The sequence below is a fragment of the Thalassophryne amazonica genome, chromosome 3 (genome assembly GCF_902500255.1).
Source record: "Thalassophryne amazonica chromosome 3, fThaAma1.1, whole genome shotgun sequence".
In the NCBI taxonomy this organism is placed as follows: domain Eukaryota; kingdom Metazoa; phylum Chordata; class Actinopteri; order Batrachoidiformes; family Batrachoididae; genus Thalassophryne; species Thalassophryne amazonica.
In genome coordinates, this window is record NC_047105.1 from 125989118 (window position 1) to 126277475 (window position 288358).

At 41.8% G+C, this 288358-nt stretch overlaps 1 protein-coding gene and 2 long non-coding RNA genes across 3 annotated transcripts in view; 1 reads left to right on the forward strand and 2 right to left on the reverse strand.

Moving 5' to 3' along the window:
* Window positions 1-6795: 6795 nt before the first annotated feature.
* On the reverse strand, window positions 6796-236557 carry plekha6 (pleckstrin homology domain containing, family A member 6). Its single transcript, XM_034167419.1, has 24 exons — window positions 236436-236557; window positions 213859-213936; window positions 202149-202278; window positions 188585-188695; window positions 177793-177865; window positions 136684-136784; window positions 79912-80087; window positions 79241-79834; window positions 76421-76919; window positions 66592-66682; window positions 57357-57427; window positions 56187-56267; window positions 52144-52293; window positions 50808-50903; window positions 49233-49344; window positions 48996-49135; window positions 37816-37891; window positions 37531-37634; window positions 33584-33742; window positions 31114-31266; window positions 19935-20068; window positions 17243-17391; window positions 15674-15781; window positions 6796-7912 (listed from the first exon to the last, which is right to left on the reverse strand). The coding sequence occupies exons 1-23, from the start codon at window positions 236465-236467 to the stop codon at window positions 15684-15686; spliced, it is 3408 nt and encodes a 1135-aa protein (XP_034023310.1). The 5' UTR covers window positions 236468-236557; the 3' UTR covers window positions 6796-7912; window positions 15674-15683.
* LOC117507554 lies at window positions 180040-200156 on the forward strand. Its single transcript, XR_004559746.1, has 4 exons — window positions 180040-180051; window positions 192721-192724; window positions 198752-198765; window positions 199871-200156. It is a non-coding gene; the product is annotated as an uncharacterized LOC117507554 (long non-coding RNA).
* A 37708-nt stretch (window positions 236558-274265) lies between the features above and the next one.
* Window positions 274266-288358, reverse strand: part of LOC117507553 — a 22078-nt gene continuing 7985 nt past the window's right edge. Inside the window, exons 2-3 of the long non-coding RNA XR_004559745.1 lie at window positions 285879-285881; window positions 274266-274408 (exon numbers count right to left, since the gene is read on the reverse strand). This is a non-coding gene — a long non-coding RNA (uncharacterized LOC117507553). The remainder of the gene's footprint in view (window positions 274409-285878; window positions 285882-288358) is intronic.

A 288358-nucleotide genomic window follows, 5' to 3' on the forward strand; every position in this document is an offset into this window, starting at 1 on the left:
TAAAAAATGTGACATCTTGAATGGATGCTGTGAATTGAAAACCCACACTTTAAAGGGACAAAGTGTGGGAGGGCTGGAGGTTTGGCCCAAGCCCATGCCTAAACGTGCACCGTCACATTACATGGAGCTACATGGATCATATGTGGCTTGCCGTGGATTATATGTGGCGACACGGGCCATTCGAGGCTAGACGGGGCTCAAATGACAGATCAGCCATGACTTTCTAGACACTGATACCTAGCACATGTGAGGTACAGAGAGGCACATAGTAGGTGATACGTGACGGCTATTAAAGCCGTAGGTGATAGCCGTGATACGCTTACTATTAAACCACCTGATTGACAATAAAAAACCAAGATACATAACATTCCTGGATGTGACCAAAGCATATGATAAAGCCTGGGCAGATGCCCTGATGTACACTCTCTACAAAACGGACTAAGAGATAAAATATGGCTAAAAATAAAGGAGCTCGACTAAAACCTGAAAGCCTCAATAATGACCAGATATGGACTTACAAGACAAATACAGATCAAAGACAGCATCAGACAAGGAGGAGTTTTGTCAGTCATAATGTACGCACTACTAATAGACGAAATAGGCAAAGAGATCCTGAATAACAACCTTGGAATAGAGACAGGTACAGGAGAAAAAAATAGGATGCCTACTATGGATGGACGACATAGCCCTCATATCAGAGACAGCCAAGGAAATGCAAACAATGCTAAACATAACAAACGATCTAGCAAATAGGTACCACATAGAATTTGGGGAAGAAAAAAGCAAAGTTATGGTGATGGGGAAACCAAAAGATGATACAAATTTCTACATAGGACCCAAGAAACTGGAAAAATGTGTAAATTACAAATACCTAGGGAAAAATAATCAACAATAACAACAATCACACCGACCAAATAGAAGAAGCAAAAAAGAAAGAAGGAGCCTTACAAACCATCCTACAAATAGCAGGAAGCCCAGATCTAAAAGGAATAGAAATGAGAGTTATCTGGCAACTAGTGGAATCATGCATAATCCCAATAATTGTGTACGCAGGAGAATCAGTGGCAACAACAAAAAAGGAGGGAAAAATGAGGAACCAAATCTTGGACAATATATTAAATCGGTTCCTAATACTACCAACAACAGCACTGAGAGAAATCATGTATGCGGAAACAGGGCTCGGATATAGACCATATAATACAAAAAACAAGGTCAACTTCCAAAAAAGGATCAATACAGTAGGATCAGACCTAATGAAAAGCATAATCAACAACAACAGTAAACCATGGAAAAGGGAAGGCAACAAGATTAGGGAAATACTGCAAATAATGGATCAAACAAGCAAAGGAGATATATAAAGGAAAATAGGTGAACAGCTAATGAAGAATATCAAAGAACAAGGAGAGATCAAAGGTAAAACATTACATTGAAAACGTAAAAATGTTGGAAATAGGAAAAAGGAAACCCTACCTGGACAAACTAAACAGGATGGAAGCACATAGCATCATGATGGCAAGAACAAGAATGCTGGCAGTAAAATGCAACTATAGGAATAAATATGCCAATGTATCCTGTAGGTTCTGCAATGCTTGAGGAGGAAACCCAAAAACATATACTAGAAGAATACCAGCAAATCAATAGGCAAGAGTACCCGAAAGTAACAACTGAGGATATCTTTGAAGAAGATGCAACCAAACTAAGAGAAACTGCAAAAGCTCTTACACGGATCAAAGAAAATCTAAAATACTAATGTGCTGCTCCCCCCTCAAAATGGTAGGGTAGCACCCAGCAGACCTGGGAACACACACGAGACGAGGTTTAAAACGTGGATCATTCTTCAAATAATCACTGACACACACATGCGTGGCTCGAGGCTTTACTCACACAATGGTGGTGGTAAGCTACTAGTGTAGCCACAAATGCCCTGGGCAAACTGATGGAAGCGTTGCTGCCATCATGCACCTATGACCCCTCCGACCACCACATCATTCATACACAAGCAAGGTGGGTTAAGTGTCTTGCCCAAGGACACAATGGAAATATGCACATTTTTGACTGGTTGGGAGCCAAATTCTGACCTTTCTGGTGCAGAACACGAGAAAGGACAGTGCATCGCCTTGGTATATTCAACACTTGTTACTTGAGGGAGTGTCTTGGATTTGGCCTCCAATGATGTCTTCCACAGTCCCATTGAGTTCCTGATGAAGGTTATCAGTGTCTTATGAGCCTAGTGTACACTCCAGTATCCATGGATGGTGCATTGAGTCATAGGCTTTCTTGTGGTCAGTCCAGGCTGCACTCAGGTTGATCTGCCTCGTCTTAGTGTCCTGTGTACTGCTCTACCAACCAGTAGCATGTATTTTAACCCTCTGGTATTGTTTCCAATGCCCTTGTTGGGAAAGTGTAGGTACACGGACCCACAACAGGGGGCGCAAATGAACGGACAATGGATGAGGTCAAATAACAACACTTTACTGTTGTGAATGGGCACAACAAATACAATCAGATTACAACAATAGACAAAGCCAAATCACAAAAGGTGTCGTGTGGGCAGGCTCGAAGATAGGAGACGTCTGTCCAAAGCAGAACCAGAACCACACGATTTCCTCCGCCACCAGACCCCGGGAATACTGGAGCCGCCAAGTCCCGAACTCCCAGGTGGCCACTGCCTTCGCGTGTCGGACCTGGTACTGCTGGCGAGGAACAAAAGAACAATTACATGTGGGTGCGTCTGCACCCAGGAATCCGCACGGCAGGAAAACTACCTCCACCACTCGTTGGAAAAGGAGTCAGCTAAACAACTCCCAAAAGTCACAAAAGATCACTGTTAACCAGTCAGCTGAGCACGTTACCTTCCAGGTAGAACAATATCTCGGCAAAGAGGTGGAGGCGTAGTCCTGCTGAAATTCCCCTGCTGATCAGATGATGGGTAACAGCTGTTGCAGGTGATGCGTGACAGCTGTCACCCTGGCTGCTCCTGTGAGGCGACTGCGCCCTCTCGTGCCTGAAGCCCGCACTTCAGGCAGGGCGCCCTCTGGTGGTGGGCCAGCAGTACCTCCTCTTCTGGCGGCCCACACAACAGCCCTTCTGGGCTGTGGTCATGTGTTCACTCATGTGCCTACTCAGCTTGGCTACTATGATGCCCGAGAGGAATTGGCTAGTTGTTGTGTGTGTTGTGGATCCTTGTGTGTGTAGAGACATATGTTGTCATACTAAATACTTTGTGAATCCTCTCAAGGTAAGCTGTATTTGTATACATTCACTTTATTACAAATTTTCTGAAAGCAAGCAAATATGTGTTTTATTATTTGCATAGTTCAAGCAGTTTGTCAGGTTATATTTGACAGAATATAGTGTAACTAAAACATATATATTTATTTTCAACAGCCACAAATGCTACATATGTCATCAAATATTAGACCCTGTCCTTTGGCTGTTTCAGCGTTCAACACATCAGACTTCAGTTCATCCAAAAGAATCTTGACAGTCCTCAAGAGCAAGAGTCTTCTTCCTCCGTGAAAAATTCAAATGTTGTGTTACTTGAGTGTAAAAAATTTCAACCTGTGAACTTGTCATTGAATATCCATGCATCTAAAAAAATATGTACCACCTCTTCTTATTTCCTTTCATTAAAAATCAAAACAAACAAACCACAAAACAACAAAAAAATAGTATTCTCTTATATCCTTATTCAGTTTTTGCTGAGTGGGAGCTGCTAACGGCTTTAAGCTGAATGTGATGTGCCCATAGTTTCTGTAAAAACAGGTCACTTAAACATCGATGAGTTTATAAAAGTCAAACACAAGAAAAGCAATAAACACGATATGCGAGGTGTTTGTGGAGAGTATGAGTTTGGAGGAAATTTAGACACCCAGATTAAAACACTACGGAATCTCCAAAGAGCTTTAAGTTTTATATATCATAATATGGAAGATGACATTTTGTTGGAATAAGTGCTTATTACAGAAGGTCCTAGTTTCATTGTGCATCTTCTTCCCACATGCAAATAAGTTGTTACTTCACCAAAAATAAATTGTTTCTGCATGCAAACAGAAATCTGTTCATCAGTTTACTTCCAATTGGTGTAACAGGAATAAGATGCTTTCACATATTTATTAATCATCATCATCACAAGTCTGTTGAAGGTGGAGCACTTTGCAAGACTGCAAAAAATGTGCGTGTCCTATGGCAATTTTTAAAGACCCCATCCTCATCCAGTTTTATAACACTACAAATTAAAATGCAGATTTGTTCATTTGTAACAGTTTGACTCTTAGAATGTTTATCTAAGCTTTACAATAGTCTCGGATAGTATCGTAACACAGTTTGAAAATATCTAAAAAAAAAAAGTAGTGTTTTATTCGGATTCATCACCTCAGTTTGTAATGTAAAACTGTAATTTAACATAATTTAATAAAACTTTTCTGACATTTGATGACATTTCTATCAGCCTGTGTATTCCAAAGCAGCAAAATGGGAGAAGCCAAGTACAGCAAACCAAAGTGGATCCGTCCTAGCAGGCTGATCCTGATCACCACAGGTCATACTTTATCCCAAATATGACTCAACACTAACAAAAATGTAATAACTGAAAGGTTCAAATGCAAAACTCAGTAACTCAGTATTTTTTAAATAAAATGAAAAAAAAAAATCCTGCAGTTTAAAATAGAGATTTCAAGGAAAACACAACTGAAAATGCACAGATTTGCAGAAATTAAACGGAAATAGTTTGTTTAAATTATTTAGTATTTTGAACACTGATAGTTATCAGAAACCAAGTGCATGGTGGCCTCAACAACAAAAAATGTCATTTTGGAGATACAGGGTTTTTGCATCTGAACCCTTCAAATGCTGTCTTGAAGACCATAATTTTGTGCAAATTTCATCTTACAGACAAAATTTCCTGCAAAAAAGCTTGCTCCTTAGATAGCTCAACATTTTTAAAAATCTCTACTCTGAACCTTGATAACTCATCAATTCTGATCAGATGTATATATACAGATTTAATTTAGTGAACCCGTTAAATCAGTATTGCTGCATTTCCTCCAGACTCATACTTCTGTATAAATCATGGCATTACTAAGTTGATATTCCACACAGATATGGTTCAGACATGGCACAACATCTGCTGATGACATTTGGGTGATATGTTAGTGGTTTTCAGTACATAAATCCTCTCAAACGACTGCATATCATCTAACTGTACACTAAGGTCACTTCTATTTCACATCTTTCCACATACAGCGTACCATTTATAAACATATATCCAACATACTTTACCTATATTTGTAGACAATCACTGAAGTCATCTGTTGATGAATTAAAAATGAAATTAACTTTGGGGAAAAAAGTGGTTGTAGGTGGCAGTGCGCCTACTGGTCAACACATTATTACAGACGCAGGTGTGGAAATGTGCATTATACAACCGTTTTATATGAATTACATTCATATGCAACATTCAGAAACAGGTTCAGCAGTGAGGGACAGACAATAGTCAGTTTTTGTGTACTGTGGTTCAGGATCTGGATCTGTGACCATGAAATATACACTCAGACATGGCTATGTTAGTTACAACAATGTTTTAAGATCAGTGCAAATCTTTTTTTTTTTTTTTTGTGGAATTTTACAAATTCAGCTTCATGCTTTCTGAGAACTTTTGAAATTGGACAATGCAACAGATTACTTTGTAATTATTACATCATTATTTCCCCAAAATTTAATTTAACTAATTTAACAGACAAAGTGATCAGAAATCCAGGTGACCACAGAGACAGGTGGGTTTCAACATGCATCTGTTGATGTGTATTGTCCTTTATGTAATCAGCAATGTTATGTGTGTTTAAGGGAGTTAAACTGGATGGTGCATGTGTGGCAGTAGGTTGGGTTTCGGCAGGTATAGGCAGGGTCGGCGCTGCTGAAACACCTGGTGGGACAGTGGGATAGTGAGCAGGGTGGTTTTTGGTGGCGTCGCTGTGCAGCACAACACAAGGGCACTGCTGCTACCTTACAAGAGGAAGAGCTTGTATCTACACAGAGATTGCATGTGTTTTCACCTTTAAACAATAATAACTATCTGTGTGGAGCGTGGGTTGTCCGGGAGGGGAGAGCTGGTCAGGAGGACAACAGATGGAACAGGTGGTGAGTCAGCTGCACATCGGCGTCACCTCCCCACCAAAAGAATAGGTGAGACCCACTCATCTAGGTAAAGAGCAGGTCTCACACACACTCTGGACAAACCCCATAGGGATGTTACAGGCTGGCTTAGCCTGGCAGTGGGTTAGTAAATTTCAGAAGCTAGCTCCCTGCACTACCAACTCTTGGAGCACACGGACTATGTTTAAATGGGCAGCAATAATCCAATTATTGAACTTATTCTGAATAAGGCCATATTTAGATTATGTTTTTTTTTTTATATGAGCCGTGTAAAGAATATTCCAATCATATTCCTGTTTACATGAAACAGAACGTACTCTGATTCATGACACAGCTGCATTACATCCCCTATGTCTTATATGTTGCAAAATGCTTGTAAAACTCCAAGAGGAGATCATAGTCTGATAAAGGTGTTTACAATCTCAATAAGCTGAATAAAATCACAATGCTCCACATCCTGATCAGATTATTGCTTACTCTCATGATGACCTTATTCTGGTCCTCAGAGGGTGTTTTTCCTTACCACTGTTGCATGTGTGCTTGCTCTGGGGGTTGGTAAGGTTCGACCTTACTTGTGTGAAGCGCCTTGAGGCAACTTTGTTGTGATTTGGCGCTATATAAATTAAATAAATTGAACTGAAATTGGTTAAAGTCACCAGAAAATGGTATTTATTTGGCAGTGTCTTGTTCAGAATATGTCTTAATCAGATTAAAGTCAGAATATTGCTGTCAATGTAAATGCAACTACTGTTCATTTTGACATGTGAAGCAGCAAAAAGGGTAACATAGGTTACCTATACGCCTCTGGTATAAAATATATCTTTGTAAATTAGAAAGCAGTGGATGCAGTGGAACAAACAGCACGATGCGCTGCAATAAAAGTGAATCTTGGTGGCATTCCAATTCCCTCAACACATTTTTATCCAATACAAATGCTGCATATGAATGTAAATCATGACAGTGTTGGCATGGAGAGGACAGAGGTAAAGCAGGCATCAGTGTGTACAGGAGAGTTCTCAGCTCGGTACAAAGTGTTCACTCTTGTTTCGGTCAGTTGAGAAACCAATCGGAATGTGTGTCTGTGTGGGTAAATACGTGACCCTCAGTCAGTCCGTGACACGTGGTCCTCTGTGGGCCACACACCATGGGCCAGTTCTTAAGGTTGGTTTTGACATGAGACTATGTCATTCTCCTTTGGCTCTGAGTGTCAAGAAGCATGTCTCAACTCTTTATAGGTTCTATTATACCTCTTGTCAACCTCAGATGTATCAATCCCAAAAGCTTTCTCTTGATTTATCTTTGCGGCTGTGGGCCTCAAACATACAGTGTTCCCTTGTGAACTGAACATCAAACCTCAGCTAACCAGCTTTTTCTTATAAATCGCTTTGTAGTCCAACTACAATTTCTACTTTGTATAACATGTCCTGAGCTAACATATATAGAAACATTACACAATGTGAAGCTGGTGCGAAATCCACAGGCTTCCTTTGTGCCGCTGAACACACACAGCAGGAGACCATTGTAGGTTTGGGAGACTGGAGGTGGAAGAAGTCATTGTATCATCCATTTGGGTTTTAGACTTGCTCTTACATCCAAGGAAAATCCTTTGACAGCTTTCATAGTTTTGCTGAATCAATTTAGAAGAAATTAAACATCAAAAAAGTGATAGCCGGTTGTCTGTGGTCATCTTCAGTGTTCTGCTTGTCCAGTGAATCTCAGAAAGATGCTCCATCAAACTTAACAGCAGCCAGGGCTTGAGCTAGAAACAGGCAAAGAAAGAAGGCATTAGACTGAAGAAACAATCATTATGTCACTCTGGAACCACATGTGACAACACCAAAATGTTAAAACATGGGAGCATGCAAAAACCTCAGATGATATAACAATAACTGCAGCTCACCGAAAAAGTTTGGGCAAATTCAAGATACACTTTCTTAGTCTGTTGTAGTTAAGACCACCACGATTAAAAATTCATAATAACAGTTATTAGAGAGGATCAGCATCCACCACACCATGGAAAGCAACTATCCAGGCATACGACCAGTCCATCCACATCTCCCAAAAGTAACCAACTACCTGGTGAAGAAAAGAGAAACGTGTGCTTCCCCTGGTAGTCCAGCAGTTAAGGGATAGAATTGTGCACTTTTTTACAAAAGCGCCAAACTTTGTCCAGGGACTCTTTAGGTTATATTAAGTCATGTCAAAGCGGGAGACATTTGATTTTAGCCCTGTATCCTGCTTTTTTTAAAAGGGTGTTTGCATGGTTATAATACAGTGTATATTTTGCTATTCATATGACAATACGATCATATGGTTATTATGTAGGGGGCCAGTGATCAAGATTGGACATTGTTAAGCTGTAGAGAATGGCTACTGCAACTAGTGCAAAGCTATACTGAGCTTATGTGATCATGTATCATCCGTCGTGCGGCGTCATACGTCGTCGTACATCCTTATACATTAGCAGGGTGGTATGTTTCAAAATGGAAAGAGGTACAGGACTCATTTCAGGCCTGTAGGGATCTTTAACAGGCCTCTACCTCTGAGACATAAAAATTAGGTCACTGTGATCTTCCTAGCATGAAAGCTGTAGAGAGTAGTTCATTAAAAATATTCATGAAACATTTGTGCATATCTAGGAAGTTTGCCAACAAGGTATTTCTGTGTAGGCTCTCAGTTGTCAGTTGTCTTGTAAACTCTACAAGAGTAAACTCTACAAGAGTCAAGACAGAAGTCAGACTACCAGAGCAAGAATTTTAGCTGAGGAAGCTTCTGTGATTTGAAGCGAAACGTCCTCACGTCAAGCAACCCAGTCCAGTCGAAGATTCAAGCTTCTCTACTATGCCAACCAGGTATTTACAATGTTTTCAGTTAAAAAATATGGTGATAATCGTCTTAATACCAATAACATAAAATAATAATGATAACAACAACAACAACAATAATAATAATGGTTATGGCCATAAAAACAAAATTGATTTCTTGTAATTAATTAAAAAGCATTTCTTTCCATTCAAACACTGTTGTTATTTTAGAGTGTAAATATGTTAGAGTGCATGAGTAGCATCTTTCCTTTGCCCTATGCTCGCAAACTGCTATATTTCATAGGTATATTGATATTCACAATGCGTTAGACAATATTTAGTCACTTTCCCTAGATTAACGCTTTTTCTAAGAGTGTAAGCACACTGAAGTACATTCGAAGCATCCCTACTTAGCCTTAATACATTTTTCATAACCTTCAAGTTTATATTATGAACTTAAAAAGACATTGGGATAAGAGTTTGTCATGAATTACAAGCTGAAGAAGGCTGAAAATGGTTATTCTCTTAAACCCACGTTTTTAGAGTGTAGACATTTATGGATTCAATGTCTCCCAATCTTATATACTTCAGGACACTATAAAGTACCTCTGATAAAGTTTTGGCGCTTTTGTATAAAAGTGCATGATTCCCCTAAAATTTGTCCCTTAGCCGCCGGACTATGGGACTTTTCCATTTGCTGGAGTCCTCAGTACTGAGGCACCTGCATGATGGATCATGCTCCAAGAAGAGCACATTATGTTTAATACACAGTGATTACAAATGGCACCCAAGGATTCTCCAAAGAGACCTAGTACCAAAGACATTCCAGAAAGAGCCAAGAGGGTGCAGGCTTTCTTTGCAGCCACTGACTCCAGCAGGTGATTTCACTGATGAACATCACTTTGTGCACGCCTTTCATGCCTTGTCCAATGTAACTGGTTGGCATATTGCTCCTAGCTGATGATGCTGTGTCCATGTGTTTACATTCCATCCTGCAACACCTTGAGACCCCAGGCAACTACGCTAAGGTTCTTTTCATAGACTATAGCTCTGCTTTTAATACAATCTTACCCAGCAAACTCTTTTATAAGCTGCAGCAAATGGCAATTCATAGTTCCCTTTGTCATTGGATACTTGACTTTTTAACACAGCGCTCCCAAGTGGTCAAAATCCACAATAACACCTCCAAGGTTAAATATATAAGCAGGGGTGCTCCCCAAGGATGCGTGTTGTCACCTCTTTTATATTCCTTGTACACCAATGACTGCACATCACAAACTGATACTGTGAAAATGTTTAAATTTGCAGATGACACTACACTAGTGGGTCTAATTTCTGGTGAGGACGATAGTGCCTATAGAAATGAGGTCCACTCACTCATACAGTGGTGTCACATTCATAATCTAGATGTAGCGAAAACCAAGGAGTTAGTGGTTGACTTTCGCAGACAAAAGAAGGCATCCCTGCCATTGCACATAACGGAGGTGGAACGTGTGAACAGTTTTAAATTCCTGGGCACTACGATGGATTCCTCCCTGAAATGGGATGAGAACCTTACTTGCATCACCAAAAAAGCACACCAAAGACTCTTCTTTCTACGCCAGCTGAGGAGGTTTGGGGTAGCCAGTAAAGGGATGCTGCTGTTTTACCAAGCAGCTATTGAAAGTGTCCTGACATTTTCCATCACTGTCTGGTATGGCAACTCCACTGCTCAACAAAGGATGCAGATGGATAGGATAGTCCACACAGCCTCAAAGATCATTGGCTGTGAACTCCCACCCATCTCTACTATTTATGAAACACGTATATGTCGGAAAGGGTTGAAGATCCTACTAGATCAGTCACATCCAGCTAACTCCCTTTTCAACATCCTCCCATCAGGTAAAAGGTTGAGAGCCATAACCACTAAAACATCACGCTTTCTCAACAGCACCTACTACAGAGCCATTAAGCACCTAAATAATTCTCCTGCACCAGCACCTTATGAAAGTAGGTTTTTATGACTATGACTGAGCTCATATACATTGTTGTATTTCTTTTTATCTTTTTATATATTTATTTATTTAGCATTTTAGTGCAATATGTCCATTTTGTATCTGCTGCGTACTGTACTACTGTACTTAGCACTTTAACAAGCCACTGCTGAGAGTCTATGTTTGCACTTGACACTTTAATCTGACTCAGGTTAAGGGGGTCTATTTTTTTATTATTATTATTATTATTATTCAGATATAATGTGTGTGATTTTATGTGGAGTATTGTGTGTATGCTTATGCTTTTTATGTCTCTTGTTTACGAGCACACTGAAACAAATCCCAACTTGCATTGGTTGCATGGCAATAAAGTATTGAATCTTGAATCTTGTAATTCTGTGACTGCCCTGTTCAGGGTGTGACCTGCTTCACTTACTCTCTCTCCTGCTAAAAAAGACTTAATTGCATTCACAGCTCTGCTGGCCAGGAGGCTAGTATTGTTAAATTTGAAGTCTCCAGCACCACTTACTTATACAAGCTGGATTAGAGAGGTCCTTTATTTTCTCAAACTGGAAAAAATCTGTCTGCCTCTGGATGGTAATGTTGTATCATCTGAAAGGACCTGGTTCTGTTCTTATGTCCACAGTACAGGTTGTCAGGTCATTTTGAACTGAGCACTACAGTACAGTGTTGTGCTTTGTATATGTATGTATGCACATGTATAGATATTGAATTATTTTTTTAATTTATTTTGTAAAATATGCCATTTTTATTTGTAAAAAAAAAAGGCATTTTCAAAAAAAAAAAAAAAAAAAAAAAAAGCCAAGTTGTAATTAGATAACCGTCTGATATAACCGGTGTCAAAATAAATGGAACACTGCCATGATCTACTAGTGCCAGTGAGAGTTTTGGCACTTATTCAGCTGATTTTTCATTTGTGCGAGAATTTTTTGGATCGCACTGAGTTTCAGGTTAATCGCGCGTCCTGAATCGTTTAGTATACGAGTATACTATTATGCAGTTAATGCATTAACTGTATCATAGTGAGCCTTAGAACTTTTCAGCCTACCCTCGTACATGGAGTAACGAGCTGCGTTTAACATCTCACGACCACCTCCTGATCGGTGATCATATGGTCAGATGAAAATCAAACCTGTTTGATATTCTGGTCGGCCGTCGTGAGGGTATCCCGCTGCTGAAGCGCTACAAGTGTCCTCTCGCACTGTGCTAGTGCAAACACCGCAGACCTGTCTTGTAATGTTTTTTTTTTTTTTAAACTTTGATGTCTCCCATTGAGAGTTTTTGTAAATTAAGTTTGAAAAAAAAAAAGCTTTTGTTTACATTTTGCTTCTGGAAACACGAGTACGACGTGTGGTTTTTGAACGTACAATGTGTGTGAGAACATAAATTGTGCGCTCTGAACTTTTACACCGTGTGGTTCTGTGGTACAGTTTGAGCTGGAACCGAGTACAGTGATTGAAAATATCATAGTGTCTGCCCAGCTTCAGTTTGAATACTGCCATGAACACTACTGGCCAGTAGATGGCAGTAGAGATCTTGAAAACTTGCCAAAACAAAATTCCAGATAATCTGTGTTGCTACTTGCTACGTTTAAGATGCGTGGAATTTAATAAACGCAAACACAATAACAATGTCTATAAACCCAGAGAATATATTCACAAGAGTTTTAGGCACTAGAGTTTAATGCTGTTGTCCGTGGAGCCTAATCAGAGTGTCTCAAATGCATTTCTCCTGTCGTGAATGTACTGAGATACCCTATCATACCCATAATGCACCTGGACACAGCATGTCCTCACTAAAACCTTAAAAATTAGCGCATTACTTTAAAACTAAAACATATATCTGATATTTTCACTTTATAAAACTTCAGACGTGACGTTAATTTAAATAACTTGTCCGAAATAAGTTTGGTTAAAATTTGAACCATAAGTTAAAAATATATGCCTCTGGATGACTTGGGTGATACTGGCCACGTATCAGTATGGGGTTAAAAGAAATTAGTTTTTTTTTTTTTGGTGACCAGTTCTCCTTTGCCTGCAGAGGATAGAGCAGTTTCTTCTAGAAGCACTTCTCCTCTGTTTACAGAGGGTACAATTACACATCTGTTCACCTTTGTTTACCACGTTAATGGTCTAAAAATTATCGGACAAAAATTTATCGGAATTAGTCCGATAATGGTTTTCAAAGTTATCTGAAAAGATAATCTGATAATGAAAACTTTATCTTCAATAATTATTGGTTATCGGATTATCAGAACTGTGCCCACCACTGGTCACAATACATGTATTTGTATTGAAACATACAGTACGCACGGTACAGTTTGGTTAACACAACTGCACGCAGAATAAATGGACTACATTTATCTGCATCAGACGCTCAAAGCGCTTTGCACTTCAATGCCTCACATTCACCCTGATTTCAGGATGCTGCCATGCAAGGTATTCACTACACACCTACTTCCATTGCAACTAGCGGATTGAGGACCTTGCCCAAGGGCCCTTAGTGATTTTTCCAGTCATGCTGGGATGGGAAGCAAGGCTCATCTGGTCTCAAGCCCAGTGCAGTAGGAATACATGGTAGGACTGCACAGTATGAGAGCCGTGCTTCTCTCCGTAACTCAATGACATTTCATCTCCTGTCTACAGATTGCAAGTCACTCCCATTCCATGCTCTGGACATGAGGCGTGGCCTGACCCTCAGTGTATGAGGTGTGGCCACACCCATCAGTATGCTGGGTATGCCAATCAGAAACTTTGGGACCTTAAATGGACTTAGACTCATTTTTACCATCATTCAGTAATAAATTTCCCAGACGCTGTCAGGGAACGAAATATCGGTGCACTTCGCAAATAAATAAAAACACAGAATAAAAGCACAGAATAAAAGTCCAAGGTAGTGATAAGTAGGGTTTAAAAAATATCAATAACTACCCTCTGTATCTGTATATACACAACAAACAATAAATAAATAAAGAACACAGGATATTGCATATATGAAAATGCTATAAGGATGAAGTTACTACCATATGCTACAGTGTATTCTATATCCTACATTCTATATTGCACAGTTCTTTCTATTGAATTGGAACTGGTTAATTTACCTTTTTATTCCAATAAATGAATCTGAAAGTGTAAGTGCACTGATACACGTTTGTGTTGAATTGCTCAGTGTGCATTTGAGTTAAGACAGAAAATGCCACCAACTTACAAATTGATGTTTTATATTACTGTGAAGTTACACAAATGAGACGGCCGCCAAATAGCGACACTGCAAACAAATGTGTACAGAGTGAAGTTTTATGACATGCTGTCAAAATAAAAGAAACTTAAAATGGACAAAATATTGAAGGGAGTCTGACTCTAAACACAGCGTGACAGAAAGAGACATAAACCAAAACAGCGCACTGCGCAGTAAAACCCGACCCGAATGACACGAGATGTAATCAGTTCATAAATGTTTAATGAAAAAGTTTCCATTTACACTTTCTCTTGCAGTGGCAAGTGTCTGACGGCAGCTCTGTGCTGCTGTGATTAAAGCTCCTGTACCGAACTCGTACTGAATCGTGACATTTAAACACAAATATGTACAGAATTGTGCCTTCTTTGTACCATGACACCCCTAATGATATCATATAACTGTGAGTGGAATTAATTTGCGATTGACACCCTAAAGTGAAAACCTCCACTACTCTGCAGTGTCCTTCTTACCTTCAACAATTAATTAAGTCAGATGTGTTTCAACAAAAGGACAGCACGGTGGCTTTGTGGTTAGCACTATCCCATGCCCTCACAGCAGGAAGGGCATGGGATCGATTCCCACCTGTGGCCTTTCTGTCTGGAGTTTGCATGTTCTCCCCGTGTCTATGTGGGTTCCCTCCAGGTACTCCGGCTTCCTCCCATATCCAAAGACAAAATTAAAAAAAATATATTTATAAATTGTCTATAGGTGTGAATGTGTTTGTCTATATGTGACAGACTGGTGTCCTGCCCAGGGTGTACCCCGCCACACTCCCTGTGACTGCTGGGATAGGCTGCAGCCCCCCCGCGACCCAAGCTTGGATAAGCAGTTGAAGGTGAGTGTGTGTGTGTGTGTTTTAACCATATATGGACTGCATTTATATAGCGCTATTCCATCTGCGTCAGACGCTCAAGGCGCTTTACAATTATGCCTCACATTCACCCAGTCACACACCGATGTCATGACCCACAATGTCACCTTACGAGACCTGTAATAAGAAGAAGAGTTTCCATTGCAGTTTTTCAAAATAAGTCTTTTTCTGAAAAATGACCTCCTGCAAGCTTTATTTTATTTATTTATTTTTTTTACATTTTGGGTTGCCAGAAAGTCTAACCAGGACTGTACACAGGAAAGCAGAGGTCTCAAGTATAACATATTTTATAGGTTGAAGTGCTTCATTCTGTATCTAGTCGAGCTTTAGGTCTTGCTCAAAAATACTTCAGTGGTTGCCAGGCTGACAGAACACGTGAATGACTGCCTCACTATTTTTTAAACCACGCTGGTTCCCTCATAGAGCTGCCTGCAAATTCCTAGGAAAAAAGCTGATGTGAAGAGAAAGACAAACGGTGGGTGTTCACAACCATAAAGAGCAGAGATAGATGGGAAATGCACAGAACAGATCATCTCCAGGATGAGAAATACTGACCTCTGGAGTGGAGGATCGAAAGAGTTCTGGTAGATGTGGTGTGCAGAATCAACACTCACCTTGTCAGATTCACACCTTCATGATGTGGGCAGAGTTGGAAAAGTCGGCAGAGGAAGAGGGTGGGGCCATGCTGGTCGGGGAGGTGGGGGGGCTGGATGCGCACTGGGCTGGAATGAGATTAAGGGAGACAGAGGAAGTGGACACAAGGAAATGGAAAACAAATGGGGTGTAATGCAAGAACACGGAGACATACTGTGAGTTACGTCGCCTAAATAGGAGGATCGTCTGACTGTAACAAGGATTTGAATGTTTTTTGTTCTGCCAGGTTCATCATAGGATGGATGGCTGATATTTACTTAAATCTGGATGTTCTCACACGTACCTCCTAACCTGTAGAGAACCTCTCTATCTGTGCTTCTGTTGAAAGTTATCTTCTGCATGTCTACATTTGTCTGTTTCATGTACACAAGGTGACCTTTAAGTTATTTTAGTTTCTCCAAGTAGCTTTCCAAGCTTGAAGAATTAATGAAAACTAGCTCAGCTCCAGCTCAGATCGACCACATTCAGACTGCAGGTCAAATATGGCTCAAAGCCTTGCTCAAACTGCCAGTTCAAATCAGATTTACTGCATTTCTGATTCAAATCTCAGTGAAAGCTTAGTCTTGACCCAGGATAAGCTTAAACCCAGACATGCAGACCCCTCCGTCACCTTTTTCTAATGCTGCAATCAGGTTATCTATTAATTACCCAGAGATACAGCACTGTTCACAAAGTCAAGATCAGTAAACCTTTCCTCACAAACTGAGACACCTACAGCACTGCTACAGCACAACCCTGACCAACAGCCAGGCCGTGCAAGTATCAAACAGTGTGCGAGTCAGAACACTTTCCTGATCAGCACCAGTTTTTGCCGGGAAAAATTCAGTTCCTCCCCTGTGCTGCACTCAGTTTTTGTGTATAGGCTGGCTATGATGTCCAGAAATGTCTTGGGGATCCCACAAATTCTCAGGATGTCCTACAGAGCAGCTCAGTCAACCAAACCAATGTGCTTTGTGAAAATCAGCATAGCCTGCAAAGAAGCACTGCAGATACTTGCACTTGCATTAACGGAGTATTTGCAGAGTTGGACTGCAGTCAATGGTTCACTTATTGGGTGTAAAGCTAGAGTGTTCCAGCCACTGAGCTACAAGGACCTGGTACTGAATCCTATTCAGGAGAATCCTTGAAAGCTCATTTCCTGGTACATAACAGTGTTCATGAGTATTCACACCCTTTGCTCAATACTTTGTTGATGCGACTTTGGCAGCAATTACAACCTCAAGTCTTCTTGAATATGATGCCACAAGCTTGGTGCACCTATCTTGGGATAGTTTTACTCATTCCTCTTTGCAGCACCTCTCAAGCTCCATCAGGTTGGATGGGGAGCGTCAGTGCACAGACATTTTCAGATCTCTCCAGAGATGTTCAATCAGATTCACGTCTGGGCTCTGGCTGGGCCACAAAAGGACATTCACAGAGTTGTCCTGAAGCCACTCCAGTGTTGATATCTTGTACTGTGATGATCACCAAGGTGAGATGACTCAGTGACACTGACGCTGGAGCAGCAGAGGTGCAGAATGATTCCTCACCAGAAAGAAGACGACTGCGACGAGATGCCTCAGCAGCCAGTGCACAGGAAATTTCAATACGCTTCTCCTGCTCCTGTAGCTGCTGTTGTGAACTGATGTGTGCTCCTCCCTCTGTTGGACCATCCAAGAGTGGAACCATGTTCTGCAGACTGAAATGGGGAAGACAAAAATTGAAAGGACAAAGGAGAATAAAAACAGGTGAGTTTGGGATCTAAAACAAACTGGAGGTAGTTATTGGTTTAAATATTTTGTGCCACAATATACGAGGGTTAACTATAAAGTTCTGCCTCCAGTGTGATCATTTCAACAACAAGCAAGTGAACCTGTTACGAGAGTAATCCTTTATAATCCTGCTCGACATGTAGCACATGCACACAGTATTTGGTAAAAAATGTCAACATGTGAACACTCATCGACAAATGTGTGTTGTTTATGCAATGCCTTTGTGGATGGCAGAAGAGTCAAAAGGTACACAGGGAGTTTGAAGGACAAAACTCCAGCCATGATGAGTCTTTGTTGCCACACCCCATGGTTGCCCCGTGACATCCACAGATGCACAGCGTCAAGTGCGGGTGGACGAGCTCTGACCGATATGTGGACACTTTGCAAAAGCTGTGCGCATGCTTGAAGTGGGTGTGACCTGGAAAAAGACTCTCTCTCTTTCTCTCTCTCTTCAGAGATTTTGTGAAGTATTTATTGATGTCATAATTAAACATCATATACTTAGCGAGCAGCAACAATCGCACTACTTCACTGGCTGTAATTGATTTTGTTGAACAAATTACTAATGCAATTGAAAATAAGCAATATACTGTAGGGTTTTTTGATTTACAGAAAGCATTTGATATTATAGATCATACTTTGCTATTGGACAAACTACAGAAGTATGGTATCAGGGCATTGGCACATGATTGGATACCTAGCTACTCACACAATAGGTATAAGTGTGTCCACATTGGTGGGACAAATTCTGAATTCTTGAAAATTACTTGTGGGGTGCCCCGGGGTTCAGTCCTCGGGCCACTGTTGTTTATTTTATATATTAATGAAATATGTTTGGTTTCCAAGTCCATAAGTTGTATTTTATTTGCTGATGATACGACTGTGTTTTGTAGTGGGGATCATTTGGGACAGCTCTTGGACATGATGGAGGAGGACTCACAGAAATGTAAACAATGTCAAACAAATTATTGCTCCATTTTTGGAAGAAACAAGTGCATTATATTTGGAAACAAGTCCAGTAACTTAAGCAAAAAATTATTGCTACATGATATTGAAATTGAAATAGTAAATAATACAAATTTCTTGGTGTTTTTATTGATGATAAATGTCAAAAGCCATTGCAATTCTGCAGTTCCTCTCCCAACATTAATTAACTATTTTACATCATTCATTACTTGTTCTATATATGACTTATTGTATTAAGGTTTAGGGAAACACATATAAACTAATACTAAGCCAATATTTTTATTGCAAAAGAAAGCCATAAGAATTATCCCTAACAAACAATATCATGACTCAGTGAATCCATTATTTGTATGAAGTTAAAAATAAACTTCTGCCTCAACATGTCCAGGATCTGTTTAAAATGAGGGACTCCAGTTATAATTTGACAGGAACATTATTTTTTATGAGAAATTAAAGATCCGAACTACTGTAAAAAAATGTGCTTCCGTTAAAGGTGCTACCATTTGGAATAACTGTCCTGATAACATTAAATTACGCTGTACCTTAGTTGGCTTTAAGGCTTCACATAAAATAATAAAATTACTTGTTATAGTTTGAAGAATTAGGTTTACCAATTTTGTTATTGTTTTTGGGTTTATATATTGAGCACTATTGTTTGGTTGTGATTTGAAATTTTAGTTCACTGATTAATTTATATTGTTTGTGCATGATTATTTTGTATTTGTTGTTATGAGTGTTGTTGTTGTTGACAGTTGAGCTGTTCCCATTATTGTTCGGGGTCGCCACAGCAGATACAGCCAGATCCGCATTGGTATTTGGCACAAGTTTTACGCCGGATATCATTCCTGACGCAACAGCAGTTTCACCTGGAGAAACAAACACAGCCGCTGGTGATCTGACAGGATCAATCAGGCTTACATAGCACAAACCAGCTGCCTATGAGTATCATTCATTCACTCAATTCAGTCATTAATTCATTCATTCAGCTTGGCAATGCTGGTCCATGCACGAGTCGACAAACACAGGATGTATTGCAGTGACTGAAATTTTACGAGATGTTCCCACCCCCACATATGAGTCCACATCTCACGCCCTCTGACTTTTCCCTTTTACTCAAGCTGAAAAAACACCTGTCGGGCTGCTGTTGCCCTCATGACGCAGAAGAGCAAGCAGCTGTGCATCACTGGTGCAGAGAGAACACACTGTAATTCTTCATCAACAGAATAAAAATACCTGTCTGGAGTTGGCATAAGTGTGTGGAAAGGGAAGGTGACTATGTGGAAGAGTAACGACACTGTCTGATAGAGAACATTACAAACTTTAAGCAGATATGTGATTCAGTGTGAGTACCTTGCTTGGTATTGAATTAATCACATAGGAGAAAGAGTCTTCAGGTGAACCTCGTATTACAAAGACAATTAGATCACAAGCTTATGACAGCATTGTGCTGTCATGAACTTACATATGTGTGTCAAATCCAGTAAATCTAATAAACCAAACATACTTTGATTTGGCAATGAGTGTTTTGATCCTCTCCAGTTTCTTCTGTTTTTCCTGCTGTTCCTCTGGGCTCAGAGGAGTGTCATCCTCCACATCCAGGTACCGCTCTGGGATCACAACCTTGTCAGGAGTCATCAGCTAAAACACACCCAACAGACATAAACATGCTGTCTTAATTCATTATGGCAGTTAACTACGAGATCACATGAACATGAGGAGCTCTATCTTAACGGCTGGCATAATATATGATACAGGTACATTTGGGGCATGTCTAAGTCCTTGTTATTTTCATTAGTTAAGTGCATGTTGTGGTCTGGGAGCATGGGCAGGTGCCATGTGTCTATTGCATCCACCATACCATGGAACCATCCTGTGTCCCGGAGAATGTCCATGCAGTTAGACAGGTCTGTCACCACCTACTTAAAGTAGCTGTCTATCTGTCACCTGACACTTGGGTGTCCCCTTGGCTGTTTCCAGTTCCTGGGATCCTCAAAACTGAGGAGGCATCTGAATGCTGGATCATGCCCAGGGAGACTCACCACATAGACAAAATGTCAAAGCTGACAATCCCTCACAATTACAGGAGATACAGCGCATCCGGAAAGTACTCACAGTGCTTCATATTTTCAATGTGGAAAAAGTAAAGTGCTGTGAATAAGAGGTCTGTGATAAAAGTAACGGACCTTACTATTTTTTTTCAAAAACCATATGGATTTGAATCACGTGTGATTACATCAGACATGCTTGAACCCTCGTGGGCATGCAAGAGTTTTTTCACGCCTGTCGGTTATGTCATTCGCCTGTGGGCAGTCTTTGAGTGAGGAGTGGCCCACCCTCTCCTCGTTTTTTCATTGTTTAGGAATGGCTCAGAGACTGCTGCTTTGTTTGATAAAAATTTTTTCAAAAACTGTAAGGCACAACTGAGTGGACACCATTCGATAAATTCAGCTGGTTTTCGGTAAAAATTGTAACGGCTGATGAGAGATTTTGGTGTGGTAGTGTCTCTTTAAGGACGGCCCACGGCGCCTGATGGCGATCTGCGCTTCGAGGCGGCGTCATCTCGCCGTTTCAAGTTGAAAACTTCCACATTTCAGGCTCTGTTGACCCAGTAAGTCATCAGAGAACAGAGAACTTTCAGAAGAAGTCGGCATGAAGAGTTTATTCGGACATTCCATTGTTAACGGACATTTTGTAATGAAAGAACGTGCAGGCAGAGTCGCATGTCGGGCCGGACCCGACCGCAGGGGGTCGCGACAGGAAAAACACCTCCGTTGGAAACCTTAACGGGCAAGTTGGAACATGCCCAAGCTGTTAAACAGTTTCTCAGTTATTCACTTGTTGAAAGCCATCAAAAGCCGCCTGAATTTTACAAATGGTTTTCAACACGGAGGTGTTTTTCCTGTCGCGGCGCACACAGATTCGCCGAGTCGTCACGGAAACAACTCGGCGAATTTGCGCGCACATCTTTCATTACAAAATGTCCTTAAACAGTGGAATGTCCGCATAAAGTCCTCATATCGACCTGTTCTGAATCTTCTCTGTTCTCTCACGACATCCTGGGTGAATTAAGCCTTAAATTAGAATGTTTTCAGGTCGAAACAGGCCGACGACGGCGCCTGGAAGCGCTGCGCGACGTCCCGCTCCGTGGGAAGTCCTTACAGCGACAGAAACACCCCATAATCTCTCATCAGCCGTTAAACTTAATTTCTCGAATAGTGTCCACTCGGATATTCCTCACAGGTCCAGAAAAAATGTTGATAAAGCAACGCGCGCCGTCCGCAGCGGCTATTCAGACAAAGAGATTCCGACAGGCAGGGTGGAGCACTCGTCACTCAAGGCCTGCCCACAGGCGAATGACGTCACCGACACGCGTGAAAAAACTCACGCATGCGCACGAGGGTTCAAGCTTGTCTGACATAAAAACATATGAATCAAATCCATTTATTTAAAAAAATAAATAAAAAGGAGCGCTTTTTTCATCACAGACCTCGTACTTTCCAGATGCACTGTAACCCCAATCTGTGTCTCCTGAGGTAACTGCACACCTGTCCTGAGGTGTGTGTGTGTGTGTGTGTGTGTGTGTATATATATATATATATATATATATATATATATATATATATATATATATATATATATATATATACTAAATAATTCACAATAAAAATGTGCAAATAAAATGTGAAATTTGTGAGTTTTTTGGCAGTTTTTTGTTCATTAGTGTGGTGGTCTGTGGATAGAAACTGTTCCTGTGTCTGGTTGTTTTGATGTACAGATCTCTGTAATGTCAACTAGATGGGAGGAGATTAAACAGTGTGTCTCCAGGGTGGGAGGGTCTTCAGAGATGTTACCAGCTAGCTTTCTGGTCCTGGACAGGTATGAGTCCTGGATGTAGGGCAGACTGGCTCCATTGATTTTTTTTTTTTTCCTGCAGATCTGACAGTTTATTGAGGTCTGTGCCTGTCATGTTTGGAGGTAGATGGAAACAAAACAGATATGGAGATGCACAGGACAGACTGGATGATGGATGTATAAAATATGATGAGCAGTTCCTGGGGCAGGTTGAACTTTCTGAGCTGTCTGAGGAGATACATCCTCTGTCTTTCTCCTGATGGAGTGTATGTAGGAGGTCCACTTTAGTTCCTGGGAGATGGTGGATCCCAGGAACCGGAAAGTCTCCACAGTAGACGCAGTGTTGTTAAGGATGGAGCAAAAACTTTCCTTTTTGCTAAAGCTTATAGTTAGGGCTGGATCAGGTGACCCTGAACCATCCCTTAGTTATGCTGCTATAGACGTAGACTGCTGGGGGGTTCCCATGATGCACTGTTTCTTTCTCTTTTTGCTCTGTATGCACCACTCTGCATTTAATCATTAGTGATCGATCTCTGCTCCCCTCCACAGCATGTCTTTTTCCTGGTTCTCTCCCTCAGCCCCAACCAGTCCCAGCAGAAGACTGCCCCTCCCTGAGCCTGGTTCTGCTGGAGGTTTCTTCCTGTTAAAAGGGAGTTTTTCCTTCCCACTGTAGCCAAGTGCTTGCTCACAGGGGGTCGTTTTGACCGTTGGGGTTTTACATAATTATTGTATGGCCTTGCCTTACAATATAAAGCGCCTTGGGGCAACTGTTTGTTGTGATTTGGCGCTATAGAAAAAAAAAAAATTGATTGATTGATTGATGGAGTGGAGGAGTGATGGGGAGTTTCTCTTGAAGTTTCACCATCCTGGATGAGACCAATGATGGTGGTGTCATCCACAAACTTCAGGAGTTTAACACAGGGGTCCCCTGAGGTGCAGTCATTTGTGTAGAGCAGAGGTCTCAAACCAGTTCCAGAAAGGGCCGAGAGGGTGCAGGCTTTTTGTGCAACCACCCACTCCAGCAGGTGTTTTCACTGATTAACTGATTTCACCTGCTCAAAGTGATCTTAATCATTGAAATCACCTGCTGGAGTGGGTGGTTGCACAGAAAACCTGCACCCTCTCGGCCCTTTCTGGAACCGGTTTGAGACCTCTGGTGTAGACGGAGAGGAGCAGTGTGGAGAGCACACACTCCTGAGGGGCACCAGTGCTGATTGTCTGTGTGCTGGAAGTGATGCTCCCCAGCCTCACCTGCTGTGTCCTGTCAGTCAGGAAGTTGGAGATCCGCTGACAGGTGGGAGCTGGCACAGAGAGGTTGGAGAGCTTTTGGTAGACAATGTCAGCAATGATGGTGTTGAACACTGAGCTGAAATCCATGAACAGGATCCTCACATACGTCCCTGCAGAATCCAGGTGCTGCAGGATGTAATGCAGTCCCATGTTGAATGCATCCTCAACTGACCTGTTTGCTCGGTAGGCAAACTGCAGAGGTTCCAAGCAGAGGTACTGTGATGTCCTTCAGGTGGCTCAACACCAGCCTTTCAAAAAACGTCATGACTACAGATGTCACGGCGACAGACCTGTAGTCATTTATTCCTGTTCTGGAGGGTTTCTTTGGGACTGGGATAATAGTGGAGCATTTAAAGCAGGAGTGGACCTTGCACAGCTCCAGAGAGTTGTTGAAAATTTGGGTGAAGATGGGAGCCAGCTGGTCAGCACAGGCTCTCAGACATGACTTGTTCTTTAGTCTTTTTGTCTGCAAAACTGCTGGCACACATCCTCTTCATATAGATTGTTAGTGCAGGAGGGGTTGCAGAGGGGAGGGGAAAAGAGGTGTCCAAGGGGTAGATAGTCCATTGTTCTTGAATGCCTCAAAAATGTGACCTGAGGCAGATGGAACAAACTCTGCCACTGATGCCAATAATGAATGAATGTATCCAGTCAATAACTCAACATGTCTCTCGCACATCACAAAAAACGGGCCAGGCGGCAGTGGTTAATATTTTTCAAATCTCATGAAATTTCACCAAATTTATTTTTCCCCCCAAATGAACCAGAAAATGAAGAAGCACCTTGAAAAAGTTGAACATTGTTTTTCAGGACCACCCTAGGGTGACAATTTATGAAAAAATTTTCCAGCTGGCTGCACATCCTCTTCAACACCAACCTTAAATTACAGTTGTATGTAAAAGTTTGGCCACCCCTGATGATTTCTATGATGTTCCTTTATAAATCATAAGTTTTTTGGATCAGCAATTTCAGTTAAATATATCATAGCAGACAAACACAGTGATATTTGAGACGTGAAATGAAGTTTATAGGATTTACAGAAAGTGTGCAATAATTCTTTAAACAAAATTAGGCAGGTGCATAAATTTGGGCACCCCAACAACAACAACAAAATACATCAATATTTAGTAGATCGTCCTTTTGCAGCCTCTAAACACTTCCTATAGCTTCCAATGAGAGTCTGGATTCTGGTTGAAGGTATTTTGGACAATTCTCCTTTACAAAACATCTCAGATTTGTTGGTTTCCGAGCATGGACAGCCCGCTTAAAATCACACCATAGATTTTCAATAATATTCAGGTCTGGGGACTGAGATGACCATTCCAGAATGTTGTACTTGTTCCTCTGCATGAATGCCTTAGTAGATTTTGAGCAGTGTTTAGGGTTGTTGTGTTGGTGAAAGATCCAGCCCCAGGGCAACTTCAACTTTGTCACTGATTCTTGAACATTGTTCTCAAGAATCTGCTGATATTGACTGGAATCCATGTGACCCTCAACTTTAACAAGATTCCCAGTACCTACACTGGTCACACAGCCCCACAGCATGATGGAACCACCTCCAAATTTTACTGTAGGGAGCAAGTGTTTTTCTTGGAATGCTATGTTGTTTTTCAGCCATGCATACCGCCCCTTGTTATGTCCAAATAGCTCAATTTTAGTTTCATCAGTCCACAGCACTTTATTCCAAAATGAAGCTGGCTTGTCCAAATGTGCTTTAACATACCTCAAGCGACTCTGTTTGTGGCGTGTACACAGTAAAGGCTTCCTCGGAATTACAGCATCATACAGCATCTCTTTGTGCAAAGTGTGCTGTATAGTTAAACGATGCACAGAGACACTATCTGCAGCAAGATCATGTTGTAGGTCTTTGGAGCAGGTCTGTGGGTTCTCACCATCCTTTGCTTCAACTTATCTGAGATTTTTCTTGGCCTGCCACTTCAGGCGTTAACTAGTACTGTGCCTGTGAGCTTCCATTTCCTCACTATGTTCCTCACAGTGGAAACTGACAGCTGAAATCTCTGAGATAGATTTTTGTATAATTCCCCTAAACCATGATGTTGAACAATCTTTGTTTTCAGGTCATTTGAGAGTTGTTTAGAGGCTCCCATGTTGCCACTCATTAGAAGAGATGCAAAGAGGGGAAACATCTGCAAATGGCCACCTTAAATACCCTTTCTCATGATTGGATTCACCTGTGTAAGGAGGTCAAGGATCAATGAGCTTACCAAACCAGTGTGTTCTAATAATTAGTGCTAAATGTATTCAAATCAATAAAATGACAAGGGTGCCCAAATTTATGCACCTGCCTATCCATCCATCCATCCATCCATTTTCTTCCACTTTATCCGGAGTCGGGTCGCGGGGGCAGCAGCTCAAGCAAAGCTGCCCAGACCTCCCGATCCACACACACCACGTCCAGCTCCTCCGGGGGAACCCCAAGGCGTTCCCAAGCCAGCCGAGAGACGTAGTCCCTCCAGCGTGTCCTGGGTCTTCCCTGGGGCCTCCTTCTGATGGTTCGTGCCCGGAACACCTCTCCAGCAAAGCGTCCAGGGGGCATCCGGAAAAGATGCCGAGCCACCTTAACTGGCTCCTTTCGATGTGGAGGAGCAGTGGCTCGACTCCGAGCTCTTCCCGAGTGACCGAGCTCCTCACCCTATCTATAAGGGAGTGCCCAGCCACCCTGTGGAGGAAACTCATCTCGGCCGCTTGTACTCATGATCTTGTTCTTTCGGTCATGAGCCAAATCTCATGACCATAGGTGAGGATTGGAACGTAGATCAATCAATAAATAGAGAGCTTTGCCCCCCTACTCAGCTCTCTCTTCACCATGACAGTCCAATACAGCAACCGCATCACTGCAGATGCTGCACCAATCTCACGCTCCATCCATCCCTCACTCGTGAACAAGACCTCGAGATACTTAAACTCCTCCACTTGAGGCAAGGACACTCCACCAACCTGAAGAGGGCAAAGCTGTTGGGAAAGTGTCGTGACACGGACCCACAACAGGGGGCGTTAAAGAACGGACAATGGATAAGCCAAAAAGTAACAATTTAATGTTGTGAAGCGCACAACGAAGTACAGACAATAACAATAGTGCGGAATGTCAATCATACACAAGGTGGCGTGTGGCAGGCTCGAAGATAGAAGACGTCTGGTGATAGAAGAGCCGGAACCCACACAGCTTCCACCACCAACAGATCTGAAGAACACCGGAGCCGCCAAGCCCTGCGCCCCAGGTGGCCACCGTCTTCAGCAGTCAGACCCGGTACTGCTGGCAGAGAACAGAAACAGTTTGATGAGTGTGAGTACGCACACTCAGTAATCCCACAGTCTGTGTTCAGTTAGGAGGGAGCACCTCCACCTCCAATCACACACTCGTGCAGCTCCTGTTTAACCACTTATCTGGTTTGGGGTGTGAGGCGAAGCCGTCGCAGTCCACACCAAATGCCAATACCGCAGAATAAGGACACCGTCACAGGAAAACGGCTGCAAATGAGATCAGACTATTACACAAGGTTTTTAGATTCAGCAGAGAAGTTACCTGTATGGTAGATGATTTCTCGGCGGGGAGGTGGAGTTGCAGTCCGGCTTTTATGGAGGTTGACGTAGATGAGTGACAGCTGGTGGTGATGATGACAGCTGTCACTCCACTGGTTCCGGCGCCCTCTCGTGCTTGAAGCCTGCACTCCAAGCAGGGCGCCATCTGGTGGTGGTGGGCCAGCAGTACCTCCTCTTCAGCGGCCCACACAACAGGACCCCCCCCTCAACGGGCACCTCCTGGCGCCCGACCAGGTTTGTCCGGGTGCCGGGCGTAGAAGTCGGCCAGGAGGGCCGGGTCCAGGATGAAGCGCCTTTTCACCCAGGAGCGTTCCTCGGGGCCATACCCCTCCCAGTCCACCAGATACTGGAACCCCCGACCCTTGTGACGGACGTCCAGGAGCCGACGCACGGTCCATGCCGGCTCCCTGTCGATGATCCGGGCAGGGGGCAGTGCAGGTCCAGGGGTGCAGAGTGGTGAGGTGTGGTAAGGCTTGATTCGTGACACGTGAAAGACAGGATGGATCCGCAGTGAAGCTGGTAGCCGTAGCTTCACTGCGGCCGGGCTGAGGACCTTGGTGATGGAAAATGGTCCGATATACCTGTCCTTGAGTTTTTGAGAGTCTACCTGAAGTGGGATGTCCTTTGTTGACAACCACACCTCCTGCCCGGGCTGGTATGCAGGGGCTGGGGAACGCCGGCGGTCTCCATGGGCCTTGGCCCTCGTCCGGGCCTTCAACAGGGCAGAACGGGCGGTCCGCCACACCTGGCGGCACCTCCTGAGGTGGGCCTGGACCGAGGGCACGCCGACCTCTCCCTCCACAAGTGGAAACCCGGGAGGAAGAGGGACGGCTTGTGCCTGACCACGCCCCTCGTCTCGCTCCCGTCGGTGTTCTGTTAATCGGTTGTCTAACCGTATAACCAGGTCGATAAGTCTGTCTAAATCCCGCGGCTCGTCCTTCGCCACCAGGTGCTCCTTAAGGACCAGAGACAGTCCGTTTACAAAGGCGGCGCGGACCTTTTTCCGGTCGAGAACCATGGCCTCGGATTTGGAGGTGCTGATTTTCTTTCCAGATGCTTCACACTCAGCTGCAAACCGCCCCAGTGCTCGCTGAAGGTCCTGATTTGACGAAGCCAACAGAACCACATCGTCCACAAACAGCAGAGACGAGATTCTGTGGTTCCCAAACCAGACCCCCTCTACACCCTGGCTGCACCTAGAAATTCTGTCCATAAAGATAATGAACAGAACCGGTGACAAAGGGCAGCCCTGGCGGAGGCCAACGTGCACTGGAAACACGTTTGACTTACTACCGGCAATCTGAACCAAGCTCCTGCTGCAGTTGTACAGGGACCGGATAGCCCTTAGCAAAGGACCCTGGACCCCGTACTTCCGGAGCACCCCCCACAGGGTGCCAAAAGGGATACGGTCAAACGCCTTCTCCAGATCCACAAAACACATGTGGACTGGTTGGGTGAACTCCCATGAACCCTTGAGCACCCGATGGAGCGTGTAGAGCTGGTCCAGTGTGCCGCGACAAGGACGAAAACCACAGTGCTCCTCCTGAATCCGAGGTTCGACTATCGGTTGAATTCTCCTCTCCAGTACTCTGGAATAGACCTTACTGGTGAGGCTGAGGAGTGTGATCCCCCTGTAGTTGGAACACACCCTCCGGTCCCCCTTCTTAAACAGAGGGACCACCACCCCAGTCTGCCAATCCAGAGGCATTGTCCCCGATCGCGACGCGATGTTGCAGAGGCATGTCAGCCAAGACAGTCCCACAACATCCAGAGGTACTCAGGACAGATTTCATCCACCCCAGGAGCCTTGCCACCGAGGAGCTTTCTAACCACCTCAGTGACTTTGGCCTGGGTAATGGATGAGTCTGCCTCTGAGTCCCCAGTCTCTGCTTCCTCTTCAGAAGATGTGACGATGGGATTGAAGAGATCCTCGAAGTATTCCTTCCACCGCCCAACAACATCCCCAGTCAGGGTTAACAGCTCTCCACCCGCACCGTAGACAGTGCTGGTGGAGAGCTGCTCCCGCCTCCTGAGGTGTCGGATGGTTTGCCAGAATTTCTTCGAGGCCGACCGATAGTCCTCCTCCATGGCCTCCCCGAACTCCTCCCAGACCCGAGTTTTTGCCTCTGAGACCGCATGAGCTGCGGCATGCTTGGCCTGCCGGTACCTGTCAGCTGCCTCCGGGGTCCCACCAACCAACAAAGACAAGTAGGACTCCTTCTTCAGCTCAACAGCATCCCTTACTTCCGGCGTCCACCACCGGGTTCGGGGATTGCCGCCGCGACAGGCACCAGAGACCTTGTGAGCACAGCTACGAGTGGCCGCATCGATAATGGAGGTGGAGAACATGGTCCACTCGGACTCCATGTCTCCAACCTCCCCCGGGATTTGGGAGAAGCTCTCCCGGAGGTGGGAGTTGAAGACCTTGCTGACAGAGGGTTCCGTCAGTCGTTCCCAGCAGACCCTCATGATACGTTTGGGCCTGCCAGGTCTGACCGGCTTCCTCCCCTCCCAGTGGATCCAACTCACCACCAGGTGGTGATCGGTCGACAGCTCAGCCCCTCTCTTCACTCGAGTGTCCGAGACACGTGGCCGAAGGTCAGATGATACGACTACAAAGTCGATCATCGACCTCCGGCTCAGGGTGTCCTGGTGCCACATGCACTTATGGACACCTTTGTGCTCGAACATGGTGTTCATGATGGACAAACCGTGACTAGCACAGAAGTACAACAACTGAACACCACTCGGGTTCAGATCGGGGAGGCCATGCTTCCCGATCACCCCTCTCCAGGTCTCACTGTTGCCGCCCACGTGGGTGTTGAAATCCTCAAGGAGAACAATGGAGTCCCCAGTTGGAGTGCTATCTAGTACCCCTCCCAGGGACTCCAAGAAGGTCGGGTACTCTGCACTGCCGCATGGCCCCTAGGCCGAGGCAACAGTGAGAGACCTGTCCCCAAAATTAGGCACCTGCCTAATTTTGTTTCAATAATTATTGCACACTTTCTGTAAATACTAGAAACTTAATTTCATGTCTCAAACATCAGTGTGTTTGTCTGCTATATGATATATTTAACTGAAATTTCTGATCCAGACAACCAATGATTAAAAAGGAAAATCATGAAAATTATCAGGGGTGCCTAAACTTTTGCATACAACTGTATATAAAAGCATGTTCCACCTCCTCTTCTCTTCTCACAGAGCTCCATTTTGCAGCCCACATGCAGGACCTGGAGGTCGGGCAGATGTAGAGCGCTGTCAGGGATATGTTCACTGAGCCAGGTTTCACTGAAACACAATGTGGCAGATTTGACAAAGTCTGAGTTTTTCCTGTTGAGGAGCAGCAATTCATCCATCTTGTTCAACACAGAGTGTATGCTGGCTTGGTGAATAGACGAGAGTGCTGCCTCAGTTTCACGATCACACCTGGCTTCCCCACCCCTGTAAACTCCATACAGAGCTGCTGCTCCTTCAACCAAAACATCTGTAAAACTCCATGGTTTGGTGAAAACCAGTGAAAACATTTCAATGGATGACAGTCCAATGTTTATGAGCTCATTCCTGATGTAAACTGCAAAAAAAAAAAAAACAAAAACAAGAAACACAAAGTACGAGAGAGTGCAGTACAGAGGTGGCCATCAGCTGTGTCATCTTGAACCCATACGAAAAGGGAAAAACCCTCCTCTGGACAGCTGATGGAAATTAGCATCTTATGATACACACTAAAGACAATGCACCTGGCACTTTGTGCATAAGTGTATTTTGCAGCTGCAATGTTGTTTTCAGGTCTATGTCAAAATGAAAAAGTATAAAGAAAATAAAAGGCTGTAAAAATCCTCTGAGTAAGGGTATAAGTAAAGGTTTACACTTGGATTTACTCCTCATTCATTACTTGCAGCATGTAACGTCAACCCTGATATGTATTTGTTCAAACTACATGTAAGCTGTATATTAATCAGACTTGTTGACAGATGACATACTCCTTTGCTGATGTTCAGGTCGTAGGGGTCTGGTTCTGTCTGTAAGCGTCTAAGGCGAGTGATTTCTTCTCTGGGTGACTCCAACCCTTGACCTCGAACTGCCGCCTCCAAATCCTTAATGTCAACCTCATGAGCAGTGAGACGCCTTCGAACCTACACACGCGAAACACACACACATAAAATCACTTTTAGTTTCATGTGACCTGAACAGCTGTTTGGAAAATGCTGCCTTCTTTCACTTCTGTTGCCCTGTGTGTGTGTGTGTGTGTGTGTGTGTGTGTGTGTGTGTGTGTGTGTGTGTGTGTGTGTGTGTGTGTGTGTGTGTGTGTGTGTGTGTGTGTGTGTGTGTGTGTGTGTGTGTGTGTAAACAAAATTACAGAGAGTCTAGATCCAAATTTAGGCTAACTTGGCTGAATGACTACAGCCAAAGACAAAGTAATTGGATTTTGAGAAAAATCAGTTAACCTTCTGGGGTCAAGTCACATATCTATAGGGCAGCACAGTCTCATTTGAACCCTGCATATTGCAGGATTTGACCATTTATGGGGACAGCTGGTCCCATTGTGCAATATACACACAGCGTAACTTCACACGCTAAAGTGGTGTACTATTTTGTTTTTGGTTCCAATCACTGAAGCAGTCGCAAAAAGTGCAGGGTTTTTTTTTCGGTTCCCAGCAGAGAAGGAAAGACAAGGCAAATGGTAGACGTTGTGTCATAAGTGTTAGCCTCCACAGCGAACCAGAGTAGCTACGTTCTCTAGCCTGCAAAACCGCCTTGACATGTTTGAGCTCCGGGTCATAAACAAATCACAACACACGTCCACTTTCCCAGGCATCGTCACTTTTTTATTTTTTACATTTACACTTTGTTTGCATGGAATTTCCCAAAAACTCAGAGAAAATGCTGTTTTTGTCTCCGGAAGTAGAGAAATTACGTCATATGTGTCACTTTTTACCCCTTTAGCGCATGCCCTCAAATGAGACTGCTGTGACCAATTAATAGATCAGCAAAGGAATGTCTCAGAGATTGCATTCAAACATTTCCTAAAAGTACGGCGTGGCACCTCTTCTTCAGTCCCTCTTCTGGATAATCTTTGCCTCACAGCTAATCATGGAGCCCAGACAAGATCTGTCTGTCTGTCTGTCTTCCTCCCTGTGCGTTACTTCATCTGACTGTTGTTCAGAGGGCACTGTCGCACTGTTCAAGAGTCAGATCGATTCACACTGAAACTAAACCCTCATGAAGGCTAAAAAACATCCTGTCAGCCTACATACATATATAAAAAAAAGCATATAAAGGCCATTTTTGTGATGGACACTCCAATGGACATTTTGGAATAAGGCTGCAACATAAAAAATCTGGAAAAAGTGAAGTGCTGTGAATACTTTCCAGATGTGCTGTATACATTTAGAATGGCTATTTGAAGACCTTTGTGAAAGATATCCTATTCCCTGGGATTTGCAGTTCTTACATAAGATTAATGGAGTTGTTCAGTAGGTACATAGGTCAACAAAATTTCCACCAGTAATCCATGTTCAGTTCTGAAATTTTGAAATTCTATTCGATACACGTGAGGACCCTTAAATGTCAGATTTTGGACAATTTTGGCATTTTTAAGATGGAAATGAACAAAAACGCATGCGAGACTCTCATGTTGCTTGTGAAGCCTTTTTGCTAATAACAGGCTCCTGGTGGCCACTGAAGTTTGTGTTTACTCACTCACACATCATCAACTGCTTATCCGGGATCAGCACGCGGGGCTTGTGTTTACTACGAAATACTAATATAATGTCATCTATCACTTTATAGGTCACATGACTGTTGACCATAAGTGACCTTGAAAGGTCAAACCCAATGTCATAAGTGTTAATAGCACATCATTATTTTTCATCAACAAACTGATCTTTAATTTGCACTTTAACAAATGGAAATAAGAAAATGGTCCATAAACAGAAATGGTCAAATATTGCGGCAAGTCTACATTATGATCAAGCCAAAGGAACAGAAAGGTAAGCAGCTCTATTGCTGCAATAAAACATGAAATAGGTATGATGAATGCACACAGATCTCTCATCACACTGTCATTCATATTCATCAGCATCAGGACCAAACACACACCCTGTCCGTGTCTTCTCTGTGAAATTTTAGCTTGCTGTTAAAGCGCTGCTTAAATGTTAACCTTCCATCTACATTAGAGGCTGACAGACTAAAGCAGAGGTGTCAAACTGATTCCAGAAAGAGCCGAGAGGGTGCAGGTTTTCTTTGTCATCACACACTCCACCAGGTGATTTCACTGATTAACATCACTTTAGAGCAGATGGAATCAGTTAGTCAGTGATGTCACCTGGTGGAGTGTATGATGGCAAAGAAAACCTGCACCCTCTCGGCTCTTTCTGGAATCAGTTTGATGTAAAGCATGTTTGGCCAGTTTCTACTTGGCGGTCATGCTGTGGTAACATGTATACGTACCACCTTGTAGTTGGCTGGAGTCTGGCCACTGGACAGGTTCAGACTTCGCCTCTTGTCCCTCACTGAGCTGCTCTGGTTCCGGCGGAGTCTTTCATTCTGTTCCTGTACACTCATCTTTGACTTCACCTCTGCAGGAAACACGGCACTCTTTGGACGCTCCTATGCACATTAAATTACAATTTGTATCACATTAAGGTTCTATTGGGTGTGATGCTGAAATTGCAAAATGAAATGTGCACTTTCACTTTGCAAATCAGATTGTTTTTTGTCTGTGATTATGTAGTAGACAGGTAATCCTGGATCTCTCTCTCTCTCTCTCTCTCTCTCTCTCTTTCTCTCTCTCTGTATTTGAGGGTGTCTTTGTTTAGGGCCCCTTCACACATAGTGTGAATTTGGTTGAAGTGCGCATGAAGCAGGAATCGTATGCAATATGTGTAAAATCGTAGCTGCCTCTAACAACGCCTCGTATACCTGTTGTTTCAACTATTTGCACACACTAGTAGCTGAAAGACAGAGTGTGTGCTGTGAGAACCCATCGAACCCTCTCGCAGCAGGTGTTGGCCAAATTCCAGCTGATACACACGAACATCTAACACCGCTTGTTTGGCACTTAGAAAATGTGTGGCCATTCGTACTATCATCACGAAAACAGTGAAGCAGACGATCACTGTCGAGCTGGATGTGAAATTTATCTAAGTGGCCCACGGAGGGGCCTGTCAGCTGATCACAGCACACTGACAGCTGGATGGCAGCTCAGTACACACATTACAAACACAGAAACCACCTCCAGGACAGTCAGTCAGTCAGTCAGTCATCTTCTACCGCTTAGTCCAATTAAGGGTCGCGGGGGGCTGGAGCCTATCCCAGCAGTCATAGAGTGCGAGGTGGGGTACACCCAGGACAGGACGCTAGTCTGTCGCAGGGCCACAAACAGACAAACAAGCACAGACACACCCACACACACACCTACGGACAATTTAAAGACTCCAATCCACCTAACCCGCATGTCTTTGGATGTGGGAGGAAACGGGAGCACCCGGATGAAACCCACGCACACACGGGGAGAACATGCAAACTCCACCCAGAAAGGCCACGGGAATTGAACCCACGACCTTCTCGCTGTGAGGCAACAGTGCTAACCACTAATCCACCGTGCTGCCCCCTCCAGGACAGTTATATAAATAATTACGACAAAAGCTACATATGCAGTTACATAGTAATTAACGAAAATGAATGACCGCATAACACAGAGAGTGACACGTTGGTCTGGGCGCTGAACGGACAAGGGGGGCGTGTCCGCTCACAGCCACAGCTGTAAAGATCTCTGCTCCTGGATGTTCCAGCTTGAGAACATGTTCTGTGTTTGGAAGGACATGAACTGACAACATTTCTCTGTGAGGCGCATGTCTCTGCCTGCTGTCCTTACATGGAAATATATAAAACATCTTTCACCTTTGCATCGGACTGCAGCGGACACAGCGCACCTCCTCCATGTCCTTGTTGATTTCAGGCATTTTTCCGCATTGATTACAAGCCAGCGATGGTAGTGCAGTGGTAACATTTCCGTCTTGTACTCAGAGCTTATGGGTTCAAATTCTGTGAGTGGCATTTTTTATTTAATCACGGTTGTTTAATTGTGGGGTTCTGTATTGCGTCCCCTTTTGTGTATTATTTATATCAACCCAGTGAATTTCACTAATTATACAGCTGTTTCTTTATTTTATTGTTCTCCAGATCAGCGGCGTGATGTGGTGCAGCTGCTCGCACTGTGTTCCTGCTCAAAAGACACTGTCACGTGCACGAACCATCGCACCGGGATCATGCATGCCTGCCCGTCGGCACTATGTTTCGTTGTTCGTTCATACGAGCTGTTTCGCCATGAATCGCCCTGAGTTGTACTTATTCGTACTATGTGTGAAGGGGCCCTTACATATGTCAAATGAGCTGTGTCAGGCAGAAATGATTTTAACAGCAGGAAAACATCAGTGAAACCTCTCAGAATTGTGAGACTTTGAAGATGTTTAACATTAAACATCAACTCCATTTAAAAATGTAAAATTCAGATAAAAAGTGATTTTGAATTCTAGAAGCGCTTCCCTTTTTCCACATTTTTTTATGTTGCAGCCTTATTCCTAAATGGATGAAACTCATTTTTTCCTCAAGATTATACGCACAATACCCCACAATGACAATGTGAAAAAATTGTTTTTTTTTTTTCTTGAGATGTTTGTAAATTTATAACAACAAACAACAACAACAAAACAACAACTAAGAAATCACATGTACATAAATATTCACAGTCTTTGCCATGAAGCTGAAAATTGAGCTCAGGTGCATCCTGTTTCTACATTTCATCCTTGAGATGTTTCTACAGATTAATTGGAGTCCACCTGGGGTAAATTCAGTTGATTGGCCATGATTTGGAATGACACACACTTGTCTACATATAAGGTCCCACAGCTGACAGTGCATGTCAGCGCACAAACCAAACATCAAGTCAAAGGAATTATCTGTAGACCTCTGAGACAGGATTGTGTCAAGGCACAAAACAGGGGGAGGGTACAGAAACATTTCTGCTGCTTTGAAGCAATGAGCACAGTGGCCTCCATCATCCATAAATGGAAGAAGTTTAGATCCACCAGGACTCTTCCTAGAGCTGGCTGCCCATCTAAGCTGAGTGATCGTGGGAGAAGGACTTTAGTCAGGGAGGTGACCAAGAACCTGATGGTCACTCTGTCAGAGCTCCAGCATTCCTCTATGGAGAGCGAAGAACCTTCCCGAAAGACAACCATCTCTGTGGTAATCCACCAATCAGGCCTGTGATTTCAGAGTTGAGGCCTGACTTAAGTTGCTGAGGCAGGTCGCTCCATAATTTTGGAGCCACAACAGCAAATGCGCGGTCACTCTGAGCTTCTGCATGGTTTTCGACTCACTCAGAAGCAGCTGATCAGCTGACTTGAGAGAGTGAGTGGGTTTATAAGGGTGTAGGAGCTCAGAGAGTTAGGGCGGGGCAAGAACATTCGGGGATTTAAAAACAAAATAATTTAAAAATGAATCCTAAAACATATGGGCAGCCAGTGGAGTGAGGCTACAATGGGGGAAATGTGCTCAAATTTACGTGTGCTGGTTAAAAGACATGCAGTAGTGTTCTGTACCATCTGGAGATGGTCGATGGAGGATGCACGAACACCCACATACAGCACATTGCAGTAATCCAGCCGAGTAGTAACAAAGGCATGGATTGCTGTCTCAAAGTGTTGCCTCAAAGAGTTGGCTTTATTTTGGTCAGCTGCCTCAAATGGAAAAAAGCTCGATTTAACAATGTCCCTGATATGACTGTCGGATTTCAAATCAGTGTTCACTTTAACCGCTACATTTGTGATGGCTGGCTTCATATACTGTGCCAAGGAACCCAGATCTTCATTGGTGATACCATGAACTGAATAATAATCAGGTCGCAGGGTCAATGTCAACTCTTTTAACGTTATTTCTTTTATAATTATTTAATCGAAATTAACACATTATTTTCATAAATAACTGTGTGGTTTACTGCCACAGTGACCTGGATAAACCACAGAAAATGAATGAATGAATAATAATTAATCAAGTCAGAGTGTTTGTTTGTGTAACACCAGACTGGATGATGCCAGGTCGTCGTCGTGTGAGTGAGATGATTTAAAGTTGGTGAGAGGAATTAAACATGCTCCAAAGACTGCTGTGTTCTTGATTGTACTGCAACCCAACAGTAGAGCCTGGAGCTTAATTTTTGCTCCCAGTTGGTGGAAAATCAGAGAAGTCACAGCAAAGTCTGGTGTCCAAAACTGAATGACACGAATGGTAGCGTTTTTTTTTTTTTGTTTTTTTTTAGAAAATAATATTTAATTTATTTTAATTATTTTAATAATATTTAATTTATTTTAATTTATTTCATGAGTAGACTGACGTACCCTGGAGATTCCGTTAGAGGCTCTGCCATTTTGACGGGAAATTCTAGTCGTGTTGCTGGGAGCTTCATCAGCCGGGGACTTGGTCCTCGGAGGAACAATGCCAACTGAAATTGAAACAGACAAGCAAATGATGTGAATGATTTTTGAAATGTCCAAGGTGATCTGTGCAAAGGAGAAACATGCTGCCATTCTCACTTGACAGGCGCTGTGAGGGTCTTTGTACCAAGACAAGCCAGACATTATTTATCGTTAGCTTTGTGTGTCTCATGAACACCTCAGCTGTACCTTTATTCATGGCGGACTGTCTGTCCTGGACCTGATCCTGCCCCTCTATGACAGTGTTCTGCTCACCAAACTTGGCCTGTAAAACAGAAAACTCATTTTAATTATCAAGCAAACAATATTAATTACAAAGTTTAAATGATGGGTAAAAACAAAGGATGCATCTGAGAATGCACTACTGTTTGGATGAGAACATCTCATTAAAAGTCTGGGGCACCTGTAATGGCAAAAGCATCATGTTATTAATGAAATGCATCCAAGGGGTGATGCATACCCTGCGCGCATGAAATAACCGTTTTCTGTTTTTTTGGACTACAGTTGCATCATTCCATAATCTTTTATGTAACAACAAATGATTATTTGAGGAGTATTAGCTTTGGATAATCTGTTTTGCTTGAAATGCATTTTTGAGAACATTTGACGATATCTTTGCAACGTTAACATAATGTCACTCATAACTAGAGCCTGGCCGATATAAGCCCTTTTCAAAGTACTCACTGTCGGCCGAAATTTTGCCGATAGAACGCCGATAATTTCTCATAAACAGAACAGTTACTGAAATAATCTTTGTGTCGGCAATATAAAATGTCCTTGCACCGTTTGTCCAGTAGATGGAGCTCTGACTCCATTCAACTGAGAGCTGCTTACACCCCTGCTTAAATGTGTTCATCACCGGCCCCCGTAGTTCGCCGTCACACTGCATTGATTGGCTGACAAAAGCATACAAGTAAGTTTATAAGATCTATATTCTTATCCTGAACCTATATCTAAGTTGCAGCAACAAGAGGTACAAGATCAGATGTATTTCACAACTCTTTTTGAGGATATGTATATGCTAATTTCACAAAGGTTTAATTCTTGATTGCATTTTTTGAACTTGAAAATTCTTCTCTTTTATGAAGTTAATCAATATGAGGACAAAGCTTCAGCTTTTAGCGCATACCTTTTTTGTTAAGGGTCCAAAAAAGAACATTTTATTCATTAAAAAAAATAATAATAATAATAATCGGCTGGTTTATCAGCAATCGGCAAATCAGCTGATTTATCGATTATCAGCATTTTTTTAATCCAAATATTGGTATCAGCATCGGCTAAAAAGTCCAAATCGATCCGGCTCTACTCATAACATTTGATTACAAATGATTTACTGATTGATATCATCTTTTCATCATCTCTCTTGCCCAATTGGTGATATACTGGGGGAAAACAATATTTTTTCTGCATATATTTTTTAATGAGCTTCACCTTGAAACACTGTCCTAGGGGATATTACTTTCAAGCCTGGTGAACATCTGCTCACCCATTTCCAAGTTATTTTGATACCTTGCACCATTGATGGCACACAGGGTAACAACATCACTGTCAAGACACCGAAAGTGTTGTCATCCCAAGATAACTAAAATGGTTTTGACATTTAGGCATGGGGTATAAAGAAGGTACCCATCAACATCTGTCATAAAGCATCTGAGAAACTAGACTTCCCATGGACGCCCTGAAACAGTGATTCTGTTTTTCTTTTTGCTACCTTTATTTTCAATGATATTTTCAGTTTAATTCATATTCACAACACTGATACATACTTTTTGCTAACATAAAAAGAGGAATAAACCTCATATTGTTGTACAGATGTCCAAGAGTACCTCTTGCATCATAAAGCTGGTGTTGCTATGGGAACACTTTGGGATGACACCGGACTCACATACTACACAAATCAAATGGCTCTATGCCTGGAAAAAGCTTGGGTTCAGATCTCAGGATTTACATGACTGATACATCAAAGTGAAAATAAAGAAGGAGCAGACATTTGTGGGAGACCACCTGCAGGCTGATATGGAGCTATGCCACACAGGGATACATAGAAGCAGTGGGTGGAATGGTTGAACAAATAGAAGCCTGAAAAGTGAAACAGATTGGTAGACTGGTGTCTATAGAGGATATGAATGAGGCAGCCAAAAAGGCGAAGGCAGGACAGGTGTAGAATACCCAAATACCTTTCTTATGTGAGAATCTTCACCATCAAGGTAACCATCATCGAAGCCCAAGCTGTGTAGCCAGGTGGTGCTGTCAAAGGGCAGGGGAGGGATAGAGGGAGGGAAGGTAGGGGAGGGCTCCAGAGGGTAATAGGATCTGGGCAGAGGAGGCCTCGGAGGAGCGCTTTCCTAAATCAGCATCAGGGCAGGAGGGAAGGAGGCAGGAGAGAGGAAGAGGGGCAGGAGGAAGAGACAGGGCTGTGCATCATGGGACGTGATAACAAGCCAGGCATAGTGCAGAGCAGAAAGGAATTATGGGAATGATTCTCTGGAATGGGGTTTGATCTCCCGTGTTGAAGAGTTACACATACCCAGCTGGAAATGAAATGCCTGGATCACCCACAGTGACAGCATCCACTAAAGCAGACGAACAGCTGTGGAACACCAAGCTTTGCAACCGCCACTCATTGTGACATCCAACACAGGCTTCACGTGTGTGGTTTCACATTTTTAATTTCATATTTTAAAAAGGCACATTTAAAAGTAAATTTGGATTGATATGGACATTTTAAGATTATGGACAACTTTTAGATTAAATGGCTACATTATTTTTTATACATTAAATTAATTTAATTGACAGAAAATCTAAACACACCTGACTTGTAATTTTCTTAATCTCATGCATTGATTAATTTGTATATTGAACATTTTTGTGTTCAGAGGGTTGGAGAAAAATGTGTCTGGATTTAATTTAATTTTGTTATCAAAAGAAATATTTATGTTCTCCAAGTCATAATTCATGCACATAAATTCGTCGTGAGGTGATTTTAGTTCTTTGTGAGTAATGATTTGATGTACAGCAGCTATGATATTCTAAAAGTGTTTGTGGTGAACAAAAAACTAATCTGGTACTCTGCACACTATTTTCCAGAGGTGTTAAAATTAATGTGTGAAATGTATGAATCTGAACTTAGTATCTGAAAACTATATACCGTATTTTCCGAAGTATAAATTGCATTGGAGTATACGAGGTCGATTAGAAAACTAACTGGCAGTTTTATAAAAAAAAAAAAACTATATGGATTTGAATCACGTGCGATTACACCAGACATGCTTGAACCCTCGTGCGCATGCGTGAGTTTTTTCATGCATGTCAGTGACGTCATTCGCCTGTGGGCAGTCTTTGAGTGAGCACTGGTCCAGCCCTCTCGGCTGAAATCCTTTGTCTGAGACGCTGCTGGAGACGGCGCGCGCTGCTTTATCAAAATTTTTTCAGGACCTGTGAGGGATATCCGAGTGGACACTATTCAAGAAATTCAGCTGGTTCTCGGTGAAAAGTTTAACGGCTGATGAGAGATTGTGGAGTTTCTTTCGCTTTAAGGACAGCTCACAAAGCGGATCGGCGCGGCGCGGTCGGAGGTGGCGTCCGTCTGGCTGTTTCAAGCTGAAAACTTCCACATTTCAGGCTCTGTTCACCCAGGTCGTCGTCAGAGAACAGAGAAGTTTCAGAAGAAGTCGGCATGAGGAGTTTATGCGGACATTCCACTGTTAAAGGAGATTTTGTAATGAAAGAACGTGCGGGCAAATTCGCCGAGTCGGTTCCGTGATGACACCGCAAATCCGTCTGCGCTGCGACAGGAAAAACACCTCCGTGTTGAAAACCATTTGTAAAATTCAGGCGGCTTTTGATGGCTTTCAACAAGTGAGTATCTGAGAAATTGTTTAACAGCTGGGCATGTTCCAACTTGTCCATTAAGGTTTCCAATGGAGGTGTTTTTCCTGTTGCGACCCCCCGCGGTTGGATGCGGCCCAACATGCGAATCTGCCCGCACGTTCTTTCATTACAAAATCTCCTTTAACAGTGGAATGTCCGCATAAACTCCTCATGCCGACCTCTTCTGAAACTTCTCTGTTCTCTGACGACGACCTGGGTGAACAGAGCCTGAAATGTGGAAGTTTCCAGCTTGAAACAGCGAGACGCCGCCGCCTCGGAGCGCAGATCGCCATCAGGCGCCATGGGCCGTCCTTAAAGCGACACTTACAGACCAAAATCTCTCATCAGCCGTTAAAATTTTTACCGAAAACCAGCTGAATTTATCGAATGGTGTCCATTCAGTTGTGCCTTACAGTTTTTGAAAAATTTTTTATCAAACAAAGCAGCAGTCTCTGAGCCATTCCTAAACAATGAAAAAATCGATGAGAGGGTGGGCCACTCCTCACTCAAAGACTGCCCACAGGCGAATGACGTAACCGACAGGCGTGAAAAAACTCTCGCATGCCCACGAGGGTTCAAGCATGTCCGATGTAATCACACGTGATTCAAATCCATATGGTTTTTGAAAAAAATAATAAGGTCGGATACTTTTCTAACAGACCTCATAAGTCACACTTTTTCTGTTGGGATTTTTGTGCATTGTTGTACTCTACTTTTATTATTGACATTTATTCTTTTATTATTGGAGTACTTTGATTCCTAGGAAAGCACTATAACAATAGCTATTATTATTATAATTAGTAGTACTTGCAGTATCGAATGTATGTTGGTTTTTTTTTTTTGGAATATACAGTAGTGTTCAGAATAATAGTAGTGCTATGTGACTAAAAAGATTAGTCCAGGTTTTGAGTATATTTCTTTTTGTTACATGGGGAACAAGGTACCAGTAGATTCTCACAAATCCAACAAGACATGATATGCACACTCTTAAGGCTATGAAATTGGGCTATTAGTAAAAAAAAGTAGAAAAGTGGGTGTTCACAATAATAGTAGTGTGGCATTCAGTGAGTTCATCAATTTTGTGGAGCAAACAGGTGGGAATCAGGTGTCCCCTATTTAAGGATGAAGCCAGCAGCTGTTGAACATGCTTTTCTCTTTGAAAGCCTGAGGAAAATGGGACATTCAAGACATTGTTCAGAAGAACAGCGTAGTTTGATTAAAAAGTTGATTGGAGAGGGGAAAACTTATACGCAGGTGCAAAAAAGTATAGGCTGTTCATCTACAATGATCTCTAATGCTTTAAAATGGACAAAAAAAAAACCAGAGACGCGTGGAAGAAAATGGAAAACAACCATCAAAATGGATAGAACAGGGGTGGCCAAGTTCCTGAATCCAATGAAAGACTCGTTAGCAGACTTTTAATGAGCCTTTCATTGGATTCAGGTGTGTTGGAACAGGGAGACAACTAAGAGTGTCAGGAATGTGGCTCTTGAGGACCGAACTTGGCCACCCCTGGGATAGAAGAATAACCAGAATGGCAAAGGCTCACTCACTGATCAGCTCCAGGATGATCAAAGACGGTCTGGAGTTACCTGTAAGTGCTGTGACAGTTAGAAGACACCTGTGTGAAGCTAATTTATTTGCAAGAATCCCCTGCAAAGTCCCTCTGTTAAATAAAAGACATGCAGAAGAGGTTAAAGTTTGCCAAAGAACACATCAACTGGCCTAAAGAGAAATGGAGGAATATTTTGTGGACTGATGAGAGTAAAATTGTTCTTTTTGGGTCCAAGGGCTGCAGACAGTTTGTGAGGCGACCCCCAAACTCTGAATTCAAGCCACAGTTCACAGTGAAGACAGTGAAGCATGGTGGTGCAAGCATCATGATATGGGCATGTTTCTCCTACTATGGTGTTGGGCCTATATATCGCATACCAGGTATCATGGATCAGTTTGGAAATGTCAAAATACTTGAAGAGGTCATGTTGTCTTATGCTGAAGAGGACATGCCCTTGAAATGGGTGTTTCAACAAGACAATGACCCCAAGCACACTAGTAAACCAGCAAAATCTTGGTTCTAAACCAACAAAATTAATGCCTCACAGATGTGAAGAAATCAGGAAAAACTGTGGTTATACAACTAAATACTAGTTTAGTGATTCACAGGATTGCTAAAAAAGCAGTTTGAACATAATAGTTTTGAGTTTGTAGCGTCAACAGCAGATGGTACTATTATTGTGAACACCCCCTTTTCTACTTATTTATTTTTTTTACTAATAGCCCAATTTCATAGCCTTAAGAATGTGCATATCATGAATGCTTGGTTTTGTTGGATTTGTGAGAATCTACTGAATCTACTGGCACCTTGTTTCCCATATAACAATAAGAAATATACTCAAAACCTGGATTAATCTTTTTAGTCACATAGCACTACTATTATTCTGAACACTACTGTATGTAGCACCACAGTATAAGTCGCAGGACCTCCCAAACTAAATGGTAAATGGACTGCATTTATATAGCGCTTTTCCATCTGCATCAGATGCTCAATACACTTTACAAATAATGGCTCACATTCACCCCGATGTCAGGCTGCTGCCATACAAGGTGCTCACTACACACCGGGAGTAACTAGGGGATTAAGGATCTTGCCCAAGGACCCTTAATGATTTTACGGTCAGGCTGGGATTTGAAACGAGGATTCTCTGGTCTCAAGCCAGACGACTAGACCATCACCTCCCCAAACTAGAAAGAAAAACCTTGACATGTACTTCAGTAAATCTGATAACTGTATGAATCCAAACAGTGCATTGTGAGAGTGTTGAAGTGAAGTAAAGAGGACAGACATGGAGAAGAGTGAAACCTTTAATTATGAATTCATGAGTTGGAAGGATTTCCTTGAGTGCATGGATTCTGTACAAACAGGATATTTTGGCATTAACACTTGCCAGGCTTTGCACAACAATGTTATTAAAATGGAACGTTCTCTTCTGTCTGTTTGTAATTGACAACTGTACTTTGACCTTTAACACAATCACAAGTCCCTGAACAATCGTTTGAGCTTGATAAATCACATTTTGTGTGCTAAATAGACCTATTGTGCTGCCTTGGTGTTGCTCTTCTCAGCTTTCCCTCCCTCCCTCTCTTTTTCCCCAGGCACTGAGCTATGGAGCTGATTAATCGCACCTGTCAGTAATCACCTGCACCTGCACTTAAGCGCTGGTTCTTCCACTCCACATTCACCAGAAACTCTTTTTCTGCTGTGGTAACATGGCCTCACTATCCTCTGTGATAGTTTCATTCATGTTACGTTTGACCTTGCACTACTCCTTTTTTTGATGCCTTCTGCTCCCTTCATTCCAGCGTTCATGTCTCCTGTCAGCTTCGTTTGCGGTCACCTGGTTTTGGTTCCCTGCCACACACCACATTGTGGTCCAGTCTGTGTCTCTGTGCTCCAGTGTCTCAACCAAAATTCCAGCATTGTGACCCTGCCATTCAACATTCTGGGAAAGCACGCCATCTATATGCTGGAAATCAGTCTGGATTCAGCTCTGCAATCGGCCCTGGCTATTACAACCCCAATTCCAATGAAGTTGGGACGTTGTGTAAAATGGAAATAAAAACAGAATACAATGATTTGCAAATCTTCTTCAACCTATATTCAGTTGAATACATCACAAAGACAAGATATTTAATGTTCAAACTGATAGATTTTTTTGTTTTTGTGCAATTATTTGCTCATTTTAAAATGGATGCCTGCAACATGTTTAAAAAAAGTTGGGACGGTGCAACAAAAAACTGGGAAAGTTGATGAATGCTCAAAGAACACCTAATTGGAAACAGGTGAGTGTCAAGATTGTGTATAAAAGGAGCATCCCCATAAGGCTCAGCCATTCACAAGCAAAGATGGGGCGAGGATCACCACTTTGTGAACAGCTGTGTGAAAAAACAGTCCAACAGTTCAAGAACAATGTTTCTCAGTGTTCAATTGCAAGGAATTTAGGGATTCCATCATCTACAGTCCATAATATAATCAGAAGATTCAGAGAATCTGGAGAACTTTCTACATGTAAGTAAGTGGCAAGGCCGAAAACCAACACCGAATACCTGTGACCTTCGATCCCTCAGGCGGCACTGCATTAAAAAGTGACATCATTGTGTAAAGGATCTTACCGCGTGGGCTCAGGAACACTTCAGAAAACCATTGTCAGTTAACACAGTTCATCACTACATGTACAAGTGCAAGTTAAAACTCTACCATGCAAAGCGAAAGCCATACATCAACAACATCCAGAAACACTGCCGCCTTCTCTGGGCCGGAGCTTATTTGAAATGGACAGATGCAAAGTGGAAAAGTGTGCTGTGGTCTGATGAGTCCACATTTCAAATTGTTTTTGGAAATCATGGACATTGTGTCCTGCAGACAAAAGAGGAAAAAGACCATCCAGATTGTTACCAGCGCAAAGTTCAAAAGCCAGCATCTGTGATGGTATGGGGGTGTGTTAGTGCCCATGGCATGGGCAGCTTACACATCTGTGATGGCACCATCAATGCTGAAAGGTGCATCCAGGTTTTGGAGCAACACATGCTGCAATCCAAGCAACATCTTTTTCAGGGATGACCCTGCCAAGCCACATTCTGCACATGTTACAACAGCATGTCTGGAACAGGGAGGCAACTAAGAGTGTCAGGAAAGTAGATCTCAAGTACCGAACCTGGGCACCCCTGTCCTAGTCAAAGAGTCGGAGAAAGATCCAGTCATCACCACAGTCAAGCACTATGTACTTGAAGGCTGGCCACCCAAACAGAAAGATGATCTTGATGAGGTAGGAAAGTTCCCAAAGTTGTCGGGATCTCTCAACATCTGCAATGGATGTTTACTGCATGGATCCAGAGTGGTGATTCTGGAGCACCTGAGACCACAAGTCCTGGAACTCCTACATCTCGGACACTTCGGAATGGAGAGGATGAAACAACTCGCAAGGACTGCTGTGTACTGGCCAGGCATTGATGACGCCATCGAAGGAGCGAGCTGCCATTGCCAGTCGTATGGTAGTCACGGACACTTACTCAAAGTTTCTGTGTATTCATCCCACCACATCAATTGGGTCGAGAGCAACAATTGATCTTCTGGAGGAGGACTTCGCTCATTTCGGCTACCCACACATGCTGGTGACTGACAATGCTAACGTTCACCTCAGAAGAGTTCCAGAGCTGGTGCAAGGAACAAGGAATCACGCACTTCACAGGAGCACCCTATCATCCTGCTACCAATGGATCTGCAGAACGCCTAGTGCAAAGCTTCAAACACGCACTACGCAAGTCATCTCTGCCACCAAGGAGAGCACATCAGGATGTTGTCGCGACCAACATCTGAGATGGGTTCCTGCCATTGTCACAAAATGACTGGGTGCCATATCAGTCAATGTGAAAGTCATTCCGTGAGGACCCACCTGGAGACATTACTGGGAGCAGCTACATCCCAGATACATCAGTAAGGATGATGTCAAGCCACCAGAGGGCTTCTCTGCTGACAGAAGCATCAACACAGAAGCGGAGATTGTGATTCCCACTCCAGATCATTCAATGGAGATGGGGGTAGACCTGCCTAAGCAAGCTCCACCAGCACCAAGGTTCAAGATTCCAGCACCGCAGTACGGACCACACAACCCATGCTGTTCCAAGCGGAGACCAAAGATCAAGAAGAAGATGTCACTCTAGATCATCAGCCTTCAGGGGACACCTTCAGGCTTAGTGGTGAGGTGCTGTGGAACAGCCTAGAATGATTCATCTTTTTACAGATAAGCTAAAACATGCTTATTTCTTGATTAATCTAGACTATTCTATAACCTTCTAGAACTTTCTTTCTCTGTGGAATACAACAGTTTATAAATCTGGTCTTTCTCTGTCTCAGGCAGGGGGAAGATCTGCCATCTCTGATTGCTCTTGATTCCGGGGCATCGGTCTAACCCTGACTGACTTAAAATAATATACTTTCACTAAATGCTTTGGCTTTTTTTTTTTTTGTAGCACTTTTATTTTTCTGAATTATCTTGCAAATACAGTGAAATCTGACAGTTCCCAAAAAAACAAGACAGTCCTTTGTGTCAATAAAATGGCACCAACCAGATGATGGCAAAAGCTGTTTACATGGTTTTCCAGCAAGTAAGTACTTTTACAAAATCTTTGCAATGTCAAGTAAAGTGGCACCCATTAGACTCCATTCCTCTTCCAAGGTCCAAACCAGTGTTGGACTTAATGTGTGCTCTTAAAGTTTATGTTACAGTGCCTGGTAACAAGCTTTTAATATATATATTTTTTCTTGCGTGTCGCCTCAAAATTTTGGTTTTAATTTTAGGGCAGAGGCAACATTTTCACCAGGTTTATTTAAAACATTTACAGCAATATGTTCTGTTAAAAAATACAGGAGAACATTGTCTATATCCTCATTGGTTGAGGTAAAATTATATCATTTAACAACAATGTTAGCATCATTTATTAATTTGGGGAAAAGGCTTTTTTTTTAGCATTTCAAATTGTACAGTTCTCAAAAGCACCAAAAAGTGATTATTAAAGATTTTGATTTAAAGATGGGTCTGCATGAACACTTTACCTGAACGTTTACAAGTTGGATCAGACTGTGGTGCAGCTAAGAACCCTGTATCAATGCTAAATTCTACCTGGTTGGTGGGGTAAGTCAGTGGTCTAGCCACTGTTCCAGGCTGACACAATGACTGAGAAGCTAGCTGGTGATAGTGCTGTGTGCTGGCCCTAGTACTCCTACAGCACGGCACAGATGGTGTATAAGGATCTGGGCTGTAGCAAAATGACAAGAGATTAGTCTGGTAAGAGTCCTGGTAAAGCGGTTTCTGGGACTCAGATATAGATCCGCGTCTGTTTGTGAGGTCATCGTAGCATACTGCTGAGATGTGGGATTCTGGATGAACATCTTTTCTGGGCCTGATCTTATCATGTTTGTTGGATACATGTGAGGTTAAGCATATAAATTCATGAAGGTCAGAACACATTTGGGTTGTGCCTGAATGCTGCCTGGCATAGCCGGTTAGCTGCAAAGAGTCCTGGCATTGTACTTGGTGAAATCTGGTCTGTTTTACATCCCTGGAATCTGTTGGATTTATATTTTGTCCAAAGGGTGAGTCTGTTCTGCAGTTTGTGATTTGGTCTGCTTCCTCTATTACAGGGTCTAATCTACCCGAGGACCCCCAAAGGTTGTACGGCAGCACTAGTGGGGTCTGAGGAGAATCGTGGTTGTCACAGCTGTAGTAACTTTCATACCCTGCGTTCAGAGTTTGGTCAGGTGCCCTATAGCTCTTGGGTCTAGGCCTAGGCTTGGGATCACTTTTGAAATAAGACACATCACATGACTTGGGACGGGGTTTAGAACTAGACCTTCTGTGCGCTTCAAAAGTGAAGTCAGAGAAGGACCTTGTGCTAGGTTTTGGATTCAGATTGTCTCCCAGCTGGGTGTGTCTGGTGCTTACCTCCACGCCCAGCTGTTTAGCGGGGGAGGCCTGGGAGCCGAGCACTGGGGAGAAAGGGCTGAGCGGGCTGGTGAGGCTTACTGAGCTCAGGGGACTGGCTGGACTATTGGTGCTAAAGGAACCTGACGCACCACCGGCGACTGTTCGAGAAGAGAGAAGAGGGCCTGGATAAGTAACAAATACACAATGACTACAAAAAACACAGTGTTTGACATGATGACAACTCCAGTGTGTTACCTCTGTGCTTGGCTGTGTCAGTACCGCGGGATGAGTTATTCTTGTGCAAACCTTCTAGAACGTCCTGGACTCTCCAAAACTCCTTCTGAATGTGCCTTTGAACCAGTTCACTCTACAAGAACAAAAATCCCGTTTATATTTGATCCATACATGCTTCCTATAACATCAAAAGTAGTATAACTTATTGAGTGATCACATTAGCAGGGTTTCCTGAAAATGAAAAGTATTGTGGCACATGGGAGCGAGCGTGCACGCATGCATGTGCACACACACACAAGTAAAGAGTTGTATTTAGTTGCTATATTTAATCAGTTTGAATGTATGAAATGTGACATTTTTGATGTATTAAACAGTTGCTGAAAAAAGTACAGTCCTGCTCACAATGACGGAAACCTCAGAATTATCAGTTCAGAATTTAAATTGTGTATTCTTCTATTAAAATCATCATCTGTTCCATTCTATCATGAAACTGAGGCAGATGGTGTAACAAATACGTCAGGCCACATAAATCTGTCAGTCCTTCAGAATTGTCTGGGTATCTTGGTGGTTTTCCTAACTCCAGACACATGTACTACATACATATGGTGTGTATCTGAAGTGAAGTGGACATGACAGGTGTTTTTTTCCCCTAAATTAAAGAAGTCAAGTCTTTTTAGACTTGAGTAAACTACATCAGTAGGCTAAAACAGATGAGTTAAGTTGACAATAATTTGCACATTGTTCAGTACTTAGTTGCGTATGCACTTAGTGTGTTGGTGTCATAAACAGAATACCCCTGGTTCAAGGCCAGACATGTCCCATTTTGTTTGTACAGCTGGATTAGCATTAGAAAAGCCAAATCAACATCTGAGTTTCAAACTTCTTGTCATGGTAAACCAAGAAAAATGGAAAAACCCAATGACATATTTGAATTGTTTACTTTTCTTTTGTTTGTAATACAGAATTAATCTGGCAAACACAGCTGCTTGCTGTAATTTAACATTGGGACAGTAATCGTTTTATGGTATGTTACAGTAGGCACAATGTAAAATAACACTAACACTGCAGAGCAACGGTTAAGTGTGCTTCTTTCCACCGCAGAAGATTCCCGGTTCAAGGCGCCAGGAAGAGCATCTGGTGTAAAAGTAGTGCCAAATCAACATGCAAACAAGGGACATACTTTAACAGCCAGTGTGCTCTGTGTACGCCTGATTCTGTCAGATATCACAGTTATTTGGATGAGAGACCTCTTAAGAAACCAGAGGCCGTGTCTGTTTCTTCAGTTAAAACTGCTTCTCCAGGTAAAGCTGAAGCTGCATCAGGAAGGACATCCAGTGCAAATCTTGTGTCAAATCCCAATGCGGATCTGTACTGGATCCGCTGTGGTGATGCTGTTTGGATCCTGAACAATAAAACTGGACCAGCCAAAAGGCAAACAACAACAACACTGCAGAACAACAGCACAGTAACACTGTAGAACAGCAGGATCCTGCTGGAGACCCGAGCTGCTAGTTGGTTTCCATGCACCATGCATGAACGTGGAAACCAACTTTATAGTTTCAGACACATCAGAGACAGGTCGTATGGTATGATTACCTGTCCTCCTGCATTGAGCTGCTCCCACAGATCCCCGTGGATGGCATGGGCCTCATCTTCTAATGCGTCTACCTCCATCCGTGTGGTGGTTAAAGCCTGCGACAAACACAAACACTCCCTGTGAGACTTCAGTCTACATTGTTCTAATCAAAGTGAAAGATTCTGATCAGAATGTTTCTTTTTGATAGTATACAAATAATGAATGTTTATGGGTTCAATGGTACGAAGCCTCATTGAATGGAACATTCCATCTTCATTTTATGTCACAATTCCACATTTTCCATTTCATTCAGCAAATAAACGTGAGAATCATTCTCTCTGTTCACCTTCTCAGACATTACAGTCTGTTTTATAGCATTTTAATTTTAGTTTGTTTGTTTTTTGGGGGGTTTTTTTGTTTTTGTTTTTTTGGTGGGAGAGGGGGGGAATTATAGGTTCAACTTTTGCTGAAAGAGAGAGAAACAAACTCCATATTGAAGACGTGAGCTTGGGTCTGGAAAATTTAACTTAGTCTGATGTTTTTTAAGCAACCAAATAATATCAATTCAATGAAAATGAATAGTTGGGAAATAATCAGCATTGGTGCAATAGTTAACATTCTTGCCTCACAACAAGAAGGTCCTGAGTTCAGGTCCAACCATGCAATTTTTCCTGTAGATCTGAAGTTACTTCTGGAAGGTTATCTGGTGTCGAACTGGTCAAATCCACATTAGGTGTGGTAATGTTAGTGTGGTGACACTGAGCAATCAGGAGCTGTTAAAAGACCACCCACCCCAATACCATGCCCCGAAACACTCCGCTGATTCGAAAATACATTTTGACATGCACTGGCTTGACTCCATCACAATCCACCCTGAAAATGTAATTTTACTTGACTCAAACCTCCAGCAATAAATGTATTGGTTTCTGAGTAATTCTGTTTTGTAGATGTAGCAGCTGTAATAGTGGCCTCACTGGTTTGCACTGTTGCCCCACAGTAAGATATTTGTGGGATTGCTTTCTGTCTGGAATTTGCATGTTCTCCCCATGTTTGTGTGGGTTCCCTCTGGTTGCTCCAGCTTCCTCCCACTTCCAAAGACATGTAGCTTTGGGGAATTGGTGGCTTTAAATTGGCTGTAGGTGCGTGTGAATGTGTCTATATGTGGCCCTGCAATAGACTGGCGGCCTGTCCAGGGTGTACACCATCTCTTGTCCAATCACCTCTAGAATAGGTTCCACTCCTCACGAATCATAACTGGTCTCGAGAATGAATTGAATGCATGCAACCTGATTTATACTTGCAGCAGGATAACAGTTCATTTCTGTCTTGTTTTGTTTAACAGATGACACGTCTTACACTGGACGCCTGTGACAGCTCTCCTCTGATGTTGATAAGTTGGTTCTGCAGAGTTTCCTTTTTGTACTGGAGCTTCTCCAGGGTCATAGGCTGGCCATGGTACAGCTCCATCTCCTGGTGTGTGGCCACCAGTGTCTCCTCTAGGTTGTCCTGAGAATAACAGAATGAAAATTCATTCCTAAAGATCCAACACCAGATGCAGCACAGCTACTCCCACCCAATTATTATTATTATTATTATTATTATTATTATTATTTGCTATACATTAAGGTTCTCTTGGTGCACACTTTAAATTCCATTACATTACAATTGTGATGCTGACCGACAGGGTGGCCCTCTGAGAGAGCCGTGTCCGTAAGTTAGAGCAGCTTCTTACTTCAGTGAAGTTAGAGACATCACAGGCACTCCAAATGAGCTTACTGTTGCCCAGCTAGCACGTCCATTAGCACTAGCTTAGCTCTGCCAGCTAAAGATGATGGCTTTCGGACTGTTGTTAAGCGGAAGAACTTCTGTAAGACTCTGTGCCCAGTTGTTTCACCAGGTTCACAGTCGCAGCTGCCAAATGTGAACCATTTTTCAGGCTTGGACATGCCTGTTGATAGCCCTCCAAGCCAACGGGTGACTTCTACACCCATTTCCAGGCCAAAGCTCTGTGTCTTAGTGATAAAGGATTCTATCACCCGCAAATTTGGATTACAGATGCTGACATTAAGTGTATTCCTGGGGCCAGAGACATTGCCTCTCAGCTTAGGGTGCTGATGTTGCACAAGGATAGTTAGACAAAGGAACATGACACTAGGTACAGCCACATAGTTATTCACAATGACACCAATGATATTAGGATGAAACAATAGGAGGTCTAAAAAATGGACAATGAGAGGACTTGTGACCTTGCCAGAAAGATGTGTCAGCATCGATTAATAGTCTCTAGTCCCCTCTGATGTCATCGATTAGGTGGCCGTTGCAGTTTTGGAGACCGCAAAGCTTTAGTTTTATTGATGACTGCCCTCTTTCTGTAGTGGCCGTGGCTTGCTGATGGCGCACGGCCTTCACCCTACTGGGGAAGGTGCTGCAATCTTATCTGTAAACATAGATAGTGTGCTACAGGGAGGTTAACATTAGGACTCTAATGGCAGAAAACAGACACACTGATGGTCGAGTTGGAAAAGGGAGACATTTCATGCCACAAAAACTTTCCAATGTGGAAAATAGCGATAATTAGCAAATGCAGTGTACCGCACATTTCCCCCGGAGGAGCTGGGGGAGGTGTGTGTGGATCGGGAGGTCTGGGCGGCTTTGCTTGAGCTGCTGCCCCCGCGACCCGACTCCGGATAAAGCAGAAGAAATGGATGGATGGAAGGATGGATGGATGAATGGATGTTTATTTATCTTTCATGTACATATTTTATCCTGAGATTTATACTTAGATTTATTTTATTGATATTGCTTTTCTTTCTTTTTGGCATTCAGTATAGGATGGCAAAGTAAGAACTTCATTGTTCAGGGAAACATGTTTCTTTACTGTCCATATGACAATAAAGCTTGAGTTGAGCTGAGCTGATCACAGCACAGAAGATCAGCTAGAGTTTCTTAGCCACTTAAATGGAGCTTTTAACATCAGTGTTATCGTTGCTGTGGTTGTTTCTACTTGTTTGTGTAAAACATACGCATGTGTTTGAGCCAACAGCATATGCAGTAATTCTGTATGTATAGCAGATTATGGCTGGCTATAAACCTTTCCCTGCAGTCGTGCTTTTATTAGTGATGCCATCAGTGGTCCTCTCCGGTAACCATCACCTTATCAGGTGAGGTTTGTGTGTCCCTATGAACCTGAGAGTTGTGTTGTCTGGAGCCTTCATGGTCAGGCCAAATTGGTCTCAGGAGAGGGGCCAGACTAAGAACAGTTCAGAACAATTCAATGGACAAACAAGGAAGACAAAATGTGGCCAGGAGGAAGTCCAGTGTCGTAGACCGAACGGTCTCCCCTAAAAATGGGTTCCCCTGTCTTCACTGCGCATGCGTCATTTCAGAGCATCAGCAGCAATTCACCAATTATCGCTTCATTTCTGCTTAAAACTACACTCCAGTCATCATCTATCTCAGCGACAGATATGTGAAGCTTTTGTACAACAATCATTTCCACATTAATTCAGCATTATTTCAAAATAAAAGATGGGGGGGGGGTGATCAATGCACCACAGCAGCACGTCTGAGTCTGACTCTCTGACTCTGACTCCACACACAAAGTGATCAAAGGGAATGTGATTATTAACCATCAGATGACAAAATAAAACCTCTTAAATCATTCTGAAGTCAATTTTAAGCAGAAATGAGGCAATAATCAGTGAATCCCTGCTGACGCTCCGAAATGACGCATGGAACGTAAAGGCGGGGAGACGAATTTTTATGGGGTACCACTCGGTCTGTGACACCGGGGCCCCCATATGGACCCAGGCCTGGACGGAAGGCCTGTTAGCAAATGCCTGGTGGCCTCGCCTCCACGCGCAGCCTCGGCTCCGCAACCATGCTCTTTGATAGGGGCGGACTTTATTCTACTCTGGAGTTGCCTGGGTGTAAAGTGCGCAAATGCATTGGAGTTTGACCTGGTAGAAGAGAGGGCTGTCCTTCAGGTTGTGAGAGGAAAAGCTCTGACTGTTGTTTGTGCGTTTGCACCGGACATATTCGGCCTTCTTCAGTTCTTTGGCTAGAGTCCTGCATAGGGCTCCAGTGGAGGAATCCATTGTTCTGCTGGGGGACTTCAACAATGACAGAGACACCTGGAGATGATTGGAAGGAAAGGCCTCCCTGATCTAAACCCGAGTGGTTGTTTGTTATTGGACTTCTGTACCAGTAATGGACTGTCCATAAAGAACACCATGTTCAAACATAAGGATGCTCAGAAATGGACATGGTACCAGAGCACCCTAGGCCGAAAGTCAATGATAGATTTTGTGATCGGATCATTTGATCAGAGGCTGCATATTCTAGATACTCGGGTGAACAGAGGGTGGGTTGCTGGTGAGTTGGATGGAGTATGGGGGAGGACTTTGAACAGACCTGGTAAGCCCAAATGGATAGTGTGGGTGAACTGGGAATGTCTGGAGGAGCTTATTGTGTCCGAAAGATCTTCAACTCACACCTCCAATGGAGCTTTTCTGGCATCCCTGTGGAGGTTGGGGGCATTGAACTAGAATGGGTAATGTTCAAAGCTTCCATTATTAAAGCTGCAGCAGAGAGCTGAGGACTGAAGGTCTTAGGTACCTCAAGGGTCGGCAACCCACAAACACTGTGGTGGACACCAGTAGTCACCGGCTATCTCAGAGGACTCTGGAATCATTTGCAAGGTACCAATAGGCCAGAAGGGTGTCAGCCTCTGTTGTGGGGGAGGCAAAGCAGTGGGTGTGGGAGGCATTCGGAGTGACCACGGAGAAGGACTTTTGGTCGGCACCAATCTGCTTCTGGAGGACCATGCGGCACCTCAGGAGAGGAAAATGGGGAACCGTCCGAGCTGTGTACAGTAAAGGATGAGACTCTGTTGACCTCAACTTAGGAGGTAATCAGTCGCTGGAAGGAGCACTTTGACAAAGTCCTGCATCAGACTGGAGCACCCCCTGCCATAGAGGCAGAGCTGAAAACTGATGGGGTATCATCATCAGTTTCCCTGGTGGAAGTCACTGAGGTATTCAAACAACTCTGCAGTGGTAAAGCCCTGGGGGTTGATAAGATCCATCAAGAAATGCTGAAGGGTGTGGGTGTGGAGGGACGGTCATGGATAAGATGTCTCTTCAACATTGTGTGAAGGTCTGGGACAGTGCCAAAGGAGTGGCAAACTGGGGTGGTGGTCCCCATATTTACAAAAGGAGACCAAAGAGTTTGTGCCAATTACAGGGGCATCACACTACTCAGCCTCCCTGGTAAAGTCTACTCCAGTTAGTTAGGCAACCTGGATTTGACTTTCATGACAGAAGTGTTGACGTCAAAGCATTTGAAGTTGTAGAACTCGCAGCACACACACACACACACACACACACACACAAAGTTACCTTCTCCATTCTCAGCCTGTGGACGAGAGCTTCATGGTCTTTCAAATTCCTGTTCTGCTCACACAGGCGTCCCAAAAGTTTCTGTCAGAGGACACCAGGAAGTTTAGTTATTTTACCGAGTGAAGAACACAAATCAAAAATGTGCTCTTTTAAAACAAGCATAAGAACATTCTTGATACAACAAGATAAATCAGGGAACAGCAATTTAGGATAAATCAAATCAAATCAAATCAATTTTATTTATATAGCGCCAAATCACAACAAACAGTTGCCCCAAGACACCTTATATTGTAAGTCAAGGCCATACAATAATTACGGAAAAACCCCAACGGTCAAAACGACCCCCTGTGAGCAAGCACTTGGCGACAGTGGGAAGGAAAAACTCCCTTTTAACAGGAAGAAACCTCCAGCAGAACCAGGCTCAGGGAGGGGCAGTCTTCTGCTGGGACTGGTTGGGGCTGAGGGGAGAGAATCAGGAAAAAGACATGCTGTGGAGGGGAGCAGAGATCAATCACTAATGATTAAATGCAGAGTGGTGCATACAGAGCAAAAAGAGAAAGAAACACTCAGTGCATCATGGGAACCCCCCAGCAGTCTAAGTCTATAGCAGCATAACTAAGGGATGGTTCAGGGTCACCTGATCCAGCCTAACTATAAGCTTTAGCAAAAAGTAAAGTTTTAAGCCTAATCTTAAAAGTAGAGAGGGTGTCTGTCTCCCTGATGTGAATTGGGAGCTGGTTCCACAGGAGAGGAGCCTGAAAGCTGAAGGCTCTGCCTCCCATTTTCTACTCTTACAAACCCTAGGAACTACAAGTAAGCCTGCAGTATGAGAGCGAAGCGCTCTATTGGGGTGATATGGTACTATGAGGTCCCTAAGATAAGATGGGACCTGATTATTCAAAACCTTATAAGTAAGAAGAAGAATTTTAAATTCTATTCTAGAATTAACAGGAAGCCAATGAAGAGAGGCCAATATGGGTGAGATATGCTGATAACACAGTGAATGGTACTTGGACTATTTTTTAGCAACTTGTGGTCTGTCTCAAATGTTGCACACATCCAAAAAAAAAACAAAAAAAAAACCTTGCCATTTCCTAATGTGCACCACACAGTCAGGATCAAATGATTAGTCAGTATTGAAAGTTCTAAAATGACTACAAAGTATCTTACACTGGTTTCAATTTCATTAATCTTCAGAGTGGGGTGGAGCTCTCTGCTGTAGATGTCGGGGAAAGGAGCATCTGTAAAAACAAAGATCCACAACATCATTCATTCTGATCTTTTGCAAAAATGATTCGAACCAGCAGAAACATAACTTAACAGGTGTCAGCATCAATGAGTGTGACTACACCCATTATGGATCTATTCCAACTCAAGTGTGTTACACCAGAAGGCAGTCTGTAGGTTTCATTGTTAGTCTATGTTTCTACTCAATCAGGCCAAAAACTGGAAATCCAAATGCTTATAGCAACAGCTTGTCCATGCTCATTCCTTTTCCATATGATCATAAGCTTCTTTCATTAACAACCTGTCATTTTTGAAAGGAGCCACAAAGGATCTTTGCACAATTGAGAAGATATGTCTAACTGACTTTAATGACAAAATTGTATCTCATGTTTCATGAGTGAAAATGCTGTTAAATCATAAGTTCACTATTTTACAACCCAAGTAATACTGATAGCCACTTGGGGCCTACTGAAGCATTTGGTGTTTTTTTTTTTTACTGATCCCAATAGATGGCAGTGTCTATCAAAAAAAAAATAAAAATAATAATAATAATAAAAATAATAATAATAAAATTCAAAGCAAAATGCACTCTAGTTTTCTTCAAACCCGAGACTGACATCTAGTGGGCCAAAAAACATAAATACGAGGTCTGTGATAAAAGTAACCGACCTTATTATTTTTTTCAAAAACCATATGGATTTGAATCATGTGTGATTACATCAGACATGCTTGAACCCTCGTGGGCATGCGAGAGTTTTTTTCACACCTGTCGGGTTACGTCATTCGCCCGTGGGCAGTCTTTGAGTGAGGAAGTCGCCCACCCTCTCGTTCGTTTTTTTCATTGTTAGGGAATGGCTCAAAGACTGCTGCTTGTTGATAAAATTTTTTTCAAAAACTGTAAGCACAAGTTGAGTGGGACACCATTCGATAAATTCAGCTGTTTTCGGTAAAAATTTTAAAGGCTGCTGAGAGATTTTGGTCTGGTAGTGTCGCTTTAAGGACGGCCCACGGCGCCTGACGGCGATCTGCGCGTCGGCGGCAGCGTCTCGCCAGTTCAAGTTGAAACTTCCTCATTTCAGCTCTGTTGACCCAGTAAGTCATCAGAGAACAGAGAACTTTCAGAAAGAAGTCGGCAATGAGGAGTTTATATCGGACATTCCATTGTTAACGGACAGTTTGTAATGAAGAACGTGCAGGCAGGTCGCATGTCGGGCCGGACCCGACCGCGGGGGGTCGCGACAGGAAAACACCTCCGTGTTGGAAACCTTAACGGGCAAGTTGGAAATGCCCAAGCTGTTAAACAATTTCTCAGTTACTCACTGTTGAAAGCCATCAAAAGCCGCCTCAATTTTACAAATGGTTTTCAACACGGAGGTGTTTTTCCTGTCGCGGCGCACACAGATTCGCCGAGTCGTTTCAGTGACGACTCTGCGAATTTGCGCGCCCGTCTTTCATTACAAAATGTCCTTAAACAGTGGAATGTCCGCATAAAGTCCTCATGCCAGCCTCTTCTGAATCTTCTCTGTTCTCTCACTACGTCCTGGGTGAATTAAGCCTTAAATTAGGATGTTTTCAGGTCGAACAGGCCAACGACGGCGCCTGAAGCGCTGCGCGACGTCCCGCTCCATGGGAAGGTCCTTACAGCGACAGAAACACCCCATAATCTCTCATCAGCTGTTAAACTTTTCACCGAAAACCAGCTTAATTTCTCGAATAGTGTCCACTCGGATATCCCTCACAGGTCCAGAAAAAATGTTGATAAAGCAACGCGCGCCGTCCGCAGCGGCTATTCAGACAAAGAGATTCCGACGGGCGGGGTGGAGCACTCCTCACTCAAGGCCTGCCCACAGGCGAATGACGTTACCGACACGCGTGAAAAACTCACGCATGCACACGAGGGTTCAAGCTTGTCTGACGTAAAAACATATGAATCAAATCCATTTATTTTTTGAAAAAATAAAAAGGACCGCTTTTTTCATCACAGACCTCGTAAATATGCAAATGTTTCATTTTCATACTGATTTGGCAATCAGTACCTAGTAATATTAAAACGCTGGCAATCATGACAATGGGCACTCTATTCTCACTTGATGATTGCTTGATATGGAAAAAAAAATACTGTTTTGAAAGAAAAATGTTTTGCAAGAAATATATGATTGACAATGGGGCAGCCATAGCTGGAGATGAAAAATACCCATATTCACAAATAGCAACAAAATAGCACTAATCAAGGCATATATATATATATACGAGGTCTGTCCGTAAAGTATAGGTCCTTTTTATTTTTTTCAAAAACTATATGGATTTCATTCATATGTTTTTACGTCAGACGTGCTTGAACCCTCGTGCGCATGCGTGAGTTTTTCCACGCCTGTCGGTGACGTCATTCGCCTGTGAGCACTCCTTGTGGCAGGAGTCGTCCAGCCCCTCGTCGGAATTCCTTTGTCTGAGAAGTTGCTGAGAGACTGGCGCTTTGTTTGATCAAAATTTTTTCTAAACCTGTGAGACACATCGAAGTGGACATGGTTCGAAAAATTAAGCTGGTCTTCAGTGAAAATTTTAACAGCTGATGAGAGATTTTGAGGTGATACTGTCGCTTTAAGGACTTTTCACGGTGCGAGACGTCGCTCAGCGCTCTCAGGCGGCGTCATCAGCCTGTTTCAAGCTTAAAACCTCCACATTTCAGGCTCTATTGATCCAGGACGTCGTGAGAGAACAGAGAAGTTTCAGAAGAAGTCGGTTTCAGCATTTTATCCGGATATTCCACTGTTAAAGGAGATTTTTTTAATGAAAGACGTGCGGGCGGATTGCAGCGTCGGCTCGCAGCCGCCGCGACGCTCCGCCACAGGAAAAACACCTCTGTTGGAAGCCTTGAGGACACGTTGGAACATCTCCAGCTGATAAACAATTTCTCATATACTTACTCCACTGAAAGCCATCAAAAGCCAACTGGATTTTACAAATGGTTATCAACACGGAGGTGTTTTTCCTGTGCCGCCGCGCCGCGTCGGCTGCGTCCCGACGCGCGGACCCGTCCGCACGTCTTTCATTAAAAAAATCTCCTTTAACAGTGGAATATCCGGATAAAATGCTGAAACCGACTTCTTCTGAAACTTCTCTGTTCTCTCACGACGTCCTGGATCAATAGAGCCTGAAATGTGGAGGTTTTAAGCTTGAAACAGGCTGATGACGGCGCCTGAGAGCGCTGCGCGACGTCTCTCACCGTGAAAAGTCCTTAAAGCGACAGAATCACCTCAAAATCTCTCATCAGCTGTTAAAATTTTCACTGAAAACCAGCTTAATTTTTCGAACCATGTCCACTTCGATGTGTCTCACAGGTTTAGAAAAAATTTTGATCAAACAAAGCGCTAGTCTCTCAGCAACTTCTCAGACAAAGGAATTCCGATGAGGGGCTGGACGACTCCTCCCACAAGGAGTGCTCACAGGTGAATGACGTCACCGACAGGCATGGAAAAACTCACGCATGCGCACGAGGGTGCAAGCATGTCTGACGTAAAAACATATGAATGAAATCCATATAGTTTTTGAAAAAAATAAAAAGGACCTATACTTTACGGACAGCCCTCTATATATATATATATATATATATATATTCTTAGGTGCATGTGCCCTGTGAGAGACATAATCTAAAAAAAATCTGGAAATCATAATGCATGATATTTATTTGTATGTTACTGCTGCAAATAAGTATTTACCAATCAGCAAGATTTCTGGCTCACACAGACCTGTCAATTTTTCTTTAAGAAGCCCTCTTATTCTGCACTCTTTACCTGTATTAATTGCACCTGTTTGAACTTGTTACCTGTATAAAAGACACCTGTTCACACACTCAATCAATCACACTCCAACCTGTCCACCATAGCCAAGACCAAAGAGCTGTCTAAGGACACCAGGGACAAAACTGTAGACCTGCACAAGACTGGGATGGACTGCAGGACAACAGGCAATCAGCTTGGTAGAAGACAACAACTGTTATGATTATTTATTAGAAAGTGGAAGAAACACAAGATGACTGTCAATCTCCCTCAGTCTGGGATTCCATGCAAGATCTCACTTTGTGGGGTGAGGATGATTCTAAGAAAGCTCAGAACTACACAGGAGGACCTGGTCAATGACCTGAAGAGAGCTGGGACCACAGTCACAAAGATTACATTAGTAACACATGATGCTGTCATGGTTTAAAATCCTGCAGAGCAGCAAGGTCCCCCTGCTCAGGCCAGCACATGTCCAGGCCCATTTGAAGTTCACCAGTGACCATCTGGATGATCCAGAGGAGGCATGGGAGAAGGTCATGTGGTCAGATGACACCAGAATAGAGCTTTTTGGAATCAACTCCACTTACCATGTTTAGAGGATGAGAACAACCCCAAGAAAACCATCCCAACCGTGAAGCATGGGGGTGGAAACATCATACTCTGGGGGTGCTCTTCTGCAAAGGGGACAGGACGACTGCACTATATCGAAGGGAGGATGGATGGGGTCATGTATTGCCAGATTTTGGCAAACAACCTCCTTCCCTCAGTAAGAGCATTGAAGATGGGTCATAGCTGGGTCTTCCAGCATGACAATGACCCCAAACAGACAGCCAGGGCAACTAAGGAGGGGCTCTGTAAGAAGCATTTCAAGGTCCTGGAGTGGCCTGGCCAGTCTCCAGACCTGAATTCAATAGAAAATCTTTGGAGGGAGCTGAAACTCCAAACCTGAAAGATTTGGAGAAGATCTGTATGGAGGAGTGGACCAAAATCCCTGCTGTATGGAGGAGTGGACCAAAATCCCTGCTGCAGTGTGTGCAAACCTGGTGAAAAACTACAGGAAACGTTTGACCTCTGTAATTGCAAACAAAGGCTACTGTACCAAATATTAACATTGATTTTCACAGGTGTTCAAATACTTATTTGCAGCAGCAACATACAAATAAATTATTAAAAATCATACATTGTGATTTCCAGATTTTTATTTTTTTATTTTTAGATTATGTCTCTCACAGTGGACGTGCACCTAAGATGAAAATTTCAGACCCCTCCATGATTTCTAAGTGGAAGAACTTGCAAAATCACGGGGTGTTGAAATACTTATTTTCCTCACTGTATATATGTATGTGTGTGTGTGTCTGTAAAGGCGTATATGCTTTAGATCAACCATCTAAGTGTTTTAGCTGTTGAGATAAACAGAAAAGGTTTACACTAAAATCTAATCACCTTTACATATCTATCAAGTAATCTCACCATGAATCTTATAAGAAATCAGCTGAGCTGCTTTTGAGTTATCTTGTCCACATTCAAACAGACACAAACACATGTCAGTAAAAACACCTGGCTATGTATGTATGTGCTACAAATGAGCTGAAGCCATGTTTATTTAAACACGGCTACAGACTTTATAAAGTAGTTCCATTGAGTTACTATGGAAATTTAATAATATCACCAGTAATATACTGTAGTTTGTTAGTAATCATAAAATGCAGAAAGACATCAATAAGTACACTATGCAGTTTAAGGTTCAGTAAGATTTGGTTTGACTTTATTTAGAACTCTGACATAGATTGTTCTACTTGAACACAAAGTGTTAACTTTCCATTGTGAAGCTGTGACCCTCACACAGTGACAGACTGTAAACTGACTCAGTCAAGCATGATGAAGTCAAATGGTGTAAAAAAAAGAAAAAACTATTTTTTTTTTAATACGGTGAAAAGTATATTTGAACTTTTTGCTGGTCACATGTCCTGCATTCTTGGGTGATCTTAAAAAGTGAAACCCAAGTCATAGCTTTTTAACTCGGCCAGTTTTGAATGAATATGTATTCAACGTGGTGGAAGGGTTGTGTGTTAGTCAAGGATAAAGTGGTTCTGTTTTGGACAGGATTTATCAAATGTCAAGGCTACCTGGCGGACCTGGTTGAGCCCTACGTACCGGCTCGGGCCCTGCGTTCGCAGGGTGCAGGACGTCTTTGTGTTCCTAGGGTGAATAAAAAGTCTGCGGGTCACAGAGCTTTTTCTTATTGTTCTCCTGCTTTGTGGAACGATCTTCCTGCACAAATAAGGCGGATGGATTCTGTGGAGACTTTTAAGTCGAGACTGGAATGACTCATTTGTTCTCCCTGTTTTATCGTAAGTATAATAAGATATTATATGTTTTTATTCTTTTTATTTTTTATGGTTTTGCTTTTTTGTTATGGTTTTGTGTTATTTGTTTAATTATGTCATGTGAAGTGCCTTGAGGCGACCTTGTTGTGATTTGGTGCTATATAAATTAAAAAAATTGAAATATGAAGGCTACACAGAACCATTTATATTATTATATTATATTATATTATATTTATATTATTATATTATGACATCACTGAATCACAAACAAATAATATGCCTGAATCGGTGTCATACTACACATCTTAGCGCCCAATCTAGTTCACTGTGCTGCAATATGACTGAGGTTGTAAAAAAGTGAATTTGTCCTTTAAGTGGCTTCTGTCAAGCACATGAAGCTTCGTGAAACAGGAAAAACAATAATGAAACAAATTTCAATTTGAAGTAATTTAGAAATGAAGACAGTAATAGCTGCTTTGTGGATCCTACCTGCTGGTCTAGGTACTCCAGGTTTCGCTGGAGCTGAAGGTCTAATATGTCCTCCTGAGCGAAGCAACAGTGACAGCAACAAACGTGAAGACAACACAGACACGCACACACAGCAGGTAGAAAGCCTTCAGATGAGACAGAAGCAAAGCAAACCCTGCGGCAACGTTACAGCTGCTGTCTAGCGGCACATCAGCAGCACACCAACACAGAAGAGCTTCACCTGACAGATGTTTCACTTACTGTGCTACAGAAACACGATAATTACATTGTTATATAATGTTTATAATAAAAAGATGCCTGTAATCAATCTGGATCAGCAGTGTCCTGTACTGCAGGACACTACAGGTGTCAGAATCCCAGTGTGGGACCATGTTTTTCATTACAAATTGATAAATGCTTTAGTGTCCAAACTGTTTTTTAATGTGTTGTAGGCCTTAAATGGAGGAATGGATGTACAGCGGGTAAAATAAGCATTGAACATGTTATCATTTTTCTCACTAAATCTATTTCTACAGGTGCAAATGACATGAAATTTTCACCAGATGTGGGTAACAACCCAAGTAATCCACACATACAAAGAAATTAATGACAGGGAAAAAGTACTGAACACGCTGACTGAAATTTATGTAATTCTTTGTACAAAAGCCTTTGTTGGTAATGACAGCTTCAAGACTACTCCTATGTGGAGAAACTTGGCTCATGCATTGCTCAGGGGTGATTATGATCCATTCTTCCACACAAACAGTCTTCAAATGTTGACGGATCCGTGGACCTCTTCTGTGAACTCTGATCTTTAGTTCTTTACATAGATTTTCTGTTGGATTAAAGTCAGATGATTGGCTGGACCATTCAAGCAGCTTTCTTTTCATTCTCTGAAACCAGTTGAGAGTTTCCTTGGTAGCGTGTTTGGGATCACTGTCTTGGTGGAATGTCCACCCTTGTTTCATCTTCATCATCCTGGTAGATTTTTACGAAGAATGCCCCTGTACATTTTTCCATTTATCCTTCCTTCAATTCTATGAGGTTTGCCAGTGTCATCTGCTGAAAAACAGCGTCACATCTCCAAACTTTACTGTCGGTATGGTGTTTTTGGAATGACGTGTAGTATCATTTGACCTCCAAACATTGGTGTGTATTATGGCATCCAAAGAGTTCAATTTCGGTCTCATCTGACCAGACTAAATTCTCCCAGTATTTCACAAGTTTGTCTAAATGTTGTTCAGCAAACTTTAAATGAGCTTCAAAAATGCTTTTTCTTCAGCAATGGAGTCTTGTGTGAGAGTGTGCATACAGGCCATGGAGGTTGAGTACATTACTTGTTTTCTTTGAAACAATTGTTCAGTTGCTCTCCACAAATGGTCCTTGGCTCTTGGACAACTCGTCTGATGATTATTTTCACTCCTCTGTCAGAAATCTTGCAAGGCGCACCTGGCTGTGTATGGTGACATTATGTTCCTTCTACTTTCAGATTGTGGCCCCACAGTGCTCACTAAAACATTCAGAAGTTTAGAAATCCTTCTGTAACCAATGCCATCAGTATATTTTGCAACAAAAAACTTGTGAAGATCATGAGAGAGCTCTTTGGTTTTAACCAACATGACATGATTCTTGTGTGACACCTTGGTAATGAGACACCTTGATATAGGCCATCAGTTGGGACTGAAACAGGTGATATTAATTTGCACTGACAAGGGGCAGGATTGCTTTCTAATTACTGGTAGATCTGAGCTGGTGTCTTGGCTTTCCATGCCTTTCTTGCACCTCCCTTTATTCATATGTTCAATACTTTTTTTCTGCGCCCTTTCACATTATTACACATAATATCTGTACTTATTTGTTTTGATTTCTTTGTATGTGTGGATTACTTGGGTGGTTGCTGACATCTGGTGAAAATTTCATGTCAGTATCACCTTTAGAAATGTATTTACAAATAAAAATGGTGACATGTTCAATACTTATTTTACCCAATATATTAACAAATAAACTAACCACATGAAACATGAAGTATCATGTGTTCATGGTATTTGCAATGAAACAAAAGTTAATCTAAATGCAATAGTTACATTTTTTTTTAACCTGCATTTTCCATATTGTGTCAACTTTGTTTCTGATTTGGGGTTGTAAAACAAAAACATTTGAAAGCATAACATATAGTACATGAACATAACTTTGCAATATTATTGTTAATTCATAGACTGTTGCTCAGTATCAAAACTGCTCAGTTGGCTTTCAACAACTATAGAGTCATACATCGTGGGAATAAGGACCTAAAATTGTGTTTAAGAATGGCACCTGAACCTATTAAATGGGTGTGTCAACTTTGCAAGTGACACACAGACTGTCTGCACAGACACATGGGAACGGACTCAATGTCAGGAGAGTAAACAGCCAGAGCAAAAGGTTCAGACACAGAATTGTGGTAGACGGCAGACAGATCTGGAAATCCTACAGCCAGCTGAAGCTGAAAAGCAAAGCTGCAAATCCTGTGTAAGCACATTTACTCCAGCTGAGTTCTATCTTTCACTGTGTGTGTGTGTGTGTGTGTGTTAGTGCACAAATGTATGTTTGACAGAACAGGAGCAGCACATACCATTTTGCTGTGGATGGAGGGGGATACAGGGTAGTTGTAGTGGTATATTCCATGATTTAAGGACCTTCTATCACCAGGATAGTCATACTGAAGGAAGGAAGGAATGATGGAGAGAAGGAAGGGAAGAAGAGAGTAAGGATGGGTAAGGATGGAGGGGAGTATGTTAGAGTGGAGTATGATGAATATGATAACATATGGAGACACTGTCAAAACAGAACAAATAGCTAACCAGCATTTATTTCCACCCAAGTTGTACTAATAAACATACACACACACACACACACACACACACACACACACACACACACACACACACACACACACACACACACACACACACACACACACACACACACACACACACACACACACACATTTTCAACCACTAACTCCAATTAAGGGTCATGGGGGGCTGGAGTCTATCCCAGCAGTCATAGAGCGTGAGGTAGGGTACATCCTGGACAGGACGCCTGTCACAGGGCCACATATAGACAAACAAACACAGTCACACCCACACGCACACCTACGAACAATTTCAAGTGTCCAATCCACAACCTGCGTGTCTTTAGATGTGGAAGTTGGAGCACCTAGACAGAACCCAGACAAACACAGGGAAAACATGCAAACTCCACACAGAAAGACCACGGGTGGGAATCGAACCCATGACCTTTTTGCTGTGATGCAACAGTGCTAACCACTGATCCACTGTGATGCCACTACTAATAAACATACACAGCAAAATCACCAGTGTTAACTTAATACTGTTGGTGTTAATTTAACACTGACAGTTAAATTAATACTGCCAGTGTCTATATATTCCTCACTGACCCAGTGTGGACCCATATAGACACTGTCAGTACTCATTTAACACTGGCGATTTTGCTGTCTATGCCTTATGTCAGATTTTTAAATAAATATCTGAATAAATAAACATGTTTTTCATTTGTGTGGCCCATTACTGATTTTGCTCATGTTTTTTACTGATCAAAGTACACTAACCATCCCATTTATATCTATTAAATCTAATGTCCCTTATTCTACATCTCAAAGATCTGTTTCATACAGATAACATTAAAATGTTCATTGACTTACAGTGGGGCCAAAAAAGTATTTAGTCAGCACCTGATTGTGCAAGTTCTCCTCCTTAGAAAGATGAGAGAGGTCCGTAATTTTCATCATAGGTACTCTTTAATTGTGAGAGACAAAATGAGAAAAAAAAAATCCAGGAAATCACATTGTAGGATTTTTAAATAATTTATTTGTAAATTATGGTGGAAAATAAGTATTTGGTCACCCACAAACAAGCAAGATTTCTGGCTGTCCGCCACTCATTTCCTGTATTAATGGCACCTGTTGGAACTCGTTATCTGTATAAAAGACACCTGTCCACAGCCTCAAACAGTCAGACTCCAAACTCAACCGTGGCCAAGACCAAAGACCTGTTGAAGGACACCAGGAAGAAAATTGTAGCTGTGCACCAGGCTGGGAAGAGTGAATCTACAATAGTCAAGCAGGTTTGTGTGAATAAATCAACTGTGGGAGCAATTGTAAGAAAATGGAAGACATACAAGACCACTGATAATCTCCCTCGATCTGGGGCTCCACGCAAGATGTCATCCCATGGGGTCAAAATGATCATTAGAACAGTGAACAAAAATCCCAGAACTACACGGAGGGACCTCATGAATGACCTGCAGAGAGCTGGGACCAAAGTAACAAAGGCTACACACTATGCAGAGAGGGTCTCAAATCCTGCAGTGCCAGGCATGTCCCCCTGCTTAAGCCAGTACATGTGCAGGCCCGTCCGAAGTTTGCTAGAGAGCATATGGATGATCCAGAAGAGGATTGGGAGAATATTATGTGGTCAGATGAAACCAAAATAGAACTTTTTAGTAAAAACTCAACTCGTCATGTTTGGAGGAAGACAAATGCTGAGTTGCATCCCAAGAACACCATACCTACTGTGAAGCATGGGGGTGGAAACATCATGCTTTCAGGTTGTTTTTCTGCAAAGGGGACAAGACGACTGATCTGTGTTAAGGGAAGAATGAACGGGGCCATGTATCATGAGATTTTAAGCCAAAGCCTTCTTCCATCAGTGAGAGCATTGAAGATGCAACGTGGCTGGGTCTTCTAGCATGACAATGATCCCAAACACACCGCTCACGCAACAAAGGAGTGGCTCCTTAAAAAGCATTACAAGGTCCTGGAGTGGCCTAGCCAGTCTCCAGACATCAACCCCATAGAAAATTTGTTGAGGGAGTTGAAAGTCTGTGTTTCCCAGCGACAGCCCCAAAACATCACTGCTCTAGATAGAGCTGCATGGAGGAATGGGCCAAAATACCAGCTACAGTGTGTGCAAACCTGGTGAGGACTTACAGGAAATGTTTGACCTCTGTCATTGCCAACAAAGATTATGTTACAAAGTATTGAGTTGAACTTTTGTTATTGACCAAATACTTATTTTCCACCATAATTTACAAATAAATTCTTTAAAATTGCTACAATGTGATTTCCTCATTTTCTCATTTTGTCTCTCGTAGTTGAAGTGTATCTATGATGAAAATTACAGACCTCTCTCATCTTTCTAAGTAGGAGAACTTGCACAATCAGGGACTGACTAAATACTTTTTTACCCCACTGTAAAATCTCAAATTTCTTTTCCTGATTGTTTATGAGTGACCTTAAATCCTGATCAGCATGTTAGCTGACTAATCTATCCCCTCTTTTATGCATGCGCTCCTAAAGTTGTCTGGATCAACTTGGACCAGATGTTAAACAGAATGTTATGTTTGATTAAGCCCAAGTGTGAACGGAAAAAATGGTTTATTGATGACTGCCACAAAACTGGAAAAAACAAACAACCGTGAGTGAAGAACGGCCACATACCCAAAGACATAAATGAAAATATCTAACTGAAGACATGATGGTTTTCATAAAGTTTTACCAGTTCAGGTTTTGGTGTAACAAGGCAACTGCCAGTACATTCCCTGGGGTCTAAAATAGTCCAGGCTGGTTGATATCCTGGGGTATACTTTTATTTTGAAAATAGAAATTGCCAATCCCAAATACTACCTTGGGGTATAGTTAGGGAATAACCCTGCTGTGTCTGATGATTTGCGGACGTTCATGCTGGATTTTACGGTAGCAAATTGAGTTTTTTTAAAAGGAGTTTTACCGGCTCCACTAACACGTCGCTGCGACCATAATCCACCATGAATGTCCACAAATCATCAGACACAGCAAGGTTATTCCCATTCTAATCCAGTTCCATCATTTGCACGGTTTATTTTTCTGTCGGGGAATCGTGAAAGGGTGTGGTCGGCATGTCAAAGCTTACCGCTGCAACAGCGTCATCATGCCCAACTGGAAATTCTGTGAGCAGACCCACAGATTTCTCCATCTCCTCAGCTGCATTGAGTTAAATCCACAGTAAATCCATCAATCAGTCCAGTTAAATCCACGCATTTTGGGACTGTTGTAGCTGCACTAGTTTCTGTCGGTCTCAGGTGACACCTGTGCAGCAACGCGGTTAGGGGTGGAGCAACACATCAAATGTGAAACGGTTTTAATATTTCACCACCATCAACGTGATATTTTATGGTTTGAAATCTCACATGAGTAACCAATCAGATTTGCGGAAAAAATGTAATTGGATTAGAATCCAGAATATACATGTAGGCAGTGGTGGGCACAGATAACCAAAAAATTAACATCGATAACAGATAATCAGATAACTGAAAAGTTATCTTTGATAAAATAAAACGATAAACCACCCAAAAATGTATCAGAAGTTACAGATAACCGATAAATTCCAATACTGTCTCTGGTACATTTGCAACTACTAATAAGCTGAATTTGAGTTTTAACACCACAATGGCTTGTACTAGTATTAAAAGTAACAACAGACCCAAACAATGAGGCCACACTTTTGTCTTTGAACATCCTACTCCCTGTTGGAAGCTCTTGTTTACTACACAACAAAGGCCACAAGGAGCCCCCAGAGTGCAGCCATAAAGCCAGCTCTCTACAATCACAACACTCCGGTCAGGCGGAGGTCTTGGAAAATAAAGTAATGCAAACTTATGGTTTTGATTTATAAATAACATTAATTCCGACAGAATAACTCCATTAATGTCAATTCTGTCATTTGTATAAAGTTAAAATATAACATATATCTTTTAATGTTGAATAATGCACTAATTCTGAGGTTTTGTAACAAACACAGACAGATCGCAAAGGATTCTGGGTAAAAGTGCCTCTGCTAAACACAGATTGGTTCAGTCATTCATTATGTAAACCAACACGTTAATGTGACATCTGTTGGTGTTTACAGATAAATGTACTTTTGTAAATATTCCATTTTTTATTTGTAAAAACAGGCATTTTTACGGAGCCCTGGAAGTGTCATCGTAAAATGTTTTGTATATGGAGAGAATGTGCGCTCGTTTTATTAGTGCCGTGCACACTTTTGATGATGATGTAAAATGTGCACTCAATATTGTCTTGACACATAAATGCTGGCTTTACACTGTGCGAGTTTTGGCCCTTTTTTCAGATGATTTTTCATTCGTTCGAGAATTTGTTGGACTGAGTTTCAGGTTAATCACGCGTCCTGCATCGTGTAGAGTACATGGAGTAACAAGCTGTGTTTAACATCTCACGACCATCTCTGGTCGCCAATCGTATGGTCAGATGAAAATCAAGCCTGTTTGATATTATTCTGGTCAGCCGTCGTGAGGGTATCCTGCTGCAGAAGAGCTGCAAGCATCCAACCACTCGCACTGTGCATGTGCAAACATCACAGAGCTGTCTTGTAATGTTTTGTTGTTGTTGTTTTGTTTTGTTTTAAACTTAATTTGTAAAAAAAAAAAAGAAAAAAAAAAAGCCATTTGCAAAGCCAAAAAGTTGATTTGACAACCATCTGATATAATCGGGGTCAAACTAAATAGAACACTGCCATCTACTGGTGCCCAGATGCTTAGTATTTAGGGTGAATACTGCCATGAACACTACTGGCCAGTAGATGGCAGTAGAGGCCTTGAAAACTTGCCAAAACAAAATTCCAGATAATCCGTGTCTGCTACATTTAAAATGCGTGGAATTTAACAAACGCAAACACAGTAACAACGTCTATAAACCCAGAGAATATATTCACGAGAGTTAGGCACTAGAGTTTAATGCTGTTGTCTATGGAGCCTGAACAGAGTGTCTGAAATGCATTTGTCCTGTCGTGAACGTACTGAGATTAACCTATCCTACCCATAATGCATTGCTGGGCACACAGCATGTGCTCACTAAAACCTTAAAAATTAGCACATTACTTTAAAACTAAAACATATTTTCACTTTATAAAGCTTCAGACATGACAGTAATTTTAAATAACTTGTCCCAAAATGAGTTTGGCTAAAAATTTGAACCATAAGTTAAAAATGTATGCTTGTGGATGACTTGGGTGATATTTTTTTTTGTGTGTGTGTTTTGTGATCAGTTCTCCTTTGCCTGCAGAGGATAGAGTGGTTTCTCCTGAAAGCAGCTCTGTTCTGTTTACAGAGGGTAGAACTACACATCTGTTACAAAACTTTTTAACAGGTAGGTGCTGAACTGGTTTTAAATTTGAAAAATGTTTGTCGCTGTTCAACTTTGTTTATTGGTCTAAAAGTTATTGGACAAAAATTTATCGGAAGATAATTGGTCCAATAATGGTTTTTAAAGTTATCTAAAAAGATAATCCCATAATGAAAACATTATCTTCGATAATTATCTGTTATCGGATTATCGGAACTGTGCCCACCAGTGCATGTAGGAAAAAAAAAAACATTGAGCCCATCCAGGGTATGTCTGAGTAGAAATTATCTTGGGATAAACTGGTCCAGATTGTGAAGTGACAGGGCCAGTGGTGAAATCATCACACAAACTTCAGGGAATAGAAAGAACTATTCCTGCAGTGTATGTTTTGCTTCACGTCCTCTTGCAGGCTCTATCCAGGCCAGCATTCTCCTAAACCAAACATAATATGTTCGGTGGGTGAGAATGTGTCTGCCACAGATAATTCCCATTAAATGCTGCATGTCTGAAAGGGCCACTCTGTCTGGAGAACTGGGTCAGGATATTGTTCAATGTGAGGATTTCATGTGACAAACCAGCTTTTGTCAGGTATTTTCACAGCAACGTCCTGGGTCCACTGACTGCTAGTTTAGCTTTTAATAAAAGTAGTGAGTGATGAGTCACATGGAAATGTTTTAAGGTTTTGGGACATCTCTAATATTGTCTTCTTATAAAACTTACTTTACACACATCATAATGTCTCATACTGTATCATGTCATATTGTATCTCAAAGAAGATTCTTAACTTTAACAATTCAAAAGACAATACATTTCATGAGTTAGCTATTAGTATTTTTAGATGGGTACCTCCATGCAGAAATGGGGGAGATATCTTATGATATTATGGTGCATTTACACATAGGCAGGACGCGTTATGAATGTCATATTTGTGTAATTCATGGCACATTCCTAACATTCTTAACATGCCTTAACGCATCTGAATAAGTTTCTTAATAGTGCGTGTTGGTGTGTGATATTCATGATTTTCGTGGAGCATGTTTTTGGCTGTCAAAAATCTTTCATGGATGTCAGGCACCACCCTCATTTTGCCTCATGTCATGGAGGTCGCAACTGAGCATTTTGATCCGTCTTGATTAGTGGTGATCGTTAATAGAGTGTGACAGCATTCTTCTCTGACATGCGAACAATTACACCCTGCTGCACTGCATTCAGTTTCCTTGCTGCAGTATGGTGAAGAAGGACAGTGACATCAAGTTGGCGAAAAGTCTTGTTGCAATGCTCCTCAGCGCGCTCCTGCAGGTGTTCCACCTGCTGCTGTGCCGATGAGTTTGGGAAAACGAGCGAGACAAGAGCCGCGTGAGCCACACATCTGGCTCTCTCAGTCTCCTCCTCTCCTCTTTGCCACTCCATGGCACAGAGCCCACTAAGCATGCAGTCACAAAGTCCTTTGCTGTGGATTTTGAGGAGCAAACTGGAGCAATCTGAATTGTTCAGCAGCTGACGGTAGGATGAATATGGGTGTATGTGTGTGTGGAGACAATTAATGTCATTCACAGCATGACAGAACATAACGATGTGCGCAAGAATGGTTCCTGATAATTCTCCAGCAACACGTGCCATTAATCGTAACGCTTGGTACAGGTTGCAGCAGTTCCTGAGGACACCTGACGCCTCTGCCTCAAATCATCACATTTGTGATCAGCGGCCAAGAATGTATACTTTGTGGCTGTGTAAACGCAGCATTAATCTTAAAAAATATGGAAAATATCTATGCCCTTAAATTAATCTGGAATGGATAATAAATTTTAGCATGCAAATTAATCTTGATTACAAAAAATTCTTAAGGAAAACATATATCACGTACTGAATTATTATTATGATGATTATAAAAAGGTTGTCTAAGAGCACCACTAGAAGATAACTGTATAAAAAGACTTTCTGAGAAATCAAACTCTCAACATGGACATCATTGTTTCTTCTTGTTTGTTTGTTTTTCATGTTATGTTTCTATAACATTGTAGTTGTTAATAAAAATCTTAATTGACCACTTTTTGAGAGTTTATTTGTCCAAAATACACATTATTTTAAGAAAAGAAAACAGTTGAAGTATGATCTCAAAACCATTCCTCAAGCCCTAAATAACGCTAGATATGTTCCATTCATTTATCAACGCTCCAAACAGACAAACCTGAGCAAAATCTGAAACTTGCCTTGTTACCCCGTTCGGTGGCAGGGCAAAGTTTGAGCCTTAAATAATTTGTTGAGTAACATGATCTGACTGGTTGGAAGACAACGTAAAATTTTATTTGTATACTAAACTCATTGACAGAGTTGAGAATAGCACCAGATGTTGCTCAAATTATGTGTTTGACATGTAAATGTGATAAACCATAATCTCAATGACAAACAGAACTTTAAATGTTAACTATTACTACTGGTTCAGCCCAGTGATGGGCCATCAGGGCAAGCAAGGCCTTCTATGCTTGCCTCGATATTATCAAACAGAAAACTGATTTCCAAAATTTATTTCATGTTTCATGTATTTCACACAAGTCCTTTGAATCACTTATTATTCTGTCTTCAAGTGATGATTAGCTTTCATACGTATAATTACTTTACATAGAATATTGCTTTCCTGACATCATTACTGCTGGCGTGAATGACATCCGTGGGCTTGTGGCAATGCACATGCAGCAGGCGCTACATGTGCACAGGGGGTTGGCTAGAATTGTGTTAATGGCATTTTTGTTTGCTTGGTGGTCATATGAGTAAATGTGGTTGTAGTGAGTTTTTGTTTGTAATGACAGTAATGTTGGATATACGAGGTCTGTTAGAAAAGTATCCGACCTTATTATTTTTTTCAAAAACTATATGGATTTGAATCACGTGTGATTGCGTCAGACAACCTTGAACCCTCGTGCGCATGCGTGAGTTTTTTCATGCCTGTCGGTTGCGTCATTCCCCTGTGGGCAGGCTTTGAGTGAGCACTGGTCCACCCCTCCCGTCGGAATTCCTTTGTCTGAGAACTTCCTGAGAGACTGGCGCTTTGCTTGATCAAAATTTTTTCAGAAACTGTAAGGCACATCCAAGTGGACACCATTTGAGAAATTCAGACGGTTTTTGGTGAAAATTTTAACGGCTGATGAGAGATTAAGGAGTGTTACTATCGCTTTAAGGACAGCCCACGGCACCGGACGGCGCACCGCGCCCCGAGCCACCATCGTCAGCCTGTTTCGAGCTGAAAACTTCCAAATTTAAGCCTCTGTTGACCCAGGACATCGTGAGAGAGCAGAGAAGTTTCAGAAGAGGTCGGGATCAGCAGTTTATCCGGACATTCCACTGTTAAAGGAGATTTTGTAATGAAAGACGTGCGGACAGATTCACGCGTCGGGACGCAGCCGCTCATGGCACGGCGCCACAGAAAAACACCTCCGTGTTGATAACCATTCGTAAGATTCAGGCGGTTTTCAATGGCTTTCAGTTGAGTGAGTATCCGAGAAATTGTTTAACAGCTGGGCATGTTCAAACTTGTCCTGTGAGACTTCCAATGGAGGTGTTTTGCGGCTCGGGGCGCGGCGAGCCGTCCGGCTCCGTGGGCTGTCCTTAAAGCGATAGTAACACTCCTTAATCTCTCATCAGCCGTTAAAATTTTCACCGAAAACCGGAAATTTCTCGAATGGTGTCAACTTGGATGTGCCTTACACTTTCTGAAAAAATTTTGATCAAGCAAAGCGCCAGTCTCTCAGGAAGCTCTCAGACAAAGGAATTCCGATGGGAGGGGTGGACCAGTGCTCACTCAAAGCCCGCCCACACGCGAATGATGCAACCGACAGGCATGAAAAAACTCACGCATGCACACGAGGGTTCAAGCTTGTCTGATGTAATCGCACGTGATTCAAATCCATATAGTTTTTGAAAAAAAATAAAAAGGTCGGTTTCTTTTCTAATAGACCTTGTACACAATAACTATTTGAGAGGCTGCATCAGTGATACTACAATGTTTAATGCTGGGTAGACAGCTCTGAAGGCTGAGGTGGAAAATGCACAGCCTGCCACTAGTAAAGCCAACCAGGTTTTTTTCTGATGACCAGCATCGACTTGCTCTTTGCAATGCACCACATAGAATTATCAATGATTCTAATGATTTCAAAACTTATGAGATCATCACAATAACCAATTTTGCTACAGTGATGTACTCTACCCACTGTCTAATACACACACACACACACACACACACACACACACTGTTCCTCTCACCTTTGGTGAGCTAAGGGATCTTCTCACAGCATAGACGGATGGATCAGCATAGATTAAGTCATCTCTCATTCTCCCCGGGAACCGGTCAAAGCGTGCAGACGGCGATCTTGCTGGTGAAGCAAAATTGGGTGGAACTGGAGAGTAGGGCCCCCCTGATGATGTGGATGGTGACCTTGGAACAGACCTGGAGCGCGGTTGAATGGAGAGACGTCTCATGGAGGAATGGGGTATGTCCATGGAGTTTCCGCCATAGTACTGTCGCCCCCACTGGTCCCTGGGCATTGCAGGTCCATAATGTGGGAGGCGTCCATCCCTCAATGACCGCCGCTTGTCCTCAACAGTCCAGCGGCGGTCAAATCCCCCCATGGCAGAGACAGAGCAAATGCTGTCAGGTCTCATTCCTGGTGGGTACAGAGGATACTCTTCTACATACTGGGGACTGCCAGGGTAACCATAGTACTCGGATACTCCTCGGTTCACTGGGTAGTAGCGAGTTGGACTAGAAGATCAGGAAGAAAGGGACGTTAGACTTTAATATTTTTATTTTTAAAATTAATTGTTCATTTACTTTTTAAGCATGTACAAGGGTTTTTTTTTTTTTTGTCATATTCACAGGTTTGGCGTGAGCTGAATATTTTATCAACCAAAAGACAAAATCATCACACATGCGAGTGATGTGTGCATAGTGTGCAAAGGTGTTTACTAAACCTTTTGGAAATTACTGACACAAATACTAAATGTCTGTTATATATACAACCCCAATTCCAATGAAGTTGGGATGTTGTGTAAAATGTAAATAAAAACACCTCTTCAACCTATATTCCATTGAATACACCACAAAGACAAGATATTTAATGTTCAAGCTGATAAACTTTGTTGTTTTTGTGCAAATATTTGCACATTTTGAAATGGATGCCTGCAACATGTTTCAAAAAAGTTGGGACAGGGCAACAAAAAACTGGGAAAGTTGATGAATTCTCAAAGAACACATAATTGGAAACAGGTGAGTGTCATGTTTGGGTCAACCTGGTCTCACGGCACGTCGTGATTCAGCACCACGAAATATACATTAATTTATTGGTTCATGATATTGTGACGAAAAGCGCCTCATGTTCGTCACGGCAACACAAATTCATTCTAATTCACTCCGTGATGGCTGCACAAAATTAAAAGTGAAGTGGGGGTTCGGGGGTGGTTATGGTTAGGGTGGGGGGAAAGAGTAAGACTAGATTAAGGTTAAATTTAGGGTCAGGGGTAGGAGTAGGGTTAGGAATAGTGAGTTAAAAAAAACCCATCACAAAAATTTGACTCATTTCATCATGGGAGCACGAAAAAAAAAGTGAGACTGGGCTTGATTGGGTATAAACGGAGCATCCCCAAAAGGCTCAGCCGTTCACAAGCAAAGATGGGATCAACTGCTTGAAAAATAGTCCAACAGTTTAAGAACAATGTTTCTCAACGTTCAATTGCAAGGAATTTTAGGATTCCATCATCTACAGTCCATACTATAATGATAGAATCTCTGAATCTAATATAGATTCAGAGAATCTGGAGAACTTTCAACACGTAAGCGGCAAGACTGAAAACCAACATTGTATGCCCGTGACCTTCAAAAGCTGCTGAAACAGGGGCAGTTTGAAAAGTACAGCTTCATTGTTATTAACTTAAGTAAGTCCCTTCTGCTGCTCCCTTGTTTTCAGTCTGAGTCACCACAGCAGATCCAAGGTGGACCTGCATGTTGATTTGGCACAAGTTTCACACCGAATGCCCTTCCTGACAACTCCACATTGCATGGATAAATGTGACAGGGGTGGGGTTTGAACTGGGAACGTTGTGCACTGAAACCAAGCGCAGTTACCACTTGGACACCAACCCTCTGTTTGTTTATTTTTTGTTATTATTGTTTTACATGTTGAAGTGTTAGGACTCATACGGATGCCATCAGAATTACCAGCACCCCTATATTTTAACTGCATATTTTAAAATATGTTCAGAAATGAATGGGATATTTTTTTGAAAATATTGAACAAAAATTCCAAAGTTACCGAACAGCAAAACAAATTGGTTTTACAAAGTGAAATAAGTACTGATTGGAGAAGCTATAGTGCAACTTTTGACTGTTAAATCACCAAGGTTTTATGGTGGAGTAGCAAATAGAAGGACTTTTTGAAAAAGAAAAATGAAATTTTAGCTACATTTTGCCAGAACTCACATGGAGACTGAAGCCTAGATTTGCTAAGTTTTCTCACATAAAAATCTTTTTTTTTTTTTTGTGGTCTCAGTAAGGTTAACAAAATTCCTTGGCCCTGTAACATTAAGAATACCTTGTTTCTGCTCATTAACCTTGAATTTTTCTTTTAAAAAAATCATTATACATAATTGGTTTGTTTGCATTCATTTTGGAACATTTTTTTTTTTTTAATATGTACTTAAATGAAGGGGTGACAGTAATTCTGACCAAGTTCTTCAGGGCTTCAGAGCATGACAGCACCCCTCAAAATGATGGGTACAAAAAACTAAGACTGTTGAACGTATTATGAAGAGAATTTGGCTCCAGTCTGAAACCATTTTCCAGTTCACCAGCTCTGTATCCAGGCATCTCCTCAAAGATCAACATGGAATATAAAGTTATTTATTTTTTGTATTATGTCATTTTATTATTGTTTGCAATTCCATTGTTTTATGATCACAAAAAGCTGAGGATAAAACCCAAATCTCACACAATGTTTATCTTCTGGATAACCTTCTGGATCATGGCTACAATTAAATGGGGCCTTACGCTTGTAAAATCTGGTAAAATAATATTCTTTGCTAATGTACCTGTCAATGTCTTCTTGGGAGTTCATGCTCCGCCGTTGGTTGACCCACTGCTGGAGATGAGCCATGGAGCTCTTCCTTTGAGCCACCCTCTCAGGGACCGTCCTGGGCACAAAGCCCCTCCTCAGCACCACATTCTCTTGCTGCTCCCTGGACTTTTGGGCCACTCCAACACCTCCAACTGTGTGCGCATGAGGTGCATGAGTTCCACTGTGAAATCTTGCCAGTGCAGGGTTGCCATTGTTGTTGTGGGACAGGTTGTTAGTAGGACCAGAGTTGGTCCAGCCATTTGGGTGGTGGTTTGAGTGAAGAGTGTGGCTGGTACCACCCCCTCCACCCTCATCTTCACCTTCACCTTCACCATTTTCTCCACCTCCACCTCCTTCTGGTGTCTGGTCACTCTTCTTTCCCTCCTGCGCAGACTGAGTGGTGGAGGACGGAGGTGTTTCCAGCGTGTCAGCCCCGTTGATCTTGGGGTGTGGAGGTGGATCACTGTCAGTTTCGGTGATGGTCCGTGGGTGTTGTGGTGTTTGTGGGTCAGGTGCCTTGGTCACCATATTGTGGCTGAGTTGATATGTATTGGTACTGCTGGTTGTTCTGTGAAACATGAACACAAAACAAAGATAAACAGCCTGCAATAAGGAGATGTAGTGTCATAGGTGTGCAGTTTGCACCTCTCGTTGAACTGAGCTGCCTCGCTCATTGCTCGGATCCACTCCTCCTGCTCCTCATGGCTGTCTGAGCTGAAGTAATACGTTCTGGTGCCAGCGTGCTCAGCCTGCATGCAGAACACAGTGGGAAGCTTAAACTCCCCTTCCTCACCCTCCTCCTCCTCCTCTTGTAACCACAACTGCAAAGAGAGGAAACACAGGGAGGAAGAGCCAATCAGAGAGCAGAATTATCATCATCTTTATCATCACCTGCTTCACCGCATGCAGTGAGGAGGAGTAGAATGTTACAGGAGGCAAACAGTAGTGATGGCAAAATGAGGCCTCATCAAACATTTGTGTTTTTTTCTGAGCCCATGTGATATCAGTAGATGGAATTCCATAAACCTCCAAGTTGCACAAATTGAAGTAGTGAATTGAAAATACACTTAATGATTTTGAAAAAATTCAAATACAGTGGTCCCTCGCTATAACGTGGTTCACCTTTCGCGGCCTCGCAGTTTCGCAGATTTTTTTTAGTGCAATTTTGCATGCTTTTTTTTTTTTAACAGCGCATTGTGTTCTGCGTCCTTATCAGGCGGGCCGGTCGTGACACCGGTTGGCATCACCGCGATTGCTCTCACTGCCTCCGATGCACTTTCTGCGGGTTCAGTAAACGCAGCAGCGGGCCACTCACACCGCCCTCCTGTCTGCTGTGCGGAGCTGCGCCAAATCTGGCAACAGGTCCAGAGACTACGCTCACTGTTTTGATCCGGATGTTGACCGCAGCCGCAGAGCTCCGTGGCCACCGAGAGAGGACTTGGATTCTTTGCGGTCCCGCATCCGTACCCCCGGAGGCAGTGAGCGAAGCGAGAGTACGCGCATTGTGTTCTGTGTGTGTCTGTTTATAATCTCGCACAGAAGAAAAAAGAGAGTGTTTACACAAGAGAGAAAAGTGAGAAAATGTTAATGCCTGTTTGAGAAAAGTGTATAAAGTGTGTAGTGAGGGGTTTTACAGCCTTAAAACATCTATAATAATTGCAAAAAATAGCGCTGACTATTTCGCGGATTTCGCTTATCGCGGGTTATTTTTAGAACATAACTCCCACGATAAACAAGGGACCACTGTACTGCAAAAATTATTTTATATCTTGCGTGAGGTGTTTTTTTAAGGTAAATTTAAAAAGCCTTATTTTTAAAAACTGCAATAGAAAGTTTTTTTCTGGAATTACAGGTCACATGACATACAGAAAGCATCACATGTGTTTATAAAATAAGTAACTGACATTTTTTTTTAAGGGTGGTAATAAATTAGGTAATGAGTTGGAATGGCGTGTGAGTCCAGAATGTTTTTAGAACCTTAGACCTCAACAGTTTTTAGAGGAAGAACTCAACCCTTTTATTTCCTGTTAATTACATAATTTTTTTAATGTTAATTTACTGTCTTAATGTATTTATGTATCTTAATGTAATGTATTAAATTAAAATAGCCAAGTGGCCTCTGTGTGCATACATGCATGCGTGCTTGTGTGCATGCATGCATGGAACTGACATTTTCCCTTCGGATGAAGGATGAACGGCACCAAAACAGAAAGTTAATACAACTAATATTTTTGGAGAAATTAGCTCCACAAAATGCACAATTTCTTCAATCACAACCACAGAAGTCTATAATTTGTTCAGAGTTGTCCGGGTGTCTTGGTGTCGTTCCTCTCCAATCTCTTTCTTGCACAGTCACTCAGTTTTTGAGAACTGTTGCCTCCACACAGATTAATCATAAAGTGCTATACTATTTATGTTTCTTCATAATTCATGTAAATAAAGTCCAAAACATTATCAGTGTCTTGAGAATGTTCAAGTATCCATCCTCTGACTTGTCCAAAGAAAACTGGATGTAAAAGTGATGTTTTTTTTTTTAGTTTTAGATTTTTATTTTGTTTAATTCATGATGCAGAGATTACTTTCCACTGTGAATTTAAAGGCCATAATATTAGAAATTTAAATATATGTTTTGTTTTTTGATGTCCTAAAAAATGTTCTAATATGTAAAAGCTCAAGAGGGCAAACACTTTTTCACATCACTGTATATTTAATTGACATTTTGAAAATATCGCTAAACTTGTGGACAAATCTGTAATGGAAACCCAGCCAAGGTCTAATTACAAAAGGGTATGAAGAAAACTATCGTGCAGCATCCTTTGAACTCTTTTTTTGTTGTTGTTGTTTTCAGATAGATACTGACATTTATTGGGCTCAGAAAAAAAAAAAACACAAATGTTTCATGAGGCCTTGTTTGGCTGTCACTGGACAAAAGCTGTGGTTGTTAATGCTTTTAGTGTTTGTACAATATTCCTGATTGTGTGAATGTTGTGTATTAGTTCTGTACATCATGACCTGGTGTCCCTGTCCATGACAGATGATGAGATATGCTGGGACATGCTCCAGCATCCCTGTCTGCCTTAACAGAATACTTTAAAGATAATTAACTAAATAATCTCAAAATAATGTGACCAAAATCACCACAGCTCAAATGTGTTATGTTAAAAGGCTCCGTTTGTTGCTGCTCAGCCCAACAGCACGTCTGAGACTGTGCAGTTCCTTAGAGGACATTCAGAACAAGAGGTGAAATTATCGCTCTTAGACAAGAAGCTGTTCGGCGCTACAACAAACGTTTCAGACCACATGTTCAGAGCCAACAATCTGCATGCAGCCAGTACTGATCAGAAGAGGATGACACCCCGGGTTTGTGTGTGTGTGTGTGTGTGTGTGTGTGTGTTTTTCATGCTTGCGTTCAAAGTGTCACTTCCTCCACACATGCAGCATCACACCACCATGCAGCAAAGAATGGAACCATAACATCGTACCTACTTTACTTTTCCACAACGTGGGAGCCGCTGGAGTCAGGAGATCTCACAGGTGGAGGGAGAGGAGACAGTGAGGTGAAAGGTCAAAGGTCAAGCTCTCAAAGGTCACTGGTTATGTGACTTCAGTGCCTTAAAATAAACTGAGCAAAAGTTGCAGTGTACCAACAGAGTACTGGGTAAAACACTTCAAATATTGATTTTAGATCCTGAGTCCTTCATGTACTGAGAATTCTTAAACAATGTGATTTATTTTTGTGCGTCTTCACAGAGATTTTTCACCATGTACAAGTTAATGCTTCACTTGAATGAATACATTGACTGGCCAGTCATTTTAAAGTTTGTTGAACAAATGAGCCAAGTGGAGTCCACATTAGATAACATTTTTCTTTGTTTTGACCTTTTTTAAGCAAATGTACAGTAACATCTAAATCAACTCGAAACGTCACTTTTCATGTTCATTACTGGAAGGTGAGAACAGCAGGTCGCACTCACACAGTGTCAGTGCAACCAAGGTTACAGAGACAATACAAAGAGACAGACAGCACAAATAACTGACAATGTCCAACTATACCTCAACAATATCATCCACCTCCGGCACCTACATCACTTCCTGTGACTGTGACTGTGAGCACTGCACAAATCAGAGTAAATCTGACCACAATGAATCAGAATGCAGGCAGCAGGTCTGAGGAACTCATTGATGGTTCTGATCCACAACAATGATTGAATTCAATTCAACTTAATGATATAGTGCCAATTCATCACATCAGTTGCCCCAATACGCTTCACAAAGGGAAGGTCTCCCCCCCCCCAGAGCAAGGACACTGGCAACAGTGGGAAAGAAAAACTACCTGTTCTTTGTTCTTTTTTTTTTGTAGGAAAAAACCTCAAGCAGACCAGACTGGGGGGGGGGGGGGCATCTGCGTTTGCCATATTGGCAATAACAAAGAATCAAATAAACAAAGCACAAAAAAGAATGGTCAAACATGCAAAGCCAAGTATAATACAACAAAGCATATAAAGTCTACTGATCCGTCGTCAAAGAGGTGATAAAGATCATAGACCTGTGAAATTTGTTCATGCAAATCTGACTGTGGAACAACTGTATTTTTTCAAAATATTTATAATAATAATAATAAGAAGAAGAAGAATACATTTATTTAATAGTGTTTTAGAAAACAAAGGGCTGAACAACTTTGGAATTACAGTTCAATCAACATACATAAAGAACAAATTAAAACTTTCACATCAATAAGAGTATCAGCGTGTGCATAACATTAAAAATGAAATGAAATTCAATCAATGATTGCTAAATATAGTGACTAAATCGGCCACTTTAAATTTAAATTTAATAGCATCTAATATCAGCAGGCAGCTGGTAGATTTTGGTTTGTATGGAACAACACCAAGTTACATAAAATATGTAAAATGTTCCACTCTACAAAAATGAAGATCAAAGTGGTGTGCTGGAGTTTTTGCTGAGTGTATATACAATATAACCTAAAATCTTTGAGTCTATCTGGATTGTGTGAAAACATAAACATGGATCCATTTAAAATAATGTCACACTGAAGCAAAATAAGTAAATAAATAAATCCAAAGTTGCTGAAGAAAATTAATAAAATATGCATAAAGAAGATGTTGATCATCTGCACAACACTGGTCAAAAATCTGGATACACCAGGTGAAAATGTGGACTGATGGGAGTGTCCAAAGTTTGACAACAAATTCTTTCTTTCACAGTGTATGGAAAGTTTTTGTTTGTTAAGGAAGAGGAATATTCAGTATTTAAAACTGTTGTCACTGAATTTATTTAATTTGAAATCAAACCACACAAATGCATCAGATTTTAGCTCACAAATGTGACTGTTGTGTCACCAGTAAGAAGAGTTTTGAAGACGTGGACTATGGGACCAAGCATGTGAATACATTTTATTAAAAAAATAAAATATACTCTTAAATTCTAATATTATAACTCAAAAATAAAGTATAATCGCAGAACAAATGCAACTGAACTCAAACCAATTACAGATCCCTACCACCAGAGGGCAGCACTTCCAAACAAGTTGATGTGACCAACTTCTAGGCATCTTTGGTCTCAGACTGACAATGTCAATACAGTGATTCACTTTATTAAAATTAATCAGTTAAATCAGTAATAAATTCAGCATTCAGTCTTCAGTTCCTTCATATTATTTATTTCTTACATGATAAAACTAATAATATATGCCTTTGTAATGAAGTACAAACTGCTGGCTTGCTTACATTTGACACTGAAAAATGGGCCAAAACCAAAACCCCAACATTAAATCAACTGTCTACAAGATTTTTAAGTCTTCACGCTGATATTTTATTAATAACACTATGTAACAAATTTTTATTTTTATTTTTGTTTTGTTCCTGGGTACACAGTGTGTTTTCCTAACCTGTTATGCCTTAAATAAATAGAAAATAGCTGTTATTCCACAGAAACTTTGCTTCTATGATCAGGACAATGATATTTTGAAATGTGTCTGTTTTCAAGAATATTCTTGATTCGCCTTCACTACTACTGAGTAGTCTTCTAGAATATTCTTGAACTGCTAGAACTGTCCAGAATTTTCTAGAAGTTTCCAGAATTATCTACAAATTTCAAGAAACTTTTAGAACTTTCTAGATCATAAAAAAAAAATAAAATCAAAGTTTGTGCTGAATGTAGTCATTTTTCCATAGACGTTTGACATAAGCAGTTGAAATATAAGACTTAGAAGCCAGGAACAGAAATTGTGTTACATAGTGTTATCAAAGACACTTTAATGACAATAAACATACAGACCTGAGGTAGACTATAAATATGAAATAGAAAAACGGTGACGTCTTCCTTTAGAAGAACAATGCTTCAAAACATGCATTTTACAAAGGTGTAATTTGCAGTACCATCAATCAATCAATCAATCAATCAATCAATTTTTTTATATAGCGCCAAATCACAACAAACAGTTGCCCCAAGGCGCTTTATATTGTAAGGCAAGGCCATACAATAATTATGTAAAACCCCAACGGTCAAAACGACCCCCTGTGAGCAAGCACTTGGCTACAGTGGGAAGGAAAAACTCCCTTTTAACAGGAAGAAACCTCCAGCAGAACCAGGCTCAGGGAGGGGCAGTCTTCTGCTGGGACTGGTTGGGGCTGAGGGAGAGAACCAGGAAAAAGACATGCTGTGGAGGGGAGCAGAGGTCGATCACTAATGATTAAATGCAGAGTGGTGCATACAGAGCAAAAAGAGAAAGAAACAGTGCATCATGGGAAACCCCCAGCAGTCTACGTCTATAGCAGCATAACTAAGGGATGATTCAGGGTCACCTGATCCAGCCCTAACTATAAGCTTTAGCAAAAAGGAAAGTTTTAAGCCTAATCTTAAAAGTAGAGAGGGTGTCTGTCTCCCTGATCTGAATTGGGAGCTGGTTCCACAGGAGAGGAGCCTGAAAGCTGAAGGCTCTGCCTCCCATTCTACTCTTACAAACCCTAGGAACTACAAGTAAGCCTGCAGTCCTGAGAGCGAAGCGCTCTAATGGGGTGATATGGTACTACGAGGTCCCTAAGATAAGATGGGACCTGATTATTCAAAACCTTATAAGTAAGAAGAAGAATTTTAAATTCTATTCTAGAATTAACAGGAAGCCAATGAAGAGAGGCCAATATGGGTGAGATATGCTCTCTCCTTCTAGTCCCCGTCAGTACTCTAGCTGCAGCATTTTGAATTAACTGAAGGCTTTTAGGGAACTTTTAGGACAACCTGATAATAATGAATTACAATAGTCCAGCCTAGAGGAAATAAATGCATGAATTAGTTTTTCAGCATCACTCTGAGACAAGACCTTTCTGATTTTAGAGATATTGCGTAAATGCAAAAAAGCAGTCCTACATATTTGTTTAATATGCGCTTTGAATTACATATCCTGATCAAAAATGACTCCAAGATTTCTCACAGTATTACTAGAGGTCAGGGTAATGCCATCCAGAGTAAGGATCTGGTTAGACACCATGTTTCTAAGATTTGTGGGGCCAAGTACAATAACTTCAGTTTTATCTGAGTTTAAAAGCAGGAAATTAGAGGTCATCCATGTCTTTATGTCTGTAAGACAATCCTGCAGTTTAGCTAATTGGTGTGTGTCCTCTGGCTTCATGGATAGATAAAGCTGGGTATCATCTGCGTAACAATGAAAATTTAAGCAATACCGTCTAATAATACTGCCTAAGGGAAGCATGTATAAAGTGAATAAAATTGGTCCTAGCACAGAACCTTGTGGAACTCCATAATTAACTTTAGTCTGTGAAGAAGATTCCCCATTTACATGAACAAATTGTAATCTATTAGACAAATATGATTCAAACCACCGCAGCGCAGTGCCTTTAATACCTATGGCATGCTCTAATCTCTGTAATAAAATTTTATGGTCAACAGTATCAAAAGCAACACTGAGGTCTAACAGAACAAGCACAGAGATGAGTCCACTGTCCGAGGCCATAAGAAGATCATTTGTAACCTTCACTAATGCTGTTTCTGTACTATGATGAATTCTAAAACCTGACTGAAACTCTTCAAATAGACCATTCCTCTGCAGATGATCAGTTAGCTGTTTTACAACTACCCTTTCAAGAATTTTTGAGAGAAAAGGAAGGTTGGAGATTGGCCTATAATTAGCTAAGACAGCTGGGTCAAGTGATGGCTTTTTAAGTAATGGTTTAATTACTGCCACCTTAAAAGCCTGTGGTACATAGCCAACTAACAAAGATAGATTGATCATATTTAAGATCGAAGCATTAAATAATGGTAGGGCTTCCTTGAGCAGCCTGGTATGAATGGGGTCTAATAAACATGTTGATGGTTTGGATGAAGTAACTAATGAAAATAACTCAGACAGAACAATCTGAGAGAAAGAGTCTAACCAAATACCGGCATCACTGAAAGCAGCCAAAGATAACGAGACGTCTTTGGGATGGTTATGAGTAATTTTTTCTCTAATAGTTAAAATTTTGTTAGCAAAGAAAGTCATGAAGTCATTACTAGTTAAAGTTAATGGAATACTCAGCTCAATAGAGCTCTGACTCTTTGTCAGCCTGGCTACAGTGCTGAAAAGAAACCTAGGGTTGTTCTTATTTTCTTCAATTAGTGATGAGTAAAAAGATGTCCTAGCTTTACGGAGGGCTTTTTTTTATAGAGCAACAGACTCTTTTTCCAGGCTAAGTGAAGATCTTCTAAATTAGTGAGACGCCATTTCCTCTCCAACTTACGGGTTATCTGCTTTAAGCTACGAGTTAGTGAGTTATACCATGGAGTCAGACACTTCTGATTTAAAGCTCTCTTTTTCAGAGGAGCTACAGCATCCAAAGTTGTCTTCAATGAGGATGTAAAACTATTGACGAGATACTCTATCTCCCTTACAGAGTTTAGGTAGCTACTCTGCACTGTGTTGGTATATGGCATTAGAGAACATAAAGAAGGAATCATATCCTTAAACCTAGTTACAGCGCTTATTCCCCACTGCTGGGTAGTCCATCAGAGTAAATGTAAATGTTATTAAGAAATGATCAGACAGAAGGGAGTTTTCAGGGAATACTGTTAAGTCTTCTATTTCCATAGCATAAGTCAGAACAAGATCTAAGATATGATTAAAGTGGTGGGTGGACTCATTTACTTTTTGAGCAAAGCCAATAGAGTCTAATAATAGATTAAATGCAGTGTTGAGGCTGTCATTCTCAGCATCTGTGTGGATGTTAAAATCGCCCACTATAATTATCTTATCTGAGCTAATCACTAAGTCAGACAAAAGGTCTGAAAATTCACAGAGAAACTCACAGTAACGACCAGGTGGACGATAGATAATAACAAATAAACTGGTTTTTGGGACTTCCAATTTGGATGGACAAGACTAAGAGACAAGCTTTCAAATGAATTAAAGCTCTGTCTGGGTTTTTGATTAATTAATAAGCTGGAATGGAAGATTGCTGCTAATCCTCCGCCCCGGCCCATGCTACGAGCATTCTGACAGTTAGTGTGACTCGGGGGTGTTGACTCATTTAAACTAACATATCAAAAGGTGTTTCCTGTTCTGCTGGATATTTCCACCTGTATTTGTCTGTGCAATTCTTCATATTTCAGCACAGCGGCGAGCACACTACATGCACAGTGGCCAGGAGGCAGACAAACCACATGTAACTTTAAACACAGCTGGCAGCAAGACATCAAGAATTTATCCAACATCAGCCAACCATGTAGCACGTGGCTTTAGGTCTCCAGGAGGGTACATACACAAGGCGTCCTGTCCAGGGTGTACTGCTCCCCCCCACCCCCTGTGACTGCTGGGATAGCCCCCCGTGACCTTTAACGGGCATAAGCAGGTATAGAAAATGGATGGATGGTACATACACAAAACAAAGTTGCTCTTTTGATCAGCACCACATTTTACCAGATACAGTGGGATGACATGTTCATTTAATTTAGTGAGTTACAAGATGACAGCATGTACTGTTTGTGAGTTATTGTCAACACAAGGTGGCTGGGATGGACTAACTCACACACCCACTTATCCACATTTTTGCTGTCCAAATACTAAATTACCAGAAAGGGAAGAAAGCATTAATGTGAGGAGTAGCTGCTGCTGTGCCATGTGGTATTAATTATAATGTAACACCCAATTCAGTTACTTCAAATAGTTACTATGTCTGCCAAAGACACAATAAAATCACCTGTGTTTATTTGTCTGTCTGTCTGTCTGTTAGCAGGATTACGTCAAAACTACTTCACCGATTCTTCAGTAAATTTTCATCACAGAAAAATATTAGGTCACAGAAGACTCCATTAAATTTTGGAGGTGATCTGGATCTGAATCTGGATTCTGGATCAAGATTTCACTTTATATGCGCTTTGAAGGATTACGTCAAAACTACTGCACAGATTTTGACAAAATTTTCAACACAGATACATATTAGGCCATGGAAGACTGAAATTTTTACTGAAGATTCATATCCTGATAGGCAAGAAATGATTCCATTTTCAAGGTCATATATCAAATGTCAAAGTCAGGAAAAATCTTGGAAAATCCCTATTAACATTGAACACATTTTCAAAAACTCATAACTGTCAAAAAATATCCAATTTCTTTCATATGTGTGTTATGTAGATGGTATCCTTTATCAACTGACAAAGTTTGATCCAAATCTGATCCAATTACAGATTTTGTGGCCATTTAAATTTAACATTGAAAACCCCATTTAGTGTATATTTTATATTATATCTAAATCAAACATGCACCAATCACTCTCATATTTGAAAGTGAGGTGCAGACTGACACCTGACAAAGTTTAATCCGGATCTGATGTGGATTGAAGATTTTGTGGACATTTAAATTTAATATTGAAAAACCCTTAAAGGGTGTACATTTTGCATTACGTCTCAATCAAAAGTGCCTGAATTATGCTCATTTGTGACAAAGAGGTGCAAACTGGCACTCTCACTGAAAAGACTGTTTAATCCACATCTGATCCATATTGCAAATTTAGCAGATATTTGATTTTAACTTTGGAAATCCGTTTTGATTGATATTTTATATTTTAGCTTATGAAAAGCCACTTCTAACAAGACTTTGAGCTTGAAAATTTTCTCCAAGGTAAAAATTTGTGGAATTGGAAACTAGTGTTGGTGGAGGATTGGCCACTGATTGGTGCTGTAGTTAGTAAGAGGTTGAAGATGAGTGAATGAAGATAAAACAAGAGAGAGAGAGAGAGACAGGCCTGGATCCAGACCGGTTTGGACCGATGCACTTGCATCGGTCAAATTTTTTACGCGTCGTTCGTCATTGGTAAAAAAAATTCTTGAATAATCCCGAATAGTGCTGAACGTGTCCCCAAGGTGAACACAGCTTTTTGGAGGTTTTCATGTCAACCTATAGGCTGTAAATTATACTGATTTTTCCGAGTTTCAGTGTCATACAGACGTACAAATAAAGACGGATATTCAGGGTTTGGTCTGCAGCGGGTCTGTAATCAACCGTTTCTGCAGCGCGACTCCACTTTGAAGCCGTGAACCATTGAAGCAATGCTTCGATTCAATGGCTCGTGGTTCTTTGATTCGCTGCTCTTCAGAAGCGGTAAATAAAATGACACCTCTTTCCAAATGTTGTAATACAGACAAGAAACTACAATCGACTAAAACGTTTTTTTTCCTCCCAAAATGAGACGTGCTGTATTTCTTTACAAATTACATCCTGAAGTGAAGCACAGCAGCTGCAAGAGCTCAGCTCAGATATATGGAAAGACATTTATGACAATAATGTCTGAAAGGAAATGCTTTTCACAAAAACTACAGATTTTGTTTATTCCTATTTATGTCCAGAGATCAAGGATCCACCATGTAGAGTTTATTATGTCCAAAGTTTAAGGATCCAGTGACCAATTTCATATGTATTTACTTTAAGACTCAATAAAATGTTCAATTTCAATTTAGTTTCAATTTAATCGGCTTATAAAGTGCCAAATCACAACAATCTAAATCTAAATTACTAAAACAAATACATCACAATTGTACACATACCACAGTTGTGATATGTGTATTTGTATATTTATGTATTAGTATATTTAGTCATGGACATGATGAATATTGTTACCTGCTGGACTGTTTCTAATTTTGATTGGTATCAATGGAACTGTCTGTATCTCAATATATTATTATTAAGAATATATGCAGTCATATTTTTATTGATTTTATCAATTGAAAAAAAATCATATATAGATTCAGGTATAATTGAAAGATTTTGGCAATAAATTTGATCCTGTTTACAGTCAATTTTTGTTATAGTGTTGTTTTTTTAGGACATCATATTTATACAAATAAGAAGTGTTCACTATGGTCCATGAAGTATAATAAATATATTAAAAGAAGTGTGACAGTGTATGTTGCACACAAATAAAAGAATGAAGATTATTGAATAATAAGACGCGTACGATTTTTATTTTATCATTGGGCAAAAATGCATCTGTCAGATTTTCTCTCTGGATCCTGCCCTGAGAGAGACTCCATTCATTTGTGCAACAAGCAATATCTGTTGTGTAGTTTGAATAATATCAGTTATCAAGTTGTTTTACCAATGAATATGGGTTTTTACACCCTTCAGAAAGCCATACACCCTAAATATAAATACACCTATACACCTATAAATGATAAATGTTGTATGGTTTTCTGAAGGGTGTAAAAAGCCATATTCATTGGTGAACAACTTGATAAGGATTTTATCTTATACAGTGGTCCCTCATTTATCAGGGGAGTTTCGTTGTAAAAATAACCCGCGATAGGCGAAATCCGCGAAGTAGTCAGCGTTATTTTTTACAATTATTATAGATGCTTTAAGGCTGTAAAACCCCTCACTATACACTTTTCTCAAACAGGCATTAACATTTTCTGACTTTTCTCTCCTGTGTAAACACTCAAAGTTCAAACCTTAGTAGAAAAAAAAATAGAACGTTTTCCTATAAATAATTATGATGGCTTTTAGAACTAAGAAATTAAATTTTAACGATCAACCTACGAGGTTGGACACGTAAGAAATTATTAATAGTGACTCACCAGTATTTCACAGTTCCTCTGACAGCGACTCTTCGTCGTGGCGCCGCTCCGCTGTCCGGATTGGCTGATTACTCGGGTGGTATGAAAAATATTACCTGTCCGCGAAAAGGGTGTATTGCTATTTATTCTTTAGTGTTTTATCCAATCATATTGGCGTATCATTTATAGGTATATGATAAAACCATATACTGCACAGTAACTAGTCAGAAATACACAGTGGACTAAAAAGTACTCCATTCTGTTACTATGCAGGACATACTCAGGTACATAAGTGGGTTTAGAAAATGAATGGATGGAAGGATGGATGGATTATTCTGAATCTTAAACTTTTTGCCCGAATATTCAAGAACAGATGTTTCAGCTGTTAAATATCGAAAAAGAGCCTGTTCCCGTTATTAGAAATGGAAAACTACAACAGAACTGGAATGTGCACGTGTGAGATATCATCACTTAGTGGTGGGAAGATTCTCACTATGTCCTAAAATAACCTGCTGACACCTTTTTAATATGAATGAAACAAAAAGTCATACACGTGCTTCACAGTCAGGCATACGAACAAATAAACAATCTGCTCAGGAGGCATTTGGAAATTACTCTCAACATCAGTCAGGAGGCTGATTTCCACCTGGGGATGATAAAAACATTGACACCTTCGGGCCCCTGACAGCCCGGCGGCCCCGCAGCCGTTTGGCTTCATGAGGAGAGTACAGTCTGTGACAGATTAAAAATCACTTCACATCATTTCCTTCATTATGATCAGTCGCCCTGCTCCCTGCGGCCAGAACACATTTATCTGCTGCTGCTTTCTAACAGAAATGTTCTGCTTCTCGACATCAATGTCATACTGAAAAGAAGCTTTGTAATGAATTATGTGTCACACTGAATTAATTAAATAAGTATTCAAATATGTCTCAAGTTCTGCTTTGCGACAAAGCTGACGTGTTTCATAAAAAAAAAAAAAAAAAAAAAAATCCTCTTCCACTGGAATAACCCTGAACACATTTAACAGCATGTGACATCATTAGTTAACTCCTTTTTAATAAATGTCATTATTTTTAATCCAATAGCGTTTAATCAGTTGTGGCTGCTTTTTATTTTCGGTTTCTGCTTTTCCCAAGTCAGCAACAGCAACCACACAGTCTGCCTTCAGATACGGCAACAGCCTGGACCATAAGTATTTGGACAATGACACAGTTTTTGTTTTTTGTTTCTTTGGGAGGCGGCTGCAAAAAAATTACCACTGTTCTAAACAAACAAACACTGACTGTCTCTGATGATGACTGAGGTCACTGTGTTTGGCTTCAGCTTCGACTGTGGCTCATGATTAAAGCTTCGTAATGTGTGTGTGTGGTGGGGGGGGGGGGCACCACCACAGGAAATGATGTCACAGACAGATTGGAGTCACTTCCTTCCACGGTGGAGCACAGTGAGGCTCCGCCTCCAGCAGTGACAGTGTGGTGCCGTAATTGGCTGACAGGTGTGTGGTAAGTGGCGACAGTAACCTAGCAACAGAGGCAGAGTTATGTGAAGGCTGTGCTACGTGCAGCTTCGTCCTTCCACTGTTCATTCATTCATTCATTCAGGTTGATGTAGAGATGGAGGAGAAAATTACAGCAATTAATCTCAGTTAAAAACGCTTCTTCCACTTATTATTGGAACAAAAGAAAAACAGGGTGTGAGGAAGGAGAGAAGGGAAGGTGGAGCAGTGTTGATCACATAATGGAGGACAGGAAACAATGAGGACAAGAATTAATATTATATCTCGCGGACATGACGGGCGAAGCTCTTCAGCATCTCACCATGTCATTTAGGCTTCAGGGGGGGTTAGAAAAATTTTAAAAGAAAATAAGATTACAACCTTAATTCCAATGAAGTTGGGATGTTGTGTGAAATGAAAATTAAAAACAGAATACAATGATTTACAAATCCTCTCCAACCTATATTCACAAAGATATTTAATGTTCAAACTGATAGACTTTTTTTTGTTTTTGTGCAAATATTTGCTCATTTTGAAATGGATGCCTGCAACACATTTCAAAAAAGCTGGGACAGGGCAACAAAAGACTGGGAAAGTTGATGAATGCTCAAAGAACACCTGTTTGGAACATTCCACAGGTGAACAGGTTAAGTGGAAACAGGTGAGTGTCATGATTGGGTATAAAAGGAGCATCCCCAAAAGGCTCAGGTGTTCACAAGCAAAGATTGGGCGAGGATCACCACTTTGTGAACAACTGCATGAAAAAAATAGTGAAACAGTTTAAGAACAATGTTTCTCAATGTTCAATTGCAAGGAATTTAGGGATTCCATCATCTACAGTCCATAATCAGAACATTTAGAGAATCTGGAGAAGTTTCTACATGTAAGTGGCAAGGCCAAAAACCAACACTGAATGCCCGTGACCTTCAATCCCTCAGGCAGCACTGCATTAAAAACACATCATCGTGTAAAGGATCATGGGCTCAGAAACACTTCAGAAAACAATTGTCAGTTAACACAGTTTGTCGCTACATGTACAAGTGCAAGTTTTACCATGCAAAGCAAAGCCATACATCAACAAATCCAGAAACACCGCCGCCTTCTTTGTGCCCGAGCTCATTTGAAATGGACACACGCAAAGTGGAAAAGTGTGCTGCAGTCTGATGAGTCCACATTTCAAATTGTTTGTGTAAATCATGGACGTTATGTCCTCTGGACAAAAGAGGAAAACAACCATCCAGATTGTTACCAGCGCAAAGTTCAAAAGTCAGCTTCTGTGATGGTATGGGGGTGTGTTAGTGTCCATGGCATGGGTAACTTACACATCTGTGAGGGCACCATCAGTGCTGAAAGGTACATCCAGGTTTTGGAGCAACACATGCTGCCATCCAAGCAATGTTATTTCAGGGACGTCCCTGCTTATTTCACCAAGACAATGCCAAGCCACATTCTGTACGTGTTACAACAGCGTGGCTACTAGACTGGCCTGCCTGCAGTCCAGACCTGTCGCCCATTGAAAATGTGTGGCACGTTATGAAGCGCAAAATATGACAGCCCCAGACTGTTGAACAACTGAAGTCGTACATCAAGCAAGAATGGAAAAGAATTCTACCTACAAAGCTTCAACAATTAGTGTCCTCAGTTCCCAAACGCTTATTGAGTGTTGTTAGAAGGAAAGGTGATGTAACACAGTGGTAAACATACCACTGTCCCAGCTTTTTTGAAACATGTTGCAGGCATCCATTTCAAAATGAGCAAATATTTGCACAAAATAATAAAGTTTATCAGTTTGAACATTAAATATCTCATCTTTGTGGTGTATTCAATTGAATATAGGTTAAAGAGGATTTGCAAATCATTGTATTCTGTTTTTTTTTTTACATTTTACACAACGTCCCAACTTCAATGGAATTGGGGTTGTATGATCCTGTTGTCTTACATACAATTTGTAGATGATCAACAAAGCCCCTCTATCAATCAATCAATCAATCAATCAAAAACACAATGTATATTTTAACGGCATCTGAAGGAGGCGTTGCGGGTGTGTGTACATGAGCTTTTGACAAGAGCGGAAGTTGTGCAAATCAAGGAGTATTTGTAGATCACCCTCTGTGCATTTGCATGTATTAATGAGACAAATCTAACCCAGAGGAAGTTAGCTTTGAGTTAGCGAAGGTTAGTGTGCATGCTAACGCTGCAAAATGTCTTGTAAATGACTCCAGAGGTGTTATCAGTTTGCAAAAGCAGCGTTTTCAGCTTTAGAAGCGTTTATTTCTCGCAAGCTTTTACATGACAGGAGGAGGATTTGCAAATTGTAAAATGTATTCTGTTTTTATTTACATTTTACACAACGTCCCAACTTCATTGGAATTGGGGTTGTATAAAATCAAACCTTCACTGTGCCTTGTGAGAGAATCACTACGGTGACCGGTCCAAGATGGCGGCCGCATTTCTTGCACCACAGCAACCAATGCAGCGTCTACTCCTCTTTATAATGTCTATGTTTGGCTACCGTCAGTTTGTGGCTTTTACGGCTTTTTACATGGTTTGTGGCTTTTTTCCCCACTGGGAAGATTGTTTGTGCCATTTCCAGTTTGTGTCTTTGTCTACCACCTCATGCCGCGCAGGCTTGTATGAACGAAATACAAAGTAAAAAGCATAAAAATAAAATAACAAAGACTGAAAGAATTAAAGGCAGAACAAAGCAAGTTGCAGCAGTAGAAGCATTAATTATTTTGCAGCAGGTGTATTCGTAGTAGTTGTAGTAGTAGTAATTGGGGGTGTCGGAAAAAATTGATTCACGTCTGAATCTTGATTCTTATTTATTACAATTCTGAATCGATCCAAAATGTCCAAGAATCGATTTTTAAAAAGCATTTTTTTAAACATTTTCTTGCTTACTCGCTGCGTGTACTGTTTGTCAGGCAACAGCTTCCGTACCACAGCGTCCCCGCGACGGGGGGGGGGGGGGGGGGGGTTTCTGGCGTGCTTCAAACACTCGTGAGCTGCAGAGTTCAGTGGCTGTAGTTTAGCATGGCGGACGAAGAGCTAATTCAGCCAGCACCGTCTTTGCTGAAGGCAAATGTTTGGGCGCATTTTGGATTTTATTATTTGCTGCGTAAGAAGGAGCTTGATATGACTTATGCAGTGTGCAAAATCTGCAAAATGAAAGTCAAGTACTTCGGAAACACTTCAACTCCGCAAGCCCACATGCTACGCTATGACCCGGAGCTAAAAGGAGCGGAGCAGCGATATCTGCCGACTACTGAACAGCGCTTCGCTAAACTGCCAGCCACCTCCGAACGCGCAAAGCAGATAAGTAAATTTACATCTAGAATCACTTGATTAACCTTGTAAAGCTGCATTTTCTTAAACATAAACATTTTTAAGTAATATAACTATTTCTCAGAGCTCTTTGAATCGAAAATCGATTCTGAATCGAATCGTCACCCCAAGAATCGCAGTCGAATTGAATCGTGAGTTGTTGAACAATTCACATCCCTAGCAGTAATAGTAGTGTGTGTAGTTGAAGTGAATCCTGCAAACGTGAAGCATTTGAGTGTCAAATGTCTTTGTCATATGTGTTTGATAAACAGTCGGATCATCGTGTTCCATCGAGTTTCCTGTTTGTGAGGAGCGTGTGTGTGTGCGTGTGCGAGTGATATTTTATACACTGCATACTGAACGTGCTCTCCAGTCATCAGGTACTGACTGCCTCTTATTTCCTGTCATTTTTTTCTTTTTCACACATGCTTGTACACATGCGCACTGTCTCCCACTGAGAATTGTGTTTATTTCTGGGAAACAACAAAATACACTTTGGACTGTGTGCTTCACTAGCAGGAAACCTTAAAACACACTTTGTGTCACTTTAAACACCATTCTAATCTGTAACCAGGTTCACACAGCACAAAAAACCAGACTATAGTTCAGTCTGTCAGTCAGGGGTTCAATCCCCATATGCCAGCTGAGGGCCAAAATGTCCTTGAGCAAGGAAAAGAAACTCGAAAGTGCTCAACCACAGGAAATATACCCAATTGATAAAAACATATGGTATAAAGATACAGGAGAAGAATAAGTCAGTGAGTCACACATAAATAAAGTGTGACTGATTGTCAGAATTACATTTGAAAATATCCTGTTTGAAAATGAGCAGTTTTGAAGTTTCTCTGAGTGATCAAATTGTCTCAAATAACCAAGAATATAATTTTAGGATTATTTCTCATGAAGCAGTTGTAAACATCAGCCTCCGGCTCACAACAAATGGGACTGAAACCCATAAAAACTGAAGCTGATAAAACTGTTCACAAATAAATGAGCTGAAGCAAGACTAAAGTTATTGAAAGAGGTTAACAGACAGACATTTCTGTTTCTCACTCGCAGACAGTAGCGCCATCAAATGTGCAGATGGCGCTGCAATCATTACTGTCCAAAGAAAGCAGCAACAAAGAGCGCATGGCGAGTAAAGTTACAGGCAAGAAGAGCCAAAACAGTCCTGAACACTACTGGAAGGCAGAAGCTGATGCCCTTAAATATATTATACTCACACACCCATGCTGCATTATTTGAACACTGCAGGAAGTGAGGAAAGACACAAAGTGAGCCGAATTTTGGGGCGGTGGGGGGTTGTAATTGTGCACCAGTGTATTCTGGCAGAATGAAACATTTCAGTCATCGTTAGGAGAAGAGGGAGGCCAAAGAGGAGGTTTATGGATGCGCTGAGGGAGGACGTGCAGGGGAAGACACAGAGGACAGGGTGAGATGGAAACGAGTGATCTGCTGTGGCGACCCCTAACGGGAGCAGCCAAAAGAAGAAAACGATGAAAAGGATTTGAAAGAAAATTGGTAAAAAGTTCATTGTTTAAGCCCCCATCACACACACAGCAAGAATGTGCCTGAACCCTGCCCGACACGACAAATATTGCCATAATCTGACACAGTTGGGAGGAAAAGAGGCGTGGCCAGCAGTGTCAGAGCGCAGATAGACTGCCTCATCCACACCTGTCAAATCGCATCCAGAGCGCATGTCGACAACACAGACTGCTGCCAGATGGCCATAAAAGGCACTGCGGACTGCCCGCTCTCCAAATGTCTGGATGGCAAACACAGGACCAGAGAGCTGTGTTCCTCACACACATGTTCACACGAGTGCGCAGCTCCGCGCACACGTGTGGGGATGCAATTATCAGTCAGCTGTGTGCGTGTGTGTGTATGCATAACGCTGCATGGGCCACTAAGCACACGCAAGCGCACGTGTGGAGCACACATGTGGGGCACACATGCCACTGGACAGCTTCGCTCAAAGTTTGCTGGCTCAGACAGAGCGCCTTTCCAGGTAACTTTCTTTTTTCTTGTTTGCCCATTTTAAAAGCACAATGCAACTCTGGAAACCGCAATGGTTGGATTATAACATGGAATTCATTTTTTCTTTTGGGTGAGAGAATTTTAAGCGCAAGCTGCTGTCCCGACTTCATGTTCACTTCATGTTCATGCATCCACATGATTTTTACATGTGGATGCATGCTGTGAAACACTCCTGGACCACTGTTGGAGGTGAGATTCATGTTTGTTAATAGTGTAATGGCCTGGTACATGTTCCATGTCATATCTCCTACAGAGTTAGAAGGTGATCATTTATTACAGCGTGAGATCCATCCAGCTCTGAGCCTGACAGGTGCAATGACACGTTACTGCACATGACAGAGAGACGCAGCTGCCCATGTTATATGCAGCTATGATGGAGACAATAGTTCACATTCTTTACATGGGAATGAATGGACAAATATCTGTACTGTAAGGTCTATTGTGGACATAACAGCCTGTTCAGATTTGCGGCAGTGTGCACACAGTAGCGCACAGAGCTTTCGGTTTGATAACTGCTTTTCACATTTACTGTACATGATAATAATTCATAATTATTATTATAATTATTAACACAAATTTGCGGTCAAAGATGTAGGGGAAGACAACTTGTTAAAAAGTTCATTCATTCATTCATTTTCTGCTTTTTGTATGGCTAGCATACTGGCATAGTATAGTTGTATGCTTTTTACTCTTTTAATTCATTTTATTAGGAAACGGAGCGTGCCGCAGCCTCAACTTTACCTAAATTCTGGGGCTTTTAGTGATGCTTAGGGCTCGTGGCCAGCGATCACCTTAGTATTCCCTGTTTTTCTTGTTATTTAATGCTGACAAATTATACTGTATTTCTTGTCTTTCTGATGTCTGATTCTGTTTGTTTTTTCTCTGTTTAAGGTGCAGCTCCATCCAGAGATGGGTGTGGTATTTGTGCTGGAGACCCTCTTGTCCTATATGCACCGACAGCATTACCTGTATGTTCATTTTGTGAATTGTTCTGTAATTTATGTCTGTAGCATGGCCCATGCAGAGGGTCACCCCTTTGAGTCTGGTCTGCTTGAGGTTTCTTCCTCAGAGGGAGTTTTTCCTTACCACTGCTGCTCTGGGGGTTAGTAAGGTTAGACCTTACTTGTGTGAAGCGCCTTGAGGCAACTCTGTTGTGATTTGGCGCTATATAAATAAAAATAAATTGAAATTGAAATTGATGCTCATGCGGGGTGCGGTGACTGTTTATTAACTAGTAACTTCACTATTTCTCTGTGCCTGTAGTTTACATATACCACAAAAGACATCATCACTTAATATCACCACAAAAGACTAAAATATAGAATTACATAGCTTGCAGACATATACAGTATGTAGCTCATTCAGGTGTCACTTTAGCTTTGTTCTGTTCTTCCTGTTGAGTTTGTAGAAACACCTTTTGTCTCCCTTTTTTAAACTCACAATGCACAGTGCCTGATTTGTTTTTTCATTATAGTAAAGAATAAATAAAGACATTAATGGTTTTCACAGAAAGAATTGGCCAAAGAGGCGTTCGTGGCGAGTTTGCATTTTTATGGTTTTAGTGTTGATGTGCAAAGAAAGTTGTTTGTGTTAATCTTTGGGTGCAGATGTAGAACATGTCCATCATCAAGTTGAGATTGAACAGGACAGGATGTGTTTATGTGACTTCAAATGTTGGCTTCTGGTGCACAAATTCCATTGGATCAGTGATATTTACAAAACAAATATTATATAGTGTAGTTGTACTTCTTTTTTTAACATCACATACAGTAATCCTCAATTTCTCTGAGGGAGTCTTCCCAAGGGATCAATAAAGTTCTATCTAATCTAATCTAATCTAATCTACTCAACAACATTCACTGAAAAAATGTCTTAGTTGTGTGCTTAAACAGATGTTTCAACATTATTTGTTTGGAGGGGAAATTTGTTTTTGATCAAGAATTTGTGACAGATGTTAAATGATTACATGAACACTGGAACGCTGGGGTGACTTTTGGTGTACAACTTGATGTTTATTATTTTGACATAAATTTAATCCAACACTGTTGGCTCAGTGAGGAGCACTGTTCCCCTGAAGCTGTGAGGTTTGTATTTGATCCTCAGTGGAGCTGACTGGGCCTTTCTGTGTGGAGTGGGCATGTAGTCCAGATGCCTGAATGTGTTTCCTCCCATAATCCAAATACATGTAGAGGTGGATTCACTGACGTATACAGTATTATAAGGCCAGTAGGAGTGAGCGTGTGAATGTTTTTGCCAATATGTGTTAAATGAACTATAACCTGCACTGGGTGTTACTTTGCCTCCTGCCCAACAGGGTGGGTGGGAAGTAGGGTTGCCAACTCTCTGAAAAATAAATAAGGGACACCTCACTGGCAGGGCTGACCGGCTCATGGAAATATAGACTGGAATGGACATGCGCGCCTCTATCTATTAGCGTCACTCAGGACAGGAAGGCGCCATTACTAAGGGTGGAAATGTGCAGCTCATCAATAATAAACTGACTGCTTTTTTTGCACTAGCGTCACTATTTCTTAATGGATTTTAATAAATGTAGGCTTGTTTCAAAGCCCTTTGAAAGCTCTTTCCAATGCAACTATGCATGTGTGGGTGAAAAAAAAAACTTTTATGTAAAATGCAGAAATATGGGGAAATTATGACAAACTGTGCTGCTTTTCTCGCTTTATTGTCGCTATTTGTTAACAGATTTTAATAAAAGTAGGCTTGTTTTAAAGCCCTTTCATTGCTCTTTCTAATGAATCCATACATGTCTAAATAGAAAAAAATGTTTTATGTAAAGTGTGGAAATTTGTGGAAAATATTCCATTCTGTTCATTTACTGTGATTTTTTTTTCCTGTCATAATTCTCGATGGATTTTTATAAATGACGCTTGTAAGTTGTATTCAAGCTGATTAAAAGCTCTAATGAACCCATACATGCCTGGATAAAAAATCCTTATGTATTAAAATATAAATCTGAAGTATGCCTTGCCATTGTGCTCATTTATCTTGCTGCTTTTTCCACTGTAATATTATTGCTAGTCTTTTAATGACAACAACATATATATGATTTTTACTAGCATTTTATTCCAAGTAGATATAAAGCCATTCAGAATTTATGACTTTTGACCCTCAGTCAGGGTAAAAAGTACCTCCTCCATCCCCTCCAACCACACTGTTAAAATTTAAATGCCTCCTGTGACCACCATGTAAATATCATATTAAACAACACTGCAAGTATATATATAGACAGAAATATATTTAAACATTTTTGTTTCCGCATGTGAACGCAGCTTAATGAAAAGAACTTATGGCGTTGAGTTATAGTCTCAGTATATTGACATTAAATTGCGGCATAATGACTTTAAAATAGACATTTGTTTTACATAATTACATTAAGGCTCTTGTACAGTTCATTTTAGTATTGGAGAATTTGTTTTTGTAGTCGTGCAGTTGATAATGAAGCACTGGCTGCCTTTTTTCTCCTCATATCGCTTCTGTTTAACAGGATCAAGGTCTCTCTCCACCCTCAGTAATGGCCGCCGTGGGGCACGCCGCTAGTCACGTGACGTCCATTCCAGTCTCTATTTCCATGGACCGGCCAACTGACCATTGCCTTCACCCTTCCCAGCGCGTGTGTGAAATGATTTTTAACCATTTGACTATTGACTTGACCCTGAATTTAAGTAGATGCACACATGCATTTGTTATCAATCAATCAATCAATCAATTTTATTTATATAGCGCCAAATCACAACAAACAGTTGCCCCAAGGCGCTTTATATTGTAAGACAAGGCCATACAATAATTACGTAAAAACCCCAACGGTCAAAACGACCCCCTGTGAGCAAGCACTTGGCGACAGTGGGAATGTTATGATATGAACATGCGGAAAACAAATTATTATTTAGCAATTTATTTTTAGTGCAAAATAAATTTTCACTCACAATTTCAATATGAGCATCCTGTCCTGCTTCAAAGCATAAAAAAAATTTCTTTAAAAATAAATATTTCTCTGTCATGTTATTGCTTAACTTAAAAGTGTATAAATTAACAAAAAAAAATCATCAAAAACAATGTAACAGTGAAAGTCTGAAAAAGTAAACAATACTTATAGCTGTTGTCGCGCACCTTTTCCATCCAGCCATTTTCCTTTTCCCATTTGCCCATGTATTTTTGCTTTCTTTTTTGTTTCGTTTTTTTCGAGGAGGAGTAACGACGTTACAGACATTGCTGTTCGTAGGCGTATGTGCAGTGCCAGTGTTGGTGTCTGTGTCGGTATCAGCCATGCTACTTTGTTATGGTCGTCCAACGACCGTCGTCGGCTCATGATTCTCGTCCGGGATCTTCTTGCGAGCAGATGTCCCTCAACCACTGAGATAAGAGTGATTCTGTATCATCAACTCGTGTCTGTCAGCTCATTGGTGAAGAGCAGGAGAGAGGCTGGGATCATATTTACCGTAAGTTTCCATATAAAGCGCCAGTCAATTCCATTGACATTTTACAGACTTTTTGATTCTTACAGAAATACGGGAAAAACTGCGTCCCGTTTCAGGTCAATACAGAATGCACACTTTTATTTCCAAATAAGGGACGATTCCGTTTTTCAAGGGACGGTTGGCAACCCTACTGGGAAGAGAAAGTGAATAGATGGGTAACCTTTCCTCCAGTGCAAACCTCAGAAGAAACTTTATACCTTCAGCCTCAATACAAATAAATTCTCAGGAAAGAAGTGAATAGGATCCAATTGATGAAAAAACATGCTGCGTAAAATTTTGTTTGGATAAATACATTTTTAAAGGTAGCTCAAAAACACTGGAATGTTGCTATTTTCATGCTATATAACGCAATACATACTGAAGCTTGAAAATCACCAGTGGAGGCCATCTTGAATTTCTAAGTGAGCGCCATGAGGATTCATCAGGACTTTTGATATGTTGTTTAGGACGGGTGTATTTTACACTTTTTACAGCCAAAATCAGATCACTTATAGTATGAATTTCTTTCCATCCCAATCCTATCTCAAATCCTGCATTTGTGATAAGTTCTGACACTACTGGATGTTAAGAAACCATTTCCTCAAAGTTGACATATTGAATGCAAGATTATATTGAAATGAGCACAAAAGCCTCAAAGGACTGAAGGCTGGTCCTTTCACAGCAACTTGATATTTTTTTTTCCTCAGTCACTGTCAGGGTGAGGCTAATCACTGCACAAACACACCAGTAATAGAATCCTGTACCTCTCCCTCTTACACAAGTGACTTATACAGTAAACAGTAGCTAATGACCTTGAGCAATAATTTACTATGCAACGGGGTAAGGAACAGTGTACTTTCAGTTAGTTGTAAAGTTTTTACTAACTACTTTACTTGTAGAACTACGTTGCAACAGTAAATGTTGATTTGTAATATTAACCGAGTTTTAATGATGACCTTGGTTATAAATACGTCTGGCTCAAGCACTGTTTTTGCTTTCACAGATATACGCCACTGAAGGTCATGGTTTGAAACCTTCTCCTCACCTTGGAGAACCTTTGAGGGTCCAGGAGAGTGTCCAGATTGACCCGGGATATTCTATAATTGTGTTGTGCTCTTGTTCATAGTTGAATTATCATATTGAACAATGTTTCTTCCATTGCAACGTCTGACACACTTTGGTGATTATGACAGCAACCACAATAATGACAATCTCTCACATTTCCCTGGTGTCTGTTTGAAATGAATTGAACTGAATTGAAATATTCTCATACATGCTATAACATCAACAAAAGTTTTTTTGTGTGTGTGTGTTTTCAGAAGTTCCACATTTGTGCTAGAGTTACACTGTGGGTGTGCTCCTGTTGTTTTTGCACACATCACATGGTACAAACCCAAAGTGTTACATCATCAGTGATGACTATGAGCTTCAGGGAATCCATGAAAGTGATAACGGGGCTTTAAACTGTAAGTTTGTTGGATAATAAATTGCTTTTAGCCAAACCTGTACAGTGGCCTTATGTTGTTACAGCTGCAGGTACAATAAGTTTTGACATTTCTGTCATTGGACTTCAAGTGGAAACACCAGCAAATTTGAGCAAGTGACCATGAGATCATAGACACTATCATCCATCCATCCATCCATCTTCTAAAACCATTTATTCCACTTAAGGCTCACGAGCAGTTGGAGCCTATCCCAGTGGACACTGGGTGAGAGGTGGGGTTAAATGGACTGGATTTATAAAACGCTTTTCCATCTGCATCAGATACTCAAAGCACTTTACAATAATGCCTCACATTTACCCAGATGTGAGGGTCCTGCCATACAAGGCGCTCATTAGAGGATTAGTGATTTTCCAGTCAGGCTGGGATTTGAACCAAGGACCCTCTGGTCTCAAGCCCAATGCTTAACCATTAAACCATCACCTCCCCAGTCTGTCCAGGGGTTCACCCTGGACAGACTGCCCATCTATTACAGTGCCAACAAATATAAACAGACAAACTCATTTACACTCTGACGCACACCTACGATAAATTTTATCAATTCACTTAACCTGTATGTCTTTGGAAGAGGGAGTAAGTTGGTGTATCTTGAGGGAAATTATGCAAACAAGGGGAATATGCAAACTCCACTCAGAAAGGACAAGGTGGGAAGCAAGCCTGAGGCCTTCTCACTGTGAGGAAATTGTTGTCCTGGGAACCACTAGGAGAGTGGATTGGACCCCAGGATGCAGGTAACCAGACACAAGAGCTTAGTGCAAAACAAAGGTGTCATAATGTCCAGGTGACAATAATAATACAAAGGTGACAAAGATACATCCAAGTGACAAAATGCAAAACTGACTGACAGGGTGATAAAACCACAAAGGAAAGCAACTGTCAAAAAGATGACATTGAGACAACACTTACTAAATGCATACGACATCAGGTGACAGACAACACATGACAAGATGCAGCTACAGAAAGTAATCGACCAGCAACCGGCTAAAACAAAGGCGTGGCTTAAATACTAACTAAACTGATTATCAACAGGTACAGCAAGAGCAAATTGAAAAACTGGCACACATAGGACAATTAAAGGAAAACACATAAACAGACAACTTGAGATATGTGGAAAAATAAAAGCAGATCATAAAAACACAAAGAAATGTGCACGAACTGCAAGGTCTAGCATGAACAAACAGATGATAGAAATACAGAAAAATAACTAAGATGTGGAAGCACCCAGAACAGTAAAACAGACCTGAAACCTAACGGAAAGATAATGAATAGAATACACACGAGACCTGAACTGGAACAAAGTAAAAATAAGGCAAAAGAAAGAACAGCCCGACATAACCCGTAGTGAACACAAAACGAGGAAACTGTCAACCGTTGCACATGGCTGTCAGGTGCAACCATGACAACTGCATGTGGCCGAAGAACAGAGAGACAACAAGGACCACACACTCACACACACACACACACACACACACACACACCAAGGGCAACCCCACGAACACAGGCACAACGGCTGATGACAGGGGGCAGCTCACACAATCACACACTCAACACATGAAAGACAGGTGCACCACATCTATACACACACACACACGCAGACCACAGGGGAACAGACACAAATTCCCACATGCGCCACACACACACACACACAAAACCGGAAGACAGGACAGGACGGGTGACAGGAACGTAACATACGGACAGCTAACAAGGTTTCACACAGGGACTCACATACAAGACACCCAGTGACCACAGGGAGACAAGACATGACAGCTGACTAGGACATGATAACAGACACAGGGACAACTCAAAAACCAGATGACCGAGCAAACCCCAACAGAAATGGTGCTAAATGCAAAGCCACTGTGCAACATCGTAGATAATATCCTGGAAAAAAGTAGTTTTCTCCATCCTTTGGGACAGAATTGGGACTTCAGAGATCCAGAAGGTCCTTAGGCTGGAGCCACTGCTTCTTTGCAGAAAAATGATTTGCCTGTTAGGACTCTTGTTTGAATGTCCAACTGAGACTGAGGACCCAATAAACCCAGAACACACTGGTGGGACTAAATACCCACTCTGGCTTGTGAAACATTTTCAGTTCAGTTAAATTTGTTTATACATTGACGAATCATAATGTAATGCGTTCTACACTCATTTCATAAGCATGCACACTAGGCATGTGGAGATTAATCATTACGAATCGGTATCGACATACATTCATTCATTCATCTTCTATCGCTTAGTCCAATTAAGGGTCGCGGGGGGCTGGAGCCTATCTCAGCAGCCATAGAGCGCAAGGCGGGGTACACCCAGGACAGGACGCCAGTCTGTCGCAGGACCACAAACACACACACACACACACACACACACACACACACCCCTACGGACAATGTAAAGATACCAATCCACCTAACGCACATGTCTGTGGATGTGGGAGGAAACCAGAGCACCCGGAGGAAACCCACGCAAACACGGGGAGAACATGCAAACTCCACACAGAAAGGCCACGGGAATTGAACCCATGACCTTATCGCTGTGAAGCAACAGTGCTAACCACCAAGCCACCGTGCTGCCTTGGTATCGACATACAAACATGCACAATTCATTCAGTGTGCATCTATTCAATTCCCAGATTCCAGGGCCTGCCTGTATCTGTCAAACTGCAGCTGAGAAACAGCAGATTTTGAAAGAAGTCTGGTTTTAAGTGTTTGTACCACCAGGCTGTGTGAGCAACTGTGACACCTGAAGGGGGAGTTTTCAATGTAGTATATTGTTTTTTTGTTTTGTTTTTTTTACTCATAGTCAAGATAACTTGTTATAGAACACGACTTCTTTCTCTTGGCTAGTGGAAAGCATTTTGTGTAAGTTGTCCTATAAAATAATGGCCTTCGTAATTGGGGCAGGCTGTAGCCATAATCATGTTCAAGGCTATTATTAGTGAAGTGCACTCTCAGTAGCTACAGCTATTATTAGAGCACCTTGTTCCATCCATAATTGTGGCTTCCTCTCCATCGACACCAGCAACAAAATTATGACAAAAACAGTTTCAGTTAAAATATTTCAAGCTCAGCACTGAGTCTCAAATGTAACGAGAAAAACAGCAGCACCAAGATGATCTCCCAGTAAACACAGTTGAGCTCAAAAGTTTACATACCCTGAAGGAATTTTTGTGTTTTCTGGCCATTTTTCAGAAAATATGAATGATAACACAAAAACTTTTTTTTCACTCATGGTTAGTGGTTTGGTGAAGTCATTTATTGTCAAACAACCAGGTTTACTCTTTTTAAATCATATTGACAACACAAACTACCCAAATGACCCTGATCAAAAGTTTACATACATCTGTTCTTAATACTGTGTATTGTCCCCTTTAACATCAATGACAGCGAGTCTTTTGTGGTAGCTGTGGACGAGACTCTCTGATGGTAAAACTGCCACTGAATATGCCCATTAGACGTTATAGGCTTACGTGGCTGTGACTGGAGAAATTATGCACAGTGCAAGCTTTGCATTTTGTATCACTAATTATCCATCTTCATGATGAAGTGGTATAGATGAGGATTTTCTTAAAAAGAAGACCTGAAAGTTTAGCTACAAATTGCCAGAAGGTATCTGAGATGCCAGCCTGGATTTGATCTGTTTTGGTGAAAGAAACTCCTTCTCTGCTCTACTTCACTATGAAGCTAAGAGTAGTGATGCAAAATGCAAAGCTTGCACTGTGCACAATTTCTCCAATCACAGCCACATAAGCCCATAACTTCTCTTGGGTCGTCTGGGTGTTTTGATGGCTTTCCTCACTCTTCTTGCACAGTCACTCAGTTTTTGAGAACTGTCTACTCCATGCAGATTTACCATAGAGTGTCATACTGTTTGTATTTCTTTGTAACTGATGTAAATAAAGTCCAAGACAAAAATTCCACCAGGGTATGTAAACTTTTGAGCTCAACTGTATTTTGGACTGAACTGTATATATATATATATATATATATATAAACACAGTTCAGTCCAAAATTATTTGGCCCCTTCACATATTTAATTCGTTTCTGCCATTTCAAACACAAAAAATACAAAAACTACAAAATTTCTAAAATTATCCTCCTTAACCTCAAACTTAAAGCCACTCTCTACAACTTGATATAAATTAAATAAAAATATAAAAGCCAAGATGATGTGGTGCATAAATAATGGGCCACTTTGGTATAATACCTGTAAATAATCAGTTTTATTGCAAGTTTTCTTCAGACAATTCAGGGGATGATACATGAACATTTCCAAGTCACTAAATATGTCTTAGACTTTATTTACATCACTTATAAAGAAATACAAACAGTATGGCATTCTGTGGTAAATCTGCATGGAGTAGACAGTTCTCAAAAAACTGACTGTGCCTGATATCAACAAGGACATGAAGGAGGTGCGCTGTGTCCAGCCGCTGCAGCCCAGTCGGTGCAAAGGCGAAAGATGTTTTATATATTTACGCGTGAGGACAACAGGCAGAGACATGCACCTCACAGAGGAATGTTGTAAGTTCATGTCCTTCCAAACACTTCTCAAGCTGGGATGTCCAGGAGCAGAGACCTTTCCAGCCGTGGCTGTGAGCAGACACGCTCCCCTGTCCATTCAGCGCCCAGACCAGCGTCTCACTCTGTGTTGTCATTCATTTTCGTTATTTGTTATGTAACTGCGTATGTACAGTAGGTATTGTCGTAATTATTTATATAACTGTCCCAGAGGTGGTTTCCGTATTTGTAATGTGTGCACTGAGCCACCATCCAGCTGTCAGTGTGCTGTGTTCAGCTGACAGGCCCCTCCCCCTGTTGTGTGCGATCAGACCTCGCTGTCCGGCCCCCATGTGATGAGATCTGTGCATACATATAAGCATTTTATGCAAGTGTGCCCCCCCCAGCACGCCAGATGTGTTGGGGAGAGTGTGCGGGGGAGGGGGGGTAACACATGCGCACACGTGCGAGACACATGCAGCGCATGTGTGTGACTTTTTGCAACTCCATAGCCGTGGTGGCACTCAGACAAATTTCACATCCAGCTCCACAGTGATCATCTGCTGACTGTTTTCGTGCTAATAGTGTGAATGGCCATGCATTTACTAAGTGCCAAACGAGTGGTGTTAGATGTTCGTGCATGTCATCTGGAATTTGCTGTGAAAGGGTTCTATGGGTTCTCACAACGCACACTCTGTCTTTCAGCCGCTTGTGTGCACAAATAGTTGTAGTAACAGGTGTACAAGGCATCAGAGGTAACTACAATTTTACACGTTTTGCCTACGATTCCTGCTTCATGTGCAATTCAACCAAATTTGCACTATGTGTTAAGGAGCCCAAATTAAATAAATATTCTGTTGCTCTGACTGAAAATGATTCTCTGAACTTCCTGTTAAATAACAGACTGTTGAATGTGTGTGTTGGATGACTGCCACTGCAGTAGGATATGACTGACACAGTGGAACATTTCAGTGCAAACAAATGTGAACTAGAAATTCTGAAATGTGTGAGTCAAACTTTTGTCTTTCTGTTCTGGGTTAGAATCAACACAGCTAATGCTTCGGTATCTTATCACAGCTGTAAAACACATTTGTGTTGATTAAAAGTTCCAAACTGCAGCACATATAATGTTTCATTTTTGGACTTTGAGGAATTGTTTTTCTCCAAAAACATGCACACATTGTTGTTGTGAAAAGGAATCAACACATCAGTGTTATCTCAGTGTGTAAAATGTGTCCCTACATGTTTTGTGTTCATCTGAGGGTAATTCTGTGACAAACAGAAGCGGTTGGACAGGAATCATCTGGTAGCGTGCTGAGACAGGACGTGGAGACGTTAACTCTGCCACGCCTCCTGCACGGCGACACCCAGCGTGACGCCTTCCCCTCACAAATACACACTCAAACCACTGACTGACACACACAACAAACTGTCATTATGTAATTCAGAGTTCCGCCATCTGTCTGAGGACTTTGAACCACACGCCAACATTCAAAGCAAACGCTAAAAGATGGAAGATCACGATAAGAGATGGCTTCAACACAGCTTTTGGCAAATCCAGTGATAAAGAAAAAATGTGAATGAACAAAGCAGTTCTGCTGTCATACTCAGACAGCTGAACAAAGAGCAGTTTGAACCAATACCCGCTTCCGTTGCATGTTCTCTGCCCGTTGCATGTTCTCTGAAGCACAAAGCTGATGTGAGCTGCAGGCTTCTCAGCTCCCACTGAATCACTCCAGATCACCGAAGAAGCTACGACCAACTACTACAACAGCATCATTTAACATGGTGGCCATGTGGATTGTGCACTTGCATCCAAAACAGATGTTTCCCATTTCAAAACCACTGGTGCCCATTCTCCATGTAATATGCGGTTGCATGAGGATGGGCATCCTGTGCAAAATCTGTGCCAAATAATCACACAGACGCATAATGAATCTGCTGTGGGAGCCTGTGCAAAAAAAAAACAACAAAAAAAAAAAACATATTAGTTAATAAAAGAGGAACATGAGTCAACCAGGACTCCAGGCTACCAAATAAACTGCGGTTACTAATTGAGTGTGCAAGTGTGTTGTGTTTTATGGAACAACATGCACGTGCCTTTAAGATTCATTCACCCCGTAGTCTGAACTCAATAGTGGAAAAATGACAAACATTGTTTAAAAGAGGATAATTTTTTCCTGTTTTTCTTCATTGAAATATAGCTGTCAATATTCTGTCACGGCAGGATTTTAAAAAAAATTAGCTAATAATTAATTTCGGATCTTCCCATATTGGCCTAGGCAGATTAAAAAAAAATTAAAGAAGAAATTTCAGCAATGTATGGCTGAACTCCTTCATATTCTTGTTCAATATATACTGGTCCCTCGCTATAACGCGGTTCACCTTTCGCGGCCTCGCAGTTTCGCGGATTTTTTTAGTCCAATTTTACATGCTTTTTTTTTCACAGCGCATTCTGATCTGCGTCCTCATCAAGCAGGCCGGTCGCAGCACTGCGAAGGGAGAGTACGCGCATTGTGTTCTGCGTGTCTGTTTATAAGAATCTTCTCACCCAGAAGAAAAAAGAGTGCCAACAACTACCCATAACTGTGTTCTTCACTCGGAAAAAGACACCTGGACCGAGGTGTGACTCAGTGGAAAAAGACGTTGAAGATGCGCAGTCAGAGGAACTGTGAAATACTGGTCAGTCACTATTAATAATTTCTTATGTGTCCAACCTCGTCGGTTGATCATTAAAATTAAATTTGTTAGTTCTAAAAGCCATCATAATTATTTATAGGAAAACATTCTATTTTTATTTCTCAAACAAATGTTTGGGCCTGAAAACAGGTTGGTCTTATTTTTCTACTAAGGTTTGAACTTTGAGAGCGTTTACATATGAGAGAAAAGTGAGAAAATGTTAATGCCTGTTTGAGAAAAGTGTATAAAGTGTGTAATAAGGGGTTTCATAGCCTTAAAACATCTATAATAATTGTAAAAAATAATGCTAACTACTTCGCGGATTTTGCCTATTGCGGGCTATTTTTAGAACGTAACTCCTGCAATAAACGAGGGACCACTGTATCCCCGAGTACCTCAACGATGATTTTTTAGTTTGTTTTGTTAAGCTCTTAAAAGTACATGTTAAAGCTGCATGTAACATGAACGTACGTAGACAACGGTGCGCGCCCCTCCACACATAGCACAAATCAGGGTAAAACAGCTCAAATGAGCGAACTGATGTCGGGAGAGACATGCGGTCAGGCAGGTGTGAATGATCCCACTGCGACTGTTTCATGCGTGCTTGTCCATGTGCACAAACACAGTGCGAGCAGCTGGAGTGCGTGGCATCACATCGTGCTTCTGCTGTGGAGAAAAAAAATTAAAACCACACAACATAAAAAACACACCACAATTTCTCATTTTTAATCCATCATATTGAGCAGACAAGACAAGTATGATCCTTCTGTGCCTCTGTATATGACCCATGGTCAAAGACGTACAGTCATGAAATAACATGAATGAAGCAGTGCACGCTTATTATGTCCAAATCTGCTGGCCCCACGTGTCCAGCGGGGCAGGGGTCACTACAGCTTGAGGATGTGATCCGAGCAGCTCTCGCTTCTGGTGTCAAGCTCCCGGCCCCACTGGGTGTGTCCCGCTCCGGGGGCAGTGTCAGGTGAGGAGTTTGACTGGGACGGTCCACCTGTCAAATGGTAATGAAGGCAGCAAACTCACAGAGGACAGAAACCTCCCCCACTGGTAAACAGCTCAATAATCTTAAGAGAAACGCTGTAGAAAAACAAACAACACTAGATTCTAATATCAGGAAGGTGGACAACGAGCTACAACCTTATGTTTCCTAGGTTCTTCCGTACGTTTCTGTCCTCTGTGAGTTTGATGCCTTCGTTCCTGTTTGACGGGTGGACCGTCCCAGTCAAACTCCTCACCTGACACTGTCCCTGGAGCGGGATACACCCAGCGGGGCCGGTGTTCTGTCGAAATGAGGTGCGTCGTCAAGATGAGGTGCGTGGTACCTCCGCTCGACAGATAAGTCTGTCGAGATGAGGTGCGTCGTCGAGGTGAGATTCCTCGCGTAACTGCATATGTGTGCACTGAAAAAATACTTGACGAAGGTTGCTTATTTTGATGGGCAATTAAATGTATAAATTGTTCATCCGAACATAGTAATGTATAAAATCTACTCACTATAAAATGATAAGTATTTTTAACCTGGAGTTATCTTATTTCGACAGGCAAAATATACATATACATACATTTATGCTCCTAACGTAAAATACAGAAAATGTTTAACTTACTAGGCTATAAATACGAGGTCTATTAGAAAAGTATCCGACCTTATTATTTTTTTAAAAAACCATATGGATTTGAATCACGTGTGATTACATCAGCCAAGCTTGAACCCTCGTGGGCATGCAAGAGTTTTTTCACGCCTGTCGGTGACGTCATTTGCCTGTGAGCACGCCTTGTGGAAGGAGTGGTCCAGCCCCCTCATCGGAATTCCTTTGTCTGAGAAGTTGCTGAGAGACTGGCGCTGTGCTTGATCAAAATTTTTTCCAAAACTGTGAGGCACATCCGAGTGGACACCATTCGACAAATTAAGCTGGTTTTCGGTGAAAATTTTAACGGCTGATGACAGATTTTGGATTGTTTCTATCGCTGTAAGGACTTCACGGGACGTCGCGCAGCGCTCCTTGGCGACATCGTCATCCTGTTTCAAGCTGAAAACCTCCAAATTTAAGCCTCTGTTGACCCAGGACGTCGTGAGAGAACAGAGAACTTTGAGAAGAGGTCGGAATCAGCAGTTTATCCGGACATTCCACTGTTAAAGGAGATTTTTTTAGTGAAAGACATGCGGCGGATTGGTGCGTCGGCTCGCAGCCGGCGCAGCGCGCCCGCCACGGGAAAAACACCTCTGTTGGAAGCCTTAAGGACAAGTTGGAACATGCCCTGCTGTTAAACAATTTCTCAGATACTCACTCAACTGAAAGCCACCAAAAGCCACCTGGATTTTACAAATGGTTATCAACACGGAGGTGTTTTAACTTAACTTAACTTAATTTTAACTTTAACATCTATGTTTTCATATAATACACTACATTTGTGATTCAAAGAGTTTGAAAACCCATTTCTAACACCAAAGCAGTTGATCCACATGAATAAAGGTGTATTTTCACTAAAGGTGTGAAGACTCACAACACTTTCATATTCTCAGCAACAGAGCCAAATTATAGTGTTTACACATTGTAGAGAAATATATATCTCACATACATATATACATGTATTATATGCAAGTACCTTCAAAGAGGAATTACTGAAGGTTTGCTAAAATGACCTGGATGAGCCGGAGAGTCTGTCAATCACATAGCTTAAGAAGTGAAAATGTCACCAGCCCCATTTATGATTTCTGAAAATGGGACATGAAATTGGTTTCATGCCGGAAGTTTAGGTTATTTAACATCAATAACACTGTAAAATGTCCAGCTGTTGTCTATGGTCCCACTGTTGTGGAGCTCATTATCAAATCTTCACAGCACTATTTATTTTGAAAACACTCCTTCTGTAGTTTTTGTTTGTTTGTTTGTTTGTTTGTTTTGTTTTTTCAAATTAAGATACTCTCAAAGCCCACACACTGAACTTTCTTGACAATTTTATAGCACAGACTCATTGTGATCAAAAATATTTCACAACACTTGGTTAAATAATAATAATAATAATAATAATAATAATAATAATAATAATAATAATAATAATAATAATAACAACATCCTACAGAATTTCAGTTTTGTCAAATCAAAACTGTGAATATTAAATGTGTCAGAAAACACTTGTGACACATGACAAAGTTATGGAATTACAAATACCTACATGGCCTCTGAGCTGCAAAGAAAACTGCACCTGTGACTCATCCATGAGTGTTTCGGGCACTCTGTGATAAACTGATATGTTCATCCTCTGAGACAGCCTCTTCTTATCCAGCGCCTTCACAACAAGTCAGGAGAGCAACCATCCAGTAACCTTTCAACTCAGAAATGTAAATGTGATGTAACACACAGTTTCATGATGCATCTCACTGGTTTATCAAGTGGTGTGATGTTGTGGCATACCGGTGTCGCCGACCGAACGGTCCCCTCCCAAAAATCTATCCACCCTGCCTTCACTGTGTATGCTTCATTTCTGAAGGCCGGCAGCGATTCACCGATTATCACCTCGTTCCTGCTTCAAACTGCACTCCAGTCATCATCTATCTCAGCGACAGATACTATCTGAAGCTTTTGTACAACAATCATTTCCACATAAATTCAGCATTATTTAATAATAGAAGACAGGGGAAGCGATCAGAGCGCCGCAGCATCACGTCTGAGTCTGATGTGCTGCTGCGCCTATGTCATTTCAGAGCATCAGTAGCGATTCACCGATTATCACCTCGTTTCTGTTGTGTGGGCCACTGAAGAGGAGGTACTGCTGGCCACCATCAGAGGGCGCCCTGCCTGAAGTGCGGGCTTCAGGCACAAGAGGGTGCTGCCGCCTCTTCAGGACAGTCAGATGTGGCAGCTGTCAATCATCATCTCCAACAGCTGTCATTCATCAACCACTCCATAAAGCCAGATGACATCTCCACCTCGCTGCCGAGATATCTTCAAGCCAAGAAGATAATACCTCAGCCGTGATTGTGCCGTGCGCACATTATTTTCTCCATTCTTTGATATTGTTTCAGGAGTCTACTCGCTGTTGTTGTTCTGTCGGAGTACGGAGTGGTGACGAAGTGAAGGGCGTTCACTTGTCACACCGAACTACAGAGACAACCGGAGTTTAACTGTCAATAAAAGGTGGAGGTGTTCTTTCCCACTTTAAAAGGAGAAGTCTAACTGTTCTGACTGTGTTAATGGATGTGCACACACCCACCCTCGATTGTTTCTGCTTCCTGCCAGCAGTACCAGATCGACAGCTGGAGACGGTGACCACCTGGGGAATCTGGACTTGGCGGCTCCAGTATTCTCCGGGTTCGGTGGCGGTGGAAATCGTGTGGGTTCCGGCTCCTCTCTGGATGGACATCTTCTATCCCTGAGCCTGCCCACACGTCACCTTTGTAGATTGACTACATACAAATTCTGTAATCGTCTGTATTTCGTTGTGCACATTCACAACAGTAAAGTGTTCTATTTTCGGCTCATTCATTGTCCATTCATTTACGCCCCCTGTTGTGGGTCCGTGTCACTACACTTTCACAACAGGATATCTCGGCCAACGTCATGGATTCCGAGGGGCGTCAACCATCTGTTGGACAACCAATGGAAGAGCAGGGTGCACAGGCGCCTGTAGGAGGTGTGATGGGTGAGTTGCAGCAAATCCTCACCGCCTTTACTGCTCGGTTGGATCTGATGACCGAGCAGAATGTCATCCTCAACCGCAGGATGGAGGCTCTCACCGCGCAGGTGGAAGCGCGCGCTTAGGGCGCTGCTGCAGCTCCTCCTCCTGCTGTCCTGGTGCCGACTATAGACGTTCCAATGGTCATTCAACAACCCCCCCCACCATCCCTGAAGCATACATAAGTCCCCCAGAGCCGTACGGAGGTTGTGTGGAGACGTGCGCTGACTTTTTAATGCAGTGTCCACTCGTCTTTGCACAGCGTCCCGTGATGTACGCGTCAGACTCCAGTAGGGTGGCTTATGTGATTAATTAGCTTCGAGGTGAGGCACGCGCTTGGGCTACAGCGCTTTGGGAGCAGAATTCACGGCTCCTAACCACTTATACTGGGTTTGTGAGGGAGTTCAGAATGGTTTTTGATCACCCTAACAGAGGCGAGACCGCTTCAACCGTGCTGCTGTCTATGAGACAGGGGCGTCGGTGCGCAGCTGAATATGCAGTCGACTTCCCCATCGCGGCTGCGAGGTCCGGCTGGAATACGACTGCGCTCCGCGCCGCCTTCATAAACGGACCGTCGTCGGTCCTGAAGGAGCACCTGGTGGCCAAGGATGAACCGCAGGATTTGGATGGACTTTGACAGGACTGAGCGGAGGCGAGGCACAGTCAGAGGCTGGACACAAATGCAGGCTCACCACAGGACGTATGCGTAAAGGATGGTTTTATTCAGGCCTGAGTTCAGTAACAGGAAGGCAGTCCGCGGAGCAAAAGTACTGGGCAGGGACAAGACAGAGGACGTGGTCAAAAACAAGCAGGGTCAGTACACGAGCAAACAGAGTTGTCAGGGCTGAGCCAAAAGGCAGGATCCGGTACAAAGAGGAGAGTCAAAAAACACGGCTTGGCAAAACAGGACTGAAACAAAGTGCTGGTGAGTGAATGAATCAACAAACGAGCAGTGAAGATGTGAACTGAAGTAGTTTAAATAAGAACAGGTCTTAATAAGATAATGAGGTGCACGTGGAGGAGGAAGGGCCTGGAAGGGGGCGTGGTCAGGAGACAACTAAGAGGCAAAAGAGATGCAGAAAGGCGGTGACAAATGGGCAAGAAAATGACAGATGAATGGGGCATGGCCAACAGTGATGACAAAGTGCAGGTGCGGGACATGAGAGTGCAGTGATCAGAAAGAGACTGTGATAACAATGAAACTGGAGATGACAACTTAGAGACCTGAGAGGAGTGCAGACAAAGAGAGAATGACAGGCAGGTGCAAGTGAGCGGTGAAGAGAAGAGACTGTGATAACAATGAAACTGGACATGACAACTAAAGATCATACAAAGAAAACATGAGCACAAATCTAAACTTGATCAGGACTGAAAAGCATACCAGAACATGATAAACAGAATCATGGGAAATAACACACTGACAAAACCAAGTGGAACAGACAGACAAAACTATAAGAAAAACAGAAACTAAGTGATAACAAAACCTGGCATAACAGTACTACATAACAGAAATGAGAACAGCAAAAACAATAGGCAAACAATAACCAAATGGTAAACCATGAAAACACAGACTGATAGAACAAAACTAGAACGGAACTGGAACATGGCTGAAGTATAAAAGTAACAGAAGAATGTGCCAAAGCAAAAATAGAACAGAATAAACACATGATGAAGAAGGCAATTAATAAAACAAGGCTGGGGCAAAAGGAACAGAACCAAATAAAGAGGAAAAATAAGGGCTGAAGCCTGGAACTGGCCGGGGCATGACAGACTTATCGATCTAGTCATACGATTAGACAATCGATTAGAAGAACGCCGTCGGGAGCGAGACGAAGGACGTGGCAGGGCACGCGCCGTCCCTCTCCCTTCTGGGTCCGAAAATGTTCCGCCCTCCCCACACTCCACAGCCTCGGCGCTCCGTGTGGCAACAGCTCCCCCTGCTGACGATGCTATGGACACGAGCAGGGCTAAATTAAGAGCTTCTAACAGACAGAGGAGACTGGCCCGCGGGAAGTGCTTTATCTGCGGCTCAAGTGAGCATCAGCAGAGAGACTGCCCAAGCAGTTAAGCACCAACGCCTGCCCTTAGAAACTGGGTTAAGGGTGGGCCAAGACATTCACGTGGAACATACATGTATTTCTACACGTCTCCCAGTTACGATCCTGAGCGGGGATCGAACCCTTCAAGCCCCAGCACTGGTGGACACGGGGTCAGAAGGGAATCTGCTGGACAGCAGATGGGCAAGGGAGGTAGGGCTCCCTCTGGTGGTGCTTCCTTTGCCATTGAAGGTGCGGACACTAGATGGCACCCTTCTCCCTTTAATCACACACAAGACACAACCAGTAATTCTGGTGGTGTCTGGGAATCATCGGGAGGAGATTGAGTTTTTTGATACTCCTTCTACCTCCCGCGTGATTTGGGGCTTCCCGTGGATGGTAAAACACAATCCCCGGATTGATTGGCCATCTGGGGTTGTGGCTCCGTGGAGCAAAACCTGCCACCGGGCGTGTTTAGGATCCTCGGTTCCCCCCGGTTTAATTGCTAATGAGGAGGTTAAAGTCCCCCCCAATCTGACGGCGGTGCCTGAGGAGTACCATGATCTTGCTGATGTCTTCAGCAAAGATCTGGCACTCACTCTTCCCCCGCACCGTCCGTATGATTGCGCCATTGATTTGATCCCGGGCGTTGAGTACCCATCCAGCCGACTGTACAACCTCTCATGTCCTGAGCGCAAATCAATGGAGACCTACATCCGGGACTCATTAGCTGCCGGTCTGATCTGGAACTCCACCTCCCCGATGGGTGCAGGTTTCTTTTTTGTGGGCAAGAAAGACGGCGGACTCCGTCCGTGCATTGACTACAGAGGGCTGAACGAGATCACGGTTCGCAATCAATACCCTTTGCCCCTGTTGGATTCAGTGTTCACGCCCCTACATGGAGCCCAAATTTTCACCAAACTAGATCTTAGGAATGCGTATCACCTGGTTCAGATCCGGAAAGGAGACGAGTGGAAGACGGCATTTAACACCCCGTTAGGTCACTTTGAGTACCTGGTCATGCCGTTCGGCCTCACGAATGCTCCCGTGATGTTCCAAGCTTTGGTTAATGATGTCTTGCGGGACTTCCTGCACCGATTCGTCTTCGTATATCTGGATGATATACTCATCTTTTCCCCGGATCCTGAGACTCATGTCCAGCATGTACGTCAGGTCCGGCAGCGGTTGTTGGAGAACCGGCTGTTTGTGAAGGGCGAGAAGTGCGAGTTCCACCGCACTTCTTTGTCCTTCCTGGGGTTCATCATCTCCTCCAACTCCGTCACCCCTGATCCAGCCAAGGTTGCGGCGGTGAGAGATTGGCCCCAACCCACAAGCCGTAGGAAACTGCAACAGTTCCTCGGCTTTGCAAATTTCTACAGGAGGTTCATTAAGGGCTACAGTCAGGTTAGTAGTCCCCTGACAGCCCTGACCTCCCCAAAAGTCCCCTTCACCTGGTCGGATCGGTGGAAAGCCGCGTTTAGGGAGTTGAAACATCGGTTTTTGACTGCACCAGTTCTGGTGCAGCCCGATCCTTGCCGCCAGTTTGTGGTTGAAGTGGACGCCTCTGACTCAGGGATAGGAGCCGTGCTATCCCAGAGCGGGGAGTCCGAGAAGGTTCTTCACCCATGTGCCTACTTTTCTTGCAGGTTAACCCCAGCTGAACGGAACTATGACGTGGACAATCGGGAACTCCTTGCGGTGAAAGAGGCTCTTGAGGAGTGGAGACACCTGTTGGAGCTTCGGAGCCATTCACGGTTTTCACAGACCATCGGAACCTGGAGTATATCAGGACCACCAAGCGGCTGAACCCCAGGCAAGCCCGCTGGTCACTGTTCTTCGGGTGTTTTGACTTCCGGATCACCTATCGCCACGGGACCAAGAACCAGAGATCGGATGCCTTGTCCCGGGTACACGAAGACGAAGGCAAAACAGGGCTGTCGGATCCACCGGAGCCCATCATACCTGAGTCCACTATCATGGCCACCCTCACCAGGGACGTGGAGAAGACCGTCCGGGAGGCCCTGGCATGGAGCCCAGACCCAGGAACTGGTCCGAAGAACCGTTTGTACGTCCCACCAGAGGCAAGAGCTGCTGTCCTGGCCTTCTGTCACGGTTCCAAGCTCTCCTGTCACCCGGGGGTGCGAAGGACCGTGGCAGTGGTCCGGCAGCGCTTCTAATGGGCGTCTATGGAAGCCGACGTCCGGGAATATATCCAGGCCTGTACCACCTGTGCCAGGGGCAAGGCAGACCATACCAAGAGTCAAGGACTTCTTCAACCACTCCCGGTGCCTCGTCGCCCCTGGTCCCACATCAGCCTGGATTTTGTCACGGACCTCCCGCCGACCCAGGGTATGACTACCATCCTCACGGTAGTGGACCGATTCTCCAAGGCGGCCCACTTCGTGGCCCTCCCGAAGCTCCCAACGGCCCAGGAGACCGCAGACCTCCTGGTCCACCACGTCATCCGTCTGCATGGGATACCAACAGAGATTGTCTTGGATCATGGTCCCCAGTTCTCCTCTCAAGTCTGGAGGAGTTTCTGCAGAGAACTGGGGGCCACCGTGAGCCTCTTGTCCGGGTATCACCCACAGACAAATGGTCAGGCAGAGCGGGCTAACCAGGAACTGGAACAAGCCCTTTGTTGTGTAACATCCGCGCACCCGACGGCCTGGGTTACCCATCTGGCCTGGGTCGAGAACGCGCATAACAGCCAGGTGTCCTCTGCCACCGGCCTCTCCCCGTTTGAGGTGTGTCTGGGGTACCAGCCCCCATTGTTTCCCGTGGTGGAGGGAGAGGTCGGTGTGCCCTCGGTCCAGGCCCATCTGCGCACATGCCGTCGGGTGTGGCGCGCCGCCCGTTCTGCCTTACTGAAAGCCCGGATGAGGGCTAAAGCCCATGCAGACCGCCGGCGCTCCCCGGCCCCTGCATACCAGCCCGGGCAGGAGGTGTGGCTTTCTACGAAGGACATCCCCCTCCAAGTGGACTCACCCAAACTAAAGGACAGGTACATCGGTCCTTTCAAGATCCTCAAAGTCCTCAGTCCGGCCGCAGTGAAGCTCCAGCTCCCAGCTTCACTGCAGGTCCACCTGGTTTTTCATGTTTCCAGGATCAAGCCACATCACACCTCACCCCTCTGTGCTCCCGGACCGGCGCCGCCTCCTGCCCGGATCATCAACGGGGAGCCGGCTTGGACGGTCCGCCGGCTCCTGGATGTCCGTCGGAAGGGCCGGGGGTTCCAGTACTTGGTGGACTGGGAGGGGTATGGACCTGAGGAACGCTCCTGGGTGAAAAGGAGCTTCATCCTGGACCCGGCCCTCCTGGCCGACTTCTACACTCGACACCCCGACAAGCCTGGTTGGGCACCAGGAGGCGCCCGTTGAGGGGGGGGTCCTGTTGTGTGGGCCGCTGAAGAGGAGGTACTGCTGGCCATCACCAGCGGGCGCCCTGTCTGAAGTGCGGGCTTCAGGCACAAGAGGGTGCTGCCGCCTCTTCAGGACAGTCAGACGTGGCAGCTGTCAATCATCATCTCCAACAGCTGTCATTCATCAACCACTCCATAAAGCCAGATGACATCTCCACCTCGCTGCCGAGATATCTTCAAGCCAAGAAGATAATACCTCAGCCGTGATTGTGCCGTGCGCACATTATTTTCTCCATTCTTTGATATTGTTTCAGGAGTCTACTCGCTGTTGTTGTTCTGTCGGAGTACAGAGTGGTGACAAGTGAAGGGCGTTCACTTGTCACACCGAACTACAGAGACAACCGGAGTTTAACTGTCAATAAAAGGTGGAGGTGTTCTTTCCCACTTTAAAAGGAGAAGTCTAACTGTTCTGACTGTGTTAATGGGTGTGCACACACCCACCCTTGATTGTTTCTGCTTCCTGCCAGCAGTACCAGATCCGACAGCCGGAGACAGTGACCACCTGGGGACTCGGGACTTGGCGGCTCCAGTATTCTCTGGGTTCGGTGGCGGTGGAAATCGTGTGGGTTCCGGCTCCTCTCTGGACAGACGTCTTCTATCCTCGAGCCTGCCCACACGTCACCTTTGTACATTGACTACATACAAATTCTGTAATCGTCTGTATTTCATTGTGCACATTTTTTTTTTTTTTTTTTTGTGCTGCTGTGAAGAAAATGAGGCGCTTTTCATCACAATATCATGAACCAATAGATTAATGTATATTTTGTGCTGCTGAGGCTGTGCTACTAGGTTGTTTTGTACCTTACAAATGTTGGTCACTCCACTAGTGTTTCATAGACAGGCTAACGTGTAAAGCAAAATAATGTTGGTAATAGTTTACTTGCCCCAATCTGTCCAGCAGAGTCAGATGAACTATTGCATGAGCGGTAGAATATTGAGTAAAATATGGGCCGTGTCTATATATTTTTATAATGTCTGAAAGATACATATTATGCCACAAAAGCTTACATGAAATATTTCACTTGGTTCTAGCTGGTTCATGAAAATTTTTTTATTGTGGAACCCAAATCTGCAAATGTAATTATGCTCAGAAACAAACCAATGGACAAAAAATTATGTTTTGAAGCCCGGTGCTATGCTGTGTGTGCAAAAACAAGAGTAACATATGCATAGTATAATATTATACATTATTATCACTTTACCGAGGCGTTGCTTGGCCAGTAGCGTAGATTTACATTGACACTATCTGGCTATACCCGCCCGCTGTGCGTAAACAAATGACGTCATAGCGCGCAGCCCAAGAACTGTCCGCAGAGGCAATATGGATATTCCGGATGATTTTCTCATGGATAGTATGACAATGAACAGGGAAGCCAAAGCAGCCAGGTTGATGAGGACGCACTGCTGAATTCGGAGAGCAGCGCGCACCAGCCGACACGAAAAATAAAAAGTTAAAGTGATCCAACTTGTTATGTATGTGTTATGTGTTGTGTATCTCAGTAAAGTGATAATAATGCAAATAACATGCATTTATTGTGCTATATGCATTTTCTGAGTCCCTCCATCCATGCCCAGTCACCCAAGATGACAGATATTTGCCTGAGTTTTATATATATATATATATATATATATATATATATATATATATATATATATATATATATATATATATATATATATATCGTATATGTAGACAGGTGTGTGCCTTTCCAAATCTTGTCCAGTCAATTGAATTTAACTCAAGGGGACTCCAGTTAAGCTGTTGAACCATCCATGGAAACAAGATGTATGTGAGCTCAATTTTGACCTTCATGGCAAAGACTGTGAATACTTATGTACATGTGATTTCTAGTTTTTTATTTTTAATAAATTTGCAAAAATCTCAAACTTTTTTCACGTTGTCTTTATGGGGTATTGTGTGTAGAATTTTGAGGAAAAAAATAATTTAATCTGTTTTGGAATCAGGTTGTAACATAAAATGTAGAAAAAGTGAAGTGCTGTGAATATGTTCCAGATGCTCTGTATCATCATAGATGTCAGGGTGATTGTGCTGCTAAAAGAAACAAAGCTGAGGGCTCCCAGAGCAGCACAGAGCACCATTAGCTGATCTGCAGCAGAAAACTGCATTCAGCACTGATCTAAATATCGCCAAAACATCCCAGTATGACGCTACAGATCACCTGTTGAACAACTCAACTGTGAACTGAGTTCTAATTCCACTAATTAATTGTTGTATCAGTCGTGACTTGTGGCACCATCGCTTTCTTTTTGGCAGTTGTCAGATGTGCACATTAGCATTGCTGCAGGCTGTCTCAGATTCGGAGGGATTTCCCAATCGCTGTTTAGAAAATTAACAATGTGTCAAAACATGTCTGAGGCTTGAAGCCACATTTTGTCAAGAAACATCCATCATGAGGACGACACAATAATTTTCCTCTCATTCTCATCTTCCTGCAGCAGCCACTCACACAACCAGCAGAGGGGAAAAATGCAGCATTTTCACTTTGTAAGATCGAATGTTTTTATGTTTCTCAATGCAGAAGAGATCAGAACCTGTCACATTAAATCACCAACGTCTGTTTGATTTTATAGTGTAGAAGAATAACAGGGAACACAAAACAAATTCTGTCAAGGTTGAGAAATGAACCACAGTTCTTAAAGTGCATCACTTAGGGCCCCACGCAGAAACCGGAAGAAAATCTGTGAACCAAATACGAAATGGGGAACCATGAAGCATTCCACCTGTTGTCGTGAGGGACGCACGGTCGCACAGGCGTGCATGACACACCGGCGATGGTTTTGTGCATGCTCGTGCATGAAGATAGTGGGAGCACCTGGAATGTGTTGCACCACATCACACCGCTGATGTGGAGAAACAGAAAAAAAACAATACATGCCACCCATGGGATTCGAACCTGCAATTTACTCTATATATGATGTACATATAATAATTTTCTCTAATACGAGGTCTATTAGAAAAGAAACCGACAGTTTTATTTAAAAAAAAAACTATATGGATTTGAATCATGTGTGATTACATCAGCCAAGCTTGAACCCTCGTGCACATGCGTGAGTTTTTTCACACCTGTCGGTGACATCATTCGCCTGTGAGCACGCCTTGTGGGAGGAGTGGTCCAGCCCCCTCGTCGGATTTTCATTGTCTGAGAAGTTGCTGAGAGACTGGCGCTGTGCTTGATCAAAATTTTTTCAAGAACTGTGAGGCACATCCGAGTGGACACCATTCGAGAAATTCAACTGGTTTTCGGTGTAAATTTTAATGGCTGATGAGAGATTTTGGATTGTTTCTATCGCTGTAAGGACTTCCCACGGAGCGGGACATCGCGCAGCGCTCCGAGGCGACGTCGTCATCCTGTTTCAAGCTGAAAACCTCCAAATTTAAGCCTCTGTTGACCCAGGACGTCGTGAGAGAACAGAGAACTTTCAGAAGAGGTCGGAATCAGCAGTTTTTCCGGACATTCCACTGTTAAAGGAGATTTTTTTAATGAAAGACGTGCAGACGGATTGGCGCATTGGCTCGCAGCCAGGGCGGCGCGCCCGCCACAGGAAAAACACCTCCATGTTGATAACCATTTGTAAAATCCAGGCGGCTTTTGGTGGCTTTCAGTTGAGTGAGTATGTGAGAAATTGTTTAACAGCAGGGCATGTTCCAACTTGTCCTTAAGGCTTCCAACAGAGGTGTTTTTCCTGTGGCGGGCGCGCCGGATGCGAGCCGTTGCGCCAATCCGTCCACACGTCTTTCATTAAAAAAATCTCCTTTAACAGTGTAATGTCCGGATAAACTGCTGATTCCGACCTCTTCTGAAAGTTCTCTGTTCTCTCACGACATCCTGGGTCAACAGAGGCTTAAATTTGGAGGTTTTCAGCTTGAAACAGGATGACGACGTCGCCTCGGAGCGCTGCGCGACGTCCCGCTCTCTGGGAAGTCCTTACAGCAATAGAAACAATCCAAAATCTCTCATCAGCCGTTAAAATTTGCACTGAAAACCAGCTGAATTTCTCGAATGGTGTCCACTCGGATGTGCCTCACAGTTTTTGAAAAAATTTTGATGAAGCACAGCGCCAGTCTCTCAGCAACTTCTCAGACAAAGGAATTCCGATGAGGGGGCTGGACCACTCCTTCCACAAGGCGTGCTCACAGGCGAATGACGTCACCGACAGGCGTGAAAAAACTCTTGCATGCCCACGAGGGTTCAAGCTTGGCTGATGTAATCACACGTGATTCAAATCCATATGTTTTTTTAAAAAAATAATAAGGTCGGATACTTTTCTCACAGACCTTGTATATTGATACGCAATATATGATGTATATATATTGTAATTTTCTCTAATATATATATATATATATATAGTGAGGGAAATAAGTATTTGAAGACCCTGTGGTTTTGCAAGTTCTCCCACTTAGAAATCATGGAGGGGTCTGTAATTTTCATTTTAGGTGCATGTCCACTGTGAGAGACATAATCTAAAAAGAAAAAAAAAAAATCCAGAAATCACAATGTATGATTTTTTAATAATTTATTGGTATGTTACTGCTGCAAATAAGTATTTGAACACCTGTGAAAATCAATGTTAATATTTGGTAAAGTAGCCTTTGTTTGCAGTTAAGAGTGCAGAATAAGAGGGCTTCTTAAAGAAAAATTAACAGGTCTGTGTTAGCCAGAATTCTTGCTGGTTGGTAGGTGTTGAAATACTTATTTGCAGCAGTAACATACAAATAAATTATTAAAAAAATCATACATTGTGATTCCCGGATTTTTCTTTTTTTTTTAGATTGTGTCTCTCACAGTGGACATGCAAAACCGCATATTCAAATACTTATTTTCCTCACTGTAGGTCTTCCCCTGGAAGACGTCCCTTGACAGACAGTAAGGGGTCATCCTCACCACATGGCAAGAAAGCAATGGCTCTATTCAGAGTCCTTTCCAGACATTCAAGCTTCTCACCCTGTCCCTGAATGTAAGCCCAGATACCACATGGAAGAGTCTAACTTCCACCACTTTTACCTGTGACCTTGTTTTTTCATTTATGGCCCAAAGATCATGACTATCGGTGAGGATAGGAGCGTGAAGAGTCGCGCCTTATGGCTCAGATGTTTCTTCACCAAAATGGTCCGGTGTAACATCTACAGAACCTCAAACACAGCCACAATCAGGTGATCAATCTCATGCTCCATCTTGCTCCTGCTTGTAAAGAAGACCACAAGATAGTTGAACTCCACCACTTAAGGCAATAACTCTCCCCTGACCCAGTGGGGAAAATCCACCCTTTTCCAACAGAGGACCATGGTCTCAGTTTTGGAGGTGCTGATCCTGATACTCAGCACCTCCAAATCCTCCATGGAAATATATTGAAAAGTATATTGAGAATCAAAAATGACACCAGAGGCATTCATGTGTCACACGACTTGAATTTAATAACTGGTTCTTGAGGAGGACTCAGATTGTTGGTTTGCAGCACGACACAAGACGTTTGTGCTCCAACTGGTGCTGCTCTGTTACTAAAGTCTTTTCATTTGGGACGTAATGACAGCTAAAGACCAAAAATAGTAGAATTTTAATTTTGTCATGATTTCAAATAGATCAAGGCTGCATTTCTCCAGTTCCTGATGAACTGGATGAGAGATGACAGTCGGGATAAACGGAGCTCCAGAGGCACCAAACAATCTGACAGGTTTTTAGATGTGAGTTTTAGGCACTAGAGTTTAATGCTGTTGTCCGTGGAGCCTGAACAGTGTGTCTGAAATGCATTTTTCCTGTCGTGAATGTCTGAGATTACCCTATGCTACCCATAATGCATTGCTGCCAGGCACAGCATGTGCTCACAAAACCTTAAAAATTAGCACATTACTTTAAAATGATAACATATATCTGATATTTTCAATTTATAAAACTTCAGACATGACAGTAATTTTAAATAACTTGTCCAAAATGAGTAGGTTAAAATTTGAACCATAAGTTAAAAATGTATGCCTCTGGATGACTTGGGTGATATTGCGGTTATATCAGTATGGTGCTAAAGAAAATGATTTGGGGTTTTTTTTGTTTTTTTTATTTGGGTCACCAGTTCTCTTTTGCCTACAGAGGATAGAGTAGTTTTTTTTTCTGAAAACAGCTCTCTTCTGTTTGCAGAGAGTAGAGCAATATACCTATTAGGAAACTTTTAACAGGTAGGTCTCAACTGCTTTTAAGTTTTAAAAATGTTTTTAACCCACACTTACACAGGGAGAACATGCAAACTCCACACAAAAAGGCCACAGATGGGAATCAATCCCATGTCCTTCTTGCTGTGAGGCAATACTGCCAACCACTAAGCCACCATGCTGTCAGACAGACAGACAGATGATTTTTTTTAGATTTGACATAGGAAGTCATCATGTTAAAGAAAAATAATAGAATCAAACACTAAAGCAACCAGAAATGTCATATGTGTGTTGATTTTTGTCTGACCACGATCTTTAGACTCTGAATGTGGTTTCTTGGAGGGGATCATATGGAGGGCCAACAGTTTTGCGGGGAGAGACTAAGGTGCACTAAACATGCACGCGCTTGGCCCACATATGAAACCATGGAACAGCAGAGGTTGTATTACAACACACACAGAGGAAGTGTTACTTCAATCTCCACATGCGACATCATTGTACACCACAACATCTTTACATGGAATATAGCTGTTGGCTACTACACAAATATTTCAACATAGCACAAATACTACAGTATTACACATACAAAAAACAAAAACAAATACATGTTCCCTGTGACGTGGCCCCAGATAAGTGCTGGAAGATGAGTATGACAAATACACATTGACCATTACTGGCACTCTTCTCAGCCATATTGCATTCTGTTAGCTCGCATTGTATGCCCAGTGTGAGCTGTGGTGCAAAGTCCAGTGCCTGTGCCCAGTGTACACACAGGACCTACAGACACACCTGCAGTGATGACACACTCTGCAAACATGGTCAGTGTTGCTATAACAGCCTGCCAAAGGTCACAGTCTTCATTTCCCAACATCCCTGAAAGCACAACCAGTTCTGACACTCATATTTGATACGTTATTCTTATATATATATATATATATATATATATATATATATATATATATATATATATATATATATATATATATATATATATATATATATATATATATATATATATATATGCCAGACCCTTCCAGCCTGTTTGACGGCCATGTCTGGCCCATGTATCTGAAACATATCTGATTTTATATATATACTCAACAAAAATATAAACGCAACACTTTTGGTTTTGCTCCCATTTTGTATGAGATGAACTCAAAGATCTAAAACTTTTTCCACATACACAATATCACCATTTCCCTCAAATATTGTTCACAAACCAGTCTAAATCTGTGATAGTGAGTACTTCTCCTTTGCTGAGATAATCCATCCCACCTCACAGGTGTGCCATATCAAGATGCTGATTAGACACCATGATTAGTGCACAGGTGTGCCTTAGACTGCCCACAATAAAAGGCCACTCTGAAAGGTGCAGTTTTGTTTTATTTGGGGGGGGGGGGGGAGGATACCAGTCAGTATCTGGTGTGACCACCATTTGCCTCATGCAGTGCAACACATCTCCTTTGCATAGAGTTGAAGAGAACACCTCTCCAACGTGGCAAACACCAACGAATGTGAGCATTTGCCCACTCAAGTCGGTTACGATGACGAACTGGAGTCAGGTCGAGACCCCGATGAGGATGACGAGCATGCAGATGAGCTTCCCTGAGACGGTTTCTGACAGTTTGTGCAGAAATTCTTTGGTTATGCAAACCAATTGTTTCAGCAGCTGTCCGAGTGGCTGGTCTCAGACGATCTTGGAGGTGAACATGCTGGATGTGGAGGTCCTGGGCTGGTGTGGTTACACGTGGTCTGCGGTTGTGAGGCTGGTTGGATGTACTGCCAAATTCTCTGAAACGCCTTTGGAGACGGCTTATGGTAGAGAAATGAACATTCAATACACGAGCAACAGCTCTGGTTGACATTCCTGCTGTCAGCATGCCAATTGCACGCTCCCTCAAATCTTGCGACATCTGTGGCATTGTGCTGTGTGATAAAACTGCACCTTTCAGAGTGGCCTTTTATTGTGGGCAGTCTAAGGCACACCTGTGCACTAATCATGGTGTCTAATCAGCATCTTGATATGGCACACCTGTGAGGTGGGATGGATTATCTCAGCAAAGGAGAAGTGCTCACTATCACAGATTTAGACTGGTTTGTGAACAATATTTGAGGGAAATGGTGATATTGTGTATGTGGAAAAAGTTTTAGATCTTTGAGTTCATCTCATACAAAATGGGAGCAAAACCAAAAGTGTTGCGTTTATATTTTTGTTGAGTATACGAGGTCTATTAGAAAGTATCTGACCTTATTATTTTTTTCAAAAACCATATGGATTTGAATCACGTGTGATTGCGTCAGACAAGCTTGAACCCTTGTGCGCATGCGTGAGTTTTTTCACGCCTGTCGGTTGCATCATTCGCCTGTGAGCAGGCTTTGAGTGAGGAGTGGTCCAGCCCCCTCGTCGTTGTTTCATTGTCATGAAATGGCGGAATGATTTGCGCTTTTTTTCCATCAGAATGTTTTCAGAAACTGTTAGAGACAGGCAGCTGGAAACCATTAGAAACATTTATCTGGCTTTCAGTGAAAATGTTACGGGCTTGGTAGAGAATAAGGAGTGTTACTGTCGCTTTAAGGACGGCCCCCAGTGGCTGTGGGGCACGCCGCGCTCCGAAGCCGCCATCGACAGGCTGAACGACTATTTAATTTCTAAACGGATGGCTGTCTGGATCTGTGACCATCGTGTGCCATTTCTCTGGTTATCACAAGAGCTGGACATCAACCATTTTCCGGCAGATTTCACTTTTAACAAGAGATTTTGTCATGGAAAGCCGAGCGGAGGCTTCGCGCATCACGATGGATTCGCTACTGGAGCGAGACAAAACCACCTCCGTTTTGGTCTCACAGGACGGCTTTGAGATGGTGTTCAGACAGCTGTCGGTGGTTTTTCCATCGAGTGATTATCCGAGAAATTGTGGATGTGCCTGGACATGCCAGAACATGTCCAGTGAGGCTTCATCATGGCATTGCTGTGCGCCATGTGGCACCGCCGCGACGCCCGAAGCCTCCGCTCCTCTTTCCATGACAAAAACTCCTGTAACAGTGGAATGTGCCGTTCATTTCCAAACTGGACGCTGTGTTTTATCCGGGACGTCGTCTGACTAGCACAGGAATTGTGAAAAGACGTGGACATCAGCACTTTGTCGGCACATTGAGACAGACGTGCGGAGGAATTCTGTATATATATATATATATATATATATATATATATATATATATATATATATATATATATATATATCAGTCTGGTATGAATCACAAACCATAAATAATATATTTAAGTTTTAATATTGCAGCAGAGATTTGCCTCTTCAGGAGTAACACAGACACACAAAGAGTAAAAGAAAAGCAGCAAATGGTGCTAAATAAAGAGGTTCATTGTGATGCTGACAGTATTCATTTGTACATGAGTGCGATAGTATACTGAGTAAATATGAGTAACGAGAATGTTTGTGTATAAATGTGTGAGAGTGATAAATGAGAGTGTGAAGCAGTGTTGCCAACTCCTCAGTAAGAAAAGTAGCTACTGGCTGTCCAAAATGTTGCTAGAAGTCACTAATTGACGTCATTTAATTTGCATATTGTTTGCATAATATGGTGTCTCAACAGATGCTGTAGGAAATTAAAAAAAAAAAAAACGCGGGAGAGGCCTTTGAATACATTATCAACCTTTTAATATTGTTTGGTAAATTCCACATTCATAAATGCAGAGTATTGAAAAGGAATTTACACTTCTGGCTGAATTTGAACAATATATACGTAAATATCACAAAACTGTCACGTTCTATAAGGAACTTTTGAAAGAGAATCAATGTTAAAGAATCTCTTTACTTTTGTTATGTACAATTTATTATATTTTCTATCTCTTTCTATTTATAATGATAACAATGTGAATGTTATTGTAGCCTTAATTGTTTGTTTACTGTTTTTTAATGTATTTGTTGAAATAAAGTTTTGAAAAAAAAAATGTTGTGGGAGAGACAAAAATAGTGAGTGAAACCACCTTAAAAATATTTAGAACTAAAAATAAACTTGATTCTTGGTTTGTTTTTGTATTTTACCATTAAAAGTGGCTATCACTTCTCAAAATAAAATAACGTCTCAAGGCCAGGGTTTCTCAAAGTCCAGAAACTAATTAGTCACAGCGCAGGGAATGAGGTCAGTAGGCTGAGCGAGTCCGAGTCAGGTTTGACATTCAGTGTGGGAACAGCTATGTGAGTGTTTGTAGATATCCCTCCACGGAAGATTGTAGGTATCCCTCCGCTCAGTGCTTTACACTCAGGTGCAATGGAGTGGGGGGCGGGGGAGGGGAGCGGCGGGGACCCGATGCCGCTCGGTGAGAACAGAGACTTTCACTTCTGAGTCGCCAAACACCAAAAAAATCTCCAGTGACACCAGGAAAAGTAGTTAGATTTGTCACTAGTCGCTTTTGAGAAAAGTCGTCAAGAAGGTTTGGAAAGTCACCAGATTCAGCACAAATATAGGTGTGTGTGTGTGTGTGTGTGTGTGTGTGTGTGTGTGTGTGTGTGTGTGTGTGTGTGTGTGTGTGTGTGTGTGTGTGTGTGTGTGTGTGTGTGTGTGTGTGTGTTAATCTATCCTGGCCTGCAATAACACAAAAACATTGAATGTGATCATCTTGAAAGTCACCAAATTAAAAAGAACATAAAATGAGGACAAACTTTAATGCATGAAATCAACCAAAGCAGCAACTCTGTTTTTCCTATATAATATGCTCAGTGGTGGATGCAGGGCGGGCTGTGTAAAATTCTGGGCAACTGTGATATGTAGCTTGTCTACCCCCTGCTGAACAGCAGGGACATTGCGCACTTCACCCAGCAGCTAGAGGTGGGTGGATCGATCCTAATATCGATAATATCGATACCAACACTGGTATTGATATTGAACGATCCTCATGTAAAAAGAGCGATACTCAAGCTTTTTTCTCTCCCGCATGCACTGACTGCTGCGCATGCAGATTCATCAAAGTCTACTCTCTGTCTGTAAGAGCAGCACTGCGCTGTGTCACACAACACAGAGCAGTGCACCCTTGTATTGTGGTTTCTCAGCCCTCTACCTCAGGAGATTTTGTTTTAACTTGTGTTGAGTGATATTTTTTAAACAAAAATGTTGATTGTGATAATAAAGTATTTTGTTGTCACGTACAATGTTTGGCAAAATTCTATCCTAGGTCTTTTGGGTCCTTTGGATCTATGAAGCTTAAATATGAAAAAGTATTGGTACCAGTATCGATATCGGCGATACTGGGCCTGTAGTTACTCGGTATCAGATCAATACCAAAATTCCCGGTATCGCCCACCTCTACCAGCAGCACCTGCACATCAGCACCAGTGAACAAGTTAATCTGAGAAATATGATGCTAGCAAATATGGGATGTTAACAGAACAGGACACTTCAAATAAGAGTGGATAGAACAAGTGGACGGGGATGATGCCAGAACTTTTTGTCCACACTGCACATTAGTTGTAAAGTAAACTAAAAAAAAAAATTGGCATATTTTGAAACCTTTGCACCACCCAGACATCTGGACATTGTTCTGGAGTTCATATCAATAGTAAGACCTCACTGCTGTGCTAAATGGAGCCTCAGTGTGTCACCAGCTGTTTCAAATGTTTTCCCATGTTCTAGTTCTTCTAGTAGTTTGCCCCTCTGGTGATGAAACATAATGAAACACAAGTGAATGATCTAGGATTGCAGTTTTTTCAATCCTAAACAATAAGAGACAGCTGTTGCATTGTTTGGCACATGCAAGTGTCTCATGAAGAACTGCGTGGGGAGCAGCGTGTTTTAATGACTGACTCTATGGATAACACTATGATAAATGTCTGTAACCTGCCCAGAGAAAGGTGGACAAAGTCCCTTAAACATGTCCCAGATGTGACAATCAGAACAATAAGACAATATGTAAATCAATAACATTTTTGCCATCAGCTGTAATCCTGCATGCACACAGCGTGGACATTTTTGTCACAGCTTTATTTGTAAAAATCATTCAGTATTGCAACAGTAATCAGGTTTCAACAAGAAAGTCTACTGGCTACAAAATTTATTAATTCATTCACTTTCTGAACCAGCCTATCCCAGATAAGGGTCACAGGAGAGCTAGAGTCCATCTGGACAGGAGGCAGGGACCACCCTGGACAGGCTGCCAGTCCACCGCAGGGCGGACACACAAAGACCGACAAACACATTCACATCTACGGTCAGTTTAGAGGCACCAGTTCACTGAACCTGCTTGTGTTTGGAAGTGGGAGGAAGCAGCCAAAGCAGACTGTCAACCCACTGAGTCTGGTCTGCTTGAGGGTCCATCCTACAAATCAACAACTGTCTGAGTTTTTCAGTCTCACTCTTACCACTCTGTGCTTGCTCATAGAGTAGGAAAGGTTTAAATCTTGCTCATGTGTAAAGCTTTGGGTGCCTTTTGCTGTCATTTGGTGTTATAAACTGAAGTGAATCAACCCAACAAAATCAAGAGATGCCAATCATACAGCAAAAAAAAAAAAACACACACACACACACACACACACACTGTGTGAATCAGCTGTAAAGCACTCAGCTTGAATCAGTCATCCACAAATCAACCAACACCCTTCATAAACCACGTTCAGCAAAAATGAGTCAAACATTAGCTCATCTGGGTTTTGCAACAAGAAGTCACATTGCACAATACACACATAATCAACAAAACTACAAGTGTGGTTCATGGAACACACACATACACACATGCAACAAAAATATAAACGCAACACTTTTGGTTTTGCTCCCATTTTGTATGAGATGAACTCAAAGATCTAAAACTTTTTCCACATACACAATATCACCATTTCCCTCAAATATTGTTCAGAAACCAGTCGAAATCTGTGATAGTGAGCACTTCTCCTTTGCTGAGATAATCCATCCCACCTCACAGGTGTGCCATATCAAGATGCTGATTAGACACCATGATTAGTGCACAGGTGTGACTTAGACTGCCCACAATAAAAGGCCACTCTGAAAGGTGCAGTTTTATCACACAGCACAATGCCACAGATGTCGCAAGATTTGAGGGAGCGTGCAATTGGCATGCTGACAGCAGGAATGTCAACCAGAGCTGTTGCTCGTGTATTGAATGTTCATTTCTCTACCATAAGCCGTCTCCAAAGGCGTTTCAGAGAATTTGGCAGTACATCCAACCAGCCTCACAACCGCAGACCACGTGTAACCACACCAGCCCAGGACCTCCACATCCAGCATGTTCACCTCCAAGATCGTCTGAGACCAGCCACTCGGACAGCTGCTGAAACAATCAGTTTGCATAACCAAAGAATTTCTGCACAAACTGTCAGAAACCGTCTCAGGGAAGCTCATCTGCATGCTCGTCATCCTCATCGGGGTCTCGACCTGACTCCAGTTCGTCGTCGTAACCGACTTGAGTGGGCAAATGCTCACATTCGCTGGCGTTTGGCACGTTGGAGAGGTGTTCTCTTCATGGATGATGCGAAGGAGATGTGTTGCACTGCATGAGGCAAATGGTGGTCACACCAGATACTGACTGGTATCCCCCCCCAATAAAACAAAACTGCACCTTTCAGAGTGGCCTTTTATTGTGGGCAGTCTAAGGCACACCTGTGCACTAATCATGGTGTCTAATCAGCATCTTGATATGGCACACCTGTGAGGTGGGATGGATTATCTCAGCAAAGGAGAAGTGCTCACTATCACAGATTTAGACTGGTTTGTGAACAATATTTGAGGGAAATGGTGATATTGTGTATGTGGAAAAAGTTTTAGATCTTTGAGTTCATCTCATACAAAATGGGAGCAAAACCAAAAGTGTTGCATTTATATTTTTGTTATACATATATATATATATATATATATATACACACACACACACACACACACACACACACACACACACACACACATTTAATTTCTTCTTCAAATATTTGTTTTTTCAGAACGTGCTGCTTGCTCAACATAAAACACACTCACTCAGACCTCTCAGCACCTTCTGTCCCTCGACCAGCATGTCACTGACCTTAAAGGCAAACTTGCGGGTGATGTTGTCCGAAGGTTCAACTCCTCCAATCCTGAAACTGAGCAGCGGCAAGCTCCCTAATACCATGTCCTCCTTCTCATCTGTGAAGACAGAAGAAGAAATCTTATCAGTCAAAGCATCCCAGGAAGCATCAGTGACACAGGACAGCACTCCAGGGTTTGGGGGGGGGGGGGGGGGGGGGGGGGGCTGCTGTGTGACAAACATGATGATTACAAACCAAGCCAGTCAGCCCCCTGCACCACAGGCACTGTGGAGTCCCTGCACACAGTGACAGACTCCAGGAATAGATCCATTATAGTCACTGTGATCAGTACACACACACACACACACACCGTGATCCAACGCTGGTGAACACAACAGCAGGCAGGAGAGCTGCTCACTGACTCATGGAAGAAAACATGAAAATTGAAGTAGTCTGAAGAGGGACAGTGTCCATGTTGTGTTTGTTGACCTACCTCTCTCTGATTTCTCTCAGTCGCTCTTCCAACACAGATCTGCACCAACACCACACTGGATCCAGTGATGACTGAGAGAGAGGGAGCGTGGGGGCAGGGCTTGTGCAAAACTGATCTGTGTGTGTGTGTGTGTGTGTGTGTGTGTGTGTGTGTGTGTGTGTGTGTGTGTGTGTGTGTGTGTGTGTGTGTGTGTGTGTGTGTGTGTGTGTGTGTGTGTGTGTGTGTCAGACAGATAATGATCAGACCATGTGACTCTGTGTTTCAGGAATCCCGGCATGCAGCCAACTGTACCTGCTGGTTCTGTCTGCACCAATGACGTGTCCACGTGCACTTTGGGCAGGCAGGTAAAGCCACATCTGTGCCTCTCTGGTGTCTCCCACACACATCTAAATTATTGATTAGTGTCTGTATTTTTGTACTGAAGCATGAAAACCCAGAAAAAGCCACATCTCACACACTGTAAAAACAACATAGTTGGTACAAGTCTAGTTTTTAAAACAGATTACATATGCACAGCGACTCCTGCTGGCTTCTGTCACGTAACCACAGTAGGTAAAGGTAAGGTGCATCCAGAAAGTATTCAAAGCGATTCACTGTTTTCACTCTTTGTTATGTTACAGCCTTATTCCAAAATGGGTGAAATTCATTTTCCCCAAAAATTCTACACACAGTACCCCATAATGACAATGTGAAAAAAGATTTTTTGAGATTTTTGCAAATTTATTTTTTATTGATTATAAACTCCAGTATCCAATTGCAGGGTGAAGTATCAATGGTCAAACACTGACTTCTAGCTTGGATTGGATGGGATGAATGTGTTGAAAGCTGAACTAGAGTCAGTGAATAGTATTCTCATGTATGTGCTGCTGTAGTTTCGGTGTGAGAGGACAGAGTTTGGCACTGACGAAACAGCATCGTCTGTGCTCCTGTTCTTGTGATAGGTGAATTGCTGGAGGTCCAGTGTGGGTGGTAAACAGGATTTAAGCTGTGGCAGAACCAGTTTCTTGAAGCACTTTATGATAAAAGGGTTAAGTGCAGCAGGGCATGCTGCAGAAGTATGATTAGGCACTGGCATGATGCTGGTGGTTTTAAAGCATACAGCGCCTGTTCCATGGACCAGGGACAGGTTGACAATGTGTATCAGGTGCTCAGCCTGCTGCCTAGTTGAGGTGAATTTCATGAAAAATTGTTACTCTCAAGTAATACCACCCTAAACTATCCGCTGCCAGTAATTCCCACCTTCTTCAAGAATTTCTTCAGAGTAATTTTTAATCTTGTTCTACAACCACTGCTGCGTATCCAGCTGTGGCTGAGCTTGCTTCTCAGACAATGGTCTATCCAGCAGAGCTGGACAGTAAGCTTACATTAGTGTGATGGACCTCCCAACTGATGCATATGATCTATGGCAGGTATCATTGACAGTATTGTTGCAGATTTTTGACATGCCGGCCACACACAACCTAGATGTCATGGTCATACTATTGAAAATGTTTCCAAAAGGATGTAGAGTTTAGTGACAAAGGGAGACCCAGAGGAATGGAGGCCTCCAACCTGCTGCAGCCCTAGTCCACCTTTACTGCTTTAACAGGCCTGTTTGTGTGGGAACTTTCCTTTGGACTATACTTGGTTTCAGTTTTGTGGCAGCATGGTGGTTTTGTGGTTAGGTCCCAAGTTTGCATTCAATCTGGTCTCTTCTCTGTGGAGCTGACATGGGTACCCTGCAGGTGCTCCAGCTTCCTCCCACTTCCAAACACATGCAGACTTGGTAACTTGAAGACTGATACAGATACAGATCAGCTCTAGAATTAGACAAAGGTTTTATGCCAGATGCCCTTCCTGAAACAACAGCCCCTCTGCATGGAGAAACATGCTCACAGCTCCTGGTATTCCAAAGCAGCATTTGAGCCAAGAACTTTCTGAGATCTGGCAGGATCGGGTTTGGTCTGACCAGCATGGCTGCATCTAAAACTACACCAGCAGAGAGGCTAGCTGCCACAAGGCATCAAATCAACAGAGTGCAGAACATGTAGCTCCATAACAACCATAGCCACTGCTATTACAAAAAAACCATAATTTTCAATACAATTAAACTGAAATATGTAATAATAATAATAATAATGTTGCCTTTCAGCTGCTCCTGATTGTTCAGGGCTATGACAGCAGATCTAGCACAGATCTGCATTAGGGTCTGGCACAAGTTTTATGGCGGATGCCCTTTCTGATGTTTTACCTGGAGAAAACAGACACAGCCCCTGATCTTCCAAGTACTAACCAGGACCCACACTGTGTAGCTTGTGAGATCTGACGGGATCAGGCTAACACAGCGATAGACTGGCTGCTGGTGCTACTACTACTAATTAATAATAATAATAATAATATTATTATTATTATTATTATTATTATTATAACATGTTTCTCTGTAACATTCTACCATGACATTGTAAAAAAGTACAATAGTTGCCCTTTGTACAGTACTATTGCCAATAATTCCTTCAGAATTGTTTCAGCATCTTGGTGAATTTTCTGTCTAATCTTCTTGCAGTCACTCAACTTTTGAATACTGACTATTCTCGACATACTGTTTAAATTCCTTAAAGACTGATTTAAATGAAGTGGAAGACATATTCATTGACTTGGGAATGTTCATGTATCCATCCCCTGACTTGTCTAAAGAAATACTAGTTGTAAAGGGATGCTTTGTATTATGAGCTATTCTCATATTTAGTCCATCCAGTTGCTCATGGGCTGTGAAAATGTGGATATAAATGCCTGGAATTCCTCCAGCTCCACTGTAGTACTATAGAGAGGCAAAATTGCATAAATAATGTCATTGTCCAAGTACTTGTGCACCTGACTACATATTTCATCTATCTACAGATAGATGATGTATTTTTTTCTGTGTAGCTGGTGTGGAAACCAGTCTGTGAACACTTAACTGATCACAACAAAATGATTGATCAAACTTCCACCAGCAACAGAAAATCAAGGACATTTTAAAACATGCCAACAGAACTTTGAAGATTCGTAGCTTCTGAGATTTGATCTATTATTTAAATTTAAAATATTCCCATTGAATGATGTGATTTAAACAATCAAAAGGATACAATCAGACGTGCACACATAAATGCTCCCACAGGGGGAAAACACACATAATGAAGTGTTGTGTATACAGAAAATAGTAAATGGGATGGTCTATTGTTTTCAAAGAGAAAATGAAAGAAAATCCCACTGCCACTAGTGGTGGGAGCAGCAGTCACACATCGTGACTGTATGTGCTGTCAGAAGTTGAAAATTTTCAACTATTTCTGCTGCACACAGTGACAGGTTTATGTTCATTTACTTTCAACAATGGTGAAACATTGACACTGACGCATTAATTATTTTGATACATGGACACCTGGCTTGAGTCAGGAGTTATTTGCTTAAAGGAAAAGAAAAGTTATCATAATATATGATTGGGTTGGTAGATTATGATATTGAGAGCCCATATGAAAAGTTGTAGGTATGTGTGATCATTTATGTTAAAGGTAACAGCGTGTTTGCATGGCTGGTCTAAAGCCACCAGCAGGCTGCCATGCCATCTGCTATAACAGCGATGTGTGACATCACATGGGCACAGAGGTTCAAAGCTCCGCCGGTGCCACTCTTCAGTATAGAAGGGCAAAGCGCGTAAGCGGCAATCAACATCCCGGATCTGTATCGGGTTCTGATACCGACGTAATTCAGGGATCAGAATTTCCCATTCCAACCTACGGGATTTTCCGATACTGGAGAGAAACCAGGTCTGTGAAACCTCTCTCTTGCTGCCTGTTCTCTGTTCTGTTTACTGCTGAGTGGGAGGGGGAGCTTTCTGAGCTGAAGCCGAGCTGTTTCTTCTGCACACCGCAACCGAGAGTTTTAAGAATCTGGTAATGGCAAATTTTCACCCAGCTCTCATTCAACACCAGAGCTTCTTGTCTGAATCTAACTTTGCACAAAAAAATAACATGCTGTTGTAGCTTTCGATTCAGTAAATCATTGCCCATCTAATAAACACTGCAAAATAACTGCACTTGACATCATTATCTAACATATTCCTCTCCAAACACTACTGATTCTTCAGCTATAATAAGCAATATTATGATTTCGATGATTACCATGTGAATTCAGCTAACAATAACAGTTTTCTCCTAGTTTTTATACTAACAACAATGTCTGTGTTACTCAAAGCAGTCGTGGAGAAACAAAACGCTCATGTCACAATGAATGCCTGTAAAAGTCAGCTGTCCATAGTGCTGGATGCTTTTTTAAGCAAGAAAAAATGTTTAAAAAAAATGTGGGATGCTCACTGAAAGTACCTTAATAAAGTAGAAAAAACTTGATTTATAAATACTTAAATCAAAAACAGCCATTTCACAGTTCAGTACATTATCAATTCTGGATGTCATAATTTATGTGATCAACTTTCATATGCAAAGAGAAAAATAAATATAATTAAAAATAAATATGATAATGGGCTTTGATTATACAGGGTGAACACAAAAACACTCATTGGTTTCAAGTGTTTATAATATCAAAAGTTACATGAATAATTTTACAATTTTGAAGAAAAAGAATCTGTAAAAGAGGAAAAAAAAACTTGAGTTTCTGCAACTGTAGATACCAAAATTGTGAAATTATTCATGTAACTTTTGATATTAGAAATATTTGAAACCAAGGAGTGTTTTGTGTTCACCCTGTAGATTTTCAAAAGAGAAAGTATTTCCACCTGAAGAAAACAGACTATATTTTACTTTAAGAATGCATAGACTAAATATATGTACATAAGTGAATATATAAGTGTAAAGAAAAAATTAAGTTTGTTAAAAAACACACAAAACATCCTGTAAAATGTCCACAGTATGAAGAGAAAAAAATAAATACATAAAAATCAGACATCATTTAAAAAAATGTTAAAGCTGTGTCACAATTTGGGGAAAAGGCTGAACAAATTAAAAGTCTCCTGTGACTTGACCTTTGAAAGTGATTTTTTTTTTCAGGCCTATGCAAAAACATTGCATTATTTTTTAAAATAAATTGTGTTTTTGTCCTTTCAGGTGCTGCCATTTGTTCAGGGTCGCCACAGCAGAGATGCATTGATATTTGAAACAATTTTTACAGTTTTACCTGGAGAAACACACACAGACCCTGGTGTTCCACAGAGGTCTCCATCCAAGTATGAACCAGGACCCACACCGCTTAGCTTCTGAGATCTGACAGGATCACGCTTTCACAGAGCAGACCAGCTGCTCTTAAAATAAAAATTAATAAGTGCAAATTTGAAATTTGCTATCCAGAAACTCAAGGCTGTTTAAGACCTGTGCACAGTACTGTACGTAAACCAAATATTTACACATATTGAATTTTGTTAGATGTAAATCCTGTAGCCCTACATTCAATAAAACCTCTGTTCAATTCATGTCAGAAATGAAACTAAAAATTAATCTTTGTCAAAAGCTTCGAGAGATGGTGTAATTTATGCAACACCAAAACAAAACAAAAAAAAAAGTGTCTGTGGTGTTGCAGTTTTTCCAAATAACCAAAATTAAAGCCACACTTGTACAAACAAAAGCAGAGTGCTGATCCTCAGACTCCGTAGAGAAAACCCTGTAAAAACCAACAAAAGCAACAAAAGACCTTCTCTCCTCCCCGTGCCCATTTTTTGGCCCTCAGTCCTCACTGGCATAGCAATTGCAGCAGTAAATTTCACTGTCACACATTCTCCTCGCTATCATTCCCTCTCCAGGCCTTTACAGCCGAATCAGGCAAAGAAGTAAAAGGAGCAGACGTGTGTAGAATAAAGACCCCTGCAAAGATGAAAACATTCAAATCATATGAAACGATAGGCAAGTCCGCTTACTGTGTGTGTGTGTGTTTGGATCTGGATGCACTTGAAAGAGAAAGACTAAAGACAGAAATGCCACTGAATCAAGAATGCAAAAAAAAGTGCAGCGGTTTATCCCGTAGGGACGTCTATTCTTATCACAGCATGTTTACTGCCTGCATCTTTAGCTGCTGTGGGTTTATTGCACAAGGTTATTCAAAGTCTGCCATCAAGCTCCCAGTGACACAACAAACATGACCCATCTGGGTAAACTGGTTCAGTGAGCCAAAAGCCCTGCAGCATATCAGAAATAAGACAAACACGTGCCATAAAAAGTTCCCATCAGACCATGAAATTCTGCAAAATGACTGACTTATCAAAAGCAGAAAAACAGATAGCTGGATTTTGATGCCAGTCTCCCATTTCTAATTTCTGACACCGGATTGTGTATAGTTTGGGTGCAAAAACAATCAGACACCCACTTGAGGCATGAAAATGTTATGTAATTTCTGGAAACAACAAAGTTATAGGATGCAGTGACCAACTGAGAAGATTTTGAACATGTTCAAAAAAATGTATGACATAGGAATGAATCACGATCTGTAAAACTGAATAATAGGATGTAATTTGTTTGAATGGGGGTAATATGCATCTTTTATTGTAATTTTGCAAATGACTTTGGTTCTTATTTCATCTTGAAATAAATCTTCTCCTTGAATGTGGATTTGACTGCACATTTATTTTGATGCCAGGCTACAATTAAAGGCTAAAATGAAAACTACATCACAGCACTCATAAAGCGCAAACCTCCGCCAAAACTAGTTTCCAATTCCACAAATTATGACCTTGGAAAAAATTTTCAAGGTCAAAGTCCACTTAGAAGTGGCTTTTCATAAGCTAAAATACAGTGAGGCAAATAAGTATATATAAGTATTTGACAAGTTCAAACAGGTGTAATAAATACAGATAAAGAGTGTAGAATAAAAGGGCTTCTTAAAGAAAAACTAACAGGTCTGAGAGACAGAATTCTTGCTGGTTAGGTGATCAAATACTTATTTCATGCAATAAAATACAAATTAATGATTTAAAAATCATACAATTAGATTTTTTGATTTTTTTTTTTAATTCTGTTTCTCACAGTTGAAGTGGAATTATGATAAGAATTACAGACCTCCATTTTTTGTAGGTGGGATCAATTACTTACACTCAACAAAAATATAAATGCAACACTTTTGGTTTTGCTCCCATTTTGTATGAGATGAACTCAAAGATCTAAATCTTTTTCCACATACACAATATCACCATTTCCCTCAAATATTGTTCACAAACCAGTCTAAATCTGTGATAGTGAGCACTTCTCCTTTGCTGAGATAATCCATCCCACCTCACAGGTGTGCCATATCAAGATGCTGATTAGACACCATGATTAGTGCACAGGTGTGCCTTAAACTGCCCACAATAAAAGGCCACTCTGAAAGGTGCAGTTTTATCACACAGCACAATGCCACAGATGTCGTAAGATTTGAGGGAGCGTGCAACTGGCATGCTGACAGCAGGAATGTCAACCAGAGCTGTTGCTCGTGTATTGAATGTTCATTTCTCTACCATAAGCCGTCTCCAAAGGTGTTTCAGAGAATTTGGCAGTACATCCAACCAGCCTCACAACCGCAGACCACATGTAACCACACCAGCCCAGGACCTCCACATCCAGCATGTTCACCTCCAAGATCGTCTGAGACCAGCCACTCGGACAGCTGCTGAAACAATCAATTTGCATAACCAAAGAATTTCTGCACAAACTGTCAGAAACCGTCTCAGGGATGCTCATCTGCATGCTCATCGTCCTCATCGGGGTCTCGACCTGACTCCAGTTCGTCGTCGTAACCGACTTGAGTGGGCAAATGCTCACATTCGCTGGCGTTTGGCACGATGGAGAGGTGCTCTCTTCACGGATGAATCCCGGTTCACACTGTCCAGGGCAGATGGCAGACAGCGTGTGTGGCGTCGTCTGGGTGAGCGGTTTTCTGATGTCAATGTTGTGGATCGAGTGGCCCATGGTGGCGGTGGGGTTATGGTATGGGCAGGCGTCTGTTATGGACGAAGAACACAGGTGCATTTTATTGATGGCATTTTGAATGCACAGAGATACCGTGACGAGATCCTGAGGCCCATTGTTGTGCCATACATCCAAGAACATCACCTCATGTTACAGCAGGATAATGCACGGCCCCATGTTGCAAGGATCTGTACACAATTCTTGGAAGCTGAAAATGTCCCAGTTCTTGCATGGCCGGCATACTCACCGGACATGTCACCCATTGAGCATGTTTGGGATGCTCTGGACCGACGTATACGACAGCGTGTACCAGTTCCTGCCAATATCCAGCAACTTCGCACAGCCATTGAAGAGGAGTGGACCAACATTCCACAGGCCACAATTGACAACCTGATCAACTCTATGCGAAGGAGATGTGTTGCACTGCATGAGGCAAATGGTGGTCACACCAGATACTGACTGGTATCCCCCCCAGTAAAACAAAACTGCACCTTTCAGAGTGGCCTTTTATTGTGGACAGTCTAAGGCACACCTGTGCACTAATCATGGTGTCTAATCAGCATCTTGATATGGCACACCTGTGAGGTGGGATGGATTATCTCAAAGGAGAAGTGCTCACTATCACAGATTTAGACTGGTTTGTGAACAATATTTGACGGAAATGGTGATATTGTGTATGTGGAAAAAGTTTTAGATCTTTGAGTTCATCTCATACAAAATGGGAGCAAAAAAAAAAGTGTTGCGTTTATATTTTTGTTGAGTGTATTTGCCTCACTGTATTGTACACTCAAAAATGGCTGTTTGGATGAACTCAATTCAAATACGAGCAGGATTTCCATCTAATAAATATATGTAGCCCCAACTCAAATAAAACACATCCATGAAAGATAATGTAATTTAATTTTGTTGGGACTACATACAGTATATTTATTAGATGGAATCCAATGAGTCGGTTTTTGTGAGTGTATCACTAAAAAAAATTACTCTTTGGGTGAACTCAATTCAATTATGGGCAGGATTTCCATCTAATAAATATGTGCTCCCAAATAAATTAAATTAAATTGCATGGATGCACTTTATTTGAGTTGGGGCTACATATATTTATTAGATGAAATCCTGCTCATAACTGAACTGAGTTCATCCAATGCATCAGTTTTTTGAGTGTACAAAATATAGATCAAAATAGTGAAACATATAACTGTAACAATTGTTCACAGAGACAGAGCTTTAATTCATTTGAAAGCTTGACTCTTAGTCTTGTCCATCCAAATTGGAAGTCCCAAAAACCAGTTGCATTTGTTGTTATCTATCGTCCACCTGGTCGTTACTGTGAGTTTCTCTGAATTTTCAGACCTTTTGTCTGACTTAGTGCTCATATAAGATAATTATAGTGGGCGATTTTAACATCCACATAGATGGTGAGAATGACAGCCTCAACACTGCATTTAATCTATTATTAGACTCAATTGGCTTCGCTCAAAATGTAAATGAGTCCACCCACCACTTTAACCATACTTTAGATCTTGTTCTGACTTATGGTATGGAAATTGAAGACTTAACAGTATTCCCTGAAAACCCCCTTCTGTCTGATCATTTCTTAATAACATTTACATTTACTTTAATGGACTACCCAGCAGTGGGGAATAAGTTTCATTACAGTAGAAGTCTTTCTGAAAGCGCTGTAACTAGGTTTAAGGATATGATTCCTTCTTTGTTATGTTCTTCAATGCCATATACCAACACACTGCAGAGTAGCTACCTAAACTCTGTGAGTGAGATAGATTATCTCGTCAATAGTTTTACATCCTTATTGAGCACAACTTTGGATGCTGTAGCTCCACTGAAAAAGAGAGCCTTAAATCAGAAGTGCCTGACTCTGTGGTATAAGTCACAAACTCACAGCTTAAAGCAGATAACCCGTAAGATGGAGAGGAAATGGCATCTCACTAATTTAGAAGATATTCACTTAGCCTGGAAAAAGAGTCTGTTGCTCTATAAAAAAGCCCTCCGTAAAGCTAGGACATCTTACTACTCATCACTAATTGAAGAAAATAAGAACAACCTCAGATTTCTTTTCAGCACTGTAGCCAGGCTGACAAAGAGTCAGAGCTCTATTGAGCCGAGTATTCCTTTAACTTTAACTAGTAATGACTTCATGAATTTCTTTGCTAATAAAATTTTAACTATTAGAGAAAAAATTACTCATAACCATCCCAAAGACATATCGTTATCTTTGGCTGCTTTCAGTAATGCTGGTATTTGGTTAGACTCTTTCTCTCCGATTGTTCTGTCTGAGTTATTTTCATTAGTTACTTCCTCCAAACCATCAACATGTCTATTAGACCCCATTCCTACCAGGCTGCTCAAGGAAGCCCTACCATTAATTAATGCTTCAATCTTAAATATGATCAATCTATCTTTATTAGTTGGCTATGTACCACAGGCTTTTAAGGTGGCAGTAATTAAACCATTACTTAAAAAGCCATCACTTGACTTGATCTTAGCTAATTATAGGCCAATCTCCAACCTTCCTTTTCTCTCAAAAATTCTTGAAAGGGTAGTTGTAAAACAGCTAACTGATCATCTGCAGAGGAATGGTCTATTTGAAGAGTTTCAGTCAGGTTTCAGAATTCATCATAGTACAGAAACAGCATTAGTGAAGGTTACAAATGATCTTCTTATGGCCTCAGGCAGTGGACTCATCTCTGTGCTTGTCCTGTTTGACCTCAGTGCTGCTTTTGATACTGTTGACCATAAAATTTTATTACAGAGATTAGAGCATGCCATAGGTATTAAAGGCACTGCGCTGCAGTGGTTTGAATCATATTTATCTAATAGATTACAATTTGTTCATGTAAATGGGGAGTCTTCTTCACAGACTAAGGTTAATTATGGAGTTCCACAAGGTTCTGTGCTAGGACCAATTTTATTCACTTTATACATGCTTCCCTTAGGCAGTATTATTAGACAGCATTGTTTAAATTTTTATTGTTATGCAGATGATACCCAGCTTTATCTATCCCTGAAGGCAGAGGACACCCACCAATTAGTTAAACTGCAGGATTGTCTTACAGACATAAAGACATGGATGACTTCTAATTTCCTGCTTTTAAATTCAGATAAAACTGAAGTTATTGTACTTGGCCCCACAAATCTTAGAAACATGGTGTCTAACCAGATCCTTACTCTGGATGGCATTACCCTGACTTCTAGTAATACTGTGAGAAATCTTGGAGTAATTTTTGATCAGGATATGTCCTTCAATGCGCATATTAAGCAAATAAGTAGGACTGCTTTTTTGCATTTGCACAATATCTCTAAAATTAGAAAGGTCTTGTCTCAGAGTGATGCTGAAAAACTAATTCATGCATTTATTTCCTCTAGGCTGGACTATTGTAATTCATTATTATCAGGTTGTCCTAAAAGTTCCCTGAAAAGCCTTCAGTTAATTCAAAATCCTGCAGCTAGAGTGCTGACGGGGACTAGAAGGAGAGAGCATATTTCACCCATATTGGCCTCTCTTCATTGGCTTCCTGTTAATTCTAGAATAGAATTTAAAATTCTTCTTCTTACTTATAAGGTTTTGAATAATCAGGTCCCATCTTATCTTAGGGACCTCATAGTACCATATCACCCCAATAGAGAGCTTCGCTCTCAGACTGCAGGCTTACTTGTAGTTCCTAGGGTTTTTAAGAGTAGAATGGAGGCAGAGTCTTCAGCTTTCAGGCTAATCTCCTGTGTAACCAGCTCCCAATTCGGATCAGGAAGACAGACACCCTCTCTATTTTTAAGATTAGGCTTAAAACGTTCCTTTTTGCTAAAGCTTATAGTTAGGGCTGGATCAGGTGACCCTGAACCATCCCTTAGTTATGCTGCTATAGACTTAGACTGCTGGGGGGTTCCCATGATCCACTGAGTGTTTCTTTCTCTTTTTGCTCTGTATGCACCACTCTGCATTTAATCATTAGTGATTGATCTCTGCTCTCTTCCACAGCATGTCTTTTTCCTGATTCTCTCCCCTCAGCCCCAACCAGTCCCAGCAGAAGACTGCCCCTCCCTGAGCCTGGTTCTGCTGGAGGTTTCTTCCTGTAAAAGGGTTTTTTTCCTTCCCACTGTCACCAAGTGCTTGCTCACAGGGGGTCGTTTTGACCGTTGGGGTTTTTCTGTAATTATTGTATGGCTTTTGCCTTACAATATAAAGCGCCTTGGGTAAACTGTTTGTTGTGATTTGGTGCTGTACAAATAAAATTGATTTGATTTGATTTGAAGCACCAAAATTATCACACATACTCCTTTGACATTACTCTTTAGGAAAACTGATTAGCCATTTGAAATCTCAACAGGTAGCCAGGTAGGAGTCAACTGAAGAATTACATTTGAGTCAAAATTAAACGATGCTCCAATCATATTAAAAACTATAACACATTATTTGTCTGATCATAATGACTCCAAAAGGTAAAGTTTGGAGTATCTGTAACTGAATGTTATTGAGTTATGGGTTAAAAATGGCAAGAATGGTGACAAAGGTCAGTTTCAGTTTGTACAGGGCTTGAAAGTTAAAGTTGCTCTAATTTTGGAAAAAAAAAAATGCAAATTATTGTCTGAGGTAATAGGGTTTTAAAAAAATAGTTTGCATCATATGTCATGCTGAGATCAGACAGGAGTCTCCATGGACTATGATGTTTGGAGATGACATTGTGATCTGTAGAGAGAGTAGAGAACAAGTTGAGTCTAGTCTGGAGAGGTGGAGATATGCTCTGGAGAGCAGGGGAATGAAAGTCAGTAGGAACAAGATTGAGTATGTGTGTGTGAATGAGAGGAAGCTTAGTGGAATAGTGTGGTTACAAGGAGTAGAAGTGGTGAAAGTAGATGAGTTTAAATACTTGGGGTCAAATGCCCTAAGTAATGGAGAGTGTGGTAGAGAGGTGAAGAATAGAGTGCAGGCAGGGTGGAGTGGGTGGAGAAAGGTGGCAGGAGTGATTTGTGACCAAAGAATATCAGCAAGAGTGAAGGGGAAAGTTTACAAAACAGTAGTGAGACCAGCTATGTTGTACAGCTTAGAGATGGTGGCACTAACAAAAAGACAGGAGGCAAAGCTGGAGGTGGCAGAGCTGAAGATGTTGAGATTCTCTTTCGGAGTGATGAGAATGGACAGGATTACAAATGAACATATCAGAAGGACAGCTCAGGTGGAACAGCTTGGAGACAAAGTCAGAGAGGTGAGATTGAGATGGTTTGGACAAGTGCAGAGGAGGGACCCAGGGTATATAGGGAGAAAGATGCTGAGGTTTATGGGTGTGCTGAGGGAGGACATGCAGGTGGTTGCTGTGACAGAGGAGGATTCAGAGGACAGGGTGAGATGGAAACAATTGATCTGCTGTGGCAATCCCTAACGGGAGCAGCCGAAAGAAAAAGAAGAAAGAAGATGGATTATTCTTCTTATTATTATTATTACTGTTGTTGTTGCTGCCATTGTGGGCGGCGTGGTAATCAAGTGGTCAGTGCACTTGGTTCCAAAACAGAAAGTTTTTGGTGCAGTTCCACCCATGCCCACCATGTAATTTGTGTCAGGACATTTGGTGTAAAACCTGTGCCAAAATCAACATGCAGATCCGTACTGGATCTCCTGTGGAGACCCTGAGGAAAAATAGACAAGCCAAAAGAACTTATGATTATTTGTAATAGCATTCAGAATGCGACCTACGGTGCTCATTGCGAAATTGAACCAAAACCAAGATAGTGCCACAGATAGCTGCCTCGGTGTTGCGCTCTCTCTAACTTTCTGCGTTTTGTCTTTTTTTTTTTTTTTTGCACTCTGCTTCCCCCTCTGGTCTCTTACTCCAAGGAAGAGCTCATAAACACTGCACTGTCATCTGTTGGAACTACTTTGCCAGTTTTCACCGAACCACGGATTTTCACAGATGTTTTGGTTGGAGGAGCAGCAGCTCTGCTTGGAGCTTACAGAAGATGCCAGAGGGGAAGCTAGCGGCCACGCTCATGAAGCTGAGACAGCAGGGGCTGCGCATGGTGCACCCGTCTGTCCACCTTGCCAATGTACACTCTCTTTTGAAGACAGATGAATTGCTGCTCCTCAACAGGAAAAACTCAGACTTTGGGAGATCCACTGCATTGTATTTCACTGAAACCTGGCTCTGTGAACATATCCCCGACAGCACTCTGCACCTGCCCAGCTTCCAGCTGCTGCACGTGGACCATGTAACGGAGCTCTCTGACTTTTACATAAAGTTTGGTGTACAGATGTCAAGGTGTTGAAGAAGATGTGCAGCCCTCAGCTGGAAACTTTTGTTCTATTCACCGCAGGAGTTCTACTCGTTCATGCTGGTCAGCGTGTATATTCCACCTCAGGTGTGCACAACGGAGTTGCAGCAGCAGCTCGCTGACCACATTACAGATGTGGAGGGAAAGTATCCAGTAGGGTTGATCTGGATCCAGTACAGATAAAGCATTTTTGACGAGGACGAGCATGATCCGAATAAAAGTCATCAATATCTGTGCTCGACAGACTGGTGTCCTGTCCTGGGTGTACCCCGCCTCACGCTCTATGACTGCTGGGATAGGCTCCAGCCCCCCCGCGACCCTTAATTGGACTAAGCAGTTGAAGATGAGTGTGTGTGAATATCTGTGCTCGTGCTGAATTAAAATCCTGATTGGCTAACTGACTGTCTTCACACTCTGTGATTGGCCAGTCACACACAGCGCCCACCCCTCCCTACACAGACACGTCTCTCTGCAGCTTCTTGTGCACACACACACACAGACACACAGGATCTCTCTCTCTCTTTGTGCGTGGCTTGACTCTAGCTCACGTTGCTGTGCTCCTTAACTTTTTAACCGTTTGTTTGCTGGCTGGTGATATAAAGATAGTTGGAAAAACTTTGCTTGTACTGAACGCGGTGCTTTTGAGAAGAATACAGTGAACAAGGCTGACATATTTTCCTGTTTGCATCACTGGATGTTTGCATGAATCACCAAGTTCACACAGATGATTAAAAAATAAACAGTCTTAGAACAACCCCTTTCTGTCCCTCTCACTCAGTCACACACACATGCACACAGACACACACGCACAGACACCTTAATCAAAATGTCAAGAACGTTAGGCAGTAAAAATAAATAAATAACTGAAAAACAAACACAGTTTGATCATAAAATTAAAAATAATAATAATTATAAAAAAGAAAGTTGTGTTGATTATGACAACTCTTGTTCATGGATACTTAGTTCATAATTTCCTACGACATTGAATGTCAATTCTGAGGCTGTTCTGTTACGCATTCATACCCTTAAAAATATTCATGTTCTGATAAAAAAAAACAACAAAAAAAAACTGTTCTGTAAATAGTTCCTTTAATATTGTGATCAATAACATTGAATGTCAATTCTGAGGCTGTTCTATAAATATTCATTCATACACTTAAGAATATTCATGTTCTGAGTTCATAAAAAACTTGTTCTGTAAATAGTTCTCTTACGTTTGTGATCAAAATCATTGATTTGAATTTCAATTTTGAGGCTGTTCTGTGAATAGTTTTCAAATAAACAATAAATATAGCAACTTCTGATCACTCCATATCAATTTCAGACTGAAAATAATGTACAGATGTAAGCCCCACCCATTTCCGGTTAATCCACGCCCACTTCCAGTTTAGGCCCCGCCCACTCCAAGTACAGATACAGATAATTTAGATGGTTGAACAGATACAGATATAGATACTGGTGTACTCGCTCATCCCTAGTATCCAGACTCCCTGTTCATCATTTTGGGGGATTTTAAGAGAGTAAATCAGAGCCATGAACTCCGAAACTACAGACAGCACAGCAAGTGTCCCACCAGGGACATGAACATTCTTAACCACTGCTACACCACAGTACAGGACGCCTACCACTCTGTTCTGCATGCAGATTGGGGACTCTGTGGTCACTGTCTGATCTACTTCATCCCCACTTACTGGCAGAAATTAAAATCTGCAAAGCCTGTAGTGAAGACGGTAAAGAAGTGGACAGACAACCTGGTCTCACGGCAAGTCGTGATTCAGCAACACAAAATATACAGTATATTAATCTATTGGTACGTGATATTGTGACGAAAAGCACCTCATTTTCATCACAGCAGCACTCATTTCATTTGACAGATGAGTCAAGGCAGGAGCTACAGACCTGTTTTGACTGCACAGGTTGGAGCGTCTTTGAAGCTGCATCTGCAGACATTCATAGACTTTGTTACACTGTGGCATCAGTTTTTGTGAAGACCTGTGTGTGCAGACCAAAACTTTCTGCACATACAGCAACAACAAACCTTGGCTTTGCTGGGAAAATGAGGCAGCTCCTTCAAGCCAAGGAGGAGGTCAACAGAAGTGGAAACAGGCTCCTGTACAAGCAAACCAGAAACACACGAAGAAACAAGATCAGAGTAGCAAAGAGGAGCTACTCTGACAGGCTGACAAAACAATTCTCAGCCAACAATCCTACAACAGTGTGAAAAGGTCTTCAACATGCCTTCAACTACATGAGACCATCCCTCCAACCTGTGGAGAACCCCCAACTGGCTGAGGAGTTGAACATGTTTTATTTCAGGTTTGAAAGGGACCCTGTCACACCCCTCACCCACCACAAAAATAATGGACAACCTCCCCCAAGACACCTCTGTCCCCCTCCCCTCTGTAACCTGCACTAACAATCTGTGAAGAGGAAGTATGCCAGTACATTCGCAAACAAAAGATCAAGAAGGCTCCAGGACCTGATAGTGCCTCCCCGTCATATCTGAGAGCATATGCTGACCAGCTGGCGTCAATCTTCACCTGGATCTTCAACAGATCTCTGGAGCTGTGCCAGGTCCCCTCCTGCTTCAAATGCTCCATTATTATCCCAGTCCCAAAGAAACTCTCCATAACAGGGCTAAGTGACTACAGGCCTGTCGCCCTGATATCTGCAAGCCCCTTTCACGTCGGGCCCACTTTGAGTTGCATTGTGCGGCGTCATGAGGGCGTCAGGTGCATGCAACAGGGGAGCACACAGGAGGTGAGGACAAAGAGGAGAACCTGCAGACAGACTTAGCTGTAGCCAGTCTGTGTGTGCTCTGATTTCTCTTCTAGTATGTATGTCTCGTGCTGAGCTGCAGATCTGAGCTCTGAGTTCTGTCATAGTTTATCTTTTCTGACCGTGAGCTGAGTCCATGAAGAAATGTGGAGATGCCTGGAGTTATGCTGTATTTTGTGGACATGTTCTGTCTCTGGCAGTCAGTATGTGAGGATCCTGTTCGTGGACTTCAGCTTGGCAACACCATCATCCCCGACATTCTTCACAAAAAACTCTCCAACCTCTCTGTGCCAGCTCCCACCTGTCAGTGGATCTCCATCTTCCTGATGGACAGGACACAGCAGGTGAGACTGGGGAGCATCACATCCAGCACACAGGCAAACGGCACTGGTGCCCCTTAGGGGTGTGTGCTCTCCCCGCTGCTCTTCTTCCTCTACACAAATGACTGCACCTCAGGGAACCCCTCTGTTAAACTCCTGAAGTTTACGGATGACACCACAGTCATTGGTCTTATCCAGGATGGTGATGAGGCTACATACAGACAGGAGGTGGAACAGTTGGTCCTCTGGTGTCGTCAGAACAAACTGCTGAAACAGCTGAACATGCTCAAGACTGTGGAGATGATAGTAGACTTCAGGAGGAACCCACCATCCCCCCACCCACATCCTAAACAACACTGTCCCTACTTGGACACTTTCCAGTTCCTGGGATCCACTATCTCCCAAGATCTGAAGTGGACCTCCCACATAGACTCCATTGGGAAAAAAGCACAGCAGAGTATGTACTTCCTCAGACAGCTCAGGAATTTCAACCTGCCCCAGGAACTGCTCATCATTTTTTTACACATCCAGCATCCCATCTGTCCTGTGCATCTCCATCTCTGTTTGGTTCCCTCTGCCTCCAAACATGACAGACACAGACTTCAACAAACTGTCAGGTCTGCATAAAAACCAGTCTGCCCTCCATCCAGGATCTATACTGGTGCAGGACCAGGAAGTGAGCTGGCAACATCTCTGTAGAGCCCTCCCACCCTGGACACATACTGTTTAATCTCCTCCCATGTAGTTGACATTACAGAGATCTGTACATCAAAATAACCAGACACAGGAACAGTTTCTTTCCACAGACCATCACACTGATGAACAATTTAACCTGCCAAAAAACTTGCTAATTCATCTAACTCATGTACAATTTCAATCTGTTTGTCTGTTTCACACAGTTTTTTTTCTTATTGCACATTTTGTTTCACTTGAACATTTTATTTGCACATTTTTGCTGTGAATTATTTAGTGATGCGTGCATAATTATACATACTGTACAGAGAGACTGCACCTCAAACTAAAGTCAAATTACTTGTAATCAAATCAAATCAAATCAATTTTATTTATATAGCGCCAAATCACAACAAACAGTTGCCCCAAGGCGCTTTATATTGTAAGGCAAAAGCCATACAATAATTACAGAAAAACCCCAACGGTCAAAACGACCCCCTATGAGCAAGCACTTGGCGACAGTGGGAAGGAAAAACTCCCTTTTAACAGGAAGAGACCTCCAGCAGAACCAAGCTCAGGGAGGGGCAGTCTTCTGCTGGGACTGGTTGGGGCTGAGTGAGAGAACCAGGAAAAAGACATGCTGTGGAAGAGAGCAGAGATCAATCACTAATGATTAAATGCAGAGTGGTGCATACAGAGCAAAAAGAGAAAGAAACACTCAGTGCATCATGGGAAACCCCCCAGCAGTCTAAGTCTATAGCAGCATAACTAAGGGATGGTTCAGGGTCACCTGATCCAACCCTAACTATAAGCTTTAGCAAAAAGGAAAGTTTTAAGCCTAATCTTAAAAGTAGAGAGGGTGTCTGTCTCCCTGATCTGAATTGGGAGCTGGTTCCACAGGACAGGAGCCTGAAAGCTGAAGGCTCTGCCTCCCATTCTACTCTTACAAACCCTAGGAACTACAAGTAAGCCTGCAGTCTGAGAGCGAAGCGCTCTATTGGGGTGATATGGTACTACGAGGTCCCTAAGATAAGATGGGACCTGATTATTCAAAACCTTATAAGTAAAAAGAAGAATTTTAAATTCTATTCTGGAATTAACAGGGAGCCAATGAAGAGAGGCCAATATGGGTGAGATATATATATGAACAGCAGCTGAGCGGTTGTGTGCGTTTCTCCAGCGTGAGTTCATCCAGGCCCGAGGCATCGGTGGCGGCGATACATCCAGGCCCGAGGCGTCGGCTACATCCGAGGCTAACAGCGGCTACATCCGCGGCTGGCGGCGGCTACATCCGGGGCTGGCGGCGGAGGCATCGGTGGAGGCGTTTCATCCAGGCCGAGGCATCGGTGGCAGCGATACATCCAGGCCCGAGGCGTCGGCTACATCCGAGGCTAACAGCGGCTACGTCCGCGGCTGGCGGCGGCTACATCCGGGGCTGGCGGCGGAGGCATCGGTGGAGGCGGTTCATCCAGGCCCGAGGCATCGGTGGCGGCGATACATCCAGGCCCGAGGCGTCGGCTACATCCGAGGCTAACAGCGGCTACATCCGGGGCTGGCGGCGGCTACATCCGTGGCTAGCAGCGGCTACGACCGAGGCTGGGGGCGCCTGTGAACGAGGTTAGCAACGGGGAGGGTTGGTGTGCAGTGACCGGACCTGTGATGGTGGAGGTTACGGGTGAAAATTGGTTTTTGCAATTAACAGTGGCCATACTAAGCCACGATAGTTAACATGGCACCACCCAAGAAAACGGAGAAACTTGAGGAAAATATAGAGGAGATAAAGACCTCAATAAACCAGATATTAAAAGACATGTCTAATTTAGACAAGCTGACGGTGGAGATTAAAGAACTCCAAAAACTGGTTAAAGAGAAGGACAAGATCATTAAGAAACTTGAACAACGTGTAGATGAACTTGAACAATTCACTAGAAAAGATGATGTTATAATATCTGGACTAGAAACAAGGCATCGGACATATGCAAGGGTGGTGGATTCTGGTGGAACCAGTGGGGAGGATGCACCACCTGAAGAACGACAATCATTGGAACAGCAAGTTACAAACTTTTTATATCAAAATGGTGTTGACATCCATCAAGACACAATATCAGACTGCTCTACTGTTCCAACTAAAGATAGAAAAAATAAACTGTCTAACATTGTTATACGATTTACAAGCAGAAAATATAAAAATGAAGTATTAAGACAGGCAAAGAATTTGAAAGGAACAAGTGTCTATATAAATGAGCATTTAACAAAAAAAAAAATGCAGATATTGCTAGGGAAGCAAGACTATTAAAAAAACAGAAGCACATTATTGCTACATGGGTCTGGAATTGTAGGGTGTGGATTAGAGTAAAAGAAGGAACAAACGGTATACAAATCAAAAACATGGAGGACCTTACAAAATACAGACCTGAATAGACAATCAAATATGACGTCTGTTGGTAATTGGACCAACAAAAAAAAATCTGATCAAACATGGAAACAGATGATAAAATATATGACATAGACACTAATATTGATGAAAGTATATTTGACTTAAAAACGATTGGTTGCGAGTATTATACGGTAGAACAGCTAAATAGTGAAAAAATTGCAGAAGATACCCTGTCACTCTTACATATAAACAGTCGAAGCTTGTATTGTAAAATGTCGCAAATAAAAGATTATTTAAATCAGTTTAAAAATAAATTTAATATTGTTGCAATCACTGAATCTTGGCTTAATGATGATCTCATGACTGATGTTCAAATAGAGGGATATGAGCTGTATTTTGTGAACAGAAGAGATAAAAGGGGCGGTGGTGTTGCTCTGTACATAAAGGCAGATCTGATATGTACAATTGTAGAAGAAATGACAACTGTGGATGACATCATAGAAATTGTAACAGTGGAACTTGTACATGAAACATCTACAAAATATTTTAATCAGTTGTGTATACAGAGCACCAGACACTTGTGTTGTGAAATTTACAGATAGAATAATAGAGCTATTCCATCAAATTAAAAACAAAATGCTTTTTATATGTGGAGACTTTAACATTAACATAGAGAGCTCCAGTTGCCAAAGAATAAGTGATTTTGTGAATTCAATGTATAGTTTGGGGTTATTCCACTTGATAACAAAACCAACCAGAATCACATTGCAAAGTGCAACGGTAATCGACAATATATTTACAAATAGAACAGATGAAATTATCAGGAATGGGATCTTGATGACAGATGTTAGTGATCATTTACCAGTCTTTTCAATATTTAAATATAAAAATAGGTACAAGAAAAAAACTGTTATAAACTTTAAAAGAGACAAGTCAGTAAAAGCCTTACAGGCATTAAAATATGATCTTAAAAATCAAAATTGGGAAGAAGTTTATGTCAGTGATGTTAATGTAGCATATAACTCATTTATGAAAATATTGATGAAATCATATAATAAAAACTGTAAATTAATAGAAATTAGTAAGAAAAGAGTAAATAAACCATGGCTGACAAAGGGAATAAAAAATGCTTGTGCAAAGAAAAACTATTTATACAGGTGCTTTTTAAAAATGCAAACAAAGGAAACAGAACACAGATACAAAAAATATAAAAATAAACTATTGACAATAATTAGGAAACCAAAAAAAGATTATTATAGTGAACAATTAAATAAGAATAAAGATAATAGGAGGGCAACATGGGTAATTATAAAAAGTGTGACTGAAAGTGATGGAGCGAAAGCAACTTTTCCAAATTACTTTGTCAAAGAAAATAAAGTGATATATGACATAAAAGAAGTGGCAAATGGGTTTAATGATTATTTTTCAAATGTAGGATCAAGTCTGGTGGGAAATAAACCAATAGTAGAAGATACATTACATACACTTGTAAATACGGTCAATAGTATTTTCCTGGACAATGTGGAAAAAGATGAAATAAGAAATATTGTAAAAAACTGTGTAAGCAAAAGATCAACTGACCATGAAGATTTAGACATGATGACTGTAAAAAGTATAATAGAAACTGTTATTGAACCATTTACTTATATTTGCAATCTCTCTCTGTCAACAGGGATTTTTCCAGATGAAATGAAAATTGCCAAGGTAGTCCCATTATATAAAAATGGAGACAAACATAAATTCTCTAATTACAGGCCAGTATCATTGCTTCCACAGTTTTCTAAAATTATGGAAAACGTTTTTGTGACAAGGTTGGATAAATTCACTGAGAAACATCATATTTTAAATAATGCTCAGTATGGATTCAGAACAAAACATTCGACAGCTATGGCAATTATGGAATTAATAGAGAAAATATCAACAACAACAGAAAATAAAGATTATTTTGTAAGTATTTTTATTGACTTGAAAAAAGCTTTTGATGTTATTGACCACTCAAGATTGCTTCACAAGTTACAACAATATGGAATAAGAGGTATTGCACATCAGTGGGTAAAAAAAAAAGCTACTTAGAAAACAGAAAACAGTTTGTTCAGATAAATAATATCAAATCAGAATTGTGTAATATTGCTTATGGAGTACCACAAGAATCACTACTTGGACCCAAACTGTTTATTTTGTATATCAATGATTTTGTGAATGTATCTAATGTGCTTGGTAGCATTTTATTTGCTAATGATACAACGCTGTTTTACTCTGGATCAGATATACAGGAAGTAGCACAAGTGATAAAAACAGAATTGGAAAAGGTTAAGCATTGGTTTGATATAAACAGACTGTCACTAAATATTAATAAGACAAATTTCATATTGTTTAATGACAGAGCAAAAAAAATAACGTGTCATTACAAATAGATGGAATGGATATACAAAGGGTAAAAGAAATGAAATTTTTAGGAGTCATAATTGATGAAGATCTTACATGGAAGTCACACATAAATTACATAAAAGGAAAAATAGCGAAAGCCATTGCTGTTTTGCATAAAGTAAAATATTCATTAAATAGTTATGGTTTATTAACATTGTACAATTCATTGATTTTCCCATATTTAACTTATTGTGTAGAAATCTGGGGATCAACATATACAACTTATATACAACCTTTGTTTATTCTGCAGAAAAGGGCTTTAAGGGTGATTAGCAACAGTGGTTTTAGAGATCCATCTAATCCATTGTTCATTAAGTACAGGGTACTTAAATTTCGTGATTTGGTCGATTTGAAAATATTACAAACAATGTACCAAGCAAATAAAAATACTTTACCAACAAACATTCAAAATATGTTTGAGAAAAGAGTAAGTAGTTATAAACTGAAAGGAATAGAAGTCTTTAGAAAACCAAGATACAGAACCAGAGTAAAAGAATGGAGTATTGCAGTAAATGGTGTAAAATTATGGAACAATCTCAACAAAGAAATTAAAGAATTAAGGTCGCTTAAATTATTTAAAAAACGTATTAAACTAGATGTATTAAGTAAGTATGAAACTATAAAATAAGTTAGTGGGCTGTAAGGAAGTTAAAAAAAAATGTAATTTGTTAATAATGTATAAAATGTTTTAAGTTTAAAAATGTAACCTGTCAGAGATGTAATCTATTTAATAATGGTCATAATTATGAAATAAGTCAGTAGTATGTGACAAGTTAAAGAAATACAATCTGTTAAATAATGTTGAAAAATGACGCTGGATATTGAAAGATTGTATTGTAAAAAGGGGCAGAAAATATAAGACTTGTTCTTCTCTCTGCTCCTTTTCATTCTGGTAATGGAGATGCTTTATTTCTGCTTTTCTGTTTTTTGTTTTTTTTTCTTTTAAATGAATGAAATAAATAAATAAAATAAATGAAAATGAAATATGCTCTCTACTTCTAGTCCCTGTCAGCACTCTAGCTGCAGCATTTTGAATTAACTGAAGGCTTTTCAGGGAACTTTTAGGACAACCTGATAATAATGAATTACAATAGTCCAGCCTAGAGGAAATAAATGCATGAATTAGCTTTTCAACATCATTCTGAGACAAGACCTTTCTAATTTTAGAGATATTGCGCAAATGCAAAAAAAGCACTCCTACATATTTGCTTAATATGCGCATTGAAGGACATATCCTGATCAAAAATGACTCCAAGATTTCTCACAGTATTACTGGAGGTCAGGGTAATGCCATCGAGAGTAAGGATCTGGTTAGACACCATGTTTCTAAGATTTGTGGGGCCAAGTACAATAACTTCAGTTTTATCTGAATTTAAAAGCACGAAATTAAAGGTCATCCATGTCTTTATGTCTGAAAGACATTCCTGCAGTTTAACTAATTAGTGTGTGTCCTCTGGCTTCATGGATAGATAAAGCTGGGTATCATCTGCGTAACAATGAAAATTTAAGCAATGCTTTCTAATAATACTGCCTAAGGGAAGCATGTATAAAGTGAATAAAATCAGTCCTAGCACAGAACCTTGTGGAACTCCATAATTAACCTTAGTCTGTGAAGAAGACTCCCCATTTACATGAACAAACTGTAATCTATTATCTAAATATGATTCAAACCACTGCAGCGCAATGCCTTTAATACCTATGGCATGCTTTAATCTCTGTAATAAAATTTTATGGTCAACAGTATCAAAAGCAGCACTGAGGCCTAACAGAACAAGCACAGAGATGAGTCCACTGTCTGAGGCCATAAGAAGATCATTTGTAACCTTCACTAATGCTGTTTCTGTACTATGATGAATTCTGAAACCTGACTGAAACTCTTCAAATAGACCATTCCTCTGCAGATGTTCAGTTAGCTGTTTTACAACTACCCTTTCAAGAATTTTTGAGAGAAAAGGAAGGTTGGAGATTGGCCTATATTTAGCTAAGATAGCTGGGTCAAGTGATGGCTTTTTAAGTAATGGTTTAATTACTGCCACCTTAAAAGCCTGTGGTACATAGCCAACTAATAAAGATAGATTGATCATATTTAAGATTGAAGCATTAATTAATGGTAGGGCTTCCTTGAGCAGCCTGGTAGGAATGTAGACATGTTGATGGTTTGGAGGAAGTGACTAATGAAAGTAACTCAGACAGAATAATCGGAGAGAAAGAGTCTAACCAAATACCAGCATTACTGAAAGCAGCCGAACATAAAGATATGTCTTTGAGATGGTTATGAATAATTTTTCTCTAATAGTTAAAATGTTATTAGCAAAGAAACTCATGAAGTCATTACTAGTTAAAGTTAAAGGAATACTTGGGTCAATAGAGCTCTGTCTCTTTGTCAGCCTGGCTACAGTGCTGAAAAGAAACCTGGCGTTGTTCTTATTTTCTTCAAGTAGTGATGAATAGTAAGATGTCCTAGCTTTATGGAGGGCGTTTTTATAGAGCAACAGACTCTTTTTCCAGGTTAAATGAAGATCTAAATTAGTGAGACGCCATTTCCTCTCCAGCTTACTGGTTATCTGCTTTAAGCTGCAAGTTTGTGGGTTATACCATGGAGTCAGGCACTTCTGATTTAAGGCTCTCTTTTTCAGAGGAGCTACAGCATCCAAAGTTGTGCTCAATGAGGATGTAAAGCTATTGACGAGATAATCTATCTCACTCACAGAGTTTAGGTAGCTACTCTGCACTGTGTTGGTATATGACATTGAAGAACATAAAGAAGGAATCATATCCTTAAACCTAGTTACAGTGCTTTCAGAAAGACTTCTACTGTAACGAAACTTATTCCCTACTGCTGGGTAGTCCATTAAAGTAAATGTAAATGTTATTAAGAACTTATCAGACAAAAAGGGGTTTTCAGGGAATACTGTTAAGTCTTCAATTTCTATGCCATATGTCAGAACAAGATCTAAAGTGTGGTTAAAGTGGTGGGTGGGCTCATTTACATTTTGAACGAAGCCAACTGAGTCTAATAATAGATTAAATTCAGTGTTGAGGCTGTCATTCTCAGCATCTATGTGGATGTTAAAATCACCCACTATAATTATCTTATCTTATATGAGCACTAAGTCAGACAAAAGGTCTGAAAATTCACAGAGAAACTCACAGTAACGACCAGGTGGACGATAGATAATAACAAATAAAACTTGTCTTTGAGACTTCCAATTTGGATGGACAAGACTAAAGCCCAGGTTACACATAGACGGTTTTGTCCGCGAGTAGTACGTAGACCAAAGTTCACAGTAGTTCCGGCTGTTTTCGCGGTGGAAAGGGGCAGAGCATTTTGAGCGCCGTACTAGCCGCAAATACGTGGATAAAACGCCGCTAAATCCGCCGAATAAAGTGGAGTTTTGACGCCGTAGCATCCGGCACACGTCAGGCAACGGGGGTTAATACTCAGTTCTATCCTTTACAATCGCAGGTTAAGACGAGCGTGAGAATGGCGGTGTTCTGCTGCCGCTGATAATGCCCTGTGTACCGCTGGATTTATCCAGGCAAATCCTGCGTTACTCCAGGAACTTTTGCTTATAGGCACCGCCCCAGAGTATAATAGGCTGAAGCAGCTGTTAGTGCAGGGGGAGGGAGTGACAGGGAGCTCATCTCTCAGCCTTTTCTTTTCTCTCCTTTTCCCCTCCTCAACGTGTTGCTCGTTTCCACCACAGGGCTACCCTCTGCTTCTGAACCAGACCTCTTGGTAAGTCCTTGCCGCTGCCAATTTTATTTTAGGAGGTATACTGGAGCTTCTCTGCAAAAATATCTGGAGCTGGCCGTGAGTGAGAGACCTGCATGCAGTGCACTAGCGTTTTTATACTGACCGCTGCCTATCAGTCGTTTGGAACGCCGTTAACCAGGAGGTGGCGTTTAGAACAGCGTACTGTCTGCTAGCGCCGCTGTTTTGTCTGCCTCTGTCGCCTGTTAAAACGCCTTTGAGGACGCCGATGTGGGCTCTATCGCCGTTTTACACGCCGTTGGTTAAGGATACAACGCCGGCTGCCAATTACGGCGGTGTAAACTGCGGCACTACAGGAAAGGGCGGGATGACACAGCGATTAAAAAGTATCAAACGCCGTTGTTCGCGTTGTCTCCGTCATCAGGCCACTTCTCCGGGAGCGCTCCCGGAATTATTCAACATGTTGAATAATTTTTTCAACGATTCCCGGTGAAGCCGGAACCAAACCACGCCCCTGTGCGCTGGCGTTAACTACAGCGTTTGATCCCTAAAACGGCCCGGAGGGGGCAAAATCTCTGCCAGGACGCTTCCGGGAGAGTTTACCGTCTATGTGTAAATGGGGCTTAAGAGTCAAGCTTTCAAATGAATTAAACCTCTGTCTGGGTCTTTGATTAATTAATAAGCTGGAGTGGAAGATTGCTGCTAATCCTCCTCCTCTACCCGTGCTACGAGCATTCTGACAGTTAGTATGACTCGGGGGTGTTGACTCATTTAAACTAACATATTCATCCTGCTGTAACCAGGTTTCTGTAAGGCAGAATAAATCAATATGTTGATCAATTATTATATCATTTACTAACAGGGACTTAGAAGAGAGAGACCTAATATTTAATAAACCACATTTAACTGTTTTAGTCTGTGGTGCAGTTGAAGGTGCTATATTATTTTTTCTTTTTGAATTTTTATGCTTAAATAGATTTTTACTGGTTATTGGTGGTCTGGGAGCAGGCACCATCTCTACGGGGATGGGGTATTGGGGGGATGGCAGGGGGAGAGAAGCTGCAGAGAGGTGTGTAAGACTCCAACTCTGCTTCCTGGTCCCAACCCTGGATAGTCACGATTTGGAGGGTTTAATAAAATTGGCCAGATTTCTAGAGATGAGAGCTGCTCCGTCCAAAGTGGGATGGATGCCGTCTCTCCTAACAAGACCAGGTTTTCCCCAGAAGCTTTGCCAATTATCTATGAAGCCCACCTCATTTTTTGGACACCACTCAGACAGCCAGCAATTCAAGGAGAACATGCGGCTTAACATGTCACTCCCCGTCCGATTGGGGAGGGGCCCAGAGAAAAGTACAGAGTCCGACATTGTTTTTACAACGTTACACACCGATTCAATATTAATTATAGTGACCTCCGATTGGCGTAACCGGGTGTCATTACTGCCGACATGAATTACAATCTTACCAAATTTATACTTAGCCTTAGCCAGCAGTTTCAAATTTCATTCAATGTCGCCTGCTCTGGCCCCCGGAAGACATTTGATGGGTTGGTGGTGTACAGGGGGCTTCTGTTTAGAACTACGCTTCTTCCTCACAGTCACCCAGCCGGCCTGCTTTCCCAGCTGCTCGGGATCTGCTGGGGGACAGCTAACGGCGGCTAAGCTACCTTGGTCCACACCAACTACAGGGGCCTGGCTAGCTGTAGGATTTTCCAAGGTGCGGAGCCGAGTCTCCAATTCGCCCAGCCTGGCCTCCAAAACTATGAACAAGCTACACTTAATACAAGTACCATTACTGCTAAAGGAGGCCGAGGAATAACTAAACATTTCACACCCAGCGCAGAAAAGTGCGGGAGAGACAGGAGAAGCCGCCATGCTAAACCGGCTAAGAGCTAATAGCTGCGCTAAGCTAGCAGATTCCTAAAAATACACAAAGTGAATAATGTGAAAATCATTTAGAGGTGATTCAGCAGAGAGAGTGCTTTAGTTAAGGCACGTGAAGATTACACTGTGAAATAAATCGTTATCTAGTTATCTAGAGCAGTCTACGCAGATTAAACAGCAAACAGATACAGCAAAACACCGCTGTGCTCCAGAACAGGAAATGATACAGGTCTAACATTACCAATCCCTAGAGCAAGCACACAGGTGACAGAAACCTCAAACAGACCAGATTCAAAGGGGTGACCATCTGCTTGGGCTATGCCACCAACACAACTGACAATAGAAATATACAGGAAATTTGGGAAGTCCATGCTGGTGCACAGGATGTGAGGCCTGCAGAAGAAGAGACCCACTCCCACTTAGACCAAATAAAGTAGTGGAAAACGGATAGATGGACTGAACAGAACAGATCTTAATCGATGCTAGTAGAAATATCACAAGCACATCCATAAATTGAATTCTCTGCAGTTCTGGCAGATTGTTGGCCACTTATAGAGTCATGTTCTCTGCAGAGCGCTGCAATAATTTGGACATTTTGGGACCCACAAAATAATAAAAATAGAACCACCCAAAAAAGAAATATAATCAGTGTATTAAAAAGCATTCAGTAAAAACACCTAGTTAAATGGAGGTGTGCAAACAACACAAAACAGTAAACAACATGAAACTAATGCAGAAGGTTTTGTTTTTCAACCGGATACCAGTGCAGTCACAGGCGTCTCAGCTGTCAGTGGTATTAAATGCACAACAGTGCCTTCTAGTGGTGTGACACAGAAACATTTAAAATAAACAACAACAAAACCCCTCAGCATTGCACATCCAGATTCATTTTATGCACATAGCAGCTTTAATCTGTTTTATACATATAGAGGATTTTGTCCATTTTAGAAATATAGTGGATTTTGTCCATTTTATACATCTAGCGGATTTTGTCTGTTTTATACATATAGAGGATTTTGTCTGTTTTATACATATAGAGGATTTTGTCCGTTTTATACATATAGAGGATTTTGTCTGTTTTATACATATAGAGGATTTTGTCTGTTTTGTACATATAGAGGATTTTGTCTGTTTTATACATCTAGCGGATTTTGTCTGTTTTATACATATAGAGGATTTTGTCTGTTTTATACATATAGAGGATTTTGTCCGTTTCATACATATAGAGGATTTTGTCTGTTTTATACATCTAGCGGATTATGTCCGTTTTATACATCTAGCGGATTTTGTCCGTTTTATACATATAGAGGATTTTGTCCGTTTTATACATATAGAGGATTTTGTCCGTTTTATACATATAGAGGATTTTGTCTGTTTTATACATATAGAGGATTTTGTCTGTTTTATACATATAGAGGATTTTGTCCGTTTTATACATATAGAGGATTTTGTCTGTTTTATACATATAGAGGATTTTGTCTGTTTTATACATCTAGCGGATTTTGTCCGTTTTATACATATAGAGGATTTTGTCCATTTTATACATATAGAGGATTTTGTCTGTTTTATACATACAGAGGATTTTGTCTGTTTTATACATACAGAGGATTTTGTCTGTATTATACATATAGAGGATTTTGTCTGTTTTATACATCTAGCGGATTTTGTCCATTTTATACATCTAGCGGATTTTGTCTGTATTATACATATAGCAGATTTTGTCTGTATTATACATATAGAGGATTTTGTCCGTTTTATACATATAGAGGATTTTGTCTGTTTTATATATATATATATATATATATATATATATATATATATATATATATATAGCAGATTTTGTCCATTTTATACATATAGCGGATTTGGATTATAACAGACAAAATTCACTGGTCCACTTGAATCGATTATACGTGAGTTTTACTGTATATGTTGGCCCTACGATAGAATGGTGTCCTGCCAAGGGTGGACTGAGCCTCACCCCCTATGACTGCTGGGATAGGATCCAGCCCCCGGTCACCCTGATTAGAGTAAAAAATATAATGAACATATGTTAGATGTTAATCTTAAGGGAACACATTTCTCCAGTGTTAATGAGATCTGTGGACTGCAAAACTCCATTCAGCCTTGAAAATGTGCCACACTTTGAGAATCACAGCAAAGATGATACAACAAGACTAATGTTAATTTGTTTTGTGGAACCTCTGTGGCAGTTCTGCATTAAACATTGGCTCACATATATATCCTGAAAAAGACATACGTTACATTGTTCTAAGCAACGATCTATCTTTTAGTGTTTGACTTTTTCTAGTTGTTTAGTTGCATAGTTTGTTTATGAAAATGGATTTTGAGGTTTAGAGTTCAGCGCTGAAGAGGAGGTCAGGACTGCAGCCAGTGTTACCATGGGGACATGCACGACTGAAAATGGGGCTACTGTTGCAAGAGCCAAGCCAAGCAGTGATCTGGTGTTAGCTCAGGGACCTGATAATCTGCACATGTGACAAACGCCCTGATGTCTGATGATCATATTGAAACTTAATCAGAAAATGTCTATGTGTGCTTATTTGCCGTGAAGTCAGTTCTTTCGGCTTCTCTCTTTTTAATCATGGTTAGTACAGCTCACAGACACACACACACACACACACACACACACACACACACACACACACACACACACACATATATATATATATATATATATATATATATATATATATATATATATATATATATATATATATATATATATATATATATATATATATATATATATATACGATGCTTGGATCTTGCATCCTGCTCCTATGTGCTGGATTGTCTCTGGGGCACATTTGCACAGCACAGCAACTTGGGTCCTGTTGGCTGTGGTGGACTCCTGCCTCTATGGATCTGGTGCTTAGGGCTTGTTCTTGTGCTGCCATGATCAGACCCTCTGTGCTGTCCTTTAGGCCGGCCTTTTCTAGCTGCTGGTAGGTCTTCCTGATGTTAGCCACTTCCTCTATCTGTTGATGGTACATCCCATGGAGGTGCTTGTTCTTCCATGGTATCTCCTCCTCCTGCTCCTTATCATTGTCCGTCTTCAGCTGTCTGAGGAATTCTTGTAGCAGCTGATCTTGGCAGGCCATCTTTCTGATGTATTCATGGATGCTCCCCATCTCATCCTGGATTGTGACTCTGACACTCACTCATACTCACCCTCCCTCCTTCCTTTGCTCATTGTGCCCCAGGGTACTGGACTTTGGGTGGAAACCTCCATGCATTGTAAGTAGTTTTCTTGTGAGGCATGTTAGTGTGCATAGAGCACCTTGGGTTGTCCACCTGAACTGGCTCACAGGCTTGCACCATTTACTTCAGGTTAGTGTATTATCTGGGTAGCAACCACAGGTAATTATCCCACAACCTACAATGGTTCTATGTGCTACCTTACTGAGTTAAGACTGTTACAACTGTTTGTAAGCAAATAATCTGCTATCCCATTCATGATTTTATCAACTAGTCTACTTGTTGAGTTGTAATACACCATATTTATGTAAGATTAGTTCCAAATTACCAGCACGGGGTGTGGCACTAAGCTCCCGCCTTGTGTTTCATTGGACTGAGTAGGTGGCTCTGGTGCATTGAAGTGGGACTGCAAAGTTATACTCCAACCAGTTATAGTCTTGGATGGATAAGCAATGTGTGATGGTCTGGTGTGTAATCCAGGGAGAGTTGTAGACTTTCATCCACTTCATGCTGCATCACATGTGATAAGCACCAGCCCAATGTGCCTCACTCAGGGCTTGTGTAGGTCTTACTTAGAGTGACCTCTGTCCGGTGTCCTTTCTGCAGAACTGTGCCACAATTAACTGTCCAAAGCAGGATTGGGACCCCTTGTCCTTCCATCCATTGATCATGTCACCATGAGGATCATCCACAGGCATTTTACTACTGCAGGATTCAGACCTGCTCCCAACACTGGTCTTTATCATCATCATTTTTGAAAAACAACATCATCAGTCATCCCACCAGCTGGACTATTGCAGGCACCACTTGGGTCAACGTTGGTAAAGTTAGATCTGGAGATGGTAAAACACAGACTACGTTTACATGCAGCCAATAACCCTTTCATGACCAGAATATTAGCAATAACCCGGTTGTGCACAGCCATGTAAATACCCGCAAAAACCCGAATATGCTCATATTCCGGTTTTTAAAAACCCGAATATGACCCCTGAGTTACTCCTTTTCTAACCCGAATATCAGGTCATATAAACGCACATCGGAATATCCCCATAGAAAGGAACATTATTTTGTGTTCTGCGCATGTCCTATCCACAAGGAATGGTCTGTTGAGTATGGCAACTACTTGTATGTGGTGCGCGCAACCCACCAGACACCACAGAAACAGAGGTAAACAAGCATGGGGAAAGCCAGACATGACAGCACAGCACCACACTTTTGGAGCGAGTAGGAAACCGAGTACTTCATTAGTATCGTGAAAAACATGAATATAATGTCTTTTATGACGGTAGAAAGTACAGAGATAGCGACATTTACAAGAAGGTGGTCGAAAAGTTACGCGAAGCAGGATTTGCATGAATGCCAGACCAAATCAAGCACCGGTGGAAGACGTGCGTCGCTGTTTAGATGGGGATATTCCAAATGATACCAATGACCAAGTATACAGGAGTAACTCTGTCTGCTTAAGCATGTAAACAGGTTATTCCAATGATTCAGAAACCGGAATATTGACCTTATCCCGAATATTAACGGCATGTAAACGTAGCCACTGTGGTTTCTTTAGATGATATGTCATTGTCACCGTCTCCACGTGTTTCCCAGCACACCTGTGTGTCTCTTAATTTCCATGGGGCATCCTGGGTCTGTCACATAGGAAGTTTAAGAACATTTGGAAGATGCCTTAGCAGGGTACACATCAACAGACAAACACATTGACACATGCAACCACATCTACAGTCAATTTAGTGTCACCAGTTCACTGAACCTGCATCTCCTTGGAAGTAGGATGAAGCTGGAGCACCTAAAGGGAACTCACATGAACATGGGGAGAACATGCAAACTCCACACAGAAAGGACCAGGTGGGAAGCAATCCCACAACCTTCTTGCGGTGAGGCAACAGCACTAACCACTAAGCCATCCAGCACTGTATTTGCTCAACAATAAAATTAATACTTCAGAAAATAATTTGCCTAATTATTGTGTGCACACTGTCGTCCATCCATCCATTTTCTGTCCCTGTTTATTCCAATTAAGGAGAGCAATCTGGAGCCAACCCCAGCAGTCACTGTGTGAGAGGCAGAGAACCCCTTGGACAGGCTGTCAGTCTATAGCAGGGCCACATATAGACAAACACATTCACACCACTTATCAATTTAAAGTTTCTAGGTGACCTAACCTGCATATCATTGGAAGTTGGAGCTGGAAACTGGAACCCATGCAAACACGGACAGAACCTGTTTCTTTTGGTGGTCCTTGGCAGTATGAGACATGAAAGAATTCTGACAGGTCGAACCCTGGGCTGTTAACCTTTGAGCTTCCAGGCAAACTGAACCTAACATCTACATTTGGAACCTGAGTTAAATGCAACCTCTGTTTTTATCTTGGAAATACTGTGTGTTGTTTGGTCTCGTGGTAGATTGGAGCAACTGCACGTGATGATTGAGTTGTGCTTCAAATCATTCACCATCACTTACTGCAGTATTTCCAAGTTGCCTTTTGGAGCAGCATTATTAAAACTCTGCACCGCAAATGTCTGTGACAGTGATGGTTAAACACACATGAACAAGCAAATGAGTAACCCCTTGTGGCTATTACATGATTTCGGTGCAACACAGTAACTGGCTTTCAATTGAACCTCCTGAAGTTTCAACTGCGGATTCTGAATGAACAGTAATGTGGATCAACATTGAGCAGGACAAAACAGATTAAAACACATCTCAAACCTGGAACTGCAGCACAAAATCAGAACAACAGCCCCATAAAGTCAAGTCCTACGGCTACAATGAGTCAAACATTCAGTTCCAATCTAACAGGCAATAGCCTGCACACATGAGCAAACTGCACGCCTACTGTGCATCCGGTAAGTATTCACAGCACTTCACTTTTTACACATTTTGTTATGTTACAGCCTTATTCCAAAATGGTAACTTCATTTTTTCCCCTGAAACTTTGACACACAACACCCTATAATGACATCATGATTTTTTTTTTTAATTTTGCAAATTTATTTTAAAAAGAAAAATCACATGTACATAAGTAGTCAAACTCTTTGCTCAATACTTTGTTGATGCACTTTTGGCAGCAATTACAGCCTCAAGTCTTCTGGAATATGATGCCACAAGCTTGGCGCCCCTATCTTTGGGCAGTTTTGTCCGTTCCTCTTTGCAGCACCTCTCAAGCTCCATCAGGTTGGATGGAGAGCGTCGGTGCACAGTCATTTTCAGATCTCTCCAGAGATGTTCAATCAGATTCAGGTCTGGGTTCTGGCTGGGACACTCAAGGACATTCACAGAGTTGTCCTGAAGCCACTCCTTTGATATCTTCACTGTGTGCTTAGGGTCATTGTCCTGCTGAAAGATGAAGATCACAAATACGATGAAAGATCATCGTATTCTACGTGGTACAGTAGTGTTCAGAATAATAGTAGTGCTATGTGACTAAAAAGATTAATCCAGGTTTTGAGTATATTTCTTATTGTTACATGGGAAACAAGGTACCAGTAGATTCAGTAGATTCTCACAAATCCAACAAGACCAAGCATTCATGATATGCACACTCTTAAGGCTATGAAATTGGGCTATTAGTAAAAAAAAGTAGAAAAGGGGGTGTTCACAATAATAGTAGTGTGGCATTCAGTCAGTGAGTTCATCAATTTTGTGGAACAAACAGGTGTGAATCAGGTGTCCCCTATTTAAGGATGAAGCCAGCACCTGTTGAACATGCTTTTCTCTTTGAAAGCCAGAGGAAAATGGGACGTTCAAGACTTTGTTCAGAAGAACAGCGTAGTTTGATTAAAAAGTTGATTGGAGAGGGGAAAACTTATACGCAGGTGCAAGAAATTATAGGCTGTTCATCTACAGTGATCGCCAATGCTTTAAAATGGACAAAAAAACCAGAGACACATGGAAGAAAATGGAAAACAACCATCAAAATGGATAGAAGAATAACCAGAATGTCAAAGGCTCACCCATTGATCAGCTCCAGGATGATCAAAGACAGTCTGGAGTTACCTGTAAGTGGTGTGACAGTTAGAAGACCCCTGTGTGAAGCTAATTTATTTGCAAGAATCCCCCGCAAAGTCACTCTGTTAAATGAAAGACGTGCAGAAGAGGTTACAATTTGCCAAAGAACACATCAACTGGCCTAAAGAGAAATGGAGGAATATTTTGTGGACTGATGAGAGTAAAATTGTTCTTTTTGGGTCCAAGGGCTGCAGACAGTTTGTGAGACGACCCCCAAACTCTGAATTCAAGCCACAGTTCACAGTGAAGACAATGAAGCATGGTGGTGCAAGCATCATGATATGGGCATGTTTCTCTTACTATGGTGTTGGGCCTATATATCGCATACCAGGTATCATGGATCAGTTTGGATATGTCAAAATACTTGAAGAGGTCATGTTGCCTTATGCTGAAGAGGACATGCCCTTGAAATGGGTGTTTCAACAAGACAATGACCCCAAGCACACTAGTAAACGAGCAAAATCTTGGTTCCAAACCAACAAAATTAATGCCTCGCAGATGTGAAGAAATCATGAAAAACTGTGATTATACAACTAAACACTAGTTTAGTGAGTCACAGGATTGCTAACAAAGCAGTTTGAACATAATAGTTTTGAGTTTGTAGCGTCAACAGCAGATGCTACTATTATTGTGAACACCAACTTTTCTACTTTTTTTTACTAATAGCCCAATTTCATAGCCTTAAGAGTGTGCATATCATGAATGCTTGGTCTTGTTGGATTTGTGAGAATCTACTGAATCTACTGGCACCTTGTTTCCCATGTAACAATAAGAAATATACTCAAAACCTGGATTAATCTTTTTAGTCACATAGCACTACTATTATTCTGAACACTACTGTAGGTTGGAGAATAATTTTGCGATTACTGGGAATGTCTTTGCATGGTTGACATCATACCCAACCATTCACTGTCATTGTGTCTTGTACACCAACACTATAACCTTGGTATGAAATATGGAGTTCCACGGGGGTCCGTCTTAGGCCCCCTGCTTTTGTCCCTTTATATAGCAACCCTTGGGCAAATATTGCGACATTTTGGGATTACCTTTCATTGCTATGCTGATGGCACTCAGTTGTACCTGCCGATAACAGTTGGTAATCTCATCCACAAAAGTCCTTAGAGGATTGCCTTATGGCAATGAATGAATTAATGAATAGCTGGATATCCAACAATGTTTTACTTTTAAACTCAGACAAGACCAAAATCATGGTTCTTGGTCCAGCGAGACATCTGCATCAGTTTGACCAGCTAATGTTGGTGTGATTTTTGATCCCACACTGTCCTTTGACCTCCATATTAGAGATACTCTGAGGACTGCTTTTTCCACCTGCGAAACATCATGAAGATTCATCCCATCCTGTCTATGGCTGATGCAGAGACCCTGATAAATGCATTTCTCTCTTCTAGACTGGACTACTGCAGTGTTCTATTTCCTGATTTACCACAGTCCAGCATTAGGGCTCTCCAATTGGTTCAAAATGCTGTTGCCAGACTTTTGAAAGGAAGCAGAAAGTTTCACCACATTACACCCATTTTGGCATCTCTTCACTAGCTTCCTGTCCCAGTGAGATCAGATTTTAAGGTTCTGCTATTAACCTATAAAATTATTCATAGACTGGCACCTCCCTACTTAGCTGACCTAATTAAACCCTACATACCAGCCCGGGTTTTGCGTTCTCAGGGCGCAGGATTACATTGTGTCCCCAGGGTGAAAAAAGTCTGCGGGCCACAGAGCCTTCTCTTAGCTTGCCCCTGTTTTGTGGAATGATCTCCCTATGGAGATAAAGAGACTTTCAGGTATAGACTTAAGATGCATTTATTCTCCCTCTCGTGTGGCTAGCATAATGGCATAGTATGGTACTATGCTTTGTATCCCTTTACCTTACCTTATTAGCAACAGAACAGGTCTATGCCTCACTTCATCTAAATTCTGGGTCTGTCAGTGAAGCTTAGGGCTAGTGGCCACAATAATATTCTCTCTGCTTTTTCTCTGTATTCTCTCTGCTTTCCTGTTGATTTACCACTATTGATCTTAGGTGTAGTTTTTCCAGCTGACATTCTGCTTTTTTCTCTCTGTCTGAGGTGCTGATGACATCTCACAAGACTGACAGCTGCAAACCACAGGGTGCTGGACTGCCCACGTGATGCCATGTCTGAAGCTGATGCAGCACACTGCAGTCTGAGTTTGGAATAAAGTTTGCTGCAGTGACAGGCCCACTGACGGTGTGATGAAAAAATGCTGGCCGTGCACCAAGGGTGCTGGATGACCCCCTGCCTGCAGTGTCAATGCCTGTGTGGTCATCTCAACAATTGCACCTTGTTTTTGATTGCATTGATTTCTTGTTTTCTGTTTCTTCAGGTTTGTAAAAACTTTGTAACTGTTAGAAATGGCCTAAGCAGTGGATCACCCCTCTAAGTCTGGTCTGCTTGAGGTTTCTTCGTCAGTATCATCAGAGGGAGTTTTTCCTTACCACTGTCACCTGTGTGCTTGCTCTAGGGGTTGGTAAGGTTTGACCTTACTCGTGTGAAGTACCTTAGGCAGCTTTGTTTTGATTTGGCGCTATATAAATGAAATAAATTGAACTTGAGATGAACCATTGCCCCAGTCTGAGGTCAAGAGCGCTCTGGATCAGGTTTGCATCCAGGATGTCCCAGTTCATTGCTGCATTCATCTTTTCCTCAATCCTGACTAGTCTCCTAGTTCCTGCCACTGAAAAACATCCCCACAGCATGATGCTGCCACCACCAGCATCATGACACCTGGCATTCACACCAAAGAGGTCAATCTTTGTCTCATCAGACCAGAGAATTTTGTTTCTCATGGTCTGAGAGTCCTTCAGGTGCTTTTTGGCAAACTCCAGGTGGGCTGCCATGTGCCTTTCAATAAGGAGTGGCTTCTGTCTGGCCACTCTGCCATACAGACCTGATTGGTGGATTGCTGCAGAGATGATTGTCCTTCTGGAAGGAATGTTTCTGTACCCTTCCCCAGAATTGTGCTTCTTGACAATCCTGTCTGGGAGGTCTACAGACAATTCCTTTGACTTCATGCTTGGTTTGTGCTCTGACATGCACTGTCAACTGTGGGGCCTTATATGTAGACAGGTGTCTTTCCAAATCATGTCCAATCAACTGAATTTACCCCAGGTGGACTCCAATTAAGCTGAAGAAACATCTCAAGGATAATGAGTGAAAACAGGATGCACCTGAGCTCAAAACTTCATGGCAAAGGGTGTGAATACTTATGTCCATGTGATTTCCTTTTATTATTATTATTGTTATTAATTTGCAACATTCTAAAAAAGAAAAAAAAATCACATAGCTATTATGTGGTATTCTGTGTAGAATTTTGAGGGAACAAAAAATAATTTCATCCATGTTGGAATAAAGCTATAACAAAACAAAATGTGGAATATGTGAAACGCTGTGAAAACTTTCCAGAAGTACTGTATTTTATGTTAAACTGTGATATAAGGGTCTGGAGTTAGCGCACGTGGATGTGGAAGGTATGTCATAACTACTACAATAAAATAGTATCTACTGTGTAACACCAGGACAGTTCACATTTTTATTGAAAAAGACATTTGGGAATCTGGCAGAGGAATGCACTTGACTTTTGATTTGGCAACACACTGGCAATTACACCATTTGTGACAAGTGGTTGGTTTTGGTCGTGTTTATAACAAATGGTGATGGCTGTTCCTGCAAGATGATTAATGTGGATTAGCATACATGAAGCCTGAGCAGAACATGTTACTATCATGGCTAAGCAAAATATATCTATCTTTAAAGTAAAAAAGATCAAGTGTGAGTTTCCAGTTCACCTAACCTGCATGTTTTTGGATGAGGGAGGAAGCCGGAGCACCCGGGGGGGATGCCACGCGGGCATGGGTGGCAAGAACATGCAATGCGATCCCATGACCTGCTTGCTGGGAGTGCAGTGCTAATTACTAAGCCACCATGCTGCCCAAGTGTAAGCATGTTTTTGAAATTGTTTGAAGGCATTGTAGGAGATCCTTGAAAACCAGTAAAAATGTCCTTCAGACCTCCCTCCAAACCCAAACCTCCAAAGAATAAAAAAGTGCATTTCCTGCTCACATGTACGGAGAGCTGAAGATGTTCTCATAATGACAAAACACTGAAATAACCTACATCACCCTTCGTCCTTTTCAAAGCTGTAGTCCTGTAGAGCTGCCAGCCACCTTCGCCCCTGGTGCTTCCTAACCAACAGCTGGAGCCAGTTGCTGTGCACTACTATGGAGGAAATGCATTGTATTTACCACTAACACTGATTTGCACATCTGACCTTTAACTGGTGGTATCTTTCTCAAAAGACATTTTCCTTTTGCAACTTGCAGTTGTTGTTGGTTCCTTCACCATCTTTCACAGCCTTCCTTTTTTTTTTTTTTTTTTTTGACAAATTTACTATAACAGTTGCTGAAATCATAAATCTGACATGCAACTGTTGGCTAGCTTTTAACATAGACTCTGGCCATAGTAGTGCATTGGAATGTATGCACTTCTCTGGTAAGTGCAGAACAAGAAGGGAGTTTGACAGATAGTCCAAAAGGCCAATGATTTGTTGCGGCATGTGCAAGATGGTTGGTTGAGCTTTTTACAGCCCTGCAGCTCCCACAGATGACGTTTATTTATCATTTTCATGTGAAAGCATTTAATTAATTGGTTGCTACCAGGGTGTAAAGAGGTTTTGAAGTAATGTTGCCAAAAAAAAAAAAAAAAAACTCTTCAGAAATGATCTCCCACCATACCTTTAAATTAACTTCTCCTTTAGTGTCAGTTAATTTCATGGTTTTCAACAACAACGAAATTTGCTGTTCAATTTTGACATAGATATAATACCATAGGGCACCAGCAGAATTCTGTGGGAGTTTGATGATGTCGAGATTACATGTTAATTAAATAAAAAAATACAACAATATCTGCAGCACAGTGCAGAGCACATCATCAAGTCTCAGTGTAAATCACACAAGCTGAAAATCACAGTAACAACCATGTGAGTTGGAAACCGTGATGACGTCAGTACCTTTATAGTAGAATAGGCACCGGTCAGAGAGAACGAACCACCGCTTATTCCACTGTTTGACTCCACTGCTGGCCTGTAGTGACACACACCATAAATACTGTGATTGCACACATTGACATAATCATCACTGCAGCATCTGTGAATGAGTGTTGTAAATATGGAAATGGAATCTCAACCTGACTGTGATTAAAAATGACAAAGTTACTTAATAATAAAATAGCACAAAGGCAAATAGTTTCCTGGACACAATTATTGGCACCATTTGTAAATATATATGCCTTTGTTAATACATTCAAATTCAGTTTTGCACTACTGCACATATTCTAATTTATCAGCATGTGTCCAATCGTGGGGAACATCTGCTTTAGTTCCATATGAATTTATTGGTCTGGACTTCCCAAAGTCCAGAACAAGACCATGATCAGTTCTGATCAAGGGAGCTGAAGTCGAGGCTGTGGATTCTTACAAGTGGGAGTGATGAGAGAATGGTTTCATCAGCCAGGTTCTGAAAGCAAATGCATCATTGGCTATGAAATGATTGTTTTATATAGTGTGGCGTCCAACGGTACAAAGTGTGGTATCAAGAGGGACAAAACAGGATGCATTGGCACGACGAATTGTGCAGCAGTGCGGGGATCAAATTCGTGCAAGTGTCAAGGTGCCTTAAGGCTGCATTCTTGGCTGCTTGTTTCATAAGTGGTGCAACTTGGCTATCCCATGTCAGTTGTGTCCTTCATAGCCCAAACAATACATGAGTCATTGTGCAGTTTGTTCCTTGTGCTAAATGACCTTCTCATTTCAGAATAGTTTGTTCTGGCCTCCACTCTGTCTGAAAGCCTGAAGCATGAAGAGTTACATGGGATACAGGCCTTAGAAAGGTGCAGACCCTGAATTGGGATACAGCCAGAGTGTTCTTTTAAAGGCAACTGTTAAGGGTCACCTTAACCTTAACCTTAACCTGAGCCTATAAAATTATTCATGGACTAGCACCTCCCCACTTAGTTGACCTGATGAAACCCTACATACTGACCTGGGCTCTGTGTTCTCAGGGTGCAGGACTACTTTGTGTCCCTAGGGTGAATAAAAAGTCTGCGGGTCACAGAGCTTTCTCTTATCGTGCACCTGTTTTGTGGAATGATCTCCCTACCAGTGTTGTATAAAGTACCGGAAAATCACACTTAAGTAAAAGTACACATACCCATTAAAAAAATGACTTTGGTAGAAGTTCAAGTCACTGATTGAAATGCTACTCAAGTAAAAGTCTTAAAGTATCTATTATTTATTGTACTTAAGTATGACAAGTAATGTACAACTAAATATACTCAAGTATTGAAAGTAAAGCATAGGTTACACATAGACGGTTTTGTCGGCAGGTAGTACGTAGACCGAGGTTCGAGGTAGTTCCGGCTGTTTTCGCGGTGGAAAGGGGCGGAGCATTTCGCCAGCGTTTTGACCGCCATACTAGCCACACATACGCGGATAAAATGCCGCTAAATCCGCCGAATAAAGTGGTATTTTGACTTCGTAGCATCTGGCACACGTCAGGCAACGGGGGTTAATACCTAGTTCTATCCTTTACAATCGCAGGTTTAGACGCACGTGAGAACGGCGGTGTTCTGCTGCTGCCGATAATGCCCTGTGTACTGCTGGTTTTATCCAGGCAAATCCTGCGTTACTCCAGGAACTTTTGCATATAGGCACTGCCCCCAGAGTATAATAGGCTGAAGCAGCAAGGATACATGCCTCTGTCACTGCAGGGGGAGGGAGCTAAATAATCCTCAGCCTATCCTTCTCCTTCCTTTTCCCCTCCTCAACGAGTTGCTCGTCTCCACCACAGGCCATCCCTCTGTTTCTGAACCAGACCTCTTGGTAAGTCCTTGCCGCTACCAATTTTCTTTTAGGAGGCATGCTGGAGCTTCTCTGCAAAAATATCTGGAGCTGGCTGCGAGTGAGAGACCTGCATGCAGCACGCTAGCGTTTATACTGACCGCCGCCTATCGGCCGTTTGGAACACCGTTAACCGGGAGGTGGCATTTAGAACGGCGTACTGTCCACAAGCGCTGCCGTTTTGTCTGCCTCTGTCACCGGTTAAAACGCCTTTGAGGATGCCGAAGTGGGCTCTATCGCCGTTTTACACGCCGTTGGTTAGGGATACAATGCCGGCCGCCAATTACGGCGGTGTAAACTGCGGCACTACAGGAAGGAGCAGGATGAAACGGCGATTAAAAAGTATCAAATGCCGTTGTTCGTATTGTCTCCGTCATCACGCGAATTCTCAGGGAGCGCCTCCGGAATTATTTGACATGTTGAATAATTTTTTCGACGATTCCCGGTAAAGCCGGAACTAAGCCACGCCCCCTGGTGCCGGCGTTAACAACGGCGTTTGATCCTTAAGACGGCCAAAAACTCTTCCGGGACGCTTCTGGGAGCTCTTACCGTCTATGTGTAAACGGGGCTTAAAAGTACAAGTAAATGTTAATAATCAAAAACAGACTGATTTTAATTTTTTTTTTTTTTATAAAAGTTTATCTAGGCTTGTAAATGACTGGTAGCATTAGTCAAAATACTGAAAATTGTGCACATCACACAACAACACTTCAGAAACAATGTTTCAAAACCTAAACAAGAGTAGGCTACTCACTAGGTGTTCACAGGAAACAGTTATTTATTTCTATATGTATTTATTTATTTTCATTGTTAGATGGTTTTATCTTTTTTGTTGTGTTTTGTTTCATTAGGTTCTTTTTGTCTCTTTCTCTAAAATTGTATTGTAACATTATTAGTCTATTATTATTGACTATTATAGTCTATTATGTAGACTATTATTGTTGTTGCTATAATATATGAACAAAAATAAATAAAAAAAATTACAATTTGACTCTTTTACGACAACGAACACTGAGCCATTAATTATACAGAAAACAAATCAACACAAATGTGCTGATGCGAACAGCTTAATGCTAACTGTAACATTGAAAATGCCATAGACATGCTAACGCGTTAATCGGTCCCGTTTTTAAGTTATAAAATACATCTATCAACTGTTTCAGAAGACCATAACAGGTCGGTTTAATATAAAAAATATTAAATATTACTCACAGAGATATGCTCTTCAGGGTTTTAGCGGGGAAAAATTTGGATCAAATCAAATCAATTTTATTTATATAGCGCCAAATCACAACAAACAGTTACCCCAAGGCACTTTATATTGTAAGGCAAGGCCATACAATAATTACGGAAAAACCCCAACGGTCGAAACGACCCCCTGTGAGCAAGCACTTGGCAACAGTGGGAAGGAAAAACTCCCTCTTAACAGGAAGAAACCTCCAGCAGAACCAGGCTCAGGGAGGGGCAGTTTTCTGCCCGGACTGGTTGGGGCTGAGGGGAGAGAACCAGGAAAAAGACATGCTGTGGAGGGGAGCAGAGATCAATCACCAATGATTAAATGCAGAGTGGTGCATACAGAGCAAAAAGAGAAAGAAACACTCAGTGCATCATGGGAACCCCCCAGCAGTCTAAGTCTATAGCAGCATAACTAAGGGATGGTTCAGGGTCACCTGATCCAGCCCTAACTATAAGCTTTAGCAAAAAGGAAAGTTTTAAGCCTAATCTTAAAAGTAGAGAGGGTGTCTGTCTCCCTGGTCTGAATTGGGAGCTGGTTCCACAGGAGAGGAGCCTGAAAGCTGAAGGCTCTGCCTCCCATTCTACTCTTACAAACCCTAGGAACTACAAGTAAGCCTGCAGTCTGAGAGCGAAGCGCTCAACAACCTGATAATAATGAATTACAATAGTCCAGCCTAGAGGAAATAAATGCATGAATTAGTTTTTCAGCATCACTCTGAGACAAGACCTTTCTAATTTTAGAGATATTGCGTAAATGCAAAAAAGCAGTCCTACATATTTGTTTAATATGCGCACTGAATGACATATCCTGATCAAAAATTACTCCAAGATTTCTCACAGTATTACTAGAGGTCAGGGTAATGCCATCCAGAGTAAGGATCTGGTTAGACACCATGTTTCTAAGATTTGTGGGGCCAAGTACAATAACTTCAGTTTTATCTGCGTTTAAAAGCAGGAAATTAGAGGTCATCCATGTCTTTATGTTTGAAAGACAATCCTGCAGTTTAGCTAATTGGTGTGTGTCCTCTGGCTTCATGGATAGATAAAGCTGGGTATCATCTGCATAACAATGAAAATTTAAGCAATGCTTTCTAATAATACTGCCTAAGGGAAGCATGTATAAAGTGAATAAAATTGGTCCTAGCACAGAACCTTGTGGAACTCCATAATTAACCTTAGTCTGTGAAGAAGATTCCCCATGTACATGAACAAATTGTAATCTATTAGATAAATATGATTCAAACCACCGCAGCGCAGTGCCTTTAATACCTATGGCATGCTCTCTGTAATAAAATGTTATGGTCAACAGTATCAAAAGCAGCACTGAGGTCTAACAGAACAAGCACAGAGTTGAGTCCACTGTCTGAGGCCATAAGAAGATCATTTGTAACCTTCACTAATGCTGTTTCTGTGCTATGTGTTGTGTGGGCTGCTGAAGAGGAGGTACTGCTGGCCCACCACCACCAGAGGGCACCCTGCCTGGAGTGCGGGCTCCAGGCACCAGAGGGCGCTGCCATCTCACAGGAGCAGCCGGGGTGTCACCTACGACAGCTGTTACCAATCTTCTGATCTGCAGCGGTATATCTGCAAGACGTCATCTCCACTTCTCTGCCGAGATATCGCTCTACCAAGGAGGTAACGTACTCAGCCAATTGTGTTATTGTCTTGACAATAATACTTTGTTGCTTGTGTGTAGGACAGCTGGAGACTGTATTGGACTTATTTTGGATAAGTACTCACATTCCTGCACTACAGTATTTTTCTGACGAGAGGTGGAGGTGGTGTTTCCACCCTACGTGTTGCTGGGTGCAGACGCACCCACATCTGACTGTTTCTGTTCCTCGCCAGCAGTACCGGATCCGACAAGCGGAGGCAGTGGCCACCTGGGAGTCCGGGACTTGGCGGCTCCAGTATTCCCGGGGTTCGGTGGCGGAGGAAATCGGGTGGTTCCGGTTCAACTTGGACAGACGTCTCCTATCTTCGAGCCTGCCCACACGACACCGTTGGAATTCGGCTTATTCTCTGACATTGTAATCGGTTGTGTTTGTTGTGCGTGTTTCACAACAGTAAAGCATTGTTATTTGACTTCCTCCATTGTCCGTTCATTTGCGCCCCCTGTTGTGGGTCCGTGTTCCTACACTTTCCCAACACTATGGCAGTTAGTGTGACTCGGGGGTGTTGACTCATTTAAACTAACATATTCATCCTGCTGTAACCAGGTTTCTGTAAGGCAAAATAAATCAATATGTTGATCAATTATTATATCATTTACTAACAGGGACTTAGTAGAGAGACCTAATGTTTAATAGACCACATTTACCTGTTTTAGTCTGTGGTGCAGTTGAAGGTGCTATATTATTTTTTCTTTTTGAATTTTTATGCTTAAATAGATTTTTGCTGGTTATTGGTGGTCTGGGAGCAGGCACCGTCTCTACGGGGATGGAGTAATGAGGGGATGGCAGGGGGAGAGAAGCTGCAGAGAGGTGTGTAAGACTACAACTCTGCTTCCTGGTCCCAACCCTGGATAGTCACGGTTTGGAGGATTTAAGAAAATTGGCCAGATTTCTAGAAATGAGAGCTGCTCCATCCAAAGTGGGATGGATGCCGGTTTTCCCCAGAAGCTTTGCCAATTATCTATGAAGCCCACCTCATTTTTTGGACACCACTCAGACAGCCAGCAATTCAGGGAGAACATGCGGCTAAACATGTCACTCCCGGTCCGATTGGGGAGGGGCCCAGAGAAAACTACAGAGTCCGACATTGTTTTTGCAAAGTTACACTCCGATTCAATGTTAATTTTAGTGACCTCCGATTGGCGTAAACAGGTGTCATTACTGCCGACGTGAATTACAATCTTACCAAATTTACGCTTAGCCTTAGCCAGCAGTTTCAAATTTCCTTCATTGTCGCCTGCTCTGGCCCCCGGAAGACAATTGACTATGGTTGCTGGTGTCGCTAACTTCACATTTCTCAAAACAGAGTCGCCAATAATCAGAGTTTGATCGTCGGCGGGTGTGTCGCCGAGTGGGGAAAAACGGTTAGAAATGTGAACGGGTTGGCGGTGTACACGGGGCTTCTGTTTAGGGCTACACTTCCTCCTCACAGTCACCCAGTCGGCCTGCTTTCCCAGCTGCTCGGATCTGCCAGATGGAAACTAACGGCGGCTAAGCTACCTTGGTCCGCACCGACTACAGGGGCCTGGCTAGCTCTAGAATTTTCCACGGTGCAGAGCCGAGTCTCCAATTCGCCCAGTCTGGCCTCCAAAGCTACGAATAAGCTACACTTATTACAAGTACCATTACTGCTAAAGGAGGCCGAGGAATAACTAAACATTTCACACCCAGAGCAGAAAAGTGCGGGAGAGACAGGAGAAGCCGCCATGCTAAACCGGCTAAGAGCTAGTAGCTGCGCTAAGCTAGTGGATTTCAAAAAACACACAAAGTGAATAATGTGTAAATAATTTAGAGGTGATTCAGCAGAGGGAGTGCTTTAGTTAAGGCACGTGAAGATTACACTGTGAAACAAATCGTTATCTAGTTATCTGGATCAATCTAACTGCGCAGATTAAACAGCTAACAGATACAGCAAAACACCGCTGTGCTCTGGAACAGGAAGTGATACAATACCGATAAAGCGAAATAAAACAATGACTCCACAAATCATAGATTGAAGCACTGCTTCGATCTGCGAAGCACTGCTTTGATTGGTTCAAGGTTCAAAGCAAAGCCGCGCTGCAGAAAAGTTGATTACAGGTCGGAAATGTAGTGAAGTAAAAGCGAAAGTAAGCTGAATTAAAAAAAACTCAAGTAAAGTACAAAGTTTGGAGTGGCAGAGAAGCATGTGAGGGTGGTACAGTATGTATCCAAGGACAGTGTGACAGCGGATACACAGCAGGAACAACAGATGCATTCAAGGTGGAGATGTGACTACATCAAGGCTTGGTTTTGAGCCCTTTCTTGTTTGCAATGGTGACGTGCAGGTTGACAGATTAGATCAGACAGGAATCTCCGTGGATAATGGTGTTTGCAGATGACATTCTGATCTTTTATGAGACTAGAGAGCAGGATGAAACTAGCCTAGAGAAGTGGCGATATAGACACTTTTATGGTGTCAAATCTCACACGTAATCACATTCTCGCTGTGGAGGCCAAGATTTCGTTGTCAGTGTAAACAAGAATTTGCGGCAACTTACACTCAACAAAAATATAAACGCAACACTTTTGGTTTTGCTCCCATTTTGTATGAGATGAACTCAAAGATCTAAAACTTTTTCCACATACACAATATCACCATTTCCCTCAAATATTGTTCACAAACCAGTCTAAATCTGTGATAGTGAGCACTTCTCCTTTGCTGAGATAATCCATCCCACCTCACAGGTGTGCCATATCAAGATGCTGATTAGACACCATGATTAGTGCACATGTGTGCCTTAGACTGCCCACAATAAAAGGCCACTCTGAAAGGTGCAGTTTTATCACACAGCACAATGCCACAGATGTTGCAAGATTTGAGGGAGCGTGCAATTGGCATGCTGACAGCAGGAATGTCAACCAGAGCTGTTGCTCGTGTATTGAATGTTCATTTCTCTACCATAAGCCGTCTCCAAAGGCGTTTCAGAGAATTTGGCAGTACATCCAACCAGCCTCACAACCGCAGACCACATGTAACCACACCAGCCCAGGACCTCCACATCCAACATGTTCACCTCCAAGATCGTCTGAGACCAGCCACTCGGACAGCTGCTGAAACAATCGGTTTGCATAACCAAAGAATTTCTGCACAAACTGTCAGAAACCATCTCAGGGAAGCTCATCTGCATGCTCGTCGTCCTCATTGGGGTCTCGACCTGACTCCAGTTCGTCGTCATAACCGACTTGAGTGGGGAAATGCTCACATTCGCTGACGTCTGGCACGTTGGAGAGGTGTTCTCTTCACGGATGATGCGAAGGAGATGTGTTGCACTGCATGAGGCAAATGGTGGTCACACCAGATACTGACTGGTACCCCCCCCCCGCCCCCAATAAAACAAAACTGCACCTTTCAGAGTGGCCTTTTATTGTGGACAGTCTAAGGCACACCTGTGCACTAATCATGGTGTCTAATCAGCATCTTGGTATGGCACACCTGTGAGGTGGGATGGATTATCTCAGCAAAGGAGAAGTGCTCACTATCACAGATTTAGACTGGTTTGTGAACAATATTTCAGGGAAATGGTGATATTGTGTATGTGGAAAAAGTTTTAGATCTTTGAGTTCATCTCATACAAAATGGGAGCAAAACCAAAAGTGTTGCGTTTATATTTTTGTTGAGTATATTTGCAACATTGCATCATTATGGGGTGAGTTCAACCAAAATATGTATTTAGGTGTTTAACTAAGATAATCATGAGTCTTTAATGTGAGTTTTATTTAAAAAAAAAAAAAAAGCGTGTTGCTGTTAGGGTTGAGAACCAGTTCCTTTCGGACATCCTTAGGAAATTATTCAATCCATTGACATCAGTAGCCTTTTTGCTTAACGATTTCCTTGTCAGGAAAATGATCATTGCTCTACACTGATTACAGACCCTGCAGTGGGTCTGTATAATCAACCGTTTCTGCAGCGCGGCTTTGCTTTGAATGTTGAACCAATGAAGCAGTGCTTCGATCTTCGATCTGCTGCTTCATTGGTTGTTTGTTTTATTTTGCTTTATATTGATTTTTCCCCGCTAAAACCCTAAATAGCATATGTTTGTGAGTAATATTTACCTTTAATATGTTAAACCGACCTGTTATGGTCTTCTGAAACAGTTAATAGATGTATTTTATAACTTAAAAACGAGACCGATGCTAACATGTTAGCATGTCTATGGCATTTTCCATGTTAAAGTTAGCATTAAGCTGAGCCATTATCAAACCTCCCTCCCCAGCGCGCAAAGGATTCTGGGATACTCTAAAACCGTGAATGCCCTGTGGAAATGGGGAATGAAAGACAGCTGGAGCAAGACAGAGTACATGTGTGTAAATGAGATGGAGCCCAATGGAATAGTGTAGTTACAAGGAGCAGAGCTGGTGAAGGTAGGTGAGTTTAAATACTTGCAGTTAACTATAATGTAATGGAGAGTGTGGCAGAGAGGTGAAGAAGAGAGTGGGAAGAGAAAGGTGGCAGGAGTGATTTGTGACAAAAAAAAGGATCTGCAAGCGTGAAGGGGAAAGTCTACAAGATGGAAGTAAGACATGGAGATAAGACATGGAGGTAAGACATGGAGGTAAGATAAGAAGGTAAGACATGGAGGTAAGACATGGAGATGGTGCTAACAAAAAGACAGGAGGCAGAGCTGAAGATTCTGTGTTGAAGAAGGACAGGATTAGGAATAAGAATACCAGATGGGCAGCACGGTTAGAGCAGTATGGAGACAACATTAGAGCGATAACATTAAGATGGTTTGAGGAGAACCTCACAGTGTGCTGGGAGAAGGATGCTGACTAAGGCAGCAGGAGGTTAACTCATTTAGTAAATGTTATTAAATATGAGGATTATAAAGCACTGTTGTTGAAGTTCACTTCCCACCTGGGGTCTCTCTGTGTGGAGTTTGCATGTTCTCCGTGTGTTTCCATGGGTTCCCTCTGGGTGCTTTGGTTTCCTCCCACAATGATTTGCAGGTTAGGTGGGCTGGTGACTTTAAATTGACTGTAGATGTGTGAATGTGTTTGTCTATATGTGGCCCTGTGACAGACTGGCACCCTGTCCAGTGTGTACCCTATGACTGCTAGGATAGGCTCCAGCCCACCCCCCCTCGGTGACCTTTAATTAAAACTGGCTCTTCTGCCTTTATTTCTGATGATATTCTGAATTATGTAAATATTCAATTTCAATTTTCAATTTATTTTAATTTATATAGTGCCAAATCACAACAAGGTTGCCTCAAGACGCTTCACACAAGTAAGATCTAACCTTACGAGCCCCCAGAGCAACAGTGGTAAGGAAATCTCCCTCTGAGGAAGAAACCTCAAGCAGACCAGACTCAAAAGGGTGACCGTCTGCTTGGGCCATGCTACAGACATAAATTACACAACAAGTCACAAAATGAACATACAGGAAATGCACCACACCCATCTCTGGATGGAGCCACACCTCAAACAGAGAGAAAAGGGGAAAAAAAAAGCATAAATAAATAAATAAATATTCTGAATGTTATATTTTTATTTAACCTTTAGTTAACCAGGTTAGTCCCATTGAGATCGAGACTTCTTTTACAAGGGAGACCTTGACAATTATAAAGTTTCCAATCCACCTAACCTGTATGTCTTTAAATGTGGGAGGAAACTGGAGCACCTGGAGAAAACCCACACAAACATGGGGAGAACGTGCAAACTCTACACAGAAAGACCACAGGTGGGAATTGATCCCATGACCTTCTTGCTTTGAGGCAATGCTTGTTAAAATTATTGGCACACACAACTTCTTCCAATCACTTAAAATCAGTGTACTCAGGCTGGACATCAGTGAGCGTAGCAACACCTTTTGGGAGAGCTGTGCTCTAGTTTATGGAGTTTTGAAGCAATAAAGTGTTTATTATTATGTTGCAGATATGAGGGGGTGATTTTGTGTTCCAGATGTGCTGTACTGTGTGAAAACTGTGAACATTAAAATCACTTTCAAATTTAAATCTACACAGACACATCCTTACCTGCTTGTAGAGCCATCCCTGTTTGGCGACTTCTGCTTTAGGATTCCGCCGCATTGAGTTTGAGCGCTTTCCAAATGTCGCCACCTTCCTGGGCATCTGCGTACGAGATGTCTGCAGATCAGTGCAAACATGAAATAAACACAAAGGAGGCATGAAAAACATTTATATTTACCGTTGTCAAATATATTTCCTTTTGTAGTGATGCACGCATGACACATGACAGGACCAAATTATATCTTGCAACACAATTTGTAAACAACAATCAACCAGTTTGTGAATCATGCAGATAAACCAATCAACAGACATCAACAAAAAACAAACTAGCAGAGAAACAATCATGTCCAAGGTGTTTATTCTTGAACTTGGATCTCAAGCATCACACTGGAAAAAACGCACCACAGCTGCATCTAAACACAAAGACACGTCAGCACCGCATCAGTCCTCCTGGATTTGAACACAGTAAATATTTTTACAGTAGCTGGAGTCCAAACTTTGCGTGAGATAATGTGGCCTCCTGCTATCCAGCCTTTTCCTCCAGTGCCCGATGGAGGAGACCACAAAATTATATATCATCTTTCCAGTGTGTTCTCTGCAAGGATGGTGACACCGACGCCAACAACATTGTGCCTGATACTGTTTTGTGAAATTGCATCAGTAGCCAGTAATGCTCACTCACTCATTCACTCACTCACACATCTTCAACGGCTTACTCCAATTAAGGGTCACAGGGGGCTGGAGCCTATCCCAGTAGTCATAGGGCGTGAGGCGGGGTACATCCTGGACAGGACACCAGTCTGTCACAGGGCCAGATATAGACAAAAACACATTCGCACCCACGCGCACACCTACGGACAATTTAAAGTTTCCAATCCACCTAACCAGCTCGAAGCCGGAACACAGGGAGAACATGCAAACTCCACATGGGTGGGAATTGATTCCATGACCTTCTTGCTGTGAGGCAACAGTGCTAACCACCAAGCCAATGACCACCAACAACCAATTATGCTAATTTACGGTAATTAACTTCACGGAGATTGGACAGGATGGTGACTAAAGACAAAGGTAAGTGGTTCGGACATATTTAAAAATGTGGATTCCAAATGCTGCTCTGCTGAATTGATAAGATTTTCAGTGAAAACTGGTTCTCAGAAGACAAGTTGTTTTACTAAATGTGTTGAACTTTGCCGAAGATGCTCATTGTTGTTTACTTTTGAAGTTAATTCAGAATTTGCAAGACACAGACATTAATTTGAATAGCGAGCACCAAACCAAGACTCGTGTGTTATACGTCACGGTGATAAAGTGAATAACCTTGGGGTAATCGTCGATCCCACACGGTCCTTTGACATACACATGGTTTATTTCCGATTGGTCTACTCCCATTTTGTCTACTCTAAAATTCCCAGTTCATCTACAGCTAGGTTCCTGGTTGGTCTACTCCCATTTGGTCTACTCCCATTTTGTCTACTCTTAGGAAAGTACATAAATCCCATGTCGTCTACTCCCATTTGGTTTTGGAATTTTATGCAAATGAAACTTAAAATTCAACTTTTAGTTGATAGTTTTTATTTTTTGCATGAAATTAAGGAAATTAACTTCTACAATATCCTAAAACCTAGCTTTCTAAATAAACTAAAAGAGCAATATTAATGATTTATTTTTGTCTTTAAATATAGCAACTGATACAAATACAAAAGAAACTCCAGGTTAACCCTAACCCTAAATAAAAATGCTGAAAAAATATTTTGAAAATTGGGGGTATTTGGTTTATCTAATCATTACAACCTCTTATAATTCAAAATCTTGTAAATAATTAAGAAAAAAAACAGGAAAATATGAGAGCAGATGAAATCGCACTACTCTACATTTCTGAGAGTAGACGAACTGGGAGTAGACCAAATGGGAAGTAGACGAAATTGGAGCAGACCAACCAGGAAGTTACCATACACATTAGAGAACTCACTAGGACTGCTTTCTCCCACCTCTGTAATCTTGCTAAGATTTGACCTATCCTGTCTATGACTGATGCAGAGACTCTGATCCATGCCTTTGTCTTTCTGGATTACTGCAACATCCTCGTCTCTCATTTACTGCAGCGCCGCATTAGAAGATCAAAACTCTGCAGCTAGAACCAACTAGAAGCAGACCATAGTACCCCGAATCTCGTATCCCTTCATTGGCTTCCTGACACTGTGAGGTCTTATTTTAAGGTTTGTTACTAGCTTACAAAATCCTTCATGGACTAGCGCCTCCCCATCTGACCGACCTAATTATACCTTATGGACTGACATTCTCAGGATGCAGGGTTACTATGTGTCCTGAAGGTTAAAAAGAAGCACCTTGGGATGACTTTGTTGTGATTTGGTGCTTTAAAAATGAATTGAATTGAACTGAAAAGATGTGGTCAGCATCTGGGTTCACTTCCCAGCTGGTCCTTTCTTTGTGAAATTTACATGTTGTCCCAGCATTTGCATGGGTTCCCTCGAAGTGCTCCAGCTTCCTTCCATTTCCAAAGACATGCAGGTTAGATTAATTGGATGCTTTAAATTGTCTGTGTGAGTGAGCGTATGAATGTGTTTGTCGGTATGTGGTCCTGCTACAGACTGACGTTCTGCCCAAAGTGTACCCATAGATACTCAAGTGTACTCATAGATAATTGGCAAAGCTTCTGGGGAAAACCTGGTCTTGTTAGGAGAGACAGCATCCATCCCACTTTGGATGGAGCAGCTCTCATTTCTAGAAATCTGGCCAATTTTATTAAATCCTCCAAACCGTGACTATCCAGGGTTGGGACCAGGAAGCAGAGTTGTAGTCTTACACACCTCTCTGCAGCTTCTCTCCCCCTGCCATCCCCTCATTACCCCATCCCCATAGAGACGGTGCCTGCTCCCAGACTACCAACAACCAGTAAAAATCTATTTAAGCATAAAAATCCAAAAAGAAAAAATAATATAGCACCTTCAGCTGCACCACAGACTAAAACAGTTAAATGTGGTCTATTAAACATTAGATCTCTCTCTTCTAAGTCCCTGTTAGTAAATGATATAATAAGTGATCAACATATTGATTTATTCTGCCTTACAGAAACCTGGTTACAGCAGGATGAATATGTTAGTTTAAATGAGTCAACACCCCCGAGTCACACTAACTGCCAGAACGCTCGTAGCACGGGCCGAGGCGGAGGATTAGCAGCAATCTTCCATTCCAGTTTATTAATTAAGCCAAAACCCAGACAGAGCTTTAATTAATTTGAAAGCTTGACTCTTAGTCTTGTCCATCCAAATTGGAAGTCCCAAAAACCAGTTTTATTTGTTATTATCTATCGTCCACCTGGTCGTTACTGTGAGTTTCTCTGTGAATTTTCAGACCTTTTGTCTGACTTAGTGCTTAGCTCAGATAAGATAATTATAGTGGGCGATTTTAACATCCACACAGATACTGAGAATGACAGCCTCAACACTGCATTTAATCTATTATTAGACTCAACTGGCTTTGCTCAAAATGTAAATGAGTCCACCCACCACTTTAATCATATCTTAGATCTTGTTCTGACTTATGGTATGGAAGTTGAAGACTTAACAGTATTCCCTGAAAACTCCCTTCTGTCTGATCATTTCTTAATAACATTTACATTTACTCTGATGGACTACCCAGCAGTGGGGAATAAGTTTCATTACACTAGACGTCTTTCAGAAAGCGCTGTAACTAGGTTTAAGGATATGATTCCTTCTTTATGTTCTCTATTGCCATATACCAACACAGGGCAGAGTAGCTACCTAAACTCTGTAAGTGAGATAGAGTATCTCGTCAATAGTTTTACATCCTCATTGAAGACAACTTTGGATGCTGTAGCTCCTCTGAAAAAGAGAGCCTTAAATCAGAAGTGCCTGACTCCGTGGTATAACTCACAAACTCGCAGCTTAAAGCAGATAACCCGTAAGTTGGAGAGGAAATGGCGTCTCACTAATTTAGAAGATCTTCACTTAGCCTGGAAAAAGAGTCTGTTGCTCTATAAAAAAGCCCTCCGTAAAGCTAGGACATCTTACTACTCATCACTAATTGAAGAAAATAAGAACAACCCCAGGTTTCTTTTCAGCACTGTAGCCAGGCTGACAAAGAGTCAGAGCTCTATTGAGCCATGTATTCCTTTAACTTTAACTAGTAATGACTTCATGACTTTCTTTGCTAATAAAATTTTAACTATTAGAGAAAAAATTACTCATAACCATCCCAAAGACGTATCGTTATCTTTGGCTGCTTTCAGTGATGCCGGTATTTGGTTAGACTCTTTCTCTCCGATTGTTCTGCCTGAGTTATTTTCATTAGTTACTTCCTCCAAACCATCAACATGTCTATTAGACCCCATTCCTACCAGGCTGCTCAAGGAAGCCCTACCATTATTTAATGCTTCGATCTTAAATATGATCAATCTATCTTTATTAGTTGGCTATGTACCACAGGCTTTTAAGGTGGCAGTAACTAAACCATTACTTAAAAAGCCATCACTTGACCCAGCTATCTTAGCTAATTATAGGCCAATCTCCAACCTTCCTTTTCTCTCAAAAATTCTTGAAAGGGTAGTTGTAAAACAGCTAACTGATCATCTGCAGAGGAATGGTCTATTTGAAGAGTTTCAGTCAGGTTTTAGAATTCATCATAGTACAGAAACAGCATTAGTGAAGGTTACAAATGATCTTCTTATGGCCTCAGACAGTGGACTCATTTCTGTGCTTGTTCTGTTAGACCTCAGTGCTGCTTTTGATACTGTTGACCATAAAATTTTATTACAGAGATTAGAGCATGCCATAGGTATTAAAGGCACTGCGCTGCGGTGGTTTGAATCATATTTATCTAATAGATTACAATTTGTTCATGTACATGGGGAATCTTCTTCACAGACTAAGGTTAATTATGGAGTTCCACAAGGTTCTGTGCTAGGACCAATTTTATTCACTTTATACATGTTTCCCTTAGGCAGTATTATTAGACGGCATTGCTTAAATTTTCATTGTTACGCAGATGATACCCAGCTTTATCTATCCATGAAGCCAGAGGACACACACCAATTAGCTAAACTGCAGGATTGTCTTACAGACATAAAGACATGGATGACCTCTAATTTCCTGCTTTTAAACTCAGATAAAACTGAAGTTATTGTACTTGGCCCCACAAATCTTAGAAACATGGTGTCTAACCAGATCCTTACTCTGGATGGCATTACCCTGACATCTAGTAATACTGTGAGAAATCTTGGAGTCATTTTTGATCAGGATATGTCATTCAATGTGCATATTAAACAAATATGTAGGACTGCTTTTTTGCATTTGCGCAATATCTCTAAAATTAGAAAGGTCTTGTCTCAGAGTGATGCTGAAAAACTAATTCATGCATTTATTTCCTCTAGGCTGGACTATTGTAATTCATTATTATCAGGTTGTCCTAAAAGTTCCCTGAAAAGCCTTCAGTTAATTCAAAATGCTGCAGCTAGAGTACTGACAGGGACTGGAAGGAGAGAGCATATCTCACCCATATTGGCCTCTCTTCATTGGCTTCCTGTTAATTCTAGAATAGAATTTAAAATTCTTCTTCTTACTTATAAGGTTTTGAATTATCAGGTCCCATCTTATCTTAGGGACCTCATAGTACCATATCACCCCAATAGAGCGCTTCGCTCTCAGTCTGCAGGCTTACTTGTAGTTCCTAGGGTTTGTAAGAGTAGAATGGGAGGCAGAGCCTTCAGCTTTCAGGCTCCTCTCCTGTGGAACAAGCTCCCAATTCAGATCAGGGAGACAGACACCCTCTCTACTTTTAAGATTAGGCTTAAAACTTTCCTTTTTGCTAAAGCTTATAGTTAGGGCTGGATCAGGTGACCCTGAACCATCCCTTAGTTATGCTGCTATAGACTTAGACTGCTGGGGGGTTCCCATGATGCACTGAGTGTTTCTCTTTTTGCTCTGTATGCACCACTCTGCATTTAATCATTAGTGATTGATCTCTGCTCCCCTCCACAGCATGTCTTTTTGGCCTTGCCTTGCAATATAAAGCGCCTTGGGGGCAACTGTTTGTTGTGATTTGGCGCTATATAAATAAAATTGATTTGATTTGATTTGATTTACCCTTGCCTCTCACCCAATAACTGCTGCAATAGGCTCCAGCTCTCCAGTGACCCTTAAATGAAATTAGCACGTCCAGAAAATGAAAGAATGGCTTTCACAGATATGATACTGCTGTGGTTGTACTGCTGAGACATTTGTAGAAAATAATGGTAATCAATCAGTGAAGGTAACCTTAGGGGCAGCCATTAAACAAAAAGAAAACACAAAATCTGCTATACTGCATGACGGAGAAGACAAAATGAAAAATATGTGTACAAATTAAGCTATGTTCAGTCATTGCATTTTGTGGTAATTGTAATTTCTGTAGAATCTCTGTTAGTTTCAGTTGATTTTTGCAAATTGCCAAGCTATCATGGGTGTGTGTTGAGGGCTTACACCCCAAAATCAAAGCTTCTGTTATTGAAATCTTAGCAGGATGCAACAATTACAAACACGACAACAGCCATGTTCAATTACTGTGAATCCATACTATTTCAATAAGGTACCTTGACACTTGTATGAATTTGATCCTTGCACTACTATGCAGTCTACTGGGCAAGAGAGTAAACTTATTGTAAACTATGCACGGTTGTGTGCACGTGCACAAAGAAAATTTTGAAATGTTCAAAATCTCTTGCATGCATTAATTTCGTGCCACTTGCATGAACTAGTTGTGAACATTGCGCAATCTATTCTGAAACACTGTGTGTCAGTGTGAGTCACTGCGTCAGCGCTGCGCATCACAGCACAGCTCATCTGAACGATTATGATGAGATGTTAAATCTATCATAAACATAATTTTACAGATACTCATAAGAAGAAATGAAAATGCAACTGTTTTACCAAGGCATTACAATATAAATATTATAAATAATTACCTTTGAGACGATTCCGCAGCCAGTCTGCTCTGTGTCAGCCTGATCCTGTCAGATCTCAGAAGTTAAGCAGAGCAGGATCTGGTTAGTACTTGGATGGGAGACCTCTTCAGAACACCAGAGGCTGTGTGTGTTTCTCCAGGTAAAACTGGAGTTGCGTCAGGAAGGGCATCCGGCGTAAAACTTGTGCCAATTACCAATGCAGATCTGGCTGTGAAGGCTGTGGTGACCTTGACCGAAAACCAGGAGCAGCTGAATGACCAACAACAACAACAACCTTTGAGATGATTCCAAATATGTTCTCCACATCGTGAAGAGCACGAGAAAGCTGCAGCTGGAGAAAATTCCTCTGTGATTTCGGAAGCGATTAGAGGTGGTTTTATCAGCCAAGTTCTGACAGCAAATGATTAATCCGCTATAAAATAATTATTTTATATAACACAGCACACAAAGCATCGCATCTAGTGGGACAAAGCGGGTCACATTGGCACAATGAATTGCGCGCAGTGCGCGGGGGTTAAATGCATGTCGAGGTGCCACAAAACATGTTGCTAATGTGTCAGCCCTCATCAGAAAAACTATTCGGGTAATGACCAGTGAATCTACCAAGCAAGGGCACCGAAATAAGGCAGAGTGTACTCTTTAGCCTAACCTGCTCCCCACTCTATACCTGCAGCTATGTGTCACTATCACTGTTATCTCCGGTCCAATATATCCCATATCAGGCAAACAGGTCAACAGAGGATGCAGTCATAACAGTGCTCCAAAAAACACTTTCCTATTTGGAACAAAGTAACCCCTAGGATGCTGTATGTGGATGTCAGCTAGGCCTTTAAGACAGTCATCCCCCTAAAATGTCCTAGAAAACTGAGTAACCTGAGTCTGTGCAGCACACTGTGTGCATGGATACTGGACTTCCTAACCAATAGAGCCCAGAATGTCAGGGAGGAAGACCACACATCCTCCACTCTCATCCTGAGCACAGGAACACCACAGGGGCCTGTCTGCAGCCCTCTCCTCTACTCCCTCTTCACCCATGACTGCTTCCCCCTTCACTCCTCTAACACCATTGTCAAGTTTGCTGATGGCACAACTGTCAGCCTACAGAGAAGAGGTCCAGCATCTGACCAACTGGTGCTTCAACGATAACCTGGATTTGAACATTACTAAAACCAAGGAACCGATTGTGGAATTCTGGAACTCCAAACGCACCAAGCACTCTGGCCACTGCATCAAAGGAGAGGAGATAGAGAGGGTAGAGAGCTTCAGGTTCCTTGGAGTACACATCTCAGCTGACCTCACCTGGTCTGTTAACACCTCCTATCAGGTGGGGAAGGCCCAACAGAGACTTTACTTCCTCAAGAAGTTAAAGCAGGCTCACCTCCCTCATCACCTGCTGAATAACTTTTACTGGGCAGCCATCAGGACTCTCCTGATCTGCTGCTGCAGAATGTGGTTCACCAGCTGCACTGCAGAGCACATGATGGACCAGCAGTGGGTGAAGGCAGCAGAGAGAATCATCAGGACCACACTACACCCCTCAGAGACACCTACACTGGCTGACTCCAAAAGAACGCCAGGAACTTTTTTTTTTTGGTTTATTTTTTATTTAATTTTTATTTAATAAGGAGGTCCCACGGAGATTAAAACCCTCTTTTTCAAGGGAGACCTGGCCAAGACAGGCAGCAGCATAAAATATGCGCAATTACATAACATAAAAAGAATAACATCACAAGAACACATACAATAAAAAAGTGAATCAGTAACAATTTTAAAAGTTGTTCATTGCACAGAATTAAAGGCACTGACGGCTTAAAGAAGCTGCCTCTAAGTCTTTAAGTTTAGATTTAAAGTCATTCAGAGAAACTAGGCAGTCCAGTTATAAAGTATTTTGCAGATTGTTCCATGCAGTGGGGCAGGAGAAGCAAATGCCTTTTTCCCAAACTCAGTACGAACGTTTGGAACTGAAAGTGGTGGTTACACATCCTGCAGCTGGTGTGAAGAAAAAAATAAATAACAAATAAAAATACATGCTGTGACGGTTCCGTGTAAGTGGAAAGACAGCAGCTTTTCCCCAGCAGGTGTGTGATATGTAACCACATCGCGCAGCTGCAAAAAAATTTCATGTCACCCACAAGATTCGAACACATACCTTCCAAAAGCTCTGATTGTTAGTCAAACTTTAACAAGTGAGCTACCATCGCTGTCCTGTAAAAGGTGCTGAACACTGCCTTATATCGGGAAGCACATGGACGTATTAAAAAAATAAATAAAAATGAGGCACCGTATAAAAACATCACATTGTATTAAGTCCCTCTCATCAAGCGGGCAATACAAATATTATCCGTCTGTTCCTCTGTAGATTACCCATGGTCACTGACATACAGTCATGAAACCACATGAATGAGAAGCAGTTCACTCATCTCATTCATGTCCACATCTGCTGGCGCGTGTCCTGCCGGCCCGTGTGCGTCTTGCCGACACGCATGTCTTGTGGATGGCGCGCTGCAGGACACCGCGTCATGTGGAACAGAGCTCAGGTAGGTGACGTGACAGCCGCTGCGTGTTATGATCTGATGGTCCGTTTCAAGCTGGGGGCAGCTTGTCCATGTGCGTGTCATGCACGCATGCACTTGCTTGCTGCAGCCCGTTGCCACAGTGATACTACATATGTTTTTATTTTTGTCCACTTGATGACAGCAAACAGATACACGCGCGTCACAGTGGTCAGTTGTTAGTCCATGTCCGTCCAAACACAGTACTGTCCAGCTGGGATGTCCAGAATGACAGATCCCCGTGGCCGCTTCTGTCATAGCCAAACCTCCTGTCAGTTCGGCGCACACACTAAAGCCACACTTGTGGGGCATTTAGACAAATTTCACTGCGAGTACGACAGTGATTGTCTGAAGACTGCTGTCGTGCCAAGAGTGTGAATGGCCACACATTTTCTAAGTGCCATGCGAGTAGTGTTAGATGTTCGTGTGTGTCACCTGGAATTTGACCGACACCTGCCGCGAGAGGGTTCAATGGGCTTGCACAGTGCACACTCTGTCTTTCAGCTGCTGGTGTGCGCAAATAGTTGTAGCAACAGGTGTACGAGACGTTGGAAGCAGCTACGAAATTACACAGTTTGCATATGATTCCTGCTTCATGCGCACTTAATGCGCAATTCGACCAAATTCACACTATGTGTGAAGGGGCCCTAAGTGTGGTTTTCAAACAGGTCACAGATTTTCTGTCTTGATCCAAATAAATCAGGCTTCAAAGGTGGCCACTTCACTGAAATAAGTCTGCTGTCTGCAACAGAAGCCTTAAAAGCTACAAGAGAGACAGTTCTTCCTTTGATACTTATCCAGTTTGATTTATCAGCTGTTTAAGATATGGTTAACGCCTACATACAGCCAACCCCCAAACATGGGCATATTGGGCAAAGTGTGTTCTTGGTTTGAATCCTATATCACTGTGTGTTCATTTCTGGTATCATGGTAGGACACTTGTCCACATTTCAGTGTCTCTCCTCAGGGGTATACCAAGGATCCATGCAGGGATCCCTTCTCTTTGGCATATACAACTTCCCTGGGTCCAATGATCTTTTTTTTTGTCTTGTCATATCACTGCTATGCAGATGGCTGCATTTACATAGCACTTTTTTATCTATGTCTGAAGCTCAAAGCATTTTACTGTTGTTCCTCATATTCACTCATTCACACACATACTCACACACAGATGTCAATGTGCTGCCATGCAAGGCTCTCACTACACTGGAAGCAATGTGGGGATTATGGGCCTTGCCCAAGGACGTTTAGGGTCTGAACGGAGGATCCGAGGCTCTCAAGCCCACTGCTTAACCACTAGACCATCACCTCCATATTATCAACAAAGCCGAAAACTCTTATCACACGATGCCCTTGTTTTGGAAGACAACATCTGGAAATACTTTAATTCAGCTGTGCCCAACCATGTTCCAGGAGGGCCCCTGCCCTGCAAGTTTTCTAACTCTCCCTGTTCCACTCCCAGGCAAATAACTTTATCAGGTGTGCTCAGCCAATCAAGAGCTGGAAGACACCACTTTTAAAACAAATCAACCATGCATGGCTGATGATTGCCCTATGCTGTGAGACACATCTGGAGCTGTTCCAAAGGTGATTTTCTGCTTTATTTATATTGTAATGTCTTGGCAACACAGTTGAAACATCATTCCTCCCAAACAGCTAGATGGTGTACATGTCATAATGTGTGTATTACAGCTTTGACATGCCATTCAGCTTTGCTGTAACACACGAGCCTCTGAAATGCATTGACTCGTTGTGTGGCAGGAACATGGCGCATCTGCTTGTGGTGTTACAGCTATGATGATCATAATATTTCACATACATTATCTATGCCATGGAAGGGAATGACAGTGTATCTGTAATATAAGGTTTATTATAGATATAACAACCCATTCAGATGTGTGTGCTGCTCCATGGCTCGGAGATGCATTGACTCGCAGTGACACATGGTGCTTTCAGTTTGATTGTGCAGTATTCACATCTAGTTCACAAGATGAATGCCTGCCACAGACACTGCACATAACAATATTTCATTTGTGCACCTGAACGGGATCCAGTGGAGATGCATGTACGGCTCATCTGTGGCACAACTGGGACATGCAGGCAGGATTTGACATGTCTGACCATGGTGAATGTCTCTCACGGGTGACCAGACTGTTCTGAATGCTGTTTTGACACCATGACAATATTTAGAATGCAGTCAGATTGTGGTCAGATCTGCCGGTTTATATTTTTCACTTCGACTGTGCCTCAAATGTTTTGAACATGGCCAAAACATTTGGGGCGGCCACACAACTATGACCAACTGTTTAGACTGTGCTCAGAATGCTGCACTGAAAAAAATGCTACTTTGGATCAACTTAAAAAAATTGAGGTAATTTGTTACAGCTATTTTTTTTTTAGTTTCTCACAATGTATATTTCTGATTTTGGAAAGTGATTCCAGCAGATTTAAACTGGAACCCACAATTTTCCATTAGACCAATGTAAATAAGTACTTTGAATGAAGTGCACTGTGTTTCACTTTTTCAGTGTGTCTGACGGTTGCAAATGCACCTCAACACTTCCCAAATGTGAGTTGAATTTTTATTTGGATGGCATTCTGGCTCACTCGGCCTCTAGTGTGACAGAGGTATAAAGCAGCATGAAAGGTTCACAATTTCCTGTGGATGATATACATGGGATGCAAAAGTGGGAAAAGCAAATTTGCTCATCACAAGAATGAAAACAAGGGACTGCACATCGCATTTGCACTACGACTGTTCCAACAGAATTGCAGGATGCCAAAGGACTTGCTGAGTGATCTAAGTTAGTAAGTTACAATTCTTATTTTTACTTTTATCTGTTACATACAGTGCATCCAGAAAGTCTTCACAGTGCTTCACTTTTTCCACATTTCTGTTGTGTTACAGCCTTATTCCAAAATGGATGAAATTCATATTTTTCCTCAAAATTGTACACACAATAACCCATAATAATAATGTGATTTATTAGCTTTTTATTTTGAATAAATTTGCAAACATTTCAAAAAAATCTTTTTCATGTTGTCATTACGGGGTGTTAATTGCTGTAGCTGTGTTACTTTTGTAATACATTGCTGCTAACACTGAACATCAGTGATGCTATGAAGAGTGAACATGGGTGGCTCTAGCAAAAAAATGGAGTATTCTGTAAATTAAATGAATGAATGAAGAAATGAATGGATTAATGAAGTTTGATATATAGTATACAGTCTTTATTTAGCTTTTTTTTTACTAAATCCTGCAAATTTGGTAATATACAGTGATTAATAAAATTTTCATTCAATATGCAAAATTACATATTTTTATTTTGGCCGTTTATTATACATCCATCTAAAATTTACTTTATATAGTACACTATTTTTGTGAACCAAAGACTTTAGTAAACTGATTTCTAGCACCAAATCATTTTGTTCACATGAGTAAAGGTGTATTTTCAATAAAGATGTTAAGATTTTTCTAAAAATACATTTCTGCTGAATCTCAATCTCAGTTAACAGATACTAAAATGTGAACAGTAGTACTTGTTAGGGAAAATGTGGTATTAGAACATGGTCATAGGTATACATCATTGTAGCAGTGTTGGGTTTTGAAAGATTTATTTTTTTAACTGATTTTTTTTTTCTGGGATAGGATGTTCGTGCGTGTCACCTGGAATTTGGCCGACACCTGCTGAGAGAGGGTTTGATGGTCTCGCATAGTGCACACTCTGTCTTTCAGCCGCTGGTGTTCTCAAAAAGTTGTAGCACACCAGCGGCTGTTCCATTGCAGATGTACTGTTGTACATCATACATCTGCAATGGAACAACAAAATATTTGGTGATATTAAAGATATATGTTTGACTTTGTTCTATGTTCCATTATTGCCAGAACATTAATGCCCACAATGACTGTAGGCAAACATGTGACCACAACTGCAATTTTTTGTCTCAGCTCTCTCAATCAATCACAATGATCACATCTGATTTAACAAGATAGAGCAGAGTGAGAAATAATTGGCAGAATGCTGGAGTGTGCACTCACCCGGGTGTACATCTGTGCTTCAGGAGACACGTCTGACACCATGTTTGCCGTTTTGGAGTGAGGGATCTTATCAACAGCAGTACTGGCTGAGTTGGCTCCCACCTTCCCATTCATGTCCACATCACAGTGCCTGCACAAAGAAACATACCAAATACTTATTTTAAAACCAACCACAGTTCACTGGTCTTTTCCTGAACTATATGATGGGATCTTATACGAGGTCTGTTAGAATATTCCATATTTGTTTCATACACAACAACAGTGTATTTTGCATATATATATATATATACTGTATATGTATATACAGGTATACAGGTGCTGGTCATATAATTAGAATATCATGAAAAAGTTGATTTATTTCAGTAATTCCATTCAAAAAAGTGAAGCTTTTATATTATATGGTAGAATTTTAACTTGCACTTGTAGCTGTAATGATGAACTGTTAACTGACAATGGTTTTCTGAAGTGTTCCTGAGCCCACGCGGTAAGATCCTTTACACAATGATGTCAGTTTTTAATGCAGTGCCACCTGAGGGATCAAAGGTCACGGACATTCAATGTTGGTTTTCAGCCTTGCCGCTTATGTGTTGAAAGTTCTCCAGATTCTCTGAATTTTCTGATTATATTATGGACTGTTGATGATGGAATCCCTAAATTCCTTGCAACTGAACATTGAGAAACATTGTTCTTAAACTGTCGGACTATTTTTTCCTGCAGTTGTTCACAAAGTGGTGATCCTCACCCCATCTTTGCTTGTGAACGGCTGAGACTTTTATACCCAATCATGAGTGTGCTCAGTTCCAGTGTGGGCACAGCTAACCAAAAATTTAGCTTTGATAACAGATAATCAGCTAACTGAAAAGTTATCTTTTATAAAGCTAAATCGATAAACCACCCAAAAATTTATCGGAAGCTACAGCTAACCGATAACTTACAGTATTGTCTCCAGTATACTTGCAACTATTAACAAGCTGATTTTGAGTTTTAACACGACGATCACTTCTGGTAGCATCTAAGGAGACCACAGACACAAACAATGAGTCAGCACTTCTATCTTTGAGCACCCTGTCCACTGCTGGAAGCTATGTAGTAAACAGGAGCTTCCAGCAGCAACACAGTTGAGAGGAACCACAAAGCTCAAATCTCTACTCAATAACAGTGTCACCGTGAGGTGAAGGTCTGACTTATGGTTTTTAGTTATAAATAAAATGAATACAGATAGAATAACTCCATTAATGTCAATTCTGTCATTTGTACAAAGTTATATAACATATATCTTTTAATGTTAAATAATGCACTAATTATGAAGATTTGTAACAAACACAGACAGATGCCAAAGGGATTATGGGTATAATGTGCCTCCAACACTAACACTGAATGGTTGACTCATTCATTCTATGTAAAAACCAACACGTTAATGTGATATGTGTGTGTTGGTGTTTACATATAAATGTGTGATTTTGTAAAATATGCCATTTTTTTTTATTTGTAAAAAAAAAAGGCATTTGCAAAAAAAAAAAAAAAAAAAAAAAGCCAAGTTGTAATTAGATAACTGTCTGATATAACTGGGGTCAAAATAAATAGAACACTGCCATCTACTGGTGCCTAGATGCTCAGTACTTAGGGTGAATACTGCTATGAACACTACTGGCCAGTAGATGGCAGTAGAGACCGTGAAAACTTGCCAAAACAAAATTCCAGATAATCCGTGTCTGCTACATTTAAGATGCGTGGAATTTAATAAACACAAACTGAATTTCAAACATCTTATATATATTACTCTGGAACAAAGATGACAGACAGTGTTTGACATAAGCCAGACTCTAAAGAGCTAACAGGAAGCAATTGCAATGACTCCAATTGAAAATAATGGAGAAGCAACCTGGGCTTCTTCTGGCATTTTTACATAAAACAAACACAATAACAACATCTATTAACCCAGAGAATATATTGATGAGAGTTTTAGGCACAATATACAAAGAGTTTAATGCTGTTGTCCGTGTGTCGTGAATGTACTGAGATTACCCATAATGCACTGGGCACAGTATGTCCTCACTAAAACCTTCAAAATTAGTGCATTACTTTAAAACTAAAACATATATATGATATTTTCACTTCATAAAACTTCAGACGTGATGTTACTTTAAATAACATGTCTGAAATTAGTCTGGTTAAAAATTTAACCATAAGTTAAAACTGTATGCCTCTGGATGACTTGAGTGATATTGCCAGCATATCAGTATGGGGTCAAAAGAAATGAGCTTTCTTCTTTTCTGTGACCAGCTCTTCTTTGCCTGCAGAGGATAGAGCGGTTTCTTCTAGAACCAGCTCGCCTCTGTTTGTAGAGAATAGAACTGTGCATCTACTACAAAACATTTACAGGTAGGTACTTAACTGATTTTCGACTTAATAAATGTTTGTTATTGTTAAGCTTTGTTTACTATGTCTGCAAAAATGTTAGCTGTCAAAAAATTATTGGAACAAAACCTATCGGAAGATAATTAGACCAATGATGGTTTCCAAAGTTATCTGAAAAGCTAATCCAATAATGAAAACATTATCTTTGATAATTAGCGGCTAGCGGATTAGTGGAACTGTGCCCACCACTGCTCAGTTCCAAAATATTTTTAATCATTGCAGATATGAAACATTTAGGAACAGAGGGTAATGACAGATTAATAATTTCCAGCACAGTCGATCCAAGAGTGGGCAACAGGTCCTTAAACAGTTTTGTATAGGATCAAATAAACATGTTGTGCTTTTTGTAGACATTACAAGTTTTGTCAGCATGCTTAGTGAGATACTATCAAATTCTGTAAATCTAGGTAATACCTCAGTGATGGCGCCCACCTCAATAGCAGGATGTAGTGGCTGGTTTAAGGCATGTTGGGATATGTTTAACCTAATGTCTTCTATTTTCTTCTTGAAGTAATCCAAGAAAACTTGTGCTGTAAAAGGAGAGCGACTTACAGGTGGTTCTCCATGAATAAGTGTTGCCACCGTGTCAAACAAGAACTTTGAGTTATGTTTGTTTTTGTTGATTGAATCAGAGTAATATGTCCGCTTTGTAGCTAGTACTGCATGCTTATAGTCTAAAATAACATCACACCACGCGAGGTGGAATACTTCTAATTTTGAACTATGCCATTTCTGCTCTAGACCTCTAGCCTTATGCTTGAGGTCAAGCAAGTAATGACTGAACCAAGGTGACTGTTTTCTGGGGGGGCATGGTTTTAATATAGGTTGAGTGTAGTTTTGAGCGCTGAGTTTAAACTGTCCACAAGACTGTCTACTGATTGGGTATTTTCCAAATGTGAAGCTAAGATATTAGGCAGTCTGGCTTTGATTTGTTTCTGTGTAGGCTCTCAGTTGTCCAGGTGATTTCCATAGTAGAGAAGCTTGAATCTTCGACTGGACTGAGTTGCTTGATGCGAGGACGTTTCGCTTCAAATCGCAGAAGCTTCCTCAGCTAAAATTCTTGCTCTGGTGGTCTGACTTCTGTCTTGACTCTTGTAGAGAAAAATAATCAAGAAGTCACAAAAGCTGGAGTTTTAAACCTAACCAGACCCCTCCTACCGAGAGGCAGACTGCTATAGGCTGGTGACTAAACAATAGCTCTAATTAGCACCTATTGTGCTCTAGTTTACACCCTCCTAATGACAGGTCAGCTGTCCCTCTCCTGATGGCTCCCTTGATGACTCTGCTGATGACGTGAATGACTCATTACCATGAATAAAAGACTGAAACTGCTTTGACCTGAGTACCCCATTGTAAACAAGGGATAAAGCGTGTCTCAATCCAGTCCAGTCGAAGATTTAAGCTTCTCTACTAGTCTGGCTTTGAGTTCAGTCGTAGTTGAGGAGTTGATGTGTTGCCGCAATGATAAATAAGGTTGTTGTTTCACTAAACATGACATCAGTGGAGGTAGCACCAGCAGCCTCATGCAGTTACTCCACATCAACCTGGACCACACCATCACCGGACTCCACACCCCATGGCCACACATTCACCCCCTCACGAAGACCACTGACAGTGCAGCCCAACCAGGGACATGGGGGACAGGGGGAGCTACCGCGGTATATACACACTATGGGGGAGTAGGTCTTGTATTTGTTGGTATACGTTTTATTTTGTTTCTAATGTCTACGTCATTTTGGGTGTACACCTTGTGGAGAGTGGGTGTTTTATTTTGTTGGGTGCACTTATTTGTACATAATATAGTTTGTGTCTGGGATGTCATCATGCGGAGGGTGGGTGTTAGGGTTAGGGTTAGGGTTAGGGCTAGGGTTAGGGTGGTCGGTACTGCACATTGTGGTGCGGGTCAGAAACACAGTAATTTAACATTATTTTATTTTATTTTTAACCAGAGGTGGGAAACTCCAGCTTCAGAAAGTAAAAGCCCTGCCATGTATTGCTTCTACCTGTGCACCGCAAACAGGTGATCTCAATATTGAGCTCATCCACCTACCTGAAGAATTGAACTAATTAGAGTCAGGTGGTTTATTAGAAAGATGGAACAGATATGTGGCTGGACTTTTACTTTCTGAAGCCGGAGTTTTCCACCTCTGTTTGTATCTTGGTGGATCATTTTCATCACAAGCAGAATGCTGATGAGTCGACTGATGGTTGTGGTAAATGCTACTGTGAATGAATGAAGCGCTGTGACTGTAAACTTTTCAAACGCTGGTCGCGATCAGACTGCAACCGACACAGCACTCTGATCGGTTCCTCCTGTCTGAGGAATACATGTTGAAATCTCAAGTTTCTATTTACAGCAATCAAATTTTATTCTGCCAAGAATTGTTTGGCTGCATGCTACCAGGAGCTACCAGGCGACAGGCTGGTTACAAGAGAAGCCTTACGAACACTACCTTCGTGCTATAAGCTAAGGTGAGTCTCTTACACTGAAGTGATTTATCTGAAGTTTCATTGATACAGCAGAAGGATGTGCATGTACACTGTTCATTGTCCAGTTGGTGAGTATAGCAAAGGAGTGGCCACTATTACACTGGTCAACACAATTTTTCTGTCATTGTCATGCCTGGCCCAGTTCCAGACTTACGTCCATATTTTCCCTCTTTATTTGGTTCATCTCCTTCTGCCCCAGCCTTGTTTTATTAATTGCTACTTTCATGATGTGGTTATTCTATGTTCTATAAGTATTTTTGCTATTCTCATTTCGGTTGTACTTTTATATTGGGTTTTGATTTCTTTGTCTGTTCCTGGTTTGTTTTTGCTTTAAGTATTGATTTCCTGTTCAGTTCTCAGTAGTTTCAGTTCAGTAGTTTTTGTTTTCATGTTTGATTTCAGTTCCTGTTTTTGTAGTTTTACATTCTGTGTTAGCTCTGTTCTTTGTTTGATCTCACGCGATGTTATTTATGATCTCACTCCATAGTCCTGCACCTGCTATTGTCTCAGTTATTCCTCACACCCAGCTTATTATGTTCACTTCACTTCACCTGCCCCATGTCTTTGTCTTTCTTTGTTTTTGTCTGCTTTGTGTTTTCATTCACTCACGCTCTTGGCACCCGTTCACTTATCTTTGTCTATTACATCACTTCAGTTTGTGCACTCCCCTCCTCACAATCTTGACTGTGTTATCTTTGTTCACTAGCCACGCCCCTTTCTAGATTGTTCCTCACGTGCACCTCATTGACACCACCTGTCCCTCGTTACACACTAGTTAGTCCACATGTATTTAAACACCACAGTCCTTCACTTCCCCGCCAGATTGTTGTCTCGTACACTTTCCAGCGCCTATCTTAGTCCTGATTTTGTCTTGCGTGTTCCGAATCCTGCTCTGTTGTCTTCAACCATGTCTCTTGCCTCGTCCCAGATACTGGTGTTTGCTCGTGCCTCAGAACCCTGCCTGTTTATGATTGCATCTCAGCCTGACCCTCTTTGTACTGCTGTCGCGCTGACTGATTACATGTGTACCGAACCTGATGCTGGAATAAAGACCATGATTTCCTCCACACCAAAGCCTAGTCTGGGAGTCTGTATTGTGGGTCCAGCCGCTCCTGGTGACGGGCTACCACCTGCCATGACAGTCATGGAGTTTTTCAATATATATTGGGTAATTTTGGGGCACTGACTCCAAATCTGGTGATTTGCCAATCACATCACGTTTTTGAGATATGAAAACATACGTATTTCTCATATTAAGCATTGAAGCAAAAGCTGCAGTCTCACACACCTCTTCGGCATCAGAAACAATATTACGGCTCTTGTTCGCATTTCGCGAACCTGGTTTAAAAACTGTGCTTTTGAAGCTGCTTTTGTGCACGATTAGTGGCGTCAAACTCATGAGTGAATGAGCAATATTTGCATAATCCATTAATATGGAACATGCAGACTGCAAAAAAACATGATGTGATTGAGGAATTCGGAGCTCAGATTCAGATTCAGCAAAATTACCCTAAATCAGTAAATCAGTTCTCCAGTCCATGCAAGAAAACTTTTGTTGTTGTTGTTGACCAGTGTTATTATATTGTCACTGACAAGTACGCCGTATAAACATGATGAACTTGCTTATGTACCGTCCATTCGGAAAGTATTCACAGTGCTGCACTTTTTCCACATTTTGTTATGTTACAGCTTCATTCCAAAATGGAGTAAATTTATTTTTTCCCTCAAAACTCTACTTACAGTACCCATAACAACAACATTAAAAAAGTTGCGTTCATTGAGACCTTTAAAAGCAGCATAAATGTTTCTGTCCACTTCCCCAGATTTTTGCCTTGAGACAATCCTGTCTCAGAGGTCTACAGACAATTCCTTCTTGTCTGCTTTGTGAGTTGACATGCACTGACAACTGTGGGACCTTATATGTGGACAGGTTTGTGCCATTTCCAAATCATGTCCAATCAAATGAATTTACCCCAGGTGGACTCCACGTAGCTGTAGAAACAGCTCAAAGAGTGGAAACAGGATGCAGCTGAGCTCAATTTTGAGCTTCATGGGCAAAGACTGTGAATACTTATGTATGTGTGATTTTTTTTTTTAGGTTTCTTTTAATTTTTAATAAATTTGCAAAAATCTAAAAAAAAAAACTTTCCTCACATTGTCATTATGGGGTATTGTGTGTAGGAATTTTGAGGGAAAAAATTAATTTCATCCAATTTGGAAATAGACTGTAATATAAAAAAATGAGGAAAAAGTGACGCGCTGTGAATACTTTCCAAATGCACTGTAGGTACTGAGCTTGCATTTAAAAATACTCCCTCATATCCTCAGCCACAGAAGCGGACCACAGTTTTTTTTTTTTAAAAAGCCCCACCATGTGTTTTATCTTTGACTTTAAGGATGAATAAAAGTCCCGCACCAGAAGATTTGAGGGATCTAAAGGGTTCATAAGCCAAAAGCAAATCTGATAAATGCATTGGACCAAGGCCAATAAAAGGATCTTAAAATCAATTCTAAAGCTGACAGGAAGCCAAAGCAGGGACTTTAAAATGGCTTTAACATGTGCCATCTTTCTGGTCCTCATTGACAGATGGACAGCTGAATTCTGTAATAACTGTAAATGAGAAAAGGTTTTCTTAAGGAGACCAGAAACAAGCACTTTCCTGAAATTAATCCTGCAGGTAATAAAAGCATGAATAATTTCTGTTGTTACTCATTTAAATACACCACAGTAATATGTATGCACTGTCTGACCAGCACCAAGGAGAGCTCCCCTCATGAAGCACGTAATGATGTACATGCACTGACCCGCAAGTGCTACTAGGAAAACATGCTGCATCATTAAAAGGATTCATAGAAAGACTTGTAGAAAGCAGTCAAATCTTAAGTCTTTGTTGGAAAAGAGGCAAACTGTAGTTCAAATTTAAATTTTTCCACAACTCAGTGATGAAGCTGCACTACTGGTGATGCCTGAGACAAAAATGTCACAGAGCACAGACTTTTCAATCGCAACCACAGAACCCTGTAATACCCCCATTAGACCCCCATTACACAGGGATGGCGTCCATGTCTCCTGTGTGACCAGGAAATCCCCAAGAGCACCACAGGATGCTGTAGAAATGCACAGTGCATTCCAGGACCTTACAAGTCACTCTCGGTAATAGCGCACTATATGCCATGGTCTCCTTGGTCGCCGTGTAGTATGGAGCTGCACCTTTAAAATGGAGAAGAGTCTCCAAGATGCACAGGCAATGCACAAACACTGCACAACTCCATGACCGCCCAACGAATGCTGAATGAATGCCAGCCCAGTCTCACGTTTTTGTTTTTTTTGTTTGTTTGTTTGTTTGTTTTCGTGCTCCCATGATGAAAGTCAAATTTTTGTGAGGGTTTTTTTTAAGTCACTATTACTAACCCTACTCCTACCACTGACCCTAACATTAACCATAACCTAATCTTACTCTTTCCCGCAACCCTAACCATAACCACCCCGAACTCCCGCTTCACTTTTAATTTAGTGCAGCCATCATGGAATGGATGAGAATGAATTCATGCTGCTGTGATGAAAATGAGGCGCTTTTCATCACAATATCATGAACCAATAGATTAATGGATAATTCGTGCTGCTGAATCACGACTTGCCGTGAGACCAGGTTTTGAATGCAGCATGATTGGGGCTGTTTGCTGCATGAAGCACTGTTATAAAATGCAAAAAGAGTTCCTTGTCGTGACAAGTGCTGCAATAAAGCACAAAATTAGTCCCTTGTCATGATAAAGTGCTATGATAAAGCACAAAATTAGTTCTTTGTCAGCTGATGTTCACCAAGTTTGTGCATGTTCAAATCTTTGAGCAGAGATCAGGCAGAGAGCTATGTCTTATACTTTTCCTGTAGCTTCTGAAAGCTCCAATTCAGCAAAAGCAGACATGGAGAGCAACTGAATTGAATTGAACTGAATTTATTCGACACCCATGCCACAAAATTTCACTCATATACAACAACAAAACTCATAAACAAAATAGTGAAAAAAAGCAATGTACATGGTGCCTAAAGGCGTAGGCAGAAGCAAAGCTTATCAACGCCTACACTCCTCCATGAAGTCAAATCAAACCGGCATATGTGCCTGTTCATAAAAGTTCATTTCTAAACAAAATCTGAACAACAGCAGCTCATAAATACAATTAAAAGAAAACAAATATTTCCCAAACAGCTCCCAACTCTTTTACTGATGTGATAACAACCTGTAGCATTAAACAACAAGCTGTCACTATGGTAGACAAAATGAGCTAAATATTAAATGAATCCTTTTTCCACATTTCTGTACAGTGTGCATTCAGTTTCTGTATTTTTCTTGTGTGTGTGTGTGTGTGTGTGTGTGTGTGTGTGTGTGTGTGTGTGTGTGTGTGTGTGTGTGTGTGTGTGTGATAAATGGACTGCATTTATATAACACTTTTCCATCTGCATCAGGCGCTCAAAGCGTTTTACACATTAATGCCTCACATTCACCCTGATGTCAGGCTGCTGCTATGCAAGGCGCTGCTCACTACACACTGAGAGCAACTAGGGGATTAAGGACCTTGCCCAAGTGCCCTTAGTGATTTTCTACTCAGGGTGAGATTTGAACCGAGGATCCTCTGGTCTGGAGCACCACGCTTAACCACTACACCATCACCTCCACTGTGTGTGTGTGTGTGTGTGTGTGTGTGTGTGTGTGTGTGTGTGTGTGTGTGTGTGTGTGTGTGTGTGTGTGTGTGTGTGTGTGTGTGTTTGTTTCACTGTCATGTGTCTGACAGCACCTGCATGAAAACACGCAAAATGTTAAAATAAATAAATAGGTACATTAAGTTCATAGTGGATGCACCATCAGCTTTGTGTTTGTTGATGATTTATATAAATCAGAGTCAAAGAAGACAAAGTGGTTTTTTTTTTAAACTGGGCAGCAGTCATGTGACTTTTTTCAGTCACTGCAATGGTTTTAAAAAAAAATTATTTCTATTTGTTGTGGCTAACAGTTGTTTTCCAGTGAAAAGAGCTAATTATCCAATAATGTCATTTTTCTGCTGATATAGCTGATAAAACCCACTTGAATAACGGAGAAACGCATGCACACAGGAGCATATGCAGATTATGCACACAAGATAAATCCAAACTGAAGACTGTGGAAAATGAATCATTTAATATTTAGCTTGTTTTGTCTACCATCTCTCTCTCTCTCTCTCTCTCTCTCTCTCTCTCTCTCTCTGTCTATCTGCCTCCATCTTTCTCTCTGAGTTCTTTGATGTACCCGCGTATGAACTGTGAAGAAATATAACGGCTTGCTTTTAGACCATGGCAAACTGCTGAAAATCCAGCATAGTATGTCAAAACACCAGCAGATCTCTGTGGAAATGTGATGTCATCTGCAGCACCCCAGCTCCATGGGGGACAACACTGACACACAAGGGAATAGTCTATGAGCCAGTCATCAATTTTGACCTAATCGGTACCACTTAAGGTGATGAAACGACACTTAGAATCCAGTCTCAGTGTACCATGACCTACGCAAAAATGTATGATAGCCATCCCAGGGTGGTAGCTGCAGCCAACTAGGAGTCAGTGAAGAATTACACAGAGGTCAAAATGTAAAAATGCTTCAATCATGTTGAAAACTATATCACATTATTTGTCTGATCATAACGATTCCAAAAAGGTAAAGGTTGGACCATGTATAGCTTAATGTTCTGGAGTTATGGGGTAAAAACAGCAAAAATGGTGACAAAGGTCAGTTTCAGGTGGTACAGGCATCAAAAGTTAAAGTTGCTCCAATTTCAGTAAACAATGGTGCTAATTATTGTTTGGGTTAATAGGGTTCTAAAACAGAATAGTTTGCACCATCTGTCATGCTTAGTTATCATGTTACAGGGTAACATATGTCTCATGTCATAGAATCCAATGGACGTCGACCTTGTTTGACCTTTACTTTGGAGACCAAACACTCAACACAGTCAAAACTATTTCATTTATTAATCCTTTTATTTCAACCAATATTTTGCCTAATTTTTTTACTGAAATTTAAGCAACTTTGACTTTTGACCCCTGTACAAACTGAAACTGACCTTTGTCACCATTTTTGCCCCATAACTCCAGAACATTCAGTCATAGATAGTCCAAACTATACCTTTTAGGAATTATGCTCAGACAAATAATGTAGTACAGCTTTCAAAATGATTGAAGCATTTTTACATTTTGACCTCTGTATAACCCTTCATTGACCCCTTACCTGGCTACAGCTACCACCCTGGGATGGTTATCATATACGAGTATTTTTGTGTAGGCCATGATATAACTGAGGCTGGATTCTAAGTGTCGTTTCGGCACCTTAAGTGGTACCGAAAATCTGCTTGGCCCATGGACTAGAAGCTGAAGTAGGTACTCAGAACGGTGTTTTCTTTTTTCTTAAAGAAGAATTGTGCCATCTGAAAATAGAGGCACCTTGTACAAAGTAAAGTCAGCAGTGTTAAATTAACTCTGATGGTGAACATATGCTCCTACTATGGTCACAGTATGTACACTGGCAGTGTTAATTTAACACTGTCGGTATTGGTTTTACACTGGTGATTTTACTGTGTATAAAAATAGAAGTAATTTTCAAGCGGTTAATGGTAATATGTTTGTTAAACTTCTTAAATTAAAGATTAAAGTCTACAATATAAGAGCATCTTGATTGTTTCAATCCAACTCCACTGTTGTGGTGTACAGAGGCAAAGCTTTTAAAAAAGTATCACTGTCCAAATACTTATGGATCCAAGTGTGTGTGTGTCACTTACTGCAGACAGATTTTGATTGGTATGGGTTCTTCCAGCTGGATCTGGCTCACTCCAGCTGGTCCGTGGGGGTCATAGTGACTGAAAATAAATAAGACAAATAGGACAGTCAATACTCAGTGTGAAAGAAGACATCAGAAGAGCAGAAGACATCGACACTCAAATTCCTCCAGGATTCAAGAATTATAATAAAGGGTATTTTTTTCATTTTTGTCTTTTTTTTTTTTTTCTTTTTTCTTTTTTCAAAAACCTAGTGCACTTTACAGACTGTGAAACAACCCATGAACTCTGATGGTGATTCCTTTCAGATCTGCTGAGGGTTTCGTTTATGGTTGTAGAAATGTGAACTCATTATTGATTCATGCAGAAACCTGAGTTGTGTGTTTGTTTGTCGTAGTGACATATTTGGCATATCACCAAAGGCTGCTGAATTCTCCAGTCAATGGAAATACCAGTGAATGAATGCAAATGAATTAATGAGGTGGCAGGGGGCAAGAACTTAAAACACCACTCAGTGGAACACATATATAATGCAAAAGTATGCTGATATGCACAAGTAATAATAATAATGTTGATTCACTCATCACTCATCACTCACTCATCTTCAACCGCTTATCTAGGACAAGGTCACGGGAGAAATACTCCAGCAGGGGTCTGGGGGATACTGAGGCATTCCCAGGCCAGTGTGGAGATATAATCTCTCCACCTAGTCCTGGGTCCTCCCCGGGGTCTCCTCCCAGCTGGACGTACCTGGAATACCTCCCTAGGGAACCGCCCAGGGGTATCCTTACCAGATGCCCGAATCACCTCTGCTGGCTCCTTTCAATGCAAAGGAGCAGCGGCTCTACTCCCAGCTCCTCGCGGATGACCGAGCTTCTCACCTTATCTCTAAGGGAAACACCCTGCTAAGTAAACCCATTTCAGCAGCTTGTACCTGTGATCTAGTTCTTTCAGTCATGAGCCAATCCTCATGATAGGTGAGAGCAGAAACAAAGACCCTGAGATTCTTGAAGTCCTTCACTTGGGGCAAGATCCCATCCCCTACCCACAATAGGCAATCCATCGGTCTCCTGCTGAGAACCATGGCCTCAGATTTAGAGGTGCTGATCCTCATCCCAGCCACTTCACACTCGGCTGCAAACCGATCCAGTGAGTTTTGGAGGTCACAGGCCGATGAAGCCAACAGGACCACATCATCTGCAAGCAGCAGCGATGAGACCCTGAGACCACGAAACTGAAGACCCTCTTCCCCCGACTACGCCACAATATCCTGTCCATGAATATCACAAACAGGATTGGTAACAAGGCGCCACCCTGGTAGAGGCCAACCCCCGCCAGAAATGAGTCTGACTCACTACTGAGAACCTGAACACAGCTCTCGCTTTGGGAGTACAGAGATTGAATGGCCCTGAGAAGGGACCCCTCACCCCTACTCCCGCAGCACCTCCCACAGTATCTCCCAGGGTACCCGATCATATGCCTTCTTCATGTCCACAAAACACATGTTGACTGGAGGGGCATACTCCCAGGCACCTTCCAGAATACTTGTGAGAGTGAAGAGCTGGTCGGTTGTTTCACGGCCAAGATTGAACCCGCATTGTTTCTCTTCAATCTGAGGTTCAACTGTTGGCCAAACCCTCCTGTCCAGCACTCTGAAGTAGATTTTACCAGGGATCACAAAACTGAAGCTGCTGTGTAGTTCTTAGACGCTAACAGTGTATGAACGCCACACCAGAAAACTTAATCACTTCCACCCAAACCAGATAAAAAAAAATTGAAAAAGATTACCTGGCAAGACAACATCCAAACATCTACACACTATTGAGGGAAGTGCAGGTCAGGTGGACTGGTCATCTTGTAGACATCAGATACCCTCAAGGTCTTACTGAAGAGATTTGAGCCTGATCCCAATACCTGGAAAAGTTTAGACTTGGAAAGCTGCATCAACAAAGGTGCACCCTTCTACCATCAGAACAGAAAAGCAAAGGCCCAGAAGAAAACTAGCACATCATCTTGTTTTCTGTCCCAGTGGATGACGTGCCCAGCATGTGGCAGAATCTTCAAGTAAACCTCAGACTGATTGGACCACACTCAGTGTATCTAGTCCTTTTCTGTGTGATGCCCTATATGATGTTCATTTTATTTAACCAGGTTAGTCCCATTGAGATTGAGATCTCTTTTACAAAGGAGACCTGGACAATTTTTAAAGTTTCCAATTCACCGAACCTGCATGTCTTTAGATGTGGGAGGATGCCGGAGCACCCGGAGGGAACCCATGCAAACATGGGGAGAACATGCAAACTCTACACAGAAAGGCCACAGGCTGGACACACTTAATTAACTCACCAGTGATGAGTTAAACAGCCCTGTCTGTCTGCTTGCCTAAATAACTATTCAATGATTAACTGAACACATCCATCCATCCATCCAACTAACTAACTAACTAACCAGTGAGTATGCAAACACACTTAACTATCTAGTTTGTGTAAACCAGATTATGTCAACACACTTAATTAACCCACCGGGCCTAAACAGGCCTGTCTGTCTGCCTGCCTATCTAACTAACTAACTAACTATTCAGTGATTAACTGAACACATCCATCCAACTAACTAACTAACTAAATAAATAAAAATCACCAGTGACTATCTAGTTTATGTGAGCCACATTATGTGAACACACTTAATTACTCACCAGTGATGAGTTAAACAGACCTGCCTGCCTGCCTAACTAAGTAACTAACTATTCAATGATTAACTGAACACATCCATCCAACTAACTAACTAACTGACCGACTACTCCTGCCTACATAACTAACTAACTAGCCAACAAGTGATGTTCTGAACAGGACTGGTTAACTAATTAACTATATGAAAAAAATAATCTGAGGTGTTCTGAACAGTACCAGATATCTCTCTGAATAAGAGGAAACCTGAAATGTCTGCAGTCTCTGTCCATGTTTTGTAAACCTGCTAATTCAGTTTAAGGGTTTGGGTTGGTATCAGGATCTTATCCCAGTGGTTATGGGGCTAGATGAGAGGTACACGTTGGACAGGCCATCAGTCAGGGCCGACACATAGGGAGACAAACGCGTTCACACCTACAGTCAAATTAGAGTCACCAAACCTTTCAACCTGTCTTTGAAAGTGTCAGGAAGCCGGAACACTTGGAGGGAACCCACACAGAAAGGACCAGGTGGGAAGCGATCCCACATGATTCTTGCTGTGAGGAACAGTGCTAATCGCCAAGCCGCCATCACACCCTGACTGTGCAGTTTATCATTTGAAATGCTTCCAGTATTGTGTATTAACCAGACCATCCAAAAACCATGTCATTAATTTTAACTGAGTCAGCATGTAATGAACAGTATTCTTTGTGATTAGCAGATTAGCCGGGTAAGCACAGGATACATGGACTCATGGACTCAGTCAGTGGATCTGCTAAACTTTTGTAAGTAACTCTGCAGAGAATATTACCGGTGCCCCTAGTATTTTGGGCCATGTTGGCATCTTTCAACATGTGCAATGAGCATAACACAAAATGAAGACAGACAGGCCTGTCATGTTGCCTGTGAAGTTGTTGCTCCTGGAGGTCACTAAGGTCACTGCTGCTTGTGTGATCTAATTAACACTATATGATCTGATGGGCGACTTTTGATCCAGTAAACTATAAATATATTTGATAATAAAGTACTGCAGATGGGATTTGTTTCAAGGACAATTAACAGCTAACAACTAGCTTATGATGTGCAGCAACAAAAAGCACTCACTCTCAGCAGAGACATAGCGTCTGTCCAATCCACTAACACCAAAGAGGTTTTTGTCTCTACTGTGAAGGGGCTTGATTGACAAACAAACTTTGCTTTTTCCGTGAGGGTGAAAGGTTTTGCTCCGTCTGATTGGTCGCCTGAAAAGGCACTGCAAGAAATCAGAACAACTTTGTGAAAAGTCTGGATATTTCAATTTACAATGTTATGAGCAACTGCACTAGAAAAAATACGTAAATAAAAAGCTGAATGTTCTGAAATAGACATGAGGTGCAACATTCTCTCTCTCTCTCTCTCTCTCTCTCTCTCTCTCTCTCTCTCTCTCTCTCTCTCTCTCTCTCTCTCTCGCTCTCATTTAGAGCGATTGAAAAAAACAAGCTGGTGCTTAGAAAAAAATGCTACAATATATGGACAAGGAGTCTAATCTACAGTGACTGCATGTTATACAAATATACATATCCACAGTATTCATTTGTGTGTGTGTGTGTGTGTGTGTGTGTGAGAGAGAGAGAGAGAGAGAGAGAGACAGAGTGTTATGTACTGACGTGGGTCAGAGAACCGAACCAGCATCTGACAATGGCCCAGCGCTAAATAACCAGAAAGCGGCTCCAAGAAACAAATTTATTCCCCCTCGTGCAATAATTCATGTACAACATAAATAGTCAGCTGTCTTGGCAAGGTGAAGGACGGCGCACTCTCCAGCGCCCAAATGGATCAAAGCCCGGCACTTCTGGACTCAGATTCACAGCCGAACACCCCCCAGGTGAATGCGACAAACTGACTGTGAAGCACGGAAAAGGTGAGGTAAGTCAACAGAGCTACAACAAATATCCTTCAGAGGCACACACTATCAGCAACACATTCAGGTCTGAATTTAAGCCTTATGTAAATCAGCAGCTTCTCACAACAGGTGGAGGATCATCAATCCGTACGCCACGGCAGTGAGAAGCAAACTGCACAATTCTCATCAATGTTCAAATATACTGCGTAACAAAACGCCAAATTACTATTAATGATTATTCAGATGATAATCACCTCTGATGTGTGCTGACAGCATGTGTCCCTCACCCGTCCTCCTTCACAGGCACGATGTGTCAAACCCTGGCGCGGTCCTCAGCGTCTCACAACCGAACGTCACAAGGTTGAGTTCCCTGCAATTCTGCTCAAATCACTCATGGCTTAAATGCAGAACGCCATCTCATTATCTGCTTCAGCTGAAAGTCTTTAAGTCTGCACATGAACATCCTCCACAGGTGCAGCCAATAGTTCTGATGAGGGTGAAGGACTCTTCCGCCAGCACCTTCTCCACAGAAAAAAAACAGTTTGCATACCACCTGGAGAGCAAATAAAAGAAAACAGCACCCAAATGTCCAGCCAAACACCCCAACACACAACAGTACCCCCCCATCAACGGGAAGCCTCCCGGTGACCGAACAGACCAGGCCCGAGAACAGCACCTCCCTCCGGGGTCCACGACAGGAAGCAGACGGTGTAACGCCCCCAAAGTCCACAGCAGACAGCAGGACGGCACCGTGGCTGGAAGGCCGGCTGGCATCAACAAAAACCCCAAAAGAGTCCCAAGTACAACCTAACATACAAGAAAAATACAAAACCCACCCAAACCCTCCCCAGGGGACCGTCCCATCCAACCCCGGGAAGAAAAGAAAAACTCCCAAATCCAATAACCCAACATAGCCCCGACAACACAATACAAACACAATTTCACAAAGAAAAATAACAAACAACCCCTCCAGATGACATGCAGAGCTCAACACCCCTCAACACCCCCCAGAAGACCTTTACCGCCAGTTCCAGGAGTAATAACCAAAGCCGGAATCCCACAGAGGTCCCCAGGTATACATGGAGCAACAGCGCCCCCCAGAGGACCGTACCATCAACCCCAGGAGGCACCGTCCCCACAACCCAGGAACCCCAGACCAGGCCACACTTGGCTAGTCGGCCCCACAATCAATTCCCCCCCAGAGGACCATCCCATCAACCCTGGAGGTGGAACCTGGAAGGAAACATAAAAAAACACAAAAATCCAACCCCCGGCAGACTCCACTAAACCACCCCGGGGGCAAAGAAAACAACCGGAAACCCTGTTACCCTCCCCAGCACCCCAAAAGACCCCAGATTACTCCCAGAGCCTATCGTCAGTACAATTTCGGCGAACGGCACAAAACTACCAAGCCGGGGAAGGAAACAGGAAAAACTAACCCAGTCCCATCCCCTAAGCGCAGCGGAAAACCGGAAATACGTCCGGTGCCCCTAAACCGACCATACCATCAGCCTATCGGGAGGGGTGGAACTACCGAAATGGCGAACGGCACAGATCGGCCCACCACTCTGACTGAGGTACGTTCCCGCTGCACTACACCCCGGTAACGCCAATGACGAACGGTCAAAGGCCCACCGGGGCTGGAGTGGAACCTGGTAACAACCAAACCCAAAAAAACGCCCCTGACAACCCCCCCCCCCCCCCCCCCCCCCCCTAGGCGCAGAGGTTTTCTGAGAAGCACTCAGCGTAACCAACCTGCACCACCCCACAACCCAAAAGACAAACGGTCTTAGAGTACATGAGGTTGGGGTTAGGGAAACAGGGAAATAAAAAACAACAAAACAAAACGACCCAATCCACAAACAAAAATTACCTAAGTTCAAATAATGAAGACATACGATTACCTGAGTCCAGCCGAGCTCCGAACTGCCAGTCGTTCACCCAACCAGAACAACCTCTAATTCCCTAAACATTTTATAACCCCTACATGAAAACAAAACAGACCAAATAACTAAATAACCAGAGGTCTGCCCCCTTTTTTTTTATTTTTATACATATATATATATTATGCCTGTCCAAAAACACCTGGAGATACGTCATCGTTATCTTTCTTGACGCTTATGTGACCGGGGCGATATGGCTGTTTCAGCTCGTCCGAGCTGCATGGGCTCATCCGCAAGAGGAGCCAGAGGTCCCATCGGAGGAGTCTCAGTGGGGCGAAGAAGAGGCGGCCCTGATCTGTGTCGGGGAAAGCCCAGAGACGGAAAGACCCGCTCAGATGTCTGCCCTCTCTCGCATCCACGCTCCTTTATCCAATCATCTAGACGAATAACCAAAGATATTAGCTCATCTAAATCTTTTGGTTCGTCACGGACTGCTAGCTCGTCTTTTAATAAATCGTTCAAACCATCCACAAACACTCCTCTCAAAGCTGTGGCATTCCAACCGGACTGAGCAGAAAAAATTCGTAAATCAACGGAATAATCCGCCGCACTCCGCCTCCCCTGCCTGAGATTCAGCAACCGTTGGGCAACGGTATTTGTTTTCACCGGATGGTCAAAAACCAATCGGAAATCCCGGGAGAAATCCTTAAAGGATCCTAACAATGGAGAGTTATTGCTCCACAACGCAGTGACCCAAGCTAAGGCGTCACCTCGAAGCAAATTTGTCACATATGAGACACGGCTACCATCAGAAGAGAAGGAAGCCGGTCGCTGAGCAAAAACCAGAGAACATTGCATCAAAAATGGAGCACAGGCTTCAACGTTTCCCGCATAAGGTTCCGGATGACAAATAATTGGTTCGGAAGCTGACTCTCTGGGTGACGGAGTTATCTGCACTGGTATCGATGGTGCCGCAGCTGGGGCAGCAGGAAGCGGAACGGCTTGCGCTGCGAGCTCCGTAACGCGGGCAGCTGTTTGTTTAATTTGGTTTGCGAGATGCTGTAATTGCTCCTATATCTTCTCCAAGTGTTCTTGAACTCTTTCCGCAAATGGAACCGCTTCTGCCGCTGGGTCCATTTAGTACTGGCCTGGAACTACTGTTATGTGCTGACGTGGGTCAGAGAACCGAACCAGCATCTGACAATGGACCAGCGCTAAATAACCAGAAAGCGGTTCCAAGAAACAAATTTATTCCCCCTCATGTGCAATAATTCGTGTACAACATAAATAGTCAGCTGTCTTGGCAAGGTGAAGGACGGCGCACTCTCCAGCGCCCAAATGGATCAAAGCCCGGCACTTCTGGACTCAGATTCACCGCCGAACACCCCCCAGGTGGATACGACAAACTGACTCTGTGAAGGACGGAAAAGGTGAGGTAAGTCAACAGAGCTACAACAAATATCCTTCAGAGGCACACACTATCAGCAACACATTCAGGTCTGAATTTAAGCCTTATGTAAATGAGCAGCTTCTCACAACAGGTGGAGGATCATCAATCCGTACACGACGGCAGTGAGAAGCAAACTGCACAATTCTCATCAATGTTCAAATATACTGCGTAACAAAATGCCAAATTACTATTAACGATTATTCAGATGATAATCACCTCTGATGTGTGCTGACAGCATGTGTCCCTCACCCGTCCTCCTTCACAGGCACGATGTGTCAAACCCTGGCGCGGTCCTCAGCGTCTCACAACCGAACGTCACAAGGTCGAGTTCCCGGCAATTCTGCTCAAATCACTCATGGCTTAAATGCAGAACGCCATCTCATTATCTGCTTCAGCTGAAAGTCTTTAAGTCTGCACGTGAGCATCATCCACAGGTGCAGCCAATAGTTCTGATGAGGGTGAAGGACTCTTCCGCCAGCACCTTCTCCACAGAAAAAAACAGTTTGCATACCACCTGGAGAGCAAAGAAAACAGCACCCAAATGTCCAGCCAAACACCCCAACACACAACACAGAGAGAGATATAGTGTTGCTGCCGCCTGCCCACTCAGACATAACCTACAAACCTACTTAGAGGCAGCTGCTGGATAAACAGTGGTATCCGGGCACAGTATCTGTGTTAGGACAAACAGGACACACCTTTTACATGAAGCATCAGGGCATCTCTGCCTCTTTGTGGATATATAATTTTTTTCCAGATATTCAAACATACAAAGGAATTCCATGAACCTCCCCGTTATGACCAATGAGACATCATCACATATTTTGTCTAATTTCATGCAGAGCCAGCAAGTGTCAAAATAACGGCTTTTTTTTGGGGGGGGGGGGGGGGATAACAATGTTTGTCCTATAACATGAGACAGAGAGTCTGTCCTGCACTGCCAGGCCCTACAGGTCACAGTGCTCTTTAGTTTGCTTCTTTTTTTTTTCCAGTGAATCTTGGCATTCCCTTATGTTTCACAACATTTGCAGAAGAGTCAAAAATATGTTATTAACTAGTTGAGTTACCCATTCTATGCACAGCTAATAGAGAAGAATATTATCCATGTCATTGTATTTTTCATGTCACTTTATTTAAGGGTTAGTAAGTTCTGTGTAAGTTGTCATTAATTTTCAGAGAGCAATTTGTGACATTCATGAGACTCAAGTGAATGATGATTAAAAAAAGGTGACATCATGTCATCACTGCAATGCTCTGGCACTACACAGCAGGTAGGTACATTTTAATTGAAAAAAATGCACAGTTTAACTGGCACACAGTGCACGTTGGTCCGTTCAGATTGTAATTAATTCAAGATTCAAGAGTTTTATTGTCATATGTACAGCAGAAACAGGCAGTTACACTATACAATGAAATTCTTACTTTGCTATTACTCCATTCACCAATATAATCTTAAAAAAGAAAGAAAGAGAGAGAGAGAAAAAGGCGAAATGTTTAAACAAAAAAAAAAAACACAAGTTATTGTGCAAATTGTGCAAATATGTGGAGCAGCGATTCAGAGAGTGCAAATCACAAGTAACGGATGTGGACAGTAGTATTCAGAACAAATATAAATAAACCTATGTAAAGTATTTTAATAGCAGCAGTACGGTGTATTTAAGATGCAATCTAGTGTAAACAAGCAAAAATTAATGTGCAGTTTAGCCAGTTTCTACTTTTTAGTAAGTAAAGTGTGATACTTGCTACCTGACCCGAGTACCACGTGAACTGAGAAAATAAGGGATCCAGTGAGCAGGTCGTGATTGTAATTAAAGTGCATGTACACAAGTGTGCTTTAACTCGTACACTGTACGTGTTAGCCTGTTTGGATTGTAATTAAAGTGCACCCTCATCAGCCACTACTACGTAGTAAGTAAAGTGTGATACTTGCTACATGACCTGAGTACCACGTGAACTGAGAAAATAAGGGCTCCAGTGAGCGGGTCGTGATCTAATATATAAGACTGACCGTGTGTGTGTGTGTGTGTGTGTGTGTGTGTGTGTGTGTGTGTGTGTGTGTGTGTGTGTGTGTGTGTGTGTGTGTGTGTGTGTGTGTTCGTGCATGTATTCTTTCAACCTAAGGGCCCCAGTCACCATAGCAAATTTGGGTGTTGATTGTGTAATTACTGTGGCTGTGCCTAGCGAACACACACACACACCAATGCACGCACACACAGGCACGCATGCACACATGGTCAGCCTTAAATATTAGATAAGTCCTAAAAAACTAATAAAATTATGATAATATAATTAGATAGACTGTTTAAGTAATGTCTGTCTGTGTAGCATCTTGTCTCCAAATCACCGTGCTCCTCCCCCACACTGCTTGAATCCAGACTTACACATGCACATGTTGATGAGATAGACATTTTGAAATGTCTTTCACTTGGATTATGACTTTGATCTTTCTGTTATGCTCAGCCTGAGTAGTTTATTCAGAACTCACAATATGAGGCCAAAGAGTTGTGTGGAAGCTTGTGACTACAAGAGGTGGAGTTTCATCTATAAAAGGTAAATGACACTCAAAACACTTTGCAGTGTCTGTGATGACACTGACAGGGTAGAAAAGGAGACATTTGTTAATGGAAGGATGGTCTAGTGACCTTTGATCTGCTTACAGAGGAATCAAAGCACCGTGTTCCTCCAAACATGTGCCTTGTCCCATCAGAGTCAATGCAAATGATGCTACAATCCTGACAAGTGGAGATGTTTTTCTACTGGCACTACAAGGAATATTTACTTCTATTTGGGAAACAGGGATCATTCCAACAGACTGGAAAAAAGTACCTGTCATCCCCATGTGGGGGAAAAATGGGCAACTGTCTGGATTGCAGCAACACTATGTGAGTTAAGGTACTTACAAAGGTTGTTTTCAACAGGATTCAGTCCCAACTACTTTCTGCTGAGCAGCCACAACAATCCAGCCTCACACCTAAAACTCAACCAATGACTGCATCTCGGTCCTGCAAGCAGTCACTGAGCACAAGTGTAAATACTTACAATGCCTGTTGCAGCCTTTATGGCCCCGTGTCAACATAGTACTTTTTCTTTCCTCTTTTTTGTGATGGAAAAACACCCAAGCAGTTTCAGCATTTTCAGTGGGGGGCAGCGTCCTAACTACCACTAACACCTACCTCATAGCGTACAGTGATAAAAACACACTCACCAAGAGCAAAGAACCACGCTTCAGTTCATTCCACTCACAGATTTTTTTATTACCTCCGCCAAGGAGGTTATGTTTTCGGTCAAGTTTGTTTGTTTGTTTGTCTGTCTGTTTGTCAGCAGGGTAACTCAAAAAGTTTTGAACAGATTTTGATGAAATTTTGTGGAGTGGTTGGAAATGACAAGAGAAACAAGTGATTAAATTTTAGTGGTGATCTGGATCACGATCTGGATACAGGAATTTTTTAAATGATTCTTCACCATTGCGGGATAGGGGGAATTTTGACATTCTAGTTTCTAACTCTAGTTTCAGGCTTGAAAAAAAATTAGGGTGTAACATAGTCAAATGTTCTATCAAACAACAAAGTTTGGTGATGATCGGATCCGGATTCCGGATCTGGTGATCCAGAATATGCAAAAATATATGGAAAATAGAAAATGTATCAGTGTGAGGTGACAAATGAAGCTAGAGATGCACAACTAACACCAAATTGTAGCTGAATCTGTATCGATTCAGTAAGGTGTCATCAGATTTGATGTAGCTTGAAATGTTATGGAGCTAAATCCAGAAGAAAACTGCCATTACCGAAAAATCGTTTTTATACAATAACCTTTGAACTAATAAAGACATAAAAGTGATTCCAAGTTCTAGTGGTATGTTTTCATGGTCAAGGATGTCAAATATACAGGAAATAAAAGTATGTATCATAGTTTTGGTTGTAACACTGAACTGTTGAATAGATCACTGTGCCAAGGAGGGAATCTCTTTAGGGTCAGTGACCCTATGGCCTTGTGTAGCACATGCAACACTTAAAAAATAGTTCTATTTCAGAATTTACTGTTATTTATTTAGAGAAGTGTTTCATAAATGTTAAAAAATTCATATATTTGCAGTTTAGTTGAATAATAAATTGAATTTTGTCTATTTGTTTTTGTCTATAAGCACATGCAATATCAATATCAGTGCTCAGATGACAGTAGCCTCTGGGAAAGGTGCAAGTTGCAATAAAATGTGATGCCAAGTGCTAAGGATACATGCTATCCAGTCACAGCAGATGAAACTTTACTTGCATTCATCATTGTTAGACTTTTTTAGGTTCAATGATTCCACGGCGTGTAGATGTTATGGCGTCAGTGACCCCATGGCCTTAGCGGAGGTTTGCACTCTCTGAGTGCTTCTAGTTTTATTTTATTTTATTTAACCTTTATTTAACCAGACTAGTCCCACTGAGATCAAGACCTCTTTTTCAAGGGAAACCTGGACAATTATAAAGCTTCCAAATCACCTAACCTGCATGTCTTTAAATGTGGGAGGAAACCAGAACACCCGGAGGAAACCCACGCAAACACAGGGAGAACATGCAAACTCCACACAGAAAGGCCACAGGCGAGAATCGAACCCATGACCTTCTTGCTGTGAGGCAACAGTGCTAACCACTATTCCACTGTGCTGCCTTTTTTTGATTGACAAATCAGCAATTATTGTTGTGAAGGTGTAGGAACACGGACCCACAACAGGGGGCGTTAAATGAACGGACAATGGATAAGCCAAACAGTAACAATTTAATGATGTGAAGTGCACAACGGAATACAGACAAATACAGTTTTGGTACCACAGACAATTATATGTTGAGTGACGTGTGGACAGGGTTGAGGATAGGAGACGTCCGTCCTGAACCGAGCCGGATCCCACACAGCCCTCACCGCCAACAGATCTGAAGAACACCGGAGCCGCCAAGTCCTGGATCCCCAGGGGGCCACCGTCTCCAGCTGTCAGACCTGGTACTGCTGGCAGAGAACAGAAACAGTTTTGATGAGTGTGAGTTCGCACACTCAGTAATCCCACCGTCTGTGTTCTTTTGGGAGGGAGCACCTCCACCTCCAATCACACACTCGTGCAGCTCCTGTCTAACCACTTATCTGGTTGGGGTGTGAAGCGAAGCCGTCGCTGATCATACCAAACTCCAATCCCACCGATAAGGCACACCACAGGAAAGCGGCTGCAAAAAGAGTTTAAACTAAGACACAGTTTTCAGTTTAGCAGAGAATTACCTCTTCTAGTAGCTGATTTCTCGGCGAGGAGGTGGAGTTGCAGTCCGGCCTTTATGGTGAGGTTGATGAGTTGGCTGAGTGACAGCTGGTGCTGATGATGTGTGACAGCTGTCACTCCCAGTGGCTTCGAGGCCCTCTCGTGATTGAAGCCCGCACTTCAAGCAGGGCGCCATCTGGTGGTGGTGGGCCAGCAGTACCTCCTCTTCAGCGGCCCACACAACAGGACCCCCCCCCCCCCCCCACCCAACGGGCGCCTCCTGGCGCCCGACCAGGTTTGTCCGGGTGCCGGGTGCAGAAGTCGGCTCCTCTTCATCCAGGAGCGTTCTTCGGGTCCGTATCCCTCCCAGTCCACTAAGTACTGGAACTCCCGGCCCTTCCGACGGACACCCAGGAGCCGACGCACAGTCCAAGCCGGCTCCCCGTCAATGATCTGGGCAGGCGGCGGCGCCGGTCCGGGGGCACAGAGGGGAGAGGAGTGGCAGAGTTTGAGTCGTGACACATGAAAAACCGGATATATCTGCAGTGAAGCTGGCAGCTTCAGCTTCACTGCGGCTGGACTGAGGACCTTGAGGATGGTGAAGGGTCCTATGAATCTGTCCTTTAGCTTTTGGGATTCCACTTGTAGGGGAATGTCCTTTGTGGATAGCCAAACCGCCTGCCCGGGCTGATACGTAGGGGCCGGGGCACGCCGGCGGTCTGCATGGGCCTTAGCCCTCGTCCGGGCTTTGAGCAGGGCAGAGCGGGCGGTACGCAACACCCGACGGCACCTCCTCAGATGGGCCTGGACCGAGGGCACCCCGATCTCTCCCTCCACTAACGGAAATAATGGGGGCTGGTACCCCAAACATACCTCGAATGGGGAGAGGCCGGTGGCAGATGACACTTGGCTATTATGAGCGTACTCGATCCAGGCCAGATGGTCACTCCAGGCCGTTGGGTGCGCAGAGGTCACGCAGCGGAGGGCCTGCTCCAATTCCTGATTCATCCGCTCTGCCTGCCCGTTCGTCTGGGGGTGGTACCCGGACGAGAGATTTACGGTGGCCCCTAGTTCCCTGCAGAAACTCCTCCAGACCTGGGAGGAGAACTGAGGACCACGATCTGAGACAATGTCCGATGGAATCCCATGCAGACGCATGACATGGTGGACCAGGAGGTCTGCAGTCTCCTGGGCCGTCGGGAGCTTCGGGAGGGCCACAAAGTGGGCCGCCTTGGAGAACCGGTCCACTATCGTGAGGATGGTAGTCTTGCCCTGGGACGGCGGGAGGCCCGTGACGAAGTCCAGGCTGATGTGAGACCAGGGGCGATGAGGCACGGCAAAGGCTGGAGGAGACCCTGGGTCTTTTGGTGGTCCGCTTTGCCCCTGGCGCAGGTGGTGCAGGCCTGGACGTACTCCCGGACGTCGACTTCCAGAGACGCCCACCTGAAGCGCTGCCTGACAACTGCCACGGTTCTTCGCACCCCTGGGTGGCAGGAGAGCTTGGAACCATGACAGAAGTCCAGGACTGCAGCTCTGGCTTCTGGTGGGACGTAAAGTCTGTTCTTCGGGCCGGTCCCCAGGTCCAGGTTCCGTGTCAGGGCCTCCCGGATGGTCTTCTCCACGTCCCAGGTGAGGGTGGCCACGACAGTGGACTTGGGGATGATGGTCTCGGTTGGGTCTGACAGCTCGGTCCTGACTTCCTCTTCGTGCACCCGGGACAGGGCGTCAGACCGTTGGTTCTTCGTCCCAGGGCGGTATGTGATCCGAAAGTCAAAACACCCGAAGAACAGTGACCAGCGGGCTTGCCTGGGGTTCAGACGCTTGGCGGTCCGGATGTACTCCAGGTTCCGATGGTCTGTGAAAACCATGAATGGCTCCGAAGCTCCCTCCAACAGGTGTCTCCACTCCTCCAAAGCCTCCTTTACTGCAAGAAGTTCCCAATTGCCGACGTCATAGTTCCTTTCAGCCGGGGTCAACCTGCGGGAAAAACAGGCACATGGGTGGAGAACCTTGTCGGACTCCCTGCTCTGGGACAGCACGGCTCCTATCCCTGAGTCAGAGGCATCCACTTCGACTATAAACTGGCGACTTGGATCGGGCTGCACCAGAACTGGTGCAGTCGAGAACCGGCATTTCAACTCCCTAAACGCGGCTTCGCACTGATCCGACCAGGTGAAGGGGACTTTTGTGGAGGTCAGGGCTGTCAGGGGACTAACCACCTGACTATAGCCCTTGATGAACCTCCGGTAAAAATTAGCAAAACCGAGGAACTGTTGCAGTTTCCTACGGTTTGTTGGTTGGGGCCAGTCTCTCACCGCCGCTACCTTGGCCGGATCGGGTGCGACGGAGTTTGAGGAGATGATGAACCCCAGGAAGGACAAAGAAGTACGGTGGAACTCGCACTTCTCGCCCTTCACAAACAGCCGGTTCTCCAACAACCGCTGCAAGACCTGACGTACATGCTTAACATGAGTCTCAGGATCTGGGGAAAAGGTGAGTATATCGTCTAGATATACGAAGACAAACCGATGCAGGAAGTCCCGCAAGACATCGTTTGCCAAAGCTTGGAACATCGCGGGGGCATTAGTGAGGCCGAACGGCATGACCAGATACTCAAAGTGACCTAACGGGGTGTTAAATGCCGTCTTCCATTCGTCTCCCTTCCGGATCCGAACCAGGTGGTACGCATTCCTAAGATCCAGTTTTGTGAAAATTTGGGCTCCATGCAGGGGCGTGAACACTGAATCTAACAGGGGCAGAGGGTATCGGTTGCAAACAGTGATTTCGTTCAGCCCCCTGTAATCAATGCATGGATGGAGTCCGCAGTCTTTCTTGCCCACAAAAAAGAAACCAGCACCCATCGGTGAGGTGGAGTTCCGGATCAGCCCGGCAGCTAATGAGTCCCGGATGTAGGTCTCCATTGATTCGCGTTCAGGACGTGAGAGGTTGTACAGCCTGCTGGACGGGTACTCAACGTCCGGGATCAAATCAATGGCACAATCGTACGGACGGTGCGGGGGAAGGGTGAGCGCCAGATCTTTGCTGAAAACGTCAGCAAGGTCATGGTACTCACTTGGCACTGCCATGAGATTGGGGGGGACTTTAACCTCCTCACTAGCTGTCACACCAGGTGGAACCGAGGATCCGAGACATTCCCGGTGGCAGGTTTCGCTCCACTGAGCCACAACCACAGACGGCCAATCAATCCGGGGATTGTGCTTTATCATCCAAGGATAACCCAAAATCACACGGGAGGTTGAAGGTGTGACATAAAACACAATCTCCTCCCTGTGATTACCAGACACAACCAATGTCACTGGTTGTGTCTGGTGTGTGATTAACGGAAGAAGGGTGCCATCTAGTGCCCGTACCTTCAAAGGTGAAGGTAGAGCCACTAGAGGGAGCCCAACTTCCCTTGCCCATCTGCTGTCCAGCAGATTCCCTTCCGACCCCGTGTCTACCAGTGCTGGGGCGTGAAGGGTCAGATCCCCACTCAGGATCATTACTGGGATGCGTGCGGATTTACGGGGTTTCCCCGCATGCGTATTATGGCCCACCCTTAGCCCAGCTTCTAAGGGCGGGCGTTGTCGTTTAACCGTTTGGGGCAGTCCCTCTGTAGATGCTCACTCAAGCCACAGAAATAAACACTCCCCGCGGATCAGCCTCCGTTGTCTGAGCTTTGTATTGACTTTAGCCCTGCTCGTGTCCATAGCTTCCTCAGCAGGGGGAGCTGTTGCCACACGAGAGTCACGGGCTGTGGAGCGTGGGGAAGACGGCACCCTTTCAGACCCGGAAGGAAGAGGGACGGCTCGTGCCCGGCCACGCCCCCCGCCCTGCTCCCGACGGTGTTCCTCTAATCGGTTATCTAATCATGTAACCAAATCAACAAGCCCATCGAAATCCCGTGGTTCATCCTTAGCCAGTAGATGCTCCTTCAGGACCGGAGACAGTCTGTTTACGAAGGTGGCGCGGAGTGCAACGTTGTTCCAGCCGGACCTCGCTGCCGCGATGCTGAAGTCGACTGCATACTCAGCTGCACTCCGACGCCCCTGTCTGATTGACAGCAGCAAGTTTGATGCAGATTCGCCTCTATGGGGGTGATCAAAAACCTGCTTGAACTCCCTCACAAACCCAGTATACGTCGTTAGGAGCCGTGAATTCTGCTCCCAGAGTACCATAGCCCAGGCGCGTGCCTCTCCTCGAGGCAAATTTATTACGTAAGCCACCCGGCTGGCGTCTGATTCGTACATGACGGGACGCTGTGAAAAGACGAGCGAGCACTGCATTAAGAAGTCCGCGCACGTCTCGACACAGCCTCCGTACAGCTCCGGAGGGCTTATGTATGCTTCAGGGGATGGTGGGGGGGTTCGTTGAACGACCAGCGGAATGTCTGTCTCGGGCCCCCGGTCAGCAGGAGGAGGTGCTGCAGCAGCGCCCTGAGCCTGGGCTTCCACCTGGGCAGTGAGAGCCTCCATCCTCCGATTGAGAATCACATTCTGCTCGGTGACTAAGTCCAGCCAAGCAGTGAAAGCGGTTAAGATTTGCTGCAGCTCACCTAACACGCCTCCTGCTGACGCCTGTGCACCTCGCTCTTCCATTGGCTGTTCAAGCAATGGTTGACTCCCCTCGGGATCCATGACGCTGGCCGAGAAATCCTGTTGTGAAGGTGTAGGAACACGGACCCACAACAGGGGGCATTAAATGAACGGACAATGGATAAGCCTAACAGTAACAATTTAATGTTGTGAAGTGCACAACGGAATACAGACAAATACAGTTTTGGTACCACAGACAATTATATGTTGAGTGACGTGTGGGCAGGCTTGAGGATAGGAGACGTCCATCCTGAACCGAGCCGGATCCCACACGGCCCTCACCGCCAACGGATCTGAAGAACACCGGAGCCGCCAAGTCCTGGATCCCCAGGTAGCCACCATCTCCAGCTGTTAGACCTGGTACTGCTGGCAGAGAACAGAAACAGTTTTGATGAGTGTGAGTTCGCACACTCAGTAATCCCACCGTCTGTGTTCTTTTAGGGAGGGAGCACCTCCACCTCCAATCATACACTCGTGCAGCTCCTGTCTAACCACTTATCTGGTTGGGGTGTGAAGCGAAGCCGTCGCTGATCACACCAAACTCCAATCCCACCGATAAGGCACACCACAGGAAAGCGGCTGCAAAAAGAGTTTAAACTAAGACACAGTTTTCAGTTTAGCAGAGAATTACCTCTTCTAGTAGCTGATTTCTCGGCGAGGAGGTGGAGTTGCAGTCCGGCCTTTATGGTGAGGTTGATGAGTTGGCTGAGTGACAGCTGGTGCTGATGATGTGTGACAGCTGTCACTCCCAGTGGCTTCGACACCCTCTCGTGCTTGAAGCCCGCACTTCAAGCAGGGCGCCATCTGGTGGTGGTGGGCCAGCAGTACCTCCTCTTCAGCGGCCCACTCAACAATTATAATCCTGTCCTCTCGTTTGCCTAAAGAGGCACTACAGTGATGTCTTGGTACCTCTCTTAAAACTTGAGGGCTTTTCAGTTTAAAAGAGCTCAGAATAGGCACTGAAAAAAAAACAGCAGTCTGCTCTGAAAAAAGACAGTGGGTGGGGTGTTTTCTTCCTGTCAGTGGCTGCCTGACAGACTCATATTCTGAGCAATTGGGAAAAAAAAGATGCTGTCGCCAAAGAATAAAATGCTCTATGGACACGGGGCTGAAGCTGATTTTTGCAAAGGTTTTAATTCTGATGCTGCAATCAAAGCTGCACACTACACTATTTTGTAGATGAAGCAGTGATATTTTCAGAACCACTGAATGCCCTGATTATGGTACTTGAGGAGCTGGGTGAGGAGTCAGAGTGTCTGGGTTTGTAATAGTCCAAGATCAAGACTAAGATCCAGGCTTTCTATCCTGTACTCAGCCATTAGAAGTGTATCTATTTGTGGTGAAAGTGATGAATTGTTTGAGAGACTCACTTATATATAGCTGGTAAATTAGTATTGAACATGTCACAATTTTTCTCAGTAAATAACAACCCAACAACCCAAGTAATCCATAGACGCAAAGAAACCAAAAGAAATAAGTACATAAATAAGTACAGAAATTAAGTTATGTGTAATAAACTGGAATGACACAGGGAAATAATACTGAACACACACTTTGTATCTAATACTTTGTACAAAAGCCTGTTTTGGTAACAAGAGCTTCAAGATGCCTCCTGTGTGGAGAAACTAGTCTCATGTATTGCTCAGGTGTGATTTTGGCCCATTCTTCCACACAAACGGTCTTCAGTCTTGAAGGTTCTGTGGACCTCTTCTATGAACTCTGAACTTTAGTTCTTTCCACAGATTTTCTATTAGATTTGAGTCTGCTGATTGGCTGGACCATTCTAGCAGCTTTATTTTCATTGTCCATTTGAGAGTTTCCTTGGCTGTGTGTTTGGGATCACTGTCTTGCTGAAATGTCCACCGTCGTTTCATTTGTATCATTGTGGTAGATTTTTATCAAAAATGTCTCGGTACTTTTTTCCATTAATGCTTCCTTCAGTTATATGTTATATGAGGTTTGCCAGTGCTGTATGCTGAAAAACAGCCCCACAACATGATGTTTTAACCTCCAAACATTACTGTTGGTGCGGTGTTTTTGGGGTGATGTGCAGTGCCATTATGGTGTGTTTGATGGCATCCAAAGAGTTCCATTTTGGTCTCATCTGACCAGACTATATTCTCCCAGATATTTCACAGGCTTGTGTAAATGTGCAGAAAATCTAAAACAAACTTCAACATGCTTCTTCTTCAGCAATGGAGTCTTGTGTGGTGAGCGACTGAGCGTGCATTCAGGCCATGGTGGTTCAGTGCATTGCTTATTGTTTTGTTTGAAACAACTGTACTTGCTAATTGCAGGTCTTTCTGAAGCTCTCCACAAGTAATTCTAGGCTCTTGGACAATTTTTCTGATAATTCTATTCAATCCTGTGTCAGAAATCTTGTAAGGATCATGGCTGGTTTATGGTGAAATGATGTTCTTTCCACTTCTGGATTATGGCCCCAACAGTGCTCACTGGAACATTCAAAAGTTTAGAAGTCCTCCTGTAAGCAAAGCTATCAGTATGTTTTGCAACAAGAAGGTTGCGAAGACCTTGAGAGAGCTCTTTGCTTTTACCTTTCATGAGATGTTTCTTGTGTGACACCTTGGTAATTTATAGGCCATCAGTTGGGACTGAATTAGCTGAAGTTAATTTGCACTGACAAGGGGCAGGACTGCTTTCTAATTTCTGACAGATTTCAGCTTGTGTCTTGGATTTCAGTGCCTTTTTGCACCCCCCCCCTTTCTTCAGGTGTTTTTTCATGTGTCATTTCATATTAGTACACATAAAATAATTTATGGACATATGTGGTTTGATTTCTGTTTGTGTGGATTACTTGGGTTGTTACTGACATCTGGTGAAAATTTTAATGTCAGTAGCACCTTTAGAAATACATTTACTGAGAAAAATGGTGACGTGTTCAATACATATTTTACCCACTGTATCAGCAGTGACATTCATGTCTCTGGGAGCTCAGCCTTTGAAATTGAGAAATGCTCTGGAAAAGTTCATGGAGACATCAGGTTGCTGCACAAAGGTGTTTGATGATGATGAAAATTGACATTTCAGAAATCGTGAACAGAATTGCTTTCAAGGGATCTGTTGGACCTGACAGCAGTTAGGTTCCTATTACAGATTTGCACAAAAGTGATTTTTCAGAAAGTCGATAAAATACAATAGTGAAATGACAGTGTTTCCATTGAGTGATGGAATGCAGCTACTGGGTTTTGTTCTTTCACAATAACTGTCATTCCAGCAAGGTTCTTGTAGGATTTTAAATTCCAATGGCCATGGAGATGGATGGGTAAGTCATGCTAAATGTTGTCATGTTTTTGTTGTTGTTATTGTTGTTGTTTTTATTGTTAAATCCAGTATTGCCACAAAGTCTTTTCTTGTATATGCTTTAGCAAGTTTGCAGTTTCTTCCTCTGTCCACACGCACCAAGCCATATATTTTCAAAAGTCATGTGACCTTCAAAGCGGACAAAACATTTCTACTGCTATTTTTTTTTTTTTTTTTAAAAATATGGGTTTTTTGTATCACCTGAAAACCACCTCATGGGCGCATAAAAAAAATGATTGTGATAGTTAAGGTTAATTTTCAATACACACGTTTACAGTGAGCATATTTTGAAGTTGCTAATTCAAATCGCGCCAATTGGAAGCTGATGGAAACCCACCTAATGACAGGAGAGGCAACACTACAGAGTGACTGATTTGTATTCATATCTCATAATTATCAAAAACATGTTTATTCATATTTATATTTATATTTATTCTGGGTGGCTTTGCTTGAGCTGCTGCCCCCGCGACCCGACTCTGGATAAAGCGGAAGAAAATGGATGGATGGATGTTTATTCATAGTTTGCTCTATTTTCTGCCCCTGACCAAGGCAGCGTCTCTATATCTGGAGTTGGTCCTCGCGCTCCGGACTGTGGGTGCACACTGCTGCTAGCGGTTTGATTGTGTCTAACTGCAAATAGGATGGTTAAATCCAGAGGACAAATTTCATTGTTTGTATGTATGTACAATGACAATAAAGGCCCTTCTTCCTTCCTTCCTTCTATAAATGGAAGGTGACATAATTGATTGTCTTTTAGGTGTCTCCCTAAATGTTTTGAAAGTTTCTTTTTTTGTATAAAACAAAACACAAAGTAACAGGGCTGGCAGCTGTACAGGCAAAAGTGGAACATACCAACACTCATAGTGTAGAGTCATTTTCTTAACAGTGGGAGTACTGTATGTAAAAACTTCCAGTCTTGCTGCTGACTCTTCTGTTGTTCACATGACTTGAAAATGTGACTTTAGTTTTCTTGTTTTTGTCTGTGCAGTGGAAAACCAAAAAAAAAAAAAAGACCAAAAAAACACACACACTAGTCGCATGTAGTTAAGTTGGATACCTCAGCAAAAGGCCAGCATCTAGACAGAGAGGTGCATCTATGTCCCGCTCAGGACCAAACTGCATTTCTGAACAACCAGCCAGACGCATTCCAGTTTTACACGTGCACGTTTAACACACACACACACACAAAGGAATAAAATGCTCCATCCTGCAGTGTCAAAGGAAGTGATGGTGATGAAGACCATTTTAATGGAAAAGTCATAGCTGTGATTTATCACTGCATCACTTCAGCATGCACGCATGCACGCACACACACACATACGCTCATATATGAATGCATCGTTACTGTACACAAAGACACACACTGACACCAAACGTGCACAGCGGGGTTTATGGTGCTTATTCCGCCGTGTTGACGCTGGCACTGCATTGCAGTCATCTCTGACCTCCACGCTCCCAGCCGTCTAATCCTCTACCACTTCCTGCTCCTCCTCTCTCCTTTCTTTTTTCTTTTTTCTTTTCCTCACCCCAACCCCAGTTTCACCTCCTCCACCTACCTCGCTCTCCTGTCCACGCGGAACTTCAGCATCCTCCCCTGGCTCAATCATGAACCGACGCCGCAGGAGACGGGCAGATAAAGAGGGGAGGTGAAGGAGAGGAGGGTGGACAGAAGGATGGAGAGATAAAATGCTGTAGAGCTCCTGGATAGAGAGATAAAAGTGCTGTCCTCTACTCTTGCCTTGAGACCACATGCTCCCTCTCTGGTTGTTTCGCTACCTGTCTCACCATCCTCCCCACACATCTCTCTCTCTCTCCCTCTCTCTCTCTCTCTCTCTCTCTCTCTCTCTCTCTCTGTGCCACTTGCTAAGAATTGCAATAGCAATACTCAGCTTATTCACTCCCATCACTCTGCCTGATATCTCTCTCACCGTCTCTCTCTTGGCCTCTCTCTGTATCTTTATCTAATTTGATCTACGTCTCTCTCTCTCTCTCTCTCTCTCTCTCTCTCTCTCTCTGTGACATTGTCAGATTCCATCCTTCTCTTTGTGACCTCTGGAATAAATGACAGTGCAGGCTTTGGCTCCTGTTGGAGCTGCCTCACACTCAGAAGAGAAATCGGAACATACTTCCAAATAAATAAGCATGCATGCGTTTTTATGTGTCAGCGGGACAAAGGATGGACAATAAATATGAAGACTTCAGTTCAATTTTTAGTCATGCTACCTGTCTGTGCCCTTGAACATCCAGCTACAAATGGGTACCAGTCTTGGCTGAGAACGCATCCTACTAAGGACAACTGTCCCATCCAGGGGAGTCTTAGACCCTCATCCACGTCACGCTACAGAATCCAGGGATGAACCCCGGCACCACTGGACCTCAGGGTTTGCATTGGACTTCTTTCTTCTTATTATTCATTAAATGTAATGAACCTGTCCACTATCAGGATGCAATACAAACTCAAAGCTATTTTTTAATATTTGACCAGAAGGTGAATAGGGTTGGTTAATGTTTGTGTGCATTACCATGGTGATGTCTGTTGACACCCACAGAGGTTAAGAGTTTGGGTAGACTGAAAGCCATTTATCCTGGACAGGAAGTACTCTGACACCACCTCTAACTCACTATCCTACATTTAACGATTGCCATTTTGGAGGCTACAAAGGTCACATTATTGTCAAACAGATAGTAACTGTTATATTTCAAGATGAAAAGGTGAATCATTTTTCTTGCCTTGGAATCAAGCCCTGATATGCTTCTGGTTTTCTGTCAAAATTGATGAGATCTAAGGCCTGATTTACTGATGAGTGCAAAATTGCATAGGCAATCCAAACTTTTGCATGTTGGTATTGAGATAGTTTTGCGAATGATTTACGAAGAGCAAATATGCAACTGATAGCGGGCAGTAATGTGACGTACACAGCAGAAATGAAGATTTTGCACAAGTTAACCACAAAAAAAAAAAAAAAGAAAATTAGCCACATAAGTTAAGCTACTGGACACAGGTGAAAGGTATTTCTTTATCCAGACCTAATATCTATGGAGGACAACTCAATACTCTAATAGCAATATATTTGATTTATTTGTCTGATGTTGTCTATATTATAGTTACTATTGTTATTTCAACAATGTTTGTCTAATCTATTTTTAAAATTTGAAATTTTAAAATTTTGTAAAATTGCTGCTGCTATTGCTGTTCCATGTATCCACCACTCTAAACAAGAATTTCCTCAAATCTAGACGTGACCTTCTTTTAAATAATTCCTTGCAGGAGTACATTCACTTGGAGTGTGCATCTTGTGTTTTGATACGCACAACCTCTGAATCATAACTTCATGTTTACACACTGGCAATTAAAATGAAAAGAAAAAAGTGATCTCTTATTCCGTAGGTTAACTTATTCTTACATCCACAGTAATAAAGCAACTTGGGGAATAGCTATGCAGCATTCTGCTGGCAAAATGCACAGCTGTGTTTGCACTCTGTGCGCACAGTAACACACAAAGAGTGTGCATGCAGAGTGTACATTTCCCACAAAACATGAACACAGGTCTCACAAAACATAAGTCGCAAAACGTGAATATCATTCATGATATACGAGGTCTGTCAATAAAGTATAGGTCCTTTTATTTTTTTCAAAAACTATATGGATTTCATTCATATGTTTTTACGTCAGACATGCTTGAACCCTCGTGCGCATGCGTGAGTTTTTCCACGCCTGTCGGTGACGTCATTCGCCTGTGAGCACTCCTTGTGGGAGGAGTCGTCCAGCCCCTCGTCGGAATTCCTTTGTCTGAGAAGTTGCTGAGAGACTGGCGCTTTGTTTGATCAAAATTTTTTCTAAACCTGTGAGACACATCGAAGTGGACACGGTTCGAAAAATTAAGCTTGTTTTCGGTGAAAATTTTAACAGCTGATGAGAGATTTTGAGGTGATTCTGTCACTTTAAGGACTTCCCACGGTGCGGGACGTCGCGCAGTGCTCTCAGGCGCCGTCGTCAGCCTGTTTCAAGCTAAAAACCTCCACATTTCAGGCTCTACTGATCCAGGACATCGTGAGAGAACAGAGAAGTTTCAGAAGAAATCGGTTTCAGCATTTTATCCGGATATTCCACTGTTAAAGGAGATTTTTTTAATGAAAGACGTGCGGACGGATTGCAGCGTCGGCTCGCAGCCGCTGCGACGCTCCGCCACAGGAAAAACACCTCCGTTGGAAGCCTTAAGGACAAGTTGGAACATGTCCAGCTGTTAAACAATTTCTCATATACTCACTCCACTGAAAGCCATCAAAAGCCGCCTGGATTTTACAAATGGTGATCAACACGGAGGTGTTTTTCCTGTGCCGCCGCACCGCGCCGGCTGCGTCCCGTCTTTCATTAAAAAAATCTCCTTTAACAGTGGAATATCCGGATAAAATGCTGAAACCGACTTCTTCTGAAACTTCTCTGTTCTCTCACAACGTCCTGGATCAATAGAGCCTGAAATGTGGAGGTTTTCAGCTTGAAACAGGCTGACGACGGCGCCTGGGAGCGCTACGCGACGTCTCACACCGTGGGAAGTCCTTAAAGCGACAGTATCGCCTCAAAATCTCTCATCAGCCGTTAAAATTTGCACCGAAAACCAGCTTAATTTTTCGAACCGTGTCCACTTCGATGTGCCTCACAAGTTTAGAAAAATTTTTGATCAAACAAAGTGCCAGTCTCTCAGTAACTTCTCAGACAAAGGAATTCCGACGAGGGGCTGGACGACTCCTCCCACAAGGAGTGCTCACATGCGAATGACGTCACCGTCAGGCGTGGAAAAACTCACGCATGCGCACGAGGGTTCAAGCATGTCTGACGTAAAAACATATGAATGAAATCCATATATTTTTTGAAAAAAATAAAAAGGACCTATACTTTATTGACAGCCCTCATATATTTTATTTCTGTTTAAGTGGTTTACGAGTCAATGACTACAGGAAATCTTGATCGCAAACCCTATCTCCACAAAAATTTATATATTTTTGGGGAAGGGGGGTCAATACCAAAAGATCTGTGTCAACACAATCTTAATTTTCATGAGCTATACGTACACATTTACAATTTGGCCTATGCTCTATTAACTGCACATATTACAGATCATTGGCTGTACATTCATATTACCTGTACACTGCTGTATTGTATGTATATTTTTAACCGTTTTCATGAAAAAAATGATATCCATTTGCAAAATATAATAATTTTCTCTCAATCATACTTTTGGTGATCATATCCATATTTTGCAACGTATTGGTGGGCTCAGATTCACTACATGATATATCATTCCAAGCAATAGCTGCACAAAATATTATTACTTTTTACATAAAATATAATTCTTTTTTTATGTTCAAATGCGCATTGTACTTGTTTAATGTGAATTTTATATTCTTTAAAAACTAAACATCACCCTTTCGAAGCAACTAAAACAGTGAATATAAACAGTTAAATCTTATCACTAAAAATCCAGCTTGGGCTTTGAAGGAATGGAACATAAAACCATTTTAGCAGAAATGCACCATCATCAGATTCAGAATAGTCTTTATTCGCCAAGTATCCACAAGAATACAAGGGATTTAACTTCGATTTGAGCTGTACTCTCTCTGTACGAGCATGTATATAAATATACACTCAATATGGACTAATTCACAGAAACAATGTGTAAATAAGATATGCAAGTACAATAAAAATGTGCACACTCGTGGAAAAACCCCAAATTGCATATTGACAAAGGCAGACATGTTGAATGGACAATTTGCTGTATTTGTTGGTGCAGTGGCGGTTGCACGTTTTTACCTATGCAAATCTTTGTAAATCAGGCCCTTAATGTTTCATTTCAAACTGACCATGACCTAAGAGAAAGTAGGCCATGAGGCAATTTTCACTGGGAGTAATACCAGATTAGGAATGAGTACATGAGAGGAAGAGAAAAGGTCAAATAATTTGAAAGCAATCAGAGGCCAGACTGAGCTGATTTGGCCATGTGCAAAGGATAAAGTAGGAATAAGTCCTACACAGGCCCTGAGGACTGTCAGGCATGTATTTATCTAGAACCTACCACAGCAAGTAAGAGATGAGAATGGATGATTTCCCTGCGCGGGATGCTGGTCCATCACTGGTTATTTCACTAACCAATGCTGTTACTCACTTACAGCTGATTAAACGGGACGGCACAGAGGAAGTGTTTAACTATCTTGTCCAAGGACACGGACAGCCTGAGGCACACGTGGAATTAAACCCAGGTGTAAATTTCAGTAGAGTCACCTGCTCCACACAGAGGATGGATGCTCGCTTTACGGTGCATCTGGAAAGTATTCACAGCGCTTCACTTTTCGACATTTTGTTATGATACAGCCTAATTCCAAAATGGTGTAAATTAATTTTTTTCCCCTCAAAATTCTACTCACAACACCCCATAATGACAACATGAAAAATGTTTTTTTTGTTGTTGTTGTTTTGGTTTTGGTTTTTTCTATCTTTGCAACTTATAACAATTTATAAAAACTAGAAAAAACTGTTGGCCTTAGGAGCATAACAATAGGAAACAGAATGTGACCTTTTGACCTCTTAAAAAAGTCAAGGTTAGCCATCTTTGATCTTGTCCAAGGTCTGTGTCCCAAGAATGTTCCCTGTGAATTTAAAGACTTTGGCAGTAACAGGACTGGACCGATTCTTTTCAAGAATCGTTAAGGGCCCCTTCACACATAGTACAAGAACACGGCGAGCCGACGTCGGGAAGAACACGTGGTCAGGCAGGCGTAAACGATCCCGCTGCGATGGTTTCATGCACACTTGTGCACAAACCCGTTGCAGTGGGAACACAGTGCAAGCAGCTGGAGCATGTGTAACCACATCACGCAGCTGCTGTGGAAAAAAAAAATACATGCCATCCACAGGATTCAAACCTGCAATTTACAAAAGTTCTGACTGCCGGCCAGAAACTTTACCACTGCACTACCATCGCTGTCCTATAAAAGATGCATAACATGCTGTTGGGAAAGTGTAGTGACACGGACCCACAACAGGGGGCGTAAATGAACGGACAATAGAGGGAGTTAAATTTGAACACTTTACTGTTGTGAAGGTCACAACCACACACAGCAGATTATAGAATAAATACAAGTCAATGGATAAAGGTGTCGTGTGGGCAGGCTCGACGATAGGAGACGTCCGTCTGGAGAAGAACCAGAACCACACGATTTCCACCGCCACCGAACCCGAAGGATACTGGAGCCACCAGGCCCCAAGTCCCCCAGGTGGCCACCGCCTCAGCGTGTCGGATCTGGTACTGCTGGCGAAGAGCAAAGACAGTCAAGTGTGGGTGTGTGTACACCCCGTAACAACAATGGTGGGAATTCCACCTCCACCTCCAACACACACTCGTGCAGCGTCTGAGTAACCACTTATCTGGTGGGAAGTAGAACGAAACAGTCGCGGCCCACGCCGGTCCTCTGGGTAGACAGCTGCAACAAAGTAGCTCTTGAAATCACTTATTATAATATGCAGGCAGAGAAAGTTATCTCCAAAGAAGTACGATATCTCGGCGACGTGGTGGAGGTGTCATCCTGCTTTTATCCGGAGTGAAGTGCAGATGATCGGTGACAGCTGTCATAGTTGATGAGTGACAACTGTCACCTCGGCTGTTCCTGTAAGGCGGCAGCGCCCCCTCATGCCTGAAGCCCGCACTTCAGGCAGGGCGCCCTCTGGTGGTGGGCCAGCAGTACCTCCTCTTCTGGCGGCCCACACAACACATGCTTGAAATAAACAAGGAGATAAACGTATTTTTCTTTTTAAATTAAACCACACACCATAAAAAACACCGTATTGTATTGAATCCCTCTTATCAAGTGGACAATACAAGTATGAACTGTCTGTTCCTTTGTAGATGACCTATGGTCACAGACATACAGTCATGAAATGACATGAATGAGAGGCAGGGTGCTCTTATCATGTCCACATCTACTGGCCCGGTCTGTCCAGCTGGCCCCACATGCGTGTTCGGCCCGACATGCATGTACTGTAGACGGCACACCGCAAGACAGACACCGCGTCATGTAGAACAGAGCTCACGTGGGTGACACGACATTCAGATCACCCGCTGTGTGTTATGATCTGATGGTCTGTTTCACCTGGGGCAGTGTCATGGTTCGACCCCGGCCCGGCTTCTGTTTTGATTTTGTCCCCTCTTTGATCCACTGTCTGGCCCGATCAGCTGTTTTTCTCTAGCCGTGTCTTTAGTGTCATTCCTATTGTGTTCCTGCCTTTTATTTATTTTCTTGTTGTTCGGCCTTTTTTCCACTGTAGTCACTGATTACATTATTTGTCTGTTATGCTTTAGTCTGGTCTTTTCTATGTAGTATAATTTTGGCTCTGATTTTGTTTTCAGTTTATCACTTATTTTCTGTTCAGTCAAATGGGCTCTCACAGGGGAATGTCTGTCTTTCAGCCGCTGGTGTGCGTGAAGAGTTGAATTGATACGTGTATGAGGTGTTAGAGGCAGCTCCAATTTTTCACGAATGACATGCAATTCCTCCTTCGTGCACTAATCGACTTCAATCGTGTTATGTGTGAAGGAGCCCTAAGAAATGATTTGATCCACCAACACCAATAGCCTTTTTGCTTAAAGATTATCTTATCGACCCTTCAGATGGGCCGTTGTTTTTTTATCATTTTTCTACGTTGATTATTGACCCTGCAGCAGATCTGTAATCGACCGTTTCTGCAGTGGCTCTGCTTGACGCTTGAAGCAATGAAGCAGTGCTCCGACCCACTGCTTTGTTGGTTCTCTGTTTCGCTGCTTTTCAGAAGTGACAAGTCTGCTTCATAACCTCTCAAAGCCATTTAAGTATGTCAATCATGAGTCACTTTTGTGTGAATTAAAGTCATTAAACCTCTGGGGTCGACGCCGTCGTATACGACGGCTAAGACCAAGCTTTACTAAATTATAAATGACTTTTGAATGATATGAGATAGAAACTTACTTTTTTTGGCTGAAAAGTTGACTCCACGGACGTTCGAGCCAGCCATCAGCCATCTTTGTACTCCTCATAGAAGCTGTGTGATGACGTGCACAATGTGAGTGTCCAATCGGAATTGGTTCACCGTCACATGGTTTTCCAAAATCCAATCGTAGGGCAGATTTACCTCACGTGAAAAGCCAAAGATCGTTTTCAGGAGTGATATGTTACAAGTTGGCCCATTTGAATAGCCTTCTGGGTGCTCCAATGAGTACATACTATTAGTACGTACTCAGTGCGCCCTGCGCCATTATGCACAGCAATCAGTGAAAGCAGGAGCAGACGGAGAGCCTCTGATGACAATCTCATGTGCTCAAACAAAGAGTGTGTAACTATCAGGATTGCTCCATGCATGTAAATGTTACTGGATAACTCTGTTGCTTTCTCTGCATAAAGCACTGTTTACCATATCAATGGACAACAAAACACATAGACCATTTTGTATATATTGTTCAAAATGTGCATTTGTGTTTATTGTTTGAACCTTTTTGTTGTACAGACTTTCACACAAGACCTCAAATTACCTTTATAAAGTGTCAAAACACAGTTTGCTGTGTGTTTTGAATAAATGTGTGTGGAAACAAAAACATATATATTCTGAAAGCACAGGTTGTCCTGAAAAAAAGAGACATAAAACTTGATTGTGGGGTGCAGGGAGAGCAGTTAACAGCAATAATAAAACATTTATGCCAGGCGAGTGAACTGTCCAAAAAATGCCCTCGGACCCCAGAGGGTTAAGTGGGACTCTTGTCTTGTTGCAGGCAACAAACGAGAATCGTCCTCTGTTCCATTTGCACAGCTCCAAACACTGTGCAGCTCTCTGCCAAGTCAAGTTAGAAAAATAGAATCCGGTCAGAGTGAATCATTTCAAAGCAAATCGCCATTTAAAATCAAATGAAACCTCTTTCCAAATGTTGTAATACAGACAACAAACTACAACAGACCAAAACATTTTTGTTTTTCTCCCCAAATGAGACGTTCTCCGTTCTTTATGAATTACATTGATGTTGACATGCAGTGAAGCCGGCTGCAAGAGCTCAGCTCAGAGACTATGGAGCTAAATTTGTCTCATTAATATCTGAAAGTAAATGCTTTTGACAAAAACTACAGATTTTATTAATTTTTATTTATGCCCAGAGATCAAGCATCCAGTGACCAATTTCATATTTATTTACTTTAAGCCTCAACCTGTAAAGCCTACTTTTAGTACACAGAAAATTCACAAGAGGTATTGATAAGGGGATCGATAAGCGGAAATGATAATGGCATCGATACCAGTAAAATCTTATCAATACCCATCCCTAATCATGATTATGAATCTGACTAGTTCAAGAAAACAGAAAGAAAATAATACTGTGACAGCATCATGAAAACACTTCATTGATGACACAACAGGTCATTTGCAGATGGCTCTCAACCGTGTTCTGTATAATCCAGGTCAATACACATGTGAGAAAGGCAAAGTCAGGATCACACAATCAGCTTACTAAGATCACTTCCATTTCAATGATTTTACACTGTCTTTTGTTTAAGATCAGCAAAATTACCTGTTATTAACTGCAACATGTTGTTGAACTATTTGCTGTTCATTCAGAAGTAATCCTTCTTCCTTGATCGCCTTTGAGGCTATGGATGATGTCATATTTCTACTGAAAACCTTCAACCTTCATGCTTCAACAGTTCTTTAATTCTGGTTCTTCAGGGAGACCTTTAAATACAGCAAAGTTTCACCACGTAAACCTGAATTATGCCAATTAATCATTCAAAAGCTTGTAAAAATTATTACATCCATTTCTGTAATCTTCCGTACTGTTTAAAGAGCCATTCACCTCGGTCTACGTCAACCGCTGAATCACCAAACATCTGGCACAGTGAAATAAAAGTGAAATAAATCTTGCGACAGTTACTTTTAAATAACTCTTTATGGAAAGAAAGTAACCTTTCCTATTGACTGAAGACACTTTTTTTATAGAATGGAATATGAAAATTCAGTAAGGTATATCTTATATGTTATATTCCATTTCTAAGGTGGAACTATGCTAGTATACTAAGGTATAGCTAAATATCTAAAAAGGAGAGTAGAAAAAAGTAGAGTAGAGCCACTTAGGTGCCTGTTCTTGAGAACCAGGGATGGTTGAAAAGCTTTTTTATCCCGTGGGAACTCTCCCTACCCACCCAAGCGGCTCAAGAAAAAAGTATATATAATAATAAATAATAAGACATAAGAAAGATAAGACATCATATATATATATATATATATATATATATTTGAATATTAAGGGTAATAAACAAATATATACACTACACTAATACAATAAATAAATATGGTACTATATAACATACAGGAGTAGGTATTAAAACATAATTTGAGTTTTACATTTTTGAGCCAAGATGTGTATAAATTTGTTTCTGCAATTGTGAAAAGTGAAAATTTTACGAGGTAGAAGACATCACAACACTTCATGTACAGTTTTAATCTCATGTAGGACAAACAAATGAGATATGGTTTGAAGAGAAATTACGACCTGAAACCGCCAACCGCAAACGCAACACAGACATCGAACACTGAGGTCACTTTACTGACAGGTGATTTGAGGCTGCTGCTGGTTTGAAGGATCAGAGAACCAATGCACAGTAAGTGTTCAGCAGCGGTGTATTCATGAGCACACAATAAGACCTTGGCCCTGCCACAATAAAGTACAGTCATTCAAATCTCAATGTACACATGTTGTTGGACTAAATTATTAATTGAATCAGAACTGAATTTTTTTTTTACAAAAACTCAGCATTGGTTACTTTTTTGTCTATCTGTGAACACAAATCATCCTGATATGGGAAAATCGCACACTGAGATTCAGATTTCTCAAATGGCATGAAAAGTGTAAGTGCAGTCTGAATGGCAAACAGCCAGAAGAGAGTTGGCAGGAAACCAGAGCTGAAAACTGACAGCATTTGCATGAGTTCTAGCAAAAGGCAGTAAAATCCAGCAGCAGTCATAGTGGCACTTTGCCACATATTACGTGGATCTGCTATTTCCATCACAAATAAAAATGCAGGGCTTTTCCTACATACTTCAGAGCAGGAATTCATCATTTGTTAATTGATCTAAGCTTACTTGCATAACTCAAAAACTTTTGTTTCAGCTATGTTAAAGGTTGATAGAAGACTGAGTGTTATGATGTTGTAGTTTCATTTATGAGCAGTGATTCAGCCTCTAAAGGCTCTGGATTCAATTCCACTTTGTGTTCAGTGAGACTTAATCTAGGGAGGGGTGTTATTTCAAAAAATTTGGAAATCTATAAATGTTTGCATGCAATATAGAAATATACACGGAATAAACCATAGCAGAATAAATTTTGGGTCATTTGGTTCCAAAAACCCATATGGACGGAGCCAGTGAAGATATTGGGTTCAAAAATCTCCAAAAATATTGACAAAAATGTCATATCTTGAGAACCACTGCACCTAGAGACTTGAAATGTGGCTCCAAATGTTGCTTGACCCCAAGTTTATATTCAACTTCTATAGTAACAATAAGCCTATCTGGTGTTTTTTAAGAGTAATTGACAAAAAAAAAAAACTAATTTCAGTACATATGTTACGATCTCTTGTAACAAACAAAATCTATGCAGTTTTTATTTCAGGAACATCAGTTGAGTACTCGTATAATCATCACATGTAAAGAATGACATGGCCACAATGAACTAATTATAAGCAACAGAGTGGTTTTCTACGCGAACAGCACATATACGACACACGTGTTACTTGAAATTTTCAAACGTTACGTCCATATGGGTTTTTTTAACCAAATGACCCAAAAATGATACTGTTATGGTTTATTCCGTGTATATTTCCATATTCCATGCAAAAATTTATAGATTTCAAAAAATTTTGAAATAACACCCCTCCCTACTTAATCAGCCTGATCAATACAAGCAACTACTGGACACCTACTGGCCATGTCATGACGGCACAGCTCAGTCAGACCAAACACACGTGTCAGAATTGTTTGGAAAGTGAGTGATCCAGAAGGAGAACCCACCCAGACACACAACCGTGTGTGGAGCATATCCAAGGTGACAGACAGTGCCTCAAATAATGACTCACCCCCTGAAGCTATGACATGCTTTAACTGTATTATGATATAATCTCAAAATACACAACATTCAGCTTTTTTATACAATTAAATTAAAACAGGATCATATTTGATCTCAAAGTGTAAACAAATCTCAGACATATGAAATGCAGGCTGTAGTTTGCAAGATTACTGACAGAGGACTGAAAAGAATTCTCAGAAGAGTTGTCCAAAAGCCAAGGACCACTCCAGAAGGACTTGGAATTAGCAGATGCAATTGTTTTAAAGAAAACAATAAGTAATAAACGCAATCTCCATGGCCTGTGTTCACGCTCACCACGCAAGAGTTTATTGCAGAAGAAAAAAACATATTGAAGCTTGTTTAAATTTTGCTGCACAACATTTAGACAAGTGTGAAATACTGGGAGAATATAGTCTGGTCAGATGAGACCACAGTTGATCTCTGTGGATGCCATAATACACACCATAAATGGCACCGCACATCACCCCGTAAACACCACACCAACAATGAAGTCATGGTGTGGAGCTGTTTTTCAGTATGTGGCACTCGCAAACTTCATATAATTGAAGGAAGGATGAATGGAAAAATGCACAGAGACATTTTTGATAAACATCTACCAGGATGATGAAAATGAAACAAAGGTGGACATTTCAGCAAGAACTTGATCCCAAACACACAGCCAAGGAAACTCTCAACTGGTTTCAGACAATGAAAATAAAGCTGCTAGAATGGTCCAGCTAATCAGCAGACTCGAATCCAATTGAAAATCTATGGAAAGACCTAAAGATCAGAGCTCATAGAAGAGGTCCACAGAACCTTTAAGATTTGAAGCCTTTGTGTGACAGAATGGGCCAAAATCAGACCTGATCAATGCATACAACTAGTTTGGTTGGTAATGAAGCTTCAACACAACACTGAATTTTGTACAAAGTATTAAATAAATTTCAGTAAGCATGTTCAATACTTTTTCCTGCTGTCATTCCATTTTATTATACATAACACCCGGTGAAAATTTCATGTCAATAGCATCTTTACGAATATATTTACTGAGAAAAAATGGTCACACGTTCAATACTTATTTTAGCCACAGTACCTAAGGTTACAAAGTAGCTTGGTAGCATTATTTTGGTGTGGTCACAAATAGCTGTTTTACCGGCTCCGCTAATGCGTCGCTGGTAAAACTTGGTGAGGGTGGAATGAAGCAATGTCCAAATAAGTGTGTGTCAGGATTTGAATTTTTGCTTTGTGTTTAGCCTGTCTTGTTGTGTTTAGTTATTCTGTTTGATTGGTTTTGGTGTATGTTAGTTCTCTTGCTGTTTTTTTCCTGCTTGGGTTTTCTCTGTCTCTATCTCCCTTGTCTCTCTCTTGGTCCTTGGTGGTGGACATTTCCCTCTGTCTGGCCACACCCTTGTTCTAAGCTTTCCACACACATCTGTTTCTAATCTGCAGCTCATCACCTGGGTGAATTTAAGGTTCACTGTTTGCACTAGTCGCTCGCCAGATCGATGCGCCTGTGCCTTTGTTTCTAGCTCTGTTCCTTATGTTTCCTCGTCCTGCTAGCCTCCTTGTGTGTATGACCACCTGCCTGTTAACTTGACCATGCCTAAGCCTGAAGTCAGTTGTACCTTTGCTGTTGTTGGAATGCCTTTTTGTGTACTGGACCCCGCTTACTGTTTCAGTAAACAATTTTTACATACAGAGCTACTTGTCTGAGTCCTGTATTTGTGTTCAGCCATTTCTGACCACCAAGCCTGACAGTATGGACTTGTGTGTACTGTATATCAAAGCAGAATAGGGATAAAGCAATGTCCAAAAATGTATGAACTCTGTGTCAGTGACCGCACGGTCCCCCTCTAAAAATTGATCTGCCATGCCTTCACTGCACATGCGTCATTTCGGACAACAGCAGCACATTTGAGACTGAGTCTCTACACCCAAAGTGATCAAAGGGAATAATGTGATTATTAAAAATCAGATTACGAAGTAAAGCCTCTTAAATGTTCTAAAGTCAGTTTTAAGCAGAAACGAGGCGATAATCAGTGAGTCCCTACTGACACTCTGAAATATCGTAGGCACAGCAGCACATCAGGAATGTTAGCACAATAGGAATGTTAGTCCATCCTAACCAGGTTGTGTAGACAACTCAAAAACAATCAAAATTACCAATGTGTAACTCAACAAATTTGAAAAACACATGATGAGGGTGATTTCATTTGTTTGTGGCAAATCATCATGCACCAGATCATCAACAACAACGAAAAAAGAAACCGTGTTTTGCCTGTGTAAAACCCCCAAGCTTTTCATTTGGCCATTGGCCATGTAACCACACTCTAAAAATTTTCTGCAGGCACCAACAGTCAAACAAATAGTTACTTAAGGAGACCCAGATAATGCATATTAATTGCATTGTGAGGGAACGTCAGTGATTACATTTTGACCATGTGGTGCATCGTGTTCAGGATCCCAGCAACTGAAAAAAGCAGAGCGGGCACCCACGTATCACTGGGCTGTGGTGCATGGATAGTTACTTTTGAGAGGTGGGGAAAGGCCAGTTATTTGCCTAGGTAGATTACATCCAGGACCAAAGACAGTTCTGCAGCAGGAAAGATGCCGCATTTCACACACTCCCAGACCTGACAGTGTTCCTGCAGCCAAACAGCATCCAGCTTTACAACACCTGCAAAAAACAGGCATGGACATCTGCATGCCATCAGCATAATAGCAGCAAATCGTGATCCCATGACTACAGATAACCAGACCATGAGCTGCTAAATATAGAGAAAGTGTCAGCAGATACAGAACTGGTCCTTGAGGTACCCCATAGATTACGTCAGAAAATTCAGACATATGGACTGAGCTTGATGAACTCTATGACGTGATCTAAATCACATAGCACAAGTGCTATAGGGCATATTCAACACCGCTTTGCTATTTGCAGGACAAGGGAAAACAATAAAACACAGGGGTTGTCTCAGAATTGCTTTGGGCATAACATGAATTGCGCCATTCAGATTGTCATCTGGTATTCCCTCTAAGATGTGTGTTCTGAAACTTGACACATTGCAATTTAGATGACAGACTAGGTAGGTGACAGAAGTGACAGGTTTTCTGATAAGATGTACAATGTACAAAGCGTCAAAGTGTGCAGCAAATCATTTACAGGAGCAGCATCCACCACACCAACTTGAGGTGGAGCAACACCTCCTCCTCCTCTTCCTTCTCCATCCACCTAATCTCCAGACAACTCCTACTGAGGCCTGCTCCATCCTCGTGTTCTCCACCAGCAAACTCACCGAGGAAGAAAATCACCATAAAAAGATATGGAGCACACCACGGTTATTCAATTTAGTGTTTTTCCATGAGGTTTGTAATCAGTTTTATTTTTCAGTTCAGTTGTTTTGGTCTGATGGAAGAGGAATCTAATCAGTAATGCAAATCTCTGTGTATATAAGTAGACAATGTAAGGGGGTGTTTATGAGAGTAGGACTGTGGGTGAGCGTGTGTGTATGTGTGTGTGTCCGTGGGTGTTTGCAGTACGTATAGCCCAGGAGAAGAAGCTGTTTGTCAGCCTGCTGGTGTGTGACTTTGTTGACCTGTAGCGTCTCCTGGAGGGCAACTGGTCAAACAGGGCGTAGGCAGGGTGTGAGGGGTCTCCTGTGATGCCTTTGGTTCTCCTAAGGCAGCAGGATGTGGCAATGTTTTTCATGCTGGGTAGAGGGCAGCCAATGATTTTCTGGGCAGTGTTTATGTCCCTCTGCACTGCCTTCCTGCATACTGCACACCCAGACAATATGTTAGTATGCTCTCCACCGAGGAGTGATGGAAGGCCAGCAGCAGCTTAGTCTCCAGGTTGTTCTTCCTGAGAACATGCATGACGTGTAGCTGCTGTTGAGCCTTTTTAACCAGAACGCTGATGTTGGAGGTCTAGCAGTGGTCTGGAGAGGTGTGGGTGCCCAGAAACCTGAAGGTGGTGACAGTTTCTACCTGTTTTCCATTTATGAGGAGGGGGGTGGTCCTGTCTGTTCTTCCTGAAGTCCATGATGAGTTCTTTGTTGTGAAAGTGTAGTGACACGGACCCACAACAGGGGGCGCAAATGAACGACCAATAGATGAGCCAAAAAGTAACAATTTAATGTTGTGAAATGTGCACAACGAATTACAGTCAATTCACAAAGGTGACGTGTGGGCAGGCTCGAGGATAGAAGACGTCTGTCCTGAGAAGAGCCGGAACCACACGATTTCCACCGCCACTGAACCTGGTGAATACTGGAGCCGCCAAGTCCCGAATTCCCAGGTGATCACCGTCCCCGACTGTCGGATCTGGTACTGCTGGAGAGTACAAAGACAGTCAAGTGTAGGTGTGTGCACACCCAGTAACAACAACGGTGGGAATGCCACCTCCACCTCTCACTCAATATGTGTTGCAGCGGTCCCTCAGAGGAAAAAGAGTGCCGTCCTGCACAGCCTCCACAAACGAAGGACCGGTACTCCTGCAAACACTCACAATAGACAGATTCAGAAAATACCACAAAGGCTGAGGATATTACCTCCAATGAAGTACGATATCTCGGCGATGAGGTGGAGATGACATCTGGGTTTTATGGAGTGCGATGATGAAGAATGAGTGACAGCTGTCAGGAGTTAATGAGTGACAGCTGTCACTCCCGGCTGTGTCTGTGGCGGCAGCGCCCTCTCGTGCCTGAAGCCCGCACTTCAGGCAGGGCGCCCTCTGGTGGTGGGCCAGCAGTACCTCCTCTTCTGGCGGCCCACACAACATTCTTTTGTTTTATGAACGTTCAGGGTCAGGATGTTCTCTGAGCCCCAGAGCAACAGTTCCTCCACCTCAGCCCTGTACGCTGTCTTGTCCTCATTGCAGATGAGTCCAACCACTGTGGTATCATCTGCATATTTTATAATGTGGTTGGTTGGGTGGGTTGGAGAGCAGTCATAAGTACAAGGTGTACAGTAGAGGGCTCAGAACACAACCTTGAGGGGAACCAGTACTGAGTGTGAGTGTGGAGGAGTGGTGGGGGCTGAGTCTTATAGACTGTGGGTGACTCATCAGAATGTTTTTAATCCAGTTATAAGTGGGGAAGGGGATCTGTAATTTCAGCAGTTTGGTGATGAAAATGTCCGGTATGATGGTTTTAAATGCTGAGCTGTAGGCGAATGAAGAGCATCCTCACATAGCTCTTCTTGTTCTCCAGGTGATTCAGTGCTGTGTGGAGAGTGAGGGCAATGGCAACCTCTGTAGATCGGTTTGCCCTGTAAGCAAACTGGTGGTGGTCAAGGGAGGTAGGGGATCCATTTCTGATGTGCTGGGAGACTGATCACTCCAGGCACTTCATGATTATCGACATCAGGGTGATGGGTCTGTAATCATTCAGGCTGTTTATGGCAGGATTTTTGGGGATGGGGACAATGGTGGAGGCCTTCAGAAATGTGGGGACAGCGGCATGTGTCAGGGAGAGGTTGAAGAGTTTGGTGAGGACCCGTGCCAGTTGGTCTGCACATGCTTTAATCACCGCCCTCAAGATACCGTCAGGGCCAGCAGCTTTCCTGGGGTTCACTGCTCTTAGGTTTTTCCACTGGAAAACATTTCCCCTCCTCTTGAATGCAATCTTCCCTGCACCTCTGTCAGTGTCAACTCTGTCTGCGAAGCCTCAAATAAACAGCTTCTGTGGAAACAAGCCTCTGTTTCTCTGATAAAACTGAACAAGACACCACACTCTTCATACTAAACACTTAATTAGTTCTAACAAAATGACTGTTGCTGCTATGCAGTAAACACAGACTGTGTACAGCACACTGAACCCTCTCCTAGAAACCATAATTAAATACAGTATGAACTGACTGGTTAACCAGGATGATTTATACAGAATAAAATCCATGTCATGGTGGGTTAATAACTGCATAAGACATCTTAAATGTAGTTTTGACAGTAACACCTGCATCTCTCTTATTTGGACCAAACCTTTCACATCTGTAAAAATTACTTTTTGGGATAGCGACATCTTAATTTAGTCATCAAATCCAAAAATCCAATTAAATGCTGTTTCAGATATCATCCCTTTGATACTGGACTTAGTAAACATCACCACTTCACAAAAAAGATACTTTAAAAATATAAAGATTAACATGTAAATGCTGCTACCCTCAGTGAAATGAGAAGGAGAATTATCAGTCACTTTTAGGAAAGATCTTTGGATGATGACAAACACTATCAACATGCAGCTAAGTCAATCATTCATCAGTTTGGCTTTACACGTTTATAATGATCCTGCAACAGACTGACAGTTGCTCACACTGCACTCACAGTGTTCCAGACATTTATCTCCATGTCACCTGATAGTGGACATTCTTTTTGAAAGAGCCACTGACTCCTTGGACTCTGCCATCTCACTCTGGTTACAGTGGATATGTCTGTATTCATCTCAAACCAATTACAAACCATTTGCAATTGACCAAAATACCATCAAGAAAACTGTCCTTGTGCAGAAATCAAGAAAACGCAGAAATATTACACATAGCAAAACTTACTTTGCGTATCCTAATAATCATATCATAAGGCCTTTATCAAATCTTATCATTTTTTAAATTGAGTATCATGGTACCATGAAAAGTCAATCATCTTACAGAAGAAACATGAATGATTTATAAACTGCACAAATAGGAAATGGATAGTATTAAGGATTTCCTTAATACATTTCCTGTATATTCGTTTTGTGAATTGTTCTGTAATTTGTGTCTGTGTCATGGCCCAAGCAGAGGGTCACCCCTTTGAGTCTGGTCTGCTTGAGGTTTCTTCCTCAGAGGGAGTTTTTCCTTACCACTGCTGCTCTGGTGGTTAGTAAGGTTAGACCTTACTTGTGTGAAGTGTCTTGATGCAACTCTGTTGTGATTTGGCGCTATATAAATGAAAATAAATTGAAATTGAAATAGAAACTTGATTACAATTTATATGTCAGAATCATCTGTTTCTTTGTTTCGCCACAGATTTCTAGTGTGAACAGCAAATAAACAAAACAACAGAAAACCAAACCAAAAAACAAAAACACAACAATGAGCTGATGTACAGCCCCAAATCAGAAAGAAGTAGGGATGTATGGGAAATGCATTTTTTTTTTTAAATTAGCAATTCTTACATTAACTTTGACTTCTATTTCACAGTTGACTGCATGAATCCAAAATATTTCATATTTAGTGTGGTCACCTTCATTTCATTTGTCAATAAGTACCAAACAAATATTTGGATGAGTACTTTACATCCATTCCTACATTAAGGCCTCCAACACATTTCAAAAAAGTTGCGATGAGGCAATTTATGGCTACTAATGAGGTAAAAAAAAAATCAATGAATGAACAGTAATATTATTTCAAAAGATGATGTCAACAGGTGATTCTAATCATGATTTGATACACAGTAAATTGTATGTTGTATTTTACTCTGCAAATGTACTGTGTACAAAGACAGTGTATAGGTATTTGCATATAATATATAAATCTCAAGTTTGCCCACAAATGTGCGAGAAAACTAGAGAAATGTTGAAAAAAAATTACACTGCTGCCTTTCCTCAGTCCCTAAAACAAAGAAAATGTGTTTTTGCTTCCATTTTTCTGTCTGAATTACTCAAAGTCTTCACAAAGACATATGTTTATGATCATGGTGGTTGAGTGCATCTCCTGAGGTGAGCACAGAACCTCTACAACTAATATCACAGCTTGTTCTGCTTGGTGCATTTAATTATAGATGAGAAGAATAAGGAAGAATTGTAAGGTAAGGTAAGGTAAGGTAATATATGGTAATATATGGAATCTCTTTAGGGTCAGTGACCCTATGGCCTTGTTTCGAGAAGTGTTTCATAAATGTTAAAAAATTCATATATTTGCAGTTTAGTTGAATAATAAATTGAATTTTGTCTCTTATTTGTTTTTGTCTATAAGCGCATGCAATATCAATATCAGTGCTCAGATGACAGCAGCTTCTGGGAAAGGTGCAAGTTGCAATAAACTGTGATGCCAAGTCATAAGGATACATGCTATCCAGTCAGAGCAGATGAAACTTTTTTTACTACTGAGCAAACATCATTGTTAGACTTTTTTAGGTTCAATGATTCCACGGCGTGTAGATGTTATGGCGTCAGTGACCCCATGGCCTTGGCGGAGGTTTGCACTCTCTGAGTGCTTCTAGTTTGATCTGTTTTTAATTTCTGCCATAAACCCTCAGGAAGTGTATTTATTTATTTATTTACACAAAGCAACAGATGCTGACTTGGTGATTTAAACATTTATTATACGTTATATTTATTATACTTTGAATATTAAATTGAATGTCTACAATGAATATCTATACTGAGCCAATGTTAGGATTTCTATGTTGATCCCATTTTTAAATCTAACATATTTTCTGCATTGATTCAGTATCAGACTTCAATATGGATCAACACTGGATACCAGTGTTGATCCATGAATCCATCTGAAATAATCTAACTTATCCTTCAAGACACCCAGACAGTTCTGGAGGAGTTATAGGCATCTGTTGTCTGCTGCATCACCACTTATACAACTTCTTGATGCAGTGGAATAGAGAATAGAAGGCTGGCTGTTAAAGTTGTGATTTGTATGAAAAAATACTCATGTATAGTTTGTCTAATGACTTATGGGCTCTGAGCATGGAGGAACCATGTATACAAACTGATATAATACCCATATGGAAAAGACATATATAAATTTTATAAAGTTTGTATCTGTTCTATCTGGAACTTTAAGCGATACATGTGACAGTCAAACCAGATATAAGAGCCTTAGTAAATTTGTACAATATGTGACTTATATAAATTGGGAACTTACAAGAACAATATATGACAGTAATTGCACATACAGAATCCTTAGTAAATATGTGTAATATCAAACTGAGACTTATAAGCACAACACATGTCAAATATAAAGTTTATTACTGGAACCGATGTAACTTCTTGTAAGTTTTTTCTGTTTCTTTTCCATATGCAAATATGGAATTTTGCATATATTTTATATAAAGTATATACATTTTATATAAATTTTATATAAATTTTGCATATATATGCAAAAGTTTTGTTGACGACCTTGATTTAAACTTTAAAGTCTACCCAACAAAACACCTTTATTGTTTAATTTCATCTCCATTGTAGTGTTGTACAGAAGCAAAATTACAACAATTATGTTACTGCCCAAATTCTTATGTAACTAACTGTACTGAAGACAGACCTGACTGGCTGAGCGGCACAACATATCACACTTTGTACAACATTTGTCTGTGGGAGCAGATTGAACTAATTCTAAATGTTGTTGTTGCTGTTGTAGTGGTGAGTGTGCTACTTTTATCACCATGCCAGTTTTAACCTCTGTATAGTAATTTCAAAGCCCATGCCTATGTTGATCTGTGTTTTTGACAGACGTCGACATGACACACACTTGGTATCATTTTGGCATCAATTTGCAGACAATGTGTTTTTGTTGTTTTATTACTCTTAGTTGTAGTCTTACGTTGCCTTTGCCAGTGGTGGGCACAGTTCCGATAACCGATAATTATCGAAGATACTGTTTTCATTATCGGATTATCTTTTTAGATAACTTTAAAAACCATTATTGGACTAATTATCTTGCAATAAATTTCTGTCCAATCATTTTTAGACCGATAACATGATAAATAAAGTTGAACAGCTACAAATATTTATAAAACTTAAAACCAGTTGAGCACCTACCTGTTAAATGTTTCACAGCTGATGTGTAGTTCTGCCATCTACAAAACGGCTGCTTTAACAAGAAACCGCTCTATCCTCTGCAGGCAAAGGAGAACTGGTCCCCCTCCCCAAAAAACTCATTTCTTTTAACCCCATACTGATACGCGGGCAATATCACCCAAGTCATCCAGAGGCATACATTTTTAACTTATGGTTCAACTTTTAACCAAACTAATTTCAGACAAGTTATTTAAATTAATGTCATGTCTGAAGCTTTATAAAGTGAAAATATCAGATATATGTTTTAGTTTTAAAGTAATGCGCTAATTTTTAAGGTTTTAGTGTGGATATATGCTGTGCCCAGCAGTGCGTTATGGGTAGGATAGGGTAATCTCAGTGGGCCTCATGTGTCAACGTTGCGTACGGCGATATTTGAGCGTATATGGGGTGTACGCCAAAACAGCTGCGCTACTTGGCATTTATCAATGTGGTCGTTGGCGTACGCTGCGCTGAAAATATACACCAGGTCGAGAAGTGGTGTAAATTATACACCAAAATGAACCAGCGCTGGAATCCACATAAAAATGAAGATGATCAACATGATAAACAGTGACATTATACAAATCAATGCATATGTTACATAAATAACACGTCCCTGATTATACTACATAATAATCAATACAAATCCCGCTTTTGCGGGATTGTTATGGAGCACGATCCATGACCACAGCGCTGACTGCAAAGACAGCGCTGCTTGCCTTTTTCTCCAGACTTCGAGCCTGGAGCCAGAGCAGCGCTGAGCTTAACTTCATGTGGTGTGATCGTTTTAGACTATGAAATTGATAATAACAACTGTAGTTTTGTCATTCCCTTAATTCGCCCGTGCTGCAACCAGGTTTTGTCGTCTCCATTCGGTTGTCACAATAAAATAAATACAGAAATACATTTAAAAAAATAAAGAAATCGGGACTTCCGGTTATGGCTTCGTAGTGTCAAGACGCAAACGTGGATCGCTCCCGGCTAAAACCCTAAAAATAACTCTTTAAACTGGACCAACATTTATTTTTCTTCATTTAATCATCCATCGAACCTTTTGTGCTATTATGCCACCCAAACTCCACAGGTTAAGTCAACAGACTGGAAAAGCAGGATCGCATTCAACAACAGAAAATGAAGCTAGCGAGGCTAACGCTAACAAGATGCTAACCACTCAACAAAAATATAAACGCAACACTTTTGGTTTTGCTCCCATTTTGTATGAGATGAACTCAAAGATCTAAAACTTTTTCCACATACACAATATTACCATTTCCCTCAAATATTGTTCACAAACCAGTCTAAATCTGTGATAGTGAGCACTTCTCCTTTGCTGAGATAATCCATCCCACCTCACAGGTGTGCCATATCAAGATGCTGATTAGACACCATGATTATTGCACAGGTGTGCCTTAGACTGCCCACAATAAAAGGCCACTCTGAAAGGTGCAGTTTTATCACACAGCACAATGCCACAGATGTCGCAAGATTTGAGGGAGAGTGCAATTGGCATGCTGACAACAGGAATGTCAACCAGAGCTATTGCTCGTGTATTGAATGTTCATTTCTCTACCATAAGCCGTCTCCAAAGGCGTTTCAGAGAATTTGGCAGTACATCCAACCAGCCTCACAACCGCAGACCACGTGTAACCACACCAGCCCAGGACCTCCACATCCAGCATGTTCACCTCCAAGATCGTCTGAGACCAGCCACTTGGACAGCTGCTGAAACAATCGGTTTGCATAACCAAAGAATTTCTGCACAAACTGTCAGAAACCGTCTCAGGGAAGCTCATCTGCATGCTCGTCGTCCTCATCGGGGTCTCGACCTGACTCCAGTTCGTCGTCGTAACCGACTTGAGTGGGCAAATGCTCACATTCGCTTGTGTTTGGCACGTTGGAGAGGCGTTCTCTTCACGGATGATGCGAAGGAGATGTGTTGCACTGCATGAGGCAAATGGTGGTCACACCAGTTACTGACTGGTATCCCCCCCCAATAAAACAAAACTGCACCTTTCAGAGTGGCCTTTTATTGTGGGCAGTCTAAGGCACACCTGTGCACTAATCATGGTGTCTAATCAGCATCTTGATATGGCACACCTGTGAGTGAGATGGATTATCTCAGCAAAGGAGAAGTGCTCACTATCACAGATTTAGACTGGTTTGTGAACAATATTTGAGGGAAATGATGATATTGTGTATGTGGAAAAAGTTTTAGATCTTTGAGTTCATCTCATACAAAATGGGAGCAAAACCAAAAGTGTTGCGTTTATATTTTTGTTGAGTATATATATATACGAGGTCTGTCAATAAAGTATAGGTCCTTTTTATTTTTTTCAAAAACTATATGGATTTTATTCATATGTTTTACGTCAGACATGCTTGAACCCTCATGCGCATGCGTGAGTTTTTCCACACCTGTCGGTGACGTCATTCGCCTGTGAGCACTCCTTGTGGGAGGAGTCGTCCAGCCCCTCGTCGGAATTCCTTTGTCTGAGAAGTTGCTGAGAGACTGGCGCTTTGTTTGATCAAAATTTTTTCTAAACCTGTGAGACACATCGAAGTGGACACGGTTCGAAAAATTAAGCTGGTTTTCGGTGAACATTTTAACGGCTGATGAGAGATTTTGAGGTGATACTGTCGCTTTAAGGACTTCCCGCGGTGCGAGACGTCGTGCAGCGCTCTCAGGCGCCGTCATCAGCCTGTTTCAAGCTGAAAACCTCCACATTTCAGGCTCTATTGATCCAGGACGTCGTGAGAGAACAGAGAAGTTTCAGAAGAAGTCGGTTTCAGCATTTTATCCGGATATTCCACTGTTAAAGGAGATTTTTTTAATGAAAGACGTGCGGGTGGATTGCAGCGTCGGCTCGCAGCCGCTGCGACGCTCCGCCACAGGAAAAACACCTCTGTTGGAAGCCTTAAGGACAAGTTGGAACATGTCCAGCTGTTAAACAATTTCTCATATACTCACTCCACTGAAAGCCATCAAAAGCCGCCTGGATTTTACAAATGGTTATCAACACGGAGGTGTTTTTCCTGTGCCGCCTGCGTACCAACGCGCGGACCCGTCCGCACGTCTTCATTAAAAAAATCTCCTTTAACAGTGGAATATCCGGATAAAATGCTGAAACCGACTTCTTCTGAAACTTCTCTGTTCTCTCACAACGTCCTGGATCAATAGAGCCTGAAATGTGGAGGTTTTCAGCTTGAAACAGCCTGACGACGGCGCCTGGGACCGCTGCGCGACGTCCCGCACCGTGGGAAGTCCTTAAAGCGTCAGTATCACCTCAAAATCTCTCATCAGCCGTTAAAAGTTTCACCGAAAACCAGCTTAATTTTTCGAACCGTGTCCACTTCGATGTGTCTCACAGGTTTAGAAAAAATTTTGATCAAACAAAGTGCCAGTCTCTCAGCAACTTCTCAGACAAAGGAATTCCGACGAGGGGCTGGGCAACTCCTCCCACAAGGAGTGTTCACAGGCGAATGACGTCACCGACAGGCGTGGAAAAACTCACACATGCGCATGAGGGTTCAAGCATGTCTGACGTAAAAACATATGAATGAAATCCATATAGTTTTTGAAAAAAATAAAAAGGACCTATACTTTACGGACAGCCCTCGTATATATATATATATATATATATATATATATATATTATTGGTCCTTTGTTTTTCTTTTTGTTTTTTGGCCAGGGAACACCCATGATTGCATTGCATTTATGAGGACACAGCTTAACGTTACCCACAGAGTGGTCAACACATTCTATATAACCAGAGTTCACAAGTTAGAAGGGTTCAAGACCACATTTCGTTTGGGGAAATGTGGGAGGGATTATGTTCGGGGATTCACTCAGTGTGGTTTATTACTTATTTCTATTATTTTACATGTGAAGGGAATAATGATGAGAAGGGTTTTTCCAAATCTAATTTCCAACTCAAGGTCTTTATGTCTGTTAGCTCTATAAATATATCCAGCTGGAATGTTAGGGGTCTTAACAAAATTGGTAAACTGAAGCAAGTGCTGGGTAGGATTAAGCAAATGAAAAGCACTATATGCTTTCTACAGGAAACGCATTTACTAGAAAAAGATATGAATAGAATAAGGTCCAGATGGCCAGGAAAGTTCTTTTTTTCAAATTTTACTTCTCATGCAAGGGGGGTCTTAATATTAATCCATAACTCAATTCCATTCCAACTAAGAGAAATACTTGGATCCAAGTGGGAGATTTATAATTCTTAGTGGTACCATTATTTCTACATTAGTCAATTTGGTATGTTTATATGCTCCTAATGGTGATGACCCAGCTTTTTATCAACATTTATTTTTAACCATGTCTTCTTACAGTGGTCAATACATAATAGGAGGAGATTTTAACTGTGTGATTCATCCGAGGATGGATAGATCAAATACCTCTGATAATTCTCACCAACAAACACAGAAAATCACAGGAAAATATACCAAATTTAGTTGAAATTTGGAGACAACTTTACCCTAATAAGAATGAATACTCTTGTTTTTCTAGCACTTATAAAACCTATTCTCGCATAGATTTTTTCTTAATCTCCTCTAGCCTTGTATCTTTGGTCCAGGACTGCTGTTATGAGTCTATTGTACTTTCGGACCATGCCCCAGTTGTTTTATCCATCAAATTTCCAAACTATTACTATGCTCCTCGCCAATTTAGATTCCAAGCTAGATGGCTAAAGTCTTCTGAGTTTGTAGAGTATATTGAGGGGAAAATATTAGAGTATTTTTCTTTCAATACAGACCAAACTAATGTATCAATTAAATGGGAGGCTTTTAAAGCTTATCTGCGGGGGGAAATTATAAGTTTTACCAGACAATAATCTAAAACTCATTTGGAGAAATTGAAGGGTATTGAAAAACAAATAAAAGATTTACAAGAGCAATTGTATCACTGTGATGATGCAGAGAAGCAAAAAAGACTTCTCATATTAAAATCTGAATATAACGAGCTCAGCACAAGCAAAATTGCAACTCAACTTCTTTGGTTCAGACAATCATACTACCATCAAGGGGAAAAAGGTGGGAAACCTCTGGCTTGGAGACTAAAAAAATACAAACAAGAAGGGCAATCAATTCAATTACTCTTGACAGTGGGGAGAACCTTGTTGATCCAATCAGTATCAATAATGCTTTTGCAGAATACTATCAAACTTTATATAACTCTGAAATTTCAGAGGATTTAAATGAACAAAACAGATTTTTGGATCGAATTCAGTTTCCTACACTGTCTGAGGGGGGCAAAATTGAGCTCGATAAACAACTAAGTATTGAAGAACTAAAGGAAGCAGTGAATCGTATGAATACAGGAACCGCCCCTGGGCCAGATGGCCTTCCCATCAAAATCTATAAGAGATTTGCCGACAAATGAATGCCTCACCTACTTGAAATGTTTAAAGAGTCCTATGAGAGTGGCACCCTCCCACCTTCCCTAAGACAGGCTGCAATCTCTGTTCTCTTAAAAGATGATAGGGACCCTACAGAAATGGGTTCTTATTGTCCTATATCTTTACTGTCCTGTGATACAAAAATACTATGTAAGGTTTTGGCTCGGAGGATTGAGCCCTATATCCCTAAATTAATATTAAATGACCAAAACAGATTTATACTTGGCCGACAGGCATTCCACAACATTCGACGCTTAATGAATTTGCTATACAAAAAACAAAATTCCACAGATCATGCCTTTCTATCATTAGATGCTGAAAAAGCATTTGACAGAATCGAGTGGAGTTATCTATTTGAGACCCTTAAGAGATTCGGCCTAGGTGAAACATATTTAAATTAGATTCAATTATTATATACAAAACCAACAGCCACCGTTGTTACAAACAACCAGGTTTCAAAACCTATAGAACTTTGAAGGTCAACGAGGCAAGGCTGCCCACTAAGCCCCCTCCTATTCCTATTTGCCATTGAACCGCTAGCGATGACCATACGTAAATCTCCTGATATAACTGGTATGAAGGTGGGAGGGTGTGAGCATCGGATATCCCTTTTTGCTGATGATATTGTTCTATTTTTAACCAATTTGGGTGAATCAGTTAAATCAGTAAGCGAAATACTGCACACTTTTGGTATCTTTTCAGGTTACAAAGTTAATCAAAAGAAAAGCTCCTTACTTTTGTTGAACAGAGACAACCCACCAATTCAAACGCAGTTTACAAGTACCTATGAAGGTTTTACTTACTTAGGGATCAAAATTGTTCCTGACATTAACAAACTCGTTCCTGTAAATTATGACCCGCTGCTTCAAAAAGTACAAGAGTCTCTGGATAGATGGGGTGGGATGCCAATCTCAATGTTAGGCCGTGTAAACATAATTAAAATGTCTATTCTCCCAAAATTCCTCTATCTTTTTCAGTCTATCCCTATGCACCTCCCAGCATCTTTCTTTTCTTGTGTATCTAAGAATCTTACTAAATTCATATGGAATGATAAGCGTCCAAGGTTACGACTGTCACTTTTATACTTGCCTTATGATCGAGGGGGGCTTGCAGTGCCCAACATCAAACTGTATTACTGGGCAGCCCAACTGAGTACTGCTACATTTTACTTTTCTGATATTGATACCCCATCTTGGATACATCTGGAAAATGCTGGATTAGAACTACCACTAAAATCATACATCTATTCTGCAGAAACTAAATTTTTACTAAAAAATACAAAAAACCCTTTTCTCCATAACACTATATCAATTTGGCACCAATCACACACTGTACTAAATGAAGAATCTAAACTCTCAGGTTTGTCACCAATTTGGGGTAACAATCTGTTTAAACCAGGAAGAGCAGACATGGGATTTAAACTATGGATGAACAAAGGTCTAAGTAAAATTAAAGACTTATATAGTGAAGGAACATTGATGTCATTTGAACAATTGATAAACAAATTTAATTTGCCGAAGAAACACTTCTTTAAATACCTACAACTCAGAAGTTTTATAACCACCTTTCTCAAAACAACCACTGAGCCTCCATGATCTATCATAGAGAATCACTGTGTTAACCATCATAAAAGCAGAGGCCACCTCTCCAAATTCTATAGTATTCTACTTGATTCATCTAAAGAAAATACCCTCTCATATCTGCAGGCCTGGAAAACAGACTTGGAAGTTGACATTTCTGTAGAGGAATGGAGTAAAGCCTGTCTTCAGGCACAAAAACAACCAATCAACACTAAATTCAGGCTACTACAATATAAGTGGATACTTAGAACTTATATAACACCTGTAAAACTCCATTATTTCAATCCTAATATCCCAGATGTCTGTGTAAAGTGTAGCAGCGAAAAGGGCACTCTTTTTCATTGCATGTGGCAGTGTGTAGAAATTCAATTGTTTTGGAAGATCACTTGCATCATTTCTGATTTAATTAACTGTAATATGCCAATGGACAGTAAAACCTGTATCCTACACATCATTCCAAATACTTTTAAAGGAACGTCAAATGAAAGAAAACTCATAAACTCATAAAACTCATACACTTTTGTTTATTGTAGGCCAAACATGTAATTGCCTTAAACTGGAAAGAAATGGATCAAACAGTCAATGGATCAAACTGATGTCCAGCAACTTGGCACTGGAAAAACTGAGCTACATTTCTAAAGGAATGTTTGAGGACTTTAAAGACATTTGGTTGCCCTTTCTTCGCGTTGTGAAAAACTTCAATATGTAAACTTTTTGATTTAACGTGAGTGAACTGTGTGCCTTTGGTTGGGGGTGGGAGGTTTTATGTTTGTGAGTGCTTTTTTAAATTTTTTTGTCTGTTTGTTTTATTATTATTATTGAAATCTGAGATTCTGAAATTAAGAAATCTAAGAAATCTGACAGATTAGGCATGTCTTATTAATTGAGCGAGCAAATATCCACATGTCAAGAATTATTGACATGTGAAAAGAGAATACAGTGGTCCCTCGCTATAACGCCGTTCACCTGTCGTGGCCTCAGAGTCTCGCGGTGTATTTAGTCCAATTTTGCATGCCTTTTTTTTTTACAGTGTTCTGTGTTCTGCGTATCTGTTTATAAGAATCTTGTTGCCCAGAAGAGAAAAGAGCGCCAACAACTACTCATAACTGTGTTGTCATTCGGAAACAAACACCTGCTGCAGCCAGGTGTGAGTGGAAAAAGGCGCAGCGCCAGGACGCAGAGGCCTGATCTGTGACATACTGGTGAGTCACTATTAATAATTTCTTATGTGTTCGACCTCGTTCGTTGATCGTTAAAATTAATTCGTTAGTTCTAAATGCCATCATAATTATTTATAGGAAAACGTTCTTTTTTTATTTCTCAAACAAATGTTTGAGCCTGAAAACAGTTTGGTATTATTTTCCTACTAAGGTTTGAACTTTGAGAGTGTTTACACACGAGAGAAAAGTGAGAAAATGTTCATGCCTGATTGAGAAAGTGTATAAACTGTGTAGTGAGGGATTTTACAGCTTTGAAACGTCTATAATAATTGTAAAAAAAAATAACGCTGACCACGTCGCGGTTTCGCGTATTACAGGCTATTTTTAGAACGTAACTCCCGCGATAAATGAGGGACCACTGTAACACTTTTTTGATTATATACTACAAAACAATTGATACGACAGCCGCTTTTGACGCTCTATTGGCATGCGTCGTGATTGGTTCCCTGTCTGCGCATGTATGTTCCCTGTTTGCGCACGTGTTTCCTTTATGCACAGGTACGTTCCCTGTCTGCACATGTACATTCCCTGTCTGCACAGGTACGTTCCCTGTCTGCACATGTACGTTCCCTGTCTGCACAGGTACGTTCCCTGTCTGCACATGTACGTTCCCTGTCTGCACAGGTACGTTCCCTGTCTGCACATGTACATTCCCTGTCCGCACATGTACATTCCCTGTCTGCACAGGTACGTTCCCTGTCCGCACATATTTGTTCCCTGTACGCACATATTTGTTTTGTGTACACAGGCCTACGTTCCCTGTCTGCACATATTTATTTCCTTTACGCACACCTACGTTCCCTGTCTGCACATCTTGAGTGTTATCTGTTTGTACAGTGCATCCAGAAAGTATTCACAGTGCTTCACGTTTTCCACATTTCGTTATGTTTCAGGCTTATTCCAAAATGGATGAAATTATTTTTATTTCCTGAAAAATGTATGCACAATACCCCATAATGATAATGTGAAAAACATTTTTTGGGATTTTTGCAAATTTATTTCAAATTTTTTTAAAAAATGAGAAATCACATGCACATAAGTATTCACATAAGTATTTGTCATTTAGCTCAACATTGCGCTCAGGTGCATCCTGCTTCCACTGATCATCCTTGAGATGTTTCTACAGCTTAATTGGAGTCCACCTGGGGTAAATTTAATTGACTGGACATTATTTGGAAAGGCACACACTTGTCTACATATAAGGTCCCACAGTTGACAGTGCATCTCAGAGCACAAACCAAGCATGAAGTTAAAGGAATTGTCTGTAGACCTCTGAGAGAGGATTGTCTTGAGGCACAAATCTGGGGAAGGATACAGAAACATTTCTGCTGCTTTGAAGGTCCCAATGAGCACAGTGGCCTCCATCATTTTGACTGGGACAAAATCGGTCTTACTTCTGATGTGGAAAATGCCTGGAAATTATTTTATGATGGATTTACTGACCTCGTTAATAAGCATGCTCCCCTCAGACATTTTAGAGTCAAAGGAAGGAACAATCCCTGGTTCACCTCTCACCTAACAGATCTGCTTCATGAGCGAAACCTTGCCTGGGCAAAAGCCAGAAAAACTCATAGCAATACTGATTGGCTGCAGTTCAGGCAGCTTCGAAACTCCTGTACTGTAGCCATCAGGAAAGCCAAAGCTGATCATTTCCTCACACAATCCTTTAAAATCTAAACAACCCTTCTAAATTTTGGAAAACTATCAAATCTTTGGATATGAACAATACTGCTGCTGAGTTGCCATCTTGCATTGTGAAGGATTCAATCCAAATTACTGATAAGGCTGAAATGCTGAATTGTTTTAATGAGCACTTCATAGCCTCTGGTTCCTTATTTAAATCTGTTAATACTTGTAGTACTCATAATTGTCCTGCCACATGCTGGTCCTATGATCATCTCTTGTCTGTCCAGTTTTTTAGTTTCACTCCTTTCACTGTTTCTGAGGTGCATAAAGTCCTGACGCTCTTAAACATCTCTAAATCAGCTGGTCCTGACAAATTAGAGCCTTACTTTTTAAACCTAGCAGCTGATTTTGTTGCTGCTCCTTTAACATATATTTTTAATCTGTCTCTTGCAACCAATGAACTCCCCAGCGTATGGAAATCTGCTTATGTTCTCCCCCTGTTCAAAGGGGGTGACCCTTTAATATTGAACAACTATTGTCCCATTTCTAAACTGTCTGTCCTAGCTAAGGTGCAAGAACAACTCATTAGTAATCAACTCAAAGGATTTCTTAATAACAATAATATTTTATCTGTCCATCAGTCAGGTTTTAGGAAATCACATAGTACAACTATTGCAGCTTTAAAAGTACTTAAGGACTTAATTGACTCTCTTGACAGTAAGCACCACTGTGCAGCTCTTTTCATCACTTTATCCAAAGACTTTGACACAGATGATCACACACTGCTATTACAAAAACTTCTGTCTGAAGTCTTTGTCAACTGTCAGAGTTGGACTTTCTCCTAAATCTGTCAACTGGTTTGCTAACTATCTTTCACATAGGTCTCAGTGTGTACAATCAAACGGGCTCACTTTCAGTTGGATAGAAATTACTAAGGGCGTTCCACAGGGGTCGGTCCTCAGACCACTCCTCTTCATTTTATATATAAACAATGTTACAGACAATGTTTCTGGTGCTAACTTTCATTTTTATGCAGATGATACTGTGTTATACACCTCAGGGTCCACATTAGAATTGGCCCTATCCCAGCTGCAGACTGCTTTTAATATTGTCCAGTCACATTTTAATGACTTAAAACTTGTTTTAAATGCAGCCAAAACCAAATGCATGTTGTTTTCAAGCTCCAAATCTAAATCACAGTATTTGCCAGTAATCACCTCTTCTCACAGAGTACAAATTGAACAAGTGTCTCAGTACAGATATCTTGGAATTTTAGTTGACGACAGTCTCTTTACACCTCACGTCCAGCAGCTGGCAAAGAGACTGAAATTGAAATTAGGTTTTTACTTTAGAATCAAATCTTGTCTGTCGTTTGAGGCCAAAAAGAGATTGGTTGCATCTACTTTTATGTCTGTGTTGGATTATGGTGACGTAATCTACAGGAATGCTTCTGTTCAAAGCCTGCATGTTTTAGATTCCATTTATCATGGTGCCTTAAGGTTTGTCACCAATTTAAAATCTCTTCCTCATCATTGTTTGTTGTATTCTCCTGTTGGTTGGTCAGATCTATCTTCCCGAAGAAAAAGCCACTGGCATCTTTTAATTTACAAATGTATTTTAGGCTTGCTTCCCTCGTATCTGCAGGTTTTTATCAGCACAAAAGCCGCAGGTAGTTATAGTCAGTGCTCCCAGGATCTGCTGTTGCTCTCTGTTCCTAAGGTCAGAACAGAATGGGGAAAGAAGGCTTTTAAATTCGCCGCGCCCTTCACCTGGAACAACTTACAAAATGACCTGAAACTTCAGGAGCTGGTCTCTTTAAACACTTTTAAAGCACTACTACATGACTTGGAGGCTGAAACATCAGTCTGTAGATGCTTGGACAGATGAACACATGATGCTTATTTTTAACATGTTTCATGAGTATCAATCTTTGTTTTATCCTGTTTGTCTCTTTTGTTTGTTTTAACTTTGTCTCTTTTGCTGCCTGTCTTGGCCAGGACTCTCTTGGAAAAGAGATTTTTAATCTCAATGAGTTTTTCCTGGTTAAATAAAGGTTTAAATGAATGAATCATCTGTAAATGTAAGATGTTCGGATCCACCAGGACTCTTCCTAGAGCTGGCCACCCGTCTAAACCGAGCAATCGTAGAAGGGCCTTAGTCAGGGAGGTGACCAAGAACGTGATGGTCAGTCTGTCAGAGCTCCAGCATTCCTTTAAGGAGAGAGGAGAACTTACCAGAAGGACAACCATCTCTACCATACAGGCCTGATTGGTGGTTTGTAGTAGAGTGGCCAGAAGGAAGCCATTCCTTAGTAAAAGGCACATCACAGCCCACCTGATGAGACAAAGATTGAACTCTTTGGCATGAATGCCAGGCATCATGTTTGGAGAAAATCAGGCACCATCCCTGCAGTGAAGCATGGTGGTGGCAGCATCATGCTGTGGGGCTGTTTTTCAGTGGCAGGAACTGAGAGACTAGTCAGGATTGAGGGAAAGATGAATGCAGCAATGTTCAGACACATCCTGAATGAAAACCTGCTTCAGAGCGCTCTGGACCTCAGAATGGGGCAAAGGTCCATCCTACAGCAGGACAATGACCCTAAGCACACAGCCAATATATCAAAGGAGTGGCTTCAAGACAACTCTGTGAATGTCCTTGAGTGTCCCAGCCAGAGCCCAGACCTGAATTTGATTGAACATCTCTGGAGAGATCTGAAAATGTCTGTGCACTGACGCTCCCCATCCAACCTGATGGAGCTTGAGAGGTGCTGCAAAGAGGAATGGACCAAACTGCCCAAAGATAGGTGCACCAAGCTTGTGGCATCATATTCAAGAAGACATCCCAAAGGTAATTGTGAGTACTGAAACATGAGGCTGTAGTTGCTGCCAAATGTGCATCAACAAGGTATTGAACAATGGCTGTGAATACTTAGATACATGTGATTTTGTAGTTTTTTTTATTATTATTTTTAATAAATTAGCAAAAAAATAAAATAAAAAAATCATGTCTTTATCGGGTGTGAGTATAATTTTGAGGAAAAAATGAATTTAATCTATTGTGGAATAAGGCAGTAACATAAAATGTGTGCTGTGAATACTTTCTGGCTACATGGTATTCCTGCGTGTATAAATGGACTGCATTTACAAAGTGCTTCTACATCTGCATCAGATGCTCAAGCACTTTACACATCAAATGCCTTATATTCACCCCTTGCCCAAGGGCCCAGGACCTTGGGCCCTTAGTGATTTTCTCGTGAGGCTGGGATTTGAACCGAGGATCCTCTGGTCTCAAGCCCAAAGCTTAACCACTAGACCATCACCTCCCCCAGTGTATGTTCCTTAAATGTTCCTTAAGTGCAATGCAGCAACTTTTTTTGCCTTCCTCTCCCTTTTCCCTCTAAATTTGTCTTTCTTTGCAGCGCCTGCATGCTCCCGTCTCCTCCCTCTTCATGTGAACTCGGACTGCCCTGCGCAACTTTCATATTTAACTCCCACCTTTCCGCTGCCGTCTCAGTGCACTCCCTCTCATTTTTCTCAGTCTCTCCTGCAGACACGCTGACTGGAAGCCAGAGTCCGTCAGGCCAAAATGAGAGCAATTTCAACAAGGGGGGAAGGTAGAAACAATCGTGTCTTAGTATCTGCTCCTGTTCCTCTGGGGGCAGCGCTGGCTGACCACACATATGGATTACATTCCCCATGGAGCAGCTGTCTGGATTTAAACACTCCCTCTCATTCTGCTCATTTCTTTTTCTTTCTTCATCACTTTTTTCCTATTCCCAGTTTCTTTTTTCTTCTTTCTTTTCCCCCTCTTGGGATTTTGCACCTTTCCCTTCTTTTTCTCAGTTGCTCTTTGGATTCTTGCTTCCATTCTTTTCACCTTTGCCTTCTTCACATTTGTTGCTACATGGATATTGTTTTACTTTATTTTTGCTGTCTTTTCTTGTCCTCTTTCCTTTTTTCTTTAGCCTTCCGTTCCTTTGGCGTAATGTAAGACGCTGAATATACTTCCTGGTAACAGTGTAAACACCTGTGTCTGATCACTGTGGAGCCACTGAATGGGACTCAAGTGCTTCAGTGTCATTACGTCCCACAGCATTTAGTCAGACTACGGGGGATGTAAACCCCAGACCCTTTGAGGGTGTCAGCAGCATGTCCTCCAGAAGAACATTTTATACGTTTTAAGGAACAAGTGTGTCAATCTGGTGCTCTTTGAAGGCAACATGAAAAGGCCAGAGCCATGAAGATATTTGAGCTCTTGACAGTCATTTTTCTGCTGTAGAAGTACGAGGTCTATTAGAAAAGAAACCGACCGTTTTATTTTTTTTAAAAACTATATGGATTTGATTCATATGTTTTTACGTCAGCCAAGCTTGAACCCTCGTGCGCATGCGTGAGTTTTTTCACGCCTGTCGGTGACATCATTCGCCTGTGAGCACGCCTTGTGGGAGGAGTGGTCCAGCCCCCTCGTCGGATTTTCATTGTCTGAGAAGTGGCTGAGAGACTGGCGCTGTGCTTGATCAAAATTTTTTCAGAAACTGTGAGGCACATCCAAGTGGACACCATTCGACAAATTAAGCTGGTTTTCGGTGAAAATTTTAACGGCTGATGAGAGATTTTGGATTGTTTCTATCGCTGTAAGGACTTCCCACGGAGCGGGACATCGCGCAGCGCTTCGAGGCGACGTCGTCATCCTGTTTCAAGCTGAAAACCTCCAATTTTAAGCTTCTGTTGACCCAGGACGTCGTGAGAGAACAGAGAACTTTCAGAAGAGGTCGGAATCAGCAGTTTATCCGGACATTCCACTGTTAAAGGAGATTTTTTTAATGAAAGACGTGCGGACGGATTGGCGCGTCGGCTCGCAGCTGGCGCGGCACGCCCGCCACAAGAAAAACACATCCGTGTTGATAACCATTTGTAAAATCCAGGCGGCTTTTGGTGGCTTTCAGTTGAGTAAGTATCTGAGAAATTGTTTAACAGCAGGGCATGTTCCAACTTGTCCTTAAGGCTTCCAACGGAGGTGTTTTTCCCGTGGCAGCGCGTCGCAGCGGCTGTGAGCAGACGCGCCAGTCCGTCCGCACGTCTTTCATTAAAAAAATCTCCTTTAACAGTGGAATGTCCGGATAAACTGCTGATTCCGACCTCTTCTGAAAGTTCTTTGTTCTCTCATGACGTCCTGGATCAACAGAGGCTTAAATGTGGAGGTTTTCAGCTTGAAACAGGATGACAACGTCACCTCGGAGCGCTGCGCAATGTCCCGCTCCGTGGGAAGTCCTTACAGTGATAGAAACAATCCAAAATCTCTCATCAGGTGTTAAAATTTTCACCGAAAACCATCTTAATTTGTCGTATGGTATCCATTCGGATGTGCCTCACAGTTTTGGAAAAAATTTTGATGAAGCACAGCGCCAGTCTCTCAGCAACTTCTCAGACAAAGGAATTCTGACGAGGGGGCTGGACCACTCCTCCCACAAGGCGTGCTCACAGGCGAATGATGTCACCGACAGGAGTGAAAAAACTCTAGCATGCCCACGAGGGCTCAAGCTTGGCTGATGTAATCACACGTGATTCAAATCCATATGTTTTTTTTTTTTAAATAATAAGGTCGGATACTTTTCTCACAGACCTCGTAAATCATACATATACCAGTAAATATACAAGTCTGTGTTGGTATTTATTGAGTTCATCATATGACGTCTGTGTGACATCATTATGAAGTCACTCATATCACTCAAACACACATATTTTACTGATCAGTATATGCTTTAGGTCATCCAATAGGCTTTCTTTTGTGTTTTGAGCTATACAAAAAAAAAAAATTTTGGACCATGTTTTCCTTGACCTTTGACCGAATGACTCTAAAACTGAATAAGCTCTAGATATTTACACAGGTAATACTAAGACCAAGTTTGATCCATCTAGGTTTCCTGATTGTTGAGATAAACAAGAAAAGGTGTTTTACTATCAAGGTTTTCCTTGACCTTGACCTTTGACCAAACTACTCCAAAATGTAATAATATCTGTGTATCTATCCGAGTAACAGTCCCATCAAGTTTGATCCATCTCGGCTTCTTGGTAGTTAAGTTATACGACCCACTATCCATCCAACGCCCCCCCTTGAAAAAAGTGTATTTTCTGTTACCTTTGACCTGTTACTGAAGGATTTCAAAATTGAATCACCTCTAGATAACTAATCAGTTACAAAACCGTAAGGGTTGTAAAGCTGACACCCTTTTGGTTTTATACAATGTTTGGGCATCACTCACTCAACTTCTACTCCAATTAAGGGTCACGGGGGGGGACTGGAGCCTATGACCCTATGACTGCCAGCAGTCATAGGGTGTGAGGCAGGGTGCACCCTGCTCAGGATGCCAGTCTGTTGCAGGGCCAGTGTTTTGGGCAGGAAATGTTAAACCTTAATTAAATTTTTAATTGTTGGTCACCCTCTATTTTTTTTTATTAATTTTTTGTTTTATTTTAATCAGGAACAAGGAGTTAAACAGTGATGCTATGAAATGACGGACGCTCTGTGAATGCAACAGCTAACAGCCCATTTAGGTGTCGCACTCTGATCACTTCCGCCATCTTTTCTGATGAAATAATGCTAAATTTACGTGGAAATGATTGTTGTACAAAAGCTTCAGATATCTGTTGCTGAGATAGATGATAATCAGTGAACTGCGGCTGATGACGCATGCACAGTGAAGGCAGGGTGGACCGAGTTTTAGGGTGGACATTTCAGTCGGCGACATCGTCTACTCAATGCAAGTGGTTCTCCTCCAGTAAGAGTTGATTTTACACTATGATGAGCTGATTTAACCCTGTGATAGTGTTACTTCCCCCAGTTCTTACTGTAATACTTTCTGTTACAAAGATTAAAATCGACATGTTCCTCAGTTTGAATTTATTGAAAGTCACGCTGAAAATCAGGCCCGGGTCCCCAGAGACACAACTTATGAGAGACCCCGAACATGGCCAACAAATGACTTTTATACAAGACAATGCAGGTGGTAGTCGGTGGGTTTTAGTCTCACAAACCTAATCTTGCTGGCTCCCCACAGACAGAGGGAAGCCCTCCCTATATCTGAAGCTTGCGCATATGTAATGGAGTGAAACATGACTCTTCTATTGAGACTTTAAACCAGGTTCCAGGCACTTCTAAACAGACAACAAAAGCAATACTTGTTAACTAACATAAAATAATAAAATAATGAATTAGCACAGATATTATCTAACAGTAGAGTATATTTAACTCTATTTAGACTGGGACCAAATGTTTTCCCAGCAGAGTAAATTTTACTCAGCAAAATTTACGGTGTACCCGACATTAAGTTTTTTGAACTGATTAACTGAATTGATTGTTCATTTATTTGTCTTAGAAGTAGAGTCAGGGCCCAAATATTGCAACCAAGTTTGAAGGAAATAGCTCAGCCAATGAAAACCCTAACCCTACCAATGTGCAGGATAGAAACCAGTGTGCTCAATCTTACATCAAGTCAACACTGAGAACATGCACTGGTGTCACTGGTTTCCACAACTACTGCATCATACTGAATCATCCTGAGTTCTAGGTGGCAACAACCTAGGCACCAAACTGATGCAGCCCCACATCTTAAAAATAACCACTTATCTGCTGCAGGCTGGTGGGTGTCCCTGTGCTGTTGTCTAGCTGATGGGGTCCACAACACCGAAGCCCCTTGCATATTTGATCATGCACAGAGAAATGCACCACATGGCCAGATTATCATAGCTGACACTCACTCACAATGCAAGTGACACTTCTTATCTGAGTCTCCCAAAGTAACTGCTCATTTGACACTGAACCATACCAGTGTCAATTAATTTTTTTTTTCATTTATATAGCGCCAAATCACAACAAGGTTACCTCAAGGTGCTTCAGACAAGTAAGGTCTAACTTTACCGACCCCCAGAGCAACAGTGGTAAGAAAGAACTCCCTCTGAGGAAGAAACCTCAAGCAAATCAGACTCAGAGGGGTGACCCTCTGCTTGGGCCATGACATAAATTACAGAGCAATTCACAAAACAAACATACAGGAAATGTTGCCGGTGTACAGAACGGTTTCCGGAACAGATACCACACCCATCTCTGGAAGGAGCCACATCTCGAACAGAGAGAAAAGAAAAAAGCAGAATCAAGCATCAGAAACACAACAAATACAGTGTAATTTGTCAGCATTAAGCCACAAGAAACACAGAAGAAATACTAAGGTTATCACTGGCCACTAGCCCTAAGCTTCACTAAAAAAATGAATTAAAAGAGTAAAAAGCATAGTAACATGCTATGCTAGTATGCTAGCCATATGAAAGGGAAAATAAGTGCATCTTAAGTGTGGACTTGAAAGTATCTACAGAATCTGACTTGTATTGATGCAAGGAGATCATTCCACAGAACAGGGGCACGATAAGAGAAAGCTCTGTGACCCGCAGACTTCTTGTTCACCCTAGGGACACTAAGTAGTCCTGCACTTTGAGAACGCAAATCCCGGGCCAGTACATAAGGTTTAATTAGGTCAGCTAGGTAGGGATTTTCAAATTGATTAACATCAATTTGAGCAGATGGAATCAGTTAATCAGTGAAATCACCTGTTGGAGTGTGTGGTTGCAAAGAAAACCTGCACCCTCTCGGCCCTTTCTGGAATGAGTTGAATACCTGTGCCTTAGAGCAATGGTTTTCTTCCAAGTTTGACAACCACACAATAAGACAGGAAGCACTGTCTTAATGGCTTATTATTATTATAATTATAATGAAGGCTTCACCTTCATTCTCCTGCAAAGATACTGATTTCACTAAAGACCTCTGTCCAGTGATCTCACAACTCCATAAGCTCTTTCCAGGTGTATGTCCATCTCAAAGACCAAGAACACAGACAAATGAATGTCACTACCAAGACAAGTGAATATGTCTACAATTTTAACAAATTTGCAGCCTACAGATATACTGCTGATGGCCACGTTGAGGAAATAATTGAAAGCCTGGAACTTAATCTGCATAAAAAAACCAAACAGAAACCCAGACATTCTGATTTATTGCCCTCAAAGTCAAGGTCAGTAAACCTTTCCTGACCAACAAAGGCACTTCAGCTGCTGGTTTCCGTAAACCTACCCAAAACGTAGTCCATGCAAGCACTGATCAGTCTCAGAGCCAGAACACATCCCTGATGGATGCCAGTGTTCCCTCACAAAAATTCAGTTTCTGCCCCCATGTCATACAGCACTCACAGTATCTGTGTATGGGCTGTCTTTGATACCCAGCAACGTTTTGGAAACCCAGAAATTCTCAGGATGTCAGAGAGAGCAATAAGATCAGCTGAATCAAACACTTTGTGAAAATAAACATTGGCTGCAAAGAACCACTGCCAGTATTGGATTGCATTATATGATTATGTGCAGAGCTGAGATGTGACTGATGCTTGACTTCTTGGCTGTGAAGCCAGATTGTTTCATTCGATGAGTGGTTCATAACAACTACCGAATCATGTTAACAGCAGGGGTGGTGGCCAAGTGGTTAATGCGCTTGGTTTCAGTTCAGAAGGTTCCGGGTTCAAATCCCACCCCTGCCACATTTCTCCATGTAATGTGGAGTTGCGTAAGGAAGGGCATCCGGCGTAAAACTTGTGCCAATTCAACATGCAGATCCGCCTTGGATTTGCTGTGGCGACCCCAAGTGCAAACAAGGGAGCAGCCAAAGGGACTTACTTACCGAATCATGTTAACAATGTGGCTTCGCAGCAGCACCGTGGCTTTGTGGTAAGAACTCCTGCATCACAGCAAGAAGGTTTCTGAGATCGCTTCCCAGCTGGTCCTTCCTGTATGGAGTTTACATGCTCTCATTTTGCAGGGGTTCCTCCCCCTTACAAAGACATGTAGGTTAACTGGTAATTTTGAACTGACTAAGTTTGAATGTGTTTGTCTGCCTATAGGTGGCGACAAACTAGTGACTTGTCTAGGGTGAAACCTCACCCAGTGAACACATTCCTGTAGTTGTTGGAATCCATGCAATCAGCCATTGTTTTCCAGAGTTTGACAACTAGTCATTTCTTCCATTCCATAGGCATTGGTAGGTACAATTCCATCAATCCGTTAATTATATTCATTTAAGATAATGCTTTCATTATCGGATTAGCTTTTCAGATAACTTTGAAAACCATCATCGGACCAATTAGCTTCCGATAAGTTTTGGTCTGATAACTTTTAGACTGCTAACATTTTTTGCAGATGTTTTTTTATAATAGATGTGTAGTTCTATCCTCTACAGACAAAGAAGAGCTAGTTCTAGAGGAAACTGCTCTATCCTCTGTAGGCAAAGGAGAACTGGTCATGTCATAGAACAGAACAGAACAGAATAGAATAGAATAGAATAGAATAGAATAGAATAGAATAGGAAAAAAAAAAGCACATTTCTTTTGACCCCATACCCCATATCACCCAAGTCATCCACAGGCATACAGTTTTAACTTATGGTTAAAATTTTAACCAAACTAATTTCGGACAAGTTATTTAAATTAACGTCACGTCTGAAGTTTTATAAAGTGAAAATATCAGATATATGTTTTAGTTTTAAAGTAATGCACTAATTTTGAAGGTTTTAGTGTGGACATGGTGTGCCCAGTGCATTATGGGTATTCACGACAGGAGAAATGCATTTGAGGCACTCTGATGAGGCTCCACATGGACAACAGCATTAAACTCTTTGTATATTGTGCCTAAAACTCTCGTGAATATATTCTCTTGGTTTATAGATGTTGTTATTGTGTTTGTTTTATGTAAAAATGCCAGAAGAAGCCCAGGTTGCTTCTCCAAAAGCCGAAAAGTCTGCTAAATTGTGATTCAGGCCGTGTGATATAACCGGCGTCAAAATGCATAGAATACTGCCATCTACTGGCGACCAGTTATATCACAGTGTTGTCGACTGCAGGATTTTAAAATTATCTGTAGGTTTCCAAAACCTGAGAGACCACACGTGGAAATAAAAAAAAAATCATAGATCTGACAGGTTTAGTTGTACAGTGTGTGGTGTCAGCCACACGGTCACATGTCACATTTAGCTCCTCACATCCTTCTTAACACACCACACATGGCAGGAATATCTGATAAGATTATATTTAGCGTCATCATGATTGTCGGGGCATCCTTAAGATTGTCGGAAGGGGAAGATTGGGTCCAATATCAGCCTGATTATCTTGCCATGTGAACCAGGCTTGATGTTATGACACCTCATGGAGCAACTGATTGATCTGTTATAACACCGCACGGAGCCACTAACCGATCAGATGTTTTGACGCCTCACAGAGTGACTGATTGATGCGTTATGGCACCGCACTGAATATTCAAAAGGCGATTCTTATCACCACACAATTTCAACCACATACTAGAAAGTTTTTTGACAGTTCTTGTTATTGAAAGAAACCTTGTCTCCCTAACCAGATAGAGTTGTGATGTCATCACGTATGCACTGTCTAGCGGGATCATGAAAATTTATTTCTTTTTTATACAAATGAAAAAAATGACATATTTTACAAAAGCACATTTATTTGTAAACACTGACACGTTACATTGATTCACTTCTGTTGTTTTTTTTTACATAGAATGAATTAATCAACCAATCAGTATGAGCGGAGGCTTAGTTTACCCATAATCCCCTTTGGGCATGTGTGTGTAAATGTTCAAATCTTCAGAATTAGTTCATTATTTTAAAATTAACAGATATGTGTTATATATCACTTTGTACATTTTAAGAGTTTACATTAATGTAGTTATTCTATCCTGAGTAATTTGATTTATAAAGCAAAACCATAATTCAAACCTGCTTTCCATTTCAAGACCTCCACCTCATCGCTGGACCATTGTATTCTGTCAAGGTAAATGGCACTTTCCTACAGCAGGGGCAAAGTGCACAAAGACAGAAGTGCTGGCTCATTGGCTGTTTGAGTTTGTGAGTGTCATTGGTTCTGTTATACGCTTTGGCGGTGTTTAAACACAAAATAAGATTCTTAGTAGCTGAGAGTGTATTTGAGGTAAAATTGAAAGTTATCAGTTATCTGTAGCTTCCAATATGTTTTTAGGCAGTTTATCGGTTTAGCATGAAGATAACTTTTCAGTTAGCTGGTTACCAGATATCGAAGTTAACTTTTTGGTTAGCTGTGCCCACCACTGTCCATAGGTATGATAACCATCTGCCAGAATACTCATCGGTACTCAGCCTCAGCAATGCTATATTTATGGATGGGAATCTGATGTGGGAGTGTGCAAACACTGCATAAACATCTTATTCATAAGTGAGGGGAATGGAGGGTGTTTTGGGCACTGGAACAGTCCCGGCGCCAGAAAAAAAATATTAAGGGGGCGATGAGTTTATCACAGGGGGCGGGGTCGCTCCCCCCCCCCCCCCAAAAAAAAAAGTGTGCACCGGAGGAGACGTGCCTCTGAGCGTGCGTAATGAATTGGGTGCGCTCCTGGAAAGCTCATGTATTTAGGCTATACCGTTGTAAGAGACTGACTGAGTAAGAGTAAAGACAGTATTTTTTTAATTATTATTTGAACGTATAGACCCTCGGGCAAGTGATCTCCTGCATACCACACAGAGCCGGTGTTCTGCTGAGATGAGGTGCGCCAACTTTCGACACTCTGAGCTGTGACGTACCTTCGTGTTGTCCAATAGGAACGCCGCGGCGGGCCAAAACACGGAAGACTCGTGGCAGAAACCATTGATCAGTACAAAATGGATTGGACCAATCCGACTGGTGCAGAAACCACTGATCTGTACAAAACTAACATGTGACAGGACTGCTCAGAGCAGTTTTCTGAAGAAAAATCATTGGAAATGTTTTTTTGTTGTTTGTTACCTCAAAATTTCTGATTACTGTTAAAAGAAAGTTTAGAACACTTGGAATTAAAATAGCTAAATAAATCAATAAATGGTTCTTTAGAAACCTTTCATCTGTACATTAAAACCACCTGTTATTTCATATTAGATAATTTCTTGTTTAACATAAGGAACCTCAGACATTTATTTTTAGACAAATAAAATAACATGGAAACTTGTATATTTTTTGAAGTCTGGTAGATTATTTATATCTTATTTCAACCACAAAAACAAACACTAAATAAATAAAAATGTTTATTATAAATGCAAAAGGAAATAATTTAACAATGACTGCAGTGTGATTGTAAAGTAGGATTTCTGTGACATAAACCTCATGAGGAATTTTTTTTATAGTCATTTAAACTTGTAATTTCGTCAGAATATGTAATTGCCTTTAATGTTATCAGGACAGAGTCATTTCTAAAATATGAATTTGAGTACAATAAGTGGAGCGCTACTACCTGTGCAAATGTCTTTTGACTTTGATTTGTGGACATTTTTAATGATCCGTTCATTTATTGTTAAAATATAAAATGAAACAGCTTTTTAAAAAAAATAATAAAATAGTTGCTGTTCAAAGAGCCTTTAATTTAGAAGCAGGTGATGTTCTGCTGGATTCTCGGGACCAGATGAAGGTCTCTTCTGCAGCTTTGAACTCTGGTGGTGTTGCTGAAAAGCAGAGATGTTTTCTTTCGACTGGACTTCGTGGTGTTCAGCTCATCAATGGAAGTTTGGTTGTCTGCACAGCAAATGTTCCTGATTGGGACAAATAAAAATATTTCTTTAAATATAAAGAAACACTAAACAGTTTATACATAAAAAGGGGGGGGGGGGGGGGGGGGGGGGGGACGGCAAAAAACGATGGAAAAAACGCCCGAAAAAATAAGTTATTTAAAGTTGAGCTTTTCTGGTGTCTGAAAAAAGCTGTAGCTTTATTTGGTAAAAATAAAAAAGACTGAACCATTTACAAATTAAAAGTGTTCACTCAGATCAGGTGTGCTAAAAGGCTAAGATAATGTTAGCCGATCATTAAACCTTCACAGTTCATTAAACGTCACGTTTTATTTTTACATTATTCTCACCTCAGTAAAGCTGCAGAACTAAACTCTGTTGGGCAAACTGGGACTTCGCATATATCCAAAAAATGGGAGATTTCGGACTGAGTGGGTTTGCTCCATCACCCCGGCGGCCTGGATCGCTCTGCACAGTGATGATGACTGAAGGCCGGCTTCTCCGTGCAGGTCGGTCCGCTGTCGCGGTTCGATCGATATCCCACCAAGTCGGCAGTCCTCGGTCGGTGTCACTCCGAAAAGTAGCTGAAAAAAGCTTCTCCCAGCAGAGTGATGGGAGAATCGTCCTACTGCTGTTTTTTAAAGGTTTTTTTGTGGTTCAGGCGACCGAAGTTCAAGACGGCGATCGCTGAACTATTTTCAGATTGTGGAAACAGCCAGAGTGTGACGTAGCAATCTCAGCCCCCTTGCTGCTTCCCAAGCGACACGTCTGACGTCACGATGCGTTGGAAACGCACCGCCCTCTGCCGCATTGACAAGCACAACCCTCAACCTATCAAATCCCTTGAACACAGACACACGCCATATCCGTTTGTTTTAAAATTAATTACTTTAGTTAATGAATTTGGTTTATTTGTTAAATACGTGATATTATTGAATAACTAATATTTTGCTATATTTTCCAGTATTTCTTTTTCTTTCTTTTTTATTTTTTTGATAACTCTAACATCCGAGGGGGCGAGGTTGACGACGTGAGGGGGCGTCGCCCCCAAACACCCCCTCGTGACACCGGCTATGCACTGGAATGATGGTGTTTCGTGCTTCAAAATGTCAGCCATCATCCCAGTGCCCAAAACACCCTCCATTACCAGCCTTAATGATTACCGCCTGTAGCCCTCACTTCCATAATCATGAAGTGCTTTGAAAGACTAATAAAAGAGCACATCAACTCCATTTTACCTCCCACATTTGACCCCCTACAGTTTGCGTACTGACCAAACCGCTCTGTTGAGGATGCCTGATCCACTGCACTCCACCTAACACCTGGACAGGAGAAATGCATGGGCCCAGACACTGCTGGTTGACTTTCATTCTGCATTTAACACTATAATCCCACAGCATCTGACTGACAAACTGGGCCCACTGGGACTGAACATCCCCCTGCTGACCTGGAAACTGGACTTTTTGTCAAACAGGCCCTAGTTTGTGTGCGGCGGTAACAACAGCAGGTCGAACACCATCACCTTAAGCACAGGCTCTCCACAAGGCTGTGCTGAGTTTCCTCCTCTTCATCCTCATGACCCACAACTGTTGTACAAAGTTCAGCAAAAATCACATCATAAAAAAAGCTGACGACACAACCGTAGTAGGGAGGAGATGAGACTCTTCACTGATTGGTCCAACAATAACAATCTGATCCTGAATGTGGAGAAAACCAAGGAGCTGGTGATTGACTACAGGAGAAGATGCCCCCCCAATACTGTTGTGGTGTTTATCTGTTTAAGGGGTTTTATTAGTTTTTGTGTTATGTCTGTCCGCTGTGCATCTACCTCCCTGTTACATGTCTGAGTCCGCGTGTGTACGGCAGATGTACCTGTCTCCCTGCTCCCAGCATGTGCATGCACATGTGCTTGTGCACTGGTCCCCCTGTTCCCTGTCGTGTCTTCTTTGCCTCCGCCCATCCTCCGTCTCTGGTATGTCTAATGTCTGCTTTGTGTCCGAGTCTTGTGTGACTCGCGTGCCTGGATGTGTGAGTCTTGGTATGGATATCTATCATCACCATTCATGTGTGTCTCCTTTCAATTTGTGTATGTGGTGGGTGTGTCTCTCTGTGTTTGTCCCCCTTCCAGTGGTTTCTTATTTCAGTTACTTGCGTGTGTCTTTCGGTTCATTGGTGTATCCGTTTCCAGAGTGTATCAGTTATGTTGTGTTTATTTTATTACTTGTGGTGATTTTTGGTTCTTCTGTGTCCATTATGTATGTTGGTTATTTTTTAGTATCTTTGGTTTCTTTGATTAGTCTATGTAAGAGTGTCTCAGTTATCTCTTTGTTTGCATTCATTATATAAGGTGTATTTTTGGTTAGGGTTCATTGTGCTCTGTTATGTTCAGTCACTTGTGGATGTCTTGATATTTGCCATCCCCGTGTGTTTTGTTTGTTCCTCACGTGTTCCAGTCCTCTTTGATTACTGCACCTGTTGTTTTATTAGTCTGTGTATTTAAGCCACTCCCTTGTCATCTTTGCTTTGCGGGTCCATTGTATGTTGTATGCTATGTGTCTCCAGTTGTCCCGAATATCTTGTGTAGTTTGGCACATTTGGTCAACTGTGGTTTGAGTTGCCTCCTCACTGTCACACCTTCCTGAAATCCTCCACCCTGAGTTTGGGTTGGTAGCTGTATTTTTATTGTTCCCCTCCACACCAGCTTGTTAGTTTTTCATCACCTGTTTATATTAAAGCACCTTGAATTTTGGAACCTTACCCCGGTGTCCTTGGCTGTACTGCTTTTGGGATTTGACTCTGTTTAGTTCCTGAATGCAACACATACACCCATTTACATCAAGGGCTCTGCTGTGGAGATTGTGCAGCAATAAAAATTCATGGGGGTTCATGTCTCTGACAACCTGACCTGGTCTCTACACATATCCTCTCTGGTTAAAAAAAGGCCAACCAATGTCTGCGGTTTCTCTGCAAGTTAAAACGTGCCCATCTGAGCCTAGCTATCCTCACCTCCATCTATAGACAAACTATAGAGTGTACTAACCAGTAGTATCTCTCTGTGGCATGAAAGTAGCAGCTTTGCAGACAGTAAGGCACTGGGTTGTGAGGTTAGCAGAGAGGACTATTAGGGCCAGGCTGCCAACCATTGGTGAACAGCGCTACTTGTCCAGGGCAAGAAGGATAATCAGAGACGCACATCCCTTTAACAAACTAGTAGAGAAGCTTGAATCTTCGACTGGACTGGGTTACTTGAAGTGAGGACATTTCGCCTCTAATCACAGAAGCTTCCTCAGCTAAAATTCTTGCTTTGGTAGTCTGACTTCTGTCTTGACTCTTGTAGAGAAGAATAACAGAAGCCATCAAAAGCTGGAGTTTTAAACCTAGCCAGACCCCTCCTACAGAGAGGCAGACTGCTATTGGCTAGTGACTAACAATTGCTCTAATTAGCACCTATTGTGCTCTAGTTAGCACCCTCTTAATGACAGGGCAGCTGTCCCTCCTAACGATGGGACTTACACCTCTCCTGATGACTCTCCTGATGACTCTCCTGACGATGTGAATGACTCATTACCATGAACAAAAGACTGAAACTGCTTTGGCCTGAGTACCCCATTGTAAACAGGTAGATGGTACCATAGACTGAGGTGCAAAATGCATTCTCAGGTAAAGTTTTACCCAAACGCCATAAGACAGTTAAATACAAATTTATAGAAAGAACTGTGCAACATAGAATGTAGGATATAGAATACACTGTAGAATCTGGTAACAACTTTATCCTTGTAGCATCTTCATATGTGCATTATCCCATGTCCTTTATTTATTTATTATATGTTGTGTTTATACAGATATAGAGACAGTTATCGATAGTTTTTTTCCCCAAACACAAATTATTACTATCAGACACCTTGGACTTTTATTCGATGATTTAATTCTGTGTTTTTATTTATTCATGCAGTGCATTGATCTTTCATTCTGTGAAGCATCTGTGATGTTTTTAACCCTCTGGGGTCCGAGTGCATTTTTTGGACAGTTCACTCGCCTGGCATAAATGTTTTATTATTGCTGTTAACAGCTCTCCCTGCATCCCACAATCAAGTTTTATGTCTCTTTTTTCAGGACAACCTGTGCTTTCAGAATATATATGTTTTTGTTGTATTTTATAAGCAGTGATGCCGGTAACGCGTTACTTAGTAACGCGTTACTCTAATCTGACCACTTTTTTTAGTAACGAGTAATCTAACGCGTTAATCTTTCCAAATCAGTAATCAGATTAAAGTTACTTCTCCAAGTCACTGTGCGTTACTATTATTTTTGCATTGTGGGTTGATAGCAGCATTAAACTTGGTCCGTGGGCAGGAGGTCGGGGTTTGACTGAACTACACACTTTAAGCGAGCTGTGAGCTTTTCATCCGCGGTTTTCTGCAGCAGCTACGACTCGTCCTCACCTCTTAAAGCATGGTGACAACAGCACACCTGCACTGAACTTTACAAAGACATTTTTATGTTTTATTTTTCTCCTTTATTTAGAATTCTGATCTGAGTCGCTCCGTATCGTCTCGTTAAAAACAGCTGATCCTCCGTGACGTGTCAACAACTAACACTATTTTCCACTCAAATGCACCTAAACTCTCTTTCTGAAGACCACATGATGTGAAAACGCAATAAAACTTTCTTACCTGTAAATCTGGTCATGTTTTCTGCATAAATAAATGTTATCCATTCTTTGTGCTCAACCACCAAAGCAGGGGCGAATCCAGATGGAATGGGGGCGTGGGGCAAGGATGTGCCCCCACAACACCCCTAGATTAAAGGTCCAGTTTTGAAGCCTTTTTTTTGCTACAACTACTAATACTACTTATAATAATAATAATTTCGACAAGTAAAATGTTTAGAGAGAATTTAAATGTTAGAATAATGTTAGAAAGAATTTAATAGTTACATTTATAAACAATGTAGGCTAGAAATTGCAAGTTTTACTGTTACAGTGCTGTCAACAGTGAAATATGAGATCAAGAAAGAGGTCTTTATTTTACTTTTTATAAAACAAGTATTTATTTTCATTGAAGTCAAGAAAGGGTGACTATAAAGCGAGTTTTGGCTAAACAAGTATCATTGTCATGTTGAGGTGGCAGAGGGTTGTTGTCGACAGCTGGGGAAAGTAACTAAAAAAGTAACTAGTAATCTAACTTAGTTACTTTTACAACTGAGTAATCAGTAAAGTAACTAAGTTACTTTTTCAAGGAGTAATCAGTAATCAGTAATTGGATTACTTTTTCAAAGTAACTGTGGCAACACTGTTTATAAGTGTAATAAAGGTTTACAATCAAAAATAGGCAAGGAAAAAATAAAGCGAAAAATAATTTTCCACACACATTTATTCAAAACTCACAGCAATCTATAATAAACAACTGTTTTGACACATTATAAAGGTAATTTGAGGTCTTGTGTCAAAGAGTGTACAACAAAAATGTTTCATCAATAAACACAAATGCACATTTTGAACAATATGTACAAAATGGTCTATGTGTTTTGTTGTCCATTGATATGGTAAACAGTGCTTTATGCAGAGAAAGCAACAGAGTTATCCAGTAACATTCACATGCAAACTAGTGGAGCAATCCTGATAGTTACACACTCTTTGTTTGAGCACGTGAGATTGTCATCAGAGGCTCTCCATCTGCTTTCACTGATCGCTGTGCATAATGGCACAGGGCACACTGAGTATGTACTAATAGTATGTACTCATTGGAGCACCCAGGGGGCTATTCAAACGGGCCAATTAGTAACACATCACTCCTGAAAATGATCTTTGACTTTTCACGCGAGGTAAATCTGCCCTACGATTGGATTTTGGAAAACCATGTGATGGTGAACCAATTCCGATTAGACACTCACATTGCGCACCACACATCTTCTATGAGGAGTACAAAGATGGCCGATGGCTGGCTCGAAAGTGCGCGGAGTTAACTTTTCAGCAAAAAAAGTACGTTTCTATCTCATATCATTAAAAAGTTATTTATAACTTAGTAAAGCTTGGTCGTCGGCCCCAGAGGGTTAACTGAATGACAATAAAAATGGGTCTAAGTCTAAGTCAAGGCTGGTGACACCACAAACAAGGCATGTGGCCGCTTTCTCCCTCCCACACACAGGCTGCTGCAGCAAGGGGAAACAACAAGCAAACAAACAACAAGAACAGGTCAGGGCAGAAAATGACATTGTGATAGGGTCAGATTGTTAAAGTAGACCTGCATTGAAATAAATGCAGTCAGATCCTTGGACCAAAAAATGACTTATATTTACATATAAGATCTTTCTGAATGTAGTAAAGTAAATCTGCAAGCCCAGATCTGTCATTCAACGGAGAAATCTTCATTTGAAAATGACAAATTTACAGCTAACATTTAGCCATCCGCAAATTGTCCCTCTCATCATGGACGCTGCTGAGACGTCAGGGACAAGACCCTCTCCCAGCATGCATTGTGCGCGCCAACTGTAATTTGTGGATTTACGTCAGTTTGCATCTGCACCTTTTTCTTGTCTTTATACGGAAGGATCTACTTTTTAAAACTTCATATTGTCTTGCTGTACGCTTGATGAGTACACATTTCTTTTATTTGTGCTTGAAAATTATTTTTGTGGACTTTTTCATACGCCCGTTTGATTGAGTGGTGTCGCATTGAAAATCTACTGTCTTTCACCTCCGGTGTACCATCGCGGGCTACGGAGGCGAGACCCGCAAAGAATTCAAGTAATTAAAAATATATAAACCTCTCTCAGCGGCCACGGAGTTCTGCGGCTCCGATTACCGAGACGTGCAGTGCTGCAGATTTTGCAGCAAGAAGTCTGTACTTGCGAGCAACAGGTGTCACCGCGCGCACTGCATTAAAATGGCGAGCGTAGTCTCTGGACTTGTGCCAAGTTGGCTGCAACTCCATTCAGTAGACAGAGAGGTGGTGCTGGCTGCACAGCAGACACGGGGGTGTGAGTGCCGCGGCGGAATTTAACGAGCGCATGCACTCGGTAAGCGTATCGGGGGCAGTGAGAGCGAGGCGTCGGGGAATAATGTCGCCCGCTGTCGATGCTGCCGCTGATCTGATCCCCGGATCTGAGCAAGCAGAGCTGTATCTCACATTCATTGCAGCTTACTT

Bases quoted from the DNA above. Each gene is read 5' to 3' on its own strand.
- plekha6 (XM_034167419.1), bottom strand. From the start codon at position 236,467: ATGCTGAAGTTCCGCGTGGACAGGAGAGCGAG. The intron at 188,696-202,148 runs GTGAGTGCACAC...ACTGATCTGCAG, and splicing joins AAGCACAGATGTACACCCGG to ACATCTCGTACGCAGATGCC. The intron at 66,683-76,420 runs GTGAGAGGAACA...TCCTTCCTTCAG, and splicing joins GATCCCTTAGCTCACCAAAG to TATGACTATCCTGGTGATAG.